The following is a 278,153-nucleotide window of genomic DNA, read 5'->3' as shown; positions in this document are numbered from 1 at the left end:
ATCTGGTAAATTTGAGGAATTATATTTATCTTTGGCCTTCTGCCTCTAATTATCTACCCCTACATGGGTTTCAGCAAAATCCTCGAGATTAGTATCCAACTCTAACAAAGCTTCTTATGTCCTAAACACCTATTGAATATCTTATCATTAGAAATTTCATCAAAAATCTTCCTAAATCTCTAGACTACCACCTCTATAAGTATCAACTTTTGCCATGCATTGTCTTCAAAAAAATCCAGACATGGATCACTATAATGTTTCTTAGCTTCCAAAATTTTATCTTAAGCTTGGTCCTTTAACCGGTGGATCTCTGCATGTAATGATTCCATTACTTTATTGCTATTTTCTATCCTCTCAATCCAATCATCTATTAGGTCTAGCTCCTTTGCCATATATAACTCCATAAGCATCCTATACCTTTGGCCTTTTATTGCCTACAATACTTATAAATCCTTTCCCCAGGTATGTACCTCATCCACAAGACCAAAACATTGATTCAAAATTGCTACCATTTTATCTACATTCTCCTACATAACATTTATTAGCTTAAGATTCTATTGGATGACAAGCACACCTTTCTCCTCAAAACTTTCGTACCATTGCTAACAGGCATTCAAAAATGGATCCAATCTCACCACCCCCCATCTCTCCTTTCGATTGATGTATTTAAAGTCTCTTTGGGATGTTTAGGATCTAAGGGACCAACAAGTTTGGTTAAATAACCCTTTAGGATTTCATTTTTTCTTCAAAGTGTTATCAGTTCCACCCCTTCCTATTCTAAACTTTTGAATACTTCCTTCATTCCCATTGTGACCATCTTCTTGGCTATGTCCAATGTAGTAGGGACAACCACTTGTGTGAACAAATCCTAGTTCTGATCACTATTGATAAAAGCTAATGCTCTTGTATTCTTTAATGGAGACCTAGGTTTCCTAAGAAGCTTAATTAATTCTATCATATCCTTCACATCTACATTGAACTATTGCTTCTTATTTCTTATCATTTCTTTCTGCAACCATCTTGGGATCTATTCCACCAAAGTTTTTCCTTTCAAGGATGAAGGAGTTATTTTAACTATGCTCTTTCCCTTATCACTCCTCTCTAGAGTCTTTTCCTTCTATGATGGATCTACACTAAGAGCTTCTATATTAGTAGAATCTACAATCCTCACCTCAGTGTTCTAGGAAGTCTGTTGAAAATATTCAACAATCTATCCTTCTTCAGACACTTAATCAGTTGATACTTGTTGTGGTTCTTCCTCCTATTCTTCTTGAATTTGTTCTTTTTTTGTGTTTGGTGGTATAGGAGTTGCATAACCTTTATCTACAAAGACTGTGACTTGTACTAGATATGAAGGAGTAATTTTAGGACCTCATGATTCTGGTGGCATCTGATTCCAATCCTCTTGTTGAGAATGATTAGTTGGGGTGTCTCTAATCTTGTCTCCAACAAATTCTATGCCAACACGCATAAAATCAAAATATGACATCTTAAAGACATCAATCCCCTCAACATATTTCTCATCAATCCATTGTTGCATTTCATCCTCAAATGGTGTAGATTGACTAACCTACTCAGGAATGGGTGGTGGTGTGATTGTCAAGCTTCTTCTTCATTCTACATCTGTGCTCTAGCAAGCCAAGTCCTCCTATTCAAAGGTACATTATCCTCATCATCCTCTTCTTCATCTACTTCAGGAATAGGTTCAAGAATTGATGGGATAGGAACTGCTTTCTTGATCACCCTTTGCCTATTTTTGACCGGAGTCTTGATCTTTCTTCCCTTTTTAGGCGTAGAAGGGGATGCTTGTTCTATTCACTAAGGTGGGGAAAATTCTTGTATCTCAACTTCTGCCTCTGTTTGACTAGGTGCAACTATTGATACTTGAGGATCATCTTGGCCTTGTGTAGCTTCTATATTCTCCAGTCCTTTTATAGTTTCCTCTCTTTGTTGTGGAGGTGTCAAGATTTATCCTTCTTCAGTTTTGGATTGTTGAGGAGAATTCATCTTTCTCTTGCCCTTACCATTACCATTTTGAGCTCAATAGTAACCAACTGGCCTATCAATTTGGTGCACAATTTTTTTTCTTACAAGAGACTAAGCTAAAAGGGTAGGGATGGTGACTTTGTTCCCTCTACCTTTGGCTGGGTAGGCTTGCACATGAAAGATTAGGTTTTTAGGAATTGGATCAAGCATAAATGGTTTCTTAGTCCAATCCTCTATCATTTTAATGACATGTCTTGCCCTATGGTTGATATTTGAATTCTCCTCCCTATCAACTTCAACATTCATAATTGGCCTATCGCCAATCTTGTCCCTATTGTATAGAGGATCAAGCAACTCCTTTAAGTCTTGTTGTAGTATCTTTAATGGAATTTTGATCTTTAGGGCCTTCTCTGGTAGGTACAAATTCACCTTACAATAATCCTTTATTCAAATATCATAGTCATTTATTGCGTTCATCCAATGATCTTCAATAGCCTCTTCATGCTAGAATATTTTGACAGCCAAATATTGTACTCTCCTAATGTTAAAAAAAATGGCCATGGACAATTATATTCTTCCAAGGGATACTAATCCCATTCTCCTTCAAAAGAGGGGATATATTTCCTCCAATCTACTTGAAGAGGTCCTATAGTCAAAGGCTAGGTCCAAGATATTTTATGTTGCCTTCTAACTCTATCATTGGCAGACAATATTTGTCGAGAAATCTCCAAGAGAACTAGTCTATCACAAGGATTCCTCAGGAGCTTTTCGGGTTAATGGTTGTCCCAGATACCTTCAAATATGTAAAAGTTCAAAATTTGATATAGTATGCTTTGAGTACTGATATCTGTGCCACTGCATCATTTGATAATCTCTTTGCATAATCCCCTTCTATGAATCAAATTACAGTGAATATGAAGGCATCATTAAAAATTCTATATTCTTTTCTCTACTCTAAGAGCCTCTTCTTTACCAGCTTAGGATAGACAATATATGGCCATGTAGTAGGATCCTGCATGCTACCCCTCTTATATAGCCCTAGATAGTTTGTCACTCTTGCAGCCAACAAGCATACCAAATATGAATTCATATAAAATTTCATTTGGTTCTTTGTTACCACCAATTGCTCACACAAATTTTGACTGAGAGTAGAAGCCCAATCTATTGGCATCTCTACTTTCTTAATCATTTCAATAAAAGGCACCATAAAAATGTTTAGATGCCCAGCTGTAGGTAGAGCCATAACTCTACTTCTAAGTATGTCCGAGTATCCCATGTCTTTTATCATATACCATTTGGTCATATCCACTTTGCCAGTCTTCTTTCCCAAACGAGTCTTCTCTATGAGGTAGGATGATTGAATGATCTCAAAGGCATAATCGATATGTTCTTGATACCACCTTTCAACTTGTTCATAGGTGAGCTTGATGAACTGATCTGCCCTCAGGAGATGAAATATTTTCTCAATATTCTTTAGTTTTAGATCAAGATAAATTTCTCCCATTATGCTCTTCAAAACCCTCTCCTTAGGGACTAAGTGTTTCACAAGTGTCATAATGAGCTCTAAAGATTGTACTGACACTAGGTGTGAAGCTACATTAATGAGTCCTAACTAGATAAGTGCTGAAATCATGTGTACCCTCTCAATGGGTTTGTTGCAAATCTTCAAGAATTACTCCAAGTTTGTATGTCCCAAATCTATATCTTTAATCTTTGAGTTATCATCTCAAAAGAATAATTTTGTTGGAACACCCTAGAACTTAAAGACCATAGATTTTGGTGCCATTTTCTCACCCAAGGAAGATGAAGAAATGCCATTTTATCTACACAAAAAGACACCCATTATTTTGGAACTGAAGAAAATAAATAATTCATGCCCTCATAACATCAAACAAAATCCGTAGAGATGAGACACCACAAAAAAAAAGTTTGATCTTACACCCATGGCAAAAAAAGGCACACCTAGCACACCAAATAGGTGCACTTGGTGTGCCTTTTAATTAAGGTTAATGCAATGTTTGTGTCTTTTCAAAACAACATTGGGTGCACATTAGTGCACCCAGTCAGGTGCGCTAATGTATACCCAATTTTTTTGGTTTGTGTAATGTTTCTAAGATTTCAAAGGGAATTTAGGTGTGCATCAACACACTTGAGTAGGTGTGCTAATGTGCACCCAAACTTTGGGTAAGTGCCCCTATTCTTAAACCTTTTTAAAGTTTTTATACTTTTGAATTTGGGTGCACATTAGTGCACTTGGTCTAGTGCACTAATACACAAAAACATTAACATTGTTTTGTGTTTCATACATTGCAGGGTTTTGCGGAGTGGAGGAAGGAAAATGGGAGTGCACCTCTTGTGTTGTGGAGTTATGGTTAGGGGCTGGTGCAGGATACAATAAAGATACTAATGCCAAAAAAAACAAGGTGAGGAGGGAGGGGTGCCCCCACTTTAAATAGATTTTGATAATGCTTGGCGTAGCTACATAGGTGCATAGGTGCACCACTACATAGGTGCATCAGTGCATGACTATGCAACTACAAATCAATAATGTGCCAAATTCCTATCTCTAATTTTGCTGAACTAGGTGCATCAAGGAGGTGCACTTGATGTGTAGTTTTCTTTTGTAATTTTGGCTTATTCCTTGTCAAAATTTCAATTTCCAAACATCCAAGCTTCTTAGTTGGGATGCGAATGAGACTAAGGAGATTAAGTAAGACCTTGAAATTACTCAAACCCTAGACTAGGGTCCTAAAACACCCAAAAAATAAAGTAGGGGGCCCCCATTTCTATTTGAAATGGGACGTGCATTGTGTAACCACAACAAATAGCCTTGACAAAAGGAAGAAATGACAAAGGAATTTCTTCACCAATAAACATTCCTTCGATGTGCGTCAACCACCAACTAGATCCTGAATATTGCAAGCATATTTTGAATGACTTCACAGTCAAAACTTCAAAATCTCAAGCTCCAAGTTCAGTGTGTGTATTTAGTGTATTGATTTCCTTCAACATCTTAGTGTGTAGTCTATTAAAACTTTCTATCAACTTGGAAACAATCTTCCACTCCATCTGGCTCATTCATTGGGAATCTCCACGAAATTTTTTTGTTGATCCATTTTTTGACTAGATAAGATAATTAGTTTGAGAGCTCTTAGTGAGTTGCCACTTTTGAATTTCTTGGTAATCCATTGAACATCTTCTCCATGTAGCTCATAATGTCACCATTTGATTCTTTGATGAAGCTATGTTGCTATGTTTTAAGTATCAGATAGCTTATTTTGAGTGCATATCCATTTATCATATTACCCTTGTAGATCTCTTAGAATCCTTCAGTCTTAACATTGTTCTCTCTCTCTCTCTCTCTCTCTCTCTCTCTCTCTCTCTCTCTCTCTCTCTCTCTCTCTCTCTCTCTCTCTCTCTCTCTCTCTCTCTAAAAATTTTGTATCCTGACCACACTTAGACTGTGTGGTCAAGAAATAGTGTCATTTTTGGGATTCAACCTTTGGTGAACATCCCTTCTATTCCTCTTTTAAGAACTTTTTAGAAACTCTCACACCAAACAATGATCTTAGCAATTCCTTCATGAGGACCTCTCTATTTGAACCAATGGGGCTTGGATCATCCCTTGTTTTCTTCAACCTTGGTTTGACAACACCTAAGACAATCAATCTTTAAATTTGTGTAGTGTCGAGAACTTTTTGATCTACAATCCTGAATTCAAGATTGAAAGTCTCCTATTATTGCAAGTAACATCCATTTCTTAGTTGGTATAAGGCACAACATCATCAAAATGTTCTGACAAAGAAATACCTCTTCCTAAAATTGGAACCAAAAGAGTAGTCAGTAAAATACATCAAGATAAAATGTCGAGTGCACCTCCCCCCTAGATTGACGCAACTTTGAAAGAAAACACTCTTGTAGGCAATAAACACACTTGTAGAAATGAAATATATTTAATTTTATTTTATTTTAAATTGTGAATATTTCTTCTAGGCTTCAAAATATTGTTTCAGAAATTGCCCATTAATGGGAAACAAAAGCAATTGCCCCTGTAAGGAACTTAGCCTAAAAGTATTTTCTCTGAGAATTTCCATGATCTAATAGGGACCAATCCACAAGTGTTGAAATTTGGTATGACTGCTTGACTTTTCTTTTGCCTTATCCCAAAGTAGAACAAGATCAAAAATTCTAAAGGATTTGATCATGGCCCTCTTGACGATAGCCTGATATTTAGCCATGTGATCCAATGTAGTTGTCCATTTCTCATCCATCTCTAAAGGATTTCATAAATCTAATTTTTACTCTATCAGTGTCTTCAACATATCCACTCATGAATTTCAAAACATGAATCATGAGATTAAGGGGGAATACTAGTTCTTGTCTATAAACAAGCAAATATAGAGATGTCCCCAAAGCATTATTAACCCTTACTCAATCTATCCATAGAGCATATTTGAGTTGTGTATGTTAATCTTTAGGATTCTCCTTTAATAAACATCTTATTATTATGATCAAGTTCTTATTTGTAGATTCTGCAACATCATTCCCTTATGGATAATAATTTGAAGAGAACTTGATAATGACCTAATTTTCAAATGCTCATTGAGTTAGGAATATTGATGCAAAAGCTGATCCATTATCACATACTAGGGCAAATGGCATCCTGAATCTAGTAACAATGTGTTCTTCCAAGAAGTCTTTTACCACCTTAGTAGTGCAATTTTTGAAAGTCTCCACCTCTGTCCATCACATACAATAATTAGTTGCTATGAGAATAAAAGTATTTCCTATCGACGAAGGTGGATTAATTGGGGCAATGAAATCTAGCCCCCACTTTGCAAAGGGGCATATCTCAAACATTGGTTCTAATGGCACTATAGGGTGTCTTTCTCTATTAGCACTAGTCTAAAAAATATGACAAGAATGCACATACTCAAAAGTGTCTTTGAATATTATGGGCTAGAAATAACCTAATCTTAAAATTATATGAGCAGTATCTTCTGTTGAGCCATGCCCTATACCAGGAAATTGTTTTAGGACTTCTTTTACTTCCTCGCATCCCAAGCACTTCAGGTAAATTCCTTCATAATTCCTTTTGTACAATTTTCTATCATGCAGCATACAGGATTCACACTTCATTTTGAGTCCCCTATGTTGTCATCTATTCATCCAACTAGGGTGTCATTTTTCTAAAAGATAGTATACAATATCCTAATACTAGACATTCATCACTACACCTTGACCAATATCAACTTGAGATATAATGATCTTCTTTTTATCTTTTGTATCTTTTTCACTATTGAATCTAAAATTCTTTTTGTCTTTAATTTGGTTATCTACTATCATTTATGATAATCCTTGACCTCTAACTAGTCTCATAGGTTGGATTTCTAGATCAAATTCTTGTAGTATCACCATCCATTTCCCTAGTCTTTCACCAAGTTCATTTTGCATCAGCAATGTCTTAACTACTAGATCAGGTACAATAGCATACACCTTGCTTCTTAGTATGTAATGGTGAAACTTATTTACCACTTTTATTAAAGAAAAATACTATTTATCAAGGTTGGAATAATCCAACACAGCATTTCTTAGAGGCCAGCTCATAAAAGCAATAGGTCTTTCATCTTCTTTTTCTTTCTTCTGGGTTAAGATCCCAGTGCATGAATGTTCTACAGAAAAGGAATATATCTTCAAGGGAAGTTCATAGTTAGGACTTACCAATAGTGGAACCATGGAAATGGCTACTTTAATATCCTCAAATGATTTCTTAATCTCTAGAACCCATTCTGTTTGAGCCTCCTTTTTGAGTAACTCATTAAGGGGATAGACTATTTTTGTGAATCCACTTATAAATTTTCGCACAAAATTTATCTTACCAAAGAAAGAATTAAGTTCTTTCTAACTATGAGGAGGTGATAACTTCATAATAGCTTCAATTCTATCAAAATCAATGTAGATGCCGGCTTTAGACATGATATAACCTAGGAGCTTTCCTTTAGTGACCCCAAATGAACATTTCTTGGGATTGAGAGATATACCATATTTACGACATCTATTGAATACCTATCTTAAATCAGCTATGTGAGTAATTTGATCCTTTAAAAAGATAGTTAAGTCATCCATGCCAATAACTATAAACATATTTATTAGTCCCTTAAAAGCTTTGTCCATGGTTTGTTGAAATGTACTCCCTACATTTATTAGTCCAAAAGGCATTCTCCTGTAGGAAAAGTTTCCCCATTTAGTTGTGAAGGTCATATTTATCCTATCTTCTTCTTCTATCATTACATTATTATATCTTGAATATCTATTTAAGAAAGACATCATCTTTGAACCATTCACAATTTGTAGGACTTCATCTAGTGAGGGTAAAGGGTAATTGTCCTTTTGAGATGCCAAGTTCAAGTTATGAAAAATCCATGCAAAGTCAAATCTCCCTAGTCTTCTTTCATACAAGAACTAAATTAGCCACCCATTTAGAGTGGTGCACAGGGAAAATGATCTTGGCATCCAATAAATTCTTGACTTTCTTCATTATTAGTAGTTCCAGGATGGGATTAATAGGTCTCTACCTTTGCTAGAAAGGTTTTGCATCGGGTTTGAGTGGAATATCATGTCTAATAATATGAGGATCATATGTCTTTAGTTCTTCATATCTCCAAGAAATGACATCCTTATATTTTATAAGCAATTTGAGCATGTCTTCCCTTTCTTGTGCATTGCATGCTTTCTCCATCCTTACCATTCTAGGATCATCATTAGTACCTAAATTGTACGAATTGCATTCCTCAATCCCTTTCTCTTTGGGGGTCCTCCTATTAAGTGCTAATTTGTCACAATCAAAAATGAATTCCAACTCGATCATCCCCTTAGGAATAGTGTTAGTTTTCAAATTTAGGATATCATCTTCATCTTCAAGTTCATTGTCCTCAAGTTTTTCATCCAGAATATTATCTATCTATTTTCCTTTAAAGTGGCCATTGCATATGATAAATTTGAGTATATGTTGTTCATCCTAAAAGACCTAAAAGTTTGTGATATTATTTGAAATAGATATGACAACCAATTCTACTAAAAATCATTTCAATTTCATTCTTTCGACCTGTTGTAACGCACTAGCTGAAATAGTGAGAGCATATGCTACCATGTTTTTCTTTCTTGGAAAGGATTTTATGTTTAAATCTTTAAAATCATCCATCAAATCCCATACTCTTTTCCTATAAGCCAAAAAACTCTTATCCTTGCAAGAGTATAATGATTTCACTTGTCAAATAACTAACTAAGAATCTCCCTCAGTTATGTGCTATGATTCCTTTCTTGAGTGCAAAAGAAGTCCTTAGATCAATGCTTCATATTCTGCAACATTATTAGTACATCTAAACTACAATCAATATACCACATAGAAAGACTTACCTTTTGGATTGATTAGATCAATACCTATGCTAGCTCCTAATTTGCATTTGGAACCGTCAAAATGAAGTGTCCAAATTGGGCCTTCCTTGGGTTTTATAACCTTATGCTTATTTGTTTTTAGCTTTTCACTTACTTGAGCTTGGAAGGAATGTATCTTGGGTACCCATTGTGGTCTTTCGTAGGGTGGACTTGGTGATTTTCCATTGTTATTCCTTGATATTGAGATTGTATGTTTTCCTTGTTTGTCCTAAATTTCTCCTATCAACTTTTTAATTTCATCCACTTTAGGTTTAGAATGGATGACTACTGAAGTCCATCCTTGGCCTTTTTATGTACTATCCTCTTCTTTGAACTTCGATCATTCTAGGTGGAGGAGAAGGAAAACATCCACAATCTGAAGAAGCATCACTATATGATGCATTTAGATCTTCAATTTCTTCTTCAACCTTTTCAATAGAGTCTGACATATTTATAGAACTTTTGTTTTCTATGGGTTCATCTTTTAGATCATTGCCTTTCTTTACTCCCATCATTTTTGTTAATACCTTAGCAACTACTTCTTGACATGATGAACATTTGAACTTTGAATGGATAACTTTATGCAATCGACAAAATCCTAGAAGGTGGAGGATATTGGGATTAGCTTCTTCTCCTAGACACTGTAAATTAGCCATCATGTTGTCTATGAATTTTTTTATGAACTCATCTTTTGGGGTTGAAATGATCATCTAATATTTTCATCGAGGTTGTATAAAAAAACCATCACCTTGTATGAGCCCAAATTTGTTTGTAAGAATGCTACCTCATTTAGAGCATTGTATTCTATAATCATCTTTTTAAACTTTGGCTCTACATCCATTTTGATTTGATTGTTCAAACCTTTCCATGGTAACCAAAGCTAAGTAAAATCTATGGAAAACCATCCCCTTAGACATTTGGTCCATTCTTTGCTTAGTAGAAATCCATAAGTTTCAAGAATATCAACCACATGTATATTGATGACATCTTGAATTTGAGGGTCAATTATCAACTGTATATGGATTTATTTTAACACACCAATGACTTTTACCTTTGTTTTATCTAGTTGTATCACTATCTGATTAGAAGGTTGAAGGATAACCCCTAACTTTTGTGCTATTGATAGTGGCATAACATTATGTGAGGCTCTTGAATCAATTAAGAAATTATGAAGATTCTTCCCATATATCCTGATGCTAAGCAAAAACAAGGCCACCTCAACCTTGTATTTAAACATAGTTTGAATCACTTTCAAAGCATTGGATTGTTGGGATACTATCTTTTGGGAAATAGTATTCATACTATGGGGTACTCTTCTATGATCCAGATTTCTCATTAGCACTTCTCATTCTTGAGGTCAATTTTTTAGCATGTCAAACATAGACATGTTGGCCTTTGTTAATTTCAAATCCTCTATCATGCTATATTTCTCAGTAGACCAAGATAGATTTTTTAGGATTGTTGGGACAATTCCTTGGTTTTGATTTTTTTGTCCTCCATGAGGTGCCCTGATTGGTACCAGATTGTTACTTGCTCTTAGATCAAGAGGATTGGGTTGTAGTCCTGGGGGGACTTCGTCTATCATAGATTCCTTTCTACTTCTCAGATTGTATGTATTTTGATTGTTGTTGTGAAAAGAAAACATCTCTTCAGGATGGATATCTAGTTCTTGACTAAATGGAAAAGAAAACTCTTCATTGGTTGGCTTTTCTACTTGAACATTTTGTGTAGAATCATAGGATTCTAGTAGCATAGCATTAAACTATATAGGAGGAACATTATTGTTTTCTTCTGAATTATGATTCACCTCTCAATTCCCATTATAATACAAACCATCATTGTTAGATGCACTTTTACCATCATCATATTGGTTGATATGTCTATATTGAACATTGTTGTTTTTGTTATCTATGGGAATGCTTCCATTATTTGTATGAGTGTTCCACTATCTATTCTATCTCTAGAGACCATTATTATGATCAAGAGGATTAGAACCATTTCCTCCATTATTATATCCCACATTGTTGTTTCCAATATTATTGTTTCTACCAAAGTTCCTATTGTAGTTCTTACTATAATTGTTGTTGTAAGAACCACTATTGTTTCTTTGGAAGTTGTTATTTTGTCCCTATGCTAACCTCAAATGGGTTAACTCATTGTTCATTTGTGACATGGTCTTTTTCATTTGACCAAATTTGGAGGCAAAGTTATTGTCTACCTTAGTGGAAGTGACTGCCTTTTGTTCAAAGAAAGTAGCTTTTGGAGGTTCATACCCTAGATAATTCAAAGTAGGGATTTGTAGAGTAGGTGCCTATTGCAATAGAATTGGATTCATAGGTATAAATTGACTAGGAATCATAGGCACTCCAATGAGGTATGTTAGCACTATCACAATAACTTGAGCTAGAAGCATCAATCTTCCTCCATTGCAATTGGCTTGCTTAGTGAAGGTGATTACTTCTGCGAAGACTTTGTCCAATGTGTCAATATCCGTAGGTGGAAGTATTCTTAGAAAAATAGCAAGGCAAAAGCACAAACTTGTGTCACCCTTTTGTGAAGGGAAAGGCTAACAAAAGTAGAATAGTTCATTTTCAATGACATAAAACTAGTATTAATATTTTGAATTTGAAAACGAAGTGAACTAATGAAATGTGTAGAACTGGATGAAGTTTAGGATTATAATTTTTAATAATTATTTGGAATAAGAATTGATATATTTTCCTAATTTTAATAGATAATTTTGTAGTTGCTAAAAAATGTTGAAAATTAAGGATCTAGTTCCCACCACAAAACTATATGGAAATCAACTTATTTCACTTTGATTTCAGACTATTTTATAGATAACACATATAGCTAGAGAAATCAAAAATAAAAATTGGCTTTAGACCTATACTTTCTCTTTTATAATGATTCAAATTTCAACTCACCTGAAATTGATAGTTTTCATCTCCCACCACATTTTTCAAAACAAATCTATTCTAAACAAAAGAAAACTTATATATTCTAGATGAGGACTCTCTCCTCTAAAATTTCATATAATTTTTATATTTTTTGATATGATTTAATATTTTTTTCTTTCTCAAAATCAAAAAAATTTCGAGTGTTAGAATACACGTTTGTAGAAATTTTTAATTATAATATACTATATATAATTAAAACACTTTAAACTCTATATGAGAATATTCTTGACTTTGAGCTCTATACAATGGTGTTTATATGTCATTGAAAAAATATCATAAAAAATAGCAAGACTTATTGAAATGCCACTTTTCTGAAATAAATTTATTTCTTTAGTAATTGAATACAAACTAGTATAAAGCATGCATTTAATAAACACTTCAAATTGAAAAAGTGTGAGACGATATATATCTTAGCTAGAATAAATTTATCTAGATCATATGTTTTGAAAAAATTTGATTTTTAGATACAAATACTCAAATTCAGTCACTTTGATAAGTCAGCCTAAAAGGTGACACAAATTTGTACTTTTACCCAGTAGTAAGATGCTCCATAGTGTTCAGATAAATCTGAATTATAGCTTCAATGGGCATAGTATATGGTACTTCCAACTTGCGATATGCCTTGTGAAAATGATGGTTGAAGCATGACACTATCTCAACTGGGTCCTTCTTGATTGATATGAATTGTTGATGTAGCATAGCTGGATTGATGAAAGTCTTAAATTGTTCCAAGAACAATTTTTTGAAGGTAGCCCAATCTCCAATACATCTAGGTGGCAAATTAGCATACCAATTAAAGGTAACTTCCCCCAAATTCTCATTAGTGATCTACTTTCTATTGCAAATTTCCTTGAATACCTTAATGTGATCTTTGGTAGCTTGTGTTTCTCCATAGATGAACCTTAGAGAAAACTTCTTAGGATTCTTAATAAGATCATTGAGTACACCTGTCAAGTTGATGGGTGAATCTATAGAATTCACAAAAAAGGTAGTTGGAGGATTTGCTAGACCTAGGGGTGGTTGTTGTGGGACTATTGGAATATTTTTTGGCCCACTAGGTGGTTGTCATGGAGGTAGAGTTGAAGAAGATGATGAAATGTTGAATGGAAGTGGTTGAATTTGAGGTATTCCTTTATCACTATGAGGTTTGCAAAAATGGGTGAGCTTGAGGAACTCACGTGCACTTGGTAAATATCTTAAAGCTTGCTGAAATGGGGATTCTGAATCAAAATCCTCTAGTTTGCATCAAATTTGGAAAAAGCGCATTGCTACAAAAGTACATTTTCTCACAAAATGAGGTGCACCACAAAATTTAATGTAGTAGGTGCAACAATGCACCTAGCAAAATAGTGCACCTCAAAATCTCAAAAACTCAAAAAATTTTCAAAACTTGTAAAAGGTATATAATTTTGAAGTTTTGGAAAATTTTCTTCCAATCTGAATGTTAATGGCGCTCCTTCTAGCACCACTTATATTGAGTTGTCATTTTGCACGATGCTTAAAGGTAGCAATTCTTTCAAACTCCTCTCTTGAAAAGCTAATCCAAGATCAACTCCAAGGTTTCAGGTGATCTTGCAACCTATTGAAATCTGCTCAATTAAAGATAAATGTGAATGTTCACGAGGAGGCTTTTGTTGGTTTTGATAACTTCAAATAAGATGTGAAATCTCTTCACTACTTCAAAAAAGATAAAACACCAAAATAGAAACTATGTTTTTGTATTTTTTGATTTTCAATGAATGCAATCTAACAATGCAACTAATATGAATTCCTAATTTAATAAGGGCTTAGTAAAGAAAATAAAAAAGATAAAGTAATGAGAAAATTAAGAAAATAAACATGAATGTAAAATACCAATGGACATAAGCTATGGAAATAACACATCTGCTAGTTAAGCTTTTGAAGAAATCGGTTGGTAACTATTGAAAGTAGGAGCAGTGCTTCCTTAATTCCACTAATGCAATCGTCAATGGGAATTTTAGCAATTGTGAGATGTTTCACTTTTCATCAAATTGCAAATCCATGGAAAGTATGCTCATGTGAGACAAAAAGCAATGAAGAAACAAAATGGGTTATCTCTTCTCTAACAAGATATGTCAGTAGAATTCGTAAAAGTATAGAAAACACCAAAATTAAAAGATCACACAACAAGAAATAATGTAATAAAATTTTGGCTCAATTAAATCCCATGAACATACATTCACAAAATATAACACATTTAGGCAAGAATCAGTACACTTCAAATGTAAGCACCAAAAGCATATATTGTTGCAAAATAATGACAACCCTAATTACATATTACAATCCTATATTTATAAGAAATCATCTCCTCAATTCGTGTTCAGAGTGAGAGATATCTTAATGCAATCATATTCTTCTAATTTAATAAAACAAACTAATTATATACAAACTAACTATCTAACTTATGCTTAGTAGGACTCCATCCATTTTTATATCATTAATTGGATACATGAGCCTTTACATGTCATAAAACAAAGAACTCATGAGAGAATAAGAAGAAGAGAGCCTTCAGCTGATGTAGAAGCATCTAGAAGTGTCAAAAATAGAAGTTCAACCTTCACTAGGTGTCTGTTGAAGTTAAACTACTATTAGAATGTGTCTTTGATACATGAAAAGCTCTAATTTTGGAACTAACAATTAACTATCAGTGCATCTCTAGAAAAATGTACATCACAACAAAGTGCACCTCTAACTTCTTCAAAATTCTTCCAAAACATTGTTGCAAAAAGCACACCAGCACACCTCAAGGTTCCAAAATTGCAAAATTTCACTGAGTGTCAAAAATGAAATTTTGGCTTCTGGGTTTTGTCCCACTTCATACCAAAGCTATGTTTGGATGCTTGCCCTTGAATTTTTCTATTATTTCAGTGACCTTTGCCACATCTAGTAAATCTAAGGCATTATATTTATCTTTGACCTTTTTACTATAATTCTCTACCTCTATATGGGATTTAGCAAAATCCTCAAGTTTAGTATCCAGCTCTAACAAAAATTATTCTATCCTAAACACTTGTTGAATATCTTCATCATTAGAAAATTCTTCAAAAATATTCCTAAATCTCTAGGCAACCACCTCTACAGGTATCAATTTCTCCCATGTATCATCTTCAAAAATGTCTAGACATGCATCACTATAATGTTTCTTAGCTTCCAAAATTTTCTCTTGGGGTTGGTCCTTGAGCCGATAGATCTCAGCATGTAATGATTCCATTACTTTATTGCTATCTACTATCTTCTCAATCCAATCATCTATTAAGTCTAGCTCCTCGACCGTAGATACCTCCATTAGCATCCTATACCTTTGGCCTTTTATTAACTACAATACCTATAAATCCTTTCCCTAGGTATGTACCTCATCCATAAGACCAAAATATTGATCCAAAATTGCTACCATTTTATCTACACTCTCCTACATAACATGTAGTAGCTTAAGAATTCCTTGGATGATAATTAGACCTTTCTCCTCAAAACTTCCCCACCATTGCCAACAAGCATTCAAAAATGGATCTAATCTCAGTGCCCCCTATCTCTCCTTTCAATTGTTGCATTTAAAGTCTCTTCAAGATGTTTAGGATCTAAGGGACCAACAACTTTGATTAAATATCCCTTTAGGATTTCATTTTGTCTTCGAGGTGTTATTAGTTCTACCCCTTCCTGAATACTTCCTTCATTCCCATTGTGACCATCAACTTAGTCGTGTCCAATGTAGGCTTTCCAATCATAACCTCTTTGATTTGATAGTTGTGTGGATTCAAATCTACTATTTCTTTATTAGGAGGATGGATAGCCACTTGTTTGAAATTTTTTTGGTTCTGGTCACTATTAATAAAAGCTAATGTTCTTGCATCCTTTGATGGAGACCCAGGTTTCCTAAAAACCTCAATTAATTCTATCATATCCTCCTCATCTACATTGAATTGTTTCTTTTTATTTCTTATCATTTCTTTCTGCAACCATCTTGGGATCCATTCCTCTAAGGTTTTTCCTTTTGAGGATGAAGGAATTATTTCAGCTATGCTCTTTCCCTTATCAGTCCTCTCCAAAGTCTTTTCCTTCTATGATGGATCTACACTTGGAGCTTCTGCATCAGTAGATTCTATAGTCATCACCTCAACGTTCTGGGAAGTCTATTGAGGATATTCAACCATTTGTCCTTCTTAAAACACTTCATTTATTGATACTTGATGTGGCTCTTCCTCCTATTCTTCTCAAACTTATTCATTTTCTTTGTTTGGTGATAGAGGAGTAGTAGAACCTTTATCTACAAAGACTATGACTTGTACTAGAGACGAAGGAATAATTTTAGGACCTTGTGACTCTGGTGGCATCTGATTCCAATCCTCTTGTTGAGGTTGATTAGTTGGGGTATCTTTGATGTTGTCTCCCACAAATTTAGTACCAATAAGCATGAAATCAAAATCTAACATCTTAAACACATCAGTCCCCTCAACATCCTACTCATTGATCCATTGTTGCATTTCATCCTTAGATTTTGTGGATTGAATAACTTGCTTAGGAATGGGTGCTGGCATGGTTGTCAAGCTTCTTCTTCATTCTTCTTTAATGGCTCTAGCAAGCTGGGTTCTCTTATTCAAAGGTACATTATCCTCATCATACTCTTCTTCATCTTCTTTAGGAATAGGTTCAAGGATTGATGGGATAGGAACTACTTTCTTGATCACCCTTTGCCTCTTTTGACTAGAGCCTTGATCTATCTTCCCTTTTTAGACACAAAAGGGGATGCATGTTCTATTTGTTGAGGTGGGGAAACTTCTTATATCTTAGCTTCTATCTCTATTTGATTGGGTGCAATTGTTGATACTTGAGGATCATCCTCGGCTTGTGTAGCTTCAGTATTCTCTGGCCCTTGTATATTTTCCTCTATTTTCTATGGAAGTGGCAAGATTTCTCCTTCTTTAGGTTTGGGTTATTAAGGAGAATTCATCTTTCTTTTGCCCTTATCTTTACCCTTTTGAGCTTGATAGTAACCAACCGGTCTATCAAGTTTGTGCTTCATTTCTGGTCTTATAGGAGACTAGGTTGAAAATGTAGGGACAGTGACTTTCTTCCCTCTACCTTTGGTTGGGCGGATTTGCACATGAAAGATTACCATTTCAGGAATTGGATCAAGCTTAAATGGTTTCTTAATCCAATCATCTATTATTTTAATGGCATCCCTCACCCTATGGTTGATATCTAAATTCTCCTCCCTGTCAACTTTAGCATTCACAAGGGGCCTATCACCAATCTTGTCCCTATTGAATAGAGGATCAAGTAACTCACATGAGTCTTGTTGTAATATCTTTAATGGAATTATTATCTTTAAGGCCTTCTCTTCTAGGTACAAGGTCATCCTTCAATAATCCCATATTCAGATATCATAGTCATTTGTTGCATTCATCCAATGATCTTCGATAGCGTCTTCATGTTGGAATGTTTTTCTAGCCAAATATTGTACTCTTTCGATGTTATCAAAACATGGTCATGTAGAATTTTATTCTTCCAAGGGATATTGATCCCATTTTCCTTCAAAAGAGGGGATATCTTGCCTCCAATCTACTAAAAAAGGTCCTACAGTCAAAGGCCAGGTTCAACATATTTTGTGTTGCCTTCTAACTTTGTCATAGGCAGACAAGATTTGTTGAGAAATCTCCAAGAGAACTAGTTTATCACAAGGATACCTCAAGAGCTTTTTTGGGTTAACAGTTGTACCAACTAGTCTCAAATATGTAAAAGTTCAAAATTGGATATAGTATGCTCTAAGTATTGATATTTGTGCCACTACATCATCTGATAATCTCTTCACATAATCCCCTTCTATGAATCAGATTATAGCAAATATGAAGGCATCATTTACAATTCTATATATTATTTTCTCTACTCTAAGAGCCTTTTCTTTACCAACTAGGGATAGACAATATATGGCCATGCATTGGGATCCTCCATGGTACCCCTCTTGTATAGCCCTGGATAGTCTATCGCTCTTGCGGCCAACAAGTATCCCAAATATGAAGTCATCTTAAATTTCCTTTCATTCTTTGTTTCCATCAATTTCTCACACAAATTCTAACTAAGAGTAAAAGCCCAATCTAGTGGTATCTCTACTTTGTTAAACATCTCAATAAAATCCACAATAAAGATGTTCATATGCCCAACTTTCGGTAGACCCATAACTCTACTTAAAAGTGTGATCGAGTCTCTGATGTCTTCTATCATATACCCTCTAGTCATATCCACTTTTCTAGTCTTCTTTCCCAATGGAGTCCTCTCTATGAGGTAGAATGATTGAATGATCTCAAAGGCCTCCTCGATATGTTCTCAATACTACCTTTTTGCTTGTTCATAGGTGAACCTGATGAATTGATCTAACCTTGAGAGATGAAATACTTTCTCAATATTCTTTGTTTGGAGATCAAGATCAATTTCTCTTGTTATGCTCTTAACAGCCCTCTCCTCAAGGACAAAGTGTTTTTCAAGTGTCATAATGGGCTCCAAAGATTGTACTCACGCTAGGTGTGAAGCTGCATTAACAAGCCTGACTGGATGAGAGCAGAAATCATTTGTGACCTCTTAGTAGGTTTGTTGCAAATCTTCAAGAATTTCCCCAAATCTATATGTCCCAAATCTATATCTTTAATCTCTAAGTTATCATCTTGAAAGCATGATTTCATTGGGATGCCCTAGATGTTAAAGACCACAAGTTTTGGTGCTATTTTCTTGCCCAAGGAAGATGAAGAAGATGTCAATATATGTTCACAAAAAGAAACCCATTAGTTTGGAACTAAAGAAAATAATTAATTCACACCCTAATAACATTGAACAAAATCCCTAGAGAAAAGACACCACAAAAAAAGGTTGATCTTACACCCATAGCAAACAAAATGGTGCATGTTAATTACAGTATTTATCTCTTCAAAACAAAATTGGGTGCACATTAGCGCACCTAGTCAAGTGTGATAATGTACACCCAATTTTTTGGGTTTTTGTAATGTTTCTAAGCTTTGAAATGGTATTTGGGTGCGCAGCAGTGCACCCAAACTTTGGGAAAGTGTCCCTTTTCTTAAACCTTTTTAAAGTTTTTAAACTTTTGAAGTTGGGTGTGAATCAGTGCACATGGTCTAGTGCATTGATGTGCACAAACCTTAACATTATTTTTTGTTTCATATGTTGCAAAGTTTTTCAGAGTAGAGGAAGGAACATGGGAGTACACCTCTCATGCTACGAAGATGGGGTCGCAGGCTGGTGCGACGATACAACAAAGATACTAATGCAAAAAAAAGAAAAAGACAAGGTGAGGAGGGCAGGGTTCCCCCCCTTTAAATAGATTTTGATGACACTTGGAACAACTACATAGGTGCATAGGTCCACCACTATGCAACTGCACATCAATAATGTGCAAAATGCCTATCTCCAATTTTGGGACACTAGGTGCATCAAGGATGTGCACCTGATGCGCAATTTTTTTGTTTTTTGTTTTTTTTTGTAATTTTGTCTTATTCCTTGTCAAAACTTTGATTTCTGAACATCTAGGCTTCTTATTTGGGACTCAAACAAGACTAAGGAGATCAAGTAAGACCTTAAAAGGACTCATACCCCAAACTAGGGTCTTAGAAAACCCCAAAAATAAAGTAGGGGGTCTCCATTTCTAATTGAAATGGGGCATACATTGTGTAACCACAATAATACATACATACATATATACATCCATACACACATACATACATATACAAATATATATATATATATATATATACATGCATGCATGCATACATAAATACATACATTTATATCTCCATCTACCACATCAACGCAACTCCCATTTCATATTAATTTCTTATTTGGACTATCTTTCTCACATTGATAAGTTTTGATAGTGGTAGAGAAATAATTATCTTAGTTGTTGATGATAACCAATACACATTATTGTCTAGCTTAGGGACATAAAGAGAAGATATGGGTGCAATGAAGGAAATGCCATAATTTGTGTTTCATTTATGTCTCTTCATTTTGATTTTGTTCAAGGGAAGCACATCAATGCTAATAGAAAATAATAATGCACTTTCTAATAGTTTAAAATTGTTCAACAAAATTAATATTTTACAAGAAAATGCACCTTAAGAACTATTAGCTCAGAAGAAAGAAAATGGTGTTGAAACAATATAGAAAGTGCTTGATATGAAAGGTTCTCAAACTTGTTGACCAATACTGAAAACTTGAATGCTAAAATGAAAATTATCTAGGATGAAACATCTATGCCATAGTTACAACACAATATGCATTTGATTTTAGATATGGTAGAGGCAGACATTAAAAATTTTGATTAAAATTTAAGACATGAGAGAGACAGAGTCTGTGGAAATATACTAGAAGGAGAAGTAGTGGCTTTAGAATGAGACTACATGACATAAACAATAGCTAGACAACATATAGGATATTTTAGGAGCACTAGATATAATCGAGGAAAGTGTTGTGGTAGGTACTATGAAATTGGAATAACTTGCAAGTTTCTTTGAGAATGTACAGTCCAAATATTAGGAGGACTACAAATTGTGCAATTTGTCATATATTTAATATTCATTTGCTTTGCCATTTCTTATAAGAGTGTTTCATAGTTGGAAAGCACTTCAACATCCTCTACAAGGATTAGAGGCAATGTCATTGTGGTAGAGGCTTCTGCAAGGGAATGAGCCTCATGATTATGACATTTACATAGATGTAGAACTTGCTTCTTCAACTCCTTACACTCAACTCTTCACTGATGTCATTCTTGTAGTAGTGGGGATAGCTGCTACAAATTCCTGGGAGCCAAGGGACCATTAACCTAGGCTATGTTTTCTAGAGACATGGGAAAATTTACTACTGGTTTTAGTACTTTATAACATTTTGGATCTTATAGCAATGTGCAAATTAATAGCAATAGTAGATACTTGGGATCCTCACAAGGAGATTGTGCCAATACATGTATGGTTACATCCTTGGTTTCCATTGTTGGGTCAGCATATGGAGCCTTTATATCCAACCATTCATTATAAGTTGGGGAATGTGCTTCATGCCTGGAATGCAAGTCATGCATCTACATATGCAATTTTATCACCTTGGAAAATTGTGTTTGATCCTACTAGTTGGGAACAACCGATTGTTCATTTTATTGTACCTAATCTAATGACAATTCTATAGGAATTTTTAATCAACCCAACTAATCAACTAATAGACCAATTTAAATGGGTTAGGGCTTGTTTCTTTCTAAAAAATCTGCTATAATATGTTTTTGTAAAATTTCTTATGAACTCTACCCATTTTTCCTGGTCTGCATTATTTGTGTGTAGGATCGTGATGTGAGTTACTTAGCAATTTGACCCCAAATGTTGTAGTGTCAACAACATCAAAAACCTAAACCTATCTTGATGTCCTCCTTGATTACTCATCTCTAACCTTCTAGACTCTTCCATCTATTACATCTTAATCATGATTGTCGATCTTAGATTCATTTTACTTAACCACATAGAAAATATAACTTTGCATAAACATCGTGCACAACCTTATCTTTCTTCAATCTCCATCATCAAATCATTATTGAATTTTCCCAATAATTAATCTTTTAACAAACTTTGACTTGTGTCTTTGACCATCTTGCACATTCCATATTTCTATCAAAATTTGGATTTAGATCCCATTTATTTCAACTTGTTCTTCCAGTTATTACTCACTAAGCATAACATTTCAATTGGTTAATATAGTACATGATTAATACTATCTACTCACTCTAGAAATGTTGAATTTCTTTCTTACTTAGTAAATTTCTTGGTCAACATTGTAGTCACTCGACAAATACAATCTTCTTCTTTAAGCTTGTCACTCGGGTAAGCTTGTATAGCTCAATACTTTGCAATATCACATGATCATAAAATAATCAAACCAAAATTACATTATCACTATCAAACTCATTCAAGTGCCCATTGAATACCATACTTATCAATTCAGTCTTCAATATACTTCCTTCAAATCCTCTACATCAATCATCTAGATATAGCACTTTACTAGGTTAGCATAATTCTATCCCACTAAGACTTGACATCAATGCAAACATAACAAATGATATGACTCTTTCACATATATTAATAGCATTACCAATTAAATTATTCCACAACATTCATTCAATTGAGCAACCTCACCTACCTTAACTGAAATACATCACCTCCTCTTCCATGTCTAAAATCTCTCTCTAGATCACTTGCATAAATTAAGGCACAATTTACTTGTCGTAACTCAAGCCCAGGTCCACTCTCCTACAAAATCACCCTCTTCAACCTCAAAACATAGAAGTCCATCTCCTCCACATATCCCAATCAACTCAAACCTATCTCACACCACACTTAATTAACTATCCATCAATAATTCTTATCTCCTCCTCATCCAATTGTCTATAAATATAACCCTTTTCTCCTCACAAATCATCCACCTTTTGAGTAGAATTATTATGCCATTTTGAGAGTTGATTACTTTCAAAGTGCTATTTAGTGTTATCTAGATTTTTACGCATCCATCTATGATCATCCATTGTCAAAGAATTGATAATACCATTGAACACACATCTATAATCACGACCACATCAACACATAAGGGAGGCTACACAAAGATCAAGGTTTGTATCTTGTGCATTGGTCTCCTTCTAGTTTATCATGTATGTTGTCATTTTTATTACTCTATAGATATTTAGTCTCAATTTCATACCCTTAGCACACTAGTTCAAAATGCATTACAACTAGTACGAGGAGAAAATTTGAATTGAAATTTATTTTCATAGTGTTACAAAAAATTGTCATTGTCAAGTTTGAGACTTCTCAAGTATTTGTAGTGCCTTTCTTTATTTCTTTAATATGTTCAATTTTTTTAGTATAATATGTGTTTAACTAGAAAAATTAAAGCCAACCAATGTTTATGATCATTGAATTCCTTGTAAAAGCTATAGAACATATTCCTCAACTTGTTAGTATTTCAATTGATATTAACCTTTCTTCCCACAAATAAAGGAAGCCATAGTGAACACTAGCACAATAAGTTGTGCAGTAAAACTGGTCAGTCAAGATGAAGCAATAGATTATGCATTGTCACTTTTGATGGATATTTCTAATAATTTAGAATGCTTTATGAAGATTAAAAAATAAAAGCAATTGCATTCCTTACTTAGTTGGAATCATGTCACTTAAGTTTAAGAAAATTTATTGGCATATGCAAGTAAAAGAATAAATTAGACACAAAATGTTCTAAGATAATTTTTTTTAGACTTTCAAGAAGAAAAAGAATATGTATCAATTTGATCTAATCTAAAAAATGTGTTCATGAGTGGGGAGGAAAGACATGCACAAATAAGGTGTTTGATTGTCCAGCTTAGAAGCTCTTAATAAATTCAAATTCATCCCAATTACCATTTCAATGCCAAATATAGGGCTTGAAATATCTAAGGGTGTCTAGAATGGTTGCAAACAATTTTGATACACCACCTAGATTAAAAAACTACTTACCCTCAAGATATGAATGTTGATGCCAAAGATGACAAGTTATTCTCAAGTCACGCAGTTTTCTCCTAGAGTCACTCAATTTTCTCTTGAAGTGATTACATGTGTTTAACCAACTAAAACAATTGCTAGAATATTTTCAAATATTTTGTTTCTTGCCTTTGAGGAAGCTAAGGGGGTGTATTAGATTTTATGTGAATCATGAGAAAATTTAGACAAATGGTAGATGGTTTTGGACCCTTTTGGTAGATTACATTTGTGTGAAAAGTATATGTGAGAAGGGAAATATTGTCTAAAATATTTCAAAGGCATTGAAAGTGTAGTTGATGCTTGTTTGGATAGTTGTGATCAATGTAACCTCTATAATTACTTATTTCTTAACAAACTGGAAAATCATTTACTCCTTAAATTCAATTTTTGGCCCCAAAGGATGTTGCTAAACCAATTACTCATATTGTCCATTTGATTTATGTTTCTTCAATGTATCGTAACACAATAAGGAGATCTAAACCAACCCTAGCCTATATGAGTTTAGGAAGAAGCATTACTTTTCAAGAGAAAAAGGTATCAAAATTTAAAGACAATGAAAATGGCGACTTCAAAACTTTCTTGGGTTTCAAGGTGTCAAAATATCAGTTTACAAGATATACTCATTTTTGTAATGAGGTGAAAGTACAAGGTTGTGTCATCTTTTAGGATGACTTATCAAAACGATTGAATTTTGGTATTTCTATCTAAAAGTTAATTTTTTTCAAACATATGATCTAGATAAATTCACTCTAGCTAAGTTGCATATTGTCTCACACTTTTTCAATTGGAAATGTCTATTAAATGCATGTGTTATACTAGTTTGTATCTAATTACTAAAAAAATTAAATTATTTCAAAAAATTGATGTTGCAATAACTCTTACTATTTTTTATGATATTTTTTAATAACATATAAATACCATTTTATAGAGCTCAAAGTCAAGAATATTCTCATATAGATTTTATAGTATTTTAATTAGATATAGTATATTATAATTACAAAATTCTACAAGTACGTATTTTAAAACTCGAGACGATGTCGATTTTGAGAAGGAAAAAAATAATAATAATATCAAAAAAGATTTTAAAAAATCATATGACATTCTAGAGGAGAGAGTCCTCTTCTCGAATGTATAATTTTTCTTTTGGTTAGAATAGATTTGTTTTGAAAAATGTGGTGGGAGATGAAAACTATTGATTTTAGGTGAGTTGAAATCTGAATCATTACAAAAGATAAAATAAAGGCTAAAAGCCAATTTCTATTTTTGATTATTCTATCTATACATGTTATCTATAAAAAAAATCTAAGATCAAGGGGAAATAATTTTATGTCCATAAAATTTTCTGGTGGGAACTAGACCTAATTTTCAGCATTTTTTAGCAACTCAAATATTGACTTTAATAATTAGGAAAATATATCAATTCTCATTCCAAATAATTATTAAAAATTATACTCCTAAAATTCATCTATTTCTACACATTTCATTATTTTACTTCATTTTCAAATTCTAAATAATACTACTAGTTTTATGTCATTGAAGATATTATACTTTTGTTAGCTTTTTCCTTTATAATAGGGTGACACATGTTTGTACTTTTACCCAAGTTTGCTAATGTCAATAGGAAACTCAAAGAAGAAGCCCATCCAAGATAGTATTTGTTGGGTTCTAGGTCATTTGCCTCACAAAAGGTCTATTGGTTGTCCCTAAATGACACATTTGCAATGGGTCTTTTCTTAGTGAATCACAATGTAAAATTTTATCCCCAAGTAGGCAGAGGTGGTAGTCTAGATAGCAAGTGATGATGTCAAATTAACCTACAATTCCACTTTTGAGCTATGGACTTATGAAAATTTCATTATGTTTGATCACTTAGTTGAAGCACCTATTTGGACTGATGATATGGGTTTTGTGGGTGCTTTATTCCATGACATGGGCAAGTTTTGTAGGACTGATAATGAAGATAGGATAGTTTGGAGAAGCTTCTAGGAACACAAAAACACTCTCAATCTTGGACAAACACTTGTGATAGGTGAAAATATGAGAACTTATTCTAAAATATCCATTGCAAGTTACTATAAAATTGGAGGAGTTTGGCAATATGATGCTTAAATCATGTATAGATTTAATATATTGGGAGAGTGCAACATGTTCATATGTAGGGTATCTTTCTACAAATTCTTATGTACCCATTAGACCAAGTTTTTAGGGAATATAATATTCAAGTTGTGTAATGAAGAAATAAGCATGGTGTGGTCTAGATATAATGGCAATTTTATAGACCAATTTGTAGTTTTGAGGCATTTGGGACTAGATAATCATGGGAACCTTAGACTATATTCCTTGAATGAAGCAACAAAGATGTGGAAATTAGGGTGGCAAGATTTGGAGAATCAATACAATGTATTTAGTATGTGTGGATTATATGATGCCTATAGATTTAATCTCATATGGACCATTTGTCAATGCCCTTTCGCAAAGGGAATCAATTCAGAATAGAGTTCGGTGGGGGGTGTGAATTGAGCTTGTACGAAAAAGATGAAGATGGGAGACTACATTAGATTTTTTTCCCAAATCTTAACTATGGATTAAAGATCTAATGAGAAAGTGGCTTGAATATTATTCTTTCCCAAATGAAATTGTTTATCAAGGTTGTCTACATCTGGCCTCTATATCACCTATGCATGAGTTTGTAGAAGATGATGCCCTCTTTGCTATATAGAAGAAATTGCAAGTCTTCCATAGAATCTATGTTTAAATGAAAATAGTTAGAAGTAAAGATTATTCTCACCAACATTAATAAAAAATTAAAACACAAAGAATGAATCAAATTGTAGAGTATTGAATGAATATAAAGTGAAACCATTGGAAACAACTTGCCTTCAAATTCTCCTTTTTGTAATATTGCAAAGAAAAGGACAAATCATTAAAACACATTTAATACAAACAGGCTTTGCAAAAGCACCAATTATAGTATCTTTCCTTATTTTGGTTCATAAAACTATTTTTTCTCCTTACCTTTTTTGGTGAGGACCAATAAGCAATTAAGAAAGTAATCTATTTTTTAAACTTAAAAAATAAGTAAAAATTTACAAACTTTATATATTCTCAAATCTCATTGGTTAGATTAAATTGTATTTTAGCATTCTAGAAACTAACAAAAGAATAGGAAATGAGGCATTTTCTCCTAATTCACTAAAAGTTTATTTATTTCTTTTAAGATATTTTAATATTGATTGTGCTAAAATAAAAGAATAGGAAATGAGATCTTTTTAATTGATTCATTGAAAATATTTTATTTATTGTGTGTTTTTTTTAATTGGTTGTACTAAAATAAAAAGAGACATTTTCTATAGAATCATTGAATACCTTTATTTATTATGTGATGTTCTAAAATTGACTACGCTGAAATAAAATAATAGAAAATGAGATTTTTTTATTGATTAATTGAAAGATTTTAATTTATTATATGATATTTTAAAATTGATTTTATTTTGTTTACTAAAAGCAAAAAAATTGCTCATCAATATTGTGAAAATAAATAAAAAGCCTCATAATCATTTTTTATAACAATGTACATAAATAAATGGAGAGCCTTAAGCATTTTTAAGAGAAGGCTTTGGAAAAAAATTCTCCAATGATTAGTAATTAAAAATAGAGAGAGAGAATAAAAATAAATCTAGAAGACAAAAACACTAGCATTGTAGTTTAATTAATTGAAGGTGAGCATCGCTGCTACCAGCATATTTGAGAGGAAAAAGGAAACTTGTGTTCCCTCTACTATTCTTGATCAGAACGGACATTGTCAAAGAAGTAGTCTTTATTGAAATTTCTCATTTTTCTTTAATGAACTTCGACTGCATGATCTGATAGTTTACAGAGGGAATGCTGGCAACTGTTATGAATGCTATCTTTTTATCCATAAAAAGTAAAGACAATTGAAATTTTTTATTATTAGAAGCTGTGGAACCCTACATTTGAAGAAGAGCCATTAATAATTTGGAGGATGGAATTAGCTGTGATCTTTGCTAGTAGAATAGAAAACAATGCCTTTATCGAACGGGAATTACAATTGTTTGTGGACTATGTGACCATGATGAACTTGCATGTAAAACTAGACGACATGCTTAGAACACTACTTACAAAGGTACATCAAAATTTAATTCTCAAGAAATAGCACATGATTTTCTCTGCGTTTAATTGAATCTAATCCCATGGCATCAACGTCTACTACTTCTGCTTCAACAGAGAGGGACCTTGAAAACACTTCTTCGTCTTCTGAGAGCTTGTTTCCATGCTGCTTAGATTGGGTTTCTTCCTTTGTTTCACGGCGCTCAGTGGATTTGAATTCCATTGCATCTACTTCAGCTACAACTGGCCGTATACAAGAGAATGAAGGTGCTTTCCATGAAATCTAGCAATTTGTAAGTAACTCTTGTGGGTGAAGAATTGAGTCAAAAAATTGCAAAATCACTAGTTCTAAGTTGGAACAATGTTTGTCTGTGACCACACAAACATGTATCCCTTTAGATAGATGAATCAAGACCGACAATATCATCAAACATATTGTCTACACCAAGGTCTAATTTAAGGGTTGAAACCACTATGGTTGTAAATGTTGAGAAATCATGTGTCTTAATCTTGTAATATTTTCTAGATATTTTCAAAAATGTTGTTGGAAGTTATCTACATGACAATCACTTGGAAAAGGTGAAATTAGTTCGATCAAAAGATGCCCTATCCATGATATAATATAGGAAGTCTATTTTTAGAGATTATATGCGACATGTAATGACAATTGTAAGGGTAAAAAATAAGGGATAAGACTTTGGATGTAAGAGTTTATTTGAAACATAGTTCATGTCTATCATAGACAACACAAGTAAAAGACGTTTTACACATGGTGGTGTCAAATCACAAGTGGTTTTAATGTTTTGAGAAGCCAATAAATGGAGAGCATTTAGTTTTCTTTGCAATATTGGATGCTAGAAGGAAGCTACTGAAGTTCCTCCAAGATTGAGTGTATGTGATACTCATGTATGAACTTGTATTACAAGTATGTTGTAATCTCTTGTTCATTTGATAATACATTATGTGGGTTTTACCTAGTGTTGGGCTTGTTTTTTCCGTAGGGGTTTCCCCATGATAATCATTGTGTTATGTGCTTATTTATATTTTGTTTATGCTTTTATTTGTCTCTTGAAATCTTTTCTAATTTAGTTGAGTCAAAATTAGCATATTCATCTTCTCAAGATTAGCTTAGGATGCATTTTCGCACACCTTAACTTCCTTACAAGTGGTATATGAACTTGGCCATTTTTTGTTCTCTTTGTTGGGTACAAGGATTGTTTGAGCTATTCAAGGTTTGAGTGAGAGATTGTGAAGAGAATTTCATTTTCAATATTGCAGGATACTAAAGATGGAAATCATCTTAGGAAGGATTGATTTAAAGAAGTGTTTTGGCATAAATTTTAAAATGTAGAAGTTGAATATGGAAGACTTATTGATTAACCAAGATCTATGGGAAGTAGTGGATGAAAATGTCCTTAAGCCTACAAATCTAGCTTTAGCTACATGATATGATGTAATGGGTAGAAAAGCTAAATGTCTCGTAAGATTGTGTCTTACAGACTCCATTATCATAAATTTTCATGAAGAATTCACTTCAAAGAAGATTGGAATAAGCCGAGTGAGATACCAATAAAAATCACTTATAAATACGATTTTCTTTAGGAAGAAGTTGCATTCATTGAGAATGGAAGAACGTGTACTAATATATGAAAATTTGGAAAGATTTAACATTTTGGTGACTTAGTTGACCTTAGTAGGGGTCTAAATGGATGAAGAAGAAAGGTTCCAAATATTCCCATGTTTATTTCTAAACTCATGTAACGACCTTGTCATAGCCATGACTGTAGTTGTCTTGAAGATGGAGGATGACAATACTTCTCTATTTTCTGAGGAGATGAGAAGGAAGGTCTCAGTGAATGCCAAAGAGTTTTTTAGTTTTAAAGGAAGATCAAGAGAAAGAGAAAAGAATGAAAAGTATCATGGTCATTTTAAGTCTAATAATAATGGGAGATCGAAATCCTCTAGTAATTCCAAGGCAATTTTCTAGAATTGGGGGAAACCCAATCACTTTTGAAAGGTCTGGAAAGAAGAAAAGAAAAATAGGAAGAAGAAAAAGAAGAAGGAGAAAGATTTTGAATTTGATAATGAGAAGTAACATAGATATGCCTCTTTTGTAGCCTTGACCACTCATACAAGTGACAATGCATGGTTGATAGGCTCAGGTGTCTTTTCCACACAACTCCTAAAATAAACTAGTTTAGTAAGTATAGAAAGCTTGATCATGACAAAGTGTATTTGGATAATAAATATTTTCTTCTTATTTTTTGTTATGATAGTGTTAATATGAAATTTAATGATGGTAGAGATAGATGATTTGATTGTTTCTTATATATGTCAAGAGTATCTAAATAAATTTCTTACATGTTAGCAAGATAATAGATGAGGGTGTGCTTGTACAAGTTTCTAGAGAAAGTTTAAATGGAAAGAGATTCTATGGTGATAAAAATAGGAAGTATATTGGGTATAATGTACCAACTTGATGCATGCACAATTTTAGTGCAATATCACTTCTAACAAAATTCTAATAAAGGATACTCCACTAGAAAAAGAGGTGGTTACTTTTTCAACATATGATAATGAATTTTGGTTAACCAAGGGTTCTATGTCTAGTAAATCAAACTTGCCTACAAAGAAGAAGATGATATGGCACATATTTCTTTTCCTTATAACTAGCAAGAGCCTGCAAACCTTGGAAAATAAGAATTTGGTTGACGATTTGAATAATTGCAATCTTGAGTTTAATTTAGTAAGAATTATCTCTATGGTTAACAAAACCATATTCAACTCTACTCGAGTGTTTGTCAGTCAGCATCTATTTTTGATCTAATCAATTTGGATTTATTTGGTCCACTTGATGTTCCTTCAATTCATGGATTAGTTTAGGATGTTTCTTTGATTGATGATTTTAGTACAAAAAAGTGTATTTATTTTCTTAAGAGTAAAGCTATTTTAGTCATTTAAAAGAATTTAAAGAAATGGTTGAGTTGGAGTTTGGAAGGAAGATAAAAAATTTAAGGAAAAATAATGGTAGTAAATATTTCTCCAATGATTTTGATACATTTTGTAAAGATTATGGTATTAAAAGACATAGGACAACTCTAAGTTCTGCATAACATAAAGGAGTTATAGAAAGAAAGAATGTGACCTTGATGGAGAAGGCTATGAGTATGTTGAGTGATGTTGAACTATAACAAAGTTCAAAGATGAATCTATAGCCACTATTTGCTACTTGATAAACAAGTCCCCTACTTGAGCTCTTATTGATAAGACACCAATGGAAGCATGCTATCAAAACACAAGCCTTTACTTAATCACCCGAGTTTTTGGTTGTAAGGAATATGCTCATGTGCCATGGGAGAAGTGGGCATAATTTGATAAGAAATATGTTAATTATTTCATCAGATATAGTTTTGATGTGAAAAGATATAAGATTTGGGATCTTGTTGCACAAAAGGAACTTTATTTGAAAGAGGTGTTAATTTTAGAGAATATACGAGTTCTTTTATTTTAATGCAGCCATAAAAAATTGAAGAGAATAAAGATGGGATTCAACTTTTTGCACCCAAGAAGGTTGAATTTAGGCCCTTAGAAAGATAAGAAGATTAGAAGATCTCTAGGAGTTCAAAATCATCAGAGGAAGAAGATGAATTTGAACTTGAGCTTGTTCAAAAGTATACTATACAAAGATAACAATCTGAAAGGTATGGTTATTCTCCTAATGTTTAGAGATGAATAGAAAGAAAATGGAAACACTCTTCACAACCCTAATTTCCAAAAGGAATGGTCCAAATTGATTAAGCACAAGAAAGTGTTCAATGCAAAAATGGATCAAGTGATGGAAAATAGGGACAAAGGGGATTATATGATCTTTCTATTGTGGGGGGGCATGTGTCTAAATCTTGAAATAGATAAAAGATAAATACTAACCTTGAACCTAGAAAATGTTTTTTTCTGATGTTTGTATGTAGATTCTAGAAGAACTATATTTTTTTCCAGTTGAAAATATCGAGATGGAGAAAACCCAAAAATCTTTTATCTTTTTGAAGGGAGGTTGACCTTGACCTTGTTGGCGGGGCACAATCTTACCCTAAGGCACAATTGTATCCCAAAAATTTAACCTTGACCTACACTACTTTATTGAAATTTCTATTCAAAGATCTCACAAGTTTGACAAAAAGAGTATCTAAATCTACTCTCCAACTCACTGTTCAATGCCTGTATCTACAAGAAAAATGGTTTGTTTGTTTGGATGGGGGGTTTGCCTTGGTCAAACCCCAGTTTGAAATTAACCTTGAAATATATAATTGAAATTATAATATGCATAAACAAAGTAAATAGAACAATTCACCTTTCTTATGTGGAAATCCTTGTGGAGGATTGGAATCTTGGAATCCACAAGTATGAAAGCTCCAAATGTATGTAGAAATGTATGTCGGATGTCTCAAATCAATGTCATTAGCTCTTCAACACCAATATTGAATGTATCTTTGCAGAGAAGAAGGCTTGGATGAATGTGGATGACATTTTCAACAAGAGGGCTCCATAGAGTTTGAATCCTTCAATGGCTAACAATGGTCCTCCTTGATGAATTAGATGCTTGAATGCTTGATAGATAGTAGAACTTCACTTCATAGTATGTGGATGCTTGCATAATAATCAAATAGCTTGTGGATATGTGTGGATATAAAGTAGATGTCAAAATGAGGGAAGAATGCTTCCTTACATAGAGATCTAGGGCACTAATTCCTAGAGAAGGTCGACATAGGAGTAGTAAATCCCATTTAACCTTAACCCCTAGCAATAGACCTAGATTAAATTTAATTTAAGATTCTACCATTTTGAAACCTAAAACAACTCACCTAGAAGCGGGAAAAGATTTAACTTTCTGAAGCCTGAGATCCTGAAACTCCCAAAAATTAAATATAGGACCTAGGGTTAGGGGCAAGGTTGACCCTGCTCTAGGTCAGGGTTGAGGTCATTTTTGGCTAGGTCAGGGTCAAGGTTGACCTTGACCCAAAAGGTCATCCTTGACCTAGAGGCCAAAGTTGTTAGTTTCATAGATCAGTTTATCAAAAATAAGCTATAAATAGAGAGAAAGAAGTAGAATAGGGAGAAAACTACTAGATCCATGCAAAGACCCATTCAAGGTACTTGACAAGACCCTAGACCACTTACATAGAGGGCTAAATGCTCTTAACATTGAAGTGCTTCCATTTTAAGACGATACAAGAGATACACATTTTCTTTGAATGTTAATATTGATGAACTAATATTTGCACAAGAGACTCTTAGTATGAACAAGAATATTAGAAAACCATCATGGATGAGGAGATTAAATCTCTTTAGAATAATAATACATGAGAGATTGTACCATTTCCTGAAGGATAGAAACCTTTTGGATGTAAGTGGGATATCAAAAGGAAGATTGGATCTAATTGAAGTAATGACAAGTACAAAGCACAATTGGTTGTATAAGGATCTTTTGATCTAGAGATTGAGAAAATGGATGTTAAAAAAACTTTCCTTCATGGAGAATTAGAGGAATAAATTTATATGACACAACTAATGCACTATGTGGTGAAAGAATTTAAACCTTAGCTTTAACAAAAAATTGAAATAAAAGATATTGGTGTAGTAAGATGCATTATAATGATGGAGATTATAAGAGATAGATAAAATAGAAATATTTGGATAGGCCAAATCAAGTATGTTTGCACTATATTGAAAAGATTCAACATACAAGATTTTAGACCATTGTATGTTCCTACTACAATGGGAACAAAGCCTACTAGTTTACAATATCTCACATCCCCATCAGAGATGGAAGACATGTGTTAAGCACCATATAAAATTTTTTCTTCAAGTTTGATGTATGATATGGTTTATACAAGACCAACCATCAACCGAGAAATAGGGCTAATTTCTCTTACACATATAATCCAAGAAGAGCACATTTTAATGTACTAAACAAAGTTTTTAGATACTCATGGGGAATCTCAATGTATTTTATTTGTTTTCATGGAATAGGAAGTGAGATTTCCTTGGATAATATAGACTATGTGGATTCAAACTATGCTAGAGATACCAGTGTGTATGTGTTTACATTATTTGGTGGTCTGATCTATTGGATGAGAAAGTAATAGGTTCTAGTCTCTTTGTCCAATATAGAAGCATAGTATATGACAATTACTCATGCTTGCATGAAAGCCATTTGGAACAAAATATTGTGTTTGCATACAAAGATCAAACAAGGCACACAAACAATTTATAGTGATTATTAGAGTACAATCTACCTAGCAAAGAACTTGACATTTCATGTCAAGACCAAGTGATGAGAAAAAATTATCTATAACCTATATTTTCATTAGGAGTTGTTGTGTCTACTCCAATTATCAGTACATCATGCTCTGTTGTTAGTTGTATGTTGTTTCATGTTTCAATTACACTTATTTTACTAATTGTTGGTTAGCTTGATGCATCCACTTGAACTTTAGCTTCGTAATCTTTTGATTAATGGGTTTATAGACTAATCTAAATTTAAGGTTGAGCTAGCATATCTTTTATATTTATAATATACATATACATGGTATTTAATGGATATGTTCTGATGGATAATTAATCACATAGTAACTAAATATATGTTTTATATTATGTTAGGATACATTTTTCCTTGCCTTAGTTCAACATTTATAATTTTCACTAGTGTTTCCTCCTTAGTCTCTCTAGGATGTCACCCAACTAGAGGAATAGGGGCATGGGGCATGTTTTCTTTGTCTTCTACATGTGGGTGTAGTTTCAATGATCCCATGTGTTCTAGTGGATTAGGTGTCTATTATAATGCTACTTCTTGGTTGGAATGTTGCATATACCTCAACCTTATTCATTTTGGACACATTGGCGAGTTTCAACTATTGTTGAGATTTTTAGGAAAAGTGAGATGTGGAGTAGGAGGGCTGAATTATTATCCTTAAAAATGTTTAAACCCTTTCAAATCTAATTAACCCTTATGACTGATGAACTTAGTTAACACACATGTTCATAACTTCACAAACTAAAACGAAAGTAAAAATATCTATTCTACTTCATTATAAGCACATAAACATACACCATAAAATCATCACACATGACACATAAAAATTGGTCATGTTGAAACCCTTGGTTAGAGAGAAAATCACAGTGGGAATGACACTCACAAATCTTTCACTATTATAGAAAGATCTTGCCTATTAGGGCTTACAAATGTGTCATTTTTGGAAACTTAATCTATTAGGAGAAGTACAATAGGATCTATCAAAATTAGTCTTTCTCAAGGATTTTGCAACACTTAACCAAATGTGCACTCAATTAAGAGATTTATAATAAAGACTATTAAGTCTACCCTATTAAAGGATTTTGTCTACTACAATGATAAGAAAGTAACAATAAATTGAGCTGATTGAACACAACTTACTTTGTTGTTCAAATCTCTCTTATTCTCAAAACTGTATCACCTCCTTTAACTAATCTCCCCTCTTCCTTTCCTTTGTTGTTGCATGGTACTTTTCTCTATAGTAGATTAATCACCTCTTCATTCCATCAACATGTCCCCTTCTCGATATAACAACAAGAAGAAAACCTTAAACTATTCTTCATAGGTACTTATAAAGAAATCTTTTGACTTTAATACATGACCAAATTAGGGTTATAGAAAATTATGAAGTTTCAATATATGCAATCCAAATTCATCCTTATCATTTCATTCATCTTCCTTCTATTCCATTGGTGTATATCCTGCCTCAAGATCATCATTAGTGAAATTTCTCTTCCCAATAAATCTTTCCAAATATTATTCTTGATCTTAAAAATAAAATTTTCCACTTGATAGAATTAAAATACATCGAATTCAATGAAATCATAAGCTTTGAGGTTCATCCTATATAGCTCCATAATCCCCTTGTTCTTTCTTAATAAGATGTTGACATTCAGTAACAAGATGACTTAGTAATGCTAGAATCACTCGATTAAACTTTCACTCAATGTACATATATCTTCTTGTTGTATAGAGTATTCAATTACAATTGTATATTCCATACTTATATGCTTGTTCTCCTTTTACTTGGTCAATACACTATGGCTTAGTAAAAATGTTCATAGACCAATATCTCAAATAGCTACCAACTAATCTTTCGTACTAATGACAACATTTGATGTATATAGGAGTGATAGTCTCTCCCTTTGGAATTAGTGGAAAAACCTTCTATATATACACTCAAAAATTACATACTAAAAATAGCATAACTACCCCTAACTATACAATTCCTCCTCAGTATACCTTGTATTTTGAAAACACTTTTTCAAAACTATTTTGTACAACAATTTGTTTTAACCTTATATCTCTTGATATTCATATTTTAACCCCCTATCAACACACACACACACACACACACACACACACACACACGTATCTTGTTCATTATCTCCCCATTTATTCCCCTTTTTTTACACTGGTGCCAAAAAGTAAACTCAAAAATGAAAACTCTACATAAAATAAACTCACAATTTGTTAAGTAGGTAGTTTTAGGTCTTCATTAGGTTAATCTAGGTGGAGTTCCATAGATTCTTCAAATCTTTCATTATTTTCATCTCCGCATAGAATTTGGAAGAAAGATTTAACATGTGATTAGTAATTGAGAGATCATGTGAGACAATTAGACCTTTGGCTTTATTTGTATGATTTTTCATGACCTCAAAATGAGGTGATAATAGAGCTTGGAATTCATTGAATGTTGTCACTACCTTTTCTTATTCTACTTGAAATTCTTGTTGGACCCCTATAAATTATTTCACTTAGGAGTAGTGAACTTGGTAATAACTCAGATCAACAATAGAAACATTTGCACTCTTCTTCAAATCTTCCTCAATCTTCTACAATTTTTCCTAGACATCCTTTTTAAAATGGGGAATATCTCACAACTTTTGAGATAATTTTTTTTTTTTTAATACTAGCTCCTCCATCTCAATGACCATTGTAGGAAGTTCTACTTGTTGAATAAAAATCATTTGAGAAACCTTCTCCATGATTTTATGTTCAAAATTCTTTTCTACATGCTCCAACAACTTATCTTGTGCATCAACATCAGGAGCAATCACTTTTTCTACTAACATTGTCATTTGATCTAACATGTCAACTTTCTCATCCAAAGGATTGCGGGGAACAATTCGTAGCAAGATTTCCTTGACATCACTCAATACCTATTTTTTCTCGAGTCCCTTCCTCATTAAATGTTCTTCTACCTTCTTGGAACTTAATTCACTATACTCTTTCAATGCTTTTGAGTCTACAGTATGGGGGTCACACTCAACTATAATGATAACTTCATCTAAATCCATTAGATTTGTCTTCTTCTTCTTCTTATTTTCCTTAGACTTTGTAGAGTTAGTGCTCAATGATACCTTAGGTGGTAGTGGAGCCTTTTTCTCCTTATTTGTCTATGTTGGCTCATTCTCTTTCTTCATCTCTTGCTCTTTCTTCTTCTTCATATCTACTAGTTGAACATTTTACATTCATGTAACATTTGACATTGTTCCTCAATTGGATTCACTACTTATTTCTCCTATCCACCTTGTATTTTTTTTCCTCGGGTTAAGATTGGTTGACTTTCTCCTTAATTCCCTCACTCAGAGGTCCTTAAACTTATGGCCTAGAACTTGTACTAATAGCATAATTATTTGTTGTATTTTTATTTATCTCACCTTCATTCGAATCATAACCATCATTACCTTCATTATTTTATTGGTATCATTATTTTCTTCTTATTTATTAGCTTGGTCTTGTTGTTCAATTTACTGGGCCTCTCTTATATCAATACAACTCCATACTTGCAGGTGTTGGTCTTTCCTACCTGAATAGTCTTCATTTTTTCTTCAAATTAATTCAATAGCATCTATGTCTAGCTTGAGACCCTTATTCACTATTTTGTATGCAAGATCCACTCCTTCGTGCATGGAATGCTATAGGATCGGTTGGAGAGGTATGTAGAATTGACTTGCTATTTAGAAGAGTTATCATTAATGGTCAAAATTGGCACTAAAATTGTTCCCATATTCTACTATGTAGAGCCATATGATCTCAGATATATACCTCAAGGGAAAGGAAAGTACATGACTACCTTTAACAACCATGAAATGAAGTGCAGATATAAGCCAGAAAAGATTTACTAATGGAAAAGGGCACTATCTAACATCTCATTATATAGCAGCCAAATTATTGAAAATAATGAGTAAGTACCACACATCACATTTGGCCTTCCCATCTTTAAGAAATATGATTTATTTTTTTACTGTGAAATTTAACTTTGGCATAGACATTTGTGCAAAGTTTAATTTTTTTGAATGTTTTTCCTTGTTGTTCCGTGATGAGATGAGGTTGTTTAAGAATACTATAAATATTGTGCTAAAATAAATAAGAAACATGTCCTTTATAGTTGCAAAACATTTAGTAGGTCTATAGGAAATAGTGGAGGACTTTGAGAATACACTCCAACTTACTCAAACTGATCAAGGTGTACCAATTGTGGGTATTTGGGCCATGGGTGGTTTGGCCAAGACCCCTCTTTCTAAAGAACTATAAAATAGAAGATCCTCCTCTGTGGAGAGGTCTTCCTTTATTTTTGATATTAAAGAAGCGAAAGGTGCATTGCAGAACAAGCAGAGTCAACTCCTCAAAAGCTTTGGTGTGAATGAACCAAGTGATAATATAGAGAAAGGTAAGGCTATTCTTGCGAGGCATTTTGAGATCTTTTAGGGTGTGCATTGTGATGGATGATGCGGATCAACTAGATACACTTGTGCGTGAAAAAGACAATCTTGTAAGGGGTAGAATTATCATTGTCACAACATGAGAATATGAAGTTCTTACATGCTGGGGTATATACTCTAGATATAAAATGAAAGAATTTGATCCATTTTATGGAGAACAACTTTTTTTTGGCATGCATTCTTGCATCCCTTTCCTATCCATGGATTTGAAAATTTATTATAAATTGTAAGAATTTGAAAATTTTATGTAATGAATGCTTGATAAATAGGAAGCTAAAGTAACAATTTCTGATTTTGAACAAAAATGGTATAATCTATCAATCTCTAGCCTTTAAATTAAGTCATTAGAACTTTGATAGGAAATTATGGAATCGTGTTAGCATTTAATCAAATCAATTTTATCAACTCATTGTTCAATTGATGAACTCTTATAGAATCTATTTACTCAAATAATTTTAAAAAAACTAAAAAAAACTCAAGATATATTAGATATTAAGAATGCTACATTATTATCATTAGGTTTGCTACATTTTCTTAAGATATTAATATAGATGATATGTTTTAGAGAAATTTGTATTAGAAGTTCTTAAAACTTGTCAATATAAATAGGTTTACATTAAAGGTATAATGATAACCTTAATTTTATAAATATTTAATGTATATTAAATGAAAAAAAGATCTAGAATAATATATAATCTTATGTATAATAAGTTCTAACTTCTTTGGGATTATGTAATAGTCTATTGGGGTGGAGATGAAAGTAGTTACATGTATATTATTTTTCACAAAAAGAGACCGCTATGCTGCTCATTGAATTCTTGGAAGTTGCTTAAATAAAAGAACATGAAAGAAGACATTTTTTATTGTTGCATTAGAAGTCTTTTGTTTACTATGTGATGCTTTAAAATTGATTGAGCTAAAAGAAAAGAAGAGAAATGAGATGTTTTTTACTTATTAATTGAAAGTCTTTCATTTATTGTATAAAGTTTTAAAATTGATGGTGCTCAAATTAAAGAATAAGAAATGAGACATTTTTTCTTGATTCACTTTAAGTTTTCTAATCATATAGAATTTTAAAATAGATTGTATTTTAATATTATTATGCATCAAGTATTCAAAATGGTAGCAATGATGAGCCGATAGGTTGTGGCATGTTAAATAATTTATGAAAATTATTTTGGAAAAATCATCATAAAACTCTTAAATACAATTGTCTTTAATGAATTTATATAGAAAATCGGTTGTTAAAAATATGTCGATTGAAAAGTGTAACAAATCTATTTTAAGGAAAATCAAATTTGAAAGCATAATTTTTTTAAATATATAATTATTATGAAAATAAATAAATTAACATTCCTAAGATTTTAATTATATGATTTATTCCATGTTGCATTTAAATAATTGATATTAAATATTAAAAGATTATATTTAATGTAATGACCCTACTCAAATTTGATCCCAAAATGTTGATAAAGGTTCAAGGAAACACTTTGCATACAAGGGTCATATGTCTGATATAAAATTTCAATTTTCTTTTATGGCTCTTTCTTTCACTTAGCATCAATAAGAATGGTTGCAAGAAGACTTTGAATTGACTAAACAATGACCCAACATGAATGTTCAACTTATTTTGACAATATTCAATGCATATATGTGACTAAAACTACTTGCAATATGCAGCTACAACAACTAGTAATTTTGACAAACACTTGGGATGCAAAATTATAACATTATTTATGTCAAAAAAGAGAACCTACAACCAATTGACATTTTGTCAAACAATTGGCATGCAAACTAATAAGCTGATCATGAATGATAAATACATATTCAATTACACTATATCAGACCAGCAACTCATGTCTCCTTTATTGCACATAAAATGTCAACTATAATGCTAGTATGAAATGGCCAAGACTCTTAGCTTACATCTACATGAATAATGCTTAAATTTGTTACAACTTTCACCTACAACCTTACCTCCTAATATGTATCTAAGTGATAAGAACAATGCATGTAATATCCAAAGGAACCTGATTGTAGATGGCTGTAATAATTTTTTCCAATGTTGTCTTTCTGCTTTTCTTTTTTCTGTTCTTCTTTTTCACTTGCTTTTTTCGAATCTGCTTTTTCACTTTGCTTTTTCGAACTGCTTTTTTCAGATCTGCTTTTTCGGTCTGCTTTTTTTGGATTTGCTTTTTCGGACTACTTTTTCAGATTTCTTTTTCGGACTGATTTTTTAGATTTTTTTTTTGGACTGCTTTTTCAGATCTACTTCCGAAAACTCAAACCCTCAGGTAGTCTAAGTATACAAATTAAACTCAACTTGAAATAGCTGAATACCACTTCCAAAGTGCAATTCTTCAGAAGGTCTTTCACTTCCTTAGTTATGCAATCTCTTGAGAGGTATCATTCTCAAGGATTATGCTGAATATTTGCAGACTGGATGGTGCCACAAATGCTCAAAGAGAATGGTAGTAGAATCATCAATTTCCGTCCCTCCAAATGAGAGGTCAGGCCCTCTATTTATTTACTTTTCTAAGAAGTTACTAAGGACTTCTAGAATGATCTTTTTTCTAAGAAGTTATTAAGAACTTCTAGAAACATCTATTATAAAATTCCATTATAATGCACTTTTATAATAAAATAACTTTATAAAATAAAAAGTGCAACTCAACTTAGAATTATAACATGTAGGCCTAATATAAGAAGTAATGATAAAATATAAATAATATCTCTAAGAGCATAATAAAGCATCCAATCCCCAAATAAACACCAGAATGACTCTCTCATCACAACCACTCGTCTACAAGAGTCCATGATAGACTGATCTAGCACGCAAAACAATGCCAGCGAAAACAGAAACATTACATTTAAAATTACTCAAAATATAATATTAATAATATTAAAAAATTAGTTACATATTTTATATCTCATATATATTTACTTAAAATTAAAGTATGTAACAAATTCATTCTAAGGAGCATAAATAAATAGAACTAAATTCATTGAAAATGAGCACAATTTTTTTAAATATATAATTATTATAAAAATAAATAAAATTGCATACACATCAAAATTTGAATTTTATGATTTATTCCTTATTATATTTAAATAACTCTATCATATTATAAGGTAAATCTAATTATAATGGTAAACTTTTATATTTAAGATAAGGAAAAAATTTAGATATTTTAAATTTCATATATATTTGTGTATTATATCTCAGCGCCATACGGAATTTAACACTCAAATTCTAACACCCCTTGCACCTTTTCAAATTCAATGTGCCGCTCTGCCGCTGATGGATGAGATTATATATTAAGCAGGTTTATAGGTCAAACGTATTTTGATTCTACAGAATTGCAGATTATATTACTAAATCATTTAACTATAAATTTATATAATGTAGTCAATAATTTAAAAATTCTTGTAGATGAATACTTATGTGATTTAATGTTTACCAATCATTGAGACGTTATGATTTAATTGGGAATGTGGTGTTATTTTTTGGCATATACCTTTTTGTTACTTTATCATCTATTCAGATTGCTTATTTAAAAGAAATTTTGGAGTAATATATTTTAAGTTTTTATATATACAAGAAGCTTATGTTGGATTCTTATTATTAAGTAGTAATATATTTTAAGTTTTTATATATAAGAAGCTTATGTTGGATTCTTATTATTAAGTAGATTTTGTTCAAGAAACTAGCATCATTTCAAGTGAACTTAAATGAGCTTTTTAAGAGGAAGGATCTAATAATTGAACATGTTCTAGTAGTTATTGTAATATTTATTGATTTAATACTCAATGTGTTAAATATTATAAGTACTTGTGACTTTAAAATTGTAAGTATTGATCATTAATATGAGAAATGTACAATGCATAAATTAAGTGATGTTACATTAGTACACCAATGCAATAGGATAGGATTTAGTGCACAACACTCACTTTCACTTTGTTGGAACATTTGTGACACCTCAACAAAAAAACATCATGATGTCACGCCAATACACCAAGAAAAGACCACTTAGTGCACAAGTATGAACCTAACTTTCCACATTGGTCCACATTTCAGAAGATTCCACCAAGCACTCCCTTTACTAATTCGATATCTTCTTTATTTAATTCCTTGTTTCCCCTTCTCTTACCCACAACTCTGTTTTTGCCCTCGCTCGAAACCCCTGCATCCTTGTACCCTTCCATCATCTTGTGGCAACTTGGATTGGGTTTCTTCCCTCTTATTGAATTCCATGGCAACTGGCCGTCTACCAGAGAATGAAGGTGTGAATTCCATGGGTGCTGTCCAGGAAATCGCACCATATTCATGTACACCCCCAACACCCATCCAAAAGCCCTCTTTTGATGTTTTCATTAATCATCGCGGACCTGATGTTAAAAAAACAATAGCCAGCAGAATATATGATATTCTTGAGAGCATGAAAGTCCCAGCACTTTTGGATTCAGAGGAACTGGAATATGGCGATTTCTGGCCTGCAACTATAGAAGCAGCAATCCGCGGCGCCACTCTGCATGTAGCAATTTTCTCAGAGAGGTATGCAGAATCGGCTTGGTGCTTAGAAGAGCTCTCATTGATGCTTAAAAGTGGCGCCAAAATTATTCCCATTTTCTACCATGTAGAGCCTTCTGATCTCAGATATATAGCTCAGGGGAAGGGAAAGTACGCGGCTGCCTTTAACAATCATGAAAAGAGGTGTAGATATAAGCCAGAAAAGCTTCACCAATGGAAAAGGGCACTCTCCGACGTCTCATTATATAGTGGCCAAATTATTGAAAATAACGAGTAAGTAGCACATTTTTGGCCTCCCTGTTTTTAAGAAATATGGATTTTGGTTTTTTTGACTGTGATATTTAACTTTGGCATAGAGATCTGTGCAAAGTTTGATTTTTTTGAATGTTTTTTCCTTGCTGTTCAGTGATGAGATGAGGCTGTTCAAGAATATAGTGAATATTGTGCTAAAAGAAATAAGCAATGTTCCCTTAATAGTTGCAAAACATTCAGTGGGTCTAAAGGAAACAGTGGAAGACTTTGAAAATACACTCCAACTTACTCACACTGATCGGGGTGTACAAATTGTGGGTATTTGGGCCATGGGTGGTTCGGGCAAGACCACTTTTGCCAAAGAACTATACAACAGAAGATCCTCTTCCACGGAGAGGTCTTACTTTATTTTTGATATTAGAGAAATGAAAGGTGCATTGCAGAACAAGCAGAGTCAACTCCTCAAAAGCTTTGGTGTGAATGAACCAATTGATAATATAGAGCAAGGTAAGGCTATTCTTGCGAGGTATTTGAGATCTTTTATGGTCTGCATTGTGATGGATGATGTGGATCAACTGGATGCACTTGTACCTGCAAAAGACAATCTTGTAAGGGGTAGTCTTATCATTGTCACAACACGAGAATATGAAGTTCTTACATCCTGGGGTATATATATAAAATGAAAGCACTTGATCAATTTTATGGAGAACAACTTTTTTGTTGGCATGCATTCTTACATCCTACTCCCATCCATGGATTTGAGAAGCTTGTTAAAAAGTTTGTAGATGCCTGTCAAGGATTGCCCCTATCTCTCAAGGTATTTGGAGGGCAACTATATGGCAAGTCCAGCAAAGAATATTGGGAATCTTTTTTTCATAAGATTTCAAGAAATTTGCACAAAAATATCAGAGAGAAACTCAAAGTAAGTTATGATGCTCTTGACGATGAAGAAAAAGAGGCATTTCTTGATACAGTGTGTTTCTTTATTGGCGAAGAGAAAAGTCTGGCAATCGAATTCTGGGATGGATTAGGGTGGAGTGGTCTATACACTTGGGAAAGACTTTTAAATAAGTGTTTGATTGATATTGATGATAATAATTGCATAAGGATGCATGACCACTCAAGAGACTTAGGATGGGAAATTGCAAATCAACATTCATCTTTCCGAATTTGGTCATCCCAACAAATTATTGATTCTAAAGTGAGTTTAATATTTTCTTTTAGTTTATTGGATAAGAATGCATGAGTGCTTAAGAGGTTTGGGAAAGGATGTTGCAATCAACATTCAACCCCCTGAATTTGGCTATCCCAACAAATTATTGATTATAGCATAACAAAGGTGAATTTTAATATTTTCTTTTAGTTTAGAACTAACAATGGAAAAGAAACACCTTTTGTTGATTTTATCTGTTAAACAATTCTTTGAAAGACTAGTCTTGTTTGTCCATTTTGCTATCCTATTGATTTAAAAAAAAATCTATTTACACTTCAAACTATCATTCTGTTGATAATTTGTAAAGATGTATAATTTATATTAATTTTTGTTGTGTATTCAATAGTCCTCATGACTGGTCTTTGCTATCTTATTGTGATAAATGATTAATCTTTATTTTTCCAAGGAACCTAAATCCTTTCCAAAACCCTGCATTATCTTTTGATAACTCATTATTCTATCTATTTGAGTAGCTAATGAATTTGTTTTTATGTATATAAGAGTCTGAACTTCTTATTTTAATTTTCAGAAAATAAGCAACATTCAAGGAATTAAGCTTGCCCCAATTACAAGAGAGGAGCGGTTGTCATATGTATGTATGTTATGCTCACTATTTCTCTACATATATACACTAATTCTAATTATCTGTACAATGTTTTCTGTATTTAATAGGCTTTTCCTAAATTTCATAGTTTTGGTACTCAACACTTGTGTCCTTCCTATTATTGTAAGAAAACTGTATATTAATCAGTGAGTTTGCTAAGAATTTTAGTTGCCGATGGCAGGACGAGTACTTAAGTGGTGGAAATTCATTTCCCAAACATTCTTTAGTTGGGCTAAAACTTTTAACGACTGAAGGAAATTATTTTAATCAAGCAATCGGTGAGGCATCAAGAGAGTTACTCTGGCTTCGCTGGTGTGGTATTCGACAGAGAAATCTTCCAACACAACTTTCTTTGAGAAATTTGAGAGTTTTACAACTATCTCAATCAGTAATTTGGACTAATCTCTTGGAAGAGCTATGGGAGGCTGAGAACGTTGTGAGTATTGCTTAATTTTTGCTCTATTAAATTTATATTTCCAAGTTCCTTTTATTACAATTAATTGTAGAATGCTGTATACCCCTCATATTGGAAATGTGGTGCAGGCTCCCGTGAAGTTGAGAGAGTTGATCATTGATCGTTGCTACGACTTCCGAAGATTCCCAAGCTCCATAGGATGTCTGAAGGAGTTGAGAAAGATAGTAATAAAAGGGAGCCGGAATTTAAATAGTCTGCCAGAAGAGTTTTGTCGTTTGCAATTACTAGAGCACCTCGAATTATATCATTGTTTTATGTTATCAGCACTCCCGAGTAGGTTCGGTGATTTGACAAATCTGCAGCATCTAGACTTGTCCCAGTGCAGCAGCTTAAGGAGAGTGCCTCTTTCTTTCAAGAACTTGATTAACTTGAAATATCTCAATTTTGAAAGGTGTGAAAAGCTGATGCTTGGGTCAGAAGATTTTCAGAACATTAGAAAGCTGGAGTATTCGAGTCTTTCTGGCTGCAGACAATTAGAGGAGCTGCCTGAAAATATCACAAATCAGGCGTATTCAGAAATTATAACCAAATTATACAAAGAGAATAATACAAATTATAACGTATTCAGAAATTATAACCAGAAATTAGGTGAAATTAGGTATTTGAATTCTGTTGTGTAGGATCATTTTGGAGTGTTGCATGTAGACATGCCAACCTTCAACTACAGCCAAATGATTTTCATATTATACCAAGTTTAAACACAAACAATGTAATCCAATACTAATTACCTGCCAAAACTGTGAATACAATATCCTTGAAAGTTTAATGTAGACCAAGACCTAATTAGAGAAAGCGAGGAAACCGGTAAGGAGAGAGAAGACACAAATTTTTTTTACACAATTGAATTAAAAAATTGTAAGACAACTCTATCGAAGTAGAGTAGGAGATATGTTCCATAGAATTGGTATAGTGATATCAAACACGGTCGTAGAGACCAAACTACTATATGTCCCATTTGGACAATTTGTTTTGGTTGCTTTTCTATGCTACTTAATTACTTAAAGTTAAGATTTCAACTTATAGACATGCGATCTCTAGATATGGTCAAATGCCTATTATAGAAACCAACTCAAAACATGCATAATACTATTCCACTAAAAACATGTCAATACTTGTGACCAATTCCTGCGGAGACAAGCCTGTATTTGTGGCTGCTTACGTTGATGCTCTTTAGCAATGGTAAATGGAAATTCGATTCCAATTCGCGGTACAGAAATGGTGCAATAAATCTGCCGCTCGCTATGTCTATGTGGATGGGTGTGTCCCTCCTGCATTGTTTGTCACTAGATTCTCGCACTCTCTTTTGCCGAAAAGAAAAACTAATGCTTTTAATTTAATGGGGTCATATGATGGAAGCGTCTAGAGATTAAATATTTATTTATTATTTAATATTAATTTTAAAATTACATTACAATTATTTTACAAATTTTAAATGATTAATAAGCTAGCTTATATATAAAATATGAATAAGCTAGTAGCACTCCTGATGCAAAATGAAAGTCATTATTTTTTAAATTATAATTTTTTATAGTTAATATATTACGAATTTTTAATTAATAAATATTTAATATTATTATGATTTAGTATATGTTTTATATATTAATTTTAAAAATTTGCATAGAGAAAAATAATAATAGTAATTTAGAAAGATATTTTACAATCATGTAGATAATTATTTAATGTTATATAAATTGAAGAAATGTTATACATTCTATTGCTAAACAATTCGAGCACATTGAAGCAATATAGAATTTTTTATACAAACATGTGTAATAAAGAAATATTTACTAATCATTGAAAGAAATGTTGACATAATCCATCACAAAACTTAATAGTGTTGTAACGCCCCGCCAAGGGATCCAAAAGAATTAAACTAAAGTTTTATTAAGTTTGTCAAACTTTTCTTTTTTAAAGAAAGAATAACATACACATGAAGCATAAAGTAGCAGAAGAAATAACATACAATCATACATAAGAAAACGTAATAGATTACATTCCTTAAGGATCCCAAGACATTGAGTCACATTTAAATTTTAATTAATACTGAGTCTAATAAATAACACATCCACATGAAAGAATAATTAAAAGTCCAAGTCCATTTAAATAATATACATTTGTTCCAAATGACACTTGGCGATAAAATTCAGAATGCTTAATCATCTACTATACATGTCACAGGGTATGAAAGGCTAAAAGAATATACATTTATAAAAGTAGATTACATCATCCCTTTCAGATCCATGAAACAAATTACAATACAATAAGTGAAATCATCCATCAAAAAGATATAACCATCCATCATAATACACAAAGATAGAATGAAATGAAATCCAAACAAGGAACTCCAACCACAACATCAATAGATGAGTCTCAATGGTAAGAGTAAAAAGAACTACCACCCAACCATGTGGCAACCCAAAAAAGCTCACTCTCATCACGTTGAGGAGATAGTCTCAAGTCCTAAACAAGATATCAATCCAAAAACTAAAAGTAATCTCTAATTCTAGGAAACCCTAAAAGCAATTTAACTCAAAGGTTCCAAGATAAATCATCATCTAGACCTAGAGGAAAACACAGACACCTAGGAAATCTATACTAATAATAGGCAAGTGTCATCACATGAACCAACTCTAGGGTAACCCGACTAGTCTTTTAATCTTTGGGCCCCCTAGTGACCCTATGCAGTACTAGTATCCTTTCGTACTAACAAGGCATACTAATGAATCAACTCTAAGGTTACTTGGCTAGTCTTTTAATCCTCTGGCCCCTTAGTGACCTTCTATGGTACCACTATCTTATTAATTTATTTTAAACCATTTAATGAAATGTTATCACTTATTAAACTACTTACAATGGGTTATCCTGACTGTAATGCCCCGCCAAGGGATCCAAAGAATTTTGCTAAGTTTGCCAGGCAATTTTTTTTTTTTTTTAAAAACATGAATGATAAAACCATTCATAACATTTGCGGAAGCAATAGCAACAATTCAAATAAAAATAAATATAACATATATACATAACAGGCTACATTCTTTAAAGATCTTTTAACATTGTATCACATCTAAATTAACTAACATACATGAATCCATCTAGTACAACATCCACATGAATAATAATGATAAGTCCAATGTTCCCACATTACATTTCCAAATGCACAATCATCCACTATACATGTCACATGGTATGAAGGCTTAAAAGAATATACATATGTGAAATAAGGTACATCGTTCTATTCCAATCTATGATACATCAAAGTAAAGATAATCACACGATACATCATCATAAAAGACATATACATCTATCATAAAGATCAAACAAAATAAACTAAGTGCACGGTTCCTCCCAACCGTTAATAGCATCATTAGACCATCGTGGATCCTAGCCATCCCTCCGTGCATAACATCCCAAAGTACCGAAGAGATTATTGGCTATAACATAGTAGGAATGTCACTCCTAAAACATCCTACTAATATGCAAAGTAAAGCATAGGATACCATCATCTAACATATGCAAATCATCAATATAAGAACATATCAGTAAATACATCCATCATAAGGTTTATCATCTATCATAATGCTCCAAGAACATAATGAAGATAAATACCAACCAAGAATGCTCCAGCCACGGTGTCTCCGACGGATCTCAAATGATAAGAGTGAAAAAATTACTACCACTAGACCGCGTGGAACCTAAGTGGTCCACTCCCACCATGCTGAGGAGATAGTCTCAAGTCTCAAACAGGCTGACAAAATCACATAGCACAAATCTCTAAAGTCTAGGAATCCTAAAAGTATACTAACTCAAAGGTTCCAATCACAAAACAGACATCTACTTCCCAGAGGCACAACAATGACATGTAGGAAACCTACTTTATAAGAGGGAAAGTGTCATCGCATTTATCTCGTACAAGTTACCCTGGCAATTAGCTAAACTCCATGGGTCCATACAGATCTCATGCGGCCACTAGTATCCTCTCATACTGACGAGGCATACTATGGAATGCAAGGTCGCAACCATGCGTTCTCACTACTCCCATCCTAGCCTGTACAAGCACTCAAGGCATGGGCGAGAACCAAAACAATTATCTTTTTAGGTTCATTTAATCCCCATTTAGTGTGTAAATGTTATCACTTATTAACCAAACTTACAATGAGTTACCCTGGCAGCCACTTAGGGTCCCGACCCCCATTGCAAGCCACTTCCCGACACTACAAGTAGATTACCTACCCTAATGCTCATGGAATCATAAATCACCACAGTCCTATACAAGCGACTGTAAAAAAAATCCATAAAAAGAATCATCAAATATCCATGATAAAAGCATCAAATATCCATAATAAGAATCATCAAATCTCCAAGATAAGAATCATCAAATCTCCACGAGCATCCGAAAAGCATCCATAGAAAATCATGATCACAACAGTTCTCTATTGGCAACTGAAGGCATCACTGATAATCATAAGTATCCATTGGTTTTCAATAACCAAAATATATTATCACAATCCATTGGTTCTCAACAAGCAACCAAGAATATCTCAAAATCATACTGATCGAAGACTCTAAAATGGTTGAGTCAAACATGTCACAATATGACATCATCAAGAAATAAATCAACACTTTAGTCCCATCATGATGACTAGAAATTAATCCAAGGATAACTGATCGATGACTCAAAAATGATTAGCTCAAGTGTCTCATATGCATACATCTCAGCTTCACACATGAAGACTGATGAACAATAACAATCAGTAAATACAAACATTTCATAGAGCTTACAATCACATTACCATGGTTGGGCTTATAAAGATTGAGACCAAATAAGATCAACATGCCAACACATCTCATAACCCCCGAGCCTCTAGTCACAACCTAGGATTGGTCAACGCTAGTCAACCCAAAACCCAAAACAAGAAGCATATAGAATACACAATGCAAACACATGTTTTGGTTTTGCTATCTTACATAGTTGAATCAGTGTAGAGGTTTCCAATTTTCTATTTGCAAGTATATTTTCAAGTGTCTTAAGTTTCATCATTTGACCTACAAGTCAACCCATTTGTTCCCCGATAGCATTATCCTTCCATTATTAAGAATTACATTCTAAGAATAACTTAAGGATAAGTATTTACTTATTGGCCTTTAATTAAATTGTTCTCTTTATTTAACTATGATCCACATTCTAATTAATTAACCTTTCAACTTTTCTAGGATCATTATTCGTTATATTATAAGAGGACCAATTATCATTCTTTGAATAAGAGATTATAACTTTAATTATCTCAATTCATTAACATAGGTACACCATCCATGACCTATTAACATCTTATTAGTTTTCAATTAGAAACTTAATTAAGTATTACTAAAGTTTGAGTCTTTGAATTTAATCATCACCATCGTTGACAACCATACAATATCTAAACTCATAATTCAAGTCATAAGAATAAGACCTATCAACTTCAATATAGATAATCTACAATCTCGTTAAAAGAATTATATCAAATAAATCTCTATTATATAACTTAATTATTAATTAAATTTAATTAACTCTCATTAATTGATTTAATTAATAATTGTATAACCATAGCAACATTCTAATTAACATCAGTTGACTAATAACCAACTAGAATTCTATAAGTTGAAAGTCAACTATAATTCAATACTCAAATGACCATATTAATAATTCAATAATAATAACTTGTTAATATTTAATGACAAGCTATATTGAGAATCTTATTATTAAATCTTTAATGATCACATACATCACTCTGCAACAATGTTCTCATTTATATTTTAATACTAACAAGTTATAATAAATCCTCAGTACCAAGTATTATTATCTCAAATAAGTTTTCCTTATGTACGTTGATTCAGTTAACTGATAATCTTCCAAATTATTAACTAATTCAATTTGATTAATATCTTTTACAGTACTTCGATCATTAACTAATCTCCTTTAGAGTAACTCTGTTTGTATTAGTTGATAACTTATAAACTATTATACTATTATTTATTAATAGTTTGTTAGACCCAAAAAACATTAATAAATAATAAACTTATCACAACTATAAATAATCAATCTAGAGAACTTTTACATAGAACTTCATTAGCTAACTCTTAATACCATTAAGGTATTCAAACGTATTAACCAATAACATAATAATTCAATCTTAATCCAATATCATTTAGAGTTTCTAAATTTAAATCAACATAATATAAATTATCATCTTACAATTATTTAATCAATATTAAAATCAACCATTAGACTCCATTTTCTGATTGTTCTAATAATGTTTTGTCTATATAAAAGTTGTTTTAAAAAAGATCCCTATCAAACCAATAAGACTCATTGTAGATTTTAACATGAATAATTTTCAAATTCTTAACATTATCATTTTCATTAAACAACTTTAAAATTGTTTAATAGTATTCAATATACATTATAAAAAGTCCACTATATAAACTATATTAAAATCTCTTTTCTTTTAATCCATTTACTTAGATTGACTAATAATTAATTACACTTCTTATTAACTAATTTTAATTAAATTTAATTTAATTAGATTAGATAATAGACCATATAAAACTAATGCATATTAATAAGATTATAATAAGGGAAGATTGCAATAATATCTTTAATTCATTAAATAATCTCCACTAGATTATCTCTAATCAGATTTGTTGATAACTATTTAAACCATTATTTATTAATAGTTTGTTAGACCCAACAAACATTAATAAATAATAAACTCATCAAACTATATTTCCATAAGCCCCATTAGTTATTATTTAACTAACCTTTAAGGCATATCAATAATTCAAATCGTAGCTATGTTATAACAATGTTATGATGTAACTATGACTCCTTGTCAATATAATAATTCTTATTTAAATCTAAATCCAATATCATTAAAATTTGAGTCTCTTAATAATCATCATTAAACACTTTTATAAATTACCACCTCTTAACTATATATATTAAATAGTATTTAATATTGAAAGTCATCTATTCTCTATTAATTCAATATCTCTATCCATCAGCTCCATCCACAACTTTCTATTAAAAATCTTCATTAATTCATTTAGAACATTCTTATTAGTCTTTAGACTAATTAAATAATTATTAAAATCTAATTATATTACTTTGATATATTATTTTTGTGAAGTTTAAGCATAAAGAACTCTTAGTTATGGAAGATGAAGAGACATCTGTTCTTGAATAAAATAGTCCCAGTACGACGGCCATATCTCCCTAATGAACTGTTGGATCGGGCTGAAATTTAAATATGTTGGAAAGAGCCAAGTTGCGCCAATTTTGACCGAAGCGATCGAATAAATTCGATCCTGATAAAAAGTTATGAATGACTGAATTCGAGTCTATCCAAGAGGCAACGACAGGACAATTTGTGATGAATTAAGAATTTCCTCTTAAAATAATTATTCTCTAAATTTAACCATAAAAGGGTTTGTTCATATGCATCTAAAAATATAATTGATAGAAAGATTACATCTAATCATTCGAATTTTCACTATAAAATTTCTATTTTAATTCCAAATCTTGTCTATCTAATTTGCAATATAAATTCGAACCCAAACCCGAATTAAGATCTAATTTCTCCTTAATTGGATTAAAAAAATTTCTATTATTTTCTTCTCAACCAAATAAAATCTATTGATTCCAATTTCAAATAGTAGATTTAATCATAGAGAGTATTCAGACACATAAAACAGATATGATGAAGACAGGAAGAGAAAGAGTGCAAAAGAAATATGAGAATATCACGAGTGCACCTGGACACTGATGCTAATTTGCCATGCTTTAGAAGTCCATAGAAAATCCCTTCCTTCTCCATCATTCGCAATTCTTCTAAGAATTCAAGCCGATCGAATCCTCCAAGTGATTAGAAGTGCTAGAAGGAGCGTAGAAGCAAATAGAAAATATATGAGCATATGAATCTTCTCCCATGCATGTAAGCTTTGAAACTTCTATCTTAACTTGTAGCTCATGGCTTCCATTAATCTTGTAGCTTCTATTCAACTTGTAGCTTCCATCAAGCTTTTTTTAAAAGCTTTTATGAATCTTTGAATATCAAGAGCTCTCAAGAAACCTTTGGAATGCTTCTTGAAACCGCTGAAAGGTGTCACCAACTAAGCATGAGTCTTTTCCAATTCTTTTTTTTGATTAGTCATAGAATTGTAGACACCTTGTGCTTAATTGATGCACTAACCCCCGTGTTGTTGACATATGTTAATTTTCATGCAAGCTTATAACTCCAATTTACTTTACTCTTTCCAAATTAATTTATTAAGTCTCATGCACTAACTTTAATATCTCCTCTTTTCAATCTTAATATATTTATATTTTAATCATATGAGATTTAGAATCTTTTAATAATTTAAAATATATTTTCCACTTTTAAACTTCATTTTCCAAAACTTTATTGCCAAAATATTTATTAGCTTTAATAGTAATATTATTTAGTCATTTATTTAAAAATGACCTCCAAATATATTATTATTAAAATAAATATTGTTACATTCCAAATTTAATATTATAACTTGTATCTTCCAATTTAATTATTTTATTTAATTAATTTTTCAATTAATTAAATAAAATAAATAATAAAATACCATATTAATTTTGCATTTAATTAAACCATTAATTAAATCTTTTAATTATGCTTAATTAATAGAAAATACATCAAAGACTCTCAAGGTAAAAATATGAAAACCCATCATAGCCAAAATACATACAAAATCAAACCAAGGGTTAATATTACGAATTACGTTATCCAACGTATTCTGAGGGTACTCAACTCAGATACTTGTCCTAATTTTTCAATTAGAATAAATGGCTTAAAGGGTTGGGATTTGGACTTGAGAATTTATCTCCCCTCTCTTATCATTGAGATAATGTGATAGGGTACGCTCATCCTGACAATTCAGAGAAGTCGATACCCAGTAGATCCCGACTAGCAGGTGATTACGACTCCCTTCTTTAGCCACATCAGACATGCCATACAAAAGAAAATACGCAAAGCAAACACGCATACCATACACATGCAAGTATGGGGTAAGTATCCATAAGAAAACACATATGATAATAAATCATCTTATTAATCATCATTAATAACTGAAAGCAATGTAATAATCATCATCAATAATTGCGAATACTAAAAATAATCATCATACATACATAAAATGTAGAGTCTAAGTAATCTCATCACATATCAACTGAATCCATAGCACAATATTTGATAATCTCAAAACAATACTACTAACCAACAACATAAAACTAGCTCTAAAAGAGTTCAGCAATGATAACAAAATGCGAACTAGGGGCAGGCACTACACTGATAGCCACTTTGGGCCCCGGCCTCCATTGCAAGCCACTTCCAAACTTAACATACAAATTACCTACCTGAGGCTCATAAAAGTACAAATCAAAAAATCATAGTATATCACTTCAGACCTATACAAGTGACTAGAAAACATCAAATGATAATTCACAATAACACATTAATTCTCTTTGAGCAACTGGAAATTATTCCAAAAATACTGATCGAGGACTCAAAATGGTTAAGTCAAATATGTCATAATATGACATCATCAAGAACAAATCATACAAAACACCCAGTCCTATAAAAGTGACTAGAAAACAATCCAACAATAAAATTAGACTCATCATAGAGCATACCAACACATTACCATGGTTGATTTTAAAAGATTAAGACCAAAACATTATAATATCACAAACACAGGACTCCCAAGCCTCTAGTAGATGTCCTATAACTAATCAAACTCTAGTGAACCCAAACTCAAAACATAGACAACATATAGATAACAGAGTAGTTTCATAGTTTGGTTTGATTTTGAAAACATATAGTTGAGTTAATAGTAAAGTTTTTGTTCAATGTAAGTTTCCAAATACCTATAATTTACAATTTAACCCTTACTATTTACCTCACTCTTATATTTGAATAAAATGCATAATTACCCTAATTTGATTTTAAGTAAATTTTCTAAAATAATCTAAGGTTAATTGTTTATTTAAATTATTAAAATAATACCTTTTGATTTTTAAGTAATATAATTTACCATAATCAATTCAGATAATCAATTCACAGTCATGAAGAAGATAGGGATAAGGAAATAATGTAATTAACTATGTGAATCAAAACATAAGAATCTACCTAGATTTTGATTCTAAAATCACACACACCAAAATGATATGTGAGTGAAATTTATTCTCTCAAAACCTTCTCTCTTCAAAAATTTCTTTTCCAAAATTCACAATCCTTCTTAAAAGTTTGGTCCCTTGAAAATGAATCCTCAAATGTTGATAAGGAGTTCTCTCCTAAATTCTGGGCACTATTTGTGTGATCACTGGAGGGGACTCCTTGCTCACCACTTTTAACTCTTTATTAACTTCCTTTTATATTTTCATGTACATTTATGCAATTAAAATATCTTTATTAAATTTACTTGCTTTATCTTTTTAATTAATTTATTATATATTAAACACATGCATACTTTATGCAATTTTAAAACTCTATAATAAATTAATATATTTTCCATTCTTTAGTTTATTTTTGAAGTGTTAATTGATAAAATATTTATTAACTTAAGTAATAATAATTTTTAGCATTTATTTAAAACTTGACTGCTAAATATATTGTTATTAAATTAAATAAATATTATCACGTTCTAAAATTAAACTTATAATTTTATCTTTAAATTTAATTCTTTTTATTTAATTAATTTTTAATTAATTTAATATAATTAAATATTGAAAATATCATAATAGTTCCATTAAATTAAATCAAATTAATTAAATCATTTAATTTGACTTAATTAGGAGAAAAATCACCAAAGACCTATAAGATGAAATACAAAAACCCATCATAGAAAAACACATACAAGATCAAAATAAAGAGTTATAATCACAAATTTATGTCATACGATGCATTCAGAGGGTAAACAACTCAAATACTTGTCCCAATTTTCTAGGACATATGGGTTTAAAGGTTAGGATTTGGACTTAAGAATTTATCTCCCCTCTCTTACCATTGAAATAATGTGATAGCGTACGCTCATCCTGGCAATTCAGAGAAGTTGATAGCCGGTACCTACAATCTACATAAAATCCATGCATGTACAAACACATATATACTAAGCTAAATAGGCAATGGTAGGAAGTGGTGCATCATGTAGATCTCGACTAGTAGGTGACTATGACTCCATTCCTTAACGACATCAGAAACACTATACATAAAAAACACATACATACACACCATACACATGTAGTCTGGGGTAAGTATCCATAAGAAAACAAGTATAATAATCCATCTATCTACTCATCATCAAATAACTAAAATCACTGTAATAATCATCATGCATACATGAAGTAAATAATACCAAGTAATCTCATTATAAAATCCATTGAATGTGAAACAATATCTGATAAAATGAAAGATAATGTTACTAATCATCAAGCACAAACTGACCTAAAAGAGGTTGGCAATAATAATAAAATGCAAACTAGGGGCAAACACTACATCCACCCCCTTAGACTTAGGCTTATTCCTGAGAGCCTACAAGAATGGCAACACTAAAGAACTCACTGTGCGGGCCTTGTTGGACCCGTTTCCCATGTAAGAGGATATGACTCTACTAAGAACACTCTCTAGGACCTACCAATGTCTCCAATCGTAGGTTTTGAAGCTGCAGGTCTCTGGTCTAAGAATTGTGATTTCCCTTGAGGGGAATGGGATGACTTGTGTCCACATTGTCGGCATGAGAAACACTCTCTGTCAAAACTCCTCTATACTCTAGGTGCACTAGACTATTTAATGCTACCCCCACTAGCATAAGATTGGTTACTCTACACAGGCTGAGTGTACTAATTTCACTTATTGTAATAAACATTATGATAGCTCCTAACATTGGAACCACTGCCACCACTTTCTGTTGGAGGATAAGTTCCTCCCTCCTGTTGATTACCTTCAGAAGGAGGTTTCCTACTACCACCTGCTCTCGGATTACCCTTGGACTATGATACTAAAGGTGATCCCATAAAACTCGCATGTCTTAGGTTAACACTCTACTCTACAAGAATGGCTCGATGTATCACATCTTTGAGGGTTTTGGGTTCAAATACCTTAACACTCCTAACTAGATGGTCATTCAATCCTCTAATAAAATTTTGTGCCAAATATGTTGGGTTATAACAAATTCCCAAAAAGGGCATGTGCTCATAGAACTTGCACTTATACTCTACTATGGTCATAGTGAACTGTCTCAGGTTGTGGAACTCATTTGCTCTATGCTGCTTCCATTCCTCTGGTAGAAATTACTCACGAAAGTTTTCTAAGAATAACTCCCATGTGACATTGTTCATGTTCACACCTAGATTCTTCTCTTTGATAGTCCACCAAGTGGCTCCAAAGAGTTCTAGGTTGGTAATAACAAACCTAGCTTTGACGTTAGTGTCAAAGTCTTGAATTGCATAAACCCTATCAAGAGCAATAAGCCACTGCTCGGCTACATAACCTAAACCATGCCTATTAAAGGGCTTGACCTTGGACCTTTGAAGGTCCTTCATTTGAGTAGATACAATGGATCTCTATCAATCCCTCTAAGGGCTCATAGACCTAGATCTATGCTTAGGTCCTATCTGATGTGCTCTATCCAAGTCATGAACAGAAAAGGTAGGGGATTAATGATGGTTTTCATCATTTTCCTTAGGTCAACCTCCTCAAAGTCAAACTACCTCTCTCCATGGTTCTCTTCTTGATGCTCATTGACATGCTCTTCCCTATTCCCTTCCTGAATAGGCTCTCCATGGATAGACTCATGTACATTGATCTCTCTGCCTCATCCATAGTCTCTACCACGACCTCTAACATAAGATCTCGTCCCAAATACCATCCTACAGTAATACCCAAGATACAAGATGCTATAATAACCAAAAACCATAATACTATAAGGCATATATAAAAGACATATGTTTTTTAAACAGTATAAGTTCCATTTTCTAGTTTGCCTATTTTTAGGTTTAAGTATATTTTGGTTTTGAAGTCTAAATGTTCAAGTTTAAAATTATACAACTAATAGTTTAAGTCCAGGTCAGTTCAACTAGTTCAAGTTTCAGTTTGAAATGGATATACATAATAGTTTAAATTTCATTTTTGTCTAACTAGTTAACAACTAGTGGCATTACAATATGCTCAGAGCTCCCAATGTAGAACTCATGTTTTGATACCAGATGTAGTGGCCCGCCAAGGGATCCAAAATAATTAACTTTAAGTTTTATTAAGTTTTCCAAACATTTTTTTTAAAAGAAAGAATAACATACACGTCAAACATAAAGTAGCAGAAGCAATAACATACAATCATACATAAGCAAACATAACATATTACATTCCTTAAGGATCCCAAGACATTGTCACATTTAAATTTTAATTAATACTAAGTCTAATAAATAACACATCCACATGAAAGAATAATTAAAATTCCAAGTCCATTTAAATAATATACATTTGTTCGAATGACACTTGGCAATAAAATTTAGAATGCTCAATCATCTACTATACATGTCATAGGGTATGAAAGGCTAAAAGAATATACATTTATAAAATTAGATTACATCATCCCTTTTAGATCAATGAAGCAAAGTACAATACAATAAGTGAAATCATCCATCATAATAATATGACCATCCATCATAATACACAAAGATAGAATGAAAGAAAATGCAAACAAGGAACTCCAGCCATGGCATCAATGTATGAATCTCAATGGTAAGAGTAAAAAACACTACCACTCGATTGCATGGTAACCCAAAAAGGAACACTCCCACCGTGATGAGGAGATAGTCTCAAGTCTCAAATAGGATATCAGTCCAAAAACCAAAAGTAATCTCTACATCCAGGAAACCATAAAAGAAATGTAACTCAAAGGTTCCAAGATAAATCAACATCTAGACCCAGAGGCAAACACACACAAATAGGAAATCTATACTACTAGTGGGAAAGTGTCATCACATGGACCAACTCTAGAGTTACCCATTTAGTCTTTTAATTCTCTAGCCCACTAGTGACTCTATGTGGCACTAGTATCCTTTCATACTGACAAAGCATACTAACAAGTCAGCTTTAAGGTTACCTGGCTAGTATTTTAAAGATTCATCATAATGAAATATAGACAATCAATGTGCAATCACTAAGAAGACATGAATAAGGAAATAATGTAATTAACTGTGCCAATCAAAGCATAAGAATATACCTAGATTCTGATGCTAAAATTGCACACACCAAAAAGATTTGTGAGAGAAATTTCTTCTCTCAAAACCTTCTCTTGTCAAAAATTCCTTCTCCGAAATCCGCGATCCTTCCCAAAACTTGAGTCCCTTTAAAATGAACCCTTAAATGCTAATAAGGAGTTCTCTCCTAAATTTGGGGCACTATTCGTGTGATCACTCAAGAGAATTCCTTGCTCACCATTTTTAACTCTTTATTAACTTCTTTTTATGTTTTCATGCATGTTTTATGCAATTAAAATATTTTTATTAAATTTACTTGCTTTCTCTTTTTAATTAATTTATTATATCTTAAACACATGCACACTTTATGCAATTTTAAAACTCTGTGATAAATTAATATCTTTTCAATTCTTTAATCTATTTTTGAAGCGTTAATTGATGAAATATTTATTAACTTAAGTAATAATAATTTTTAGCATTTATTTAAAAATGGACTCCTAAATATATTATTATTAAATTAAATAAATATTATCATGTTCTAAAATTAAACTTATAATTTTCTCTTTAAATTTAATTCATTTTATTTAATTAATTTCCAAATTAAATAAATGTAATTAAATATTGAAAATATCATAATAGTTCCATTGAATTAAATCATTTAATTTGACTTAATTAATATAAAAATTAGCAAAGACCTATAAGACAAATTTTTTTTCTATTAGATATAAGAGAATAAAAAAAAGACCAAAGGTCACCAGAGTTACATCATGAGAGCATCACAAGAGCATACATAGAGGCCCAACCTCACAATGAAGGAGCTGAAACAACTGAACAGTAAAAAAAGAAAGACAGGACAGAACTATCTAACTGAGAACATCATGGTGAATGTCGACCCAGGCCATCCCGACAAAATTTCAAAAAACCATCATAGAAAAACACATACAAGATCAAACTAAAGGGTTATAATGATGAATTTATGTCATACGAAGAATTCAGAAGTTAAACAACTCAGATACTTGTCCTAATTTTCTAGGACAGATGGGTTTAAAGGTTAGGATTTGGACTTAAGAATTTATCTCTCCTCTCTTACCATTGAGATAATGTGATAGGATATGCTCATCTTGGCAATTCAGGGAAGTTGATACCTAGTACCTACAATTTGCATAAAATCCACACATGTATAAACACATTTGTACTAAGATAAATAGACAATGGTAGGAAGTGGTGCATCATGTAGATCTTGAATAGCAAGTGACTACGACTCACTTCCTTAACCACATCAGAAACAACATACATAAAGAAAACATACATGCACACAATACACATGCACTATGGGTAAAGTATCCATAAGAAAACATGTATAATAATCCATCTATCTACTCATCATAAAATAACTAAAATAACTATAATAATCATCATGCATACATGAAGTAAATAATACCAAGTAATCTCATCATAAAATCAATTGAATATGGAACAATATCTGATAAACTAAAAGATAGTGCTACTAATCATCAAGCATAAAATGGCCTAAAAGAGTTTGACAATAGTAATAAAATACAAACTAGGTGTAGACACTACATTTACCCCCTAGACTTAGGCTTACTCCTCGAAGCCTACAAGAATGGTAACACTGAAGAAGTCACTATGTAGGCCCCGTTGGACCCTTTCCCCATGTAGGAGGATATGAGTCTACTAAGAACACTCTCTGGGACCTACCCATGTAGGTTCTGAAGCTGTAGGTCTCTGGTCTAAGAATTGTGATTTCCCTTGAGGGAAATGGGATGACTTATGTCCACATTGTTCACATGAGTAACACTCTCTATCGGAACTCCTCTGCACTCTAGATGCACTAGACTGTTGAATGCTACCCCGACTAGCATAAGATTGGTTACTCTCTATAGGCTAAGTGTACTAATTTTACTTCTCATGCTAAATGTTACGATAACTCCTAGCATTAGAACCACCACCACCACTCTGTGTTGGAGGATAAGTTACTCCCTACTACTCATTACCTTCAGAAGGAGGTTTCCTACTAGCACGTGCTCCTGGATTACCCTTGAATCTTGATATTGAAGGCACTCCCACAAAATCCCCATGTCCTAGGTTAACACTTTGCTCTATAAGAATGGCTTGATGTATCATATCTTTAAGGGTTTTGGGTTCAAATAACTTAACACTCCCAACTAGATGGTTGTTCAAGCCTTTGATGAAATGTTTTACCAACTATGTTGGGTTACCACTAATTCCCAAAAAGGGCATGTGCTCATAGAAATTGTGCTCATACTCTACTACAGTCATAGTGAACTATATCAGGTTTTGGAACTCATCTGCTCCATGCTGCTTCCATTTCTCTAGTAGGAATCACTCACAAAAGTTTTCCAACAATAACTCCCATATTACATTGTTCATGTTCATGCCCAACTTCTTCTCTTTGATAGTCCACCAAGTGGCTCCAAAGAGTTCCAATTTTGTAATAGAAAACCTGGCTTTGACATTAGTGTCAAAGTCTTGAATAGTAAAAACCCTACGAAGAGCAACAAACCACTACTTGGCTACATAACCTGAACCATGCCTATTAAAGGGCTTGATCTTAGACCTTTGAAGGTCCTTCATTTGAGTAGATAAAGTGGATCTTTGTTGATCCCTCTAAGGGCTCCTAGACCTAGGTCTATGCTTAGGTCCTGTCTGATGTGCTCTATCCTGGCCATGAATAGAAGGTAGGTGATCAATGATGGTTTTCATCATTTTCCTTAGGTCAACCTCCTTAGAGTCGGCCCTCCACTCTCTATGATTCTCTTCCTGATGCTCACTGGCATGCTCTTCTATATTTCCTTCCTGAATAGGTTCTCCATGGATAGACTCATATACACTGATGTCTTTGGTTCATCCACAGCCTCTACCACGGCCTAGGCTAAAACCTCCAATAGAAGATCTCATCCTTGATACAATCCTACAATTATATCTAAGATACAAGATGCTACAATAACCACAAAACATACCACTACAAGGCATATATAAAAGACACACATTTTGAACATTATAAGTTCTATTTTCTAGTTTTCCTATTTTTAGGTTTAAGTATATTTTAGTTTTGAATTCTAAATGTTCAAGTTCAAAACTATACAACTAAAAGTTTAAGTTCTATTCAGTTGAACTAGTTCAAGTTTCAGTTTGAAATGGATATACATAACAATTTAAATTTCATTTTTGTTCAACTAGTTAACAACTAGTGGCATTCCAATATGCCTAGAGCTCCCAATGTAGAACTCAGGCTCTAATACTAGATGTAATGACCCATGAAGGAATCCAAAAGAATTAACTTTAAGTTTTATTAAGTTTTCCAAACATTTTTTGAAAAGAAAGAATAACATACATGTCAAACATAAAGTAGTGGAAGCAATAAGATACAATCATACATAAGCAAACATAGTAGATTACATTCCTTAAGGATCCCAAGATGTTGTCATGTTTAAATTTTAATTAATACTAAGTCTAATAAATAACACATCCACATGAAAGAGTAATTAAAAGTCCAAGTCCATTTAAATAATATATATTTGTTCTAAATGCTACTTGGCAATAAAATTCAGAATACTCCATCATCGACTATACATGTCATAGATAATCAAAGGCCGAAAGAATATAAATTTATTAAAGTAGATTACATCATCCCTTTTGGATCCATGAAACAAAGTACAATACAATAAGTGAAATCATCCATCATAAAGATATAACCATCCATCATAATACACAAAGATAGAATGAAAGGAAATGTTGACAAGGAACTCCAGCTATGGCATCAAAGAACAAATTTCAATGGTAAGAGTAAAAAGCACTACCACCCAACTACATGATAACCCAAAAAAACCAACTCCCACCACACTAAGGAGATAGTCTCATGTCCCAAATAGGATATTAGTCCAAAAACTAAAAGTAATCTCTAAGTCTAGGAAACCCTAAAAGAAATCTAACTCAAAAGTTCCAAGATAAATCGACATCTAGACCCAGAGGCAAACACAGAAATATAGGAAATCTATATTGCTAGTGGGCAAGTTCCATCATATGGACGAACTCTAGGGTTACCTGGCTAGTCTTTTAATCCTTCGGCCCTTAGTGTCTCTATGCGGTACTAGTATACTTTTGTACTAACAAGGCATACTAATGAGCTAACTCTAAGGTTACCCAACTAGTAGTTTAATGCTCTGACCACTTAGTGACTTTTTGTGTGACCAATATCTTATTAATTCATTTTAAACCTAATTAATAAAATGTTATCACTTATTAAACTACTTACAATGGGTTACTTTGGCAACCACTTTGGACCTCGGCCTCCATTGCAAGCCACTTCACAACTTAACATAAAGATTACCTACCCTAGGTTCATAAAAGTACAAATCAAAGAATCATAATATATCACCTCAGTCCTATACAAGTGACTGGAAAGCATCAAATGATAATTCAAAATAACACATCAGTTCTTTGCGAGCAACTGGAAAGCATTCAAAAAATATTGAACAAAGACCCAAAATTATTAAATCAAATGTCATAAAATGACATCAAGAAAAAATCATACAAAACACCCCAGTCCTATAAAAGCATTTGGGAAGAAATCCAACAATAAAAAAAAAACTCATAATAAAGCATATCAACACATTAGCATGGTTGAATTTTAAAGATTGAGATCAAAACATAATAATATGACAAATGGAGAACTCCCAAGCCTATGGTAGATGTCGTATAACTAGTTAACACTCTAGTCAATCCAAACTCAAAATATAGATAGCATACAGATAACAAATTAGTTTAATAGTTTGGTTAGATTTTAAAAACATATAGTTGAGTTAACAGTAAAGTAAATTTTTCATTTAATGTAAGTCTTTGAGTACCTACAATTTACAATTACTCTATTCTTATATTTGAATAAAATGCATAATTACCCTAATTTGATTTTAAGTAAATTTTCTAAAATAATCTAAGGGTAATTGTTGATTTAAATTATTAAAACAATACCTATTAATTTTTAAGTAAAATAATTTACCATTTTATTTAAAACCAATATTGTTAATAATAATAAAAAAATAAATCTAAAACTTATTTAAGAAAATATGTATTATTAATTCAACTTAATTAATTATTAAACAAACCATGTTAATTACACACACACACACACACACACACACACACACACACACACACACATATATATATATATCTTATTAAATAGTTAATAATTAAAAAAATTAATAAATAAATTTTTAACAATTAAGTTTAATAAAATTAATAAATTTTTTAGCAACTAAATAAATTTAATAAAATTATATTATATTAAGAAAGCATAATAATAACAAAATGAAATTTGCCATATTCTTTGAAGCTCGCTGGCCTTATATATAAGATGGCTGCCATCCACAACGACCTCACTGTTGTGACAGAAGGTAACCCTATTGTTCACAAAGGGGGCCTGCCATGAGGCAACCCATTGCCATAGTGGGAGGTGGAGGTTTAATGCCCGCCTCCCCACCATTATTTCATAAATATAGTTTTTTTTTTGTAAATTATTTATTTTTAAATTTCAGTTTTAACAATTGAAACATAAAATCCTTTCAACTTAACTTTATTTTATATTATTTTTTTAAAACAAAATTCTTAGCAATTCTTTGGTAGAGAAAATACAGAAAACTAATCAAATCTTCAATATAAAATTTCTATTCTGTTGAAACCCTTTCTATTTATTTATTTTCCATTTGAAATCTATTGAAAGAGAGTTTTAAGGATACTTTAATCTCCATGTATTCATAAGAAACCCACAAGCATTCTAATTATTCCAAACAACAAGATTGAAAGATTCGTCACAGTGAAATACAGATAATCAATTCACAGTTATGAAGAAGACAAGAATAAGGAAATAACATAATTAATTATGCAAATCAAAACACAAAAATCTACTTGGATTCTGGTGCTAAAATCGCACACACCAAAACGATTTGTGAGAGAAATTTCTTCTCTCAAAACCTTCTCTCTTCAAAAATTCCTCCTCCAAAATTTGTGCTCCTTCCTAAACCTTTGCTCCCTTGAAAATAAACCCTCAAATGCTGATAAGGAGTTCTCTACTAAATTCAGGGCACTAATTGTGTGATCACCCAAGAGAACTCCTTGTTCACTAGTTTTAACCCTTTATTAACTTCCTTTTATGTTTTCATGCATGTTTTATGCAATTAAAATATCTTTATTAAAACTACTTGCTTTATCTTTTTAATTAATTTATTATATCTTAAACTAATGCATACTTTATGCAATTTTTAAACTCTTTAATAAATTAATATCTTTTCTATTCTTTAATTTATTTTTGAAGCATTAATTAATAAAATATTTATTGACTTGAGTAATAATAATATTTAGCATTTATTTAAAAATGATCTTTTAAATATATTATTATTAAATTAAATAAATATTATCACATTATAAAACTAAACTTATAATTTTATTTTTAAATGTAATTCTTTTTATTTAATTAATTTCACAATTAATTAAATGTAATTCTTTTTATTTAATTAATTTCACAATTAATTAAATATAATTAAATATTGAAAATATCATAATAATTTCCATTAAATTAAATCATTAATTTAATCATTTAATTTGACTTAATTAATATAAAATTCACCCGAATCTTACCCTAGAATCTAATTGTAACCTTATAAATCAAATCCTAGAACCAAACGCTAGTCTAAATCAAATCATAATCACATGTATACATACCCTAGTCTTTAACTCAAACCTTAATCTAGAAATCAAACCACATAATCAAAACCTTAGATCTAATTTCCTAATTGAAAACTCAAACCCTAATATTTATTCAAACCCTAATTTCTTTTTAAATCAATTGCTAACTCAAACTCTTTAATCAAAATTGAAAGTTCCCTTTAAATCAAACCCTAACTTGAACCAAGTAAACTTTTAATGTATAACCATAACCCCAACCAAATGCTTTAATCTAGAACTCAAACCCTAATCTAAAACATTTGAACTATAATCAAACCCTAATCTTTAACTCAAACCCTAATCTTAATTGTAACCCTCTAAACCGTAATCAAACTCTTTATCTAATCCTAACTGAAAACTCAAATGCTAAATTTTTAAAAGTTCAAGCATGAACTAGGTAATCTTTAAATCAAACCCTAATTTCTAGAATCATAGTTCCCTAGATCTAAATCAAACCCTAACCAAACTAGCTAATCTAACTCAAACCTTAATCTAAATCAAACCGTAACTCAAACCTTAAGTAATTTGTATAACTATAACCCTAACCAAACCCTTTAATGATCTAGAACTCAAACCCTAATCTAAATCATTTTCAAACACTAATCTTTAAATCAAATCCTAATCTAGAATCGTAACCCTATTAATTTCTAATATGGAGAAACCTAACCTAGTTCCCTAGAACTATAACTGAAACCCTAATCAAACCTAGGTTTAGAACTCAAATTAAAACCCTGATCTAACTCAAACCCTAATGAGAAAACACTAATTTATTATATCCTAACTTCAAACTCAAACCTTAATCTAAGTTCTCAAACTACATCTAATCTTACAATCCTAACTAAAATCTCAAACCCTTAGATCTAGAAATGAAACCCTTTAATCTAACTCAAACTCTAATGTAACATTTTAGGTAACTAAAAACTCAAACCCTAATTTCTTTAACTCAAACTCTAATTTAATCCAAAACTAAAAACTTAAACCCTTTTTAATCTAAATGAAATCCTAATCAAACCCTAATATAACTCATTGAACCCTAATCTTACCATTTAACCATAGAAATCAAACCCTTTTATCTAAATGAAACCATAATCATTACCCTACTCTAACTCAAATGAACCCTTTAAGTCAAACCTAGGTACTAATCTTTAATTCCTAAAGTTCTAAAAACTTTTAAGTTCCCTTTAACTCTAACTGTAACTCTAACTCTCGTACATAAGATCATAGAAATTTTATTGATATGTATGTTATAGATTGTTTAGACATGTGATGTACATGATTATATATATCTTTTAATTTAAATAAAAAATTGTGTGTACTAGACTTAGAGAGACATGTGTACATGTTATATGTATGTATTATATACATTTTATGAATTTTATATAAATTAGCTCCATCATTGTATAGATATGACTTCACACGATCAACTTGCTCATCATCCTATGGGCACTGATCAGGCCCTTATTGTGACTCCTCATATTGCAATTCCTATTGTAGCTCCTGATGTGGTTCCTGCTGTGACACTTGATGTAGTTCCTGCTATGACACCTAATGCAATTCCTTCTATGGCTCCTCGTATAGTTCATCATGTTTCTCATAGTGGGGCTCAAGCTGTAGCTTGTGGTGGGGCTCATGTTGTGGTTTGTCATAGGGCTCATGGTGGGGCTCATGTTATGGCTCCTGGTGTGGTCCTAGGTGGTGTAGGTCCTCGTGTGGCTCCTGGTGCAGCTCCTATTGGGGGTCCTACACCTATAACTCCTACTAGAGGTCCTACTGCACCACCTCCATGCATTCATGTTGATGCATTATTTACATTTTTAAAGCAGGAGGTTGCTTTATTAGAGCAGTCTATATTATCCTTTGATGATGGTCTATACAGAGACATATGTGCTACCATATGTAGGAGTTTGTAGGATCTGGCTACTAGATTTAGAGCTCACCATTCATTTACCCCTAACATATTAGCTTCCATATCTAGAGATCTTAGGGTTGAGATTTCAAGAGATGCATCTTTTGATGATGTCAAGAGGGTGGGCCCCAAAGACATCATCAAACAAGATCTCTTTCCATCATATGAGTGTACATAGGGTAGGGTGAGAGGCTAGAGTCACACGATGCAAAGATCCTATTATTGCTAGTATGATATATCCTCATTTTTTAGCCACACATGGTTGTTATCCTAATAATGCTCAAATGCCTCTTTATTTTGCATAGTAGTTTTACACTAAGTTTTGCATGGGGCTCAATGTCAACTACTTAGACATTCTAGATTATTGCAGACAGGCGTGTGGTTAGATCACAGATCATGACCAATATCATAGTGCACAACATCTGCCACCTCTAGATGTGAGACAATTTGTTGGGAAGAGACTATCTCCAATGCCTCCAATACTAGTGCCTATTTCACATAGAGTTTTCATTGCTTCCCAGAGGGGAGTAATTGATAGCATTGGACACATTGCATATAAGGCTGCTAGTATCACATTTGATTCTCTTGGTCATTATATTCACACTCAACAAAGTTGTCTAGGTAGACCATCTTCAGAGGCATCTAGTAGCACTTTAGGGACCTCCTCTAATGAGGCATATAGAGCTACTAGACTACTAGTATTAGGCGATGTTCATGCTCTTTTAGGAAAACACACACATATGGATTTAGCAATGCATTTTTTGGAGGATCTATTGCAAAGTATCTATTATATTTCTGATACACAAGGGATGCCAGTTCACTTAGTGATGGATGCCATTAGATACCATTAGAGCCCCATAGTTCCATAGGCACAAAACACACTAGTGACAGTTGATACACTTGTGCATAGCTCACAACATTTTACACTAGGCTCACAACACTCTATAGATGACTCGAGCATATGAGTTGGAGATGTTAGGATAACAACTGAGGGCCTTGATGATTTTGGTGAGCAGTTACAAGGGCTATCTAAGATTGATAATAGTTTGAGCATGGGATTTTCATCATACATGGACATGTTATTATGACCCGACACTAATTCTACACCATTACCTAGCTAGTTACATAGTCCACTTCACTCATCATTACTAGTAGTTGGAGATTTTGGTGTTGAGGGTGGTTCAATAGGTGTCAAAGTTTTAGGAGACGATGTTGGAGTATTAGGATGCACTAATGTTTCAAATAGCAGAGGTGCATCGATAGATGATACGATGGAGTCTGTTGATCATCCTCCACCTCTAGAGACCATGTGTGTGTGTGTGTGTGTGTGTGTGTGTGTGTGTGTGTGTGTGTGTGTGTGTGTGTGTGTATAATTTATTTTTAAATTTAAAAATTTACTTCAGATAGATATTTAATTTAAGAACTATAATAAATTATGTAGGCATAGGTTTCTGAGCACATGATTACATCTAGTGTTGGGTTAGGACATGTACGTTAGAGAGATGATTCTATTGAGGCACCCAATAGATCTTAGCTACAAGTTTTGAATAGTTTGTAAAGTTATTTATGTTTCAAACTATATATATGCACTCATATTTAATTTGAATGTACACACATGTATATATATGTTTAGATAGTTCTAATGTGTATATATATATTTGTAGGGCTAGGTTGATGCGCCTCAACCACAGAATGTACAGGAGACTCAATCAAAGGGTCATTTTGTTCATATGCATCTTGAGGGGTCCCTCTAGTAGTAGTAGATTTATATATTTTTTGATGCATTTATATATTTGGGACTTCGTATATATTCCAGGGAGACTTACATACACATACATGTATTTTGGTACCTTGATAACATGTATGTATGTTTCACTATTTATTTGACTATTTAGTACTTCAGTAGTTAGAGGGTCACACACACACACACACACACACACACACACACACACACACACACACACACACACACACACACATGAATTCTTATATTTTTCTACATACATGTTTATTTGAGACTTGCAATTTGCATATGTATGCATTTCAGTAGAGATATTAGATGTAGATGTTTATTCTTGAGATGTACATGTATGTGTAATTTTTTGTATTATAGTAGAACATTCTTCATGAATTAAATTATAGATTTTAAACTTTAGATTTTATAGTGAGATCTCATTATAAAATAATAAAATTAACTTCTCTTTAAACCTACTTCAATAGTTAAATATTCAAAGAAGTTACAAATTGATCTATGAACCTAATTTATAATTTTGAAAAAATAATAATAATTTATAGGGTGATTGAATTGAATTAATATAGGTTCTTAAAACTACTAAATTAACCCAAATGATTTAGATTACAAATTTAAAACATTATATTTATTTGCAATCATTATAAAATAAACAATTAGTAGGACTAAAGATACATATTTGGTAAATCAATTAGTAGGAATAAAGATACAAATTTGTTAAATCAATTAGTAGGAAGTAAGAAAGATACATATTTGTTAAATTATCAATTAGTAGGGTTAAAGATAAAGATTAGTTTTATGTGGATAAAAATATGGTAACTAGGTAAGCCAATACATTGTTTTAAAAAACTTTTACAAAATATAATATTTAAAAACACATTATAAACTAATTTAAACTAAGATTATGACCCTACAATAAACTAACATTAATATATGTGTTTTTAATAAACTAATGATAACTAAGAGTATGATCATACAATTTTAAAAACACATTTAATTCAAGTAGAACTTCAATAGTTTGAAAAGAAGTTGATAAAAGAATTTTAAAAACATATTAAATTATCTTTCATACATATCTATCTAATGATTGTGTAAGTTCCAACTAACTCACACAGATTAGGCCTATTTAGATCAAGATATTATTAAATTCATCCACAGTAATTAATATTATTAATTTATATAGTTTTTTAATAAACAAATGATAACTAAGAGTATGATCGTACAATTAAAAAAATATTTAATTCCAGATGAACTTCAATAGTTTTAAAAGAATTTGATATTTAAGAATTCTAAAATATTAAATTATCTTTGATACATATCTATCTAATGATTGTGTTAGTTCCAACTAACTTGAATTGCCTATTTAAATACCAAGTTGTTATTATTAAATTCATCCATGGTAATTAATATTATTAATTTATATAGTTCTTATTAAACTAATGATAACTAAGAGTATGATCATACAATTAAAAACACATTTACTTCAAGTTAAAATTCAATAGTTTGGAAAGAAGTTGATATTTAAGAATTCTAACATATTAAATTATCTTTGATACATAGCTATCTAATGATCGAGTAAGTTCCAACTAACTTGTATTTCCTATTTATATCGAGTTGTTATTATTAAATTCATCCATGGTAATTAATATTATTAAAATGTATACATTTATAAACACATGTTACTAAACTAATAAACTAAGAGTTATGACTTTGTACAATAAGCTAACAACTTTAAATTAATTCAAATTATTATAAAATAAATCTCAAACGTCAATTCAACCATGATGTACACTTCTAACATGTAATATCTTCTCATGATCTTCATTTTCTAGTCTCCACTTGTGACGTACATGCTTAAATTTGACTAGATGTAGACAAAGCTCGATAGCAATGACCAAGTGGTTGTATTGTAAAACCTTGTTGTTAGGTTGATAATCAACAAAGTGTATTCCATGTTGGAGTATTTTTTCTTGCTTCAAATATGTTCCCTCTATCACAACAGAACCTGCACCACAAATTTAAATATTTTAAAATGTGATCTAGACATAAAGTTACCTAGATATATATAAATTAATCTATGTACGTACACACATGTATGTATAATACCTATGGGGAACAACATTTCATCACTTTCTTAAGAATCATATAACTTTGTCTCAGTAGTACATCACAATAAATAATAACTAACACCTTCATGATATCTAGGCTCAACAATCACTTCAATAACATCTCCTACATAACTAGTATACATACATGTATACATTATATATAATATAGTTCAAATTGATAATTAAATAAAAAGTTGAGATTAACTGACAAGTTGAGATTAATTTTTATAATACTTACCCACTTTTACCAATCCAGAGATATGATTATAATCATCAGATATCAATGGAATATCATCAAAATTTGCATCATCTTTAACAAATGTATCAATAACAACAAGTTGTATTGAAATCCATGCACCTCTATATCCACGTGTTTGATTGTTGCATTCTTAATAGACTTCATCAATGTAATTGTCACAAAAACATGAGTATTCTCTTTCCCTTAGTGTCCAATTGCAATTATCTATACTCATGACTGAATGTAAGGAACGTGTCTTTTCTATCCTCTTGCAACCATGCATCTTTTTTCTATTAACACCTAGAAGTTCATTAAATTGAAAATATGGAGAAATTAAATTTTCAATTCAACGAATTAAAGATAAAACTTAACAATAAAATTTTATAACTTAATTGCATAAAATTTAAATAGATGTACACATCCATAGTTGTTATCTCCCAAAAGACTCTATATGGTACCTATCAACTCATTATTGATGATGTCTCGACCTTATCTAATGCAAAATATTTCTTACACCATTTAACAACATCATGTGCATCATTTACACGAACTCCCTAATAATTCATTTGATACATTCACAGAGCACATTTGATGGAAGCTCCAACACCATTATGTTCACCTTTTTCAGGGCCACTCTCAATGAAATTTCACATCTATTTTATATTCTCATTGCAATGATATCTACATAATGCATAAAATGGTCTAGATGATTTGAACTGTGTGGCACATCCATGAGACCAAACATAATGTTTATCAACATTTATGTCTCTTTCTTTCAAACAAGAAAAGAACATATTGAAGAAATGTTCTATATAGTGAATTTTATGTTCTTTATCATTACTTATAAAAAAATGGTATTCTTTTTTAATTACTCATGCTTGAACTATACTTTGAACACCATCCAAATCTAATTATGCATGTCTATAACAAACATGTACCATAGTAGTGACCTACTTAGAAAAGAAATAATCTGATTGAATTGATTTTTGATGAACAAAGGAAAAGTTCTCTGCAAAATCAACAACTAATACAATCATTCTAAGTGAGAAATTATCTCTCAAATTCTAAAATTGTTGTGCTTGCCACTTTGCAAAAAATGTGTGACAAATATAAGGTTGAATCAAATTCTTAAATCTGTCCATAAATGTTACAATAGGTAACTCATCTTCAAAATATTCCAACCTTTTTGTCTCTTCCCCAAGTTTGTTTCATTCTTCACATAATTATAAATTTTGCAATTCAATTATTTTGTTACATCAATATTTTGAATTTCCAAAGGAAATAGAGGCGATTCACCACATATTTCACATAATCCTTTGATGCAATTTATTTGACCAGCTAGATCATCTATTTTGACACATAGAATGTATGATATAAACTCACTTCTCCTACTAGGAGGAGCAATATGAAAACCATGTATGTATCTTCTACAAACTTTCAAAATATCTAATAGTGGAGATCAAACTTAATATGATGATGACAACAACATATTTCAAACGCTTTTTTTGACTTCACAAAGTATGGCTTCAAATTTTCAAACAATGTTTTCCCAACTTTTACATTATGATGTTCACTACAAAATGACACATATAGCTGATGTTGTGTTGTGTCCAACCAATGTTTTGTATGATGTTCATATTGACCAGATGCAATCTTATATTTGATAACATCTCTACTATTTGATGAAGGACGAGTGTTATCAATCTAAAATGATATAACTAAATTTTTTAATACCTCTTCAATCCTATCAGAATGAGGTGCTCTACACATGATTGCCCAATTGCCCTCCATAGTACTGTCATCCAGAATTAATCTTTTCTTAACATATTCTCTCATTGTTTTTCTACTAAAACCCATTTCAAATGAAATTAAAGATATTTATCTATTTTGGGTCATATTCTTATTTACAATAGACATCAAAAAAACTTCTCTTGCCATGGACTTATCTTTAGTTTGAGAGTATTTTCCTATGTTTCTCAAACCTTGTTTAACATTTTCAATCACATAAGTTTGCATGTTAGAAAATATTCTCTTCTTTGATGTTGTGTCTACACCTAACAATTTTAGTGCCTCTTGCAACTTCTTTTGTGTAAGAAAAAGTCAAAGCAACTTAGCTTGTTCAAGTGTTTCAGTGTTATCAATTTTAGTCATAATTTCTCTTATCTTCTTATTCATTTACCTTTTCTTAAAAAAAATTAAGAGTTCAATAGTAGCTGCAAGTCTTCTCAATTTATCCACATCCATTTTAAGTAAATGATCTAATTTTTTATGATAAATACCATTCTTTATAGATTGGGCAATATTTATGAGTTCCTCCATTCTAATTCCTGTATTTGATTCTGATCCTTCTCTAACTTCTATTACTAGTATTTCTATAGGGAGTGATCTTGAGCCTTCTCCAACATTCATTATTTGAGGTTCTGTAGGAAAATATTCTTACCCTTCTCTGACTTCTATTATTTGAAACTCTGTAGGGAGTGATCTTGAACCTTCTTCAACATTCATTGTTTTGAGATTCCATAGGGAGTGTTCCTGACCTTTCTCCCATATGCATTTCTTCTACTTCTATTGAGCCTTCTTCAACATTTCCTTCAACTTGTTGATTGTATGCAACAAATTTATAAATAAATTAAATTAGATAAAATATAATATTGAAACATAATTAAATTCAAGACCATAATTATTTTTTAATATATATAATTGCAAATCTTGTTTAATTCGATGATAACATGCCATAGTCTTTTGAAGATTTCTTTGTTCTGCTTCATTAGATGTCTTCCTTGGATATTTTTTTTTCCTTCCTTTCTTTCTTACTATTAAAAAATCATAAAATTAAAAAATTTACCCTTACCTTAATAAATTTTACAAAACAATTGTATAAAAAAGTCACAATAAAAAAATGTACGGCTTCACTATTAAAATATTGTCCTATCTGTAGGTGAAGTTAGCATGTGTTTTTTTTTTTGCATGTTTGAGAAAACATGAATTATTCTATATGTTCAAGAAAACATGTCAAATTAATTTTTTGGTAGTTAGGAAACTTAGGCTCACATGTTCACCCGAACATATGTTCGTGCGAACACCTTTTACATGTTCAGGAAAACCCTATGTTCACGTAGACATGCAAAATAACAAAATTTTCACCATCTTTTATGAAAAACATAAAATTGGCTCTTTTGACACCTAAAATTGACAATGAATGATCTCCTAATGGGTATGTGCAGGATCATGGTGTACAAAACTATGGCCTTAAGTGGCAGTGAAAAATCAGCAAATCAGGGTTATGTCAACTTGACACATAATTTTAAAGTGGTTATGGACTTTATATCAAAAAGTTGTAAGAAAATAATTTGTAGGAAATTGAATGTAGTTTCTAAAATACTAGACCTTATCAGGAGAAAAAAATAATTGATTGGTCAACATTTTGGATTTTAATGTAGTACGACGAAAATTTTAGGGCAAAAATAAAAAGTAGGTGTATGTCTGACCACTTTAATCAAAATAAAATGATAATATTTTTTTAATGTAATTATAGATATGAAAAGTAGACTCATGCTTGGATGTGACGCATATTTTTGGAAAAACTAAAATCCCGTGTCTGACCACCTTAACTAATAGAAAATTTGACCAAATTTAAGTTTATTTTTTTCTTATACTAGGCAAAGTAGAGAATGTGACACAACTTTTAGATTTTAAAAATGTTATACCATTTGAAAGTTATAGCTATTTTTCAATCAGTATGTCAATTAACACTTTACAATAATCTTCATTGATAATTAACCAAGAAATAATTATCGAACTCAGAATTTGACAGAAATTATATAGATAGAATCTCGAGAGTGATATTAAAAAACCCTTTTTGTTTCATTCAATTTTGATCAAAATAACATTGTCAGATGGCTACCTGAAGTCTGAGTATCACAAAAACCCTCCTCAAACATGTCTTTTGGGTTGATCAGGTAGGCTTGGTAAATATCAAGCCTTATTAGATATCCAATTTGAAATCGGATATTCGATATGGCTTGGTGACCCACCAAGCCATGTTTGGAGGGAAAATTGGAATCTTCATACATTTTAGAGGGAAAATGAGTTTGTGAGTTATAGATTATAACTTATCAATTATTTGCGTTATATTACAATGGAAAAATATATTATAATATATTATATATAGAAAATAACGTAACGCAAAGATATAACATATAATCTAATTAATATATAATAATATATTTTGTTATTCTTATTATAATCTATAAACATTATATATATATATATATATATATATATATATATATATATATATATATATATATATATATATATATATTAGGGTATGTGGAGAATCATGGTGTGCCAAAAAGTGGCAATGTGAAAAAAATAGAGTTTGAACACGTCTAAAAGCACTTCAAAATCTGCTCTGACTTTTTTTCACCTATCCAGGTACCAAACCTGTAAAGTAACGCCTAAGCCTTATCGGATATGAGATCTGATATCGAATCTCATATCAAATATTGGATCTCATATTGGATATCCGATATGAGATCCGATATCCGATATCGGCAGCATAAAATTGGAGGGAAAAGACACAAAAATTAGAGGGAAAAACAAATTTGTAATTAATATAACTAATTCGAGTTATGAAATATGTAAAGATATAATATATAATCTATAAATATATAATATAATAACATAAATATTACATATAAAATAATATATAATCTATATATTATATAATAATAATAATATATATATATATAATAATGTAATGTAAATATATAATATATAATCTATTAATATATAATAATATATTATGTTATTATTAATATTATTATCTATAAATGTAATATATATTATTATTATTTTTACTATATTTTTATTAAATATAATAACGTAATATATTATATACATGTTATTAATACATATTATTATTATTATCATATATAATCTATAATATATCATTAATATTATGACTTATATTATTAATATATAATAATATATTATGCTATAATAATTATTATAATCTATAAATTATATATATATGATTGTTATACTATATTATTATTTTTACTATATTATTTCTAGAGAAGTCATTTATATGGGTCGAAAGGGCTCACAAGATGACCTATGACCCTTTTCCAAACATTCCATGATGACATATGTCCCTAAGGGATCCTAGGACCCCTATGGACATATTATAATAGTTTATATGGGTCAAAGGGGCTCGCAAGATGACCTATGAACCCTTTCGATATATTACAAGATGATATTTGTCCCTAGGGGTCCTAGGACCCTTAGGGACATATTAGAATTATTCATATGGGTCGAAGGGGGTCATAGGGTGACCTATGATGACCTTCGACACATTCCACGATGACATATGTCCTTAGGGGTCCTAAGATCGCAAGGGACATATTAGAATCATTCATATGGGTTGAAGGAGATCATAGGGCGACACATGACCCCTTCAACACATTACACGATGACATATGTCCCTAATGGTCCTAAAACCTCTAGGGACATATTATAATCTTTTATATGGTTTGAAGGGGGTCATAAGGTGAACTATGACCCCCTTCAACACATTACATGACGACATATGTCCCTACGGGTCCTAGGACCCCTAGGGACATATTAGAATGCTTCATATGGGTTAAAGGGAGTCATAGGTTGACCTATGAGCCCCTTTGACCCATTAAATGATGACATATGTCTCTAGGGGTCCTAGGACCCCTAGGGACATATTAGAATCATTCTTATGGGTCAAACGGGCTCATAGGGAGACCTATGACCCCCTTTCGACCCATTACATGATGACATATGTCCCTAGGGGTCCTAGGACCCCAAGTGACATATTAGAATCATTCTTATGGATCAAAGGGGGTCATAAGTTGACTTATGACCCAGTTTGACACATTACATGATGACATATGTCCCTAGGGGTCCTAAGCTACCTAGGGACATATTAGAATGCTTAATATGGGTCAAAGGGTGTCATAGTTTGACCTATGACCTCCTTTGACCTATTAAATGATGACATATATAGCTAGGGGTTTTAGGACCTCTACACACATATTACAATTGTTCTTATGGGTCAAAGGGGGTCATAGGTTGACCTATAACTCCCTTTGATAAATTACATAATGACATATGTCCCTAGGGATCCTAGGACCCCTAGGGACATATTAGAATGCTTCATATCGGTCAAAGGAGGTCATAGGTTGACGTATGACCCCCTTTGACCCATTAAATAACAACATATATCCCTAGGGGTCCTAGGATCCCCAGGGACATATTAGAATCTTCTACCCATTACATGACGACATATGTCCCAAGCAGTCCTAAGATCCCTAGGGACATATTAGAATCATTCATATGGGTTAAAGGGGGTCATAGGTTGACCTATGACCCTATTCGACCCATTACATGATGATATATGTCCCCAGGGGTCCTAGGATCCCTAGGGACATATTAGGATCATTCATATCAGTCAAAGGGGGTCATAAGTTCACTTATGACCTCTTTTGACCCATTAAATGATGACATATATCCTTACAGGTCCTAGGACCCCTAAGGACATGTTAGAATCATTCTTATGGATCAACGAGGGTCATAGGTTGACCTATGACCCCCTTCAACCCATTAAATGATGATATTTGTCCCTCGGGGTGCTAGGACCCCTAAGGACATATTAGAATCATTCTTATGGGTCAAAGGGGGTCATAGGTTGACCTATGACCCCCTTTCACCCATTACATGATGACATATGTCCCTAGGGGTCCTAAGACCCCTAAGGACAAATTAGAATCCTTCTAATGGATCGAAGGGGGTTATAGAGTGACCTATGACGCCCTTTGAACTATTCTCTAATGACATATGTCCATAGGGGTCCTAGGACCCCTAGGGACACATTAGAATGCTTCATATGGGTCAAAGGGGTTCATAGGTTAACATATGACACCCTTCAACTCATCAAATGATGACATATCTCCCTAGGGGTACTAGGACCCCTAGGGACATTTTAGAATCATTTTTATGGCTCAAAAGAGGTCAATGGTTAACCTATGACCCCCTTCAACATATTATATGATGACATATGTCCCTAGGGGTCCTAGGACCCGTAGAAACATATTAGATTCGTTCATTTGGGTCAAAGGGGGTCATAGGTCAACCTATGACCCCCTTCGACCCATTAAATGATGACATATGTCCTTAGCGGTCTTAGGACCCCTAGAGACATATTAGAATCATTCTTATGGGTCAAATGGGGTCATAGGTTGACTTATGACCCCCTTCAACCCATTACATGATGACATATGTCCCTAAGGGTACTACTACCCCTAGGGATGTCTTAGAATCATTCATGACCCATTACATGATGATATATGTCCCTAGGGGTCCTAGGACCCCTAGAGACATTAGAATCTTTCATATGGATCAAAGGGGGTCATAGGTTGATCCATGACTCCATTCGACCCATTACATGATGACATATGTCCCTAGAGGTCCTAGGACCCATAGGGACATATTAGAATTGTTCATATGGATCAAAAGATGTCATAGGTAGACCTATGAACCACTTCAACCCATTAAATGATGACATATGTTCTTAGGGGTCCTAGGACCCCTAGGGACATATTAGAATCATTCGTATGGGTCAAAGGGAGTCATAGGTTGGCCTATGACCATCTTCGACACAATACATGATGATATATGTCTCTAGGGGTCATAAGACCCCTAGAGACATATTAGAATCCTTCATATGGGTCAAATGGGGTCATAGGATGACCTAAGACCCCCTTTTACCTATTAAATGACAACATATGTCCCTAGGGGTCCAAGTACCCCTAGGGACATATTAGATTCATTCTTATGGGTCAAATGGGGTCATAGGGTGACCTATGACCCTCTTCGAACCATTACATGATGACATATGTCCCTAGGGTTCCTAAGTCCCCTACAGACATATTAGAATGCTTCATATGGGTCAAAGGCGGTCATAGGTTGACCTATGACCCCCTTCGACCCATTAAATGATGACATATGTCCCTAGGGGTCCTAGGACCCCTAGGGACATATTAGAACCATTCTTATGGGTCAAATGGGGTCATAAGTTGACCTATGACCCGCTTCGACCAATTACATGATGACATATGTACCTAAGGGTCCTAGTACCGCTAGAGAGATATTATAATCATTCGTATGGGTCAAAGGCGGTCATAGGGTGACCTATGGCCCCCTTTGACCCATTAAATGATGACATCTATCCCTAGGGGTCCTAGGACACCTAGGGACATATTATAATGCTTCATATGGGTCAAGGGGTGTCATAGGTTGACCTATGACCCCCTTCGACCCATTAAATGATGACATATATCACTACGGGTCCTAAGACCCCTAGGGACATATTAGAATCATTTTTATGGGTCAACAAGGGTCATAGGTTGACCTATGGCCCCCTTCGACCTATTACATGATGACATATGTCCCTAGGGGTCTTAGAATCCCTAACAACATATTACAGTTATTCTTATTGGTCAAAGGGGGTTATAGGGTGACATATGACCCCATTTGACCCATTAAATGATGACATATGTCCTTAGGGGTCCTAAAACCCCTAGGGGCATATTAGAATCATTCTTATGGGTCAAAGGTGGTCATAGGTTGACCTATAACCCCCTTCGACCTAGTAAATCATGACATTTATCCCTAGGGACATATTAGAATCGTTCTCATGGGTCAAAGTGGGTCATAAGTTGACCTATGATCTCCTTCGACCCATTACATGATGACATATCTTCCTAGGGATCCTAAGACTCCTAGGGACATATTAGAATCCTTCTAATGGGTCAAAGGGGGTCATAGGGTGACCTAACCCCATTCGACCCATTACATAATGACATATGTCCATAGGGGTCCTAAGACGCCTAAGGACATATTAGAATGCTTCATATAGGTCAAAGGAGGTCATAGGTTGATCTATGACCTCCTTTGATCTATTAAATGATGACATATCTCCTTAGGGATCCTAGGGCCCCTAGCCACATATTAAAATCATTAATATGGCTCAAAGGGGGTCATAGGTTAACCTATGACCTCCTTCGACATATTACATGATGACATATGTCCCTAGGGGTCCTAGCACCCATAGGAACATATTAGATTCATTCATATGGGTCAAAGGGGCTCATAGGATGACCTATGACCCTCTTCGACACATTACATGATGACATATGTCTCTAGAGGTCCTAGGACCCCTAGGGACATATTAGAATCATTCTTATAGGTCAAAGGGGGTCATAGGTTGACTTATGAACCACTTCGACACATTACATGATGACTTATGTCTCTAGGGTTCCTAGGACACCTAGGGACATATTAGAATGCTTCATATGGGTAAAAAGGTGTCATAGGTTGACCTATGACCCCTTTCAACTCATTAAATGATGACATATATAGCTAGGGTTCCTAGGACCCCTAGAGATAAATTACAATCATTCTTATGTGTCAAAAGGGGTCATAGGTTTACCTATAACTCCCTCTGACCCATTACATGATCACATATGTCCCTAGGGGTCTTAGGACCCCTAGAGACATATTGGAATGTTTCATATAGGTCAAAGGGGGTCATAGTTTGACCTATGACTGCCTTTGACCCATTACATGATGAAATATGTCTCTAGGGGTCTTAGGACCCCTAAGGACATATTAGAATCATTCTTATAGGTCAAAGGGGCTCATAGGTTGACTTATGAGCCACTTCGACACATTATATGACAACATATGTCTCTAGGCATCCTAGGACCCTTAGGGACACATTAGAATGCTTCATATAGATCAAAGGGTGTCATAGGTTGAGCTATGACCCCCTTCGACCCATTAAATAATGACATATATAGCTAGGGGTCCTAGCACCCTTAAAGACATAGTACAATCGTTCTTATGGGTCAAAGGGTGTCATTGGTTGACCTATAACACCTTTTGACCCATTACATGACGACATATGACCCTAGGGGTCCTAGGACCCCTAGGGACATATTAGAATATTTCATATGGGTCAAAGGGGGACCCATTAAATGACAACATATATTCCTAGGGGTCGTAGTACCCCTAGAGACATATTAGAATCTTCGACCCATTACATGATGACATATGTTTCCAGGGGTGCTATGATCTCTAAGGACATATTATAATCATTCATATGCATTAAAGGGTGTTATAGGTTGACCTACGACCCCGATTGACCCATTACATGATGACATATGTCCCTTGGGGTCCTAGGATCCCTCGGGACATAATAGAATCATTCATATTGAATAAATGGGGTCAGTTGTTTACCAATGACCCCCTTTGACCCATCAAATGACGACATATGTTCGTACAAGTCCTAGGACCCCTAAGGACATATTAGAATCGTTCTGATGGATCAACAGGGGTCATAGGTTGACCTATGACCCCTTCAACCCATTAAATGATGACATTTGTCCCTAGGGGTAGTACAACCCCTAAGGACATATTAGAATCATTCTTATAGATCAAAGGGGGTCATAGGTTGACCTATGACCACCTTCGACCCATTAAATGATGACATATATCCCTAGGGGTCCTAGGACCGCTAGGGACATATTAGAATCATTCTTATGGGTCAAAGGGGGTCATAGGTTGACCTATGATCCCTTTCGACCCATTACATGATGACATATGTCCCTAGTAGTCCTAAGACACCTAGGAACATATTACAATCCTTCTAATGGGTCAAACGAGGTCATAGGGTGACCTATGAGCCCTTTCGACCCATTACGTAATGACATATGTCCATTGGGGTCCTAGGACCCATAGAGACGTATTAGAATGTTTCATATGGGTCAAAGGGGGTCATAGTTTTATCTATGACCTCCTTCAACCCATTAAATGATGACATATCTCCTTAGGGGTCCTAGGACGCCTAGGGAGAAATTAGAATCGTTCTTATGGCTCAAAGGGGGTCATAGGTTAAGCTATGACCTCTTTCGACATATTACATGATGACATACGTCCCTAGGGGTCCTAGGACCCCTAAGAACATATTAAATTCATTCATATGGGTCAAAAGGGGACATAGGTTGACCTATGACCCCCTTCGACCCATTACATGACAACATATGTCCCTAGGGGTCCTAGGACCACTAGGAACATATTATGATCATTCTTATGGGTCAAAAGGGGTCATAGGTTGACTTATGACCCAATTCGACACATTACATGATGACATATGTCCCTTGGGTTCCTAGGACACCTAGGGACATATTAGAATGCTTCATATGGGTGAAAGGGTGTCATAGGTTGACCAATTTCCCCCTTCAACCCATTAAATGAAGACATGTGTCTCTTGAGATCCTAGGACCCCTAGGGACATATTATAATCGTTCTTATGGGTCAAAGGGTGTCATAAGTTGACCTATGACCCTGTTTGACCAATTACATGATGACATATGTCCTTAAGGGTCCTAGGACCCCTAGGGACATATTAGAATCGTTCTGATGGGTCAAAGGGGGTTATAGGGTGACCTAGACCCCATTTGACCCATTAAATGATGACATATGTCCCTAGGGTTCCTAGGACCCTTAGGGACATATTAGAATCATTCTTATTGGTCAAAAAGTGTCATAGTTTTACCTATGGCCCCTTCGACGCATTAAATGATGACATATATCCCAAGGGGTTCTTGGACCCCTAGGAACATATTAGAATCGTTCTTATGGGTCAAAGGTGGTCATAGGTTGACCTATGACCTCCTTCGACCAATTACATAACGACATATGTCCGTAGGGGTCTTAGGACCCGTAGGGACAAATTAAAATTGTTCTTATGGGTCAAAGTTGGTTATAGGTTGACCTATGACCTACTTCGACCCATTACAATATGACATATGTCCCTAGGGGTCCAAGGATCTCTAAGGACACATTAGAAACATTCATATGGGTCAAAGTGGCTCATAGGTTGACTTATGACCCGATTCGACTCATAAGAACGATTCTAATATCTATATAGGGGTCTTAGGACACCTAAGAACATATGTCATCATTTAATAGGTCGAAGGAGATCATAGGTCATCCTATGGCCCCCTTTGACCCATAAGAAGGATTCTAATATGTCCCTAGGGCTCCTAGGACCCCTTAGGGACATATGTCATCATGTAATGGGTCGAAGGGGGTCATAGGTCAACCTATGACCCCCTTAGACTCATAATAATGATTCTAATATGTCCCTAGGGTTCCTAGAATCCCTAGGGACATATTTTGTCATGTAATGGGTCGAAGCGGGTCATAGGTCAACCTATGATCCCCTTTGACCCATAAGAATGATTCTTATATGTTCCTAGGGGTCCTAAGAACCCTAGGGACATATGTTGTCATATAATTGATCGAAGGGGGTTGATAGGTCAACCTATGACCCTCTTTGACCCATATGAATGATTCTAATATGTCCCTAGGGTTCTTAGGACCCCTAAGGGTATATGTCATCATTTAACTGGTCGAAAAGACCTATGATCCCCTTTGACCTATATGAAGCATTATAATATGTCCCTAGGGGTCCTAGAACCCCAAGGGACATATGTCATCATGTAATGCGTCAAAGGGGATCATAGGTTAATAGGGACATATTAGAAACATTCTTATGGGTGAAGGGGGTCATAGGTTGACCTATGATTTCCATTGACCTATAAGAGTGATTCTAATATGTAGGACCCCTAAGGACATATGTGGTCATGTAATTGGTCGAAGGGGGTCATAGGTCAACCTATGACCCCTTTTGACACTTAAGAACGATTCTAATATGTCCCTAGGAGTCCTAGGACCCCTAAAAATATATGTCATCATGAAATGGGTCCAAGGGGGTCATAGGTCACCCTATGACCCCTTTGACCCATAAGAATGATTCTAATATGTCCCTAGGGGTCCTAGGACCCCTAAGAACATATGTCATCATGTAATGGGTTGAAGGGGGTCATAGGTTGAGCTATGACCCCCTTTGATCTGTAAGAATGATTCTAATATGTCCTTAGGGGTCCTAGAACCTCTAGGGACATATGTCATCATGTAATGGGTCGAAGGGTGTCATAGTTCACCCTATGACCCCCTTTGACCCATAAGAATGATTATAATGTCCCTAGGGTTCGTAGGACCCCTAGGGAGATATGTCATCATGTAAAGTGTCAAAAGGGGTCATAGGTCAACCTATGACCCCACTTGACCCATAAGAATGATTCTAATATGTCTCTAGGGGTCCTACAACCCCTTTGGACGTATGTCATCATGTAATTCGTCGAAGGTGGTCATAGGTCAACCTATCACCCCCTTTGACCCATAAAAAGCATTCTAATATGTCCCTAAGGGGTTGTAGAACTCTTAGGGACATATGTCATCATGCGATGGGTCAAAAGGGGTTATAGGTCAACCTATGACCCCCTTAGACCCATAAGAACGATTCTAATATATCCCTAGGGTTTTGAGGACGCTTAGAGACATATATCATCATGTAATGGGTTGAAGCAGGTTATAGGTCAACCTATGACCAACTTTGACCCACAAAAATGATTCTAATATTTCCCTCGGGGTCCTAAGACCCCTAGTGACATATGTTATCATGTAATGCATCAAGGGGGTCATAGGTCAAACTATGACCCCCTTTGACCCATAAGAACAATTCTCATATGTCCCTAGGGGTCTTAGGGACATATGTCATCTTGTAATGGATCAAAGGGGGTCATAGCTGAACCTATGATGCCCTTTGACCTATATGAACAATTCTAATATGTCCCTAGGGGTCCTAGGACCCCTAGGGACAAATATTGTCATTTAATGGGTCGAAGAAGATCATAGATCAACCTATGACCCCTTTCGACCTATATGAATGATTCTAATATGTCCCTAGGGGTCCTAGGACCCATAGGGACATATGTCATCATGTAATGTGTCGAAGGGGGTCATAGATCAACCTATGACACCCTTTGACCCATAAGAATGATTCTCATATGTCCCTAAGGGTCCTAGGGACATATGTTGTCATGTAATGGGTCAAAGGGGTCATATGTCAACCTATGACCACCTTTGATCCATATGAACAATTTTAATATGTCCTTAGGGGTCCTAGGACCCCTAGGGACATATGTCATCATTTAATGGGTAGAAGGGGGTCATAGGTCAACCTATGACCTCTTTTGACCCATATGAACAATTCTAATATGTCCCTAGGGGTCCTAAGGTCCCTAGTGACATATGTTGTCATTAAATGGGTTGAATGGGGTCATAGGTCAACCTATGACCCCCTTTGACTGATATGAACAAATCTAATATGTCCCTAGCTGTCCAATGACCCGTAGGGACATATGTCATCATGTAATGGGTCAAAGGGGGTCATAGGTTAACCTATGAACTCGTTTGACCCATAAGAATGATTCTAATATGTCCTTAGTGGTCCTAGGACCCCTAGGGACATATGTCATCATGTAATGAGTTGAAGGGTATCATAGGTCAGCCTGTGACCGCCTTTGAACCATAAGAATGATTCTAATATGTTCCTAGGGGTCCTAGGACCCCTAGGGACATATGTCATCATGTAAAGGGTCCTTTGACCCATAAGAATGATTCTAATATGTCCTTAGGGTTCCTAGGACTTTTTTGGATAGATATCATCATTTAATTTATCACAGGGGGTCATAGGTCAACCTATGACCCCTTTTCACCCATACGAATCATTCTAATATGTCCCTAGGGGTCCTAGGACCCCTAGGGACAGATGTCATCATGTAATGTGTCGAAGCGGGTCATAGGTCAACCTATGACCACCTTTAACCCATAAAAATGATTTTAATATTTTCTTAGTGGTCCTAGGACCTCTAGGGACATATGTCATCATGTAATGCATTGAAGGGGGTCATAGGTCAACCTATGACCCCTTTTGACTCTTATGAACGATTCTCATATGTCCATAGGGGTTGCAGGCACATATGTCATAACGTAATGTATCAAAGAGGGTCGTCGGTCAACCTATGACCCCCTTTGACCCATATGAACAATTCTAATATGTCCCTAGGGGTCCTAGGACCCCTAGGGACATATGTCATTATTTAATGGGTAGAAGGGGATCATAAGTCAACCTATGACCCCTTTTGACCCATATGAATGATTCTAATATGTCCCTAGGGGTCCTAGCACCCCTAGGGACATATGTCATCATGTAATGGGTTGAAGGGGGTCATAGGTCAACCTATGATGCTCTTTGACCCATATGAATGATTCTAATATGTCTCTAGGGGTCCTAGGACACCTAAGGACATATGTCATGATTTAATGGGTCGAACGGTGTCATAGGTCAACCTATGACCCCCTTTGACCCATAAGAATGATTCTAATATGTCCCTAGGGGTCCTAGACCCCTAGGGACATATGTCATCATTTAATGGGTTGAATGGGGTCATAGGTCAACCTATGACCCCCTGTGACCCATAGGAATGATTCTAATATGTCCCTAGGGTTCCTAGGACCCCTAGGGACATATGTCGTCATGTAATATTTCGAAATGGGTCATAAGTCAACCTATGATCCTCTTCGAGCCATAAGAATGATTCTAATATGTCACAAGGGGTCATAGGACTGCTAGGAACATATGTCATTATGTAATGGGTCGAAGGGGGTCATAGGTCAACCTATGACCCCCTTTGACTTATATATTAATAATATACATATATATTAATAACATATATATATATATATATATATATATATATATATATATATATATATATATATATATATATATATATATATATATATATATATATATATATATATATATATATATATATATATAAGGTTATTATATTTAATAAAAATATTATGTTACTATATATATATATATAGTATCTTTATTATATTTAATAAAAATATTACATTATTATATATATATTAATAACATACATACATATGTATATATATTACGTTATTATATTTAGTCAAAATAATAATAATATAAATTATATTTATCGATTATAATGAGAATAACATAATATATTATAGTTATATCTTCACATTATGTTATTATATATATATATATATATATATATATATATATATATATATATATATATATATATATATATATATATATATATATATATATATATATATATATATATATATGTATAACAAAAATAATTTATAAATCATAAGCTATAACTCTTAAATTTGATTTTCCCTCCAAAATGGGTTGGGATTTCAAAATTTCCATCAAAATTCACCGAGCCATATCGGATATCTGATTTGAAATCGGATATCTAATTTGAAATCTAATATCTAATTTCAAATCCGATATTCGATTAGGCTTGGTATTTACCAAGCCTACCTAGTCGATCCAAAAGACGTGTTTGAAGAGGGTTTTAGTGATACTCAGACTTCAGGTAGTCGTTTGACAATGTTATTTTGATCAAAATTGAATGAAATGAAAAGAGTTTTTTAATATCGCTCTCAAGAATCCATCGATATAATTTCTGTCAAATTTTAAGTTCGATAAGTATTTATTAGTTAATTATCAATGGAGATTATTATAAAGTGCGGATTGACATACTGATTAAAAAATAGCTATAACTTTCAAACGGTATAACATTTTTTAAATCTAAAAATTGCGTCACATTCTATGCTTCGCCTAGTATAAGGAAAAAAAAAAAAAATTTAGTAAAATTTTATATATCAGTTAAGGTGGTCAGAGACAAGACTTTTTTTTTCTGAAAAAGTTTTGGTAGAAAATTCATATTTAATTAGTTATTTGGAATTAAAATACCGAAAAATATGCATCACATCAAGGCATGAGTCTACTTTTCATATCTATAATTGTATTAAAAAAATATTATCATTTGATTTTTATTAAGGTGGTCAGACATACACCTACTTTTTATTTTTTCCTAAAATTTTCGTAGTACTGCATTAAAATTCAAACTTTTTATCAATCAATTTTTATTTTTCTCCTAATAAGGCCTAGTAGTTTAGAAACTACATTCAATTTTCTACATATTATTTTCTTACAACTTTTTGATATAAAGTCCATAACCACTTTAAAATTATGTGTCAAGTTGACATAACCTTGATTTATTGATTTTTCATTGCCACTTAAGGACATAGTTTGGTTGACCATGATCCTGCACATACCCATTAATATAATATATATATGTTATTAATATATAATAATATATTATCTTGTTAGTATTATAATATATATATATATATATATATATATATATATATATAGTTGATCATAGGCCAACCTATGACCGCTTTCAACCCATTACATGATGACATATGTCCCTAGGGGTCCTAGGACCCGTAGGGACATATTAGAATCATTCATATGAGTCAAAGGGACCTATGACTCCTTTTGACCCATTAAATGACGACATATGTCCCTAGGAGTCCTAGGACCCCTAGGGACATATTAGAATCATTCTTATGGGTCTAAGGGAGTCATAGGTTACCTTATGACCCCCTTCGACCCATTAAATGATGACATATGTCCCCAGGGGACCTAGGACCCCTAAGGACATATTAGAATCATTCTTATAGGTCAAAGGGGGTCATAGGGTGACCTATGACCCCCTTCGACCTATTACATGAAGACATATGTCTCCTAGGGACATATTAGAATGCTTCATATGAGTCAAAGGGGATCATAGGTTGACCTATGACCTCTTTCGACCTATTAAATGATGACATATGTCCTTAGGGGTCCTATGACCCCTAGGGACATATTAGAATCATTCTTATGGGTCAAAGGGGGTCATAGTGTGACCTATGACCCCCTTCGACCCATTACATGATGACATATGTCCCTAGGGGTCATTTTCTTTAATGTAAGCATACTAAAAAGAATTTACAAGGGTATATTAAAAGTAAATTTATATATTATGGATGTGAAAAATGTATTTAAAATATTTGAAATGTGATTCATAGTAGTATACAAGTAAATAAATTTTTTTATTTTAATTACTACAATTATTAGTAAGTATACTAAAAATTAAAAAATATTAAAGTGGCAAATTAAAGTTGTACTTGCATTGGACAAAGTATTGAAAAAAAATATTACATAATTTTTCTTCTAACAACTTAAGTCTATTTTCTTCATCCTTGTGCTTGGCGACTTATCTACCCATTTTCATTTTCTCATAAGGATCATACGTGAATTGAGGCATTATTCTTAGACACTATAAAGATTTAACACAAGAAATCACCACAAATGTCAATCTTGTTCTTTCTCTTGGTCCTACACCAATTGTCACTTTTGGAAGAGTCAAACCCTAAGATTTATGTATAGTCAATGTCCATGCCAATCTTAAAGGCAATTGAAGTGTTTTACCCCTCTATATTGGTGATATTGGAATTTTGTATGGATGATGGTCATCAAATGGTAGTCCAGAATAGTTATCAATCTCAACCATCACATATGTTGGAGGTTCTGGTGGAGCGCTACCTTGTTTGTAGACTATATTTCAAATGTACCCCAAAGATCCATTTACAAGACCTACTTGTACCCATAGATTTGAAGTTAGCATGACCATTGCATCCTTACAAATTAATAACTCTAGATCAAACTCATCATTTGAATAATCTTCGAATGCATTACCATGTCCTACTTTTGTCACAAGACTATGCGTAATAGGATACTTCAATGAATGCAACATTTTTTTATTATGACTATGAACATTTTCATTTTTTGAGAATATATGGACAAAATTTTCAAACTGTAAATTTGTTGAAAGATCTATGTTGATAGGTTATGTACAGGATCATGGTGTGCCAAAAAGTGGCAATCTAAAAAATCTGTAATTCTGAAATATCTCAAACCATTTCAAAATTTATTCCAACTTTTTTCCCACCCACCTTGATACTAAATGAAAATAATTGAAATCATTATAAGTTCTACTATAGCTTTTGATGCCAAATCTATATGGTCAACATTAAAAACATCCTTAAAATGTGCTTTTGGCCTATTTTTATGTGATTTTTACTTCAAACATGTAGCTGATGATTTTTTTTCACCAAAATTTGATGAAATGAAAAGGGTTTCTTAAGAATGTTTTTTATCTTTCTATAAATGTAAGGTTTGTCAAATTATGAGTTTAGTAAGTAATTATTACTTACTTTCTAATGTAGTTACGTATAGAACACTGACTGATACACTACTTCAAAAACAACTATAACTTTAAATGGTACAACATTTTTTAAATTCAAAAGATGCATCACATTCTATGTTTCTTCTACTATAAAAAAAAAATGAAAAAATAATTTTTTTAGAGTTTTGAATTAGTTAAGGTGGCTAGACACAAGGGTTTTTTTATTCCAAAAATACCAAAGTCAAAAATTAATTATTTATTATTTATTTAGAATTAAAATACCCAAAAATATGTCACATCTAGACATGAGTCTACTACTTATATCTAGAATATTATTAAAAATTATTATGATTTTATTTTGATTAAGGTGGTCAGACATATGTCTACTTATTTTTGTTCTGAATTTTTTGTAACATTGCATTAAAATTCAAAATTTTGACCAATCAATTTTTTTTTCTGAGATAAGTCCTAGTAGTTTAGAAACTATATTCAATTTGCTAGAGATTCTTTTCTCTACTCTTTTTGACATAAAGTTAATAACAAGTAGAAAATTGCGTGTCAAGTTGACGTAACCCTAATTTTTTAATTTTTTATTGCCACTTAAGAGAATAGTTTGATTGACCATTATCTTGCACATACCCAATAGGATTTCTTGTCATTAGCAACCTCTAATCATCAATCTATGGCTTTTCATATCTTACATTCATCAAAAGTTGATGAAACCTTTGTTGATCATCATTTTCCCCATCTTATTTGAATATCTTATCCAAAGTAACAACAGTCTTGAATTCCTTCAATAACAACTTTGCCTTTTTATTAGTGTCATATGCTTAGCTATCACTAACTAGAGTAAGCTAGCCCAACTCTCCTACCAAAATAATAGATACACCAGAAATATAAGAATGAAAAGAATGAATATTTTGTAATTATAACTTAGTAATGGATTAGTCTATATTTTGTACATGGTGTACTTATTAATAAGGAAAAGTTAAGCCTTTTACCTCCAAAGCTTGTATCTACATTTTGTGTGAATGATTGTCGAAGTCAAGAGTCTATGTTCTCCAACATGTTCTGAGAAATTAAGCTTATTTCATCAATCAAAATATACTTGATATGTGCCATTTCTTCTTGAAAACTAGTGAGTCTTGTTCCTTCCAATTGAGAAAAATCTAGTATTGATATTTATAATTTTGAATAAAATGTAGAAGCTCCTATGTTGAATGTTACAACTCCTATTGGTGCAATTCATAGAAGGGGAGATAGAGAGGGAATTGCTGTATTTTAAAGAGATTGACAAATGACAACAATTAGATATGACTTTCCAGTGCCTATTGTTCCTTGAATTATCATGAGCAATGGCTCCACATTCTAATTTTCTATGATAGTGTGTCATAATAATGTCAACTACCTTTTTCTATTTGTCACCAAGGGTCATGTAGTTGATGCATTAGGGAATGTCATCATATATCAGAAAACCATGATTCTTCATATTACCTATAAAATTGATTGTTGTAGTAGTACACTCTTCTCACTTATAATCAATAGACAAATTTGTATGTTGTCAATGTCTCTTCTCCCCAAAATGTCTATTTCTAAGCATTCTATGTTTTGACGATAATGCAACCTAGATGTAATCTCTCATTCGTGTTCTATTGTATTTATTTGAACATTCTCATTGTCTTCAGTGTTAGAATCACTTGGGTTCTCATCACTGTCTATGACCACATTACATTCAACATGCCAAGGAATATAATTAAATGTCTCCCAAATTTGTATGATGTCATCATCATTATGACCAATATCTCATTCTATATCACAAAATGGCTTGTAAAGCAATAATTTTGATAAACAAAATTCAACCTATTTAGCTGATTTGTATGAAGGCATAGATACAAATCTAGGAAACACATTGATTGCTACTTTGTCCCTTGGCTCCCATGTATTCTCTCTTCTTCCCTAAGGTTTATAAATCCATGATCTTGTTGCATCAATTAATGTGACAACTTCCATACATAGTAGCCTTTTTTTGTATCCATCAATGAAAGATTTTGCTTGTTCTTCAATATTCTCTTCATCATTTCCATTTTCATTATTCATAGTTATAGGTTTGAAGACCTCACATGAGATATTCAAATTAACAAATCTTCTACTACACTCTATCGATGGAAGCTCTAATAACATATGACATGTTTTCTGAGCACCAATGTCTCTTTCTATATTTGTTTTAGTTAGAAGTTTCCTATATGCATGTGTAGCTAAATCATCTTGGTTTTCCACATTGGAGAGGCACATCAACATTTGGTGGTATGTTTTTGAGTTTTTCTATGATTTTTTTGCATATTTAGCAATCTATTTTACCTGAGCATGTTTGGAAAGAACATGTTGTCAATCATTATTCACTTTCCATAGTTGTAGTACATGACAATTATGTGAATTGAATCTTTCATCATTTCTACCTAGTTCAAATTTATTTTCACCTATTTCTCTGTCTTCATATAATTTTGATATCTCTAGGTTTGATGGCCAAAGTGCATTATACATATAATAAATATAAGAGAGATATGTAGATAGTCATGTGACATTTGCAACCAATTTGTAATTTTGGTTTAAATATCGCACTGTAATGAAATGATTACCTAAAAACCATATGCCTCCTTTTTTCTCACAAATATGCACCCTCTTTACAAATTGTGTGTCTTTCTACACAATTTAGGATCTCCTCATAGTCATGATCTAGATTGATGTCTACAAGTTGTCTTGTGTTTTTAAGACATGGGTGTTGTTGAAAATTCATGAAAGGATAAAATTCAAAAAAAAAGTTGAATGAGCAAATTAGGTCATATCAAATTATACCATAGAATACATAATCATAATCATACCTATATATTTTTCTAGTGAGGATCTTCTCTAGGTTTCCATGCATGAGAAATATAATTAAAATATCTTTCAACACTTTTGTGTTCATCCTCATTTGACCAATCAATGTTGTCCATATTAGGTGCCCCTTCAATCCATATGAATCCATGCACATATCGAGACTCCCTATGTTTCCATTCGTATCTACACCAAATATCCTTGACATTCATTCCATTTTGTATAACCTCCTTTCTAAACATAGAGTCTCTTAAGTGCATATAGTGTGCCACAATGTGAGGATAATCAATTATGTTATAAATGCTTTAGAATAACTTGGGAGGGGGGGGTGGGGTGAATAAATTATTCAAGGTCCAACATGTCCAATTCAAATGTTTTCACTAAGTGTAGTGAGCCCATTCAAGCACTCATTCATGAAGCATTAACTTTTCTAATCAGGAAGTTACTATAAATCAACATACATTATAGAGATTTATGTGGAAACCCAATTTGGAAAAAACCACTAGTAACATGCTACTCAATTCCCACTCTTCTAAAGTGATGCCCTATAAAGTTCTACGCTATTAAAGGCTTACAACACACTGTTAAATGTGACCTTGTTAGAGGATTTATCCGCAACTCTAACAACTTACTCTCCATTCAAGCATAGTCTCCTTGAGTCTCCATGCTCAGTGTACCAGTGCAATCATCTTTTCATGACCACTTGTAAAAGTAGAGCTTTTGTGCTCTTCCTTCTCCTAGATGTCTTTTCTTTGACACCCTTCTAACCACTTTGCAATTTGGCTCTTTTGTAGTAGCACCATCAACAACATTTGCTTCTTAGTCTATGACCCCTTAAATAGAAGTCTTGGAGTTCCTTTCCTGCCTGATTCTTCCATTCTTTAAGTTCAATTCATATGGATTAGGTAGGGTTCATTGTATATAACCCATATTTTTTTACCTCTAGAAACTTCTTGAATAATCCTTTTGAATTTGTCCAAAAATGATTTACATAGAATTATGTGCCACTAGCTTATCATCCTTATCCTACATCTAGTTCACAAAGTTCAAGGTAACCACTTTGTCCACTCAGATTTGGTGAATCTTCATCATTTGAAATAATGCAATAGGTTGGTTCTATTGAAATACTAGTGCTTGGCACATACTATATTACTCGTCATCAACTGTGTTTTTCCTCATGCTCAACACCTAAGATTACTCAGAACCAAATAAGATTTTCTGATGCTCAAAACCTAATCTTCACTTGACACCTGAAGATCACTCAACACACATTAGAATTTCCTATTACTTGGCTCCAACTGAGAATTTTCTTGGGTTCAACTAACTTTCTTGGCACCCACTAATGGACTTAGTTTAACCTTGCAATCAACCTTGTTACAACTTATTCCTCTAATGTTTCTAAGTGTGACCAACCTTTGTATCTTTGGATATGTTATTAGTATGTCATTTAACCATTGTCTTAACTGATTGTTGCACTTCATTACAACATCATAACTCAACCTTTCCCTTAGGTGCTCTTGTTACATCTTGTTGATCAAATCCTCTTCATCAATCATCTAAGTGATAGTACTTGGATCATATAAGAAAATGTCATTCCTATGAATAAAAGTTTTAAGATCAATGACAAAATAATGGTTGAAAACATTCTATTAACATAAAACTTTATTCTTTGCTACAATCTCCCTCTTTTATCTTCAACAATGAGCTTTTCAATCAGATTTCCAACAATCTCCCTCTTTGGCATTGATGGAAAACCAAACTAATCATCCATTAGACTAAAATATTCAACCACAAGCTTGTTGGATATAATTGTTCAATTGTGTGTTATCTTTGATGTTACACAAATGTCATATCAATCATAGGATAGAGTCTACCAAGCTCAGTTGGTCAACAAGGCAAAGGATAGAGTCTACCGAGCTCAGTTGGTCAGCAAGGCAAAGGACAGAGTCTACCAAGCTCAAAAGGTTACTAAAGAAAATTTGCTAGATTGTTGTTACTGAGCTTTCAAGGAATTTAGTTGTTACCAAGCTCACTCAATCATCAAAGGGAAATATGGAAGAAACAGTTCTTACCGAGCTCTTACGGACAAAGAAGGAATTTAGTTCTTACTGAGTCAACTCGGTAACCAAAGGATTTTGTAGAAGTTGTAATGTTAATCGAGTCAAGACGGTTAACTCAAGAAATTTTTGGAAGCAATATCTACTGAGAAGGGTTGGCTAGTGAAGGATTTAATTGATTTTTAAAATAACATCTATTTTCCAAAGTAATATTTGTAGCCGACTGATGTATTGTTTATTGGTAAATGTAACATGTGTATGAGCCAACTTGATCATGAATTCTAAGTGTGAGTGATGGAATTGATGTGATATGAAGACTGATTATTGTGGAAGAAAAATTTGAAGGATAATTAGAGATCATTGAGGAACAACAAAGCTATAATTGATCAAGGAGGATATAATGGTGATGAACTAAGACTTGTAATCAAAAAAACCAATTGCATCTTAATTTAGGTCAATTCATTGTTACTTTCTAACAATTGTAACATTGATTTCAAATCTCTTAACATAGTTGGTTTAACAACCATTTTGTAAATCCTCTAACAAGGTGATAGTTCAGTTGAATTTTTCTACAGACCTCTAGCAAGGCCACTCCTAATAGGGTGATCAAATCCTCTAATAGGTTCACACCTAACACCATGTATTGTAACCTTTAATATGGTTGGCTCCTAATAGGGCTCACTTTAGAAGAGTGAAAATTGGTAGCTAGTTACTTGGTGGTTTTTCTCATATTGGGTTTTCACGTTAAATCTGGTGTCTCTTGTGTTCATTTTATTTTACTTTTGCATGCATATTAATAATTATGAATGCTAGATCATTAGGAACTAGTTAATCTACCAAGTTACAACATTCTTATAGTGTTTACTGAGTATTCGTAGTAAATAAGTATTAAAGACATCTAAGGGATCTGTGGATTTGTTTTGTGGTAACTGATTCACCCCCCCCTCTTAGTTACTCCATCTATAGTTCCAACAATTGGTATCATAGCTTTTGATGCTTGCAAGAAAAGATTTCAAGGATATAAGCCAAAGGTTAGGATGTCTTATAAGAGAGAAATTCCATGCTTAACAGGGACAATTTCTCAGCATGGCAAGGGTTGATGAGACTTCATCTAGCTTCTATTGGAGATATAGGACTGAAGTATCTTGATGAAAAATATGCAAAACTTTCTGGTACATTATCTATCAATGATATTGCTGAAAAGAAGACCCACAACAACATGATGATAGATATAGCATCTTCTTTGAGTTATGAAGAATTTGATGACATCAAAGAATGCAAAACCACCTTTGAAATGTGGAACAAGCTGAAAGAAATCTATGGAGGAGATGATAATGTGAGAAGAGCCAAAGCAGAAAGCTTGAGAGGAAAATTTGATCAAATGAGGATGAGAGAGGATGAAAACATTGCAAAATATGTTGAAAGAGTTAAAACATGTGTTAGTGCAATCAAAGCATCTGGAGGAGATATCAAGGAGGAGACAGTTATAAGTAAAGTTATCTGGAGGAGATATCAAGGAGGAGATAGTTATAAGTAAAGTTCTTAGAACTCTACTTCCCATTTATACAATCAAAGTCTTTGCAGTTCAAGAAAGAAGATTTGAAGCAAATCATAAGATAAATTTAGAGGCCATAGTTGGAAGATTGATTGTATTTGAGTTAGAGAACTATGATAATTATGTTCCAGCTACCAAGAACATTGAATCAACATTTGAAGCCAAGCTTTCACTTAAAGAAAAGGGCAAAAAGTTAAAGGATCCTCAATTAGATAGTGATGAAGAATTACAACAGAGTTTAGATAGTGATCTTGAAGTGGTTGAAGCTCTGCTAGCAAGGAAATATTCAAGAGGCAAAGGAAAATACAAAGGTAAGGTTCCATTAATTTGTTTTTCTTGTGAAGAAATTAGACATATTGCTGCTAGGTGTCCAAATAAGTAGAACATGAATGAGAAAAAGGATCACAAGTGCAATGGCAAGAAGGACTTCAAATCATTCAAGGACAAAGGTAAAAAAACATGTTTCATGGCTAAAGATTCTAATGATTCTGATGATGAAGAAGAAGATGAGATTGTTTACATCGTTGTAAAAGATGAGTCTAATAGTGATGAAGAAATGGCACTCATTTCTAATGTGAGAAAAAATGATACAAGGATTATAGATAGTAGTTGTTCTCATTACATGACTAGTGATAAAACTAAGTTTGAACACTTTGAAGACTATGATGGTGGCAGTGTAAGATTTTGAAACAATGAACCTTATATAAAAAGAAAAGAAAGAATTTCATTGACCAAGGAACTTGTATGTGATAATGCATATTGGATAGAAGGACTAAATCACAACCTGCTGAGTGTGGAAAAACTAGTCAATAATGGATTCAAAGTGGAATTTATGCATGGAAAAGAAAGACTACTGGATGGCAAAGGAAAGCTAATTGGATTAGGCACTCAAACTAAAGGTAACTTGTTTTATCTTGAACTTGGTGAATGTTCATGTTTTATTACTCAAGTTGAAGAAAGTTGGTTATGGAATAGGAGGTTGTGTTATGTAAACTTTGACAACTTGGTAAAGATAGTAAATTCAAGAAAGTAAGAGGCATTCCTAACATCAAGAAACTAGAGGTTGGTCTATGCAAGAATTGTCAAATTGGCAAAATGGGAAAAACTAGTTTTAAAAGCAAGAACTATCAGTCTAAAGAAGTTCTAAAAATTGTGCATACTAATTTATGTGGACCTATTGGCCTTAAAATTTATACTGGTGAAAAATTCTTCATTCTTTTTGTTGATGATTATTCAAGAATGATGACTATCATGTACCTAAGAGAGAAATCAGAAGCATTTGAAAAATTCAAATGGTATTTGACCAGAGTGGAAAAGGAAATAGGCAAAAGATTGAAATGTTTAAGGTCTGAAAGAGGTGGTGAATTTATCTCACATGAATTCAATAACTTTTGCATTGAAAGGGGAATCAAAAGACAGGTTTCAGCACTAGGAACTCCTGAACAAAATGGAATAGCTGAAAGAAAGAACATATCTATCATGGATTGTGCAAGAACCTTAATGATTGAGAAGAGGATTGCTATCAAATACTCGAAAGAAGCTATCAACACTGCAATTCATACCTTGAACTGAGTACAATTGAAAAAGAACTCATTCAAGACTCCCTATGAGTTATGGTATGGCTACAAACCCAATGTAAGTTACCTAAAAGTATTTGAAAGAAAATTTTACATTTTGAAAGAATCTAGGAAACATAAATTTGATGTAAAAAGTGATGAACGAATATTTTGGGGATATTCTTGCAAAAGTAAAGCACATAGATGTTTGAATTTGTCTACTCACAAAATCATAGAAAGTGCACATGTGAAAGTTGATGAGTTGGCAGAAAGATTTGAAGAAGAAAGCAAAAGGGAACTTGAAGAGTAGAGGAGATTTGTTTACATTGAACCTGATACAATGCCAAGTATAGCTATTAATTAGGAATCCTCAACTCCAAAATCTTCAGTAACTAAGTCATAGGAAGTTCGAACTAAGCTAATGCCTCTCAAGTTGCAAGAACCCAAGTTGCATATAGAAGCTACTGAATCAACATCTATTGAGCTCGAGAAACTAGATCTAGAACTAGAAGTTGAGACATAGAAGCATAACAATGGAAATCACTCAAAAGGCAAGGAGCCTATGTTAGCCAAGTATGTCAAGAAGCATCATGCACCAGATCAGATCATTGGAGATAAATCAGAAGGAACAATGATGTGAAGCAAGTTGAAAGGCACTTGTTTACTTTCCGATTTTGAACCTAGAAATGTCAAATATGCATTAGAAAATGAATGTTGGACTGAAGCCATGAATGAAGAGATAGAAAAAATACAGAAAAACAAAACACAGACTCTTGTACCTAGACCTAAAGACAAAAATGTGATTGGAACCAAGTGGGTATTCAGAAACAAGCTAAATCAAGATGGTAAGGTATCAAGGAACAAAGCTAGACTGGTATGCAAAGGATACTCTCAAGAAGAAGGTGTAGACTATGGAGAAACTTTTGCTCCTGTTGCAAGATTGGAAGGTGTCAGAACCTTACTTATGTATGATGCATTCAAATGATTCAAATTTTATCAGATGAATGTCAAGTCAACATTTCTCAATGGCATATTGGATGAAGAGGTTTACATTGAATAGCTTGAAGGTTTTGTTGATCCAAACAAGAAGGACATGGTCTACAAACTGCATAAAGCATTATATCATCTGAAACAAGCCCCTAGAGCATGGTATGAAAGATTGGATAACTATCTTATTCAGATTGGTTTTCAAAGAACTAATGATAACAATAGTTTGTACATAAAGGAAGGACCAAATAATAAGATTGTTTTAGCAGAGATATTTGTAGATGATACTTTATTCATAGGAAATGATGATCTTTGAAAAGAATTTTTAGAAAAAATGAATAAAAAATTTGAAATGTCAATGTTTGGTGAAATCAAATTCTATGTTGGTCTTCAAATTCAATAGAGTAAGAATGACATCTACATCACTCAATCTAAATACATCAAGGAGATGCTAAAAACGTTTGGTATGGAAGATTGCAAACCAGTTGGGACTCCTATGTGTATTGAATTAAAACTTACCAAAGATGATGAATCAAAAGAAGTGGATTAGACATTGTATAGATCTATGATTGGAAAGTTGTAGTATGTAGTGCATATAAGACTAGAAATTTCCCTTGCAATAGGAATTGTAGCAAGATTCTTAGCAAAACTAAAAGAAAATCACATGATGGCAATCAAAAGAATCATGAGATACTTGAAAAGAATGGAAGATTATGGATTATGGTATAAACTTGGAGGAAATCTAGATTTAAAAGTGTTCACTGATGCAGATTGGGCACAGAATGTTGATGATAGGAAGAGCACAAGTGGATGAGCTTTCTTTCTTGGAAAAAGGTTAGTTTCTTGGACAAGTAAAAAGTAGAATTGTACATCCCAATCCATAACAGAGGCTGAATTTGTTGCAGCAGCAGTAAACTGTTCAAACATTGTGTGGTTCAAACAATTATTGGAAGGTATGAAGCAAGAAATCAAAGAACTTATTATGTTTTGTGATAACACAAGTGCAATTAGTATCTCCAAGAATCCAATGATGCATTCAAAAACCAAGCATATTGCCATAAAGTATCACTTTGTTAGAGAATTGGTACAAGAAAAGGAAATAAGATTCAAATATGTCCATACATAGGAACAAATTGCTGACATATTCACAAAGCCTTTACCTAAGGATGCATTCTTGTATCTTAGAGGTAAGTTAGGGGTCATTCCCCTATCTAAAGCTCACTAAAATACAGTTTTAGTGATGCATCAATAGAAATAGAATTGAAGATCTATCAATTAATGTAGCAAAGTAATGAAGACATTGCATATGAATTAGTACATCAGATACAATACTATTTAGTTGATTTATGTTGTCTTTGGCATGTGCTATCAAAGAGGGAGAATATACTATCATATCTTTCTAAAATTTGCAATATAATAAGAGTTTGTGTAAGAGGGAGAGATTATTATGAAAGAGGGAGTTTGCTATGTTTGAAGAAGAAAGTGAAGTATTTTGTCAGTAAAGATTTTTTTTTCAAATTTCATTCTAATATGACATGTTGTGTTGCCATCAATGCCAAAGAGGGAGATTGTTGGATACAATTGTTCAATTGTGTGTTGCATTTGATGTCACGCAAATGCCATATCAGTCATTAGACCGAGTCTACCGAGCTCAATTGGTCAGCAAGGCAAAGGATAGAGCCTACTAAGCTTAGTTGGTCAGCAAGGCAAAGGACACAGTCTACCAAGCTTAGAAGGTTAGTAAAGAAAATTTGCTAGATAGTTGTTACCGAGCTTTCAAGGAATTTAGTTGTTACCGAGCTCACTCGATCATCAAAGGGAAATATGGAAGAAATAGTTCTTATCGAGCTCTCATGGACAAAGAAGGAATTTAGTTCTTACTGAGTCAACTCAATAACCAAAGGATTTTGCTGAAGTTGTAATGTTAACCAAGTCAAGATGGTTAACTTAGGAAACTTTTGGAAGTAGTATCTACCTAGCAGGGTTAGCTAGTGAAGGATTTCATTGATTTTTGAAATAATGTCTATTTGTCCAAAGTAATATATGTAGCCAACTGATGTATGATTCATTGTTAAATGTAACATGTGTATGAGCTGACTTGATAATCTAAATGGTATAAATAAGTAGTCAAGTTGCGAATTCTAAATGTGAGTGATGGACTTGATGTGATATGAAGACTGATTATTGTGGAAGCAAATTTTGAAGGATAATCTGAGATCGTTGAGGAACAATAAAGCTATAATTGATCAAGGAGGATATAATGATGATGAACTAAAACCTATAATCAAAAAAACTAGTTGAATCTTAATTCAGGTCAATTCATTGTTACCTTCTAACAATTGTAGTAGTGATTTCAAATCTCTTAAGATAGTTGGTTTAACAACCATTTTGTAAATCCTCTAACAAGGTGACAGTTCATTTGAATTGTTCTAAAGACCTCTAGCAAGGCCACTCCTAATAGGGTGATCAAATCCTCTAACAGGATCACACCTAACAGTGTGTATTGTAACTTTTAATAGGGTTGGCCCCTAATAGGGCTCACTTTAGAAGAGTGAAAATTGGTAGCTAGTTACTTGGTGGTTTTTCCCATATTGGGTTTCCACATTAAATTTGGTGTCTCTTGTGTTCATTTTATTTTACTTTTGCATGCATATTAATAATTATGAATGCTAGATCATTAGTAACTAGTTAATCTACCAAGTTACAATATTCTTACAGTGTTTACTAATTATCAGCAGTAAATAAGTATTAAAGACATCTAGGGGATCTATTGATTTGTTTTGTGGTAACTAATTCACCCCCCCTCTCAGTTACTCCATCTATAGTTCCAACAAAGCTAACTAGGTTAGAATAGTAAGTCAAATGCCAAAAAGTAATTGTATTACCATCAATTTTCACATCTCCTTCTATTATTCTGATTGCTTCATTTTTGCTTCTCCCTCTTGGCTTTTGTAACCTCTACTATACTCTATTCTGATCACTTTTATTATTATTTTTGTCTACTTCTCCCTCTATCTTCATTTGATCATATTCTACATTTTCTTGGTATTACTCCCTCATACATGTTGTTGATTGGTTTCTCACAACTTCTATCTCTTTGACAACAATGCCAAAGATATATTAGCATCTTAATATGCAAGTGTAACTTTTACAGGTTCATTCAATTTCTCCCTCTGTCACCTTGCTTATGATCAATTTGGAACTCCTACACTTTGGTCACTTTAGGCATGAATTCTAAGGTAAACATCCTCTACATCAATGTGTAAAATCTTCAACAATTAGCTCATTTGAAGTAGGACAGTCTTGCTTTTTCTTCAAGTAGCCTTGGCTAAGGGTATCACCCCTAACTTACTTCTAAGATACTCAAAAGAATCTTTAGGTAGTGCTTTCATGAAGATGTCATAAATCTATTCATTTGAGCTTACATGTTCCATCTTCACTTGTTTATCTTCTACCAACTCTCTGACATAGTGATACTTGATTGCAATGTGCTTTCTTTTAGCATGTATTATAGGGTTCTTTGATATGTTAATAGCACTTGTATTATCACAATAAAGTATCATAGGATCATTTACCTCTTCCTTCATACCTTGCAACAAATGTTTGATCCATACAATGTTGGTACAATTTATAGTGGCTGCAACATATTCAGCTTTAGCAGTGGACTATGAGGTACAACTTTTCTTTTTTTTGGTCCATGTAATCAATCTTTTTCCCAAGAAAAGTGCTCCTCCACTGGTGCTCTTTCTATCATCAATGTTACCTCCCCAATCTGCATTAGTGTAGGCTCTTAGCTCAAACTTTTCACTTCTCTTGTAGTATAGACCAAAGTCATCAATTCATTTTAGATGCCTTAGTATTATCTTTACTACCATTAAATGATTTTCTCTTGGATTTGCAAAAAATATTGACACCATTCCAATAGCTAATGCAATGTCTAGTCTACTATGTACAACATATAGAAACTTTCCAATCATTGATCTATACAATGTCTAATTCACTTCAGCAGACTCATCATTCTTGGATAACTTATGTTCTATTGCCATTGGTGTGCTAATTAGTTTCAAGTCTTCTAATCCAAATATCTTAAGTATCTCCTTGATGTATTTGGATTGGGTCACAAATATTCCATTCTTCAATTGATTTACTAGTAGTCCAACAAAGAATTTGATTTCTCCAAACATTGACATCTCAAACTCATGCTTCATTTGATCAACAAAATATTTGCATAGAACATCTTTTCTTGCAAATATTATATCATCAACAAAGATTTCTCATATCAAAATATCTTTACCTTTTTCAGCTTTGATATACAAGTTGCTATTGTCATCTATTCTCTCAAATCCTATCTTCACAAGATATTTGTGTAGTCTCTCATACCATGCGCTAGGTGCTTGCTTCAAGTCATAAAGTGCTTTGTGCAATTTGCACACCATGTCCTTATTCTTTTCATTAACAAATCCCTAAGGTTGTTCTATGTAGACTTCCTCTTCCAGTATACCATTCAGAAAAGTAGACTTGACATCCATTTGGTAGACTTTGAAACCTTTGTATGCAACATATGCAAGTAGTGTTCTAACTCCTTCCATTCTTGCAACAGGGGAAAATGTTTCCCCATTATCTAGCCCTTCTTCTTGTACATAGCCTTTCCAAACTAATCTGGCTTTGTTTCTTGTTATCTCACCATTTTCATGAAGTTTTTTTTTGAACACCCATTTGGTAACAATTACATTGTTATCAACTGGTCTAGGAACTAGGGTCCAAGTTTTGTTCTTTTCTGTCTAATCTATCTCCTCTTCCATAGCTTTATATCATTCATCATCTTGTAGTGCATCTATCACTATTTTGGGCTCAACCTTGTTTAGTAGATATGATTCATTCTTGAGCTTATTCCTTGTCATTGGTCTGGTATCCATGTCACCAATGATTTAATCAACAAGGTGATGTCTTCTTACATATTTGGCTAACCTTGGTTCTGTCCTTCTTTCCATGTTTGATCCTTAAACTTCAGAGTCATTTTTTTCTTGTTCATCTAGTACTTCATCATTTCTCTCATGTGTGCTATTTTTAAAATTAGAATGTGCATTTTCTACATTCTACAGCTCAACTTCTAAATGTAGCTCGACATTCACTAGCTATGACTCAAGTGATACTGAAATATGTTGCTGATTCCTAACTTGATTGGCAACATTGTCTTCAATAGTCATTCCTTCATAGAAGTATATAAAGGATCTATAATCGTTTGAGTTCGTAGTTCCATCAACTTGAACTTCTACATGCTCATCAAAATTTACATTTTCACTCTCCACAATCTTGTTAGTGTTAGTATTCAAACACTTGTATGCCTTACTTCTACTGGAGTATCCAAGGAATATGTCTTCATCACTCTTTGCATCAAACTTGCCATTTCTAGTATCTTTAAGAATATAGCATTTACAACTAAAGTCTTTGAAATGTTTCACATTAGGTCAGTGACCATACCATATTTCAAAAGGTGTTACATTTGTACCTTTCTTGACTTGAACTCTATTAAGTGTGTAGACTTTAGTGCTTATAGCTTCTCTATAGTACTTTAGTGCAATATTTTTCTCCATCATCAGGGTTCTAGCACAATTAATCACTAACCTATTTTTTCTTTTACCAATACCATTTTGTGGTGGAGTTCTTGGTGCTGATGTTTGCCTTTTGATGCCTTTGTCATTATAGAATATCTCAAACTCTTTTGATGTAAACTCACCTCCTTTGTCTAACCTTAGGCACTTTAGGCTCTTTCTTGTTTCCTTCTTAACTCTAGCCAGAACCCACTTAAACATTTGAAATGCATCAGATTTTTGCTTTAAAAACATAGCAGTCATCATCATCAAATAGTCATCTACAAATAGCATTATGTATCTATCTCCTAGGTAGCTTTGCACTTCTATTGGACCACATAAGTTTGCATGGACTAGCTCTAGTACTTCTTTGGAAGCCTATGTTTTTCTTTTGAAACTAGACTTAGTCATCTTCCCTAGTTGACATTTTTTGTAGATAGTGTTCTTAGGTTTCTTTAATTTGGGCAACCCTTTGACCTTCTTGTTTTTGCTAATACTAATTAGATTATCAAAATTAACATGACACAATATTTTATGCCACAACCACACATCATCAAGTCTAACAATAAGATAAGTTATATCATCCATATCTAGGTAAAATAGATTACTCCTAGTTTGTTCACCTTTTCCTATTAGATTTCTATTAGTATCATAGAACTTGGCAGTTTTATTTTCAAATTCAACTTTGCAACCTACATTGCCTAACTATGACACACTCAACAAGTTGTAGTTTAATCTTTCAACATGGTATGCATTGTCACATGAAATTTTCTCTATGAGTTTAATGGAACCCTTTCCTTTGATTTGACATAGTGCATCATTACCAAATCTAACACTATTTCCATCATATTGAGTAAAGGTAATGAACTTACTTTTATCCCGTGTTATGTGATGTGAGCATCCACTATCTATGATTCACTTGTCATTCTTGTTCACATAGGTTACCAATGTTGTTTCTTCATCTTAATCTTTATTTGATTCATCCTTCATGGCCACATAGACTACTTCATCATCATTCTCATCAGAATCTTCTTCAACAATGTAGCATTTTTTGTTTTTTCCTTGTAATCTTTTCTATCATCTTCTCTCTTGTTCCTATACTTGTTTCCCTCTTTGTAGTTCCTTTTCTATGTGCATCTTGTAGCAATATGACCTACTTCATTATAGTTGCAACATATGATAGGGAGCTTACCTTTGAATTTACCCTTGCCTCTATGGAATCTTCTAGCTAGTGTTCCACATCTTCCTCATCTATGCTGCTATCACTGGATGCATATTTTCCTTTTCTTCTTTTCTTGCTTGATGTCTCCTCCTTAATATCTTTTATTATCATCTTGGCCTTGAAAGAAGATTCAAGGTTCTCAGGTCTATAGTTATCAAAATTGGATAATTCAAATGCAGTAAGTCTTCCCATTATACCTTCAATGTTTAGTGTGTTTCCTTGCACACATCTTAGCTCTTGGATGGCTGAAATTCTAATAGCATAGATAGGGAGCAGAGTTCTTAAGTATTTGTTGATGATAATTTCTTATTCCCATTGACTACCGAAACTTCTTATTGCACTTACCACTTCTTTTATTCTAGCAACATATGGAGTAGTAGTTTCTCCTTCCTCCATTTTTATGTTATCAAACTTTCCTCTTAGGATTTCTCTCTTTTCTCTCTAGAAATTCTGATCTCCTCCATATATATCTAATAAGGCTTTCCACATCTTGAATGAAGTGTAACAATCTTTGATGTCATCATATTTTGCATAACTAAGTGCAGAGGCAATCTCCATTATTTCTTGATTGTGCTCCTTCCTTTTGCTCAAATCATCTATAGTAAGAGGTCTAGCTAGATTTACATGTTTTATTCCAATTGAGGTTTGTGCATAACCACCTATTGATCCAAGATGCAATTTCATCAGAATCTACCATGCAAGAAAGTTGTCTTTGTTGAGCTTGGGAATTTATCTCTTGGACATCTTGATCTTCCTACTTCTAGTACCTTGAAATTAAATCAACAAATGGCTCTAATACCAATTGTTAGAAATACTTTAGAGTAACTGAGGGAGGGGGGGTGAACTAGTTATTCAAGGTCCAACCACTCAACCACTCATTCATCAAGCATTAACTTTTCTAATTAGCAAGTTATTGTAAATCAACATGCAAGCATAACACATAAAAAATCAACACGTAACACAGTGATTTATGTGAAAGGCCAATTTGGGAAAAACCACCAATAACACGCTACTCAATTCTCACTCTTCTGAAGTGATGCCCTATAAAAGCCATGCCTTGGTAAAGACTTACAACACACTATTAAATGTGACCTTGTTAGAGGATTTATCCACCCTGTTAGAAGTGGGCCTTGTTAGAGGACTTTTAGAAAATTCACTTGGAATGCCACCTTATTAAAGGATTTACAAATGGTTGTTAGGCCAACCTAAGTCCATAGGACTTTCCTTCTATCCTAACTGATACAATTTCTAGAGAGTAACAATTAGGAGTTTTGACCTAATTGTAGAATACAACTTAACTTGTAGATGTTAGATCACTTCTCAGCTCATACCATTGCCTAGCCTTCAATCTCTATAACTCAGACAGCTTGCCCTCCATTCAAGCTTAGTCTCCTTGAGTCTCCATGCTTAGTGTACTAGTGCAATCATCTCTTCATGATGACTTATAGAAGTAGAACCTCTGTGCTCTTCCTTCCCCTAGATGTCTTCTCCTTGACACCCTTCTAACCACTTCCTAATTTGGCTCTTTTGTAGTAGCAACATTTGCTTCTTGGTCTATGACCCTTTAGATAGAAGTCTCAGAGATCCTTGGAGTTCCTTTTCTGCTCGTTTCTTCCATTCTTTAATTTCAATTTGTATGGATTAGGTAGGATTTGTTGTATCTAACCCATATTTTGTTTTGTATAGAAACTTCTTGAATAATCCTTTTGAATTTTCCCAAAAATGATTTGCATAGAATTTCATGCCACTAGCTCATCATCCTTATCCTACATCTAGTTCACAAAGTTCAAGGTAACCACTTTGTTAGCTTAGATTTGGAAAATCTACATCATTTGAAATAATGCAGTACCTTGGCACTATTGAAATACTGGTGCTCGACACATACTGTGTTACTCAACATTAATTGTGTTTTTCTTGATGCTTGGCACCTAAAGATCAGTTGGCACCAACTAAGATTTTTTGATGCTCAACACCTAATCTTCACTCGACACACATTAGAATTTCTAGTTACTTAGCTCCAACTGAGAATTTTCTCAAGTTCAACTAACTTGCTTGACACCCACTAATGAACTTACTTTAAGCTTTACAATCAACCTTGTTACAACTTATTCCTCCAATGTTTCTAAATGTAACCAACCTCTTTATCTTTAAATATGTTATCAGTACATCATTTAAGAATTGTCTTAACTAATCCTTGCACTTCATTACAATATCATAACTCAACCTTTCCCTTAGGTGCTCTTGTTACATCTTGTTGATCAAATCATCTTCATCAATCAACTAAGTGATAGTACTTGGATCTTATAATCAAATGTCAATCCTATAAATAGTAGGTTTGACATCAATGACAAAACAATGATTGAAAACATTCTGTTAATAGAAAACTTTCTTCTTTGCAAAAATCTCCCTCTTTGATCTTCTCCAATGAGGTTTTCAATCAAATTTCCAACAAATTATATTTTTCCTATGGTAATTTTGATCTTCACATGGATTATTCAGCATTGTTCCTGGCATTAGTGCATGTAAATTAGGTCAACACATATCCATTGCACTCAATACAAAAAATATTGTAGGACAACCAATTTGATGAAGCAAATCTATCAATTATGCACAAGATTTTTTCCAATATGACCTTGTTCCTCTTAGCATTGTACCAAACCACATCAATTTATCTTCCAAACTAGAGTGAGTTGTAGTTTCCATATTTTGTAGTAACTCATTGATGGTGATTGGCATGTCTTTAAAGTTTCTATTTACAAACAAAGAGGATGAATTATGTGCACGATGTCTCGTGATCATGTTATTCACAAAAAATATAAATCTAGGATGTTTGGCAAAATAATGATCCCTATATCACAAAAGATGCTTTACAAGTTAATGAAGATATACATGTCACAACTATGGTTCTAACCAATCATATGTACCATTAGGAAATAGTGTTGGGAATTCCATATTCAATAATCTTGATTGACATACTCATTAATAACTGACCCACCAATACTCAGCCAATCTATCAATGATGTTGGTTTTGCATCAAGATTATTAACCCATGCACGAATAAGTTCCATTTCCTTTTGTGCATTAGGAGGTCTTGAAGCCATTGACGTTGTGTGTTCAATTACATTCACTTCATCTATCTCCATAACTAGACCCAAACAAATAATATCATTTGCATCTATATCAAATTCCATATTCACCATCTTCAATCCCTGAAAAATATTTTCATCTTTATTTTTGGGTAGATCAATGAGAGTATTTTCATTAATTCGAACATAAAAGTAAAATTTATCATGCTCTACTTTGTATCTGAGTGCTTTGTATACACAATCTCTATTCATAGTAAAGTTATAGTGTGTTCCATGTTGATCTCTCCTTCGAACAATAATAATTGGCAACTTATCTATTGTATGTGGCAATATATTTGAACCATGATCTATATTTTGTGGGAAACATATTGTGTGTCCTTTATACTTAAATTGGCCACCAGTTGCATGTGTCACTTGCAATATGAGACTCACATGTGCAATTAACATTTCCTCAACTTGTGTCAAGTTTGCAAGCTCCTCAGGTTGAGGTCCTGGATCCATATTATTTTAAGCTAGGAATCTATTATTTCCTCTCTCTTGTCGATATCTATTACATACCAGACCTTCTTGGTGTGTGACACTTTCATTCCTAGATAAAATTCTTGACAAATATAACACATGTTTGGAATTCTTAAGTTATCCAATTTTTGGCAAAACTGCATTTGGATTCTATGGAAATTATCATGAAGATTTCCATTTGGGTTTTGTGCATTGTCTACATTGCCTTGTCTAGCTAAATTTATTCCAACTTGAGTTGTATGATGGGGTGTTTCAAGAACATGTTCAATTGTCCTTGAAATTTCACTTTGAATATCCAATTCCATATTTGTAGTCAAGGGTTGATTATACCTCTCACTAAACTGTAAACTACTTGATGTCTTCCTTGTATCTCAGAATGCAATACTCCATCAGATGTTCTTTGACGACAACTTCTATTACTATTTTGTTGTTCTCTATTTTCATATTCCAATTCTTGTACTGATAGTTGTGCTCTTTATCTAGCATAATTTTGTCTTTGGGGTTCATTACTCCTCCTTTCATCTTGTCTTTGATCTTCTATCATTTGTTCTCTCTGATGTCTTTGATATTCCCTTTGATATTCTCTATAATATGCTCTTCCTTGATCTATTTGATATTGTCTCCTTTCCTCATCAGATTGAAAATTTGGTGCTGATAGACTCCTAGCTTTAAAATGAATAAAATCTTCAATTAATGAGAAATGTCTTGTAATTTATGTTCAAAACAAACATCATGGATAAGAAATATGGTGATATTTATTTTATTACCAAATATCAAGGAATTGTAATAGCAATATAAGAAGAAATTAAAGTTAAATAGAGTTTATTAATAAAATTAGAAAATAGTTGGGGCCATTGTGTTGTAATTAAGATACATATTTGTTGAAAAAATTGAACAAATTGGAAATAGATAAAGGAGAAAGATATTTTCTCCATAAGAGAAAGCCATAAATAAATATATGAAATACTAAACTCCCATTTATATAGAAACATATATTTAATTTATCTAAGAATCCATACCCTTTAAAGATAAACTATATAGAAACAAAATTTCCTTAAACATTATAATTTGAAAATATAAGATTGGTTCACTATTTCAAAAGAGCAAGAATTTATTTTAGTGATGTAGAAACACTTAGAGTTATTTAGTGATGAAATCAAATTTTTCTCCACAAGAGAAATGCATACATAGATATATGAAATACTAAACACCCTTTTATCTAGATACACATCTTCAATTTTGCTAAGAATGCATACCCATCAAACATTAATGGTACAAAAAAAAAATTACTTAAAATTATCAACGCAAAAATATTAGAGTGGTTCATTATTTCATTAGAGAAAGATTTCATTATAGTGGTTTAGAGCCACTTGGAATTCTTCAGTGAGGAAATTAGAATTTTCTCCTTCATTTATTCCACATTGTAACACATGTCCTTCATATATTCACAAAATCATACTCCTTTCCTCCATGCCTCATGAATCCCATTTGTATAGTCTTTCATTTAGGATTTGAAGATCTTTCACATCTCAAAAATTTAGGCTTCTGCCATACATTTCATTGACGATTATTTTACAACACTCTGCAATGACTCTTCCCAATATATCCAAATAGGTTTTATCATTTCCATTTGATTCAATAGAACCATATTGAAGGAATGGGCTACCAATAGTTATTTTAGATTCACTTTGTTCAACATCCATTTTATTTTTTATGATATAAAAAATTATGAAACACATTAGATTTTTTAGCCAGAAAAAATAATATTCAACTTACAAGAAATTAAATTAATTTTTATTTATTTAATTTATACATATGGAAATGAATATAAATAGAAATAAAAAGTTCAAAAATAATTTTAATAATCAATTGAAGGATGAAATTAAATATCCAATAGAAATTTTTTATTTATTAATTGAATAAAGAAAACAAAATTGAAGTTAAATACGTTATTTAACTAGTTGAGTGGATTTCAAATGTACTTGATTTGAATAGAAAAGGAAATAGTGAGTGATTTAGGAATACTTTAAATAGTAGTATTCAGTTCAAAGAAAAAAAGAACTCAAAATTATCTATCAAGTAGTTAATCTCAGTACAAAAATATTGTGATTTGTTCAATATTATTGTGTTAGAATCCATCGATCTCCAACCCATTCTTGTGTTGGCCATAATTGGGAGTGTAAAAATGGTAGTAGAGTATGACTATTAGGAAAATATACTTCATATAACTGTTTCATGCTAAGAGGTGACTCAAGTGTATCAACAATCACTCCCCTCCACCAAGAGTCATTTTTTAGTACTTTGACATGAAGGTTAGCTTCTATAATTGAAGAAAATGCTAGTTAAGGTGGAATTGGATGCATATATTCAGGAAAGACCTCTTCCACAAGGGGCTCTAGAACCACTTCATCAGTTATGAAATGCTCATATCTAACATAATACTTGATTTTTGTACTATTATCAACATGTACTATGACATTTGCTTCAAACCAAGCACCCTCAAAACCATTGTCATCAGAAGAGATTTCAACCTTCATCCCTATATGGACATCCATGTCTTATACCTTTTGTACAATTCAAACAATAGAAAACTTTATTAATTAAAATCATAACATAAATATGATTGTTAATAGTAAATATAGTTTATATTATTCATATTAGGGGGAAAAAATATTTCTAGAACATAGAAATAATTCTATAGGTAACAAAAAGTAATAGAAAAAATATTAAGTTTATATTGGTTCTTTTGTGAAGTTGGAGTCTCCTAATTGAAACTATACTCAATTATGCAATTATAAATAGGATTTTAAAAATAGAAAAAAATGGAATATAAAATAGAAAAATGGTCTCATTTGATTCAGAATAGGATATTGCCTCATACAAATGGCATAACAAAAAATTATCCAAATAATATTTCTAAATTATTCAAAAAATATTATAAGTTAAAGCAATAAATTAAATCTAACATATAAGACAAACTATTAAAATATGAACTAAATCTAATATTTCTAAAAATATAACTACATAATTTTATTAAAAAAATCAAATTAAATATCTAAATGAAATTTAAAACTTCACTAAATATATAACGTTACATACAAGTTATTTATTTAATAATTAAAAATAACATATTGATAGGTTTTCAAAATTAGACAAATTATATATATACAATGACTAAGTCAACAAACAGAAACAAGATTTCAAATTATAAATTTCAAATACAATAAAGTCAATATATAAAAATAGATCAAAATAACAAACAAAAATAAGTTTTCAAATTAAAAATTAAAAATATAATACAATCAATCTAAAAATTGATTTAAAAATAAATAAATCTACAAACACTAATTTTTTTGATGGAGATCATCCACAAACAAGTTTTAGGTACCCAATACGGGCCCACACATGCCTGAAACTTTTTTGGCTAAGAGACAAGGTCTAAGGAGCATCCACACTACCAAATTCGCCCATGGCATGATCCTGGCCTCATCCCTTATGATGTCTTCGAACCTTACGCTTAGCAAGAATTGATCCTTGGTGGGCTCTTTGTGAGCCATTCAACTTCACTAGTAGACTAAGGGCCCATTGACTAAACACTAATATTGAGTTGAAAAGGTTTGCATTTCTAAGTTCTAGAAAGTTGTGCTTCATTGTTTCTAAAATTATAAATGGAATTTAAGTTTAAGGAATGGAAAGTTATAATTAAAAGTTTTCCATTTCTAAGTTTTAGAAAGTCATGCTTCATTGTTTCTAAAATTATAAATGGAATTTAAAGTTAAGTAATGGAAAGTTATAATGAAAAGTTTTCCATTTCTAAGTTTTAGAAAGTCATGCTTCATTGTTTCTACAATTATAAATGAAACTTAAAATTAAGGAATGGAAAGTTATGATAGAATCTATTCTTCCATTAAATTTAATTTAAAAAAGTTTATTTAATATTTTGTTTAGTTCATTTAATTAAGCATAAAATAAATATAATACAATCAATCTAAAAATCAATTTGTAAAGATTTTTATTTATAAGTTTTAGAAAGTCATGCTTCATTATTGTTTCTAAAATTATAAATGGAATTTAAAGTTAAGGAATAGAAAGTTATAATAGAATTTATTCTTCCAATAAATTTAATAAGCTATGAATAAGTTGTAAACTCAAAATAAGCAACAGACAAAATTTCTTGATTTTTCTGGTGGAGATACTCTTTAATGTTATATTTGGCACTTCCCATGATAAGCACTTCAATGGCTTCTAGTAGATTTCAATCAGCCAACTAGAACATTGAGATAATATCAAACATGAATACATAAAAGAAAAATACTATTACCCAGAATGTATTAAGAGTTGACAATAGAAATGAAGACACAGTGTGCAAAGATATGAATGATGAAGAGTGTTTGACTCAGGCACACACTATCAGCCTATACACACACACACACACACACACACACACACACACACACACACACACACACACACACACACACACACACACACACACACACGCACGCACCCACACACACACACACACATACATAATGTAGATACACAACATGGAGGTAGCTTATAGAAATAATATATATCTTTATTCATTGCAATAGCAATTTTATATCATTTTGTTATAGATTGTATTTTTGTAAATGCAAACAAAAATCAAATCTAAATGATATAAAAGAAGAATACCTTCTAATTTGATGGTACAGTAGAAAATGTGACCTTCTTTCCTTTCTATCTTATATGAAATCTGTAGTGAATGAAAATGTGATTGATAGTAAAAAAAAATTGTAATTTTTTTGAAGCTTTAGAAAATGGAGGCAATGGAAAAAAATCAAAACCTAAAGAAGAAGTCTGATAATGCCAAAAAGGTACAAAGCTAAACAAAATTTTCTTGCAAATCTTTTATTAAAAAAAAACTAGTGGAAAAATTAATATAGTACTTTTGAGGAAGCTTCATGCATTCTTTTGCTCATTACCATTCAAACACATTTTAATTGATTCAAATAATATCAACTTGTAACAATCCATGCAAATATGGAGCGATGAGTGTAATAATCCAAGGTTGTAACTGTCTATTTTTCTTTAAAATAAATGACACAATATTATATGTCCATACACTTTTATATGTCTGAGTTGATTCGGTTTCAAATGTTTCATTAAAAGTCATATAACAATTATGCACTAAAGTCTTTTGTTATTATTAATTTTCACTTAATTTGTTGTGGGAGATAATGAGTGTGAAGATGTTTCCTCCTAAATATGTGGGGATGAAGCCGAATATGTGGGGATAGAGGTGAATAAATAAAGTAACTATTTTTGATAAGATAAACAGGATTTGAAAGGACCCTAAAACCATTTACAATTCAAGAATTTTCAATGAAGCCCAAACAAAAAAAAACTATAGACCTAAGGAAGAATGGGTCACCAAATAGAACATAGTGACCAAAGTGGCATCAAAGATTACACAGTACTCATCAACCACACAAGTAAGTTTTGAAGGGTGCCTGAAACCCTATATGATTCAACAACAGTGAAACATGTCACCAAAAATAAGGTGACCAAAGTGGAAACACATAAAACAATAAAACAAAAACCATAAAAATAGGTTTTACTGGGCTCCTAAAACCCCATAGTGAAACACACTGCTAAGAACAAAAGGCTAAAAGAGCCAGACGAAAATTGGTGAAAATCTAAGAGAGTCAGAATTTCCCTTTTGAACCCTTCTTGTTAGACCTTAGTGCCATATCAAAAGAGGGAATGGATGGCTTTAACTTTTTTCCTTTTACTATAGACCATCCATCCTCCACCAAACCAACAACCTTCTGCCACTAAAAATTAGCACCATCATAGCCAGAACCTGAAACCCTAGAAGCTAGGGAAAAGGTCATAGAAGAGGATGTGGTAGTAGATACCTGAGACAAAATAGTGGCACCCAAAAAAGGTACCACAGGAGGAACTACCTTCAAAACACTAGAAGATAGACTAGAAACCACAATAGAAAGAGCCAAAAGTGGATCCATCAACAAGAAGTCAAGAGTGGGCAGACCAACAAAGATAGGAATAGAGTCCAAACTAGAAACTGGGATAATGATATCCAGAGACAAACTTGCTAACACCACTAAAGAAGCCAGAGAAGGGGACATAATAGAGACAACAGTAGAATCCACCCTAGAAACAAGGATAGTAGTAGGAAAATTGACATTAGGAATAGGTACAGAATTCAAAGATAGACCTGTAGTCACCATGGAAGGGGTTGATGGAAGAACCTTCTTCAAGATGCTAGGAGTAGATAGATTCTAAGAAGAGATATTCTTAGTAACCTTCTCATATGTGTAGTGGTCATCCGAGACCCCCTTCCACCAAAAAGGGGACATTTTTGGTCTAGATTTTTTTAAAGAGCACTTGGTAGCTAGGTGGCCTATCAAGTGGCAACTCCTGCAATGGGAGGGGATACCCTCATAGTCTAGAAGAATATTCCAAGAACCAAGAGGAGAATCCACCAAAATTATATCTGGGAGTCCCTTAGAAATGTTGATCTCAACTAGCATGCGAGAAAAAGTCATCTAATACAAGTGAGAAGTAGTTGAATCAGATTTCATGAAGTCTCCAAGAACATTCCCCACCTCCTCTAGAAAAGGTTCCAACCAAAGATAAAGGGGAAGATTCAATAGCCTTGCCCACAGAGGGATTTTATTAAAAGTTTCCATCAATAGGTTGAAAACCTTATGTTAATTTTTTTCCATTAAGAGGAAATTCCCATCCCAAGAGAAATTATTGCTAAGAATGGCATTTCTTTCATCTTTAGTATCAAATTTCACAACAAAAAAACCCCTTGCCAAAGGGTAAATTTGGGCACTCTTCAATATGAATGACTCCAAAGGCTAGAAACCCTTAAAGTGAAAGATAGTAGTAGAGTCCAAGAGATCATCCATATTAATAGAAATCTCATCAACTGCAAAAGAATTTAAATGAATCCTTTTCAGATTGCATACCACAACTAACACAGTGTCACAAAACCCTAAACATATGGTATCAAAAAACCTTGGCTACATAGTAAGACTACCAATACCTACCTCAAATGCAACCACATTAGAATAGGAGATGGCCAAACAACCCACAACACCTGGTGAACAAGAATTCCCACCAAGATTAAGAGAAACCCTAGCCCAAATAACATAAGCCAAAGAAACTGCCATAGAGCCAGACATAGGAGAAGAATTTGAAGCTGCCATCAAAAAGAGGGATAGGAAATGCCAAATCCAAACACAAGAGACAAAACAGGACTCAAGCCCAAAGTCAAAGCCAAGCACAAAAGCCGAGTCCAAAGTTGAAGCCATGCGTAGGGAGCTGGGAGAGAAGCCAAATGGAAGTCAAATCTAGATGTAGAAGACATAATAGGACTCAAGACCAAGCTGAAGCCAGGTGCAAAAGCTAAGTTTGAAGCTAAAACTAGGCACAGGGAGCTAGGTAACAAGCTAGGTAGGAAGCTAAATTCAAAAAAAAATCCTATTGTAATATAAGTGATCTATAAATAAAGTAACCGTTGGTTATGCTGTAATAAAACATAAAATGTTACAAGTGTATTGAATTTTTTTTTCAAAACATTACAAATATTTCTCAAATTTCACTCATTTTAAAACTTTGAAACAATCGTCAATTTTTTACAAAAGTTGCAAAAGTTTACATTGATGAATGCTTCCACTATAGAAAGCCTCTGGGCTTAATTATGGTAAAAAGGTATTCTGTAGGCTATATAGCCACTTCACCATATGCCATTGCCTCCCCTTATTAACTTCATTCTTAATAGTAACATTAATTAAAAAAATATTATTCAAATAAAATCTAAATGTACTTTGAAATTTAAAGTTATTGTTAGATTTTAGATGTACTTATATCTATCATAATGTTAATTAGATATTTGACTATTCAGCCACTAGAAAACCACTTTTAAATTAACATATAAAATGTAAAGTTACCATGCTAGAGAGAATGCACCAAAAAACACAAGTTGAACTTGTGAAATGGGTGGGAGAGTAGCCTACCCTATCTTCTTTTTTTTCTCTATAAGTAGATCATTCAAAAACTTCACATCTTCAAATTCTCCAATGTAAGTAGAACCCAAAATGGCTGCCACACATATGGTGTTTTCATCCACCATATCAACCACTTTAACAAGGTTCATTACATAGTAGCATCACATAGTAGCCTTCTTGTAGCTTCATCTCCTTCAATTCTACTTTGAAGTAATGAACAAACTTTTCCCAACACACTTGTGATCATTAGAATTAGGATTTTACATTAATATTATTTGGAAAGTCTAACAACTGTATATTCAATAAATCTGCTATAGATATAACAATTAATTTATTGTAAATATTTTTATAAAATATAAAATTCTCAATTTATGAGTGTAATAAAATTTTAATATATTGATAAAATAATAAATTATTAGTAATGAAATATAAGAACTTAATTTTTAGATTGCAATTGAATTTATATCTGTTTGAAGACAATAACTATTGTAATCAAACATAAAGACCCTACTCTGCACCCAAACAACTATATAAAAGGGTGGGGGGTGAGCACCGTCTACATCCTATCCTCCCACTCGATTCTCAAAACTAATGCTCAAGCTAAATTACCTGGATAGCCTAGAGAATAGACACAATCACAATAGAGTCCCAGCTTGTGGGGAAAGGGCCCTCTTATAAATTTGTGTTTCCTTATGGAGTAAAGACCTTGAATCTTGAATTAGAATAAACCCTCAATATATTTAAAGAGAGACATTTTTATTAATCATGTATAAGATCATACACCTTAGATCTTCTAACTTCAACAAATTGAAGGTCTGCAACTATTACCAATCTAAATACATTTTTTTTTTGTCGAAATCAATATAAAGATAAAAAATACAATAGTGAACAATATAAAGATACAAGTTCTCATTTGTACTATATATTTTTTTATCTACCTAATTTTACTTTTACTCTTCTTGATGATAGCCATAAAAATATATAGTAAAACCCAAATATACAAAATAACTACCAAATTAAACCAAGATACCAATATTCCTTGTGATAAGACTAAATTGATGAAACACTTTACTATTTAGAGTCTTACAAGACAAACATAACACTAAAGACACCCTATGAAAATTAGCAAAAAGACACCTTATAACATGAGGGTAGCAGCTCAACGGTAAGTGTCAGGTCAAAGGTTCAAGACTCTTGGATTCTACCACTAAGTTAAAGCAAAGAACACCTACCACCAATCTAACTCTGGACAATGACCTAGATCAAGACCATAAATATTCATAATGAAGAAAATTGATGAATGAAAATATCACTAGTGCTTGCACCTTTGAGAGGTGTAAGAGTCAAGCCAATAGTAAAACATATATCAAATGATCAATATTTTGATGTATTTATTCTATTCCTTTCTATCCTCTATTTCTCTTTGACCTACAATATCTTAAATTTATATATGTATGTATCTATTTGAATTTTTATCTCTATGTAACACAATTAGATCTATTGAATGATTCACTAAGTAATTTTACTTACTTATTAAAAAATTAATTATCTATAAAAATATGAATATATTGATATTTTTTCTTTTAACTTACAAATGTAGTAATGTGAGTTATTTTATTACATGTTCCTAAGAGAGGGGTGTAAGTTAAAGAGGATGGTATACATCATAGACTCCAATACAATAATTGATCACTTCATCTATCTATCTATGTATCTATTGTCCACCTACCAACTCATCTATATAATTATTGTTCCATCACTTCATCTCCCACTTACGCTCTCTTCTCTTTCTCTTTCTTGTCGTTCCATTTGTTTCCTCTTTTTCTCTCCCTTGATATCTTTTTTAGACATACACACAAATGGAAATACTCTCTCCCTATTTTAATCTCTCTTGATATTTTCTCATCTTAATCTATTCCTTCTATTATGCATATTACTCATTTTCCTCCCATTTACCCCTTACCTATTCTTGTATGTCATTATCACTCTAACTATCATTTTCTATATGAAATGGACAAGTTAATATTTTAAAATCTCTCTCTCTCTCTCTCTCTCTCTCTCTCTCTCTCTCTCTCTCTCTCTCTCTCTCACACACACACACACACACACACACACACACACACACACACAAACAAACACCAACAAAAAAATCATTTTATTACAAGAATATGAGGAGAAAATTTGATGTATTTTCCTTCTATGTTTGCTTCTTCTCTTTTTTATTCTCTTCCTCTTATTCCTCCTCCCCCTTCTTCTCCTCCTCCTTCTCCATCCTCTTTCATTTCATCTCTTTTCTCCTCTCTCCTTAGCCTTCCCTTTCTCTTATTTCTTCCCTACTTCCTTCTCCAACTTTTTCCCCCACTTTTTCCTTCTTCTTTTACTTGTTCCTTTCCTTTTCTCATTTCTTCTTCTTCTCCTTCTTTTCCCCCTTTTTCTCCTCCTAATTTTTGGCCTTCTATCCTAGTTTTTCTCCTTCATTTTCCTTCTTTTTCTCTAAATTTTTTTTTGACTTCTTTTCCTTTTCTTTCTTGTTAGTCTCATCTTCATTCTTTCCTTCTTGGGGGTCTCCTCATCTATCGTATCTCCTCCTCCTCTTTCTCTAGATCTTACTCATTTTCCATATTTTCATTAGCTCCCACTTCTTTTCCATCTCCTCTTTTTTGTTTTCTTCTTTTTTTCCTTCTACATCCCTTCTTTCTCCCTCATTTCCTTACTCTCCATATTCTTGTTCTTCTTATTCTCATTACCGTCATTTTTGTCTCTTTCTTATGACCACTCTATTTTATCTTCTCCATCTTCTTCTTCTTCTTCAATAATTCAACAACTAATCTATCATGTCATTTTATCCCTTTTTTATAGAAAACTCTCATTACTTACATAAATTATTAAAGAAAATTATTTATCAAACTTGATTGAATTTCTCATTCTATCTAGTCTTCTGTCTATAGACATTTAGCTACTATAAGATCACTAGATAATATAAGTACTCATGAGAAAAAATAATTCCATATATACTTCTAGTTATTCTTTCTCTTTTCTATCTTTTCTTTTCCTCCACCTCATCCTTGTCCTCTTGCAATTCTTTCTTATTGTTCATTCTATCTAGTCTATGATTTTTATACATTCTTTATTTGACTATCTCTAGCTAATGTGAATATTAAGGAGAAATGTAAATATTAGATCTACTTCCTCTTCACACCTTCCTCCTCTTCCAAAATTTCTTCTTTTTTGTTTTTTTTTCCCTTCCTTCTCCTATATTTTTTGTTCATTTTGTCTTTCTTCTTTGACAATTCCTCCTCCCTTCAAAGGATTTTGGTTTGATTTAACAAGTTTTAATTCTTATATTTGAACTACTAAGTTCATTGCATTGTGTAGGTTGTATCCTCTAAGATTGAACAACTTAGACAATTTAAAAATATTTCAAATTCTTTAGAAAAGTATTTTCTACCAAGAAAAATATATTCCATCTCAAATTTTAATGCCTCTTTTTGACTTTGTGATTCATCAATAGAAAGTAAAAGAGCACCAACTCCAAGAGATATAGATGTTTCTTAAAGCCTTGGCAAATTCTTTAAACATAACACTCCTTTCACAAATTTATTTATAGGACATCAATTATTTATTTTTTATTTGATTGCATTTAAGTTTTTTCATCAATGACTACATTCTACATTAGGTAACACTCTTTGATATCTTGATGACAAAGCTAACACCATGATTAAAAAATGCAGATGAAAAAATCAAATATAACTTAATCTAGAAGTATATATAAATAAAGTTAATTATATATTAAAAAAAATTGATATCATTGATATTTGGTTTATATTAATTATTAGGTTATATTGAAAACTTACTATTTCCACCCAAGAGGATTATTACATGCTATTATATATGGTATTATAGATGATAGAATTGTATTTAGTAAATTCATCATTTTGTAATGATTTATTAAAAAAGTCATATTTCTTTACCATTTATATTTACTATTATAGAAGCCAACACCACCCTTGTTTCCAATCTTCATTCATGTATTGGTCAAGATGATTAGTTGTAAATAATTCTATATATAAATAAAGTTTATATAATATAACACTTCTAACACTCTAACAAATAAAATCAAACAATAGTCTAAATAAATTTGAAAAATAAGTATTGAAATGGTACCTCAAGCAATATTAGAGAGATATTTGAGTCTATTTGACATGTCTAAGCCCAAACCAATGGGTGTCATGATCAAATCCAAGTGGGGTGCCTTGAATCAACTCATTTTGGTTCTGTTGTTGACAAATATTTGACTATTTTGGGTCACTTTACATCATACTATTTGAAAGATCAAATCCCAAATGTAGAGATATGTTGTGATCAGTCTAGAGATCCCCTAAAATTTGTATGGGAAAATGAAAAAGTCTTCCAAGCATATTCCCAGAACCTAGTGGCTTTCAATTAGGTTTTTCTTAGTCAGGCCATGGTTCCTTTTCAAAAAGATTTTGTTCCCAATAATGATTTTAATTTCTTAATTCAAGTGTTGGAATTATTGTACTTTTCTTGGCACTATTGGAGGAATAATCTAAATATGAGAATAAGCTCTAAGTCTACATTACTGTTGATGGGTTCAGACAATTTAGAACTTGATAAAATCCCTTCTCTATTGCTTAACATGATAGTGCATGATCTCAGCTATCATAAAAAACCTATTAATTTCTCACACATTATCAGTGATCTAAAAATGTAAGAAGATCCCCCAACATCAACTTTTGAAAGTAGCCACAGCTCTGTCAACAACTTTTGCATCTAATTTGATTCATGAAATTGCAATTGAGGAAGGAGTTTTTATAAAGGAAATTATTCATCTAGATGACATAATGTCTATTAATCAATCTAATTGTCCAAATGGGACTCAACTAGTGAATGTGGAAAATTCACTAGGTTTAAATGTAGTACTGGAAGGAACAATTGATTCCTTATATCCAAAATCATTCGACAACTATCAGATGAATGCTCTCATCCAACCTAAATTGTTAGCATCTAATAATATTGAAGCAGCCCAAAATTTGAATGATATGAATAAATTGGAGGTTCCTTTAGATTACTATTAGATCAATGAGTTTGTAGAATATCAAATGAGGATAGGTAATCTCTCTAAAGAAGGCCACATTTTGAATGAATTGAATGTTGTAGATGTGGTGGATCCAATTGGTAAAGAATCAAAAAATAGTCAACAAAATGGAAATAACATAGATAGATGGTATTTTGACTTCTCAATTCATTTGTCATTAGATCAATCCCATACTACTATCACCATAGTGATGAAGACTCCAAAAAAAAGAGGTAGAAAGCCAAAATCTGCAAAGACAATATTGGAAGTGGATGTGGTATTTAATCCACTCTTGATTCAATAAGTTTTCATCAATCAAAATATTGATAGGGAGAATGCGAGGTTATCCTTGTCACCAATGAAAATCATTATGTTGAATGTTAAAGGCATCAATGCCTTTGACAAAAGAGGTAGAATGAAGAAGGTGCTAGATTCTACAAAAGGAGATACTCTTCTTCTTCAAGAAACTAAATTATCAAAGCAATTTTTTTGATAAGAATTGGCTAAATGGACTAATTGGCTTTTAATTCATGCAGTGGGGCATGGGGCCTTTGGGGGTTTAGCAATTTTATGGAATGCTAAAAGTATTCATGGTATTCTTATTGGGAAAGATTCCAATTGGTAGCTACTGAAAGTTGAACACTTTGATTTTAAATTTCTTATCTTCAACATATATGGTTTGACATCTACAAATGATAAGAGGAACCTTTGGGTTGTACTAACAAATTTTATCTAGCAAGAAAGGGAGATGAAGTTTATATTGGGTGGGGATTTCAATAGACTACTATCCATGTTGGAAAATAAAGGGGGAATTTATCTGCCCATTAGAATTATCCAAGATTTTTCTTCATTTGTAGAAGATAATAACTTAAGTGACATTTTTCCTGACAATGGACTATGCACATTGACTAATTGACATATTGGTTTTTAAGAAATTGCTGACAGATTGGATAGGTTCTTGTTTTCACAATCATGGAAGCTATTGAGTTTTAGTTTTAAATCTGAAATATTACCTTTTGTTATATCAGATCATTTTCTAGTCCAGTTATTGATACCGAAGAACAACATATCACAAGGTCTTAATCAAGTTAGTTCTTTTAAGTTTGAATGCACATGCTTCAGGCATCTTGATTTTATTATGCTTTTCAAATAATGTTGAATAAATGCTCCAACCTTTAGGGATCCTAAGATGATTTAGTTCTCTAAAATCTTCATTACATGAAAGGGATGATCAAGGAGTGGAATGTGAAGGTTTTCAAAAATATGTTCAAATAGAAACAAGATGTCTCTACAAAACTTGAGAAGGTAAATTCAGTCATCATTCAGAAAGGTCTTAGTTTGGATTTATACCATGAGCAAAAGTCCTTCAAAGAATAATGGGAGGAGCCTTGTAAAAGGGAGGAGATTTATTGGAGACAAAAGTATCATGAACTATGGTGAAAAGATGGGGATAAGAACACAATTTTTTTTCATGAATCTACAAGAGCTGAAATGGCTTTTAATACTAAATTTTCAATTAAGCACTCAGAATCTAGTCATCTTATAGAAGAAGACAATGATATTAAGGAGGAAGGTGTTTGGTTTTTTTTTCAAATCTCTTGGCTCCTCCCATTTGGATCCTATTAATGACAATTTGATTAATAATTTTAATTATTTGTATTCCCGCCTCTTATTAAAAAAGATCATAATAGGATGTTGCTTGCCCATTTCACATTGGAAGAAATTTAAAAAGTGGTATCTTCATTCCCACCCAACAAAGTCCTAGGCCTAGATGGATTTATAGCTCTTTTTTCTCAAAAATGTTGGGATTTTATTGGTTCTAATTTATTAGAAGTGGTTGAAGAGCCAAGAAGGAATACCAAGATGATTAGGAGCTTCAATTCATCTAACATTGCTATTTTTCCAAAAGCTACGCAATCGACCTCTTTTGCTAACTTTAGGCCTATCTCATTATGCAACATGATTTATAAATTGATTACTAAAGCTATATAAATGAGGTTTCAGAAATTTATTACTCATATTATTTTGTCAAATCAAGGTGCTTTTGTGCTAGGAAGAGAAACATGGGAAGGCGTTGTGGTTGCACATGAGACTCTTCATTCCATCAATTCTAATTAGTTGTATAGTTTTGTGATCAAGCTTGACATGATAAAGGCCTATGACAAGGTAAGATGGTCATTCCTCTTTAAAGTTATTTTAAAATTTGGTTTTTGATATAGGTGGTGTAGATGGATGAAAAATTGTATTTCTAGTGCCTAGTTTTTAGTCATTATTAGCAAAGAGTCAATTGGTTTTCCCCCCTCTTCTCACAGGATTCGTCAGGGTGATTCGCTATCTCTAGTTTTATTTATTCTTTTGGGTAACGCTTTTAGTAGATTCATCAATAGATTTTTACAATTGGGCTTATGGAAGGGAATTTTGATTCCTCATACATCTATTACAGTTATCCATTCTCTTTTTGCTGATGATACTCTTCTTTTTTATAAGTCAAATGTAAAGGAAGCTACCCATATTAAGTATGCCTTGGACTTATATTCATAATTTTTTGGTTAGAGAATCAATGCCAGCAAATCTAAAATTTTCACTTTTAACACTAATGATGCAATAACATAGAAAATTTCTTCAACTTTTGGCTTCTCGGTGGATCAACTCCCATTAGTTTATTTAGAGATTCCTTTTTTTATGGGAACTAATGAGATGACTTTTTAGCTTTCTATCATTGATAGAACTAGCACTACGATCTTAGCCTAGAAAGCTAGATGGTTATCTTTGTTAGGTTGTACTTTGCTAGTTAAAGTTGTCCTAACAACTATCCCAAACTATTACTTGTCAATTTTTAATACTCCCTCTTTTATAGTGTTGCAAATCTAGAAGATTAGTCAAGATTTTATATGGAAAGGAAATTAGCTAGATAAAAAGAAGCTTCCTCTTGTTTCTTTGCTTGAAATGGCTCATGATAAGGCATCTGGGGGGGGTAGGGTTGCATGATATTGTTACTAGAAGTAAGTCTTTTAGGGGCAAGCTTGTGTGGAAAATGTATATGAAATTTCATGCAAAATGGTGTTCAATCATGCAAGAAAAATACTTATATTCTCATCTAATCCTCCTTTAGGTTTAGCCATATGGAATTTTATGAGGTCTTAAAAGGATATTGTTTGTAACTATGTTACTTGGGAAATTCACTGTGGAGAGAAATTAAATTTTTGGGAAGACTCATGGAATGGATTTCCCCCTCTATGTAGACAAGAAAAGTTGGATAAAGCATGCCAAGTCCTAAAAGCTAAGTGGGGATCCTCTTTTTGGGACTATTTTTTGGAAATTGAAATTCATTCAAGAAGGGTTCTATGGGAAGAACCTCCAACACATCTTCTTTGTTAGCCAAGTCTCCTTTCTTTGAGGGACTCTCTCGATGATTTTCTTTTTTTCCTTTCTAATAGAGAAGATATAGTGATATGGGCCCATCAAAAGGTGGTGATTACTCGATTAAGGAAGGCTATTTTGATCTTTGACAAATAGATAATTCAAGTAGGAAGTGTAGAGATTTTTTCTTTTGTTGGAACTATATTGTGTTGCCCAAGACTAGATGTTTTCCTTGGGTAGCCCTTAGAAAATGAATACTCACCAGTGAACGGTTGTCCATGCCAGGTATTGTTGAATCTTTTATTTGCAAATTATGTAACAAGGAGCTAGAAACTATAGATCACCTCCTTCTCTAGTGTCCCTTTGCTTATCAATGTTGGGATTTTGTGTTGAAAAAGCTTCAATTGTCTTTACCTCTACCAAATAGTCTTTGGGACTCATTTCAATCTTGGTCGGTTGTGTTTTTAGGGTCTCTTTTTGCTTGTATTTAGAGGTGCATATTAGTTGTTGTGGTTTGGACCATTTGTTGGGAGCACAACAAGATCATTTTTTGTAATAAAAAATCAAACCTAGAATCTATTATGGATGGGATTGAGAATGCAATTTTAGAAAGAGTAAATGAAAATATATTCAATTGTGTAAATAATATTTTAGTATCTGCTTGGGATTATCTACTTCTAAAATTGTGGAAACAAATCAAGTTACCTCCAAGTTTCTCCACAAACTGGAATTCTAATCATCAATTTGACTCGCTTTATATAAAATGGTCTCCCCCTCTAGAAATTTTCTAAATTTAATTTTTGATGGTTGCTCTTGTGGGAACCCTGGTAAGTCAAGATTAGGTGCTTGTATTAGGATTTGGTGAGGTGAAGTAGTTACAATCAAAGAAGATGTTTTACCAAATGGTACTAACAACCTTGTAGAAGCTCAAGCCCTATTGGAAGGTCTAACTTTGGCTAAGAGATGGAATGTTTCCACCATCCATATTGAAGGTGATTCTTAGGTAACTATAAACTCTTATTTCTCATGGTCTTTTCATAATTGGAAACTAGCCTATATCCTTCAACAATGTTGGGATTTAATTGACTCTTTTCAAGCTACTTGTTTTTATCATACTCTAAGGGAGGGCACTAGAGTGGCTAATTGTCTGGCAAATCTTGGTTGTGAAGGCTCCATATTTGAATCTTTCCATTCAGTGGTTATTTTTTTGAAATTCCCATGCTAAGTAGAGTTTTGTACATGGGACACAAAGGAGATGAATGTAGCTTAATAGAAACTAGTGCTATAATTGATTGACACACTTATCATTTAATTGGATATTAGTTTTCATACTCTTTGTGCATAAGGATTCATTTTTTTGCTAAAAGTGGAAAGTATGGAGTTGGCCGTCATGGTTCATGTCCCAGATGTTGATTTGGATGGTTTTTTTCTATTTCACAAATGCTACAATTAGACAAATGGTCCAATGTTCTCTTCATTTTAGTTAAATCTTTCAGAAGGAGAGGTTCATTGACATAATTGGACCCTACTCATTGTAGAGTATTTGTATATACCATGTTTTGGGAACGCTTTCTCAGTATAGAGTAATTGTATTTTGCTATAGGTATGCCTAGTATGACCTATCAGCCTTTAACACTTTTGTACTTTGGCAAGGATTCAGAGTTTTCTTGCTAGTTCTTTCTCTGATGAGCCCTTGAACTAGTTTATCAATAAATATATTATATAACTGCTATGTCACTTTTTGATTAAAAAGAATAACTAGACAAAAATGATATGGTATATTTGATATGAATTTAGACATTAAATCTACAATTAAAAAATTCATACCTATGATACCCCATATTTACTCTGTTTCCAAACTACAAATGTTTTGTTACTAATCTTTCCAAAACAATCAAATGATTAGAAACTGAGATGGTGAACAATATTATTATTTCCAAACTACAAATATTTTGTTACTAATCTTTACAAAACTATTAAATGAAAGTGAGATGGTAATATTAGAATAGTGAATCTATGGTAAATGTAAATATGGTATTTAACTTATCTCTATCCTCCATTTCTATGGTTAATTTGGGTACGTGCAAGATCATGGTGTGCCAAAAAGTGGAGATTTGAAAAATCTGTAGTTCAGAAATATATTAAACCATTTCAAAATCAATTCCAACTTTTTTCCCAACCACCTTGATATTAAATGAAAATAATTAATATCTTTATAAGGTCTACTATATCTTTTGATAACAAATCTATATGGTCAACTTTGAAAACATCCTAAAATTGTTCTTTTGGCCTATTTTTATGTGATTTTTACTTCAAACGTGTAGTTGACAACCGTTTTTTAGAAAAAAATGATGAAATAAAAATGGTTTGTTAAGAATGTTCTTATCGTTGTATAAATGTAAGGTTCGTCAAATTATGAGTTTAGTAAGTAATTATTACTTATTTTCTAATGGAGTTATGTATAAAGTGCTAAATAACACACTACTTGGAAAACAACTATAACTTTTAAATGGTACAACATTTTTTAAATCCAAAAGATGTATCAGACTCTATGTTTCTTCTACTATAAGGGAAAAAAATGAAAAATTGAATTTTGTAGAGTTTTGAATTAACTAAGGTGGTTAGACACAAGAGTTTTTTATTCCAAAAATACTAAAGTAAAAAATTAATTAATTATTATTTATTTACAGTAAAAATACGCAAAAATATGTGTCACATCCAGGCATGAGTCTACTACTTATATCTAGAATATTATTAAAAAATATTATCATTTGATTTTGATTTTAAAGGTGGTCAGACATATGTCTACTTCTTATTTTTGTTCTGATTTTTTTGTAATATTGCATTAAAATTCAAAATTTTCACCAATCAATTTTTTTTTTTTTGAGATAAGTCCTAGTAGTTTAGAAACTAGATTCAATTTTCTAGAGATCATTTTCTCTCAACTTTTTGATATAAGTTAATAACAAGTAGAAAATTGCACGTCTAGTTGACATAACCCTGATTTTCTGATTTTTTTATTGCCACTTAAGAGCATAGCTTGGTTGACCATGATCCTGCACATACCCAGTTACTTTTTTTTGGCTCATTAAGTTATATCACATTTTCCCATTCTCTTATATATGAAAGCATATGATTTTAGAGAATCATTTTTATCTACTCAATATAATGAATAATGATACACAATAATGTTTATACAAAGATGAGGCATAATTACATTTCCATGTTCTATTTTATGCCATTAGTTAATAGAAAATTTTGTAGCTATTTAAAATAAGTTGATTTCAAATAGTTTTAAAGTATTTTTTATAAAATAATTAATAATAGTAAAAAATATTGGGGTAGTTTCTAATTAATTATTCAAAATTAATTTAAAAAGAAACTTAAAACAAAAGCTTACTAAAGGAAAATTTGACTAACATAAATTAGTAATATACACTATCTATTGTTGTTGAAATTATGAATGGGAAACATATACTATCGAGAGGGGGGGGGGGGGGAATCATAAGTTCAAACTTTAGCAATTAAAACTTTTTTACCATTCATTAGATGCATGTATAAACTGAAAAATAACATGTAAAGTAAATGCATACAAATATGTAAGCACCTACATAGTTGACACCAAATATGATTACCCAGAAACCCTCCAAATGTGAAGGTAAAACTAGGATGGGGATGAAACCCACAATTCTTCCTTGCTATTGCAATAAAGTGTTACCAATTACGGTTACAAAGTGTTGACCATGAAGCATGATTTGCCCTGTGAAAGGCCTACCTTGTTAAAGGCTTACAAGAACTATTAGGTCTCACCTTGTTAGAGGATTTTAACACCCTATTAGAAGTGTTCTTGGTTAAAGGAATTTCAGAACATTCACTTGGAATGTCACCCTACTTAAGGATTTTCTAATGAGTATTAAGTCAACCTTAGTCCAAAGGATTTCACCCTAATAGATATAGTTGTTAGAAAGTAATAGTAGAATGTTTGATATGATTCAAGTTACAACTCTATCTTGCTGATTCTAGATCTCAATTCTTTCCTTCTTGATCCTCGGTGATTTGATATGTCAATGCTATGCCTTCAATCCTTTGTTTTACAAATTGATTTTGCAATTCCCTCACTCTACTAAGTCACCTTGTATGCTCTATGATCAATTCAGTCATTCACCCCTTCTATCACTACTCTCTTGACCATCATAAAATGACGGTGTATCATCTTCCTTATAAAGAATTTGGGGGCTTATGCTTAGGTATGAATCTATGACTACAATTCATCATTTTATTGCTTAACTCTTCCTATTTTCTAATTAGCTACATGTGATTGCATAGGAAATACAACTAGATTCTTCCTTAGCTTTAAAGCTTCAAGATCTATCCTTAAGTCAGAATAAAAATGGTTTACATAGTTATTTGTGCCAATACAACCAACTAGGTCCAATCTTTGTTACTCAGCACTTAATGATACTAATGCTCGACACTTGCTATAATTTTATTTGTGGCTCAACACCTAAACTGCTCAACATCAACTATGTTGCTTAGCACTTGAATCACTCAGCATGTTCTTGTCTACTTGGCACTTGAATGACTCAGTACATGAGTGACTCGATACTCATTGCAGCTTGGCATAGTCTTGTTTTTACATATTATACTTGACATGTATTACTACTTTGACATGAACTAAGTCTCTTAAGTGTGTTGACACTCAATAGTCAAAACCAATCCGAGATCAACAATTTCCCACTTTGACATGAGTGTCAAAAACACTTAATTGTACATAATTATCTAATCTTCTTGAGTATAATATATTCACAACTAGGCATATATACAAAACTTCAAAATTTGCAAAATTCTATAATAGACTATATACCTCAAAATTTTGTAACTTCCCCTAAATTGAAATGCTTGTTTTATTCAAAATCTATTCTCCATTCTGAATAGATTTGTCTCTTGTTGATACTCTTTATTTAATATGCTCTATTCCCTCTTGCTAATACTCTTTGTTTGAAATTCTCTATTTCCTACTCTGTTGCTATTCTTCTATTTGCTCTCCCATTTTGTGTGCTCCCCCTTTGGTTTATCTCCCACTTTTCTTTATTTTTCTATATCTGCCCCTTCCTTATTTATCTCCCCTTTTACTTTATCTCCCCCTTTTTTGACACTTATGTGAAAAGGTTCATATGCTTAAGGTGTATTTGTCCAAAAAATTCTTGTGGACTTCCATTATTATTTTTAGAGCAACATCGAAGTTCTCTAATGCAATATGTAATGACTTGATTTGGATGGCTATCTCTATTGCAAGGTGAACTAGTCCATCTAATGTTGAAAGATTTCGATCTTTCTTCAAAAAATTTTATACAAATCCAAGTTCTTTGTGGAGTATCATCATGTGAGGGGTTAGGGAGGCCTCGATGTTAGTCAACTTGGCTCTCACTCTAAGATGGGTTTTGAGGTAGTTGACTTTGTGTATGAAGTAATGAATGGAAATTCTTCTCACTCTGAGATAGATTTTAAGGTAGTTTCATACCTAATACATTTATATTTCTCTATAGACTTAGGGCTCTATGGCTTGTCTCTTGTGTGAAGAGTGTGGGATCACACAATTTTGTGTACAATGACAATATGTTCTCAAGTACCTTCTTTGCTTTCTCAATTTTTGTAGCCAATACAACATGAGATAGTGCTATGTCACCATATCTTTTCATTGATGTTCCCTTGAAATTTTCATTTAGACCATTCCATAAGTTTTCAATTTGCATCTTGGTCTTCATTGTTCACCTATTCCACAATTTCTAATAGTTGTTCTAATATTGGCTTTGATTCTTTAGGTGTAGGCAAATAGAAAGCATCTAAAAAGATGTCTTTAATTTCTTGTAATGTTTGCCTCTATCTAAACTATTTTCTATGTAATTCTTGTTGCTTCTTCTTCTCTAAAGCTTGTTACATTATGCCTATCTACTCTAATGTCATGGTTTCATAATCATATTTAGGTATCACTATTTCTTTATCTATAGTTTCATCTCCATAGTGAACTACCTTAGCAACCTTTGTAGAACTTGAGCTCAGTGCTATGATTTTCAGGGGTACAACTTCAATACTTGACTTTTGAAGGACTTTTGTAGGAGTGCCATTTGTTGGTAATGTTACTAATGCTTATATGACTTCTTGCTCCTTCTCCTATGGTGTGTCCTTATTCTCTTCAGATCTACTTTTTTCAAATACAATTAATTGATTTGCACCTTGTGTTTGTGCATTAGGTATAGATACATTTGTCTATCCTATTTGTCCTTCTATAGGCTTTTTTTCCTCTGTAGTTTGTTGTTGTTCAACCATATCAACTCTGAAACTTATGTCAACCATTGTCAATGTGTCTACTAATTGTGTCAAAGGTTGAGCATTAGTAGCTAGAGGGATGGAAGAAGGTTGAGCATTAGTGTCTACTAATTGTAATGTCAGCTACTACCTTCTAAAGTTCATCAACACTGACCATTATTGGATTCTCACACAATTTTGGCTTGTAGTATGGATTGGTCAAGGATCTTCTTTAGGTCTTTTTTAGTTTAGGGGTTGATGTTTTGAGCCGAGTTATTAGGAACATCCTTGATAGTTATAGTATCTTCAGCATGCTTGTGTCACATGGAGGTCCCATGCTTGACATTTGTGTGTCTTGCACACTTTTTTCTTCCTACTACTCTTCAACTATAATTGTCTCATCTATCTTCTCTTGTGTCTCCTCCATAGTAGTGTCATCCTTTTCTTTTATTTTTTCTTCCTCCTTGTCATCATCTTCTTCCTCATTGTTTCTTCTCTCAAAGGGATCCTCTTCTCCTACCTTGACAATTGTCAAACCATATATTAGTTTCCACATTTGTGTAGATTCTTTACAACATCTTCAATATTGTTTTTAAATATGTTGAATTCCCTATACTTAGGTGTAAACTGGTTACCATACTTCTTATTAGCTTTGACAATTTGTCCCTTTGTCAATTCTAGCATCACTTGGGGTAGTGTTGATTCTCTTATTTGTTTCTCCAAGTTTAAGCAATAACACCACTTATTCTCAACAATTGTTTATAATTTATTTGGCATTGTATTGTTTAATTCAAGAATAGTGTTCTTGAACTTAGACATCATGGCATATATGGATTCTTCAATCAAATTTTCGTCTTCTCTACCAAGTTTTCCAAAATCAACATTTTTCAAGCTTGTCAAATCTGCATTGTTTCTAATATTTTCACAAATATTCTCAAGATTAGATTTGGGAGCATGACTTACCAATCTAAATTGACTTCTATCTTCAGACTCTATCTTTTCATCATCAGTGTTTGACTATGTTATGTATTTTTTCCTTTTTTTCTTTTGCATTGGCCCTTTTTGTTTAGTTGCCTTTATGTTCTCCTTGGCTTGCTCTTCTTCCTTTTGAGTAGTAGCCCTAGTACTTTCCATTGTTATTGGTGTTGTTGGATTTTCTATCTTGGGCATGGAATTCTTCTTTGCTTTTTTTTGTGCCATAGGTTGAGTTTTGGCTTTTCTTTTCTTTAGTTCTGCCTAAACTAGTGCTTCCTCGACTTCTTCTTCTTCTTAGTCCCCACACATTCCTTAGGTTAAATATATAGGCTCTTTCCCTTGTTCCTCTTCTTTCTCTTCATCCTCTTCATCATCTACTTCTTCCTTCTCACCTGTACTTGCTGCCTCTCCAAATTTGACTTTCAATTTTCTCATCATTTTGTCATTATTTTTCAATCTGAAAGCTATCTTTAGCTTCATCTCAACTTTTGATTTCACAACATCATAGTTACCACACATCTTGGAATTTTTGTCAATCTCTTCAGCTAAAAGGGTAGTAATATTAGTTGAGGCTTCATTAACATTAATTTCATAACCTAAGGTCTTAGCGATCTAACCCTAGGTACAATAGCCTAGATGTAAGTGTAATCAATGTCTACAAGGAAACATAAGTTATTGTATTATTGTTCAACTAGTGAGACAAGTATCCTCAACCTCTACTTCATAGACTTCTTAAAGTCTTTAAAATAGCTTGTCATCACTATTTCAAAATTCTCTCCCATTTGCTCAGTATATTCAGTGATTTGGACAGCCACTGATCTGTTTGTCTTCCATCCAACTTTACCAAAATATGGGAATTCATTTTTTACATAGAAAAATATACATACAAATATTGATCCAAACTTGCATTGAGCAATTTTTGTCTTCCTAATTGCTCCTAGGTTCTCCATTATCTATTATAGTCGAAGCTCTCCAAGATCATAAGTATGATCTTTCTTGACTATTTTGTAGCCAACATCAACTGCTATGTATGGTACATTATATAACCTACTTGACTGATAGAACTTGTGAGAAATAACTCTTATTGCAAAGTCAAGAAGTGGATCTATTATGGTATCAATGGTCATTCCTCTCTTATTCCACTTTGCACATGTATTCTTCTCAATAACCTTTTTTGAGTCACTACGTAGGGTCTTAGGCTAATCTAGGGTTGGAAAATTAGAAACCCTATGAACAATTCTTTTTGAAATCTTAATAGATCTACCTTGTAACAACAAACATACATCATGAATTCTACACAAAACTATTTTGATCCATTCAGTTTTGAACACTGTAGCAAATTCTAGGGCATGGGTCAATCCCTTTCTCTCTACAATCTTAAATTCCTCCTTTAGGATACTGTTTTCACACAATTTATCATATGCTTTTCTTATCTCAATGTCACCTATACCTCATACTTTTTAGTTATAGCATTTTCTTACATCTTACACCATTATGACCTTGGGTGGAATCATTGACAATACACTTGATGGGTCTTGCTTATATGCAATGTCTGGGATGGCTTTGAAATATGGTTTTTGAACCTCATTGTTGACTAAATGGACTTCAAATGCCTCTTTCTCCTTTACACTCTTTGAACTAGACACCATTCCATAAAACTAGGTTTTAACAAATATTAAACTACATAGCATGGCAAGTGAAGAATACCTTTAAAATTCAATGAATTAGTGTTTGATCTTTGCTAGGATCCTTGCAAATGCTTGAAATTGGATTCTGAATCACTTTTTCACTTTTCTCATTCTTGCTTTGAATTTTTTATAACAAAAAATGGGTAAAAAATGACCTTATACATTTCAAAACATTGAATTTATTGCATGGTGCTTGTACAACTATAAACTTGGATTCAACATTATTTTTGTTTCACTTGATATCTGTTGACATAACCCTTACTTGGTAGCTATTGTAGACTCAGAAACAATTGTCTTTGGCTGGTAGCTTGGCACTTACTAGTATTTTACTCAATATCTGATGAAGAATTCCCACACTCGGTAGTAACATGAAAATTGAAGATTTGACCTTGGAATTTCCTCATTATCTTGCATCTTTATTCATGCTAATATATTATTTTTAGTGCTAATCTCTTTAGGAATTGATGTATGATATAATACTTTTGAATATTAGTCCTTCGTACCTCTTTTTGCTTAGTTTGATGAGGTGTGACCACTTGACCTATTAGGTGAACTGATCCCTCCATTTGATGTGCTACATCCATCTCTCTTTCTCCAAGACTTGTTCATTTCTTCTCTAGTGTGCTCAACATCTGCCTTGCCTTTTCCTTTGTTAGTATTAGGATTGGGTGCCTTTGACCTTGTTAGACAATGCTTGTTGATGTGAGTAGTCCTCAAGAAATTGAAACATGTGGATTGACTCAACCATCTATTGTAGTTTTCACTGAACTATTTTCTAATGTAGTTCTTAGGAATGTGTCCATACTCTTGATAGTAGTAACAACTTTTTGTAGTTTTGCAATCCTAGTTATAGAAGTGTTTGAGAATTCTTGCTTTTTCTAACTTGTTTGGTGACCACACATGCTTGGATATGCATTCAAAGGCTCTATGTCCATACTTCTAATAATTGTAGCAATAACCCTCAAATCTTGGTGCATGAATGGTTCTAGTTTTGCATTGATGTTCCTAATGACCTTTCTTATTGCACTTATGATGGTCAGTCATGTTTTTAGTTTTTTCATGCTAATTTGCATTCTTACTCCTACACACATTAGTAGTATGTCCTTTCTTTCCACAATAATGAGAAGTGGGTTTGGAGTTCTTACCTTTTTCATTCCTTTCCTCATCTATCTTCATGATTCTCCTTCTTCATTTCTTAGGTAGCCCAGTCTTGATGTATCATTGTTGGATCTAGGAGATTTTAGTAGTTTCTCAAAGTATTTGATTGATTCATTTGGCTTGTCGAAGCTTTCAACAATCTCTTTGTAGTTGTTCATTCTACAAGTTTAATGTAGTGATCTCAAAGTCTTTAATATTCAACTCATGATGAGTATTCATCATTTGACGTAATGTATCCAATTGCATGTTGGAGATTCTTGTGAGCTCAATTGACTTCTCTTCTAGTTTTTTTGCTAGGTTTCTCTTATCTTCTTCAATCATGACCTTGTCTTCTATGGTTCTCTTCTTTTGTTTAGTTACTTCACATAGCATCATGGCTTGTGATTCATTTTCTATCTCGAGATTTTTGATCTCCTAAGCTTGTACTCTATTCTTTTCCATCAAATCTACAATTATTGCATCAAATTCATTTGAGTCTCCATTTGTAAATAGCCTAGTGGAGTTGATCTCTTTTTACTATGTATCATTCTTTGCAATGTCTATCTCTTTCCTTCTCTTTAAGGATTTTCTTAACTCCTATCTGGCCTCATCTAGTGAATGCAGAATGAGTTGGATCTCAATTCCTTGATTTTCAATAATCTTTCCCAATTTTTAGACCTCCATTTCGATATCTTTTCTCTAAGTTGTAAGGATTCTCCTACTTAGAACATAGCTCTAATACCTATTATGAAATTTGAAATGAGAAACATATACTTCTAAGGAGGAGGGGTGCGGGGGGGTGTGTGTGTGAATCAGAAGTTCAAACTTTGGCAATTAAAACTTTTTCACAATTCATCATATGCATGTATAAAATAAAAATAACATGTAAAGTAAATGCATCAAAACATATAAGCACATACACACCTGAAACCATATATGATTACCTAGAAACCTTCCAAATGAGAAGGTAAAACTAGGGTGGGGATGATACCCACAATTCTTCACTACTACAGCAATAAAGTGTGACTAATTATGGTTACAAAGTGTTGACCAGGAAACATGATCTGCCTTGTGAAAGGTCTACCCTGTTAAAGGCTTACAAGGACTCTTAGGTCCCACATTGTTAGAGGATTTTAACACCCTATTAGAAGTGTCCCTAGTTAAAGGAATTTCATATCATTCACTTGGAATGTCACCCTATTAAAGGATTTTGCAATGACTGTTAAGTCAACCTTAGTCAAAAGGATTTCACCCTAATTGATATAGTTGTTAGAAAGTAACAGTAGAATGTTTGATCTATTTCAACTTACAATTTTATCTTATTGATTCCAGATCTCAATTATGTCCTTCTTGATGCTCTCTAATCTGATATGTTAATGCTATATCTTCGATCCTCTATTATGCAAACTAATTCTTCAATTCTTTCAATCTAGTAAGTCACCTTAAATGCTTTTTGATTAATTTGATCATTTTTCTCTTCTATTCCTTATAAAGACTTTGGTGGCTTAGGGTTAGGTATGAATCTATAGCTGAGATTCATCCATTTTTCCACTTAACTCTTCCTAGTTTCTAGTTGGTTGCATGTGATTATGCAAGAAATACAAATAGATTCATCCTTATCTTTAAAGCTTCAAGATCTATTTTTAAAGCAACATAAAAATGGTTTACATAGTTGTTTGAGATCTATTGAAGGTGATTCTCAAGTAATTATAAACTCTTGTCTCTCATGGTCTTTTTATATCTACAAACTAGCTTATATCCTTCAACAATGCTAGGATTTAATTGACTCCTTTCAAGCTCCTTGTTTTCATCCTACTTTTAGGGAGGGCAATAGACTGGTTGATTGTCTAGCTAATCTTGGTTGTGAAGGTTCCATATTTCAATCTTTCCATTCAAAGGTTATTATTTTGAAATTCCACACTTAGTAGAGTGTCATAACTGGGACACAAAGAAGATCAATGTGGCTTAATAGAAACTAGTGCTATAATCAATTGACACACTTATCATTTAATTGGCTATTAGTTTTCATACTCATTATGCATGAGGATTCATTTCTTTGCTGAAAATGGAAAGTATGGAGTTGGCTTTCATGGTTCATGTCCCAGATGTTGATTTGGATGGTATTTTTCTATTTCAAAAATGCTCCAATTAGATAGATGGTTTAATGTTCTCTTGATAAAGTTAAATCTTTCAGAAGGAGAAGTTCATTGACATAATTGGACCCTACTCATTGTAGATTATTTGTATATACCATGTTTTGGGAACTCTTTCTTAGTACAGAGTAATTGTATTTTGTTTTAGGTATGCTTGGAATGACCTATTAGCCTTTAACACTTTTTTACTTTCGCAAGGATTCAAAGTTTTCTTGCTAGTTCTTTTTTTGATGGGCCCTTGAACTAGTTTATTAATAAATATATTATATAAGTACTATGTCACATTTTGATTGAAAAAATTACTAGACAAAAATGATATGGTATATTTGATATGAATTTGGACATCAAAGCTACAACAAAAAAATGCATACCTATGATATCCCATATTTACTTTGTTTCCAAACTACAAATATATTTTTACTAATCTTTAAAAAACTATCAAATGAAACTGAGATGGTAATATTATAATAGTGAATCTATGGTAAATGTAGATATAGTATTTCACTTGTCTCTATCCTCCATTTCTATGTTTAATTTAGTTTTATTTGGCTCACTAACTTATATCACATTTTTCCATTCTCTTAAATATCAAAGCATCGGATTTCAGTGTGCTATGTTTATCTATTCAATATAATGAATAATGATACACAATAATGTTTATAGAAAGGTGAGTCATAATTACATTTCCATGTTCTATTTTGTGCCATTAGTTAATAGAAAATTTTGTAGCTATTTAAAATCCATTAATTTCAAATGGTTTTAAAGTATTTTTTATAAAATAATTAATCAGAGTCAAAATTTTTGGGGTAGTTTCTAATTAATTATTCAAAATTAATCAAAAAAGAAACTTAAAACACAAACTTACTAAGACAAATTTAACTAACATAAATAAGTAATATAAATTATCTATTGTTGTTGAAATTACAAATGGGAAACATATACTTCTAAGAGGGGGGGTGAATTATAAGTTCAAACTTTAGCAATTAAAACTTTTCACCATTCATCAGATGTATGTATAAACTAAAAAATAACATGTAAAGTAAATGCATCAAAAATATGTAAGCACATACACACTTGACACTAGATATGATTACCTAGAAACCCTCCTAATGAGAAGGTAAAACTAAGATGGGGATGACACCCACAATTCTTCACTATTGTAGTAATAAAGTGTCACCAATTACTGTTACAAAGTGTTGATCATGAAACATGATCTGCCGTGTGAAAGACCTACCCTATTAAAGGCTTAAAAGGACTATTAGGTCCCACCTTGTTAGAGGATTTTAACACCTTGTTAGACATGTTCCTAGTTAAAGGACTTTCAAAACATTCACTTGGAATGTTACCCTGTTAAAGTATTTTGTAATGACTATTAAGTCAACCTTAGTCCAAAAGATTTCACCCTAATGGATACAATTGTTAGAAAGTAACAATATAATGTTTGATTTGATACAAGTTACAACTCTATCTTGTTAATTTTATATCTCAATTCTATCCTTCTTGATCCTCTCTGATATGATATGTCAATGCTATGTCTTCAATCCTCTATTTTGCAAATTGATTCTACAATTCTTTCACTCTAGTAAGTCACCTTGAATGATTTATGATCAATTCAATAATTCACCCCTTTTATCACTACTCTCTCAACCATTATAAAATCTTGGAGTGTCATCTTCCTTATAAAAAATTTGGTGGCTTATGGTTAGGTATGAATCTATGGCTGAGATTCATCCATTTTGCCACTTAACTCTTCCTATTTTCTAATTGGCTACATGTGATTGCATAAGAAATACAAATAGATTCTTCCTTATCTTTCAAGCTTGTAGATCTAGCCTTAAGTCAGCATAAAAATGGTTTACATAGTTTTTTATGCCATTACAAACAACTAGCTTCAAATTGTGTTACTCGACACTTAATGTTACTGATGCTCGACACTTGCAAAAAAATTATTTCTAGCTTGACATCTAAATTGCTCAAATCAACTTTCTTTCTCAACACTTGAATCACTTAGCATGGTCTTTTCTACTTGGCACTTGAATGACTTAGTACATGAGTGACTCGACACTCATTGCAGCTTGGCATAGTCTTGTATTTACATATTACACTAGAGATGCATTACTAGTTTGACATGAAGTAAGTGTCTTAAGTGTGCTGACACTCAATTGTCAAAGCCAATCTGAGATCAACAATCTCTCCCTTTGACATGAGTGTCAAAAACACTTAATTGTACATAATTATCCAATCTTATCAAGTATAACATATTCACAACTTTGCATATATATAGAACTTCAAAATTTTCAAAGTTCTGTAATAGACTATATACCTCAAAATATTGCAACTCCCCCTATATTGATGTGCTTGTTTTATTCAAAATATGTTCTCCATTCTGAATAGATTTTTCTCTTGTTGATTCTCTTTGTTTAATATGCTTTGTTCCATCTTGCTAATACTCTTTGTCTAATATTCTTTGTTTCTTTCTCTTTTGTTGTTCTTCTATTTGCTACCCCTTTTTGTGTGCTCCCCCTTTGGTTTATCTCCCCCTTTTCTTTATTTTTCTTTATCTCACCCTTCCTTACTTATCTCCCCTTTTACTTTATCTCCCCCTTTTTTGATACTTATGTCAAAGGGTTCATATGCTTAAGGTGTATTTGTCCAAAAAGTTCTTGTGGACTTCTATTATTATTTTCATAGCAGCATCCCAGTTGTCTAATACAATATGCAATGACTTGATTTGGATTGCTATCTTTGCTGCAAGGTGAACTAGTCCATCTAATGTTGTAAGATTTGGATCTTTCTTTAACAATGTTTCTAAAAATCCTAGTTCTTTTTGGAGTATGGTCATGTGAGGGGTTAGGGAGGCTTGGATGTTAGTCAACTTGGCTCTTATGTTAGCCTCCTTTGTTATTAACATAGTTATTTGACTTTGTGTATGAAGCAATGAATGGAAATGCTTCTCACTCTAAGATGGGTTTTGAGGTAGTTGCATACCTAATACTTTTAGATTTCTCTCTAGACTTAGGATTCTATGGCTTGTCTCTTGTGTGAAGAGTGTGGGATCACACAATGTTGTGTACAATGAGAATATGTTAGCAAGTACCTTCTTGATTTTCTCAATTTTTGTAGCAAATTCAAGTTGTGATAGTGTTATGTCACCATATATCTTTTCATTGACTTTCCCTTGAAATTTTCCTTTAGACCATTCCATCAGTTTGGCATTTCTATCCTGGTGTTCATTGTTCACCTGTTCCACAATTTTTGATAGCTATTCTAATATTGGCTTTGATTCATTAGGTGTAGGAAAATAGAAAGCATCTAAAAAGATGTCTTTAATTTCCTATAATGTTTGCATCTGTCTAAACTCTTTTCTATGTAGTTCTTGTTCCTTCTTCTTCTCTTAAGCTTGTACATTATGACTATCTACTCTAATGTCATGGTTTTATAATCATATTTAGGTATCACTATTTCTTCATCTAGATTTGCATCTCCATAGTGAATTTCCTTAGCGAACTTTGTAGAACTTCAGCCTAATCCTATGATTTTTTAGGGGTATAGCTTTAGTACTCAGCTTTTGAAGGACTTTTGTGGGAATGCCAGTTGTTGGTAATGTTACTAATGCTTTTATCGCTTCTTTCTCCTTCTCCTATGATATGCCCTTATTCTCTTCAAATCTACCTTGGTCAATTACAATTAATGGAGTTGCACCTTGTGTTTGTGCATTAGGTATAGATACATCTATCTATCCTATTTGTTCTTTTGTAGGTTTCTTTTCCTCTACAGTCTATTGTTGTTCAACCATATAAACAATAACACTTATCTCAACCATTGTGGATGTATCCACTAATTGTGTCAAAGGTTGAGAATTAGTAGCTGAAGGGATGGAAGAATGTGGTTCTTGTGTGTTCACTTTATCCCTTGTAATGTTAGGTACTACCTTTTGAAGTTTATCAACACTGACCATTATTGGATTCTCACATAGTCTGGCTTGTAATGTGGATTGGTCAAGGATCTCCTTTAGGTCTTCTATAGCTCAAGGGTTGATGTTCTGAGCTAAGCTATCAGGAACATCCTTTACAATTATAGTATCTACAAGCATTCTTGTGTCACAAGGAGGTTTCATGGTTGACATCTATGTGTCTTGCACACTCTGTTATTCCTGCTACTCTTAAGCTGTAGCGATCTCATCTATCTTCTTTTGTGTCTCGTCCATAGTAGTGTCATCCTTTTCTTTTATTATTTCTTCCTCCTTGTCCTCATTTTCTTCCTCATTATTTCTTCTCTCAAAGGGATCCTCTTCTCCTACCTTGACAATTGTCAAACCATATATTAATTTCCACATTTGAGTATATTTCTTCACAACATCTTCAATATTCTTCTGAAGTATGTAGAATTCCCTGTACTTAAGTGTAAATTGGTTACCATACTTCCTATTAGCTTTGAAAATTTGTCCCTTTGTCAATTCTAGCATCACTTGGGCTAGTGTTGATTCTCTTATTTTTTTCTCCATGTTTAAGTAGTGATGCCACTTATTTTCAAAAATTCTATATAATTTATTTGGCATTGTATTGTTTACTTCAAGAGGAGTGTTCTTTAACTTAAACATCATAGCATATATGGATTCTTTAATAAAATTTTGGTCTTCTATATCAAGTTTTCCAAAATCAACACTTTTCAAGCTTGTCAAATCTGCATTCTTTCTAATATTTTCACAAATATTCTCAAGATCAGATTTGGGAGCATGACTTACCAATCTAAGCTAACTTGTATCTTCAGACTCTATCTTTTCATCATTAGTATCTAGCTATGCTATGTATTTCTTCCTTTGCTGCTTTTGCACTAGCCCTTTTTGTTCAGTTCCCTTTGTCTTCTCCTCAGCTTGCTCTTTTTCCTTTTGAGTAGTAGCCCTTATATTTTCCTTGTAGTTGGTGTTGTTGGCTTTGCTATCTTGGGCATGGTAGTCTTCTTTTCTTTTTTTGTGCCATAGGCTGAGTTTTGGCTTTTCTTTTCTTTGGTTCTGCCTATACTAGTGCTTCCTTGACTTCTTTTGCCTTGGCACCTTCTTCCTCTTGGTCCTCACCCATACCTTAGGTTAAAGCTATAGGCTCTTTCCCTTGTTCCTCTTCTTCTTCTTCATCCTCTTCATCATCTACTTCTTCCTTCTCACCTGCACCTACTACCTCTCCAAATTCAGCTTTCAATTTCTCACCATTTTGTCTTTCTTTTTCAATGTGGAAGCTATTTTTAGCTCCATCTTAACTTTTGATTTCACAACATCATAGTTACCAAACATCTTGGCATTTTTTTCAATCTCTTCAACTAAAAGTGCAGTAATAGTAGTTGAGGCTTCATCAACATTAATTTCATAACCTAAGGGTCTTAGCCATCTAATCCTAGGTACAATATCCTAGATGTAAGTATAATCAGTATCTACAAGGAAACATAAGTCATTGTAGTATTTTTCAACTAGTGAGATAGGTATCCTCAACCTCTACATCATAGAATTCTTAAAGTTTTCAAAATAGTTTCTCATCACTATTCAAAATTCTCTCCCATTTGCTCAATATATTTATTTATTTAGATAGCCACTGATTTGTTTGTCTTCCATCCAACTTTACCAAAAGATGGGAATTTATTTTGTACATAGAAAAATATACATACAAGTATTTATCCAAAATTTCCTTGAGCAATTTTTGTCTTCCTAATTTCTCCTAAGCTCTCCATTATTTTTTGTAGTTAAAGCTCTGTAAGATCATAAGTATGATCTTTCTTGACTTTTTTGTAGCCAACATCAACTGCTATGTATGGTACACCATTTAACCTACTTGACTAATACAACTTGAGAGAACTAACTCTTATTGCAAAGTCAAGAAGTGGATCTATTATGGTATCAATGGTCATTCCTCTCTTATTCAACTTTGCGCCAGTATTCTTCTGAATAATCTTTTTTGAGTCACTACCTTAGGTCTTCGGCTGATCTATGGCTTGAAAACTAGACACTCTATGAACAATTCTTTTGGAAATCTTGATAGGTCCACCCTTTAACATCAAATATACATCATGAATTCTACTCAAAAGTGTTTTGATCAATTTAGTTTTGAACATCCTGGCGAATTCTCAGGCACCGTTATGACCTTGGGCAGAATCATTGATAGTGCACTTGATGGGTCTTGCTTATATGCAATGTCTAGGATGGCTTTGAAATTGGGTTTTTTGACCTCATTGCTAACTAATTGGACTTCAAAAGCCTCTTTCTCCTTCATTCTCTTTGAACTAGATGTGATTCCATAAGACTAGGTTATAACAAATATTAAACTATGTAGCATGGCATGTGAATAATACCTTTAAAATTCAATGAACTAGTGTTTGATCTTTCCTATGATCCTTGCAAATGCTTCAAATTTGATTTCAAATCACTTCTTCACTCCACTCATTATTTCTTTGAATTTTTCTGACAAAAAAAGGCTAAAAATTGACCTTATACACTTCAAAACATTGCATTTATTGCATGGTTCTTGTACAACTATAAACTTGACTTCAACATGATTTTTGTTTCACTTGAAATTTGTTGACATAACCCTTACTTGGCAGCTATTGTAGACTTAGAAAAAATTGACTTTGGCTGGTAGCTCAACACTTACTAGTATTTTACTCGATATCTAAAGAAGACTTCCCACACTCAGTAGTAACATGAAAATTGAAGATTTGACCTTGGACTTTCCTTATTATCTTGCATCTTTATTCATGCTAATATATTCTTTTTAGTACTAATTTCTTTAGGAACTGATGTATGATATAATAATTTTGAGTATTGATCCCTCATAGCTCTTTTTTCTTAGTTTGATGAGGTGTGACCACTTGACCTATTAGGTGAAGTGATCCCTCCATTCGATGTGTTGCATCCATCTCTCTTTCTCAAAGTCTTGTTTATTTCTTCTATAGTGTGTTCAACATCTACCTTGCCTTTTCCTTTGTTAGTCTTAGAATTGTGTGCCTTTGACCTTTTTGGACAATGCTTGTTGATGTGACTAGCCCTCAAGAAACTAAAACATGTGGTTTGACTGAACCATCTACTATAGTTCTAATGTAGTCCTTAGGGATGTGCCCATACTCTTGAAAATAGTGACAATTTTGCCTAGTGTTGTAATCCTAGTTGTAGAAGTGTCCATGACTTCTTACTTTTGTTGATGTGTTTGGTGACCACATAGGCTTGGATCTGCATTCAAAGGCTCTATGTCCATACTTTTGATAATTGTAGTAGTAACCTTCAAATCTTGTTGCATGCATGGTTCTAGTTTTGCATTCATGTTCTTGATGACCTTGCTTAATGCACTTATGATAGTGAGTCATGTTTTAAGGTTTTTCATGCTGATTTGCATTCTTTCTCTTCTACACATTAGCAGTATGTCCTTTCTTTCCACAATAATGACAAGTGGGTTTCGAGTTCTTACCTTTGTCACTCATTTCTTCATATATCTTGATGATTCTCCTTCTTCATTTCTTATGTAGCCAAGTCCTAATGTCTCATTGTTGGATTTAAATTTTTTTAGTAGTTTCTCAAAGTATTTGATTACTTCATTTGGCTTGTTGAAGCTTTCAACAATCTCTTTTTCTCTTCCCAGGTTACTTTGTAGTTGTTCATTCTTCAAGTTTAATGTCATGATCTCAATGTCTTTGACATTCAACTCATGATGAGTATTCATCATCTAACTTAGTGTATCTAATTGTATGTTGGAGATTTTTGTGAGGTAAATTGACTTCTCTTCTAGTCTAATTTCTAGGTTTCTCTTATCTTCTTCAATCATAACCATGTCTTCTATGGCTCTCTTCTTTTGTTCAGTTACTTCACATAGCATCATGTCTCGTGATTCATTTTCTATCTTGAGATTTTTTACCTCCTGAGCTTGTGCTCTATTCTTTTCCATTAGATCTACAATTGTTGCATCAAATTCATTTGAGTCTCCATTTGTAAATCACCTGGTGGAGTTGATCTCTTTGTACTATGTATCATTCTCTATAATGGTTATCTCTTTCCTTTTCTTTAAGGGTTTTCTTAACTCCTCTTTGGCCTCATCCAATGAATCTAGAATGAGCTAGATCTCATTTCCTTGATTTTTAATAATATTTCCCAATTTGTAGACCTCCATTTCAAGATCTTTTCTATAAGTTGTAAGGCTTCTCCTACTGAGAACTTAGCTCTGATACCAATTGTAAAATTATAAATGAGAAACATATACTTCTAAGAGGGGAGTGAATTAGAAGTTCAAACTTTAGCAATTAAAACTTTTTCACCATTCATCAAATGCATGTATAAAATAAAAGTAACATGTAAAGTAAATGCATCACAACATATAAGCACATACACACTTGAAACCAGATATGATTACCCAGAAACCCTACAAATGAGAAGGTAAAACTAGGGTGGGGATGAAAACCATAATTCTTCGCTACTACAACAATAAAGTGTCACCAATTATGGTTACAAATTGTTGACCATGAAACATGATCTACCCTGTGAAAGGCCTGCATTATTAAAGGCTTACAAGGACTCTTAGGTCCCACATTGTTAGAGGATTTTAACACCCTATTAGAAGTGTGCCTAGTTAAAGGAATTTTACAACATTCACTTGGAATGTCATTATATTAAAGGATTTTACAATGACTGTTAAGTCAACCTTAGTCCAAAGGATTTCACCTTATTTGATATAGTTGTTAGAAAGTAATAGTAGAATATTTGAACTAATTCAACTTACAAATTTATCTTGTTGATTCTAGATCTCAATTCTATCCTTCTTGATGTTCTCTAATATGACATGTCAATGCTATATCTTTGATCTTCTATTTTGCAAACTGATTTTGGCATTCTTTCACTCTACTAAGTCACCTTGAATGCATTTTGATCAATTCGACCATTCACCCCTTCTATTCCTTATAAAGACTTTAGTGGGTTATGGTTAGATATGAATATACATCTAAGATTCATCCATTTTGCCACTTAACTCTTCCTATTTTCTAATTGGCTATATGTGATTACATAGGAAATACAAATAGATTCATCCTTATCTTTAAAGCTTCGAGATCTATCCTAAATTCAACATTAAAATGTTTTACATAGTTGTTTGTGACATCACAAACAACTAGATCCAATCTGTGTTACTCAACACTTGTTGTAATTCTATTTCTAGCTTGGCACCTGAACTGCTCAGCACCAACTATCTTGCTCGACACTTGAAACACTCAGCATGGTCTTTTCTGCTCATTACTTGAGTGACTCAGCACATGGATGACTTGACACTCATTGTAGCTTGATATAGTCTTGTATTTACATATTATACTTGACATGTATTACTAGTTCAACATGAACTAAGTAATTGTCTTAAGTGTGTTGAAACTCAATTGTTACTAACATAAATGAACTATAAAGAAAATTTTTAAAAATGAAATTACATTTCAGAGACATTGACATTGTGAGCAATGTAATTATGCCAGTTCTACTAAATAATAATCAAACAAGAAAACACATAGAAATTTAATAATAAAAAATCATTAGATAAAATGAAAAGCCCTAAAATTGTCCTTATAATAAATCAACCAAGATATAATCCTATTTCAATAAATTTTATCAAATTCCTCCCATTAAATAATCCATCTCATAATTGCCTTAGGTTAGTACAATCCATTTCACCTTTGGAACTATTAATTTTCTAGAAATTAAAAAAATAGTACCAATAATCGATTTTAAATACTAAGAAGTAGAGAGGAAACTAATAAGAAACTCATACAATTACAAAATAATTTCTATGTTTTGACTTAAATGCGGTCCTTGAAAAAAAAAGCATCTCGACTTCTGGCATGGCCCATAATGCTTCTAGAAATAATGGATCAAGTTGTCTTCCTTACTGATCCTAGAGTCCACAATAATTTGTGGCAATCATGTTTGATTCAAAAAAGAAAATATGAAAATTAGTGTTGTGCCCACCATCTTGTTTCTCTCAGGAGCCATGGGCTACTATCTGGTAGTCACACCATTTCCAACACCTAATTCGGTTATGTCTTGACTAATCATGTTTCTAAAAAAATTTAGATTTGTTTTCTACAATGTATGACTGCTAGGTAATTTGAATAATTTGACCAATGTTTCTAAAGGAGTGAAGCCTATTGGCTTAAATATTAAGAAATAAAGGGGGAAATGAAACAAAGAAAGGGAGAAAAGAAACAAAGTCTATTAATACAAATCTAATATGGAAAAATTAAGAGGTTAACTAAATAAATAATGTAAATACAAATCTAATATGGAAAATGCTGAAGTTCAACTCATCTCCCTTAAATTTTATATTATCTAGTTTCATAAATCCTTATTTGGCTAAAATTTTAAGATTTTTTTACTAGCAATGGAACAAATATTCAAAAAGGGAAGAATGAATTTACCTACACATTAGCACTAGTAACAATGTTGGGCTTGTCAAATAGCTTTCCTTGAGCCTTGCACTTGTTATGCCACTTATTCTTAAAAGCCAAACCAACCGACATATTGGCCTCTAAAGATCCAATTGTACTAACACCAACTACTTCCTTTCCATCTTCCAATAAAGCATTAAAAAAAAATTCTATTATATTCACACACTGATTCTGCATTCCAAAAATATTTTTTAGATAGAGTCTTCAATTAACTTTTTCAAAAATTTTGTAATACATAAGAGAAATTAACTTCAAAGACAATATAGTCTAGGCACAAGTTGCCTAGATAATTATTTTTTGAGATCTGAGCCACACTTTTTATAGATGCCTATCTTTCATATTTTCTAATGCCTATGTGAAAATCTATAGAATAGTTAGCATTTAATTTGTAATTATATATTACAAATTCATAGGAGAAAATTGTTGTCACTTACAGGCTTACAACACATTATTAATTTGTAGGGCTAGAAATAGGATTAAAAAACTCTATTTAGAATTTTGTTAGAGCCCACCTCTTAGATCTATAGTGTAACCATTCCTTAGATCTAGAGAGCCCATTCCATAGATCTAAAGAAGGTAAAAATAAAAATTTAGAAATGGGATTCCTTAAAAAGGCTTACCTACAATTTCATCATAACTGGATACTCATCCAAATTGACATAATTCTTATTAATTCCTTGCATGATAAGCTTATCACATTTAAGCTCCATCCATGTAGTCATAAAAGAGACTAAATTTAGCCTCTAGGTTTCCACCCAACATTAGCTCATAGTTGATAATCTTGTAAGCAACATCCTTATGTACTCCTACACAAGTTGCTCTAAAAGCCCTAAAAAACAGAGAAGTAATAGAGGTAAACTTATAGATCAATATTACATAAGGGCCACAATTTATGTGGATTAAGAAAATATGTTTTTTATAAAGCATAGAAGCACAAATTTGCATTTGTATAAACCTTTCATTACACATAAACATACACTTTAACTGTCAAATCTAAAAAACATTTCTTAGAAACAACACAATCAACATCTATTCACTAATGAAGTGGTGAACAAGACATAAAATGCTATCCCAAGAAAAGAAAATAGTGCTCCATAGTTTTTAGAAACATCTGAAGCCTCTTCACCAAATTAAAGGCTTAAGAAACCTCAAGCTCTGTCTAGCCAATAACCTTGTCTACCCACAATCGAATCTCCACAAAGGGCTCCACCATGATCCTCATGATAATAGTCACAATATACCATTTTCCAATTAGATAATCACATGCTAGGCCTTCAAATGCACATCGTCTACATAAAATTTAGGCAAAACAACCCTGGACACCAAATCAAAATCCTAGATCTTGACCTCGACTAAGGAAATAAAAATCACCATTTGAATCCAAGATCCCTTAGAGACTAGCACATACACAAACTAAATCAAAGGAATGAACACCAAAAGAACCAACTTGTGTAGCAAGCCCCTACCCTCCATAGCCACAAGCACAAAGTAAGGGAAATAGCCTTTCAATCTAACAATGGTGTCATCTAAATCTACAACCATAGTTTGCCTCTCCTACTCTTCCAAGCTACACTTGCTTATTGTGGAAAATAAATCACAACTTCAAAAATTTCTCTCAACAAGAACCAATTCCAAGTGGCAGACTTTCTCGGGACAAGAGGGTACCAAGTGATAGTAGGATGGAGTCAAGTAAGCTCAGCACATGAAGGAGCCAAGGAACTTGACACAAAGGGCAACTCGGTGTAGTGTGTGCTGAGTGAGCTTGGTCACTATTGCAAGGTGAAGCTCCACAATAGAGGATGCCCAGTGAGCTCGATAAAAAAATGAAACTGAGTGAACTCAATGAAGGTAGAGAGGGAGACTTGGTGGACTCGGTAAAGACAACACATCTTGTACAAACCAAGTGACCTTTTCATAGACCTCCTATCTAAAAATTTTCCACCAATATCAAACTTTCAACTATGAACTTCTCAAAAGCAAAATATCATGCCATGATGAATGGAAGAAGGGAACAACATAGTTGAGTATGCTTTCTTTCTTTCTTTCTTTCTATTCAAATAAGATAAAACTATTACAAAATCTGGGAGCATTCGGCTTCAACCAAAAAAAACTAAAATCTTAAAACTGATCAAGGTTAAAATTTGAAACTTAACTTCAAACTTACAAGTCTAATGGCTGCATACAATAATGCCTAGAACAATCATTGACTCATAAGACAAATCAAAATAATGAACTTACAGAATGACAAAATGGTTCAACACATGTTGAAGCTTCCTTCTACCTTCTGAACTATGACTTGATCTATTGATCGTCTTCCTTCTCTTCTCTATGCTCTTGCACTTCTTTGCTATGCTCTACTCTATAACTCTTCAACTCATCAAATAAATTGTATTCATTCCTTTTGTTTCCTTGCCAAAAATGTTGTCCCTCTCATTTCAAATTTGAACTCACCTACTACATTCAATGTTCAAGTATAGGTTGTCAGGGTGGTCGGTGGAAGTTTGGCTCAAAAGGAAACTACTCACATGTGAGATATTTCAACACTCCCCCTTAGTCTTGAGCCAAACAAAATCAATGATCACTCCTGATCTCGATCAACTATATCAAGACACTCTCTTAGGTGTACAAAAGTTCCAATGCCTAAAGGCTTTGTAAATATGTCTAGTAGCTATTACTTAGACATGCAAAATTTCATTTTGGTATCCCTATTCTCCACCAACTCTCTGATGAAGTGATATTTGATCTCTATATCCTTTCTTCTCCCATGGAAGATTGGATTCTTAGATAGTGCAATTGAAGAGATGTTGTCACAGTAAATTGTGGTTCCACCCTCTTTCCTTTCATTTAAATCTTTCAAAATCCTCCTTAACCAAATAACTTGACATGTTGCTAAATTTGCTACTATGTATGCATTCTTTTCTATAGATTGAGCAACAATAGGTTGCTTCTTGGATGCCCATGAAATTGCACCTAATCCAATATGGAACATGTATCCAAAAGTACTCTTCCTATCATCTAAACTTCAAACCCAATCACTACCCATGTACCCAACCAACTTGAAATCATCTTCTACACTATATGAAATCTCAAATCCCTTGGTGTCATTCAAATACCTTAGAATTATCTTTCTTTCTTTCCAATTGGAGTTTTTTGGTGTTTCCATAAATGTGGAAATTAAACTTACTTCATGCATCATGTCTAGCTAAGTTGCATTCAAATACATCAAACTTTCAACCATACTCTTGTATACTATTGGATTCATACTTTTGATGCAATCTCCCTTACTCAACTTTAGACCTACTATTGTTGGTGGTGGGGCTGCCTTACTATTCTTCATTTTGAATCTCTCCAAGATCTACCTTGCATATTTTTCTTGAGAGATGAAGATGACATCATGCATTTGTTTTATTTTTATGCCTAGAAAGTACTTCAAGAAACCTAGGTCTATCATTTCAAATTCATTTTTCATAGCCTATTTGAACTTACCAATTAGGAAATTATCATTTCTAGTGAAGATTAAATCATCTACATGCAAGACAACAATCAACACATTACCATTTGTTGCCTTGATGTAAAGTGTGGGCTCATCGTCACTTTTGCTAAAACCATTGTTCATCAAATATGAGTCAATCCTACTATACCATGCCCCTGGAGCTTTCTTGAGCCCATATAGAGATCTCTTCAATATATACACTTTTTGTTCTTCACTCATAACTTCATAACTAGGTGGATGCTCCACATAAACTTCTTCCTTGAATACACCATTCAACAAGGAAAACTTTATATCCATTTGATATACCTTCCATTTGTGCTAGGTTGCAATTGCTATGATAGCACACATAGTTTCCATTCTTGTGACTGTGGAATATGTCTCATCATAATCTCTACCATATTGCTGCCTATACCTCTTGACCACTAAATGTGCCTTATGCCTATCTATTTTTTCTTCATCATTGCACTTGGTCTTGTAAACCCATTTCACTCCAATTACTTGCTTCTTGGGAGGAAAAGTAGTTAACTCACATGTCTCATTTCTTTCAATAACATCTAGCTCCTCATCCATGGCATTAAACAATTTCTCTACATTCACTGCTTCCTCAAAATAAATTAGAACACTATGAGAAAATAATACAAAATTTATACTCTCATCATAATCTTCATCATACCTTTCTTCTTGGTATATCTCCCGTAGACTTTTAGTCTTTCTTGGCAATAGGGAGGCAAGAGTGGGATCTAAATGTTTAGTATTGCTACTGCTACTATTTTGCATACTAGCTCAAGGTTATCTTGATGTGCTTGGAGCTATTTCTCGGTATGTAAGAGTTGATTTCCTTTTTTCCTTTCTCTACAAGCCATGATTATTCCTCCATCTTCTTGCTGATCACCAATGTCATCTTCTTCCTCTTCAATGATAGGAACTTTACTTGAAGTTCTTGAGTATTCATCTACTAAGCCATCCCATGACTCATTTTAAGAAAATCCACATCTCTTGAAATGATGATCTCATTGTCAATTGGATTATATAGATTATAGGATTTTGATTCTGAGCTATACCCTATGAAGATGCACTCCACACCTTTTTCATCTAGCTTTTTCCTTTGTTGTTTAGGCACATTGCATATGCTACACATGCAAACACTCTCAAGTGTTCAACTATCTATCTTTTCCTTGACCAACAAACTAATTTAGTAGGACACCTATTGATCAAATATACTGTTGTTGCTACAACTTCTCCCCAGTATTTAGTTGGGGGTCCTTTTGTTTTTATCATGCCATTTTCCATTGCAACAATGGTCATGTTCTTTCTCTTAGCCACTCCATTTTGTTGCAGAGTATAACTAGCTGTAAGCTCTTTCTTGATGTCGTTATGCCTCCAAAAATTTACAAATATATTAGAGGTATACTCCCCTCCTCTATTTGATATAAGGATCTTTTTATAGTTTCTACATTCTTTTTCAGCTAGGGCTTTAAATTCAACAAATTTGTCAAATGCCTTAGATTTATTCTTCAAAAAATACACCCATGTCCTAGAACTAAAATCATCTATGAATATCATAAGATAAGTACTCCTGACAATAGAAGTAGTTTGCATAGGGCCTAGTAAATCAGAATGCACCAACTCTAATGATGCTCTATCCCTTCTAAAATTTCTAAAATTAAAGGGAAGCCTATGTTTCTTACCCAAAATTCAAGCCTCAGACTTGTCATATGAATCTACTATGCTTGGAAAATAATCTACCATTCTTTTTTAGACAACAAATTTAAACCAGCGAAACCAATATGTCCATACTCAAGATGCCAAAGCTTGGAGGGGTCTTCAATCATGCTCTTGGTAGTTGATTTCTATTGTACTATTGTACATGCATGCTTGGGAGGTGTAGCACTAACTTGATAAGAGAAACATGTCTCTATCCTCAATTAAAATATCCAATACTTTTTCATTTGGATTTCTACAAGTAATCTATTACTCCCATCCTTCTCATGAATGACACATTTGTCATTTGCCATCAACACCTTATATTTATTTTTAATGAATTGTCCAACACTCATTAATTTTTGCTTCATATTGGGGACAAAGCATACATTGTGTATTTCCTTCTTATCACCTTGCTTGGTGCGGACCATAATAAATCCTTTACCCACTATGGGAATGGTTTCATTATTTCCCATCTTAATTTTAGACTTAAAAGTCTTATCAATGAAAGAAAATAAACTTTCATTACCACTGGTTGGTACAACTGATGTATAGGTACCAATACATTAGAGCTGCCTTCTTCACTAACCTTGCACATGATAAAAGCAGTGGGCTTGTTTTAATTTCCCATGTTCACATCAACCACATTAACATTATGCTTTGACTAATCACCCTGCTTCTTTCATCATTCACTTGCATAATGCCCATACCTATGGCAGTACTAGCTTTCAACATTGCTCTTATTGGAGTTATAATTCTTCTTTCCTCTTCTAGAGTTATTTTTGGAGGTTCTCGCTCCCTTTTAGTTGTTTTCTCATCTTGATCTTTCTGCACCAACAATCCTTTGACCATTCTTTCCTCAACCTTTACTTCTTGAGCCTCTACCAAAGCCATTTCTTCCTCTCCCCCTATCTCTTGAATTCTCTTCAGCCTTAAAAGATTACTCTTGGGAAGTTGTTTCTAATTTGTTTATCCAGTGCTCATGGGTTTGAAGAGTTCCCATCAACTCATCCATGGTCAATGTGGTGAGGTCCTTCACTTCCTCTATGGTTATCATATTTTTGAGATAAACTCCTCAATATCTTTTCCACAAGCCTCTTCTCATTATAGTCTTCTCCATTTCATTTGAGCTTGTTTATCAAAGTGGAGATTCATGAGTTGAACTCTATAATAGGTTCATTGTCCCTCATCTAACTATTCTCTAACTCTCTTTTGATCATCTATAGCTTCACTACTCTAACTTTATCAATCCCCTTTAAGTTCATCTCAAGGATATCCCATGATTCCTTTGCATAATTTTTCACTGCAATCTTGGGAAAGACTGTATTTGTCATTGCTACCTCAATTAGACTTAATGCCTTAGCATCATTTCTCCTTGACTCTTTCAATTGCGTCTTCTGATTGTTGTTGAGGGTAGTATACTAAGCTAGGTCATTCACATCATTGAACTTATTAACCACAAACTCCCACAAGTCATTATCTATCATTATGGTTTTCATCTAATTTTCCTATGTATCATAATTTTGTCCATTAAAGGATGGTGGCTAATACCATATCTTTCTTGCATCTTCTTCCATGTCATATATCCAAAAAAAAAAAACCCTAACTTACTATGGATATGGGGCCACAAAGCTGTAATACCATGTGAAAAATAAATCACAACTTCCAAAAATTTTCTTGGCAAGAACCAATGCCAAGCGGTAGACTGGCTTGACACAAGAGGGTGTTGAGTGATAGGAGGGTGGTGCCAAGAAAGCTTAGAACATGAAGGAGATAAGGAACTTGGCACAAAGGGAAACTCAACACAGTGTATGTTGAGTGAGCTTGGTAGTGAAGATGACAAGTGAGCTCAATCACTATTGCAAGGTGAAGTTTGGCAATAGAGGATGCTAAGTGAGCTTGGTAAACAAAAAGAAATTGAGTGAACTCAATAAGGGAACATAGGGAGACTTGGTGGACTTGGTAAAGAAGGGAACAACACAATTTAGTATGCTTTCTTGCTTTCTATTCAAATAAGATAAAACTATTACAAAATCTGGGAGCATTTGGATTCAACTAGAAAACCCTAAAATCTTCAAACTAATAAAGGTTAAAACTTCAAACTTACAACTCTAATGGTTGCATTTAAAAATGTTAGAGATGTTCAATTTTGTTTGATAATTAATATTTGTCTATTACTATGTCTTTTTCACAAGGAAAATTTTAAAACATTTGAAGCAATCTCACATTTAGGCAGGAAAATATATATATTTAGCTTAGCTTAACTTACAAGCATCTTGTCTCCAACCCAAGAATATGATCTAAAATTGTGATATTTTTAGGTTTTCCATTTAGTAGATAGATTGGTGTAGTTGTAAATGAGTTTTTATAAAATATTTTTTGAAAAGTATTTTTGTATATTTATTTAGTATAAATATTTATCATTCAATTCAACAAGTAAGAGACACAATTCATCAAAGTTCTTATCAATTGAGCACAAAGGGAAGATTAGAAGATATGAAGATAGAAGTAGAGAAGAAAATAGAATGTGATAAGAAGATGGAAGAAGAGAAGAAAATAGAATGTGATTAGAAGATAGAAGTAGATATGAAGACAATGGAATGAAGATGGAAGAAAATGGGGAAAAGGGAGAGGAAGAAGATGAAGAAGATGAACATGAAGTATACATACTTTGAACTATGCGATATCCTAGGGAATGATATTCCTCTTAGCAATAGCTAATATTATTGAAAATAAACTTAAAATATGACTAAGTAATACAAATCTATCACATTAATTTTATGATAGATATCTATAAGATTATTTTATTTATAAATATTTCTTCAAATAATCTTTGATATATTATGATTTTTGAATGATTATATTATAAATTAATTATATACACTTACTAGTATATTAAAATTTAATGGAATATGTCAAATTATTTATTTATTTATTTATTTGTATGATAGTAAGAAAATTGTTTTGATATATTTTGTGAATATAATCATCTTTACTTATCATAATAATTATCATCAGACAATATATATATATATATAGATACACAAAAAATTTTACAATGACCAAACTAGAAATTTATATTAAATGATAGGAAATTTTTCTAAAACTTTTAGTTCTTGGTTGTGATTGGTTGAAATAATTGACAAAATTGTTGATCCTTATTTCATATATGATTAAAACTAAATTAGTTAGATATTTTTATTATTATTATTATTATTATATATATATATATATATATATATATGACACAAGCATGGAATATTTAAAATGATGAAAAGATTATAATTATCATCAATTTTATAATAAATTTAGAATAAAATTATTTGTATAGTGTTATGTAAAAATCTCACTACAAGATTAAAAGACATATATTTCCACCTTTTCCATGTACCATGCACACCATGATGGAGACTTGAACAATTAATATAGGATTAAAAATATTGTACAAGATTTTAAGATATTAATTAATGAGCTAGTCATCAATAATTTTGTATAATTTATCAAATACAAAAATGATTTTTCTCCCTTACATTTTTTTGTGTTGGCCAATAAGAACATAGATAAATGAAAATTTTCACAATCAGCAAAATAGAAAATTAAATTAAACTATAGGATTTTTTTCTAAAACTTTTAATTATTGGTTATGATTGGTTGATATGATTAACAAAATTGTTCTTAATGATTCCCATAGTTTCTTGCCTTTGGCAAGAACTAATAATAACATGGATTTTGAAATGAAATTGTAAATATTTTCAAAACAATATTTTGGTAAACTACAAATAAATTTTCTAAAATAAAGAGTAAGATTTGTTACAAAATAGTCCATTAGTGTTATTGATTTTTCTACAAACTATGTTGCACATTAGATCTCATGCACCAATTGTGATTCCTTTGTCATATGTTGAGTTCTTAATAGAAATTTATTGGTAGGCAATTAAATAGTTGATACTAGTTTGTAGACTAAATCATCTTCCCAATAGATTGATGAATTTAGAGTTCATGGGACCCCAAGGTTGTGTTTGAGATCTTGATTTTCCAAAGGTTTTGTCCTAAAAAACTCTTAGTTGTTACTTGTAGAGAAGAAAAATGAAACATTCAATATTCATAATGATAGCTTCTAATTCTCATTAGATCTTTTAATAAAAGATTCTCCATCCCAAAAAGTTGTGAAATCCTCAATAAAGTTTTCATTTTAGGCAATTTGACCTAGGTAGTAACATTGTGATTAATAATTAGGAATCCCATCTTTAAGTTGTCACATATTAAAATTATTTGTAACTTAAATTAGTCGCCACTTTAGTCCATAACGAATAATTAATAAAATTTATTAAAAACTTCACCATTTCAACTATTACTTGATTATTCATTCATTCCCTTACTATTAAATTAATTTTCTAGTTTTAGGGAATTAAGTGTGCAAACTTATAAAAAAAAAAATTCCATCCTCGTAGTTATTGTTCATTTTAAATCCTTATTAGTTCCTTTGCTCCATATTGGAGACATTACAGGTATTCCCACCCTAAGATTACTTACCCTAAGCAAGCACCAAAATCAACTTTGATTGGGATCACTAGACCATTTCCTTCTTCATCCCAAAGAAGTCTTAGTGCATCTTCTTCAAAAATATATTTCTCTAAACTAATGTAAACACGATAAGGCTCAGCAATGCCTATCAAACACACTCCCATAATTCCACTGTAGAAGTGCCTCAAACCAAACCACATAATCTAGAAACTTGTAAGTAACTCTTGTGGGTGAAAATTTGTGTCAAAAAAGTTGTAAGATAACTAATTCTAAGTTGGAACAATGTTTGTATGTGACCAAACACACAAGTATCCATATACATAAATGGATCAAGAACAATAATGTCATCAAGCATATTGATTACACTAAAAGGTAAGGCCACGCAACTAGTTCTCACTTTTCATTATGAATGAATTAGATGAAAAGTGGGAAAAATGATTTTGGGGTTCTTCAAGAAAAGTTGTGGCTTCCATCAAAGCCTTCACATGGCTTCTCTTGAAGCCACATGGACATAGTTTCTAGGGAAGCCATAGGCTTCACTCAAAGTTTGAGCAGCCCACAGGCCCACTAAGGCTTTGCTTGAAGCCATTTTAAACCCTAACTATTGCACAAAAATGGATTTTTAGAAGTTTTTTTAGCATTTCACCTTTTATTACCACAACGGTGATTTTGCTGCAAGGCTTGGAGTAAACTTTGTGATGTCTTCAATTGCATCATCATTATGGGTTACCATTTTCAACCTCCTTCAAGCATTCAACATTTTAGGTATGTTCATTTTTGTATTTTTAATGATTATTTAGTTATTTTTAATGAATATTTAGTTTTTGATAAGGAAAAAAAGTTTTAAAGGGAGCCTAAAACCCTTTACATATCATAAAATTTTGAATGGAGCCCATACCAAACTAAGCTATAGACCAAAGATGAAATAGGTCACCAAGCTAGACACAGTGACCAGGGTGGCATCACTAATAAAATAGAACTCATCAACCACACAAATAGGTTTTGAATGGGCACCTAGAACCCTTTATGAATCATACAATTTTCAATGAAGCCCATACCAAACTAAACTATAGACCAAAGGAGAAACAAGTCACCAAGCTAGACAAACTGACTACTGTAGCATCACTAATAAAACAAAACTCATTAGCCACACACATACTTGAATGGGTACCAAAAACCCCATGATAAAAAAAAGAGGAATAGACAATAAATTCCTTACCGTGTCAGATACAAAGAAACTACAAGTCAAAAAAGCTAAGAAAACCACTAAAAGGAACAACCACTCAAGCTTTCCCTTTTAGTTTTGATTTTGAGAACGTAAAGCCATATCAAAAGTAGTGGAGGGCTTGACCTTTTTTCTTTTAACTTTGGTCCATCCATCCTCCACCAAACCAACTAATTTCTGCCAAGCAAAGCTAGGAACACCACAACCATCCCCAAGAAACCCCATAGCTAGGGAACAAACCGTAGCAAAAGAACAATCAATAACATCCAGAGATGGGGTTGCAATATCTAGAGACAAAGCTATATGTGGGAAAATAGTCAAAATGCCAGGCACAGAATCTAGACTAGCCAAAAAGGTAGACACATGAGCTGAGCTAGGTGCAAGAGCCAAAGTTGCCACCATAAAACTAGACATAGGAGTTGAGTTGTACAGAATTATTGCCATAAGGCCAAATGTAGGAGCTAGGCTAAACAAAAAAGTTGGAGCTACTACCATAAAGCCAAATATAGGAGAAAAAATTAAACAAGGGTGAATAGAAGATGTCTCCACCGAAGGCACAAACATGCATACCCAATCAACATTTGAGTTTTCCTCCAACATATCCTAAAAATAATCATCACTCCCAATAAAGGAATCTTTCCAAACCATGTAGTGATCTTATGGAACCACCTTCCACCAAGAAGGAGACTTCTTCAGTGTAGATTTTTTAGAAGAGCAATAGGAAATAAGGTGACCAGTCTTGTGGCATATCTTGCATCTAAAACGGATGCCCTCATAATCAAGAAGTTGGTTCCAAGAGCCATGTTGATATTTCAACATAACCATTTTAGGAAGTCCCTTAGAGATGTCAATCTCAACCAGGATATAGGCATACATCATCATAAATGCATTGGAAGATGCAATATCTACCAATAAGAAATTACTGAGGGCTTCCCCCACTACCTCCAAGATAGAATCCAACCAAAGGTGAAGGGGGAGATTCAGTAACCTGACCCACAGAGGGATCTTGTTAAAAGATTCTATCGATGGGTTAAACTCCTTATTCCAAGGTTTAGCCATCAAGGGAAACTTCTCCCCCCATGAGAAACCATAATGCAAAATGTCATATTTATTATCAATAGATTCAAATAACATAATGAAAAAACCCCTAAAAATAGGGTAAATATGAGTTTTATTTGAAATGAATGGCTTCCAAACATGGGATATCCAGGTATGTAATTCTAGCAAAGAGGGCCAGAAACCCTTAAAATGAAATGTTGTAGCATTGAGGGAGAAATGATCCATATAAATAGAGACCTCATCGACAATACCTGGCTCTAAATCAATTATTATCGATTTTCTAACAACAACTAGCAAAACATCATGAACCCCCAAACACACAAGCTACCCTCTAATGCCCACCTCATAAGAAACAACATAAGCATAAGATATTATAGATCTAGTAGCCCCCTGAGGTAGAGTCACCATAGAAAGACCATCAACTAACCATAACCCAACCCCAACGGAGGTAGGGAAGGAAAAATGGCCCCCAACTAGGTTAGAGTCATGGAAGTTAGAGACACCAAAATCTTGAGCTACCGTCATAAAGCTATACATAGGAATTGAGCTAGGCATAGAAGCCAAAACTATCATAAAGCTAGACACGGGAGCTGAGTTAGATGTAGGAGCTGAAGCCACCACCAAAAAGCCAGACACAGGAGCCAAGCCAGACACAAAGCTGGGTGCAAAAGCTGGAACTACCATAAATCTAGATGTAGGAGCTGAGTTGGATGTAGGAGTCGAAGCCAGAATTGCCATAAAACAAGACACCTTAAAATTTTATTAACCCATAATAATTAATTAATATTTAGTTACTTATATGAATATATAGAATTTCTATGGGTATTTTGTTATTTTTCGTATCTAATAATTAATTTTATGTTTATATGTTGTATTTTAGTTTAAATGTTAGAAAATATTGTTAAAATTGTAGTTAATGGAAGATAATATGTTTAGTAGATATAAAATGCTAGGTAGACAAATAATAAAAATAACATTATGATTAGATATAGAAAACCAAAAATATGGTTAGATGTAGAGAACCAAAAATATATTTAGATGTAGAAAACCAAAAATATGATTAGATGTCGAAAGCCAACAACAAGATTTGATATAGAAAAAAATTGATTTAAAACTCTAGATGAATAAAAAAGTAAAAAATTACCTTCAATATCTAGAAAAATTCTCTCTTCGCATTTTCTCTCTCTCTCTCTCAACAATCTCTCTCTCTTTCTTCCCCATTATTTTCTCCATCTTCTCACTTTCTCTCTCTCTCCTCACACTCTCTCCCTCTTCTTATTTTCTCTCTCTTCTCACTTTCTCTCTCCTCACATTTTCTCTCTCCTTGAACTATCTCTCATTGCACTTCTCTTTCCTTACTTTCTCTCTCATCACACTTTCCCTCTCCCTGAACTCTCTCTCCCTCCTTGCACTTCTCTTTCCTTACTTTCTCTCTCATCACTTTCTCTCTCCTTACACTTTCTCTCTCTCCTCCCACTCTCTCCCTCTTCTTACTTTCTCTCTCCTAATACTTTCTCTATCCTTGAACTCTCTCTATCTCTCTCTCTTCTTCTATCTCCTTCTCTCTCTCTCTATTCACTCTCTCAACTCACTTTCTACTATTCACTCTCTCATCTCCCTCTCTTCTTACTTTATCTCTTATCACTTTCTCTCTCTTCTCACTTTCTCTCTCATCACATTGTCTCTCTCCTTGAAATTTCTCTCCTCTCACTTCACTCTCCTTACTTTCTCTCTCATCACACACACTCTCTCTCTTCTCACTTCCTATCTCCTTCAACTCTCTCTCCTCTCACTTTCTCTCTTTTCTCACTTTTTCTCTCCTTGAAGACTCTCTCTTCACTTTCTCTCTCTTCACACTTTCTATCTCCTTGAAATCTCTCTCTCTCTCTCTCTCTCTCTCTCTCTCTCTCTCTCTCTCTCTCCATTTTAGAATTGAGCACTCTACACAACAGTTTGGTGCTCAACAATCTAGCACTCAACACTCATCTCAACACTCAACACAATAGTCTGTTGTAGCTCCACCTGAGGGGACCTTAGGAGTTGGTTGAGGTATTTCTATTTCTACTAACAGATTTCATCTGCTTAATCAAAAGTAATGATATTTGAGTGAGGTTCATGTTCCCATGGATAGGATCATACATGAACATGTTATTTTAGTCCATTGACTCTACAACACTTCTATCCCATCTTGTTAGTGCATTGTACTCCTTAGTATTTCAAAGGATTGAGACTCGTTTGGCATGTTCACTTTCAAAGAAACTCCATACATGTGGTATGTTTTCATCACAATGATATCAACATAGTGCATGAAATAGTCAATATGATTTGAATTGTGCAACACACCCATTTGACCAAACATAAGTCTTGAAACAATGTTCTACATAATGAATATCATGTTCTTTATCATCACTTATGTAGAACTTATATTGTTCTTTGATGACTCTTTCTTTAACTATGCTTTGAATACCATCTAAATCTAATTGTTCATGATAATAAAACACTTGTATCATAATAGTAACTTGATCTGAAAAATAGTAGTATGATTGAACAGACTTTTGATTAACAAATGAATAGTTTTCTACAAAGTCAACAACTGATAGAATGGTTCCAAGTGGGAAGTTACCTCTAAGTGTTTTAAATTGTTGTGCTTATCACTTTACAAAAATGCATGATGAATAGATGGTTGTATCAAACTTTTAAATTTGTCCAAAAATGCTCCAACAATCATCTCCTCTTCAACATATTCTACTCTTTCGGATTCATTCCCAGATTTAGTTTCATTTGTTACATATTTTAAACCCTTGCAATTTATCATTTTTGTGACATCAAATCTTCATTATGTAATGAAAAAAGTGTCAAATTAGAACATGTGTCACATGTTTCTCTAATGCAATTGATTTGATCAACAAGATCATCTATTTTTCACATAAAATAGATGAGATGAACTCACTTCATCTACTAGGAGGGGCATTTTTATAATCAAAAGTGTCTTCTATAAATGATTGATAAACTTGATTATGGAGATAAAATTCAATATAATAATAATAGAAAAAAGTTTCAAACATTTTATTTCTCCTAACATAATATGGCTTCAATCTTTCAAATAATGTCTTTTGAATCTTTATATCAGGATTTAAACAACAAAATGAGACATACATTTCATGTTGTGTCATGTCTAACCAATGTTTTGTATGATGTTCATAAAGATTAGGTCTAACCCCATGTTTGAGAACATCTATAGTATTTGATGAAGGATGAGTACTATCATTCCAAAATTATTTTACCAAATTTTTTATTCTATCATCAATTATATCACAATGAGGAGCTTTACACATAATTGCCCAATTTTCTTCCAAACTGCTATCATCCAAAACCATTCTCCTCTTAATATATTTTGATTTGGTTTTTCTACTAAAACCAATATGTGATGAATTGAAGATATTTTTCTATTTTGGGGTATACTACTACCAATAATAGATTGCAACATAACTCTTCTTGTAGTGCTCTTATCTTTACTTTTATTTTTCTTCCCTATAGAGCTGAAATCTTTCTTAACATTTTCAATAATATCACTTTGCATGTTTAGAAAATTTTCTATTTTTTGATGCTTTGTCTACACCTAGCAATTTTAATGATTCCTACAATTTTTTCTATAAAAGAACATGAGAGAATACTTGAGTTTTTTCAAGTGTATCCAAAACATCAAATTTACTAGCTATATCTTTTACTATCTTATTCAAAGGTCCTTTTTTGGAAATACTTAATAATTTAATATCACCAAGTAATTTCAATTTATCAACATTCATTGCAATGAAATGATCTAAATTTCTATGAAAAATATTTTTCTTTACACTTGTGGCTAGTATTATGTGTTCATCCATACCAATTTAGAAAATTGATCTTGACCCTTCTCCAAGTTCCATTGATTCATGTCTTGAATTATCATGTCCCAGATTGTTATGTCTTGGATTGTCATGTCCTAGATTGTCATGACTCAAATCTTCTTCAATATGTATTTTCTCATCTTGTGATTGTTTGCCAAGACCTACATGCATATAATTAAATAAATTTAGAAAATTAAAGATAAAATTGCAAATATACATGTCCATATGAATTTACACATATACATACCTTTTTTTGTGATAATTTGCTAAAGTTTTCTCATGATTTCTCTATTCTGCATAAGTTGATCTATTTCTTGTAGATTTACTTTGTCTTCCTTGTTGTCCTCCCATCTCTGATTTTCAAAAAATTATAAAAATATTTCAAATTGTCAAGTTAGTCTTCAAAAAACTATCCAAATATAAAAAATTGTCTTCAATCTTCTTCCTTTTCCTTCAAAAATAACGAATTCCTTGTAAGATTGTTTTGTATTGATTAAAAAAATTAAGGCAAAGTTGTTTTTATATCAAACAAATTTATTTTAAATTTTTTAATTTTGGGCCAACAAGGAGCTTCGAGTGAAGTCCGTTGGCACCCAAAACAATATCATAGGGGCTTTGCTCGAAGCCCTTTGACACCAAAAATGATAGTTTACGGGCTTCAAACGAAGTCCCATGGCACCCAAAGTAGCTAAGAGGCTTTTCTTGAAGCCCCTAGCAATAAGATTTACTTTCAATAAAGGTGTTTTCCTTTATATAAGCTTTCCAATAAATATATTTTTAACATATATTGTCTTTATTGTGATATTTTATTATTAATTTTATTAAATATAGGTTTTTAATCATTTTAGAAATCTCCATTTGAAGCCTTGGGAAAAAATATATAAGTAAATAGTTTCTTTTTTTTTAATATGATCATCAAAGCTATGTGTATTAGCTTTCTAAAAAGTCAAGAAAAATTGCATTTTGATATATACAAATAAAATTATATTGATCAAACATAACCTATGTCTAAATTATTGTTAGTGTCACTTTGTCACTAAATAAAACCTATTTTTTTGATGAAATTGAACAAAACTAACAAAAATATCTAGTTATTGATGTTACTTTTCTAGCCTTGAGAGAATTTTGTAATTATCCTATTTAAACAAAAAGTTATGTTCATCAAAATGCCCATCACTTTTTGAAAATATCAATTTTCGATAGAACCACTTCTCAAAGGAGATTTAAAAAAAATGGGCTTAAAATGTAATTATTATTTAAAAAAAAAATATTGATAGAAACAAGATAGAAAATTCTAAAAATCACTATTTTACATCATCATCAATTTCTTTACGTTTTTTTAGTAATATGCATTCAAAAATTGAGTTTTAACTTAAAATATCTATTTTAGTGTCCAACTTAGCCAAAAAGTGGGAACCATTACAATGACCTTACCATATGTGTTGATGTTGATGTCTAGTTTAATGGTTTAATCCAATATGGTTGTAAATGTTGAGAAAACATGTGTCTCAACCTCACTATATTTTCTAGATGTTTCCAAACAATGTAGTTGTTAGTTATCTACATGTCAATGCCTTGGAAAAGGTAAAATTTGTTGGATCAAAAGATGCCCTATCCATGGTATAATATAGCAGGCCCATTTTTATAGGTTATATGCCACATGTCATGAAAATTTCTAGGGTAAAAAATAAGGGATAAGACTTTGGATGTAAGAGACTATTTTTATCTTAGTTCATGTCTATCTTGGACAATGCAAGTAAAGGAGGTTTTTCACATGCAATTATAAAATCACAAGTGGTTTTCATGTTGTGAGAAGCCTATAAAAGGAGAGAATTTAGTTTTTTTTGTAAGATTGGGTGCTAGAAGGAAGTTAGTGAAGTTCCTCCAAGCTTGAGTAAAGGTGATACTCGTGTATGAACTTGTATTGCAAGTATGTCATAATCTCTTGTTCATTTGATAATACATTATGTGTGTCTTACCTGGTGTTGGGATTTTTTTCCATAGGGGTTTTCCCATGATAATCATTGTATTATGTGTTTATCACTATTTTTTTATGCTCTTATTTATCTCTTGAAATATTTGTAATTTATTTAAGTTAACATTTTCATATTCATCTTCTCAACATTAGCTCAAGATGCATTTTTGCACACCTTTACTTCCTTACAAGTGGCATCTGAGATTGGCCAGTTTTTGTTCTCTTTTTTGGGTACAATTTTTTTTTAGCTAGTTGAGGTTTAAGTAGGAGCTCATAAAGAGTATTTCATTTTCTATATTGTAGGGTAGTAAATATGGAAGCATATTAGGAATGATTGATGTAAAGAAAATTTTTAGCATAATTTTTGAAATGTAGAAGTTTAAGATGGAAGACTTGCTGATTAGGTGAGATCTATGGGAAATAGTCAATGAAAATGTCCTTAGGCCTACAAATCCATATTTAGCTACATGATATGATGTAATGGCTAGAAAAGGTAAGACTCTCATAATATTCGATCTTCCAGACTCCACTTTGATAAATGTCCATGAAGAATCTAGTTTGAAGAAGACTGGAATAAGCTAAATGAGATGCATCAATAAAAATCACTTATAAATTAGATTTTCTTAAGGAAAAAGTAACATTCAGTAAGAATGGAAGAAGGTAGACTAATACATGAGCATTTGGAAAGATTTAATATGTTGATAACTTAGTTGATCTCAATAGGGGTGAAAATGGATGAAGAAAAAAGGTGACAAATAGTCCCATGTTCATTTCCACACTCATGGGACAACCTTGTCATGGACATAACTATAGTTATTTTGAAGATGGAGGATTATAGTGGTTCTCTACTTTCTAAGGAGATGAGAAGAAGAAGAATAAGAATAAGAAGAATTTGTTTGAATTTTGAATTTGAGTATGAGAAGGAATATATAAATTCCTTTACTGTAGCCTTGGCCACTTGTACATGTGACAATGCATGGTTGATAGACTCAGGTTGGTAATATAAACTAGTTTAGTAAGTATGGAGAGCTTCATAACGATAAAGTGTATTTGGTTAGTAAATATTTTCTTAGTAGCGTTGGTCATAAATTTGTTAATATGCAAATAAATGATGGTAGAAATAGATTATTTGGGGGTTTCTTAAATATGTTGAGAGTATGTAAATAAATTTCTTACATGTTAGCAAGATAATAGATTAGGGCAATCTTGTACATGTTTCTAGGGAAATTTTAAATGACAAGAGTTGCTATGGTGATAGAAAGAGTTAGCATAAGCATATTGGGTACATTGTACCAACTTCATGCATGTAAAAGTTTAATGCAATATCACTTTTGATAAAATTCTAATAAAGGATACTCAATTGGAAAAAGAGAGGGTTTGTTTTTCAACATATGGTAATTAAATTTTGTTACCCAAGGTTTTTATGTCTAGTAAACCAAAGTTTCATATAGAGAAGGAGATGTTATGACACATATTTCTTGGCCATATAGGGAAGAAAGGTCTAAAAACCTTGGAAAATAAGAATCTAGTTGATAGTTTGAATGATTCCAATCTTTAGTTTAAGTTTGGTGAGCATTATCTCTATGGTTAACAAAATTGCATTCAGTTGTACTCAATTTTTTTATAAGTGTGCATCTATTTTTGATCTATTCAATTTGGTTGCATTTGGTCCACTTGATGTTCCTTCAATTCATGGATTAGTTTATAATGTTTATGTCATTCATGACTTTAGTACAAGAACATGGGTTTATTTTCTATAGAGCAGAGGTAGCTTAGTCATTTCAAAGAAGTTAAAGAAATATTTTTGAGTTAGAGTTTTTAGGGAAGATACTTTTTTTTGGGAAAAGTAATCGCAATGAATGTTGCTCCACTATTTTTGATACATTTTGTAAAGATTATGGTAATAAGAGAAATAAGAAAACTCTATGTTCTTCAAACATAATGGAGTTATAGAAAGAATGAATGGGGCCTTGATGGAGAAGCCTATGAGTATGTTGAGTGGTGTTGGAATAGAATAAAGTTCTTGATGAATCTACAACCACCATCTTCTACATGATAAACAAGTCTCCTACTTGAGCTCTTATTGATAAGATACTAATGGAAGCATGTTTTGTCAAAACACAAGACTTCACTTAATCATCTAAGTTTTTTTGGTTGTGAGGCATATGCTCATATTCCAAAGAAGAAGTGGGCATAATTTGATGACAAAATATGTTAATTATATTCATTAGATATAGTTATGGTGTGAAAAGATACAAAATTTAGGATTTTATTGCACAAGAGTTACTTTATTTGAAAGAAGTCTTATTTTTAGAGAATCTCAAAGTTCTTTTATTTTAATCAAGCCATACAAATTTGAAGAAAAGAAAGATGCAATTCAACTTTTTTCACCTATGAAGGTTGAATCGAGCCCCTTAGAAAGACAAGATGATGACATTATCTCTATGAGGTCAAAATACTCAGAGGAAGAAGAGGAATTTAAAATTGAGCTTGTTCAAAGTTCTACTAGAAAAAGATAAGAACTGAAAAGGTATGGTTATTCTCCTAATGTTTAGAGATACAAATTTTCTTTGAATGTTAATATTTATGAACTAATATTTGTAGAAGAGACAATTAGTATGAATGAGAATCTTAGAATACCATCATGGATGAAGAGATGAAATCTCTTAAGGGGAATAATAAGTGAAAGCTTGTATTGTTTCCTAAAGGAAAAAAGTATTTTTGATGTAAGTGGGTGCTCAAAAGGAAGATTTGTTTTAATGGAAGTAACCCAAAGTACAAAGCACAATTGATTGTACAAGCATCTTTTGATCTAGATATTGAGCAGATGGATGCAAAACAAGCTTTCCTTCATTTAAAAAAGCATTCGAGGAATTTCTCTTGCTCCAAATGAAACAAAAGAGTGGTTGTCATTTTTGGAAATGTAATGCAAGCTAGGTGACTGAGAGGGGGTTGGGGGGTAGGGGGTAGGGAAAACTTTAAGAAACGCCCCTTTGCAAAAAATTATAAAATTTTGGTGAATCAAACATTAGTCGAGAGGGATAAAATTAATTTCTCTTTGCAATTTTTTTGTATAAAGTAGGAATTTTTAAAATTTTATTGGCAATTTTTTTTATCATATCAAAAATATATAAAATCATCGCAAATCTTATCTTATTTTTGAAAATCATGAATAAAAGTACACATACCTAGAAACTCTGATTTTATTATTATTATTGTATGGAGCCAAATTAATTATAAAACTTGTAGGTTAAATTTAGCCCACATTATCATTAAAATTTCCCTCTAAATTATTGAATAGTGGTTTGGGGGAAATACCTCTATCATTTATAATTGTTGGATGATCCTAAATCAATGGTATATATCCTATTTTGGGCCAAGATTTTCAACGAATAACAAGTTTTAAAGAAAGTCCCCAAAATAAAGACACATGTCTCCAATAAAATCAGTTTTCGGCCAAACTATGAAATGATATTTTTTTTAAGGGAAAGTCTCTAGTATAAAGATACATGTCAATTCTACTACTTAACTTATAACCTAAGTCAAATTCTTACCAAATATTGGTGAATATCACCATTGATTAAGAAAAGCCTTGGAAATTATAGGTAGAAAATACTTAATTTACCTTATGGAAAAATTAGATTCCATTGGTGAAGTCATTACTAAAAAATATACTTCTATATTATTATTGGCGATTAGCCTAAGCATGGGACAATTTTTTTGTATAGTGCAAGTGACATGGCCATACCAAAAGTGTAGAAAACTAGCCAATTTTTGGTTCCCTAATGAGTGAGATTATCTAATTGGAAAATATTAACCACTAAAGTTATCTAGGGGGGGTGGAGGGTGAATCAGGATCCATTTAAACTTCTTTCTCTTAATCCACTTTATTATTTTATCAAATATATTTGCATGCATGAAACATAACTTAGTAAAGTAACAACACCATAACACAATATTTGGTAACCTAAAAACCCTCCAAGTAGAAGGTAAAATTGGGTTCAGGATGACAACCGCAATGCTTCACTACTGTAGTAATAAAGTTTCCCTATTAAGACTAGCAATTGATCACTTTTGGTGATGTACTTGATTAAGAGTAATATGTTAGGTCTGATTGTGAAAGGATTTATACAATACAATTAAGTATCTACTCTATTAGGATTTTTTGCAAAGGATTGTTTGGTCCATCCTATTAAAGGATTTGGGACTGATGCACTTGTTAGGATGAATTTATGGATTTAAATTTGAAATGCAACTCTAATTGTTGATGAAGATCCTTTGAAGTAAATTTATCACCCAATTGTGATAGATGAGCCTCTTCCTTTCCTTATGCTTCTTGTAGCCTTCTAGATATTCTACTCTTCCATATTTGCTTCTATTCAATGTTATTCAACTAATGATACAATCATATTTTTGGATAAACAAAATACCTCATAATTAGATTCATCTAAATAATTTCATCATAGGTTGGCTACAATAGAAATAGTTCCAAAAATAATTGCCAAGTTGACCTAGTGTTGTAACTTGGGTCAAATGAATTACTCAGGTGATACTAAAGATACTTGGGCAAACCTGTCATCTTGGCTAGCTCTGGTACTCACTTGATACTAGATACATGATTCATAAGATCATTTGTTAGACACTTCTAACTTGGTTCACATTTCTATTATAGCTTAATCATTAACTTGGAACAAGAATATTCTATTGACATGGTTCTTACTATTGCTCAATAGAATTGTCAACTTGGTTGACACTGCAACTTCATACTAGTTTAACATTGTTAACTTGGTTCATTTATGATTGTGATTAACATTGCAGACTCGTAACTCAATTACTACTATCTTTTCAATATGACTATTTGTTTTGAAACTAATTGACAATATATCTTTTCATGAGACTAAAAATCTCCCCCTTTGGCATTAGTTACAAAAAAATTATCATGCACAAAATCTAAAATTAAAAATTTCTTCAGTCAAACTCCACCTTTGTGTATGCTTTGTTCTATAGCTCCTTAATTTGCACTAAAGACTTTACAACTTGGTTTGAATAGAAAACTCTATTTTTGATTTTTTCTTTTTTTCTTTTGTTTTCTACTTTTTACATATTTTTCTTTCTATACATATTTTCTCCTTCACACACATATCTTTCTTTACATATATATAAATATTTACATTCATTTTTCCCCTTATGTACTTCCCCACTTTATATGTTTTCCCCCTTGTTTTTGTCACAAATGCCAAAATAAATTTACAAGGTTATGCCAAAATGAGAAAGAAAATCATTATGTACCTTAAAAATCATAAACAAAGTCTTATACCAATTATCTTAAATCACTTTAAAAATGTGTAGGTCAATTTGAAGCTTTGTCAATAACTGATACATGTGATCTACAACTGATAGATTTGTATCCTTGACTAGTGTCCTTGAATGATCCATTGACTTTTGCATGATTTCCATGAGGGGAAGTATCACACTCTACATATCAATTGAGGTTTCCCTTATTCTAGCTTCTTCCCTTAGTAGTTCTACCTAAAAATCTATCAAGAATCTAGTTTTTGCAAAATCATTAGAATTAGACCTTGGATTGAGTACCAACTAATTCACACTACCCTTCAAGTATGTGTCAATCTTGACTAGTTTCTCTCCTATTTTCATGGTAAAATTAGTGGAATCACTCAACTTTACAAATAATGGTACAACATTATATACAATAATTTCTTGTGTATAAATTAAAGTATATAGTTCTACTTGATCAATTGCTATTTTTTGTGCTACACTCTCTAGCACTTTATTCTCAAATTTCCTTTTAGCTTTCTCAAGGAATTTTTCCTACCCATCAGTGTCCTCATTGAGCTTTTAAACAATATCAATTAATTGATCAATGATAGGGGATTTTTAATTTATCTCTATAGATAGAGAATCCACAAATATTTCTTTGATGTCTTCCAAAACTTTTCTTCTATCTCTTTCAACCCTTAGCATTTGCTATTTGGCCCTTTTCTTCCACAACTCTCCCAAAATATCCATTTTCTTAGCATATAGATTAGATTGGTCCAAGTTTGGGATCACGATCTCTTCATCTAGATCTATGCCATCAACTATCTTTTCCTTTCATTTTCTCTTAACAATTGATGAATGTATGATATATTTTCCTTTATCAACCAAGTCCTTCTACTAAAACTCAATTGAGGTTGTGAGACCCTTTTTCTTGGTTAGCTCTAGGAGAGAGCTCAATGAAGGTGTAATAATATTCACTTCACAACTTGGTTGAGTTGGGTTCAACTCAATGGATTGTTGATCAAATGTTTCCTTAGGTGCAGTGGTAGGACTAGATTTCATAACCTTTGTAATAATCTTCTTAGGATCAAAACCTTCAATTGTCTGAACCTCTAGTAGGTCTCCCTTTTCATTGATATAAAAAAATTTCTTCCACATATTATTTTTGGACCAAACAACATCTTCTATCTTATTGGACAATATTTGAAAATCATTAAATCTAGGAGTTTTTCTATTTTCATGATTAGTCATTTCCTCCTCGATTTCTTTGTCAAATATATTTGGCATTATTTTTCTCAAAGTCTACTCACTGATGTCTTTTTCCTTTTTAACTGCATGAACCCAATTGTGAGAGACAACCTTTAGTAGGACTTTAGGATCTTTCCCTTAAAGTTCAAAATGTTCATATTTCTACTTTTCTATCTTCTCAACCATTGCATCTTCAATATTCTTTTTCTCATCTTGCTTCTTGTTGTAAATTTTAGATATTGGAGATCTTCTATCCCATTGCCTTGTTAAGAATCTTTTTTCTTTATCCAAAGGTAGGTGGTGGATTCTTGAGAAAAATTATAGGAGTAATTTCTTCATCCAAATCACCATCATCTTCCTTAACTTTTAATTTCTTTCTTTGCCTCCTAGTTTTGGTGACAGTAAACACAAGAGTGAACCTTATTGTTTTGTTCGGTGGAGGTTTTGATGGGGCCTTCACCTTCTTCTTAGGAGGTTCCTCCACCTCTTCTTATTCTTCATCTTTAATTTCATCTTCTCTTTCATTTTCCAATTCCATATCATCACCTTATCCTTTAGTGAGTTTGAGAGGTGAATCTATTTATCCGAGTTTATTTCCTTTGTTTTCCAGCTTCTTCCTCTCTTTAGAATTTGAGGAATCTGGATCTCAAGTGAGATTCTTGTCTTAGCTTCCTCATATGCTCCAAAATATGCAGCCTTGGGGTCCACATGATTATTGATTAGATCCTCAAAAATGTCTCATATATAATCAATATTTACATCATATGCTAGAGGTTGTACCCATGCAACCCTAGGTTTGACTTCTTTTGTATGAACTCTATCACAGTTAGCTAAGAAGCATATATCCTTCTCATAATCATCTACCAACTTCTTAGGGATCCTAAGGCTACTTTGCATTCCTTCCTTAAAGTTATCAAAGTATGCATCCATGATGATTTAAATTTCTCACCCATCTCATTTATGAATTCATTAATCTAATACAATATTGGGCTGCCCTTCCTCCAAACAACATATCGTATTGAAGGAAATATTTTTTGTATATAAAAGAATAAATAGACTAAGAGTGAATTGAACTTACATAATTTATTCTGAGAGGCCTAAATTCTCTCCATCTTGTTGCTCAGTTCGATATATTGAAACTCAATGAGGTCAAAGGATAGGTTCTTCATCATGACCTTGTATGCCAAGTCCACTATTTCACATGACATGTTGTTTGGACAACTTGAACTATATATTTTGTGTACTATGACATGGATGCATGATTTCTATGTCAGTCACATTATTCAATTTCATACCTCTACCATCCCATTAAACTATGGTTAGGTTTTCCAATTCTACCCATCTTTGGGTTTTGGTAGGCTTTGACTTCTCCAATAGTGGATACCTAGCTATCCTATGAATCATCTTCTTCATGATGGGATAGGTTTTCTTCAACTAGAATGTCATTCAAGCTAATTCAGAGTGGTAAGTCATGCATTAAAATCTGATTTAGAGAACATTTGTGACAATGTTAAAGATAATGCTAACTTAACTGGCTTAAAGAATATCAAGTTTAATAAACTAAGTAGAGAAGAGAAAAACATGGTGGAAGAATCAATCTACATAATTATGGTCAAGTTCAAGACAACTCCACTTGAACGTGATAATTCAATTCCAAAAGATTTATATTCAATTATCGAAAATAAATGGCATTACTACCATATTATGGAGAAAGAAATAAGAGAATCTACCTTAGCAAGTGTAATGCCTGAGCTAACAAAAGGTTAGATCACCAAGGCTAGCAAGAAGCATGGGATCAAATTATCTCCCAAATATAGAGCCTTCAACATTCTTCAAAATAACATTGAAGATGTTGTAAATAAATCAACTAAAATATGGAAGTTGATATATGATTTAATCACTACAAAACTTGGAGAAGACAATCCTTTTGAGGGAAATAATAATGAGGAAGAGGAAGATAATGACAAAGAAGAGGAAATAGAGAAAGAGCCAGGAGAAAAGATAGTGGAGGAGACATAAAAGAAAGATACAATGGCAACTATTGATGGGCAAAAAATAGAATAAAGTGTGCTAGACACACAATTGCCACCCTTGAGACCTCCACATGACACATCCACACCTCTAGACATCATAACTATGCAAGATGTTCCTAAAAACTCTTGTTAGAATATTAATCTATTGACTATAGAAGATCTCAAAAAGATCCTTCATGAAACCACTCTATAAGCACAATTGTGCAACAATCCAATTTTGGTTAGTGTGGAAGAATTATAGAAAGTAGTAGCTCACTTGACAAGGGATAAGGTTAATCCACAAGAACCACCTTCTCACATCCCTTCTACTACAAGTGGACAACCTATGGTTCAAATAGTAGTTGACACATCTACAAAGGTTGACTCCACAACTAAAGTCTTGATGATTGAGTACAAGACTCAAAGTATAGAAGACAAAGTGCCTACAAAAGAGAAAACAAGGCAGATAGACACATCTATCTCTACAACACAAGACCAAGGTGCACCCCCACAAATCATTATAATTGAGAAGGTTAGATCATAAGAGGACAAAGAAGTTCCTAAAGAAAAGGAGCAAGAGGCAATACAAGCTTTGGTCAATTTTCCTACAATAGGTACTCCTACTATGCTTCAGAAGCTAGGTACTAATGTCATGCCACTACAAATATTTGCACTAGGCTTGAGCTCCACAAGAGTAGTAAGGGTACTTCACTCTGGAGACCCTGCACTAGATGAAAACATAGTCATTCCCAAATATGACTATGATAATATTACTCTTGAGCAAATAAACCTAATGCAAGAGGCATTCGAGAGGAAAAAGAAGCAAGAAATACTCAGAAATGAGTATAAGAAAAAGAAAGCACTCCATGAAATCAAGGACATCTTTCTAGATGCCTTTATCTTACAATCACCTGATGAAACTAAGCCCATTATGGAGAAAATATCAAATATAGTGGACTAGGTGCAAAATGAAGACCTTGATACAAATGCTAAACTCCTAGAATGGTTAGAAATAAAGTTTCAGGGAAAGGTAAATGAGGAAATATCAAGTGAGATAGCACTTTCACAAGTTAAAATGGCTAAGAAAATAGAAAAAGTGAAGGAAGTACTTGAGAATATCTTCTCATTGTTCACAAAACTATGTGATCCTTCCATTTTCACTCAGGAAACTAGCCAAAGAATAATGATCTTGGAAAGGGACTTAAAGATATCTAGTATGAAACTACCAAGAGATCCAACTAAAAGTGAGAAGCATTTTAACACAATTCTTCACACTCAACAAGAATTAGCTATATTAACAACAAATGAAGCAAATACCAAGGCCAAATTTGTTCACATCCATCTGCTATAACCCCTCACATGGAGATTTTCCAAAAAGAACTAGCCTATGTAGAAAATGTGTTAAAGAAAAATCCCAATCTTTCTACATTAGATGGTTTAGTTCACCTTGCAATAGAGATAGCCATCAAGATTAAATCCCTAGAAGTTGCATTACAAAATTGGGATGCTGGTCTAAGGATTGTCATGGAAGTGAAAAAATCCTCCTAGGTCAAATATTTAGTTGGAGTATAGACCCTTTTAAATAAGTGTCAAAAAGGGGGAGATATTGTAAAGGGGGAGAAATCAAAGGAAGAAAATGAATAAGGCTAGAAGGAAACTTAGACTCTAAGGGGAGACATGTGAAAGGGGGAGTAAGGACAAATAGAGATACAGAGTAGATAAAGGAAGAGTGAACAAAAAAGGCACATATAAAGAGTATCAGAATCATCACAAGACAAATCCACTATGAGAAGCTTTGGATACAAAAAAGGAACATCATCTCAAGGGGAGTTAAAAATTTTGAGGTATATCATTCTTCACAAAATTTTGAACAAATTTTGAAGTTTTGTATATATGCCAAAAAAAGTTTGTATTATACTTGTCAGAGTTAGGTATATTATGTATAGTTAAGTGTTTTTGACACTCATGTCAAAGGGGAAGATTGTTGATCCCAAAATGGTTTTGAAAATTGAGTGTCAATAGACTTAAGCTATTTTTTAAGTTCATGCAAAGCAAGTAATATATTCTAAGTATAATATATACACAAGTGCTAAGTTGCAATAGGTGTTGAGTCAGAGAGAGAGTGAGTGTTGAGTTATTCAAGTGTTAAGAAAATAGATAGTGCTAAGCAAGTGTATGTGCTGAGAAAACAACAAGTGCCGAGCAAGACACATTTATAGTTAGTGCTGAGCATCAGTAAATAGCAAGTACCAAGTGACACAATATTGACATAAGTGTTTGTGCCTTCAAAAACTTAGATGTAAATCATGTTGCATGATAGCTAATGGATAGATCTTGAAGCTTAGAGATAAGATCAAATCTATTGTGATTTCCTATGAAATCACATGCAACCAATCAAATAATTAGAAAGCTAAAGAGCCAAAAAGGATGAATCTTAGTTGTAGATTCATACCCAACCCTAAGTCATGAAAATGTTTTAAGGAAGTTGAAGCCCCATAATTCAAGAGTGGAGAAGATATGAGAATAGAGTGAAAAAGAGCAAAGCATAGAAGGATAAGAGGGTGAAGCATTAATAGGACATTCAATGTGACTTAGAAGAATAGAGGAACTGTAAAGTCAATTGATAGAACAAAATATTGGCACTTCATATAGCATCACATCAAATCAGAGAGGATCAGATCAAAATGGATTGAATAGCGATCTAAAATCAACATTTTAAGATTAACTATACTTCCCAATTGTAAATTCCAACAATTCAAACTGTGCAAATTTGTGAAATTGAAATTGTAGGAGAAGTTGTGAAAACAACACCATACAACATGTGAGTTTTTCAAAACATATTACAATTTAAGTTATGTTGATTAAAGAATGAAAAATTCCTTGACATTGAAAGATGTAGTGTAACTTTTTCAAATGGTACAATATATCTTACTACTTATGTAATCATTCACTTAGACATAGGGGAGAAATGCACATTTCTTTTTATTATCTAACATTGCTTGCTAAAATAATATAATACTAAATATATTTTACTAACTACTAAAAGATTAAACCTCTTTTAAGTGCTACTGCTAGAAATCTATAACTTATAAGAAAAAATGTATATTTATTTTAAATATATGATATAATAGATAACAATGACCTAATATGAAAAATATGAAAATTTATTACATACAATTTATAATAAAATCATATTTTTAAATTAAAAAAGTTTATTAGCCTAATTCAGTAGGACTAGATCTAGTTTTTCACATACTAACTCGATAGTTTCCTTTGAAAATAAAATTAATATTAGGTAGATTCTTATTGTGAAATTAATAATGGCTCTATGCCTAGTCTTTTCTCTTCTCCTCTCACAACCAAACCTCTCTCTACTTTTCCTTCCCATGAGGCAGGTTGATACTAAATGTAGAATTCATCATTGCCTATGAGCCACCTAGAACATTGTTGCAAGACAACTATTAGTCCCTCTTATTACTATATTTCTCAACTTTTCAAACACCCTAAAGAGCTTGGGAATCGCCAAAATTCGTAGCAATAAGAAATAATGAGCTCTCTCAACTTAATGGGAGCTTGAACCATATTTCCAATGAGAGGGGCTTAAAACATTCTACAATTAGATTTTATAATTTTTTAAAAATATATATTTTTAATACAAAAAAAAATTAAAAACTACTTACATATCTCTTAGCCCCTCATAGTTATTTAAATGTATTTTCCATATCATATGATAGTTATAAAACCCTCAAACTTTTCAAAGAAAGTTTTGTTGAAAATTTTATATTAGAACAACGAAGCTAGATCATCTCGTTTCATGCTTTAATGCTTGCTCGATTATAATATATTCCATCCATCATTAAAATATTTAACCCAACTAAAGAGGTTTTGAGAAACAAAATTTCACCACTTAACTTCTCTTCCTACCATCAGTAACCATAATTTTTAGCGAGCTTTCTAATTAATCAACATCTTTCCTATAGTATTAAAAAATGACATCAAACATTAAATACTAAACCTATGAAATTTAATAAAAGGAATCTACATAAATCATAATTTTTTTTGAGTTAGTTAAGTTTAGTGCATTTTTATAGAGAAATAGTAATCATAACAAACATACGTATGCCTATTAATCCCACGGCAAGATATATTGTCAATTAGTGCCAAAACACTTAGTCATATTGAAAAGATAATAGTAACCAAGGTACCCATATGTAGTGTCAACCAAGCTGATAAAGAAACCAAGCTAACAATGTTAACCTAGCATGAAGTTGTAGTGTCAGCTGAGTTGACAGTTCTACCAAGCTTTAGTATGAATCAAGTCAGCAGAGTATTCTTGTTCTAAGATAATGATTAGGCTCAAAGAGCAATGCAAATTGAGTCAAAATAATCTACCAAGTGATTATTATGAACTGAGCATCCAATATCAATTGAGTGCCAGAGTTTACCAAGGTGACAATGTTTCCTGAGTATCTTTAATGTCACCCACATAAGTCATTTGACCTTTGTTACAACACTGAGTCAACCTGGTAATTATTTTTGGAAATATTTCTATTGTATCTAACTTATGATAAAATTATTTAGATGGATATAATTATGAGGTATTTTTTAATCCAAATATATGACTGTATCATGAGTTGAAGAGCAATGAATAGAAGCGAATATGGAAGCATAGAATATTTGCAAGACTACAAGAATCATAAGGAGAGAAAGAGACCCATCTAGTACAATCATGTGATCCATTTACTTCAAAGGATCTTCATCAATAATTAGAGTTGCATTTTAGAGATCAATCCACTAATTTATCCTAACAGGTGAATTTGTCCCAAATCCTTTAACAAGGTTGACCTAACAGTTCCTTTTTGAAAATCCTAATAGAGTATGTACTTAATTGTATTGTATAAATCCTTTCACAAGGTGGGCCTAATAATCATCATTACTCTTAACTAAGTAGGTCACCAAAAGTGATCAATTGTAAGCCTTAGCATGCTAACTTTATTACTATAATAGTGAAGGATTATGGGTGTCATTCCCACCCAAGTTTTATCTTCTACTTAGAGGATTTTTGGGTTACCAAGTATTGTGTTATGGTGTTGTTAATTTATTATTCATGCATACACATATATTAGATAACATAACAAAGTGGATTAAGAGAAAGAAGTTTAACTAGTTCCTAATTCACCCCCTCCCCCCCCCACTCTTAGTCACCTAGCTTGCATTACATTTACAATAATTGGTATTAGAGCAAGGCTCTCTTATGAGAAGTTTAGTAGCTTGAGAGAAAAAATTAGAGACAATGGAAGTATACAAGCTAGATAAATCCATTGAAAATGAAAAGTTGGATCTATATGTGGCCATGGAACAAATCAAGGAATTGAAGGCTCAACTCTCTCAATCCAATAAAAGAGAAAATAATTTTCATAAAATATGAATGCCAATCTATGCATGGAAGAAAAAATTGATGATATTTGCAAAGATATAATTTTAGATGAAGTAGATGCAACTATATAATATTTACATGAAAGAAACCTTATTCTACAAGAAGTCAAAAAATTTAAAAGAGACCAAGAGATTCATTTAGTTAGGATATGTAAAGTAATGTAATAGAAGAACCAAGATGAAAATGAAAAAAAAATGGTAGAAGAAGATAGAAGATTACTAAACACTAGGTTAGAAAAAAGAACAATGAAATCCACTAGCTTTCACTAAATCAGGTAGATATGGTAAATCAATTGAATAATGCAAATAAAAAAGTCATCAATCTAAGGATAGAAAATGAAAGACTCATAAATGATTTTAGAGAATAAAGAGAAACCAATGAAAGAATGATGAGATCACAAGAAATAATGGATCAGCTGTAAGGAAACTTAGCAATAAAGAATATAACCTTTTTCACATAACCCATAATAGATCTAAAAATAAATACGGAATTAAAATCCACATGCAAGAGAATAGACAACATACCCACAAAATTGTGACACAAGATATACCCTGGGAAACCCTCATTGAGGGAAAAACCCAGCCTCCAAAAGCATCCATCATCATGTATTATTCAGTAAAAAATACCATTGCCATACAACCATGGAAGCCTTCATGGCCATAGCCACAGCCGAGCAAACTATGTGAACAAGCATGAATCCACACATCCCATGCCATGCTTTCAACCTTCACAAATGCTCCCTTGGCTAACCTTTCAAGCCTTGTCCCGCTCAACTCTTGCCTTTTGTCTTCTCCTTGTCACTCTTTTTCTCTCTCTACAACAACTACCCTTGTGGTTGCTTATATAGTAGCAAGTCCCACAAAACCACCAAGTGGTATTACATAAACCATGTGCTAAAACCATGTGCTACCTAACCCACTGACCCCACATTTAATATTGGGCATTTAATTCTTTTCCCCAATATTAAATAATTACATGAAATATTTTCACAATGTTACAATACAACTCATCAAGAATATTCCATGGGAATCTTTACATGTTGCACATCCACCTAGGCACAACATTACATAATAAAATAAAATAATAAAATAACAATATTATGCAATGTGTGCAACACCCATTATCTCAACAATCTCCCACTTGTTGTATACATTGCAACGGTCAATCCGTAGCCACACAAATGAACAAGGGAACAATCCCTCCCAGCACATCCACCATCATGGATCAAAATACACCAAGTGCTCCATCCTGGTACCCGCAACAAAATCAAAGTATCCAGCATCTCAAACATGAATGATCTCACCTCCTATTATGCCACTCCCACTGGACATACATAGAAGCCATCCAAAGAGAAAGCCACCCAACTTGTCACATTAGAAGATCATAAAATCCTGTACCAACTAAAATTCCAAGCACAAAAACCTGATCCAAAGGTAATCACATGTATCCGTAGTTGTCAAAATATCCATAGCTAAAATAGCACCCACAGAAAAGTGCCAAACCCATCCAACTATCCATACCTCAAAGGTATAACAAGTGAATCTCATATCATCGACATATCCAATCTATAACCTGCAATCAAAAGCCTCAAGAGCAATACCTGCCAATATATACCAAGAAGCTCCCACTGCAAAAGATAATGTCAAGTCTATAACCAATCCACTCACAACATCTCAAAGAAGTGAATCCATGTAGTATCAAGGACATCCACAATACATAAACTGATATCCTACAAGAAAAACTCTTATAACAAGTCTCCAATAGTCTCCCAACTTCACCATAACCAACAGAGGAAATAAAGGAATAACCATGTCATCTCTCACATGACATGCATGAGCACAAACCAATGATCACAATCTCCAACCAATCTCAAATCCAATGTAGGCAACACTGAACATCCAGGAAGATAACCAAGACCAAAGAAACCATGCAAATCATAACCTGTATCATGTCCTTCTACACACACCTCTAGATGTAAACTGTGCAAGTATGATCTCCTCCATAAAACCCCAACAGGAAGCCTTAACAACACCCAAACCATACCATATAACTAATCATGGATGTAAGCCTCTCACAAGAAGATCAAACTCAATAAAACCATTCCTAAACTAAGGAATAACCATTCCTAATCCAAGGAATATGCCCAATATAAAACCATCTCCCAAACTCAACTAGCATAACAACATATGCACATGGAGATAACCAATGCTAAACCATCTCTCAAATGAACCCTCCAGAACTAACTCATGTACCATAGCTCAAGATCCATATCCATGAAAGATAAGCATAAATATAATGCAACTAAGAGAAAATAATGGGCTATACCTCTCAAGTAGCAAATTGCCGAGTAGACCAAGAGTGGGGAATGCGAATGCTCATCAAGATACCCAAGTCTCCAACCAAGACTCATCTAAGAACAATCTCCTCTCAAGTCCATATCAGGTGACTGCCCCTCGGACTTCCTGTTGAAACCATCAACTGTCCCAACAAATACTTCTCTAATCCAAGAGAAATCAGCGTCACCACTGTCTCTAAGTATCCATGAGCACCTGTAACCAATCAATCCATGCCAACTCCAAATGCAACATAGCAATATCATGAAGTATCCAGCTTATGATTAGTGTACTCAATACCAAGAAACTAAAACAAGATCAATGTCAAAGTTCCAACCATGGCCTCAGGAACATAAACATGACAAAATGATCTTACCATCTCAACCAAAGAGATAACATGCTCCACATGAACATACTATAACATGTCACAACTCTAAATGCGTATCAAGAGTATACCATGACATAATAATGAAACCATCCTCACACCAAGGATAACATGCCAAATAAAAGCATAAACCACACCTTTGCCAAGAACCCTATGAGTCCTCAAGATGCAACCATCTCCACACACCATGAAGAAAACCATCTCCATATACCATGAAGATAATCAAGAACTCCATGAGTCCTCAAGATCTAACCATCTTCAAACACCATGAAGATAACAAGTGCACCATGCAAATGTCAAAGACGCTTCTGCAACAACAGGATCTAAGACAAACCTCCAACATCTGCAAACACTCAATAAATAAATCAATGCCAACAAAACTCTCACTCAACCATGGTACCAAGTCACCTATGGCATCATAAAATCCATCCTCTCTGAACCAAGAATATATAAACCAAACCAGGAACTAATCCTGCACTGTCACCCCATCACTGTCACAAGCTCCCACTAAACCATGTATCCAAGCTATCTATGACATAATGATGAAAAACCCATCCTATAACCATGAGAATCAACCAAGGCATCAAACTATCAAAGAACTCAAAGTGCACATCATGAGCTCCTCAAAAGAAACTAAATAACTATGATCCTCAACCAAGAAGATATACCACCATAACTGAATCACAAATCCAAGCTAATAAACATCAAGGATGTACTTGTATATCCAATCATGTCATGCCAAAATCCATGGCACCATGATCACATCCATGAACCGAGCATCTGGCTCTCAATATGTCCAACCTGTCAGCATAGTCAACCACAATCCTCCACCATGACTGTACCTGGTAACAACATCTCATCCCTTCTACATGCAGAAAAAAGTAAATCATGTGACTTAGGGCATAGAAAACCCAAATCCAAGCCACCAATCTGAATATGCATCAATAATGAAAGATCAATGGGCAAAGACAACCCATAACCAAGCTCTAAATGCAACCTATAAGTATAGACTGCTTACAACATTGCACAACTTGTAGACCCAACAAGTCATCATGCATATCCAAATCCAAACACTGATAACCATATCATCATGAGACCAGTCTAAAATATAAATTGAGTATACAATGACATCAAATCTTAAATCTCCAATGCCATAAACTCACAATGTTACCATAGTCAAAATATATTAATAAACTGTTCAGATCAATATATCACCAAATAAATCATGCCAAACCTACACCAAATTTGAACCAATGTGTAGAGCTCTCCAAGAGCTTTTCGTTGACTGCTCGAAGTCCAAAATCCGACTCCGTATGCCCAAGTTATGCCCCAATCCATGCTCAAAATAAATAACAACTGACTTTAGGGCTCTTAAAACTTAACAAAATTTCAAAATCGCAGAACCAAACCTACACCATCTTGTAGTGCTCTGAATTAGCTTTCCAACGCCTGTAAGAACTCTGAAATCCAATATTCTGAGAGAAAGTTATGGTCATATTACTAAGACAGTCTTTTTACTATTTTCAGTATGATTTTTCATTTTTAATTTTTTTCAGTGACGAAAATTCCGACGGGATTAAATTTGACGGCCATCACGGGCTGAAATTAAAAAACTCTTTCATTTCCTCTGAGCATGGCCAAACTAGGGCATATTATATATCAAAATTTATGGAAATGTCGACCCGGATCCAATGGTGAGGTCTGTTTTTATCCAGGAAGTCATTTATGCAAGCTACCCCCCAAAACCCTCATTTTAAATGAAACATTTGAAAAATCTTTTTGTCCAACAATTTTCCATGCCCAAATATTTTAACATCCTGTCATAACAGCAAATCCAAAACCCTCAGACCTGCAATAAATCATTCATATATCTTGCCCTTTCTTTTATCCTCTCATGCATTCCCATGGATTCAATCTAGGGTTACAATAATAAAACCATAGCTCTGATACCACTTGTAAAGAAACTTGGCAATAAAGAATATAACCTTTTTCACATAACCCATAATAGATCTGAAAATAAATACGGAATTAAAATCCACATGCAAGAGAATAGACAACATACCCACAAAATTGTGACACAAGATATACCCTGGGAAACCCTCATTGAGGGAAAAACCCAGCCTCCAAAAGCATCCATCATCATGTATTATTCAACAAAAAATACCATTGCCATACAACCATGGAAGCCTTCATGGCCATAACCACAACCAAGCAAACTATGTGAACAAGCATGAATCCACACATCCCATGCCATGCTTTCAACCTTCACAAATGCTCCCTTGGCTAACCTATCAAGCCTTGTCCCGCTCGACTCTTGCCTTTTGTCTTCTCCTTGTTACTCTTTTTCTCTCTCTATAACAACTACCCTTGTGGCTGCTTATATAGTAGCAAGTCCCACAAAACCACCAAGTGGTATTACATAAACCATGTGCTAAAACCATGTGCTACCTAACCCACTGACCTCACATTTAATATTGGGCATTTAATTCTTTTCCCCAATATTAAATAATTACATAAAATATTTTCACAATGTTACAATACAACTCATCAAGAATATTCCATGGGAATCTTTACATGTTGCACATCCACCTAGGCACAACATTACATAATAAAATAAAATAATAGAATAACAATATTATGCAATGTGTGCAACACCCATTATCTCAACATCAGTTAGTTGAACTATCTTAGAATGGACACAAAGGAAAAGTAGGATTGGGCTACACTAAGCAAGGAGAATCATCGTAGGAAGGAGCTCAAGACAATAAAAGACCTACATGCAATCATTGTGGAAAGATAGGGCATAAATAAAAAAATTGTTGGAGCAATGGAAATTAAAAGTTTAATGGAAATATTACAATTGTAACAAACTTGGACATACAGAAAAATGCACAGAGATTAGAATTTGTGAGGATTTCAAGAGTTTAAAGCACACATCTCTAAAGTATAATTATGCCTTGCTCAATGTAAATCATCTACTCCAAATAGTGACCAACTTTAAAATATGGATTTTTAGGTTTCAACTAAATTGAGGTGAATCTAGAAGATTAGTTCAAGACTGTATTCACCACTCCTTGGAGAACATTTTCATATAATAGAATGTCCTTTGGGATCATAAATGCTAGTAACACCTTTGAAATGGCTATGAATTCTTCTTTTGCTGGTCTAAAGGATAAGACCATCATTACCTACTTGGATGATCTAACAGTCTTCTCTAAGAAAAGAGAAAATCATCTAAGGGACTTGGAGAGAGTGTTGAAAAGATGCAATAATATGGGATTTCACTCAATCAAAATAAATCACCCTTTTGTGTTACATAAGGAAAACTATTGGATCTCAAAGTCTCTCAAGAAGGTATTTTGATTGACCTAAATGTGTTAGAGCCATCTAGTAGCTAAATTTGTTAGGAAGAAAATATGGAGTCAAATCATTCTTTGCACATGTGAACTTTCTAAGATGTTTTGTCCTTGATTTTTCTAAAATAACCAAGTGCATTTTTATATGATGAAAAGAAGTCAATGTTTCAAATCAAAAGACTCTAAATAAATTTCCATCAAATTAAATATGCCATAGCCAAAGCCACCAAGGAGTTCAAACTATACTGCTATGCCTTAGCCCACATGCTATCTAAGATACTCATCCAAGAGAACAAGGTATCCAAGTGCCAATTTTTCTCATAGCACCCCCCTTAAGGAGCATGAGATGAAATATTCTCAAATAGAAAAGCATTCCTATTCAATTTTAAGAGCTCTCAAAAATTTTAGATTCTATTTCTTACACTCTCATTCTATTGTATTTGTACCTTATTCAACCATGAAAAGCATATTGACCCAATAAGAGATAGGTTGTAATACTTAAGGTGCATGGATAGTAATGTTTCAAGAGTGTGACATTGACCTAAAGCCAACCAAATTGGTGTGAGGAAAAGGCTCATGCAAGATAATTGCAAAAAATAAAGACTTGAGCTAAGAAGATGAATCTTCAAGTACACTAATGGTCAGTCTCCAAGGTCCCTAATTTTCAAACATTGCCTATTTTCTAACTTACGAGAATTTCCCTGATGGACTGACACACAAGAAAAAAAGAGATCAAAGAATAAAGTAAACTAAATATGTCATATATGATGACCAACTATACAAGAGGGCAATAGATGGGACCTTCTTGAGATGTGTGGATAAACCTCACCAAGAGAGTTTGCTTCATAGTTTCCATAATGAGGATTGTGGTGGTTATTTTTCATCAACAATAACAACATACAAGATTTTAAGGAAATTCTATTATTGGCCTAACATGTTCAAGGATGCTTATAAGTGGGTGACCAAGTGTGGAAAGTGTAGTTAGTTCTCTAGCAAGCCTCAACTAGCATCTCTACTCCTAAAGCCACTCATAATTAAAAGCCCCTTTCAGCAATGGGGAATTGATTTCATTGGACCAATTAGTCCATCCTTATTAGTTGGTCATTTGTATATCATCATTTCTAAAAACTACTTGACAAAATAGGTGGATGAGAAGCTAACTAAGAAGACTACTTCTAAGGTTGTCTGCAAGTTCATCAAGGAGAACATTTTGATAAGGTTTGGAGGTCCAATGAAGCTTGTCATGGATAATGCTTCTTATTTTTCTTCTATAGAAATTATAGAATTCTTCTATGACAATAGGATACACCTAAGTCATTCATCTAATTACTTCACTTAGGGAAATGGTCAAGTAGAATCAAGTAATAAGAACTTGATTAATATTGTGAAGAACTTAGTTTTCTGAGAACCAAAAGAAATGGAACAAAAAATTGCATGTTATGCTTTGAGTAGATAGAAGGGAATTGAGATTTTTTCATTTGAGCTGGTAGATAGAGTTGAATCTATTCTTCCTCTCCAACTAGAGCTATCTATTTGTAGACTATTACAAGTGATTAAGGATCTAGTATTCCAAGATAGATTGGAGAAGCTCATTACATGCCTAACTAAGATGGAAGAAGAATTTGAAAGGATGGTTGATCATATTACAAAACATCAAAAGTGTGAGAAACATTCTTTGATAAGAAGGCTAGATCAAGGAAGTTAAAAGAGGGCAACCTAGTCCTATTATGGGATAGAAGGTGCTAGCTCAAAGGTATGCATCACAATTTGATTCCCTCTGGAAGGGACCTTTCAAGATTATGCAAGAAAAACACAATAATTCTTTCATTTTGGCATATCCTTCTGGAGATATTCTATCATTTTCTTATAATAGCCAAGATCTAAAGTTGTATCAAGTTCACAATTAAAAGTAGGTACCCCCTACAGTTAGTATTATTCTATGTAGGTTTCTTTTCATCTTTCCTTTCTTTTTTTGGTTTCTTTCCTAGGTTATTTTTCCTCTTTATTGCATGCTTCATTTAGTTGCCCATTATAAATTTTTGTTTCAACTATGAAAAATCAAAGATTTTGGGGCTCTTCTCAAATATTTTCAATGCCTAAGACCCGAGTTAGAGCTAGTTGTTGTCAAGTTTTAGTCTTACTCTTTAAAGCTTGTAGTCATTAGTATTAAAGTGAGTGTGTCTCCAAGATTTGATGTCTACTTATATGTTAGGTCACTTACTTCTCATTTTTCCTAAGTTCTCTACTTTATTTGTATGTGGGCCTCCCTTTGCATTACCTTTACCTAACCTCTCTAAGTAGTTTCCTATTTTTTTGGTGTGCACAGGGTCTAGGTGATCCAGGCATGGTTGTGTTGTGTTTTGGTATCCTCCCATTGAGAATTAAGTGTTCCATATTTCATTCTCTTATATCTTACCCTAATATTCCATATCCCATGCTTTACAAGCTTTCAATTTGTTCTTCCCCTTGAGCAAACTCTATCAAGTGAGTATCTAAAGCATAAAGTTGTGGTACTGATTAATAGGTTGTAAATATGATTATGTCATGCCCAATGGGCTATGAAGCTATGGATAGAAGCCATATTGAATCCCATTAAAATTCATGGATGTAAAATCAAGTGTTATGAGGGAACATGGTTCTATGGTTTTTCTACTGCATATTCATGGAAATGAAGTTGTTTAGTTTTGTTTCCAAAGATATATGAGCTTGATCCAAATCTTAGTCCAAATGATGAAATATTATGAGCACAATGTTGAATAAACCATTTATGGGCTCATAATCAGAAGGGCACACTTGAGATCTGCCTTCAAGGCCATAAAATAGAGGTGAAAGGATGAAGTATAGTTGTTGTACTCCATTCCAGAAAATGTTGATGGGAAAGGAATTTTTTTCCCTAGGGAAATGAAAATGGTCACTTCTCCAAAGTCCTTGAAAATAGAAAGTCAAGTTACTCTAAAGTATGAATATCCTTTGGAGATTCTCAAAAGATACTTTTAGGAAAGTTAGTGATGGAAATGTGATCCCAATATAAAGGAAATGAATTGATAAAAAGCTTTAAATGGAAAGTGAAAGGATGAGGTGCATGAGGTAACAAAGGATCACTCCCCGTACTATGATCTTGAATAGAGCAAAAATTGGTTTGCAAAAAAGTTCCTGCATACATTAACATCATCTAGTATATCTCCATTCTAGATTTTGAAGCAAAGTAAGGCACTTCCTATAAAGCTAAAGCATTTGTCTTGTTAAGTGATTCTTAGTCATATCACTTTACTTTAAGTAAGAGAGTTTTTGGGAACTTAAGATCTTATATTCAAATGAATGGAAAGTTTATATAGCCATTACCTATGGAATTAAATGGAAATTCTACCTCTATAATCATTGGCCAAACTTAATTTCATTTGTGTGGCACCAATGTTCTAATTCCCAAAGCTATTTCATCATAATTGCATGCAATTGGTTTCTTCAAGTATACTTAAATGACTATTTATCAAGAACTACATCCTTGGAAATCATAGAAAATGGAAATTAGAGTTGTTGGTTATGATAATTTAATTGTCTTGGAGAGTGATTTGAAAGAGCTTATAGATATATCTTTCAAATTCTATGATTTAGTGATCTTCATAGAAGACTTAATTGTCAACCTATTCACCCAATCATTGAAAAACTTAAAGAGAGTGAACTGGTTGAAGCAACATGTTTTCCTATGGTAATGCATGCATTTGAGATTGTAAGGGAATTCATCTAGAGATACAACCTAGAAACTAAGTAGATTTTTTTTCCTAATCAATCTATTCTCATCTCAATCAACAAGGAACTAATGTAGTCTGCATTTGGAGTTCTTGTGAAGGAACATTATTGTGATGTCAATTTTAGGTATTCTATTTTGATGTTCAATGAGAAGAAGACCCTCAAAGGGGAAGACATGTAGAGGATATGTTTCTAGACTACTCATTCAAAGAAGAGAAAAATGAAAAAGACTCTTTTTAGCAAAAATATGAAGCGAGAGATTATGGATATCCTCGTACTTTGTCTTAGAATGAAAGGAAAATCAAAGATTTTGGAGTTCATTGAGTACTAATTCTTCCTAGTACAAGCAATATATGGTGAGGATATGCAAATAGTTTGTGATGAGATTTCCTCACGGTTGAATTTGACAAAAGGATTCAAGTAGTTCTATATGTCCTCATATTTGATCTATTCATTGACAACTCACCACTTGTGGCCTGGCCTCCATAGCATCCCAAACTATGATGAGCACACCAAAGTTTATGAATTTTACCCACATCTATAGCTACAAAGAAGCTATGAAGAGTATGTAGATATTAATGATGCCATCACAATGAGGCTATGCCAAGAATTGCAAGGATTTCTTGAAAGAAGATTCACACCATTGGCAATTTTGGCCATTAAAAAAAATTAGATACTCATTCATCTAGTTTCCACATTTCACCTATTTGAAAATAGGAGCTTATGAAAAATTTCCTAAGAGGTTACCAAGATATCCAAAAGACAAGTTGGTCCTAGTTGAACTATGTCAACAAATCCTAGAAGTGAACACACTTCATGCTTCAATGTAAATAAGATAGCTAGGGTTCCTTTCCTTATAGTGGTTGTCCTATATTCATGTGCCTCTAGATTAGATGCTTAGAATTTTGTAGAGAGCTTTGACAGAAAAATTAAGTTAGAATATTTTGTGCTTAGGCCTCAATATGATCAAGTTAAATTTATAAGGGATCATTTGAAGTTGACATATGCCTACAAGAATGTTCTAGATATTGAAGAATTCTAGTCGAGCTATCTAAAAAAGTACCAAACTTAGGAGATATTTTGGTCACAACTAACCATTGATGAGATTAATTTATGCAATGATTTTGTTGATATTTTTAACCTTGTAGATGATGGAGCCTACATGTACCCCACATCTTATGAACAAATCAAGGTACCCAAATTATCTCTACCCCACTTGAAAATCTAGCCATTGACAATATGGAGGTTCTCATCTAGGGTATAATAAAGAGAATAGAAAAGTGGATGGAGTGAACCTAAGAGAGAAAGAAAAGGACTAGAAGCACTAGATCCACAGGTGGAGTATCAAATAGTCAACCTATTCAACTATAGGAAGAACCACTATAGCCACTACATCAACATCTATAGGCCCATTATATTCCATTGGCCAAGGTGGAGACCATCCTCCAAAAACTAATGAACCATTCACTTGTAATTGTAGAGTTGGCCCTCTTCCAAACATCAGGAAGAACAGGAAGAAGGAGGATGACAAGGATAAGGGGAAAGAACAAGAATAATTAGTCATCAAGTCATCTTCCTTATTCAAGTCATCGATTTGGATGGTGACATTAACCCTATGGATGCTCAAGACCAAGTTGCATCTTAGCAAGGGGATACCTTATCCCATTTGGTTGCTAAGGTCACTACCTTCCTTGTAGCTTCTCAGAGCAGGCCAAATCCATTGATCCTAAGGAAGCTATTTGACTCGACTACATTTTGATCCAGTATCAATGTGTTCTCTATAGACTCGTGGCTTAAAGAGACCAATGATATAAAGAAGAGGAGATATGAGGACGCAACCCATCAGAGGACTTGATCACACAATTCACCTCTTCTCATCCATCCAAGAAGATAAAGACGAAGAAGAAGATTGGTGTACTAGCTATGGATTGAACAATGGGCCATAGGATAGTTGAGATTACCGAGGCACAAAAAGAAGGTAAATTTAATGAGATCTCAAAGGATGATTTCTAGATTAGGACTAGGGATCTTGGTATCACAATTTATGACTCTATGGTGCACATGTGGAAGTCTACTAATAAGAAAATTGAGGACAAGCTAGAAGAGCTTAGAGAAGAGAAGGAGATATTAAAGGCCTTGAATAGAGAGTTAGTGGAATATATAAGACCTGCACTTGGGAGCACTTCTTCAAGTCAATTTGACTCAAATGTAGAGGAAAGCAAGAACTTACTCCTAAATTTACAACAAGAAAGACCTTTTGGGTAGGTAGGCTGAGTATGGGTGGATCAAATGAAGGCTCAATTTCTTGCACTAACTTGGGAAGTCTAGTATTGGATGTTCACAAGTTTAGGGAAGGGACTTCAAATCATTAAACAACCATACATAAGGAAATAGACAAGATGATAGGGCATTTAGCCCTTCTACAATAAGTTATAGACATGGAGACTAATGTGGCCATTGCTTAAGGGATTCTGAAGATGTGCAAGGAATCACTATTTCACTAGAAGAAATCCTTGGAGTTTATTATAGAAAGCTCTATGAGATCTTGAAATGGGCTCAAGGATGTGCATGACCTAGTGCAAAAGGCCATTGAAAATTTGTTTCAATATTTGAAAATCTTGCACATAGAGTCCTTCATGTCAACTAATGGCAAGCTTGTGGACATTGAGTGAATGAAATCAAAGTTCTTGGCATTTGTAGATGAAGCCACTGACCTGATCAACTTACAAGTGTCTAAGATCTAGGAACTCTTAGCATAGATGCAATAATAAGGTTGGAAATGGAGAAATTTTAGTCAAGGGTGGCCAGAATTGATGAAATGAAAGAAATGAATGACTAATAGATGGTCCTAACTAACAATATTGCTATTATAGATGTCAAAGAGGTAGACAAAAAACTAAAGCCACAAAATATTATAGAGCCAAATTAGTTACTTCTAAAAAGGCATGATGAATCTGATGCTTTTCTAGACATTTTTCATTCTCCTCATTCTCTTTCCTAATTTATCTATGTAGAACTTGATGAAAGCCAACTTCACAGTCTACCAAGATCACCTACATGCAAATAACCTACTGAAGATAAATTGAAGAACGTAGGAACAAGAGCTTGGAGTAATTCAACAAAGTGAAAAAATATATTTCACAATGAGAAAATGAAATTTCTATGTTAGAAATACAATGATAGAACTCGAATATAAAGATCTCAAGGAAGCTTCTAGAACAAGCTAGAAGATGCTAGGAGATAAGCATGACAACTAAGCATACATCTATGAAAAGTGGATTACCCTCTGAGTTGGTGAAAGGATAAGTATGACAAGGTGTTAACAACACATACACAAACTTTTGTGTTGTCAAAAAGTCAACATGTAAAAGGTATGCTAACTCCTAGGTGACAACTAATGTCTAATGCATTTAACCTAAGTAAACTTAAGTAAAAGTGTAAATAAGAATAATTTACTCTGACAATATTTTCTTCATATTTTGTTAGTCTCTATAATGGAAAATGATTCAATATTGTCCTATTTTTAGTCTTTCTATTCAAAGATTATCTACAAATAAAATCATCCATATAACTAACCATTTTGAGAAGACCTATAAATGTAACTTTTTATGAAGTTAATAAGATCAACAAAATTTAGTTTGGGAAAACCCTTGTAGTTGGGACTACTGTGTGTGACTCTGAGCCTATTTTAAGCTTTTTTGTTCATTTACTTTAATGTAGAGCATAAGGAATTAATGTTTTAATGTTAAAATTTGAAAGAATGTGAATGAAATTGGTTTTCTCTCCTTCATTTAATAGATTGTATGCCTTACTTTCTTCAGCATAAGCATGTCTTATGTTCTCTCTATTGTACATTGTCATTTGTGTGTTTAGTATAGTTTGTTGCATAAGGAAGTTGGAAACTTGTGTATTGAGTAGCTAAGAGATAGACAATCTGGGTATTGTCAAAACATTAGCTAATTGTGTAATCCATGAATTACTTATCTCACCATGTGTTCCTTTCTTCCTATTGTCATAGTTAGTTATGCATGTTGTGATTTAGTCCCTATTTTAATTACTTAGGTTGTTTAATGTGTTGAATAATTTGGTTTTTTCCTCTTCTGCTCTCTCATTAAGAGCATACCTCAAAAATTTGGAAGAAAAAAAAAACATTGTACATATTATATTCAAAAGGTAGTTGTACCTTTCAATTTAGGGGTCTTTGATAAATTACTACACTAAACCATTTTGTTGTTAACTTCTTTTTTTCATAAGCCATTGGGCAATCTAAGAGTCAAGGTATAAACCAAAATATCAAGGAAGACAAATAGTTAACCAACAATTTTTGACAACTCTACTAGGGAAAATACTCATAAATCCTAAGTTATCTTAAGTAAGTCTATCTATGGATTTACTAAGAAAATTAGAGATCATCTTTGTGGCACTCAAACTATTGAGTCATGTATGAAAACTCTTAAGGATAGATGTTGTTGTCTCATGAGGGATAAATCCTAGTAGTGTAACCTAACCTTAGTTTTGAGGATGAATAAGAGGACATAATATGAGCTGCTCAAGATCCAATGTGATCTAGTTAACTTTGTAAGGGATCATTTGAAGTTGGGATATTCCTATAGGCATATTTTAAATATTGAAGGCTTTTTGTTTGGGTGTCTTTATGAGTACCAAACTCAGGAGATATTTTGGTCATGGGTAACCATTGATGAGATTAAGTTATATAATGATTCTATTTATGCTTTTGACCTTCCAGATGATGGAGCCTACATGCACCCCATATCTTATGAAAATATCAAAGGTACACCAATTTTTTCTACCCCACCTACCAATCATTGACACTGTGGAGGTTAACATGCAGGGGATAACCTAGAGAATAGACAAATGGGTGCAGTGGGCCCAAGTGATGAAGAAATGGGTTATAAGCACTAGCTCCACTAGTAGAATATTACCTAGAGTAGCCCAGTCAACCACAACAACAACCACTACAACTACTACATCAAAATTTGTAAGGCCATTAAAATCCATTGGCTAAGGCAGAGAAGAGCCTCAAGAAAATAATTTGTCACTCATTTCTACCTATGAAGCTAGTCCTCTTCTGAGCATCTAGAAGACTAGGGAGAAGGAGGATGAGAAGTATAAGGGGAAAAATAAGAAAAATCAATTGCCAAACCATCTTCCCCTATTCAATTCATCAATTTGGATTTTGACACGAACCCCATGGATGGCCAAGACCAAGTTGTATCTCAACAAGGGAATACCTTAGCCCTTTTGATAACTAAGGTTGTTTTTTCCCTTGTAACTTCTCAAAGAAAGCCAATTCCCTTGATTCTAAGGAAGTTTTTTGACCCCATTGCATTGCAATCCACTATCAATGTGTGCTCTATAGAGTCATGGCTCAAAGAGACCATTTATAGGAAGAAAAGGAGATATGAAGATGCAACCCCATCAAAAGACTTGATCACACAAATCACCTCCTCTCATCCATCAAAGAAGACAAAGAAGAAAAAGATGACTGCTACACTAGCTATAGATTCAACAACTAGCCCTATCCTAGTTGATATTGCTAAGCTACATAAAGTAGGTAAATTTCATGAGCTCTCAAAGGATGATTTACAAATTAGGATAGTGGATCTTGGCATCCTAGTTCATGACTCCATGGTGCACATATGGAAGTCTACTAATGAGAAAATTGAGGACAAGCTGGAAGAGCTTAGAGTAGAGAACAAGATATTGAAGGCTTTGAATAGAGAGCTAGTAGAATACATAAGATCTACACTTAGGAACACTTATTTAGGTCAATCTAACCCAAATACATAAGAGAACAAAAACTTACTCCTTAATCTATAACAAGAAAGGTAATTTAGGTAGGTAGGCTGAGCATGGGTAGATCAAATGAGGACTCAAGGTCCCTTGCTTGTTGAAAACTTGGAAAGCTTGGTATTGGATTCTCACAAGCTGAGGGAAGTAGCTTCAAATTATCAAACAACCATATAGAAGGCAACATACAAGTTGACAAGGCAATTGTGACTTCTACATAAAGTAATAGAGATGAAGATAAATGTGGCCATTACTCATAGGATATTAAAGACTGACAAGCAGTCACTATTTTCACTGGAATCAATCCTTGGATTTTGTCATAGAAAGCTCCATAAGATCTAAAAATGAGCTCAAGGATGTACACAACGTGGTACAAAAGGTCATTGAAAATTTATTTCAATATTTGAAGATGTTGCACACATAGTCCTTTGTGTCCACTAATGGAAAGATTGTGGACATTGAGAGAATAAAATCAAAGTTCTTGATATTTGTTGATGAAGACATTGACCCACTAAACTTCTAAGTGTCCAAGATATAGGAACTCTTAGCAGTGGATGCAATCATAAGGAGGGATATGGAGAAATTCTAGTCAAGGGTGGCTAGAGATTCCTACTTGCATAATTAGTTATGCATGTTTCTATTCATTGCATCTAGGTTAGAATAGATTTTATGTTGTGAGTTAGTCCCCCTTTCAATTTCCTAGGTTGTTTAAAGTGTTGAACAACTTGTTTTTTGCCTCTCCTTCTCTCTGGTTAAGAGTATACCTTGAAAACCCAAAAAACAAAATTCATCATAGATATTGCTGTCAAAAGGGACCTATACCTTTCAATTTAGGGGTTTTTGATAGATTACTACACTGACCCATTCTATTCTTAACTTATTTATTTTCCCTAAGACATTGGGAAGTCTAAGAGTCAAGGTATAAACCAAAATATCAAGGAAAATAAATAGTTAACCAACATGTCTCTGAACTTGGTTTAATTTGGAATGCCCCACAAATATTGGAAATTGTCTTCATCACCCAAGTGAGCTTGATAGACACTGATTGGTAAAGACTTGAAATTTTGTGTAACATCAAAGATAATATACAATTGAATTTTTTTTTTCAACAATCTCCTTGATGATAAATCATGTAGTATGATCTGAAATGTTGATGATAAAAAACTCTACACAAAAAGCATATCTCATTCAAAAATCTCCCTCTTTGGCATTGATGGAAACACAACATGTCATAATACAATGAAATTTTAGAGTAAAACAAAAAGTAAGGATAATATCCTTAGTTTCATTCTAATTGTTATCCATGAGAACTCACTTTTTCAGTATGAACTCCCTTTGTCATCAATCTTTGATTGCTCTAACTACAACATCAAACTCTCCCTCTTTGATATCTCTGACATATAAAAAATATCTCTGATATATTACAATAAACTCTCTCTATTAGACATAAAATTGCTTTGATGTATTATAGAACTCTCCCTCTTTAACATCTCATGCCAAAGATGGCATTCCATAGACTTCCATATACCTAATGCACTAATTCATATACAATTTTCCCTTTACAATACTACATCAACTTGACTAATTTTCAACATGTTTGGTTGATGCATCACTAAAATCTAAATACTGAGCTTTAGATAAGGGAATGACCCCTATTTTACCTCTTAAATACAAAAATGAATCCTTACGTGATGGCTTGGTGAATATGTCTACAATATGTTCTTTTGTATTTACATATTCTAGTCTAACCTCTTTGAACCAATTTTGTTATGAAATGATACTTATTAAAATGTGCTTGGTTTTGGTATGCATCATAGGATTATTGGAAATGTTAATTGCACTGGTGTTATCATATAAAACAACAACTGGATCCTTAATCTCTTCCTTCATACCTATCAACAATTGTTTGAACTAGATAATATTTGAACAATTGACTGCTACAACAACGCATTATGCTTCTACTTGAATAAGAGATACAATTTTCTTCTTGCTTGTCAAAGATAATAGCCTCTTTCCAAGAAAGAATGCTCCACCACTAGTTCTCTTCCTATCATTAACAATTCCTATCGAACCAATATCAGTAAATGATTTCAATTCAAAGTTACCTCCTTTCTTATACCACAAACCATAATATTCAGTACCCTTTAGATACATCATGTTTATTTTGATTGCCATCATATGATTTTATTTTGGATTAGAAAAGAATTTTTCCACCATTCAAATAGCTAATGCTATATTAGTTCTTGTATGCAACACATACTGAAGTTTTCCAATCATTGACTTATATGTAGTCTAATCTACTTATTTTGAATCATCGTCTTTGGAAAGCTTATGTCTAATAGACATTGGTGTTCCAACTAGTGTAGAATTATCCATTCCAAAATTCTTCAATATCTCTTTGATGTATTTTTATTGAGTAATATAGACACCATCCTTCTTATATTAAATCTATAAGCCAACAAAGAGTTTGATCTCTTCAAACATTGACATATCAAATTCCTTCCTCATTTCCTTAGAAAATGATTTGTAAAATTTGTTAGTGTAAATAATTAATTACTATTTATAGTTTACTTAAGTTTACTTAGGTTAATGCATTATTATATTAGTTGTCACATAGACACCCAGGAGTATGCATACTCATATGAGTTGTCTTGTTGACAACACATAAGTTAGCAACTCTTTTATGCACATGTTGTCTACAATATAGGAGTTAGCATCTATTTTAAGCACATGGTGCTTACAACATGTCTATATGAGATACACCTTGTCATGCTTATCCTCTCATTATAGTACATACATTCATGTACAATGGAGGATAATCCACTTCTAGTGGACGTGTGCTTACATGTCATGCTTATCTCCTTCCTCATTCTTAGACATTCTAGAAGCATTCTAGAAGCCTTTACATTTAGGTACTCCTACTGTGTATGTACATTATTCATTTTCATATTATTATGATCATACATCATTTGGTCCATATTGTGCTTCTTGATCTTGGTGTTATTTTTCCCTAAGGAAAATTCTTCATGGTATCATAGCTATACCAAGTTATTACATGGTATTAGAGCCATAGGAAAATCATTTCATAGCCATTAGAGATCATTTTTGCTTCACCTCTTAGAGGACCATGATTCAGATCCAGAGTATCCACAACTATTTAGATCATCTAGAGCTAAAGATGACCTCACCATTGCATCTAGAGCATTGATTTGGTGAATTTTGACTATAAATTTGCCTACCCTAGGCCATTGTCAAATCTAAGGAAAAATAATTTTGCAAACCAGAACCTGAAGGTCTGATTTGCAAAATTGGTATGATCTCATTAGATTTGTGCAATTAATTTTTAGATCTGTATTTTTAATTTTTGTAGGAAAAGATTAGAGCTTGCTAGTGCAAATCAGATATTGGCATCATATTTAGAAGGTCAAAAAACCCGAAAATTGACTTTTGTTTCATCCAAATTAAACATTTTAGGTGAAATGTAGAGTCATCTAATTCTTGGAGGTGTGACATAGGTGATTTAAGAAAAATAATTATAGAGGTGATTTTCAAACAATGATATCTCCCTCATATAGACTCCTTTTTTCAAGAATTTTCTTTTTTGTTTTCAGGTAGAATTTCGTAATCTACACATTGGTCAAAAATGTTTGAGATTTTTTTTCCTAAATTTTTCTACAAATTGAAAATCCCAATTTTTGCCACTTTAAAGGCTTAGCAGCAACTCATCTGGACACATAATTAGGTTCCATTTTTTGTGGAAGTGCATAATTTTTTCTCTACTTTCTAGATCTGCAATCAGATTATAGGATTTTTTGGACAGAAATAATACTTTCAGAGATAGGCCCTAAATTGGCAATTGGCTATTGTAAATGCACTAACTATAAAGTGGAAAATCATACATTAGGGGGGTTCATTTATTAATTTTGCATTTTGGGAGGTGCATAAATTTATTGATCTCACGGAGTTTTGTTTAACATGTCAATTTGGTATAAGACTGAGGTTGACAAAGAGGAACTATCAATAATGGAGTGCATTGATAATTGATCATCTAAGGAAAGAGCATAAGGAAGTATTTCCTTCTCTATGTTCCAAAGAACTGCCCTCTAATGATCTCACAACTATTCACACAATTATGTTAGTCATTTTTTTCAGTACCAATGTTGAATTCTTTAAGGTCATTGGAAAGCTTACGAAACCTTATGACATTTGGATGGCTCTTTGGAAAGCATATGGATATCTAAAAATTCCTCCATTTCTAGAGGACATTCTACCTCTAGTCACTCTAGTTGAGATTCTACCTCCTAATGATCCAATTGCTTCTACTAATCTAGTTCCAACCATAGATGCTCCTAATTCAGTGCAGTAGGAAAAACCATGTCTTCCTATTTCAGCTTCATGGGATGACTTCCTTCCAGAAATTGTAATGTTATTTGTGGAGTCTTACATAGAAGATGTGGGAGACATCATTGATGGCATCCATCTTCTCTTTGTTGAGGAGAATTCTTCTTCACTTGTTGAGATTGACATGATTGTGGACACTTCTTTTGAACAAATGGAGAATGACTCTTTTACTTCAGATGAGACACATTTGTCTTTGGAGATTGTATTCTAGTTTCCTCAGTCATCATATCTTTTGAGGATTCTTCCCAATAGTTGGGGAGAATTCTCTACTACACCTATGACACCACTTGTTCCCACAAGGAGGAACTTCATTTAGTTTTCATGGTGCATCTTCTTCAGTCATCAAGGAGCTTTTTTCATGGGTGTGCATTCATCATTTAGGGGAGGCTACATTGGTTCTCTTCCCATATCTTCCTATTAAGATGCTTCATCATCTTTGTAGGTTGATTCACTTTCATACATGGACATGTTACCTTGCATGCCACCTTCTTTTGAGCATTCACCAGATTGGTTTTTGGCATCTACATTCATCAAGGACTTGTCAACATATGAATAGACTTTAGAGGAAGTATCCAAAATATACTATATATAGATTCCTCATCCATCTTCCTATCCATAGTGGGAAGCATACTTGTACCTATACTTGGTGTGTCTCCTTGCTAAAGGGAGAAATGTTGTTTGTAGGCATTGGATTCTCTTTTGTCTTCAGGAACTCATCACTAGGAGATCCTTTAATAAGAGGGGGATTTCATCAAGGGATTCTCTATTGTATATGCATGATTTATTTCATAATGGGGGTGGGGGGGAGTCTTGATTACTCCATCCATTCATGCATCTTTCTTTATTTTACTTATCTCTCTTTTTGGGGGAGGGTTTTGCCCATGAGGCTTTCCATCTTTCCACATTTTTAGAGAGACTTTCCTTGCATTTCATTACATTTCATAGCATTGTATGTAAATAATTTCACTTGTAGATGGGTACCTAACATGGCCTATTAGTTGGGACCCATCATACATTTTCATCATAGCTTTTGTTGGCTTAAGTGCATTTCCCTAAGTTGCACTTAAGGGGGTTGTTAGTGTAAATAATTAATTACTATTTACACTTTACTTAAGTTTACTTTGGTTAATGTATTATTATATTATTTTTCACATAGACACCTAGGAGTATGTGTACTCATATGAGTTTTCTTGTTAACAACACAGGAGTTAGCAAATATTTTATGCACATGGTGTCTACAACATAGGAGTTAGCATCTAATTTAAGTACATGGGGTCTACAACATCTCTATATGAGGTACACCTTGTCACGCTTATCCTCTCATTGTTTCATGTACATTCATGCAAAATTAAGGATAATCCACTTCTGGTGGACGTGTGCTTATTTTTCATGCTTATCTCCTTGCTCATTCCTAGACATTCCAAAAGCATTCTAGAGGCCTTTATAGATAGGCACTCCTAGAATGTATGTACATTATTCATTTTCATGTTATTATGGTCATACATCATTTGGTCCATATTGTTCTTTGTCTTGTGCTTCTTGATCTTGGTGTTATTTTTCCCTAAATAAAATTCTTCATGGTATCATAGCTATACCAAATTCTTACACAAATAATCATTTCCAATAAATGTTATATTATCCACAAATATTTCTTCTAGCACATTCTTCTTATCTATTCCTTATTTGATGTATAGTTATCATTAGATATTTGAAAACCAATTTTTATGAGATACTTGTGCAATCTCCATACTAAGCTCTAGGAGTTTGCTTCAAACCATACAAAGCTTTGTGTAGTCTACAAATCATGTGCCTTTTCCTAGGGTCAATGAAACCTTTTGGTTTTTCAATGTAGAATTCCTCTTCTAAGATTCTATTTAGTAATGTTGATTTCACATTCATTTGATACACTTTGAATCCTTTGTGTACTTCATATGCAAGGAATGTTCTAACACCTTCAAGTCTAGCAACAAGAGTAAAAACTTCTCCATAGTCAATACCTTCCTGTTGAGTAGAACCCTTACAAATTAGCCTTGCCTTGTTTCTTGAAACTCCTTCTTTCCCATTCAAATTAATTCTAAATACCCATTTTGTGCCAATTTCATTCTTATCCTTGGGCCTAGGAACAAGAGTTTAGGTCTTATTCCTTTCAATTTGATCAATTTCTTCATTCATAGCTTCAATCCAATTTTCATTCTCTAATGCATCTTTTACAGATCTAGGTTCAAATTCAATAAGAAAACATGTACCTCTTAACTTTTTATTGTCATCATACCAGTTGAATGATCTCCAATGATTTTCTTGGGTGCTTGATGCCTGTTGACATGTCCAACAAGTCTTCACTCCTTTCTAAAATCAGTATGTTCACCATAATCTTTTGTTTCATGCTCGAGTCTCACTATCTATGACTTGGGTCCAATGGATTGTGACTTGGTTTCCTCTTGTTGAAACTCTAGTCCTTTTGATGACTCAGGTTGCACTCACTATAAATCAGGTTGACCTAGAGATTTTGGGGACTCAGGTGGTGAAGGTGTTGGAAATATAAGAGGAGTAACTTAGAGGGGAGGAGTGAATTAATTAGCACAAAAATAAATTCTAGATCCCTTAGATGTCAATAAAAATAAAATAAAAGGTCTACCAAAACTTAAAATACTGCTATAACTTGGTTAACACTAAACCACTAAGAAAGCATGAAGAATTGTTGTAACTTGGTAAGCACTAAAATATTACTTCTTTAGATTTTTAATGCAATTAGCCTTAATTAACTTATTTACATAATAGAAAAAAAATAGGGTGAACATATATGACACCAAGATTTAATGTGGAAACCTAATTTGGAAAAAACAACCAATTGTAACTAGTTACTATTTTCACTCCTTTGAAGTGAGCGTTGTTAGGAGCCAAGCCTATTAAAGGTTACATAAAACACTATTAGGTGTGACCATGTTAAAGGACTTAATAACCCTATTAGGAGTGATCTTTTTAGAGGTCTTTAGACACTTCAATCTAGAAATGTCACCTTGTTAGAGGATTTGGCAAATAACCATTAAGATAACTCTGTTAAGAGATTTGATACACTATTATAATTATTAGAAAGTAATAATGATATGACCTGATTGCTAATGCGATTGTATTGCTGATTTCATATCTTTATTCTACCTTAAATACTTGATCCTCCTTGGTTAGATTATACTTTGTAGCTTGATCAACTTAGGATACTATGCTATCCTTCCAATTCACTTTCTTGGTTTATCTTTTCAATCCCATTCTTCTCTCTTTCAATCCCACAACTTGACCTTATACTTATATTTTTTTCCTAGTCAATTCAGCTTGAATACACCTACAAATATTCAATATTCATCATATTTATCCCTTAAGTCATCTATACTTAACAAATAAATTCATCAAACTAAATATGTTGATTCAAAAAAATCATTTGTTAGTCAACCCAACTTGTTACTACTAACTCAAAAAATAATTTCTTTACACTTCCTTTATTAACCATGTGAACTTGGTTAACACTGCATCCTAAACTAAATATCTTTGGTAACCAAATGAGTTTGGTTAACATTGGTTCTGCATCAACTTCTCTTTGGTGCCTAAGTAAACTCAGTAGACAATATCTTCCTACAAATTTTGTTTGGTGCTCGAGTGAAGTTTGGCACATACTATCTTTGAACTTGGTTTACTTTGGAATACTTGGTAGACACTGGAACTATCTTCATCAACTAAGTGAGCTTGACATATGCTGATTGGTAAAGACTTGACATTTTGTGTAACATCAAAGAAAATATATAATTGAACAATTGTTTTCAAATGTCCCTAGGGATACTAGGACCCCTAAGAACATATGTTATCATATAATGGGTTGAGAAAGGTCATAATCTACCCTATGATCCCTTTTGATCCATTTTAACACATCATATATGTCCTTAGGGTTCTTAGCACCCCTAGCAACAAATTTTCTCATTTAATGGGTCAAAAAGGGTCCTACAGTACTCTATGACCCATTTCAACTCATATGAACATCTATAATATGTCCTTAGGGGTCCTAGGAACCCTAAAGTCATATGTTATCATGAAATGTGTTGAAAGGGGTCAATGGTTATCCTATGACCCCTTTCAACCCATTAAAATAAAAACAAGGTACCTAAGGGACCTAGGACCCCTAGGGACATGTTGTCACAAAATGTATCAAGATGGGTCATAGGTTATCTTCTCATCACTTTTGACCCATTTGAACAAATGAATTAGGTGCTAAGGGGTCTTAAACCCCTAGGGAAATATCTTGTCATGAAAAATGTTAGAAGGGGTCATGGGATAATTGATGATCCCTTTCAACTCATTCAAACAAATTAAATAGGTTCCTAGTGGTCCTAGGAGCCCTAGGGATATATATTGTCATAAAATTAATCGAAAGGGGTCATAGGTTATCTTATACCCCTTTCAACCCATATGAATAATTAAATATGTCCCTATAGGTCCTAGGGTCCTAGGTTATCAAGACATGTGTTGATGGGGTTCATAGGTTATCCTATGACCCCATTCAACACATTGAAACAAATAAAATAGGTGCCTAGGGATTCATATGTTATCATGGAAAATGTCAAAAATGGTCATACATTATCATATCAACCCTTTCAACCCATATGAAGAATTACAATTTGTCCCTAGCAATCCTAGGACCCTTGGGGACATATGTTGTCATTAAATCAATTGACCCCTTTTGATCCATTTAAACAAATAAAGTAGGTACTTAGGAGTCCTAGGACCTTAGAGACATATGTTGTCATGAAATGTGTTGAAAGGGGTTATAGGTTATCCTATGACCCCTTTTCAACCATTTAAACAAAGGAATAAGCTCCCTAAGGGTCCTAGGACCCCTAGGGAGATATGTTATCATGAAATGTGTTGAAAGTGGTCATAGGTTATTGTTGTGATCTCATAATGCACACTTCATTTCTCCTAAAAATAAGGATTGCCCTAGTAAGTTTTTGTCTCCCAAACTCCTTGTCCATGACCTGGGTCATTTTTGAACTCCCCCAAGAGTCTATGTCAAGCCTCAGTCTCTGACTAGGAGGTCTAGAGAACTTTAGTCTAGAGAAAAAATGATTTTTTAATGTTTTCATGTGCAAAAATGTGAACTAGCACACTAGTGCACATACACAACTACTCAAGGTGCGTACATGCACTCTATGTGCAAGTGTTTACTCATCTCCTTTTGGAGATGTGCACATTTACACATACACATATGCACACCTATAAAAGGGTGCACACCTACCAAGGTGCATACCCTTGGAGATGTGCACAAAGGAGGGCTCGAGGTCTATATGACCCTGCACCCCCATTCATACCTTCACTTTGCTCTTCAACCCAGCCATTTGTGAATCTTTACACCCTCTAAGATGCACTTCCCAACTCCTTCACTCCAAACCTACACTCATGAAGCTTAAGGTCAGCTAAGAACCAAGAAGGTGTGCACATGCACACCTCCCCATGGTACACATGTGCACACCTTCTACAAGATAACCTAAAAATGCAAAAAAAAAAAAAATAACATAAAAGAAAAACCTAAGACCAAATCACCAAGGAGGTGCACATTTTAAACACTAAAGATTAACTAAGAAAAAATACCTAAGGCATGCAAAGGTCCACACATGCATACCCCTCAAGGTGCACATGTGTACACCTTTGTGCCTACTTAAACACTAAGTTAAACATCAAAATATAAGTTGCCTCCCAAATTTTCACTTGCATTGTGCATGTGTGTAGTTGTGCACACACGCATGTGTGGGCCTTACCAATTTGTGCACATGTGCATGTGTGCACCTTACCAAGATGGTGGTGCAGGAGCACATAAATACAAGAACATGAGAAAGTTAAGATTCATTATTTGTGATATTAAATACATTCAAGTCATTTATATTGTATTTGGGTCAAGTTGTAAAGTCTATGAAGCCATTTTTGTCAAAAATGTAAAAGTTGCGTAAAAAGTTGCAAAATGCAACATTGAGAAAGTTGCCAATAATAAAAAATGATGTAAAAAGGTATATGGTTGGTCTTGGGGGTAGTTAGGAAGGTTTATAACTTTCAAATGGATATAAAAACCATTGTATGGTCGAACCAAATCAATTTGGAGAAGAGGAAATACTTTGATACATTTTTGGTGCATTTTATTGTTGTGGTTTTGATTGGTTTTTTTTAGCTTTAGAGTAGTTTCCAGGCCTTGTAAAGCCAAGTAAAGCATGTAAACCATGTAATATAGTAATGGATATATAGTATGATGAATCCTTCTTCTCATTCTTTTTGTTTGGTTCAAATTTATGAAGAAATGAATAAGTTATGGGTATTTTGGTGAAAGTGGATGTTTGCAGATTTGAGATTCACTAAATACAGTCATGTTGCAGCATGTGTTGCAGACATATTTTAGAGACTCAGGATCCCTAATGATACTAATTGGAAATATATTTGAACTACCTTTCATTTCCAACTAGTTTGAATCATTTTCATTTAGATTTTGGAAAGTTATGAAGATTTGAGTGAAAATTGGTTTTTAAATGCCTTCAATGGTGTTGCAGAAAAAGATTTGATATTATACAATGATTTATGAATGAGAAAAAAAAATAACTTATATATTTGGAAACTAGACTTAGAAATGGATACTCTAGAATTGGTTTGGTATTATTTAAATTTATTTTGAGAAATTTATTTGATTCCCTAGGAAGGGTTAATAGTTTGGCTCCTGATTTATGACAGAAACTATGGATCTTGGTTCAGAGTACATAATTTATAATCTGATTATTGGATTGGTATCAGCTTTGGATATGTTTTAGAAATACTAATTTTTAAAAATTATTCCAAATTTTTTTTCAAGAAGATATTTAGAACTGAAGTTATGAACAATGCAATCAGACATAGCAATCTGATTGTGTGAGTGAAGATTTTATCTTTATTGGTGTATAATGTTAGGGTTCTTTGTTGTAATCTTTGAAATATTCTTGGTTCCTTGAGGGTGTACCAGCCTATTTTGAATCCCTTGAGTTGAGATAAGATTCCTTGAAAATAAATATAGAGGGCTCTGCATCAGATTGGTATCAGAGTTTGAAGATCTTGAGTGTGTGGGTAGAGCGCCGAGGGAGGCAATCCACACCAGGACCTTGAAGAATTGGTATATGTTTTGTTGATGGGTTTTGGTTGTAGGTTCTTATCCATCTTGCTGAATATGAAGGTTTGGATGTATGGGTAGACAAGATAAGGTCTATCATAACCATTATCCAATGGAGATAAAGCTGGGTAGAAGGTGTATGACGCAAAGAAGATGAGGCATCATCCAGGATCTACTATTGGGTAAGATGAATGGTCAAGGGGAAAGGATTGGTCTAGTTGATTGCCAAGAGACTAGGGAGAGAGGCAAAGAGGAGGACTCCTAGGTGAGGCATAGGGGAGATTTTGTTATGGTGAGTTTGAAGCAGCAATGGTAAATATGGATCTCTTGCTGATAAGGCACCGTGGAAGTTGCAGCCATTAATGCTCCACTAAAAGGAGTATTTGAGAAGATAATTTTGAGGAAAATCATGTGTCATTAAGGAAAAAGATGATGGTAATAAAGCCATGAAGAGGAAAAGTAAAATGAAGGTGAAGATGAATATTTTTGTCATTATTGTTTTTTTTTTTTTGCAGGTTATGGCACACCATTCCAAGAGACTTGGAAACTTTTCAAGTTTGGGAGTATGGTGCAGGAGCATATAAATACGAGAACATGAGAAAGTTAAGATTCATTATTTGTGATATTAAATACATTTGAGTCATTTATATTGTATTTGGGTCAATTTGTAAAGGCTATGAAGCCATTTTTGTCAAAAATGTAAAAGTTGCGTAAAAAGTTGCAAAATGCAACATTGAGAAAGTTGCTAATAATAGAAAAATGATGTAAAAAGGTATATGGTTGGTCTTGGGGGTAGTTAGGAAGGTTTATAACTGTAAAATGGATATTAAAACCATTGTATGGTCAAACCAAATCAATTTAGAGAAGAGTAAATACTTTGATACATTTTTGGTGCATTTTATTGTTGTGGTTTGGATTGGTTTTCTTTAGTTTTAGAGTAATTTTGAGGCCTTGTATGGCCATGTACAGCCTGGAAACCATGTAATATGGTAATGGATATATATTATGATGAATCCTTCTTCTCATGCTTTTGGTTTGGTTCAATTTTATGAAGAAATGAATAAGTTATGGGTATTTTGGTGAAAGTGGATGTTTGCAGATTTGAGATTCACTAAATACAGTCATGTTGCAGCATGTGGTGCAGACATATTTTAGAGACTCAGGAACCCCAATGATATTAATTGGAAAGATATGTGAACTTACTTTCATTTACAACTAGTTTTAATCATTTTCATTTAGATTTGGGAAAGTTATGAAGATTTGAGTGAAAATTGGTTTTTAAATGCCTTCAATGGTGTTGCAAAAAAAGATTTGATATTATACAATGATTTATGAATGAGAAAAGAAAATAACTTATATATTTGGAAAGTAGACTTAGAAATAGATACTTCAGAATTGGTTTGGTATTATTTAAATTTATTTTGAGAAAGTTATTTGATTCCCTAGGAAGGGTTAATAATTTGGCTCCTGATTTATGACAGAAAATATGGGTCTTGGTTTAGAGTACATAATTTATAATCTGCTTATTGGATTGGTCTCAGATTTTGGTATGTTTTAAAAATACTAATTTGGAACAATTTATCCAAAGGGTTTTTCAAGAAGATATTTAGAACTAAATTTATGAACAATGCAATCAGACATAGCAATTTGATTGTGTGAGTGAAGATGTTGTCTTTATTGGTGTATAATGTCAGGGTTCTTTGTTGTAATCTTTGAGATGTTCTTGGTTCCTTGAGGGTGTACCAGCATATTGTGAATCCCTTGAGTTGAACTAAGATTCCTTGAAGATAAATATAGAGGGCTCTGCATCAGATGGGCACATGTATAGGTGTGCAACTACATATAAAAGGCCAATTAGGGGTCATTTTAGCACAGTAGTGCACCTATAAGGGTGTGGTAAACTATATATCAGGGCATTTAGGGGGGATTGATTAGATTTTGACTCTTTTGCTTAATTTTTTCCTTCTTTTATCTATTTGGGGTTGATTAGTGTTTGTTTTACATCAAATTTTAACTTCCTTAAGTAATGCATTCTCTCTTGTGTAGATAAGATGGTGTCATAATCCTCTTCAATGGCAAAAAAGATAGCTCAAAAATCCATTATATTCAAGTATCATGACATACTAAGGAAATTATTGTTTCAAGATAGACATGTAGAGATCAGAGATGAGTCCAAATCCAAGCTCATTTCAACACAAGAAGTCCAAAAATTCTAAGGAACAATCAAGAATGCTAAGTTAGATGAAGACATAAGGAAAGCATTCAAAATTGGAGAGGTATTTTTGGAGCTAGATACAAAGCTTGAAGATTTTGTAGATACTCAGATCAAAGTAACTACAAATAGTTATTGCAAGACAAAAATTAAGATCTAGATTTTCTAGAAGTTTCCCAAGTAACAAAGATAATAGAGAAATTCAAGAGAAAACATCTAGACATCATTTTTTTTTAAAGGGGAAGAAAACCAAGAACCTGTAAATTTTAGATTTTTTGGAAGCTATCATCAAGTATGTAGGTGTGCTTTTCAAAAAGGTATGCTAATAGTTTTGAAGAAGAAGTAGTGTACTGATAGTTAATTGTTAGTTCCTAATTTAGAGCATTCCATGCACCAGAAATACATTTTGATGACAATTTAACTCCCATAAACACCTAGAGAAGGCTGAACTTCCATTTTTAGAGCTTCAAGAGACTCCTAGATTATCTTGTAGTATTATTCTTCTTATCTTTTCATTTTTTATTCTTTTTTGTCATGTAAAGGCTCATGCAACCATTAATTGATATAAACAAGGGTAAAGACCTACTTAGCACCATTAAGAGAGTCAGTTCGTATCTAATTAGATTTGTTTTATTATTTTTTAGAATGAGTTGCATTTTAAGAACCCTCTCTCCTAACACAAAGGGAGGAGATTATTTTTTATAAAGACATAGATGTAATATGTACTCCATGCCATTATTTTGATGCAATAATATATGCTATTGGTGCTCTCATTCGGAGTGTAGTTATTCTTGCCAAAGTGCATTATTTTTGTGAATGCATGTTCATGAGTAATAATGGAGCCAATGGTTTTATTGAGTTGTTATGATTGTGTGACCTTTTAGTTTTGGTGTTTGCTTCATGTTAAAAAATTTAGGTGATGTACTAAATTGGAGAAAAGATCACCTATTTTTCCTACACAACATCTTGTCTCACATGAGCACAATTTTTGTGGCCTTGCAATTTCATGAGAAGAAAAATATATTTCTATTATTATTGAGTTCCCATTGATGATTACATCACTAGAATTGAGGAAGCACTATTCCTATTTTCATTGGTTTCCTACATGATCTTTTCAATGATTTAACTCATAGACATGTTGTTACTATGGTTTATGTCTATTAGGAATTTCCCTTTCATGTTAATTGTTTTAATCTCTCATTACCTTATCATTGTTATTTTCTTTTCTATAACTTGGTTAAAATAGGAATTCATATAGTTACGTCAATAAATTGCATTCATCATAAAATAGAAAATACCAAAAATATATATCTTTTGTGGTTACTTTTCAAACATCAGATCAAACATCTTATCTTAAATTGTTCGAACTAGAAAAGGCCTCCTCATGAACATACACATTTATTTTCAATTGACTAGATTGTAGTAGGTCACAAGATCACCCAAAACCTTGGAGTTGATCCTAGATTAGGTTTTCAAGAGAGGAGTTTGAAAGGATTTCTACATTAAGCATTGTGGAAAATGACAACTCAATAGAAGTGACACTAAAAGGAGGGAGATAAAACAATTTGAAAAGAAAAATAACTCATTATTTTGAAATTTTGTAGTTTTCAGAAGTTCAAAAAAAAATCTTTCTTAAACTATCAGAAGGTGCGTAGGTGCACTATTTTGAGAGAGTGTGCTTTTGCAGAGGTGTACCTTTTCCAAAATTGATGAAAACTAGAAGATCTTGATCCACCATCTCCATTTCAAGGAGCTTTAAGATCTATAAATAGTGAACCCTCTTAGATATTAGTCATTTTTTGTAAGACTCACAGTGACAAAGGACTACCAAATATTTTAGCACTTCCATTCCAAATTTTTATCAAATCTAGTTCCACCTCTGAACCTACCTCCACCCATCATTCCAAAAAATCCTCCACCGATGGCCTTTTTTTGAAAATTAAATAGATTCACCAATTAACTTGCAAGGTGCACTTAATGACCTTCCCAAGAATCTTGAGAAATTCTACCCAAGGTTCACCTATAGAGAAACGTGAATAACTAAGGACCATATAAAAGTCTTTAAATAAATATGCAATTGAAAGAAAGTTCAATAGGAGGAAGTGGTCACCCATTTATTCCCATATTCATTGAGAGAATTTTCCTTTAAGTGGTACATGAATTTTCCACTAGGATGTATCCATAATTGTGTTGCCTTTGAAAAGTTGTTTGTTGAGAAATTTAAAATATTTGTCAACCAAAATGTGATACATCATTAGTTCATATCAATCAAAAGGGATCCAATGCAAACCATTTCAGATGGCTTATTGCAAGTTGGAAACACCATATAGTATATCAGTTAAAGCTGCAATTTAGATTTATCTTAATGCTATGGACCATCTCACTGCTATTTTTCTATAAAGGCTACCTGTTGCAAGCATTGACACATCAAAAAAGTTCTTTGATGAATAAATTTCCTTTACCAAGCAAGCTAATCCTAAGGGAGAAGGATTGCTGGTTCTAGCTCAAGCTACTACAATGATACCAACATATCCTACTGGAGCACAAGTGATACATAGTCAATTGATTCTAATGAATCAAGTTTTGCTACAATAGGCACCTAATGTACTAGTTCTAGCCATAGCTTACCCTAGATATAAACCTTCAAAAGTTTCTTTCTTTGACCAAAAGGTAGCAACATCCTCTAAAGAAAAAAAATAATGTTGCATCTGAGATTGGTCAAATGAAGAAGACTATGTCTCAAATTACTAAAAAGTTAATTTGTTTGAAGTTGTTGCAAGGGTAGAACAATAACTTTGAGAGAATTAATGCAAGCTCTTACAACAAAAACTATGGTTATAACTAAAATAAGAATTTAAGAAAAACTAAAATTACAAGAAATAAAAATGTAGGGAACAATTGAAATCCTCCAGATCATAACAATAGCTTCCAAAGATAGAATCGACAATGGAATAATCACCCAAAAAATGGAAGCATCAGTGCTAATAATAAAAACAATTCTTATTTTGTTGACATCAACTAGTATGACAGTAATCAAAATATGCCTAATGGTGGTGGTGCATATTTCAATAGAAATGAAAAAGGTGAACTAGAATTTAAAAGGCAATAATAGTGAGTCTTCTATGAAGTACAACACTATGAACTTAGAATCTTATGATTCTCCACAAAATAATGAAATGGAACAACCAGCTAATGAAGAATTCACTCTTCCATTTAGTTAAGAATCAGATCCTCAATTGGAAGAGATATTATCTTTTCAAAATGAAAATGAAAATACTTACAATTTACATAATTGAAGAGTACCTATGACTAATGGGATTCCTCTTGCCTTGCATACAACACCTCCTAATCCAAGAGATAATAGCAATCTAGTACCTACCAGAGTACAAGAAAAATCAAAATCAAGTGAACATGCCTACAATCTTGAAGAATCCTGTATGGGCAAATAAAAAGTATAGTGTAATGGAAGATTTAAATAGAACTAGGAGTAATATGTCCATGTTTGATATGCTACAAAATTATCCTAAACAAAGGGAAGAAGTGGTGAAGACTCTTAATCATGCAAATGCAATACCTAATGCAAACATAGTCCCTCAAAAGGAAAAAGCAAAACAATTCAACACTTCTAAGGTAATGCCTACCATGTATAAAGACAAAGTTGAGTTCCTCCTTTTTTCTTTGTCTCAAAATTCTCACAAAAAACATTCACAATTGTCTTATAGATTCAGGAGCTTCTTGTAACCTCATGACACTTTCAATAGCTCAAAGGTTGGGATCCATTCCTCAACCCTCAAATTGCAACGTGATACAAATCAACAAGATGGAAGTGAAATTTATCAAAGTATTGAAAGATGTTAGAATATAGTTAAATGTAAACCCTTCAATTCAAGGCATTATAGATATACATGTGGTGGAAATGCCAAAAACATACAAATTATTGCTAAGTAGAGAATGAACAAAATGTTTAAGAGGATGATTCTCAACTAGTTTTACTAAAATATGGTTACCTTGAAAGGGACAAAATAATCATATTAGGATTGATGCTGAGCCAAAACTTAAGAAAATGATCACAAAGTACAATACATCTAATGAGGTAGTATTTTTCAAGCTGATTTAGCTTCCTACAAAGTGATGTCTCTTGACATAACTTTAGCCAAGAGACTGGACCATTTGAATAAAGAATCTAGGACCATACCCCAAAAGAAGAACTCATGACTCAATTTGTAGATAGTATGGTTGCAAACTTACAATGCCTAGGTGAGAAAGAAGACCCAAATATTTTTCTTCTTCTAGGATTTTCTAGGTTGCATAAAGTCAGTCATTCAAAATTTGAATGCTCATAGTGTTAGGAAGAAGTTGCGAGGATACTCACCTATATAATGCAATCACAAAATGGTCAAACTCCAAATAAGGTATAAAATGATTTAGTTTAAGTTGCATGTGCATATCTAAATTTGTGGGGATTGATGAAGAAGAAAAATTGATTCTAATGCATCATATAGTGACACTTCTTTAGATAGTGGGGGTTTATTTAATCCTTCACTAGGGATGATAAAATTCCTAAGGAGAATACATTTTATAAAAAGGTCAAGGTTGGACCTTAGTGGATTTTCATCCAAAACCCCAAAAGTGATAAAATAACCAAATTAATTAGGGATATTCAAAGTCAATAAGAGAAAAAAATGACCCCTATATCAATGATAAATCATGGCGACTCACCAAGTCCACAATGTGAAAGATTACAATGGACCCAAAAGAAACAATATTTTAAATGTCAAGTGAAGGAAAAGCTACATACAAATAAACACAAGTCCAAAAAACCTAAAGAAACCAATTTGGAAACTCATGTTTGATGGCTCTAAATGAAAATTAGGAGCTAGTATAGGTATTGAATTAATTAATCCCAAAGGTAGGTCTTTTTATTTAGCATATCCCTTACATTTTAGATGTACTAACAATGTTTTAGAGTATGAAGCCTTGATTCTATGGAACTCTCTTCACATTAGAGAAAGATGTGAAAGCTCTTATGATTGAAGGAGATTCTTAGTTGGTCATTAGACATGTGAAATAAATCTACTCTTGCAATGATAGAAGATGACTTGCATATTGGAAAAGAGTTTATGACTTATGGGAATATTTTGAGACCTTGAACATAATGTCCATTCCAACGAAGAAGAAAATGGTATCTGATGCCCTTTCCATTTTAGCAAGTGTGTTGTAACCCATTGATTGAACAAAAATAAAGAGGTTTTTAGTTAAATTGGTTTCCACCCCATCTATTCCACACAACATTACAAAACTTTCAAGTCTTCCAAGATGATTGACATATTCTCGAGTTCATTACGTGCAATGGTATTTTCAAAGGATAAAACATTGATGATACTCTTGATGACAAACCTAGAGATGATGGGCTAAAGGATGAAGATGAAATTATAAATTTGAAGACTAGTACTATTCCTAAGGGGATGGTAGAGTTGGAACATATGTTCAATTGAGATGAATCAATGTGTAGTAAAATAAATGTTGAAGAAAAGGGGATTGAAGAACATGATTCATATAATTTGGGTACATAAGAAGATCCATTAAAGCTTGATGCAAAACCCTTTCATCAAAGAAGAAGACATTTGATTATTAAAGAACTCCAAAAGTTTCTTAATGCTAAAATTAACTTCCCAATCTAACATGGGTTGCTAACTTGGTTCCAATAAGGAAAAATATTTGAAAAATTCACCTTTATGTGGATTTTTGAAATTTGAACCATACTTCCTAGAAGGATAAATACCCTTTGCCCTTGCTTGATGAAGTATTGAAAATTGTGAATGGGTCTAAAATGATGTATTTTCTAGATGGATATTAAAGACTACATTTACAAAAAAATGAGGAACCTTTTCATATTGAAGGATGCCTTTTGGATTGATCAACACTAGAGTCACATTCCAAAGAGTGATGGATGAAGCATTCAAAGGGTTGACAACAAAATGTAAAGTTGTCTATATCGATGACTTAAGCATCTTTTTGAAAGATTGGAATACTCATATTGCAAATTTCAAAAAAGTATTCAACTAATGTCAAAGATATGGCATATCACTGAATGCCAAAAAGTATTCATTTTGGGTTACAAAAGGAAAGCTTCTTGGTCATATTATTTCTAAAGTTTGGATATCCATTGGTCCTAAAAAGATAGAATTGATCCTTCATATATCACCTCCTCATAGTCATAAAGAGCTGAAATATTTCTTCAAAAAAATCAATTTTGTACATAAGTTCATTAGTGGATTTATTGAGATAGTACATCCTCTTAATGGATTTCTCAAGAAAGGAGAAACGACTAAATGGTTTCATAAAATAAAGAAATATTTTGAAGACATCAAAGTGGACACCTCTATGGCTATAGTTCTTGTAAGTACAGATTATGACATACCATTCAAAATCTATTCATTTGTGTTGGAACATCCATTCACTGGGATTATCACTCAAAAGAAAGACAAAGAGGATGAAATACCTATCACATTCATGAGTTGTCCATTGAAAAAAACTAAATTGAATTACTCCAATCTTGAAAAAAAAATCTTTTTCCCTAAAAAAAGTAGTCTAGAATTTTTTCCATTACATACTTAATGGTAAGGTATATGCTATTGTGCCTGACCCTGCAGTCAAAACAATGCTAATGTAGGATGAATTAGTTGAAAGATAAGGGAAATGGATGGCTATATTACAAGAGTTTGGTCTAGAGATTCAACCAATGAAGGAAGTGAGAGGAAAAGGACTAACTAATATGATCATTGATAATGAGATCAGTGCTAACAATGAAATCAGATTTGATAAAAAAATCAACACCAAGAATCAACAAAAGGTTATAGTATCTCAAGTGCATATTGTTAGGAACCTGTGTGTTCCTTCTGTTTATTTTGTTAGAGTAGTGTTGTTGGACGCATATGCTTTGTAAGTCGTTCCGTGAGTATATTTTATTATCCCACATGCATAGGTAGTATTACTTTTCTAGATCGTACCCAGTATATAAGAATAGGTTGAGGCCCTTGATGGGCACGGACGAATTTATTGTATTGAGCTTGCTCAAAGGAGGTTACCCCCTCGAAGTGGCCTGCGATTAGTAGATTCATTCTGAGTTCTGCTATCACTTTGTATTCTGTTATTTCGAGCATTCTCACGATATTGCTATAAGGAGGTTCTTCTCATCTGGTATCAGAGCACTCTCTTGGGCTCGCTGGGTGGAAATTCCATCAAAATTTTTTTTTTTCTGTCGTGGCCTTCAGGTTCCTCTCACTTCTAATATCTCTTATTATTGCAATAACTCTTTTCATTTGTTCTTTCTGTGAGTGAATTTTTCTAAGTCGACTGTTCAAAAAAAAAAAAAAAAAAAAAAAGAGTAAAATTTTTTCTGTTTTTTAGTCGTAGCTTCCTTGTTTGCTTTCTGTTTCTGCTCATACTTCCGCAGAACGTCTGCAATATCATTTCGCATACTTCCTTCCTTGGCGACCCAACCCCAAATTTTACATATCAAAGCCCTAAATCCCTCATTTATCTAATTTTAGGGTTTGCCCTATCTTTTTCACCTCTCATCCAATCGCCACCAAACTGAGCCACAAGATTCAATTCCTCATTTTGCTCCCTTATCCCTCTTGGACTGTTCACCTCATTTCGCCTCCTCTATTGCACAAATCTTCATGGACCAGATATTTCGTCTTCATGGACTCCCTTCTTCCATTGTCTCTGATCGTGATGCAACTTTTACCAGTCATTTTTGGACTGAACTGTTTCAGAAAACTGGCACCAAACTGAAGATGAGTTCGGGCTATCACCCACAAACTGATGGTCAAACTGAAATTGTCAATAAATGCTTGGAAACTTATCTTCGTTGCTTCACTTCCGAACAGCAACATCAGTGGGCCAAGTGGCTCCCTTTAGCTGAATGGTGGTACAATACCTCTTACCACACTGCCTCTAAAATGACTCCATATGAAGCAGTCTATGGTCAGGCACCTCCAGTGCTCCTTCCCTACACTCCCAATAGCTCACCAGTCCAGGCAGTTGACATAGTTCTCTGCAGCAGGGATCAGATTCTTCGTACCTTACAGGATAATCTTCACATGGCCCGTAATCGGATGAAACAGCAAGCAGATCAACACCGTTCTGAGCGCTCATTTCAAGTTGGGGATATGGTTTTTCTTCGTCTACAGCCATACAAACAATCCTCCCTAAAGCTGAAAGGGTGTCATAAGCTGGCCCCAAAATTTTATGGGCCTTATAAGGTTCTGCAGAAGATTGGTTCAGTTGCTTATAAACTGGAACTTCCTCCTTCTTCCCGCATTCATCCAGTCTTTCATGTTTCTTGTCTAAAGAAAGTTCTGGGTACCACTGTCAGAGCACAAACTACTCTCCCTGAAATAGATATGGAAGGATCCATTATCCTGGAGCCGGTGGCAATCATTGACCAGTGCACTCGCCAGCTTCACTCTCGCTCCATCTCTGAGGTCTTGATTCAGTGGCATGGCATGCAACCAGAGGATGCTACCTGGGAACCCCTTCTTCAGATTCAACAACAATTTCCACACCTTAAGCTTTGAGGACAAAGCTTTTTTCTAAGGGAGAGGGGATGTTAGGAACCTGTGTGTTCCTTCTGTTTATTTTGTTAGAGTAGTGTTGTTGGACGCATATGCTTTGTAAGTCGTTCCGTGAGTATATTTTATTATCCCACATGCATAGGTAGTATTACTTTTCTAGATCGTACCCAGTATATAAGAATAGGTTGAGGCCCTTGATGGGCACGGACGAATTTATTGTATTGAGCTTGCTCAAAGGAGGTTACCCCCTCGAAGTGGCCTGCGATCAGTAGATTCATTCTGAGTTCTGCTATCACTTTGTATTCTGTTATTTCGAGCATTCTCACGATATTGCTATAAGGAGGTTCTTCTCACATATTGATCAAAGAATAATTGCATATGTGTGATATCAAGACATTGTCTATTATCTTTTGTACAAAAAATACTCTAACTAGATGAATAGTTCCCAGCATAAAGGACTCAAGATGAAATGTGAATCCTATATACTTCAAGATAGAAAACTTTACAAAAGAAACTACGAGGGAATTTATTTGAAATTTTTGGGATGCAAAGAAGTGAAAGAAGTTTTGGAATAGTTACATTATAGGTATGGCATGGGAAAAAAGTTAGAAGAATCTATAGCTCACATGATTTTGATATTAGGTTACTTTTGGCCTACCATCTTTAAGGATACATTTTAACATGTACAATCTTGCCACATTTTTTAGATAAGTACCAATAAAGAAAGATATCTAGATATGCTACTACAACCAATGTTTGAGGTACATCCATTTCCCAAGTGGGGACTAGACTTTATAGGACCAGTAAATCCACCATCATATGAGACATATGTTTCTCATCATAACCACAGACTATTGCATGTGATAGATAGAAGTTGAAGCTTTTGAAAATTGCACAACAAAAGTGGTTAATAATTTCTTGGAAGAATAAAATTTTACAAGGTTTGGTATGTCATTCTTCCTTGTATGTGATAATGGTTCATCTTTTCATCAATATTCCTTAATCAAGTTTTCATCTAATTATTATACACAAGGGAATGGTGTGGCTGAGTCAACCAATAAGAACTTGATTATAGTGATAAATAAATTGCTATAGGAAAACCCAAAAGACTAACACAATTAGTTGAAATATACATTATGGACAAATAGAGTCAAGATAAAAAATTCTTTGGGGACATCTCCATATTTACTTGTCTATAGAAAAAAACTAGTGTTCCTACTCTATTAGGATTCAAATTTTCAAATATATTAAGGGATATGCTAATGATATTTATAGAGTTCATATTAGATTAATGGATCTTTTGGAATTGGATTAGGGAAGGACAACCAATTTAGAGCATATGGAGAAACATCAGGCTATCATCAAATGATGGTTTGACAAGTGGGCCACAATTAAATAAAATTTGGGTAGTCACACTAAGTTTCAACACATGTAGATTGGCCCTTATCAAATTGTAGAAATTTTGGGAGAAAATACTTTTAGGATGAGTTCTCCACAAGGGTAATTAGTCCCATTTGTAGTCCTAGTTCTTAAAACATTACTGCAACGCCTCATTCTTAAAACATTATGGCAAGGCCTAAAAAGAGAAAAAAATTAAGTTTGTTTATTTCTACCAGTGTGTTTACTTTTAATTTGTGTGTTGATCTCATATTGGTTTTGACAATTGAGTGTCAACACATTTAAGACATTCACTTAGTTCATGTTGAAGTAGTAAGTGCATGCCAAGTATAATACTTACATAAAAGACCATGTCAAGTTGCAATGAGTTTCAAGTCACTCATGTGTTAAGTAGATAGACCACATAGAGTGATTCAAGTGCTGAGAAAAAGAGTTGATGCTGAGGAGTTCAGGTGTTGAGCCAAAGTAAAATTATAGTATATGTCGAGCATCAATAACTTCAAGTGTTTAGTAACATATATTAGACATAGTTGTTTGTAATGGCACAAACAACTTGGTAAATCATTTTTATACTGACTTATGGATAGATCTAGATCTTTTAAAGATAAGGATGAATCTATTTGTATTCCCTACACAATCACATTCAACCAATCATAAAATAGGAAGAGTTAAGTGGCAAAATGGATGAATCTTAGCCATAGATTCATACCTAACCCTAAGCCACCAAAGTCTTTAAAAGGAAGAAAAAGCCTTAAACTTTCAATATAGAGAGAGCAATGATAGAATGAAGATATCAAGGGGTGAATGATCAAACTATTCAGAAAGCATTCAAGGTGACTTAGTAGTGTGAGAGAATTGCAGAATTAGTAAGTGTAGAATAGAGGGTAGAGTACATAGAATTTTTATATCAGATCAAAGAGGATCAAGAAGGAAACTATATGGATTTGATCTTTGATTAGAAAATGTAGTTTCATTCATAAGATCTCTTCTAAGACATTTTAACAAGTGATTTCAATAAAATCTCCTAGGTGGAGTAGCCCTAACAGGCTATAGTAAATCCCTTAATAGGGTGACATTCCAAGTGGATATTCTAAAGTCCTTTAACTAGGCACACTTCTAATAGGGTGTTAAAATCCTCTAACTAGATGGGACTTAACAGTCCTTGTAAGCCTTTAACAAGGTAGGCCTTTCACAAGGCAGGTCATGTTTCATGGTCAACCTATTGTAACCTTAATTGGCTATACTTTATTACTATAGGAGTAAAGATTTGTGGGTGTCATCCCCACCCCAATTTTACCTTCTCATTTGAAGAGTTTTTGGATAATCATATCAAGTGTCAAGTGTGTATGTGTAATTACATGCTTTAGATGCATTTTCTTTACATTTTATTTTCAATTTATATATTGAATGCATCTAATAAAATATAAAAGTTTTAATTGTTGAAGTTTGAACTTCTAATTCAACCCATCCTCTTAGAAGTATATGTTTTCCATTTGGAATTCCAACAATTGATATCCAGGATGAGTTCTTAGAAGAAGAATCTTTGCATCTTACAAAATAGATCTTGAAATGGAAGTCTACAAATTGGGAAAGATTATTGCAAACCAAGGAATCAAGATACATCTCATTCTACCTTTAATAGATGACGCTAGAGAGGAGTTAAGGAAATCCTTGAAGAGAAGGAAAGAGATAGCCATTGTAGAAAATGACACACAATACAAATAAATGGACACCACCAAGCTATTTGCAAATGGAGACTCCAATGAATTTGATGCAATAATTGCAAATCTAATGGAAAAGAATAGAGTACAAGCTAAGGAGATCAAAAATCTCAAGCTAGAACAAGAATCTCAAGTCGTGATCTATTTGAGGTAACTAAACAAAAGAAGAGAGCTATAGAAGACAAGGCCATGATTGAAGAAGACAAAAGGATTCTGACAGAAAAATTGGAAGAGAAGTCAATAGAGTTTACCAAAATCTCCAACATGAAATTTGACAGCCTAAGCCAGATGAATGCTCATCATGAGTTGAATTTCAAAGACATTGAGATAACTACATTGAAGTTGTAGAATGAAAAACTTCCAAATGACCTAAGAAGAGAAAGAGAGATTGTTGAAAGTTTCAACAAGCCAAATAAAGCCATCTAGTACTTTGAGCAATCACTAAAATCCCCTAGATCTAACAATGATACATCATGACTAGGATACTCAAACACTGAAGAAGGAGTATCATCCAAATTTTCTGAAGAAAGGAATAATAGAGGTAAGAACACCAAACCCACTTTTTATTTTTGTAAGAAAGGACATACTGCTAATGTGTTTAGGAGCAAGAATGCAAATCAACATGTAAAACCTAAGAACATGACTCACTATCATAAGTGCAATAAGCAAGGTCATCAAGTACATTATTGTAGAGCTAGAACCATGCGTGCACCAAGATTTGAAGGCTACTACTACAATTGTCAAAAATATGGACATAATGCCTTTGAATGTAGATCCAAATCCATGTGGTCACCAAATAAGTTAGCAAGGGAAAGAAGACATGGACACTTTTATAATTGGGATTACAACACAAGACAAAGCTTTCATTATTGTCAAGAATATGAAATATCCTTGAGAACTACATTAGGACATACTGTAGTGGTAACTATAATAGATGGTTAAGTCAAACTACATGCTTTAGTTGTTTAAAGATTGGTCACCTTAGTAAACATTTTCTAACAAAGTCAAACGGACCCAATTCTGAGTTTGACAAAGGAAAAGGCAAGACAAATGTTAAAAACATCAGAGGAGAGATGAATAAGAAATGGAAAAAGAGAGATGGATGCAACATAGAAAATGGAGGGATCACTTCACCTAATAGGTCAAGTGGTCACACCTCATCAAAGTAACCAAATAAGAGGTATGAGGGACTGATACTCAAAGTATTATATCATACATCAGTTCCAAAAGGACATAGCACTAAATAAAATACATTAGCATGAATAAAGATGTAAGATGGTGAGAAAATCTCAAGGTTAAATCTTCAACTTGTCATGTTATGGTCAAGCATGAAATGTTTTCAATAGTTTCCAAGTGAAATACTAGTTAGTGTCGAGCTACTAGTCAAAGTTAGTTGTTGCCGAGTCTGTAGTAACTACCGAGTGGAGTAGAAATCTTGTTTATGCTATGTTTATAGTTGTACAAACATTAAGCATTAAATTCAAAAATTTGAAGCGTATAAGGTTGATTTTCACTCATTTTTCATCAGAACACGTGTAACTGAAAGAAAGTAGAGCAAGAAGGAAATTAATAAATCTATTCAAGACATTCACAAAGATCATAGCAACAATTACACTTTAGTTCTTTGAATTTCCAAGGTATTTTTCATAAGCCAAGTTACACAGTTTGAAATTTGTTAAACCCTAGCTTGCAAAATGGCGTCTAGTTCAAAGAATGTAAAAGAGAAAGAGGTTTTAAATGTTCAATTAGTTAGGAATGAGGTAAAATAATTAGATTTCAAAATAATTCCAGATGTTTCTTACAAACCAGACCCATCAAGCACACTCTCCATGATTCCCTTGAATGTCATAATGGTTTAAGATCTTAGAAAATGCTATACCTACAAAATAGGTGGAATTGGTGATATGGAGATAAGGGAAGCATATGATAAGTTATGTGAAAATGGAATTTTGAAAGAAGAATTGAAAATTGTTGAAAGGAAGGGTTTGACCCATGCCCTAGAATTTCTCATGGCATTCAAAATGGAATGGATTAAGATAGTGTTGAGTAGAATACATGATGGATGCTTATGGTTGGAAGGAGGACTGATAAATATTTCAAAGAGAATAAAGCATAGGGTGATTGGTTTTCCAACCCTAGATGGACCAAAGATTCTGTATAGTGATTCAAAAGAGGTACTAGAAAAGAACATAGGTGCCAAGTGGAATAAGCATAGGATGGCAATAGACATCATCACATAACCACTAATAAACTTTGTAGTAAGGGTTATTTCTCATAAGTTTTATCAATCAAGCAGATTGGACAATGTACCATGTATTGTAGTAGATGTAGGCTATAAAATTGTAAAGAAGGATCATACCTATGATCTAGCTGAACTTGAATTGCAAAAATTAATGGAGAACCTTGGAGCAGTCAGAAAAACCAAGAGTGCATAGTGTAAGTTTGGATCAATACTTGTTTGCATATTTTTCTATGTTCAAAACACATTCCCATCCATTGATATAGCTAGTTGGAAAATAAATAGATCAGTGGCTATACAGATCAATGAATACATTGAGAAAATGGGAGAGAACTTTGAAATTATTATGGCCAACTATTTTTTAGACTTCAAGAAGTCTATGAAGTAGAGGATGAGGATACCTATTTATTTGGTTAAACAATGCTACAATGATATATGCTTTCTTTTTTATATTTATTACACATATGTATAGGTTTCCATACCTAGAGTGAGATGGTTAGGACCCTTAGGATATGAGATTAATATTGATGAAGCCTCAGCTACCATCATTGCATTTCTTGCTAAAGAAGTTGATAAAATAGTCAAAATATTTAGAGATTATGATGTCATGAAGTCCAAAATAAAAATGGAGTTAAAGACAGCCTCCACACTAAAGAAGAAAGACAAATTGGTGAGGAAATTAAAGGCCAAAATTGGTGGAGGTGTAGGAAAAGAGGAAGAAGAAGATGATGAAGAGGATGAAGAGGAAGAGCAAGATCAAGACAAAGAACCTCTTACATTGACCCAAGGCATGGGTGAGGACAAGGAAAAAGAAGAAGGTGCTAAGGAAGAGGAATCCAAAGAAGCAATAGTACAAGAAAAACTAAAGAAGAGAAAGGCCAAGGCACAACCTATAGCAAAACCAAAGGAAAAGAAGATTGCTAAGCCAAGCCCAACAAAGCCAACAACTAGGGAAAGCACATAGACCATTACAAACAAGGCCAAGGAGCAAGCCAAAGAAAAGACAAAGGCTACAGGACAAAAAGGTGCACTGCAAAAGAAATAAAGAAGGAAATATATTGCACAACTAGAAACTAATGATGAGAGAACAAAGTCATAGGATACAAGTCAACTTATAGTGGTAAGTCATACACCAAAATTTGATCTTGAGAATATTTGTGAAAATGTTAGAAATAATCTAGATTTGACTATTTTGAAAAGTATTGACTTTGAAAAACTTGAAAGAGAGGAGAAGAGTGAAGTAGAAGAGTCAGTATATGCAATGATGTCTGAATTCAAGAATACTCCACTTGAATTAGATAATACTATGGCAAAAGAATTATTTACTAATATTGAAAGTAAGTGGCATTATTGTTTAAACCTAAAAAATTAAATTAGAGAATCCACATTAGCCCATGTAATTCTAGAGCTAAGAAAAGGGAAATTTTTTAAAGAAAACAAGAAATATGGTGGAAGGTTTGCACCAAAATATAGGGCATTCAACATTCTTCAGAATAATATTGAAGATGTTGTGAAGAAATCTGCTTAAATGTGGAAATTGATTTATGGATTAACAACTATCAAAGAAGGAGAGGAAGATCCATTTGAGGGAAGAAATAATGGAGATGAAGATGCTGATAAGGAGGAAGAAAAAGAAAAGGATAGTACTATGGAGGAGATACAAAAGAAAACTGATGACATGGCTACAGCTGAAGAGAAGCAAGAAGAACAAAGTGTGCAAGACACACAAATGCCAAGTATGAGCCCTCTACATGACACAAGTATACTTGTAGAAACTATAACTGTTAAGGATGTTTCTAATGTCTCTACTCAAAACATCAATCCTTTAACTAGAAAATATTTGAAGAAGATACTAGACCAATCTACACTTCAAGCAAGATTATGCAAAAATCTACTATTGTTTAGTATAGATGAACTTCAGAAGGCAGTAGTTGAAATCACAAGGGATAAGGTGAATAAAAAAGAACCACCTTCTTCCATCACTTCAGCTACTAGTGCTCAACCTTTGATTTAAATATCAATAGACTCATCCAAAAAGGTTGACACAGTTGTTAAAGTTGATTTGATTGAATAGAGATAGACTACAATAGAAGAGAAAGAAACAACAAATGATCAACTTGATGCACAAACACAAGGTGCAAGTCAAGTCATTGTGATTGACTATAGAAGATATGAAGAGAGTAAGGACACACCAAAGGAGAAGGATCAAGAGGCAATTCAAGCATTGGTAACTCTACCAACATTAGACACCCCTACAAAAGTCCTTTAGAAGCTAAGCATGGAAGTTGTACTCAGCAAATTCTATCACTAGGCCCAAGCTCATCTAAGGTTGAAAAGGTAACTCACTATGGAGATGCAACTTTAGATGAAGAGATAGTGATACCTGAGTATGATTATGCAACAATAAGTTTAGAACAAATAGGAATTATGCAAGAAGCCTTAGGAAAGAAGAAAAATTAAGAAATGCTCAAGGAGGAGTATAGATAGAGATATGCATTGCAAGAAATTAAAGACATCTTCTTGGATGCATTCAGCTTGCCAACACCTAAAGAGACAAAGCCACTATTGGAACAGTTGTCAGAAATTGTGGAACAGGTGAACAATAAAGACCAAGACACAAATGTAAAACTTTTGGAATGGTTTGAAATAAAATTTCAAGGGAAAGTAAATGAAAATATATCTAATGACATAGCACTGACACAAGTTGCATTGGCAATAAAGATTGAGAAAGTAAAGAAGGTACTTGAAAACATATTCTCATTGTACACCAAACTATGTGATCCCACACTCTTCAATCAAGATACAAGCCATAGAGTTCTAAGTCTAGAGAGGAATTTATAAATATTAAGTATGCAACTACCTTAGAATCTAGTTCAAGTGAGAAGCATTTTCATACAACCCTTTAGTCATAGAGTTAACTGGTTGTGTTAACAATAGAAGAGACTAATATAAGAGTGAAATTGACCAATATCCAAGCCTCCCTTACACCTCATATGGGAATACTCCATAAAGAACTATGATATGCAAAAATTTTGTTGAAGAAAGATCCTAATCTTTCTAAACTAGATGACCTAGTTCACTTTGCAACAAAGCTACCTATCCAAATAAAGTCATTGGATTTTGCATTGGACAGCTGGGATGCTACTCTAAAAATAATCATGAAAGTTCATAAATCTTTCTTGGACAAATATACTCTAAGTATATAGCCCATTTGACATAGGTGTCAAAAAGTGAGAGAGAAAGAAAAGAATAAAAGGAGGAGATAAACGAAAGGGGGAGAGTAAGATTGCAAGGAGAAAATAATGAAAGGGGGAGAAAATAGAATAAACAAAGGAGGATAAAGCTTAGAACAAAAAAAAATAGAAATAGAGAACATTGGATGAAAGAGTATAAGCACATTGAAGTCAAAGTGTATATGCGAGAGACAAATCTACTCAGAATGGAGAATAGATTTTTGTTAACACAATAGGCACATTAACTCAGGGGGAGTTATAGATTTTAAGGTACATAGGTTATTACAAAATTTTAAGTTTTTGAAGTTTTGTATATAAGTTGAGTTGTGAATATGTTATACTTGAAAAGATTAGGATGATTATGTATAGTTAAGTGTTTTTGACACTCATGTCAAAAGGGGAGATTGGTGATTTTAGATTGGTTTTGACAATTGAGTGTCCACACACTTAAGATATTTAATTAGTTCATGATGAACTAGTAAATGCATTCTGAGAATAATATGTAAATACAAAACCATGCTGCATTGCAATAAGTGTCAAGTCATTCGTGTACCGAGTCACTCAAGTACTAAGCAAATAGACCATGTTGAGTCATTCAAGTGCCAAGCAAGATAGTTGATGCTGAGTAGTTTAGGTGTCAAACCAAAGTAGAATTATAGTATGTGTCAAGCATTAGTTACTTCAAGTGTTGAGTAATGCAAATTGGAGATAGTATTTTGTAATGGCACCAACATCTATGTAAACTATTTTTATACTAACTTATGGATAGATCTCAATCTTTAAGAGATAAGGAAAAATCTATTTGTATTCCCTATACAATCATATGAAACAAATAAGAAAATAGGAAGAGTTAAGCAAAAAAATAGATGAATCTTAGCCATAGATTCATACCTAACTCTAAGCCACTAAAGTCTTTATAAGGAAGATGAAGCTCTAAATTTTTTATATAGAGAGAGTAGATATAGAAGGAAGATATGAATGGGTGAATGATAGAATTGTTCAGAGAGCATTCAAGGTGGCTTAGTAGTGTGAAAGAATTTTCAAATTAGTTAATTGTAGAATAGAGGGTAGAGAACACAACATTGTTATATCAGATTAGAGAGGATCAAGGACACTGTATCGATCTAATGTTTGATCAAGCAATCCAATGCCACTCATAAGATCTATGATAAGACATTTTAATAGGTGATTTCAGTCAAATCTCCTAGGTAGAGTAGCCCTAACAAGATGTAGTAAATCCTTTAATAGGGTGACACTCCAAGTGAATATTCTAAAGTCCTTTAACTAGGCACATTTCTAACAGGGTGTTAAAATCCTCTTATAAGGTGGGACATTGAAATGTCCCTTTTCTGATTTTTCATGATATTTCCAACCTCTAATCAGATCTTTAAAATCAAACAGCTAATATCCCAAAGATTCACCAAATTCCTCAAGAAACTCCAAATCGGGTATGTTGAAAATAGTGCTAAAAGCTTCACAACTTCACAAATTATTAATGAATCTAAAAATGGAAATTTTTAAAGAACTTTCAGCAGCATAACAGCCTACAAATTGACATTTCCAGATCCGTATAGCCTTTACACAACAGCTCAAAAATGTAGGACCAAAACTATGCTCATCGGGCTCCCGAAATAGCACAAAATATGCCCGGAAACACCACAAGAACACTAATAATATATCTCAGAAGTTTAATCACATCCCAATATATATATTCAGCTCTATTTTAACAGCTTAAAGTATAAAATACAGCAGCAACCAAAACTGATATGAAATACTCAACCGGAAACACCAAACTCTTACAAAAATACACCCGAAAACTCACAAATCTGCACTGTTAAGCACAAAGGCAAACTCTGTATGAGCATGCACATGGAATGGCTTCAAACTCCCATCCTTAGCCTTCCTGGAAACCTGCAAACTCCCATTCTTGGGTCTCCCTGGAAACCTGCAAACTCCCGTTCTTGGGTCTCCTTCTCCACAGGTTTGGCAGCCTCTGAAGAATAACAAAGAATGAGCAAAAATCAAGTTCTGGAATGAGCCCAAAATGCCTCCAAAACCCCTTAAAAGAGGGCATAACTGTAACTCACGTCCAAGAGAGGTTAATGAAACATATTTTAATAATAATTTTCATTTATTAGTCCAACGGTTTCCAAAGATTAACCCCCTTTTTCCGAAACTTCACTTTCTTGGGCCTGCCTGCCTTAGCAAAGATCATTATTTTTTAATTATTTGAAAAGGGGACATGACAAGTCCTCCCCTCCCAAACATTGCTTGTCCTCAAGAAATGGATAAACAATAAACCAATCAATCCACCTGGATCCCAAATGTAGTCATGAACTATACTACTACCAATTAACATAGGCTCCTGCAATATCCTCTGCAATATGAGCAAGATGAATCCATAATCAAACTGACAATTATAGCTCAACCAAAATCCAAAATCACCACTACCACAGTCAAAGACCCATGAGGCACAAACTCTTAGAACATCAGAACCTAAGCAAAGTGGACAAATCAAACTACCAACACAGTAAATACCATCAACGCATCCCACTGGCCTATACGGAATGCACAATCCAACTCTGCAACAATGGTGAATGCTCTCGAATGAAACTGTACCAAGTATGGAGAATCCACACACTATAAAACTCCTATAGTCAACACAACTTTGCAAATCACTGGACACTATCTCATAACCATAACTACCATACACCCTTGATGGTGAAAAGCCATCACAAGATAAATAGCAAGAATTGGAACCCAAACCAAATCTTCCTGCCATCAACTCCTCAACACAAGGATCAAATGCTAACTGATGTACATACCTTGCAATATAATGTTGATAAAAAAAACCAACCTTAGTCAACAACTCACCATGAACAAGTGATACAACCCACTGTGACTGATCACTGGCTAAGTCAGGAGATGTCATAGCCAAAGGAGTAGAATCAATAACAACACCTGCTGAAGCATCACTCTGAAACTCCTGCTCTAAGTCATGTATTATCAAGCTTTCAACTGTAGAACCTATTGCCATGTCATGCCCATCACAACTCTCATCTTGAGGCATCAAATTGTCCCATAACTAATGATAAGTACTAGGAACCAAAGTACATCTCTGTATCATTATCTCATCAACATGGTCATCAAAGGTAAATTGATGAGCATACCTCATAGTGTAATGCCGATAGAATGCGCCAATCTCAGTCAGTGGCTTAGACTGTAATCTAGATGAAACTAACTACAATTGATCATTAACCATGTTGGAACTAACTACTACCTCCCAAGATATCACCAAGGGAGTAGTATTACTAGCAGGAACCATGCCAACTGCCGACTCACCAACATCACACATGATCTTTGATACATCTCTAGTCTCTGTGCCTTCAGTACTAGATGCCACCACCATGTCAGGCATACAACAATCTGCTACAATACCCAACTCAACTAAACCTAACTCTAGTGGGAATGAACCTGATATTCCAATGTTAGTATCAAGAATGGATGCATCCCCATCTCCACTGTCTTTGACAATCTCGGCCATGGACATCCTCGGATCACCAAACACCACTACTTGTGACTGTATAGAATCAGGTGAAGACTGTAGTCGCTCTAACTCCATGGTCATCTTAGCCAAATGAAATTGTGACTCCTTGAAAGCCAACTAAGTACTCTCAAGAATCTCAGAAGTCACCACAAGCTGCTCAGTAAGGTCACTCACCTCATCTTCCTTGGCCAACAATGCATCATATGCTGTACTGCCCCACTTCATAAGATAATCTCTGTCAGCTACCAACTGCATATAATCCTATCTCAAAATCTGGATAGCCTCCCATAAAGAGTGGATCTCTATCAAGGAAAGATAACTACCTTCCTGCTCATCACTAGTAGGAGAACCCCATCCATAAACTGCTAACAACTGACGAGCAGCATCAAAATGCTGGCAAGCGATAACAATGTCTCGGTCACTAACTCTTAACTGATTAGGCACATGATGGCACTGGCTTGACTGTCTCCTACAATCCTCCTCTGATGCACTATCTAAAGGAGTATCCTCAAAGTCACTAGTCTCTAGAGTATTACAATCCATACCCTGTGAATTAAATCTAAAGCTCATATCAACATACGAAGTATCAAAAACATTAGCACTGCTGTCCAACTCCTTTGTACCCAAGGAAACTAAGTCTTCAAAACTGCCCACTACATCCTCTTGGATGTCATCAATGCTAATATGATCCTGGGACTCATCTGTACACACTGCCAAATGTGAAATATCATCAACACATTCCAGCAAGTATGGTCGACTAGATATATGAACAAAGCCCAACACCGGTGTATAAAAACTAATACAAACATCGGATAAGCTCCTGGCAAAAGAAAAGACAACACTGTGCAATCTGCTAATCAAATCCATGGTAGCACCCAAACAATCACTGCTACCAAAAAGTGTTAATGATTTATAGTCAAATGAACCCCAAATGCCAATATAAGAATCTCGAGTCCATATCTGTAAACTAGAATTAGCTGGTAACTCAAGCAAAATCCTGACTTGAGTAATATGACCAATACCAACTAACTCCACATACCTGTCATGATGAGATAATGTAGTGACAATACTGTCTTCACACACCTTCAGCTGGCAGGATAAATCATGTGAAGTACTACTAGCCTCAACCTCATGTGACGAAGCATCTAACTGTGCCTGGTACTCTCTCTCAGAAAAGTCATGAATGCTCAATGTCTGCTCATCTACACCAGGTATCTCACCATCATGCACAACAACACCCTCATAATCATCATCCTTGAGGTCAAATCTATCTATCACTCTTTGACTAAAATCATCAAATGTAGTTACCTGATCATGACCTTGAGTAGTCATTCCATGATACCACCAATCATAGGCTGCATCTTCCAAATGTAGACTTGCAATTTGAACAAAATCACTCTCCTTCATGGGGTTAAGTGTGAAGAAGGTCTGTAATTTTTGTAGCCATGCTCTAGCTGAAATTTTATTTGTTCCATCAAAAGTAGGTGCTATAAACTTGCTTATTTTATTTTTGAGCTCTCTTCCACTTATGTCATGCTCCCTTCTGTATTCTTTCTTGGGCATCAAAGTGTTCATCATATCCACATATTCTCTAAAAGGAACTGAACTACGAAAGTCATCATCTAAGCCATTGTAAGTAGCTCTTAATGTAATCAAATTACCTGTAACCTCTTCCACTGGATTAATGGTTGGATTTGGTACTGGTGGCTCATCTGCAGGAAAGAAAATAGATTTGGTTGATTTAGATGGTGTGGATCTCCCATTTCTCAGCTCCTCTGAAGTGATCCCTTTCTCATTAATAGATGCAATTCCTTGTAATTTTTCTGTCAATATTCGCAAAGCCTCTCTAGTTTCCGCCAAACCATCCACTGTTTGCTTCTGAGTATTTTGGATGTCTTGGAAGAATTTCTTTGCCATCTCATCTGGATCAGCCATACTTTTTTCTTCCTTGGATTTTGTACTTTTTCTTTCAACTGGGGGTTTGATCAAAATTTCTTTATTCTTTTCTCGCTGAAAATATCTTTTTTCTCTTTCACTTAGTTGCATGCAATCATAAAATATGACATGCAAGATCTGGGCAGTTATCAAAACTTGACATGCAAGATCTGGGTAGTTGTTAAAACTGACATGCAACTTCTACAAACCCTCAGGCTGGCAAGATCATGGCTCTGATACCCCTGAAATGTCCCTTTTCTGATTTTTCATGATATTTCCAACCTCTAATCAGATCTTTAAAATCAAACAGCTAATATCCCAAAGATTCACCAAATTCCTCAAGAAACCCCAAATCGGGTATGTTGAAAATAGTGCTAAAAGCTTCACAACTTCACAAATTATTAATGAATCTAAAAATGGAAATTTTTACAGAACTTTCAGCAGCATAACAGCCTACAAATTGACATTTTCATATCCGTATAGCCTTTACACAACAGCTCAAAAATGTAGGACCAAAACTATGCTCATCGGGCTCCCGAAATAGCACAAAATATGCCTGGAAACACCACAAGAACACTAATAATCTATCTCAGAAGTTTAATCACGTCCCAATATATATATTCAGCTCTATTTTAACAGCTTAAAGTATAAAATACAGCAGCAACCAAAACTAATATGAAATACTCAACCGGAAACACCAAACTCTTACAAAAATACACCCGAAAACTCACAAATCTGCACTGTTCAGCACAAAGGCAAACTCTATATGAGCATGCACATGGAATGGCTTCAAAATTCCATCCTTAGCCTTCCTGGAAACCTGCAAACTCCCGTTCTTGGGTCTCCCTGGAAACATGCAAACTCCCGTTCTTGGGTCTCCTTCTCCACAGGTTTGGCAGCCTCTGAAGAATAACAAAGAATGAGCAAAAATCAAGTTTTGGAATGAGCCCAAAATGCCTCCAAAACCCCTTAAAAGAGGGCATAACTGTAACTCACATCCAAGAGAGGTTAATGAAACATATTTTAATAATAATTTTCATTTATTAGTCCAACGGTTTCCAAAGATTAACCCCCTTTTTCCGAAACTTCACTTTCTTGGGCCTGCCTGCCTTAGCAAAGATCATTATTTTTTAATTATTTGAATAGGGGACATGACAAGTCCTCCCCTCCCAAATATTGCTTGTCCTCAAGCAATGAAGGTTGGAATTCTCAAGAATATGTTCTCCTTCCCAAGTTGCATCCTCTAGTGGTAATCCTTTCCATTTGACCAAATATTTGTAAGCATTTAACAGGACAAGCCATTCATAGGGTAAACCATGTTTCATGGTCAATCTATTATAACCTTAATTAGCTACACTTTATTGTTGTCATCCCCACCCTAGTTTTACCTTCTCATTTGGAGGGTTTCTAGGTAATCATATCAAGTGTCACATGTGTATGTGTAATTACATGTTTTAGATGCCTTTTCTTTACATTTTATTTTTAGTTTATATATTGAATGCATGTAATAGATAGTAAAAGTTTTAATTGCTAATGTCTAAACTTTTGATTCAACCCCCCTCTTAGAGCTATATGTTTCCCATTTCAAATTCTAACAAGGGGTTAGGTGCAATTAAGACACTTTCTTGACACATCCCATAGATCACTCCTTTTTGGTTTCAACTTTAGGGAAGATGTATTTCTTTGTCAAAGAATTCTGATGATTGTATTTCTTAAGCCAACTGAGGATGGATATAACTTGTAGTTGTAAAGGACTTCCAATCTTGAAATAAGGGTTGCCAATAAAAAACTCTCTACACTTTGTAAATCTTAAAGATTGACTATCATAGTGTTTTTCAAATTGATATTAATAGTAGCAAAAAATAATCCAAACTTGTCAGTTCACACAAAAGTTTTTCTCAAAGAACTACTAAAATCACTATTTGGTGTGAGAGTTTCTCAAAAGTTTCAATAAAAGAGGAACACAAGGATTATCAAACTAAAGAAAGAAAATTTAAGAAACAACACCAATGCCTTAGCCACATAGTCTAAGCATGGTAAGGGTGTATAAGAAAGAAAATAATTAGAAGGTGATGTTAAGAAATAAAGATTCCAAAAGATTTGAAAGGGTAACTAGAAAATAGGAATATACAGTCCAAAATGGCTATCCACTATCTATAAAAATTGCTTCATGGGAGAATCAAATGAGAACATGCGTGCTCCATGAAGAAGAATGAAAAGAGATTAATAAGGATTTAAAATGAAAAATTGATAACCCAAAAAATTGATCATCTCATTTCATTAGATAGTGATTGATAAATAGGAAGACAAGGAATCCTAATGAATGGACTGGTACAACAAAAGATTGTTTCCAAGTTGCTAAAAGATCATGATAAGCTACACTCTAAAACATAAAAGGAAATGAATACAATGTGCCCACATTGCGCTTGAAGATTCAAGATTATGAGGTTTTGACTATCAAGAAACTTGAAAGCTACTTCAAGTGTCCAAAATTTAGTTGTCATTTGACACATATCTAAAGAATTCTTGATGATGAAGAAATGCCTTTGTCATTTCTTCCCTTTTGCTGGGGCTATTTGTAGTGGTCTCACAACACACACCCCATTTCTCCTAGAAATGGACTCCATGGTAAAAATTTGTCTCCTAGGCCCCTAGCTTAGTCCGTGGGCCATTTTTAGACTCTCCTATGAGTTTGGGTCAAGCCTTAGTCTCTTACTAGGAGGTCCAGAGAGCTTTAGTGTGGACAAAAATTGAATTTTTTATGCTCTCATGTGCAAAAATGTGCACTAGAAGACTAACACACATGCAGACCTATTCAAGGTGCACAGGTGCACTTAGTGCACAAGTGCACATTCATCTCCTTCAAAAGATGTGCACATGCACACATGTGTACCTCTAAAGGGTGTGCACCTACAAAGGTGCACACCCTTGGTGATGTATACAAAAGAGGGCTTGAGTTCTATATATGACCTTGAACCCCACTTCTAACCTTCACTTTTCTCTTTGACTCCAAACATCCATGCACCTTTGCACACACATGTGCTTCTGAACTCCTCCACTCCCAACCTATGCTCACAAAGCTTAAGGTTAACTAAGCACCAAAAAGGTGTACACATGTACACCTCCCCAAGGTTCACGTGTGTGCACCTTCTCAAAGACAACCTAAAAAGACAAAAATAAAAACCTAAGATAAAATCACCAAGAAGGTGCACACATGCACACCTCCACATGATGTGCATATGCACACCTTTTAAACACTAAAGATTAACTAATAAAAAAACCTAAGAGATGCAAAGGTGCACACATGAACACCTCCTCAAGGTGCATATGTGCACACCTTTGTGCCTCCCAAGAAACTCAATTAAACATTGAATAAGTTCCCCCCCCCCCCCCCCCCCCCCCACAAAATTGCATTTGCATTGTACATATGCAAGTAGTGCACATGTATATGTATGCACCTTACCAAGGTATGCATGTGTGCAACTATAAAAAAAAGGCCAATTAGTTTCCACACTAAACTACGTATCAAGGAATTTGGGGAGGTTCACTGGATCTTGACAATTTTTCTTGATTTGTTTGATTTATTTGGGATTAATTAGGGTTTTTTAGGTCATATTTAGCTTCCCAAAATAATGTCTCTTCTTTTGTGTAGATAAGGTGGTGTCATCATCCTCTTTGATGACAAAAAAGATAGCTCTAAAACCAATTGTATTCAAGTACCAAGGTGCATCAGGGAAATCTTAGTTTCAAGATATGCATGCAAAGATCAGAGATATTGAGCTTGGCCATGTAGATTGAAATATATTCCTTACTATCTACAATAAACCAAAAGAGTGATCTATGATAGTGTTAACTCTTATTAGATCAGGACTTGTTAATGCAACATCACATCCTACATTTATTTAGTCCTTTGAACATATAATGGCTCTTGCATATAACTAATTGACCAAAGAGAAGGTCATCAAGGTTTTCACATGGGAGATAGTCCTAGACCTCTGACCAAGAAATATCATGAAGGTATTCCATCTTCCTAGAACTGATCAATATTTAAAGATAACCTATGACTGCTAAGATAGATCATATCAGGAGAATGAAAAGGAAGCTAAAGAAACAATTCAATCCTCCTTTGTAATAGATAGAACATTTTTAGGCCACAAAGTCAATAAAATAGAAATGACCAAGGGTATATGATGGATAATATTTAAGTTTTCAATAGTTCTTTTGAGTAGGTTCATGGGAACACTAGCATCAGGACACCTTCACACCTAGATGGTGCATTTTATTGATACCATTAGGATGACTAAGATAACAATAGACTGGGCTAATGTCCTTAGTGATAAACTACATAAGAAACCCATAGCTATGAGATATGTTCATAGATTCTATATGACATCATACATGGTGTACTTACTAGCGGTAAGGACCATATACTACCCACAACTTTATAGAAAGGGGAGCATGCAAGATGTTAATGCTTGGCCCTATGTGGTGTATCCACAACTTTTGAAGAAGAAAATATTAGATCAATGTATATAATATAGGGTGGTGAATAAAAAATTCATATTTGCAATCATTAGATTCATTGAAGGTGATTATCCAAAAAGAATGCCACTAGAATTAGCAACTGGGATCATAGAGGTCGATCCATACTACATCTAGTTTAAAACATTCACCTACCTAAGGGTAATTGGTACATTGGGAAACCTAAAGAAGCTTCCAAGATATCTTTTGGATAGGCTAATGTTACTAGACATTGGACACCAACTCACATCTACATATGATAGAGTGAGAAGAAAACACAAGTAGACATGGGTCTAGCCCATCACTATTGTTTCTTTTGAAGTCAAAAAAAAGCAAGATATTTTCACTTTTGATTATGAATGGGACCAATATCCACTTGAAGAGTACAAATTCTCTTGTCCATATTTCAACAACATTGGAATGGTGCAGCATTTGGTGGGGAAGTAGTTCGTGCATGAGGATGCATTAGAGGATCACTAGATAAATGCAGTAGATGAATATGATATTGACATAATGGATTATTATAGGAAAACTCTATATTTGGCATAAAATGTTCTCTAGATGAAGATCCTTCTAGAGTTTAGGGAGAAGGATGCAAAATAGATCTTGGATCTTTTGTATAATAGAGACAAGATCTATGACCGACTAATAATGAATGTGAATATTATAAGAGATGAAAATGATGGCATCAATCATAGGGCTTGACATATAGTTCAATTGATAAAGGAATGCATAAAGAAGCCATTTAGAATGGATTTAGTTCCTTGGGCTATCCCCTATGTGGCCAATCAAAGTAAAATGAATATTAGTTATAGCACCAACCATCGCTGCTCAATCCCCAGTGAGGTTAGAAATGATACATCCACATGAAAGGGAGGTTGTGTCCTTTAGGGTGGATAAGGGAATGAATAATATGGAAAGAGAAACTAAAAAGGAGAAGAATTAGACAAAGAAATAATAAGAGATAGAACAAGAACTATCACAAATAGAAAAAGTACAACTTGAACAACTTGACCCTGAAGCTAAAATCCTAGATCAAGAGCCTAATAAAGTGCCTTAAGCACCTCCACAACAAGAGTAGATATAGAAAGAATAGGTAAAAATAGAGGAGGAAGAAAAGAGGGTGCCACTAGTGGCCACAAAAGAGGAAGAAACCTCCCACTTAGTTCCTAAAAGGAAAAGGATTGAATCAACTACAACACTACCACAGAGAAGGATATTAAAAAAGAAAAACACTTTGTCACCAAAAGTTCCTAAAACAAACCCAAAAGTTGATGCAAAAGGAGAGGAAGGGGAATAGATTTAATATGTCCCCTTGAGTTAAAGGAATCTCTCAACATGGGATACATAAGAGGAGAGGAGAATAATTTCAATAGTTACACCTCCATCTTCTCAAAAAGAACCTATTCAGTTTTCAACATCAAAAGATAAGAAACAATAATGGATAGCTAATATGGAGGATCAAGAAACTAATGTTTTCAATCTCTCCAATTTTGATTTCATGCAAGTAGGTATTGAGATGGTGGGAGAGAAGATAAGAGATACTACTAGGAGTGAATCCTTAGGAGAGGACTGGAATCAATTGCCACCTCTACCTCAAGGACCTTTGGACATTCTACTACCACCATCTTAGGACTTAACATTCTTGGATAAAGGCTTAGTGACTCCACTTTCTTAAGCTACAAGAAAAGAAGAACATGTGACAAAGGAAGCTGATCCCCTACAACTACAAGCAAGTGAAGTATTAAAGGAAGGGAAAATACCTAAAGAGCCTCAATAAACTCCTCATGATATAGAGGCTAGGACCTTATCCTAACAAAATACATAGACTCCAAATATTGATCTTTCTTAATGAGAAAAAACTATAGAGAGGACTGGTAGGGAAAGGGGCTTTCAGTAGAAAAAAATTGCTCAATCAAGTACATGTATCCAATAAGAACTATGCTAACATGCTTGAAGAGGGAGGTCATGTTTTGATAGAAGATGTAGCTGGATTTAATTGTTGAGGAAGGAATGAAGGAATTAGTGAAAGAACTCAAGAAGCCTAAGACACCTATGGTTGATGTATGAGCACTTGCTTTCATAATAAAGAACCAAGATTAGGACTTACTTGCACATATAGCCATTCCTCCTCCACATGCTGATACCAAGGAACTGATTCATAAAGATTACCAGATCAAGGAGATCATGTTAGTAAGGCCCATGGTAAACACCAAAAAAGTAATGATCACCATGGGAATAAAGGAGGTGATTAAAGATATGGATTGTGATGAGTCCAAGATGATAGTACTCAAGAAGAAAAATGAAATATTAAGAGCCTACTTGCATGAGATTGTGGGCCTATAGACTTGGATAATCTAGAGATTACTCTTGGTGTGACATTAGAGAGGGAAGGAATGTGAATGACACATTTTTACCCATTTTTGGAGGCATGACAATGTTTAAGAGAATGGTGTACAAATAATACGTAGGAATTTGAACATGTTGCACCATATTCAATTGAGTGTGGATAAGATGGTATCTATAGTAAACCAATATTTTGGGTTAATGGAGAAGGTACATACCTGGTAAAAAGACCTACATGACTTGACATTAATAAAAGGTCAAAGGTAATGTACATTCATGGAAGTATTTAAAGATGATGAGTTAGATAAAATTGATGAATGGATTGAAAAGATAACTGCTGATAATAAAATCATGAAAGGATTGCATGGAAATATTCAAAAAATAAGAGATCAACATCAAGAGAAAATTTTGGAAGAAAATCTAAGCTCACTATAACACAAGCAATAGTCCAACAATTCTGAGGAATACTCAAGAATGCTTCATTAGATGAAAACATAAGGAAAGCATTCAAAACTAAAGATGTATTATTGGAGCTAGATACAAAGCTTGAAGATTGTGTAGATACTTAGATCAAAGTAACTATCGGTACTTAGTAAAGGACAAATACTGAGCTCTAGATTCACCACAAGTTTCCCAAGTAATGAAGATAATAGAGAAATTCATGAGAAAACATCCTTACATCATTTTGGTCTAAAGGGGAAGAAAACCTGAATGCTGGAAATATTGTTTTGATGCTTTAGAAAATTTTGGGATTTTTGTAACCTATCATAAAGGTGTGTAGGTGTGCTAATAGTTTTGAAGAAGTAGTGCACTAATAGTTAACTGCCAATTCCTAATTTAGAGCATTTTATGCATTGGAAATGCATTTTGATGGTAGTTTAACTCCCATAAATGCCTAGAGAAGGCCAAACTTCTAGTTTAGAGATTCTAGAGACTTCTAGATTATCTTGTAGTTTCATTCTTCTTATCTTCTTATTCTTTTATTTTTTGTGTCATGTAAAGGCTTATGTACCTATTAATTGATATAACAAGGGTGGATTCCTACTTAGCACCATCTAGAGAGTCACTTTGTATATAATTAGATTTTTTTAATTATATTTTATCATGACTTTCATTTTAAGAACTCTCTCTCCTAACACAAAGGGAGGAGATTATTTCTTATAAATACATGGATGTAATATGTACTTCAGGCTGTTATTTTGATGTAATAATATATGCTATTGGTGCTCTCATTTTGAGTGTAGTTATTCTTGCCAAAGTGTGTTATTTTTATGAATGAATGTTTATGAATAATAATGGAGCCAATGTTTTTATTCTATTTGTATGATTATATGATCTTTTAGTTGTAGTGCTTACCTTGTGTCAACAAATTCCATTGATGTACTAAGTTGGATAAAAGATCACCTATTGTTCCTTTATAGCTCATTGTCTTGCATGGGTGCACTTTCTGTGGCCTTGAGATTTAATGAGAAGTGAAACATATTTTTCATTATTGTTGCATTCCCATCGATAATTGAATTAGTAGAATGGGGGAAACATTACTTCTATTTTTATTGGTTTCCTACTCAATCTTTTCAATGATTGAAATCGTAGACTTATTGTTACCATGGTTTGTATTCATTAAAAATTTTCATTTCAAATTATTTATTTTTATCTCTAATTACCATATCTTTTTTATTATGTTTGCTAACACTTTTTCATAATATGAATTCATATAGTTGCATCGATAAATTGTATTCGTTGGAAAATAGAAAATACCAAAAGTATATCTCTTCTTTGGTTACTTTTCAAACAATAGATCAAACATCTTATTTGAAATCATTCAAACCAAAAAAGGCTTCCTCATGAACATGCACACTTATCTTCAATTGAGCAGATTCTAGTAGGTTGAGAGATCACCTAGAACCTTAGAGTTGATCCTAGATTAGCTTTTGAAGAGAGGAGTTTGAAAGTATTCTTATTGTTAAGCATCATGTAAAATGATAGCTTGGAATAGTTATTCTATGACCCCCTTTGACCTATTTGAACAAATGAAATAAGTCCCTATGGGACCTTGGACCCCTAAGGACATTTTTTGTAATGAAAAGCATCAAAAGGGGTCATAGGTTATCATCTGACTACTTTCGACCCATTCGAACAAATGAAATAGGTTAATAGGGGTCCTAGGACCACTAAAGACATATTTTATAATGAAATGTGTTTAAAGGGATCATAGGTTATCCTATGATCTCTTTCGACCCACTAAAACAAATAAAATGGGTCCCTAAGAATCCTAGGACCCTAAAGACATGTTGTCATGAAATGTGCCAAAAGGGGTCATAGGGTACTCTATGACCCCTTTGACTTATTTAAATACATGATATATGTTCTTAGGGATCCCAGTACCCTTAGGAACATATGTTATCATTTTAATGTGTCAAAACCTATGACCCCTTTTGACCAATTCAAACACATGATTTATTTCTCAAAAATATGCTATCATATAATATGTTGAAAGGGATCATGGGGAAATCTATGACCACTTTCAATTCATTTTAACACATGATATATTTTCCTAGGGATCCTAACACCCCTATGAACATATGTTATCATTTAATGAGTCAAAAGGGGTCATAGGGAGCCCTCTAAACCCTTTCAACCCATTCAAACACATGATGTATGTACCTAGGGGCTCAAGACCCCTAGGGACATACATGGTGTGTTGTAATGTGTCAAACAAGGTCATAGGATACTCTATGACCCCTTTTGACCCATTATGCAACAACACATGTTCTTAGGAGTCTTAGGACCCATAAGGACACATGATGTGTTTTATTGGGTCAAATAGTGTCATAAAATACTCTATGACCCCTTTTGTCCCATTACACAACAACATAGGATCCCTAGGGACATAGATGTTGTGTTAAAATTGGTAGAAGTAGATCATAGGGTATGCCATGACACATTTTAACCCATTGCATGACAAAATATGTTCATAGGGTTTGTCAGACCCGTAGGGACATACATGTTGTGTTCCAAGGGCTTGAATGGGATTATAGAATATCCTATGACACATTTCAATCCATTACATGACACAATATGTTCTTGTGGGTTCTAGAACCCCTAGGGACAAACATATTATGTTTAAATGGCTTGAAAGTAGTCATAGGATACCCTATGACCAGTTTGAATCAAATACATGACAACATATGTTCCTAGAGGTCCTAGGCCCCCAAGGGACATAAGTGTTGTGCTCCAATGGCTAGAAAGAGTTCATAGGGTATCTTATGACCCCTTTGGATCCATTACATGAAAACATATCTTCCTAGGACCCATAGGGACATACCTCTTATATTGCAATGGGTAGAAAAGGGTCATAGGGTATCCTATGACCCCTACAACCCATTACACAAGAACACATGTTTTAAGGGGTCATAAAACCATTATCATCATGTGTGTTTTCCAATGGGTCAAAATCCTATTAATCTTTATATCAAATCCAATGTAAACCATCATGCCTAGTTTTCGATAGGTTAATTAAGTTTCTTGACCAAAATTCCTTTTGGTTATTGGATTACCTAGCATCACAATTGATTATTTTCTCTTATGGGGTTTTAGTGTAAGATAAAATGAATAAAAGTTACATTACTTAATTGTTTAGATTATAGTGATATATGGTTAAGGATTTAGCCAAGTTTTGGATTTCTTGGATCTAAGCTTCTATTTAAAATTTATGAATTGGAAAACAATTTAATGTTTGAAGCTTTGTATTGGATGAGTAAAAAATTAGAAACCAAATATAAATATACCATGATTCAAAAGACATTAGTTTGAGTTAGTTATCATTGTTCTAAGTGTTACTTATCTAATTATTGAGAAGCATTCTCCGTGTAACTGAGTTCCCCTTTTTTAATTGATTAGCATCAAAGCTATTTCTATTGTTGATATAATTCTTGTAGTTTAAGATAGATAGATACTAGAATATAGAACTAATAGTGAAATTACAAGATTGGAACTAAATAGAAAATGTTAGTCTATGCAAATAATGATTGAAGGAAAAATGAGGACTCATGATTAATACATGACCCCCATTATATATGAATAATGACCTAGTTCTATTACTATTAACAAAATAAGGTGTGCATACTAAAAAATGGCTCCATCCTATCTAGGGGAGCATCTTTTGGTCTACTATATCATATACATATTTCTAAAGATTTACATTCTATACTTACTAAAGTAAAGAAGAGAAGAGTAGAACCAAAAATTGACCTTATATTATTTAAAATGGCCAATCTCATAGAGTTATAAAAAAATGACAAGATGAGATGAAACTAAATAACCCTGTGTACTTGATGAAAAAAATAGATAAAATTCTAGTGCTACTACCAAAATGGACAAAAGAAGCCTACAAGATTACTATCTTCCTCATGAAGATACAATTCCATTCCCCTCTAATCAACAAAAATGTGGGTGTTTGTGACCACCAATAGAAACATCCAATTACAAGTGATTTGATTCATTATTTGCATGAAAGTCCTTGTATCATTCATTATTAGGATTGGAAAGACTTCAACCAGATTGTCCATTACATTATACTCACTCCTATTTCGGATACGTAAGTCATCATCAATGTTTCCCAAGGCTGGGTATAACTCCCGTATGATTGGCTTTTTAAAACTAACCTATAAAAATCCCTAATGGAAATTTTATCCCTATCCACATGCATAATGATAGCAAAAAACATGGCTACAATTCTAGTATTATGCTTAAAATATCTTCTAGGTCAAAGAATTCTTCCCCCACAATGACCTTAATTTCCCTATAGAGCAAGGTATTCTTGGTTTTGACCATCTTGCTAATTTTGAGTGTTATAATTTCTCCCCAAAATTCCATTTCTCTTTGTACTACCTTCATTCTAATGGACATACCCATACTAAGGAAACTTACTATCCTATACAAAATGTATTTTACAAGCTAAATTCTATAGCTCTTGACTCTATAGACTAGAGATAATGCTTTCACTCTACACTATATATACCCTTAAATAGTTGAATTATAATCATAAAATTTTTCCCTTGATTTTGATCCTCATTATGTTCAATCTTGAGTGAAAAATGCCTAGTCTTTATCCTTCTCCTTATGCGTTATTTGTTTTATAGAGATTTAGCATTAATAGGTACAAATTACTAGTTAAGTATTATTTGTTCACATGTGTGGAATTGATTGCTAAGCTTAATTTCTAACCATATGTTTAATTGATGGGGTTCCCTAGTTAATGTAGGGAGTTAGTGAAATAAATGAAAATAATTGAAGTCCTTGTCCTAATCAAAGACAATTATTTGGCTTGATAGTACTAAATTTCGAGTTTAACTATCCTCCACCATGCTAAAATAAATGCCTTGCTAGATTTAGGTTTCTACGAATGTTGATAGCCTAAAAAAGCAATATTAGGCTATTTTTAAAATTATTTTCCCCTACTTTTTACTTAATTTTCTAAACTCTTACAAATCTATTTTGAGCTAATGTAAGTGTTCTCCATTTTTTTTGTGTAAGAAATCTTCCCCATTTTCTCCTAAAATTTCTAATAAATTTTCTACCTTATTACCTTCCCTCTAAATATGTTGATATGTAATTTCTTCAAATTTTTCTACTATATGTAATGCATTTTATAGTTTAGAGTTTAGTGTCCAGTTAGGTGTGTATCTCTTCCTTAATGAATTTTAAATGATTTTTGAGTCACCTTCTACTATAATTTTCTTGATTCCCACATCAAGACTTAGTTGTAGTCCCTCTATGAGAGCTTCTAACTCTATTGGGTTATTCGATGTCTTACCTAATGGTTTGGCCTATTTGATGATCCAATTGCCTAAGGAGGATATGTAGCATCCTATTCTTTCTATACTTGGATTACCCCTAGAAGCTCCATCCCACCCTATGAGGAGGGGGTTCCTACCTTCAATTTTATCTGGCATGCTTGTCTATTTTTGTATAAACCATTGGGAATTGATTAGTTTCTTCCAATTATTTTTTATTGGGGCATCCCACTCTTTAAAAGGTTTCTTCCTCTTTGGTGTTCTCTTACGTTATTATTAAAAATTTAGGTGATGTTTATTTCAATTTTGTTTTAAAAGGTTTTTAGTTACGTCTCTTCATTTTTGAAAATTTATCTTGTTTCTCTCTTTCCAAATCTCCCATAAGAGGATGGATGGTGATATTTTCCAAAGATTATAGTAGAACTTTGACTGTCCATCTTTAAGCCATCTTCTTAGGTTTTCCCATAGGTTTTAATGTAGTGTTGATGACCATTTTAATTTTCTACATAAGCATAACAAACAATCTATCTCTCGTGAAGCTACATTGGTAAAGGAGATGATCTACTATTTTAGATTCTATTTTGCATAGCATGCATCTCAAGGGACCCTCAAATCCTATTTTAGTGAATCTATTAGTGGTAAGTTTTCTATTTTGGACTACTTCCCATAGAAAGATGCCTATTTTAGGAAGGCAAGTTTAGTCCCAACAAAGGGATAGGGGAATTTCAATCTTATCCAATCTTTGTGATTTTATAATAAGATAATATCCTATTTTTAATTTGTATGACCCCTCTTTCAAAGTACTCCATATTAATTTATAATGTCTCTCTTTGTGATTGACTTGTCTTTGACTAATGAATTACGCATATTAGTGTTTTTCTTGTTCAAATAGGTTAGTTTCTTCCAAGGTCTTTCATTTCCAAGTCTCTCTATGGTTATTAACTACTCTACATTTGTATTCTTTTACATATACTCCCCATAGATTGATCACTTTGTATATTATGGAGGTTGCTAAGGGGGAGGAGTTAGGAGAGGGGAGCCCATCCCGAGAATCTTCGTAGAATATTGCTTCCTCTCCATGCCCTATATCCCAAGTTAAACTATTTCTGATTAATTATCTACATTGCATCATAATGTTTCCTTTCTTAGAGCCTTTCAAGGGGTTAATTGTTCAAAATAATGATACTGGGTCATTTGAGTTTAGGTATTTTTGATATAGTATAAGCCCATTTATTCTCTCTTTTCATATACATTCTCCATACTTGTTTGGCTCCAAAAGATTCACTCTGCTAGCTAAGGTTTTTGATTCCTAGCCCTCCTAGTTTTGAGGGTTTGCATATGTTTTTCACTTTAATAATATCTTATTTTTTCTTTTCTTTTGTCCCCTTCCAAAACAAGTCCCTTAACTTCTTATCTATTTTGTTTCTTACTCCTTTCGATAATTGGAGACATCACATGTGATATGATGGTATGGCTGAAAGTACTGATTTGATCTTTGTTGCCTGAGCTACCATGGTGAGCCATCTTCTTTTCCAGCTATCAATTTTCTTTCCCAATTTTTTGATAATTAGATCCCATGTTTTCCAATCTCTTCTCCCTTTCTCTATTTGGATGCCTAGATATTTAATGGGAAGGATACCTTTCTATATTCCATTATTTGGAAAATGTTATTTTCCATTTATGTTTTAGTGTTCCTCATTCACTTTATATCCCAATGCTTCCATGTAAGTGGAGATAATAATTTTGAATTTTCTTGCTTCATTTAAAGTACTTTCGCATAGCAATATTGTGTCATCTACAAATTTCTGATGTGTGATGTTCCTTAACTCATTTGTGACTAATGGTGGAGTTAATCTCAAGAATGGGGATGTTGGGTTGTCTCCATCTTCATTTGGAAGGTCTTCTAATCTACACAAAAGAACAATTGAGGCTAATAGTACCATTGCTGACGAAAGTCAAAAAACCATCCTTGAATAAAAAATGATGGGGACATGACCCAAGCACAGAATGAACACAAAAAGAAAGGGAAATTTTTATTAACTTTGTAAATAAGATAGTACATTTAGTACAAAGAAAATAGACTTCAAGACATGCCCTATGGGCTTACAATAGTATAAATTTGGAAATAATTTCTGCTTTTAGTACCTCCTCTCAAACTCCACTATGAACTGCCTTTTACAATGCCAGAAATGTTCTTAAATAGACCCCGGAGGGTTATGGATTAGGAATACATTCTAGAAAGTGCTAGTAGGCATCCACCGACCAAATAGAAGGCTCTAGAAGTCGCATTAGAAGTCGGCACAAAATTAGAAGAATCCAAAAATGGTAACCGAACTTTCGGGAGGCATAACTTTTAAACCGTAGCTCCGATTGACAAACTGTTTACACTTTTGAAAAGCTCTCAAAGCGCTCTATAGCCCTATGGATGAGATATGCTCATCCCCCATTTTTTGGCCCTTTTCAAGGTCATTTAATGCAACTAACCTGACTTTGAAGCATTCTTAGGATGTCTCTAGAAACTGAAAAACTACGGTAACTTTCAAACCGTGGGGCCTTTTGACTTGATTCTTTTTTTGGAATGCTCTAAATTACAATTACATTCATCTGGCCAATTTACACCTTCTTGTTGACCAAAATGATGGCTCAATTACATACTCCTATTTATGGCATTTACACATATCCCAAGGTGTTCAAATACTCTATCCTAGAACACTGATAGTAGAACTATGAGAGTTGGAACCTTTATTTGACCCAAATGTGTATCCAAAAATGAAAACACATGAAATAGAAACTAAGTCTAAGTACATTTTTTTGGTTGACATAGGATTGCCCTTATACCTCTAGATGCTCCTGCATCATACACCTAGGGTAGATTGAAAAGTGACCCTATCACTTTATGAATGGTAGAGGAAATCCCAAATGGGAAACGTCAGCTGCTAATACCTAAGTTGAGTCCTCAATCAGTCATCCTTTCCACTTGACCAAATACTCTTCATACTACCTATGTCTAGTACTCCTACCCACACAATGATCTAAAATGTCTTCTATCTCCTCCTTTTTAGAAGTAGGAATTGGACATGGCTCTAACATCGGCTCCTCATCTGCACCATCATCATGATACTTTGTTAAGTCTGCAATGTTGAAAATAGGAGAAATGTGAATACCATCTAGCAACTCCACCTCATATGCATTTCCTGAGTCATGTTTCTTCAAAATTTTTTAGGGGCCAAATTTCTTCATTTTCAGCTTATTGTAAGTACCGACTAGAAATCTTTCTTTTCGTAAATGTACCATGACTAGATCCCCTACTTGGAATTCCTTATGTCTTCTCATTTGATTAGGCCTAGCTTTATACTCTTGATTCATCTTGGTAATGTGTGCTTGCACCTCCTCATGTAGATGCTTGATATACAATTTGGAATGGTGATCTACCAGTAATCCTATTTATAGAGTTATTGTAAGAAAACTCTAATTTTCGTAGAATCAAATCCCACCCCTTGGGCTTATCCCCAACTAAACATCTCAGAAAATTGCCCAGACTTCTGTTTACCACTTCTATTTGGCCATCAGTCTGCAGGTGATGTGTGGAACTAAATTTCAAGTCTGTTCTCAACTTCTTCCACAATGTTCTCTAGAAATAGCCTACAAATTTAGTATCTTTGTCAGAAACTATACTCCTTGGAAGACCATGCAGTCTTACCACCTCTCTAAAAAACAAGTCTGCAATATGAACAACATCATGGGTTTTGTGGCATGGAATGAAATGTGCCATTTTGGAGAACCTATCAACCACCACAAATATTGAGTCATTACCCCTTTGTGTCCTTGGCTTTGATGGAATAGGCAATGGCTAATATAGTCCAGTATTGTGACTAAATCCCTTGGCAACTTGACAAATTTGACAACTTTGTATAAACTTCTTCACATCCTATAAAATTTGAGGCCAAAAATAATGTTCTCTAAGAATGAAAATGGTCTTATCTTGACCAAAATGTCCTGCCATCCCTCCACTGTGTTTCTCCTTAATCAAACTTTCCCTCATGGAACTCCTTGGAATGCATAATTGACTACTCTTGAACAACATACCATCCTAAATCAGATAATCTAACCACTTAGTTCTATCTACAGCAACAGGCTCTTTACAAGCTTTCCATGCTTTAGCAAAATCAGGATCCTCAAGGTACAAATTCTTGAGTTCATCAAACCTAGCTACTTCAACCTGCATTACTGTAAGCAACAACTGTCTCCTACTTAATGCATCTGCAACACTATTAGATTTTCCACTTCTATGCTTCAACACAAATGTATAGCTCTGCAAGAACTCTACCCAATTCATATTCCTCTAATTCAATTTACCTTGGCTATTTAGGTACTGTAATGCTTGATAATCAGTATACAAAACAAATTCCTTTGGCAATAAATAATGCCTTCATTTCTTTAAGGCTTGAACTATTGCATAGAACTCTTGATCATAAACAAAATACTTCTTTTTCGTATCATTCAATTTTTCACTAAAATATGCAATAGGCTTACCTTCTTGGCTTAATATAGCCCCAGTAGCACTGCCACTAGCATCACAATCCACCTGGAACACCTTTCTAAAATTTGGAAGTGCCAACACAGGTTATTCTATCACCTTCTTCTTCAGCAATTCAAAACTTCTCACAGCTACTGCAGTCCACTTGAACTCTTTTCTATCCCCTCTTATTGTGTCAGTCAGGGGTGCACATATGCCACTGAAATTCTTAATGAACTTTTTGTAAAAACTAAACAAACCATGAAATGATCTTACCTCAATAGCAGACCTTAGAGTGCACCATTCCAAGATGGCTTTTACCTTCTTTGGATCCATTTTGAGACCTTCAGGTGATATAACAAACCCCAAGTAGACTAATTCCTTTTTAGCAAAGGTACACTTCTTCAAATTAATTAATAGTTTCTCTTCTCTTAACCTTTAAAGTACACTACAAATATCCAATAAATGTAATTCCAAAGTCTTGCTGAAAATTAAAATATCATCCAAATAGACAATAATTTTTTTTCCCAAGAACTTCTTAAGTACCTCATTCATAAGCCGCATGAAGGTGCTTGGGGCATTCGTCAATCCAAAGGGCATGACTAACCACTCATAAAGACCCTCCTTGGTCTTGAAGGCTGTTTTCCACTCATCTCCTTCTCAAATCCATATTTGGTGATAACCACTCTTGAGATCTATCTTTTTGAAGTACTAACCTCCACTCAAGCAGTCCATAAGATCATTCATTCTTGGCAAAGGAAATTGGTACTTGATGGTTATCCTATTTATAGCTCGAGAGTCTATACACATCCTCCACTCTCCATCCTTCTTTGGTGCTAGTACTACATGTACTACACATGGACTTAGGCTCTCTCGAATCAAGCCCTTCCTCAATAGCTCCTAAACCTATCTATTTAGCTCCTCAGCTTCAGTAGGAGTCATCCTATGAGTAGCCTTGTTAGGAAAACTAGCTCCTGGGATTAAATCTATATGATGACTAATTTTCCTTACTGGTGGCAATCCTTCTAGAACATTATCAGAGATGATATCTCCAAACTCACCTAGTAAATCTAAAACTTCAAGTGGTATTTCACTAATACCTTCTTTATCTTTCCTAGGAATCAAAGCATAGCACATACACTAATGTTTCATGCCATCTAAAAACTTCCTTCCATCAACAAGACAAATCCTAGCACTGCTACATACCTTTTCACCTTCCTTTTTCATGGGCTTCATTTTGTGGTGAACTCCATCATTTGTTAGAGAGTATGTGTTTGCATGACCATCATGTACTGCATGCCTATCAAACTGCCATGGTTTACCCAACAATAGATGGCAAACATCCATTGGAATAACATCACAAAGAACTTCATCATGGTAACTCCCAATTTTGAATTTCACTAAACATTTTTCACTTACCAGGACCTTATGATCATCCTTCACCCAAGCAATCTGATAGGGCTAGGGGTGTTTCTCCCTCTTGAGCTTCAACTTAGAGACCATCTCCTCTGATACCTAGTTATCAGTGCTACCACCATCAATGATCACATCACAAAATTTATCCTCACACTTGCACCTAGTACAAAATAAACTTCTCCTTTGTCCAGGTTCAATCTCACCACTTAGTAGGACCCTTTCATTCACTAAAGTCTCTCCTCTTTTTGCATCCTCTGAATGTGATGATTGTGCATCCTCATCCACATGAGCAACCATAGCTTGACCCTCAACTCTCCTATTTGTCTTTCCTTGTCATTGAGGGAATTCAAAGGCATAATGACCTTCTTCATTGCAATGGAAACAGGTACCACAGAAGCCTTCTCTTCCTTGTCCATGTCCTCTACCTCTTCTTCTCTGATTTCCAAAGTCTTGATCATGGGAGCTGTTGAAACCCTTGTTCCTCTAGTTCATGCTAGTACCCACATCTTCATTTTTCTTTTGGGTCTCATTTTGGCCTCTAGATGACCTACTACTACCCCTTCCTCCTTGATCACTCCCTCTTTGTCTCCCTTCAAACTTTTTATTTAGCTTCTCTTCAACTTGTAGGGAAAATTGGTATGCCTCTTCAATGCTGGTCATTCTTACTAGACTTAATTCCTCCTAGATGCTAGGTCGCAACCCATTGATATAACAAGCAACCTTCTCCTTATTTGCTTTTGCATGTCCTACTCTAATCAGAAGTTGGTAAAACTCCTCTGTATATTCTTGGACTAATTTTCCTTCTTTCTTTAACCCATGCATCTTCTTAAATAAATCAATCTCATAATCAACAGGAATGAATTGTTTCTTCAATTTGTCCACCATATGATCCCACCTTGTGATCTTCTCCTTTCCTCTTCTATTTCTTTCCAATTGAACCTCTTGCCACCAGATTTTGGCATTGCCTTTCAGTTTGGCCTTTGCAAACTTAACCCTATCTGGATCCCTAATATCCTCATACTCAAAGTACTCTTCCAGTTCATTGATCCAATCGATCAACTCATCTGATTTCAGATTTCTCGAAAATACACCCACATCAATTGTAGGTATTTACCCAAACTTAGTAATTTCCCTAAAAATCCTTTCCTTTGCCTGATTCAAAACTTCCCCATCAAATTCCCCTTCTAGTCCAATTTCTTCTTCTTCATTGTCATCCTCACTTTCGTCACCTACGGCAACATTTGTTCCTCTACAGAGCTCCTCCTACAATGCTTGTACCTGCTTTTGGAGGGCTCTAACCTCCTTAGGATTAATAGATCTGACCCTTCCACCATGCTCTCTTTGTGGAGGCATCTTCTTAACTCAAATCCACAACCACATAGTTCTGGTGCAAACTGCCTCACAGTCGGTGCTCTGTCTACACACTCAGGAAAACCTACTTTGATACCACTTGATGGGGAAATGACCCAAGCATAGAATGGACACAATAGGAAAGGGAAAATTTTATTAACTTTGTAAATAAGCTAATACATTTAGTATAGAGAAAATAGACTTCAAGACATGATCTATGGGCTTACAATAGTATAAATCTGGAGATAATCTCTCTTTTTAGTACCTCCTCTCAAACTCCACTTTGAGCTACCTTTTACAATGCCAAAAATGTTCTTAAATAGACCTCAGAGGGTTAAGGATTAGGAATACATTCTAGAAAGTGCTAGTAGGCATCAACCAACCAAATAGAAGGCTCTAGAAGTCACATTAGAAGTTGGTGCAAAATTAGAAGAATCCAAAAATGGTAACCGAACTTCCAGGAGGCATAACTTTTGAACCGTAGCTCCGATTGACAAACTGTTTACATTTTTGGAAAGCTCTCAAAATGCTCTATAGCCCCATGGAAGAGCTATGCTCCTCCCCAATTTTTGGCCCTTTTAAAGGTCATTTAATACCCCTAACCTAACTTTGAAGCATTCTTAGGATGTCTCCAGAGACTGAAAAACTGCGATAACTTTCAAACCGTGGGGCCTTTTGACTTGATTCTTTTTTTGGAATGCTCTAAATTAAAATTACATTAATTTAGCCAATTTATATCTTCTTGTTCACCAAAATGATGGCTCAATTACATACTCCTATTTTTTGGCATTTACATGTATCCCAAGGTGTTCAAATACTCTATCCTAGAACACTAATAGTGGAACTATGAGAGTTGGAACCTTTATTTGACCCAAATGGGTATCCAAAAATGAAAATACATGAAATAGAAACTAAGTCTAAGTACATTTTTTTGGTTGACACAGGATTGCCCTTATACCTCTGGATGCTGCTGCATCAAAAAAACTTTCTTAAGTTATGAAGATAATCTCTTGGAATATTTGGGGGCTCAATAACCCTCATAAACATGACATTCTAAAAAATATGATTAGGGATAACAGGCTAGACATTTTTTTTATTCAAGAAACGAAGACGCTCAAATATAAGGTGGAGTGCCTTTCTATTTTTAAGGGAGGAAAGATTATTGTTAGTGATTCTGATGGAGCATCACGTGGTATGGTAGGTTTTTGGTCTAGTAAATAGATTTAGGGAGATCTAATTTCTCAAAGTAGAAATATGATGAATGTTCATTTTTTTAATTCTAAAGATAATTTTAGTTGGGTCATTACTAATGTTTATGCTGCTAACTCCAAATGGGGAAGGATGGTTTTGTGGGAAGAAATTTCTAATCAAAGAAAGCTTTTTGCTGAGGATAATTGGCTGATTATAGGGGACTTCAATACCCCTTTAAAGGAGTCTAAAAAATGGGGAGGTAATTAGACCAATCTAGATAATAGATTAGAGCTTTTGAACTTTATTGATCTTCATTTACTCCATGACCTTGATTTACATGGGATTGAGTACATATGGATGAATAGAAGAGCTAGTAAAGATCTTATTCAAGTCAAGTTGGATCATGCTCTCATTAGTAATGATTGGTTTGTAAATTATAAGTGTGCACTCAATGCTCAAGTTCATGTGGGATCTAATCACTATCCTATTTTCTTTGCTACTGAGAAAGTTAATTTTCAAAAAAAAATTCCTTTTAGATTTGAAAAAATGTAGACTCTTGATCTTGATTTAGAGAGCCTCATTAAGGAGTGGTGGGGTATCAAAATTGAGGGTACAACTATGGTTAGAGTGGTTGCCAAACTGAAAAATGTCAAGAGGAATATTAAGATATGGAATAAAAATACCTTTGGCAACATTTTTGAGAAGAAAAATAAGATTGTGGAAGAGCTTAAATATATTCAAGATAGGATTTAGGCTGATGGTTATGAGGTGGTTTCTAGGGAAGAGGAAAGTAGCAAACTGGTTGAACTTCACGATATTATTACCAAGGAGGAGATGTTTTGGAGACAACATTGTTGAAAGGTCTTTTTGAAGGAAGGCGATCAAAATACTAAGTCCTTTCATCTTACTACCTTAAAGAATAGGATGGCTAACAAGATCTCCAAACTCAATATGGTTGAAGGTTTGATTGATAATAAAGAGATTTTTAAAAGGGAGCCGGTGGAGTTCTTTGGTAGATTGCTGCAATGTGACCCTAATTTGAGCTTAGAAAAGAAAAATATGTTCCTAGAAAGCTTTCCCTCCTATATTTCAGAGGCCCAAAACTTATCCCTTACCTCCATCCCTTCTTTGGATGATATTTCTAAGGCTGCTTTCTCCTTTGAGGGTGATAAAGGCCCTCATTTGGATGGGTTTCCCCTTTTGTTCTTTCATAAATATTGGCATATCATTGGGATTGATGTTTGTAATGGTGTGAAGGAATTTTTTGGCACTAGAAATATCCTTAGAGAATTAAATGGGACCTTTATTGAACTTATTCCTAAGAAGCCAGGTGTTCATAGCTTCGATTAGTTTAGGCCTACCAGTCTGTGTAATTCTTTCTATAAGATTATTTCTAAAGTTCTTACTCTTAGAATTCTTTCTCTTCTTTTGGCCATCATCTCTAGGAAGAAAAATAGGTTTGTGTCAGGTAGATAGATTTTGGACTCCATTATCTCAGTTCATGAAAATGTTCATTCTCTTGTGGTGTCTAAGAAGGAAGGGTTTCTTCTTATGTTGGATCTCTCTAAAGCCTATGATAGAGTGGAATGGAATTTCCTTCTTAGGTGTTTGGAAGAATTTGGTTTTAATAAAAGATTTAGGGACCTTATCTTCATGTTAGTTTCCTTGGCTTCTTTCTTGGTGGTCATAAATGCCTCCCGTACTTCTTTCTTTAAGGCTTCTAGGGGCCTTAGATAGAGGGAGCCAATCTCTCCTATTCATTTTTTTATCTTGGCTAAATTCTTGGGGAGATTTGAGAATAATATGGTGGTCAAAGGGGACTTTGTTGGCCTTAACCCTTCTTCCTATACCCTTGTGTGTTAACACCAACAATTTGTTGATGATTCTATTTTTTTGGGGGAGGCTTCAGTGAGAAATGCTAGGAACATAAAGAAGTATAGTCAAACTATAAACTAGAGTAAAAGTGTGATTTACTTTATCAATGTTAATGAGCTAAGACAATTAATGATTAAAAGGATTATTGGTTGTGATAGAGGATCCTTGCTAGGAACCTATTTGGGTTTACCTATGGGTTTATCTCCTCCTCCAAACTTTTGGAATTTTCTGATTGATAAAATTCACTTGAAACTTGTTGATTGGAAGGGTTCTCTCCTCAATTAGGCTAGGAAGGTTATTGTTTTAAAATCTATCCTTCAAAGTGTCTTTCTTTATGTTTTGAGTGTTTTTAAAATTCCAAGAAAGCCATTGCTATTGAGAAAATTCAAAAGACTTTCTTGTGGACTAGTATGGAGACTAAAAAAAGACTTCCTCTTATTGCTTGGGAGTATGTGTGTATGCCTAGGGGTAAGGGAGGGCTTGGTTTGTGCAGGATTACAAATATGAATGAATTCTTACTGGATAAATTAATCTAGAGATGGCATAAGGAAGAGGGGGAATGGAGGAATATTTGTGCTAATAAATATAATAGGGACCACTTTGATTTTTAACACTTCATTTCTTCTGATGCTGACCAAGGAGGTTCTTTATTATGGAAAAATGCTCAGAAATATAAACATATCTTAAGGAGAGGAGTTAAATGGAAAGTGGTTAATGGAAGGAAATTTCTTTTTTGGGAAGACATTTGGATCCTAGATTACCCTCTTTGTGATGATCCAAGGTGGAACGAGTATATGGAGCAGTGTAAGATTTAGTATGGTTCTTTTGTGAGTGATTATTGGAAGGATGATTTGTGGGTGAATAATCTAAGGGTGGACCATAATTTGGTTGAGCTTGCTAAGTGCTTGAATGTTTACTTTCTTAACAATGAGGAGGGTGTTCTGATTTGAAAATCTGATCCTAGTGGTAAGTTCTCTATTGCCTATGCCTTTATTGACTCTTTCGAGGATCATGATGAACCTTGCTGGGCTAGGGCTTGGGTGAAAGGCTTGACTCCCAAAATTAATATCTTCTTTTGGATTCTTTTGCAAAATAAAATATTAACTCTTGAAAATCTTAAGAAGAGAGGCTTTATTATTGTTAATCGATGTGTTCTTTGCAAGAATGATGGGGAATTAGTGGATCATATTATGCTACATTGTCCCTTTACAAAGGTGGTCTAGGATAAAATTTGGAGTTTATTGAAAATGGATTGGGTTTCCCATGCTACCATCTCGCTATTTTTTTCTTGATGGAAAGTTCCCTCCAAGAATGCTCTATTTATTAAATTGGGGGACCTTATCCTTCCTTATCTATGTTTGGGCATCTGGAAGGAGCACAATGACAAGATATTTAGAGGGGTGGACTCTAATCTTGCTCAGGTATTCCACAAATTTAAGATCCTTTTGATTGAAAACATTAAAAAGTGTGGATCTGGACAGAAAATTTGTAATAAGTGGGAAGAAGGGGTGTTGAATAAATGGAATTTAAGAAGTTTGAGTATGAGTATAAAGGATCCTAATCCTAGCGATAATTCTAAGTGGGATTTTCCTCCACTAAATTGGTTTAAGATTAATTTTGATGGTGCCTTGAAAGGGAACCAGGGAAAGGTAGGATATGAAGTTGTTATCATAAATTCTAATGGTAAATTTTTTGGTAGTATGGCTATACCTTTAGGGAATTAAACTAATCACATTGTTGAAGCTTCTACTACTCTTCATGGTCTTATTTATGCCAAAGCTATGAATTTGAAAAATATTTGGATAGAAGGTGACTCCCTTAATATTATTAGTTGTTTAAGTAAAATTAATCCTCCTTTGTGGACTATTAGTAATATTATGTCCAAGGCATTTAACATTATTAATTTGTTCCAAAACTACATTATAACCCATAACTATAGAGAGGCTAATGACTTAGCTAATTGGGCTTCAAATGTGGCATGTTTAAATGATCACATTATCATTTGGGAGCCATATAATACTCTACCTCTAGATGGTTGTGATCATGTTAATCATGATAAATGGAGACCTCAAAAAAAATCCTTTAATTGTGATGCTGTCAGTGAATTATGAGAATTACTCATTCGGTGTGAGGTGGGTTATAACTTTTAGAAAGGTGGGCAGCTCACATGGATTCTGGGTTGTTTTTTCCTTCCCTCTTTTTGATAGTGGTGTGTGTGGAGAATTTTGAGGTTCACATAGGAAGAATACCAATGTTTTTAGCTCTGTAAGCACGGGGGGGAAAAGGAATAGGGTGAAGCCACCTAGTTGGGTAGAATGGAAGATTAAATCAGAGGTGTGGGACATTCTTAAGCATCATAACTTCACTATTTACATGGAGAGGCTTAGAGGAAACAACCCTACAATTACACACCAATTTTTCAAATAATTGAAAGATAGCTCTATTATGGTCGAGAACCAGTGCATGGAGGTCATCAAAAAGGTCATTATGAAGGAAAAAAGGTTGGATATGGATGGGATATATTTCTATAGGGAAAGGAAGCTCTCAGATAAGGCCACTGATGGCTTCATGGAGATAGAACAGGAGAGGAATCAGCTAATTAAAATAGGTAACTCGTATTATAACCCAACCTTTTTTTCTTGGCCTTGCCATTTTCTTCTCTTTGTGATTATGGAATATTTTACCTTGGACAAGAGATTCAAAAAATTGTATGGTTATCACTTCATGTTGGCAAATCATTTTTGACATGATATTAGGGTCAATTTCCCTTTTTATCTATTGCAATCTCTTAGTGTTTCTACATAGGCAATTCAAAATGACCCAAATGGAGAACATGTCTTCCATGTAGGTCTCATGGTTTTGATCATGAACTTGTTAAAATCTAAAAAGGTTATTAGATCCAAGACTTTGAAAGGGGCTGATTGGGATATGGAAGGGAGCATTAAGGAAAAGTGCTATGATTCTGAGACGCAAGATGAAGTTGAAAGGGGTATGGTTAGTTCAAAAAAGGGTTCAGGTGGAAGTTCTAAAAAGAAGAAAAAGATTGTTGAGGATGTTGATTCTAATCATGATTGGGAAAGTGACTTCATGGAGGAAATAGTCGGAGACCATTACAAAAAGAAGAGTGGTGGAAAAGGAAAAGGAAAAGGAAAAGGTTGTCAAGATGAGTGAACCTCCAATCCTTCTGATGATGAGCCTTAGGCTCAACGAATGGAGAGGAAAATAAAATCCTTAAGGTGACAGGAAGTTATTGAAACAAAGAAGAATGGAGATTTTGACAATGAGGATGATGGAGAATAGGGGCATATGTCTAACTTGGGTGACAAAGCTAAAGGTGGGAGAGGATCTTCAAAGGGTTTATTTGACAACCTAGGTTCTATTATGAAGGAGATTGGTATCCTCAAGCAACAAATGTAGCTACTGGGTAAGGAAATGGAACAACTAAGTATAACTTCTAGAGGGGAGTGGACTTTAGGCCAGCATATTAACAAGCTTTTTGAAGTTATAGGGAATGCTAAAGAAGTGAAAAACCTCATGCATAAGGTCCCAGTGATTGACGCTAAATAAAGGGTCATGGATAAGGACATTTGCAACATTGAAGGGAAGGTGTCCAAACTGGATATAAGGATGGGTAACATGGGGAAATTGGTCAAACAACTGGTCGATAATGTGAGTATTCACTTGAAAAGGAATGAGCCTAATAAGGGCAAGGATTTCAATCTAGTGGTCGACACTCAAGGACCAAGCAAACATACCCATGCTCAATCTAAGAAGAATGAGGAGATTAGTAAGAAGGACAAGGTGAAGGTTGCTACTAAAAATATGCAAAATTTGGTGGATCAAGTTGTTGACCTAATAAATACTTCTTAGCTGGTCGGTTGTTGTTCCTTTGCTATTCTTCTGCTATTTTTTCCAGCTCTATCTTTTGTGACCTCCTAGTTGTTTTTGTTGTAGGTTTGTTTCATGTTGTTGTTGGATACTTTTCATTGTTGCTCTATTTTTTTGTTTATCTCTAGACTTCTGATGTTGTAAAGGTTTCAGGTCCTTTAAAAACTATTTTTACTTAATCAAAACTCTTTTGTGACTAATGGGTATGTGTAGCATCATGGTGTGCCAAAAAGTGGTGATTTGAAAAATGTGTAGTTCTAAAATCTCAAACCATTTCAAAATCTATTCCAACATATTTACCACCCACCCTAATACTAAATGAAAACAAGTAATATCTTTATAAGTCTACTATATCTTTTGATACCAACCCTATATGATCAACTTTTTAAAACATCTTACAAATGTGCTTTTGGCCTATTTTTATGTGATTTTTACTTCAAACATATAGCTAATGACTCTTTTTTCACCAAGATTTGATGAAATGAAAATGGTTTCTCAAGAATGTTCTTATCTTCCAATAAATGTAAGGTTTGTCAAATTATGAGTTTAGTAAGTAATTATTACTTATTTTCTAATGGAGTTACATATAAAGTGCTGACTGACACACTACTTGAAAAATAACTATAACTTTCAAATGGTACAACATTTTTCAAATCCAAAAGATGCATCACATTCTATGTTTCTTCTAATATAAAAAAATGAATTTTGTAGAGTTTTGAATTAGTTAAGGTGGTCAAACACGAGAGTTTTTTTATTCCAAAAATACTAAAGTTAAAAATTAATTAATTATTATTTATTTAGAATAAAAATACCCAAAAATATGTGTCACATCTAGGCATGGGTCTACTACTTATATCTAAAATATTATTAAAAAATATTATCATTTGATTTTGATTAAGGTGGTTAGACATACGTATACTTCTTATTTTTGTTTTGAAATTTTTGTAAGATTGCATTAAAATTCAAAATTTTGACCAATCAGGTTTAATTTTTTTGAGATAAGTCCTAGTAGTTTAGAAATTAGATTCAATTTGCTAGAGATTCTTTTCTCTCAACTTTTTGATATGAAGTTAATAACAAGTTGAGAATTGCACGTCAAGTTGACATAACCCTAATTTTTTTTTTTTAAATTTATTGTTACTTAAGAGCATAGTTTGGTTGACTATGATCCTACACATACCCTAATACTCCTTTAATCTTATTCTGTACTTGGACCCTCTTTAAAGCTCTACCAAAATATTATCCCATTATGATAAGGAAAAAGAGAGATTGGGTCTCCATGTTTGATTCCTCTTGATGAACTAAAGAAGCCCTCAACGGTGTCATTGATAAGAAGGAGAATTTAGGGGCTCAAATAAAGTTATATATTAGGTTAATCCAATGTCCCAAAAAGTAAAAGGCTTCTAGTGTTTTGCAAAGAAATCTCTAGTCTGATTTTTCATATGCTTTATGCATATCAAGTTTCATTAGCATGTATGCCTTTTTTGAGTTTTTATTGAGTGTAGTAATTCTTGAATTATTATTATTACATCCAATATTGACCTATTATCTACAAATCTTATTTTTTCCTCGAATATTAATTTAGGGAGAACTATCTCTATCCTTTTCCCTATTACCTTAGTGAGCATTTTGTAAATTATGTTGCAAAGTGCTAGTGAATAAAAGTTACCTAGAATCTCATGGTCATTTTACTTGTGGATTATCGATAGAAAGGTAATTTTTATTTTTGATAATAGAGTACTCAAATTTTTGTTGGCTTCTATGGCTTTCCACAAATACTCCCCAAGTATCATCCAACATTAATTTTGAAAGAATGATGCTTGGAAACCATCAGGCCTTGATTATTTGATTAGCTTTATACTAAATAATGCCTCTTTTATTTCTTCTTTCTTAAATGCTTTCTTTATAAATTTATTATATTATTTTGTGATCAATTTAGGGATTGAATCTAACATCATTTTTGATCTATATGGTTTAATTATTCATAATTATTTAGAATAACTATATAGTTATTCACAAAAGTTTTTGCTATTTCTAATGGACTATCTACCAAATCTCCTTCATTGTTTTTTCTTTTTGATATTCTATTGGAATTTTTATTTCCAATCATGTTGTTGTGGAAGAATTTAGTGTTTTGATCTCCTTCTTGGATCCATGTTTCCCATGATTTTTGTCTCCAAAATGTCTCTTCTTTAGTCAATATATTTTTCATGTTTAAGAATAAGTTCTTTTTCTCTCTCATATTTTCATTGTCCATTCCATGTTGAATAACTTCTTTGTTTAGATTATTTAATTCCTTTTCCATCTCTGATTTTTCTTTGAAGATGCTATTGAAATGTATTTTATTCCATTTCAAAAAAATTCCTTTACTACTTTGAGTTTAGATACAAAGTAGAACATTCTAGAGCCCTTAAATTCATCTTATGACCACCATTTACTAATATTCTCCAAAAAAATTAATCCAAGAACCACATTTATCACACTTGAAGGGGTTTCTTGTTGGCTTTTGTTGTTGTGTTATCTCTAAGCCAATTGGGAAGTAATCTGAAATAGCATAGGGGGGTATTGTAAGCTTTACTATGAAGTCAAATTTTAATCTATCTAGTCTCTCTAAATTATTAGACAAAAGTCTCTCCTCCTATTGAACCATGTCTATAGCCCATTTGTTGGAGGGATATCAATGAGATTATCTTGACAAAACCATTCTCTAAAATCCATCATTGTTTGTGCAATAGTTTACATTCCCCCACTTTTTTCTTTTATTTCTAGGATGGCATTGAAATATTCCCCTACACAAAAGTTATCAACCTGGAATGAGTTTATAAAATTACTTATTTCAATCCAATAATTTTTTTTTATGTTGTCTGAATCGGGCCACATAAATTAATAATGATGAATTGATTGTCTATTCTATAACTCTTAACCCTTCCTCTCATTTAGTTTTTTTTTTCTGCCACTATTTTGAATTCTATTTTTCTTGGGTCTTAGATCAAACCAATTCTTCCTGAAGCTCTATTTGATTCTATCAAAAGAGTTTTCTAATTACCTAGTTTTTTGGTTTGTTTATCCCCTTCTTGTTTACTTAATTTAGTTTTCTGGAGTAAGTTCTCCTTGTTAGGGTCATTTGGACCCCTAATATTCCATTTTGTTAGCCTCATTGTTCATTGGGAAGGGTCTTTCCCTTCCCGCCTTTCAAAATATCATGACTCTTTCTCTCATTTTCTACATTGCTAGAGAGTTTCTTCATCTCTTTTTTTGTTTCATATTCTCCACATCTTGGAGCCGAGCTTCCTTCCTAGTTATATGATATCCCTATATTATCAATGTTATCTTTTTCTTTTTTATTTCTTTCCCCATCTATATCCTCTATGTGTTCCTTTTCTTCTAAATTGATTTCTTCTAATGTTGATTCACTAATGTCTATATCTTCATTTTGCATTGATGTCCTACCCTCTTCAGACCCTCTAGTGTTATTTTCATTGTTGGTCTTTTATTCCTTTTCCATTAGATCTAATACCCCAACATCTTTGCAAAATTCCTTTGAAGACATATTTTTTCTAGTCCTGTTCTCTATGGCTCCTAAGTTGTCTATCTAAATTTCATTTAGAAATGTTGCTACTTCCACATGGATGCCACTATGACTATTTGATTCTTCTCATTCATAGATAAGGGTAACAAAGGGGTCCTTAATGTTATGTGGAGTTTTTCAGCATTTTAATGTTCTCTTCTTACCTTCTTTCTAATGGTTATCAGCTCTATGTTCCTTATAATTATAGGTGTAGAAGAAGTGTTTTCTAATCCTGTAAGGATTTTGCTGATGCTATCCTTTTGCTAAGTTTTTTGATCTCATGTTTCTTTTATTGGGGTGTGTTTCCCCTTCTTCCTTTTTATTTTCTCTCTATGATATGTGCAAGTTATTTCCATCTTTTAGGCCTTTCTAGAAATTTTATTCCCCAAGTAGAGTTTCCTTATTTAATCTCTCTTTGATTACTTTCTTTGAGCTAGAAATGTTAATGTTTCTTCTATTCTCTCCCATTTTTGTTTCTTCCTTTACCTCCAATGGATTTGGAGATAGTGTTATTTATCTTTGACCTAGGTGACAATGTTTTAGTGTTCTTAATTGTTCCTCCTTCTCTATTTCATCATCTCTTTTTGTTTTTTTTTTTTATGCATAGTAATCTATTTTCATTTCTATATGGTTTCATTGCATCATAGATTCCTTGGTCTGATGGTTGGTGTAGATCTGCATAATTTGTTTGTTTCTAGTGTTTCTCCTCCCATAAGGAAATATGATATTCAATGTTACTCCTTCTTATAAGATGTCATGAATTAATTTTTCTATGTTGGTTATATTGCATCTTATATCTCTTTCCAACATATGTTCATTCCTACATAGATTGAATCTTTGTAGAGTTTTCATCTTTTCTTCTATGTTGGTTCTTTCTTCTGCGATTGCTTCAATTACTACCTTGAACTCATTTTTCTATTCTATTTATAATTTCTTTTCTTATACATCTTGTCTCTACTTGAGTGTCTCCTTTATTCATCGCCTATAAATATTTCTTCTTCCTTGTTCAAGTCTTTGGTTTCTTTTGTCAATTTTTTTTCTTTGTTTATTTCATGTTGTTTTTTGGCTTCTATGAATTCCATGCCTTTGTTGTTTTTAATATAGGCTAAGGAGAATATCTCTTTAAAAGATTAATATCTTTTAATATATAGATATTTTACATCTATTATAGGGTTGGTTTTTAGGATCTCCTTGATTTTCCCTTTATATCTTGAGATTTTTAGTTCATAATTTGATCCATTTGTGATGAGCTTTTGGGTTTGATCTCATTTTTTCCTATCTCCATATTAATGAGAAATTTTATATTATAAGATTTTATGTTTTTGGATTCTATTCCTTTCAAATCCTCTATTGTTGATCCTATTTAGTGAAGAATTTGAGGTTGAATGATTTCTAAAGGGAGTGATTTAATGATTACGTAGGTTGGTGTTAAAATTTGTTTTACACTTTCTTCATTAAAATTGGGTTCCTATTTGCAAAAAATTATTGAGTGGCCTTTAAAAACATAATGTGATGCTAAAAGAAATTCAATTATGATTTTATTGTTTTGGCAATGAATGTAAACAAAATCCTCAAAAAAGTTAGAGATATTTACCTAGTCTTTTGAGGAATTCTTCAACCAGTTGATTGGCTTAGGGTTGTTTTGCTTTGGGGTCATTCTAGTAAGCATATAGGCCCACCCCTTTGTTAGTAATAGATAATTTACGGGGGGGGGCGAGGGGGGTGAATCAATATTTTCAATCTTTTTGCCCACAATTGGATATTATTAATTACTTTGATACATGCATAAAGTCATAAACCAATAATACTGAACAATATAAATAGCCATACATAAATAGAGATCATAATAGCATATTTTGTTAAATAGGGAAACCCTGGCCAAGGGAAAACCCTGGTGAGGATGAAACCCATAAGATGATTCACTATATAAACAATTTGGTTAAGGATATTGACCATGTTTGGAGTCTATGAAGAATGTATAGTGTCTTGAGTCCTTGTTAGGAGACTACGCCTTGTTAGAAGCCTCAAACCTATTAGAAGTTGATGGATCATATACAAGAAGACCACTTTCCTATGTGCAAGAACAGCCCTCTTTCCTAACATGCAACTATACAATTAAATTCTTCAAGAGAATATATATACATACAAAAGTAGATCACTTGATGTACTTCACAATTCTTCTAATTGTCAGTTCTTCATACAAGCCTTTTGTAGACTATAGAAAATCTTCCTTCCTATTTACTCAATGTTATAAGAAAGGAGTTACTGTGCATATATCAATTTGCATCATATCAATCACATTTATATTCGCATACTTATTCCTCACATCTTACTTTGCTAATGATGTCCTTTTACTTATATCAATCATATTCATGAATCCTTCCTTATTTGGCTCCTATATTATAATTAGAGTCATCTCATAGATATTTAGTAATCAAAATAATTATGTAAGTTGTACAACTCAATTTACTGACATGCTCTGTTCTGCACAGTGAAGTATTTGCAACAATATTTCCTCCATAAGTTGAACTTGGTTGACTATACAGACATGTGCACTTATCTACATCATTAAGATGATGTCATGTATCGATTAGTTAACTACACAAGAGGATATTCAAAAGGAATATTCTATTATTAGTAAATCTCATCATGTTGTTGTAACAATGTCCAATACTTCAATAATTTTTTATCACAAGCAATCATAACTATACTGTAAAATGTATGTTGTCATAAATGACAACCACATATATCATCTTATTTGACTGATTGACCATATTGTCAACAATGTCCCCCTTTGGCATTGATGGAAATAATTTGGGAAATCTGCCTAAGTCCCAAAAATGTTGTCATACTAATCAAAGCAAATAACCATACATAACACAATAAAAACATTATATTCATGTTTTGAAAAATATTACATCCCTTATAAATTTGATTACAAAGATTTCTTAAAGAAAAATTTACTACTATACATCAAAGTACAACTATATAACTTACAATTATAATTTTCCTCATTTCTCCCCCTTTGACATCATTGACAAAGGTATCAACTAAAATAAAATCTTATCAAAATCTGAAAGCTATATCAAAATCTAGAAAAATAATCACTGACATTAGTCTTCAATTATGCAAGATGTTTCTTCCAACTTTCTTTTAGTGCATCTAACACACTTATTAGTGCACATAGGGCATATGTGGCTAACTTTGTTGCATTCAAGTCCATAGCCACAAACTTGTCATATAAAGTTTTAGCTACCAAGCATTCCTCTAATTGATTTTGTAACAATGTAATCTATGGGGTAAGTGATCTTTTAAAAGAGTAAATCTTTTTAGGGATCTCTTTTTTTTTTTGCTTGAATATCCCAAATGCTATCACAGATTGCTTCCATTGAATGCTTAAATTTTTCTAACTTCTAATCTCATTTTAGAAAGTTATTAGTAAGTGTTTGTAGCTTAGCTACCTTTTCTTTGATATGTTCATCAAAACTATGAAGATGAAGATATGCCATGTTGCACTTCACATATATCTCCTTCCCTTCCTCAATACTCTAGCTTAATACCTTAATGCATATATTTAAAATTTCTATATCATTTCTTATATTTTTACACATAGTATTAAGAAGTTTACCATCATGCTCAATTTTTTCTTGAATTGTAGCAACATTGGTAAGTGTTGTAAACTCATTATCAAAGGTTTTGGACACAATTGCTACTCTCTGCTAAATTTTTGTAGATGTATCAATAAAACTTATTGTCTTCTCCAATCTATTCAAAATTGAAGTTAAAGTCTTCTCAATTGACTTAGCTAATTTCTTCTTTTCAAGGAATTTACTTAAAGAAGATATAATATTTTGTGCTTCATCTTCATCATCTAACTGCATTGCCGAGGTGATCATTGTTTCTTGTGTAGGTGGTGTAGAGGGTTTCACTCTGCCTTTGCTAAGGGCACACTTGTAGTAGCTACCTCAGTGCTAGTTGACATAGTTTCAAATTTATTTTTAGAAAAAAAATCTTCTTTCTTTTTCTTCTACACTTCTTCTTCATCAGAAGAGCTATTTTAGTCAATAATATTGCCAACAATGATAGAGCCAAAATATTTGAATGGATCTTTAGTTCTATCCACTGTTACATTTGTGTTATTTACTTGCATGGATTCAATATCAATATTAATGTGTAGTGAATCACTTGGAATTGAAGTTTTGACTGGTTGCTCATAACTATGAGGTGGATTGATTGCTACCACAATAGGGCTCATCTTCTCTAACTACGCACTCTCCTTAGACTCCTTAGGCATAGTAGACATGTATGTGACTATTTCCTTTTGATTTTCTACATTCACCTCTTCATAATTTACTCCCATAAGAAGAATAGATCTCTTCTTATTCCTTAGTAGGGGTGTTACTCCTTTCATAATTTTCTTTAACTCTTCCTGATTATTTACTATACATAAATTTTTCACCATATTTATCCTTATTTTATTATCTTCCTCAATTACTCTACTCTTTCTATTTCTTATTCTATTATACAAATCTTCAGGGATTTGACCTTTTATGCTATCAAACCTTTCATCTTTTAGAATCATGTTTCTAACTACATCATTCATTTGTTGCCTTCTATCCATGTTATTATACAAGTCATGATACTTATTCAATTACACAAGATTATTGTCATTAGTAATTTTCATATTAAGATTTTCTACCTTAGGCTTCCATGCTTTCCTTCTTGTTAAAGTCTTTACTTCCTAATCCATAGGCTCTACTAGTCTATCACTAGTTTCTTCTTCAGATTCTGACGAACTAATCTTCAAGGTTTTTCTTCTCTTACATGGTCAGCTTGTTGTTTTCTTAACTCACTTATTAGGAGTGGGGATTTTCACAAGCTTTATTTTCTCAAACCTTGTAGATTTTCTTGCCATTGATGCTTCCTCTATTTTCCTTTGATTCCTCAGGGGTCATTGCTATGCAACTACTACATATGACATTGTAAATGTTTGTGCACTTGTATGTGCAACTATGAAATTTATAGTAGGTCCAGCCATTGCAATAAGTATAGAAGTTAATAGTTAAGTTTGACCACTAGCCTTCATTTCTAAGACTATCCCTTTCACCTCTTCAAATTCCTTTCTAGATTCCATCCCTAATTCTTTTAAGATGGAATCAATTACATTGTCTACTTTCTTCTTGATATCCTTGTCCATTAGAATTGTTTTTACTTCTTTCATCTTTTGAACATAAGTACCCCATCTAGGGCATTTAGAATTAACTTCAAAGTGTATAATTATCTATGCATAGCCTTCAATTACTTCAACACTCATTTCATAACTCATAGGTTCAATAAACTTCACTCGAGGAACTATTACCTCCATGCATGTGAAATCTATTTCTACCATGAAACACAGTTCATGCTTATACTTTTCTATTAATGCAAGAGGTATCCTATATATTTGCTTCATTTTAGCTTAGAATGATTTCATCATTATATCAATTTTATTATCTATGACTATTTCTAGTTTAGATCTGTAAGAATGAGTGATAGTTTGCATTGTGCACTCACTTCCATCCCAATTTGAAATACAAGGAAACTTCTTTGCTACGTAGAAGAATATATGAGTTAGTAGGGATTCAAACCTAAAGACTGCACTCCTTGACTTCTTGATTTTTGATATGTTATCCAATAACTAAGTTTGGATAATATCACATAGATTAACCTTTTCACCCTTTACTACCATCACATAAGCTACATGAAGAAATCTAACCGAAACTGAGTCTATCCTAGATCTATGGTTGAATTTATAAGCCAAAATTTTTCTTAGGATCTTACTCCATCATCTAGAATGGTGTTAATCTTCAGGCTTCTACCATCAAAAATATGTGTTGAGATTTGTTTCAACTAATTTGTGCACATTCTTTAGGTTCATGGGATTCCATCCTTCATTTCTCAAACCTGTGACCTTATGAATTAGGTCATTATTGATGCATATAATTGAATCTCTTAACCATATAAGATCATCATGAATTCTACTCAAAATGATTCGAGTCCATTCATGGTTATCAAAGTCCACATAGAACATATGCTTAACTAGGTTGAGTTGTTCTAGGTATGGATGTTCTAGTTTCAATGACATTTTCTCCAACTCTTTTTGGATTTCAATATCTCCTATACTTTCTATCTTATAGTGAATGTGCCTTCTTATGTCCTCAACATGAAAAAAAAATTCTGGTACTTGCAAAAATGCTCCAATGAGGTCATCAAACAAAGAGATAAATGGGTGTTTTTGAAGTTATATCTAGGTCTATTATTGATATCAAACACTCCTTGTGTTGCTATTGCTAAAAATATGCTCAAAAAATCCAAAAAAACCTCAATTTCACATTTTAGGGTTTTCAACAATCATGTGTATATGCAAACTCCTTCAGTACTTCAAATCTCTCTTCAATCTTGGACTTAAGATTTCACACAAGCAAATGATGTTCGTAAATCAATTTGCATCCTTTAAATCTTTTATAATTTGTACTTGGCATTAAATGAGTATCTACCATAGATTAAAATACCTTCTCTATGTAACAAAGAGATCATTTTTTGTATATCCTCATAATGATCATATCAAGCAATGCACACTTCACTATAGACTTTTCTCAGTGCCTAATGTATACTACTAACTGCATAACTTGTGGTATTATCTCTAACATCAGTTTTTATTAACTAATGTACTATTTTACTAAGAATCCTTAATGCAGGTTGGATGGTTCATAGACAATAAGTGACATTTGTGTCTTATTAGGTATATTAGGATGTGCTTCTTCTTGAACTATATGCAAACTTCTAGTTTATTCTGCTTTAGCAAATGTTTCCTTAAATTCTTTATCATCTCCTTCATTTCTTCCTTTAGATTGTCATCATTTCTTCTATTAATCTATCTGTAGTTCTAATTCCTGTTAAGGTTTCTCCTATCCATTCTATAGAACTTTTTTGTGTGTCCAATGTTATTATATAATTGACATATAGGTACATTCCTTCTTTGTTCATTATTCTTGTTGTTAGGTGCTCTACAATTCATTGTGATGTGTCCAAGATTGTTGCATCTATAACAAACAATTTGTCTTCTTTCTCTAGTTTCATTGCTACGAGATCTTCTTCTATTTCCTGCATGGTTAGTGGTCCTAAAAATTCTACTATTTTCATTATCATTATCAAATTTAGCTTTCTTACAATCTACTGCATGATGTCAATATTCATGATATTTATAACAAAAAAATTTGAAATAGGTTTAAAAGACTTACCTTTACAATTGTCTCTAGTATGTTCAAGTTCATTATGCTTGGCATGAGATTCCTTTCTTCTATTATCCTCATCTTGATCAGACTATTTAGATTTCTTAGAGTGAGCAACATTCTCTTTGTCTTTAGATGTGTCATCTATTTTTCTTATACTTAGGTCCTTTTTCACTTCAAGAGTATTAGTCTCTTTTCTCTCAATAGATTTCTTTGTAGATTGTCCAATGAAGAATCCAAGTCTAGTCTTATCATAACTAGGTCTTTGTACAAATATTTGTCCTTCAATCTTCTCACTACTGGTATATAATTTCTCAAGTTTCTATTTGGTTTGCACCAATTTACCTTTCACAATAGTGTTGTATTTCTCTAATTCTTCCTGCTCCAACTTGATAGATTCTAATTCAAATGTTACTTTTCTTAACTAGGATCTTAGATTTGCATTTTCAGCTATTATGTTAGAGTCATTCTTTCCTCCATATTTCTCAAGACTTAGCTTGAGTTCAATTATTTTAAACTAATGTTTTAAGATCTCATTTTATTTCTTTAGATTTTCAATATCATCATTATTAGTTTTCTCACTAAGTCCTTTTCACTTTAGGTTATCTATCTTGTCCTTTAGTTCACCGATATAAGCTTTTTTATCTTTATATTTGTCTTTTAGGCCATCTCTTTCATTAGTAAGGACATCAATTTGTTCAAGAGCTTCTTCAAAATTATTCTTCAATTGTTCCATATCCATAGGGATCTTATTCAAGCTATTAAGCCTATTCTAAATAACTATGCTTTGATACCAATTGTTAGAAATAGATAATACTAAAAGTGGTGGTGGGGGGGGGGGGAGGCATGATGGATTAGCATCAGTGTCCAGGTGCACTCATGATATTCGCATATTCTCTTTGCACTATTTCTCTTCCTATCTTCCTCATGTCTATTATATGTGTCCGAATACTCTCTGCGATTGAATCTATAATTTGAAAATTGGAATCTAGATATGCTATTTGGTTGAGGAGAAAACATTAGAAAATCCTAGATCCAATTAAAGAGAAATTAGATCTAAACGGGTTTGGGTTCAAATTAGAATCAAATTGAGAATGATGATTTCAAAACTCATAGTTAAACCTATTGGATGGATTAATGGATATGTTTAGAAAACAATTATTTAAAAGAGAAAATTCTTGTTTAGAAAAGCCCCTTCTCGTTTAAATCTAAGTATATATTCTCTTTTGTAAATCTACATATATCTATATATATATGAATTATATATATATATATATATATATATACATACATATATACATATATATACATACATATGCATATATACATATGTATATATATTTAATTAAAGAATCGAATCATATAATGCAGTGGAAAATCGTTTTGAAGCAAATTGACTCGCGTATAAGATAAACATTTTTATTAAAAATGTTATAAAAGATATATATATGTTTTAATGCGCAGTGGGGGGGAATGGATTCCCATGCCCTCACGCTATGCATATAATGCAAGGTACCTGTGGTCGCAGGAATTGTGACGTCAACAGGTACCATGTACCCGCTGCCGCCGCAGGCCCTACGACAACAGGGTACCTGCGTGCCGCGTGACAGTGGAGTACATATATATGATGTGGATTATGTATGACTGAGTTTTGTATTAAATTTGATTTTTATGATGTTGTTAAAACATTGTTAAAAGATGATAGTCTTAATATATATAATATATCTATATATATATTTATATATGCATGCTTATATATATGTGTGTGTGTGTGTGTGTGTGTGTGTGTGTGTGTGTGTGTGTGTGTGTGTGTGTGTGTGTGTATAATGGGAATGAAATTTTAAGATATGTAAGATCTTAAATAAATAATATAGTTTTAAATTAATCTAAATATTTAATTAGAATTTAATTCTAATTAAGGTTACTAAGAAAATATAATGGAGATGAATTCATGAATGAAATTGAGTCGGCAATTATTATATTATTAAAGATTATTTTAGATAAATGAATTGCCTACGAGGTACTTGAAGGAAATTATAGATTATTTATTTGAGTATTTATCTTAATAACTCGTATATGGGGATTGTATCTTAAGGAAGTTATATTCAAACTACTAGTGACATTGTTGTTAGTAAAGTAATGGAGAATCTACCATCATAGATTGTCATTAGCTATTAAATTATTATCAACTCAAATGTTAATGAAATAGAGTATAGATGATTATCATTGATACGAGTATATTAAGAAGATATTGGTATGATGATTGTGGTCATTATGGATAAGATTTCATTTAGTATTATTGAAATATTAATATTTGTATTGAAGTTGACTTTGTACGTACAAACTACTGTAGGTCAATTGGTATTCTTTAGGTTGATGGTATGGTTGTGGAATTATTAATTTAATCAATTAGCTAGAGTTGATTGGATTTAATTAATAATCATGTAATAGAGATTTGACTGATATAATTCTTTTAGCAAGATTGGATAAAAAAGTTGATATCAAATTGATATTATATCTATGATATTAATAATTAAGTTGTGCGATAGAGTATTATTTGAAATAATTATTGATAATACAAATTTTTCAATGGAATGTTAGTTTTCTTTGAAAGAATGATGTATGTGGTCATTAGAGATTTCCTATAACTTGCTATTAAATAATAACAAGCCGTTATTGAACTATTAATATGAATATTGGGGATTTGAGTTATAGTTGACTTTTAACTTACAAGTTATAGTTAGTCAACTGATACGTTGCCTTGGATATGTAATTATTAATTAAATTAATTAGAGTTAATTAGATTTAATTAATAATCAAGTTATGTAATAGTGTTTTAATTGATATGCTAATATTGATTTCTCTAGCAAAGTTGTGAAGTATTTACATCGAAGTTGTTGGTCTTGTTTTGATGACTTGAATAATGACCTTAGATGTTTTAATGGTGAGACTTAGTAATATTGAATTGAAAACTATTATAATGTTAACAGGTCATAGATGGTGTACCTATTGATTTAATTGATCATTTTAATAAAGTTATATTCATCTTATTCGAAGACTAGTAATTGGTTCTTTTATAAATGAATAATGATCCTTTGATTACATTGAAATGTAGAAGTAACATTAAGGAAGAGTTATTCAATTAGTACTATGGATCTTAGCAAATAAAGAAAATGATTTAATGAGTAAATATCTATCCTTAAGTTATACTTAGAATGTAATTCTTAATAATGGAAGGATAATACTATCGAGGAACAAATGGGTTGACTTGTAGGTCAAATGATGAAACTTAAGACGCTTGAAAATATACTTGCAAACAGAAAACTAAAAACCCCTACACATTATTCAACTATGTGAATTTAGTAAACCAAAACATGTGTTTGCATCGTGTATTCTATATGCTTCTTGTTTTGGGTTTTTGGTTGACTAGTTTTGACCAGTCCTAGGTTGTTACCAGAGGCTCGGGGGTTATGAGATGTGATGGCATGTTGATTTTATTTGATCTCAATCTTTATAAGCCCAACCATGGTAATGTGATCGTATGCTCTATGAAATGTTTGTATTTACTGATTTTTATTGTTTATCAGTCTTCATGTACGAAGCTGAGATGTATGTGTATGAGACACTTGAGCTAATCATTTTTGAGTCATCAATCAGTTATCCTTGGATTATTTTCTAGTCGCCATGATGGGACTGAAATGTTGATTTATTTCTTGATGATGTCATGTTGTGATATGTTGACTCAACCATTTTGGAGTCTTCGATCAGTATGATTTTGAGATATTCTTGGTTGCTTGTTGAGAACCAATGGATATTGTGATTTATTTTGAGATATATTTTGGTTATTGAGAACCAATGGATACTTATGATTATTAGTGATGCCTTCAGTTGCTAATAGAGAACTGTTGTGGTCATGATTTTCTATGGATGCTTTTCCAGATGCTCATGGAGATTTGATGATTCTTATCTTGGTGATTTGATGATTCTTATTATGGATATTTGATGCTTTTATCATGGATATTTGATGATTCTTTTTATGAATTATCTTTTGGATTTTCTTTACAGTCACTTGTACAGGACTGTGGTGATTTATGATTCCATGAGCTTAGGGTAGGTAATCTACTTGTAGTGTCAGGAAGTGGCTTGCAATGGGGGTCGGGGCCCTAAGTGGCTGCTAGGGTAACTCATTGTAAGTTTGGTTAATAAGTGATAACATTTACACACTAAATGGGGATTAAATGAACCTAAAAAGATAATTGTTTTGGTTCTCGCCCATGCCTTGAGTGCTTGTATAGGCTAGGATGGGAGTAGTGAGAATGCATGGTTGCGACCTTGCATTCCGTAGTATACCTTGTCAGTATGAGAGGATACTAGTGGCCGCATGAGATCAGTATGGACCCATGGAATTTAGCTAACTGCCAAGGTAACTTGTAAGTGATAAATGCGATGACACTTTCTTGCTTGCATAGTAGGTTTCCTACATGTCTTTGTGTGCCTTTGGAAATTAGATGTCGGTTTTGTGTGATTGAACCCTTGAGTTAGTGTACTTTTAGGATTCTTGGATTATAGAGATTTGTTCTTTGTGAAGTTATATCCTATTTGGGACTTGAGATTATCTCCTCAGCATGATGGGAGTGGACCACTTAGGTTCCACATGGTCGGGTGGTAGTGTTTTTCCACTCTTATCATTTGAGATCCGTCTGAGACACCATGGCTGGAGAATTCTTGGTTGGTATTTATCTTCATTATGTTCTTGGATCATTATGATAGATGATATACCTTATGATGGATGTATTTATTGATATGTTTCTTATATTGATGATTTACATATGTTAGATGATGGTATCCTATGCTTTACTTTGCATGTTAGTAGGATGTTTTAGGAGTGACATTCCTACTATGTTAATACTGATGATCTCTTCGGTGCTTTGGAATGTTACACACAGAGGGATGGCTAGGATCCACGATGGTCTAATGATGCTATTAACGGTTGAGAGGAACCATGCACTTAGTTTATTTATGTTTGTGATGGATGTTTATATCTTTTGTGATGTTGTATCATGTATGACATGTGGTTTCATTTATGTTATTGCATCATGGATTAATATTGGATGACGATGTACTTTATTTACATGGATGTTTATTCTTTTAAGCCTTTCATACCTTGCATCATGTACAAAAGATGATTGAGCTAAACTAAAATGTAATTACAAAAAGGACACTTGTATATTGTTTAGGAACATTGGATGTATCATTGTTATTTCATAAGGATGTGATGTTAGATGAATAGTTAATTTAGATGTGATACAACGTTAAGGGATCCTTAAAGAAAGTAATATGTTATGTTATGTGTACTTTTATTTGAATTGTTTCTATTGCTTCTGCAAGTGTTGTGAATGGTTTTACTTTCATGTTTTAAAAAAAATTGTTTGGTAAACTTAGTGAAATTCTTTGAATCCCTTGGCGGGGCATTACAGTGTATTACTATCCATAATTGATTTTATGTAAACATGTGTTTGTAGTAAATATATTAATTTTAAATAACCACACATGTAAACACACACATATGTATGTTAAAATTGAAACATATGTATTAGTTTTTAATAAATTTGATAACTATCCATGATATTTAAACTAGACTTTACTCCTACAAACATAACCTTAAATTGCTAATATTCTAAACCCTAAGCATTGATAAGCTCTAACCCTAAATTTCAAACTAGAATCCTAACTAGATCAACCTAAATACTAACTTCCCAATACTTGAACCCT

The 278,153-nt window shown here is 33.2% G+C and overlaps 1 protein-coding gene and 1 pseudogene across 2 annotated transcripts; one reads left to right on the top strand and one right to left on the bottom strand.

Moving 5' to 3' along the window:
- Positions 1 to 42,990: 42,990 nt before the first annotated feature.
- Positions 42,991 to 46,717, top strand: LOC149579632 (TMV resistance protein N-like). Of its 2 annotated transcripts, none has more exons than XM_089786199.1 (5): positions 42,991 to 43,676; positions 43,810 to 44,856; positions 45,398 to 45,460; positions 45,654 to 45,908; positions 46,016 to 46,518. In XM_089786199.1, the coding sequence occupies exons 1-2, from the start codon at positions 43,126 to 43,128 to the stop codon at positions 44,336 to 44,338; spliced, it is 1,080 nt and encodes a 359-aa protein (XP_089642325.1). In that variant the 5' UTR covers positions 42,991 to 43,125; the 3' UTR covers positions 44,339 to 44,856; positions 45,398 to 45,460; positions 45,654 to 45,908; positions 46,016 to 46,518. The 2 variants fall into 2 exon arrangements, with proteins under 2 accessions (XP_089642325.1, XP_089642324.1); XM_089786198.1 differs by having other exon boundaries at positions 43,026 to 43,676; positions 46,016 to 46,717.
- A 335-nt stretch (positions 46,718 to 47,052) lies between these two features.
- Positions 47,053 to 163,487, bottom strand: LOC149579631 (glutamate decarboxylase-like; annotated as a pseudogene).
- Positions 163,488 to 278,153: the final 114,666 nt, after the last annotated feature.

The sequence above is a fragment of the Cupressus sempervirens genome, chromosome 1 (assembly GCF_028749045.1).
Source record: "Cupressus sempervirens isolate cs-2001-9-10 chromosome 1, ASM2874904v1, whole genome shotgun sequence".
Lineage (NCBI taxonomy): Eukaryota > Viridiplantae > Streptophyta > Pinopsida > Cupressales > Cupressaceae > Cupressus > Cupressus sempervirens.
This window is presented reverse-complemented; position numbering and strand designations above follow the sequence as displayed.

Coding starts and splice junctions, on each gene's coding strand:
- LOC149579632 (XM_089786198.1), top strand. CDS start 44,335: ATGAAAGCACTTGATCAATTTTATGGAGAACAACTTTTTTGTTGGCAT. Junction 44,857..45,397: donor AACAAATTATTGATTCTAAA/GTGAGTTTAATA, acceptor TTTAATTTTCAG/AAAATAAGCAACATTCAAGG. Junction 45,461..45,653: donor GAGAGGAGCGGTTGTCATAT/GTATGTATGTTA, acceptor TGCCGATGGCAG/GACGAGTACTTAAGTGGTGG.